The 245,220-nt window shown below is 39.9% G+C and overlaps 16 protein-coding genes, 2 long non-coding RNA genes and 3 other non-coding genes across 41 annotated transcripts; 14 read left to right on the top strand and 7 right to left on the bottom strand.

Annotated features, from left to right (window-relative positions):
- Positions 1 to 13,751: 13,751 nt before the first annotated feature.
- Positions 13,752 to 20,895, bottom strand: gata2a (GATA binding protein 2a). 2 transcript variants are annotated; one of them, XM_077726852.1, is made up of 6 exons: positions 20,794 to 20,895; positions 20,262 to 20,659; positions 19,134 to 19,706; positions 17,067 to 17,212; positions 15,344 to 15,469; positions 13,752 to 14,776 (listed from the first exon to the last, which is right to left on the bottom strand). In XM_077726852.1, the coding sequence occupies exons 2-6, from the start codon at positions 20,488 to 20,490 to the stop codon at positions 14,477 to 14,479; spliced, it is 1,374 nt and encodes a 457-aa protein (XP_077582978.1). In that variant the 5' UTR covers positions 20,491 to 20,659; positions 20,794 to 20,895; the 3' UTR covers positions 13,752 to 14,476. The 2 variants fall into 2 exon arrangements, with proteins under 2 accessions (XP_077582978.1, XP_077582976.1); XM_077726850.1 differs by having other exon boundaries at positions 17,067 to 17,224.
- Positions 20,896 to 32,156: 11,261 nt separating this feature from the next.
- rpn1 (ribophorin I) lies at positions 32,157 to 36,329 on the bottom strand. 2 transcript variants are annotated; one of them, XM_077725556.1, is made up of 10 exons: positions 35,972 to 36,329; positions 35,250 to 35,314; positions 34,854 to 35,160; positions 34,568 to 34,777; positions 34,304 to 34,496; positions 34,118 to 34,217; positions 33,901 to 34,039; positions 33,588 to 33,707; positions 33,005 to 33,250; positions 32,157 to 32,925 (listed from the first exon to the last, which is right to left on the bottom strand). In XM_077725556.1, the coding sequence occupies exons 1-10, from the start codon at positions 36,305 to 36,307 to the stop codon at positions 32,743 to 32,745; spliced, it is 1,899 nt and encodes a 632-aa protein (XP_077581682.1). In that variant the 5' UTR covers positions 36,308 to 36,329; the 3' UTR covers positions 32,157 to 32,742. The 2 variants fall into 2 exon arrangements, with proteins under 2 accessions (XP_077581682.1, XP_077581684.1); XM_077725558.1 differs by lacking the exon at positions 35,972 to 36,329 and adding an exon at positions 35,381 to 35,500.
- Positions 36,330 to 36,518: 189 nt separating this feature from the next.
- On the top strand, positions 36,519 to 36,591 carry trnaf-gaa (transfer RNA phenylalanine (anticodon GAA)). The gene has a single exon. It is a non-coding gene; the product is annotated as a tRNA-Phe (tRNA).
- rab7a (RAB7a, member RAS oncogene family) lies at positions 36,542 to 41,186 on the top strand. 3 transcript variants are annotated; one of them, XM_077725562.1, is made up of 6 exons: positions 36,542 to 36,598; positions 38,628 to 38,690; positions 38,868 to 38,994; positions 39,412 to 39,630; positions 39,712 to 39,840; positions 39,915 to 41,186. In XM_077725562.1, exons 2-6 carry the CDS (start codon positions 38,638 to 38,640, stop codon positions 40,008 to 40,010), a joined length of 624 nt encoding a protein of 207 aa, XP_077581688.1. In that variant the 5' UTR covers positions 36,542 to 36,598; positions 38,628 to 38,637; the 3' UTR covers positions 40,011 to 41,186. The 3 variants fall into 3 exon arrangements, with proteins under 3 accessions (XP_077581688.1, XP_077581686.1, XP_077581687.1); XM_077725560.1 differs by lacking the exon at positions 36,542 to 36,598 and adding an exon at positions 36,807 to 37,181; XM_077725561.1 differs by lacking the exon at positions 36,542 to 36,598 and adding an exon at positions 37,237 to 37,736.
- hmces (5-hydroxymethylcytosine binding, ES cell specific) lies at positions 40,841 to 43,153 on the bottom strand. The gene is made up of 6 exons (XM_077725559.1): positions 42,725 to 43,153; positions 42,359 to 42,502; positions 42,129 to 42,263; positions 41,895 to 42,049; positions 41,642 to 41,834; positions 40,841 to 41,492 (listed from the first exon to the last, which is right to left on the bottom strand). The coding sequence occupies exons 1-6, from the start codon at positions 42,911 to 42,913 to the stop codon at positions 41,313 to 41,315; spliced, it is 996 nt and encodes a 331-aa protein (XP_077581685.1). The 5' UTR covers positions 42,914 to 43,153; the 3' UTR covers positions 40,841 to 41,312.
- LOC144202678 (tubulin monoglycylase TTLL3-like) lies at positions 43,108 to 48,250 on the top strand. The gene is made up of 14 exons (XM_077725555.1): positions 43,108 to 43,489; positions 44,301 to 44,429; positions 44,635 to 44,720; positions 44,833 to 44,977; positions 45,059 to 45,105; positions 45,182 to 45,310; positions 45,618 to 45,732; positions 45,816 to 45,911; positions 45,982 to 46,153; positions 46,291 to 46,439; positions 46,503 to 46,746; positions 47,145 to 47,404; positions 47,475 to 47,650; positions 47,714 to 48,250. Exons 2-14 carry the CDS (start codon positions 44,381 to 44,383, stop codon positions 48,059 to 48,061), a joined length of 2,016 nt encoding a protein of 671 aa, XP_077581681.1. The 5' UTR covers positions 43,108 to 43,489; positions 44,301 to 44,380; the 3' UTR covers positions 48,062 to 48,250.
- Positions 48,251 to 48,574: 324 nt separating this feature from the next.
- On the top strand, positions 48,575 to 52,424 carry uqcrc1 (ubiquinol-cytochrome c reductase core protein 1). The gene is made up of 13 exons (XM_077726815.1): positions 48,575 to 48,717; positions 49,314 to 49,454; positions 49,536 to 49,622; positions 49,696 to 49,825; positions 49,979 to 50,177; positions 50,264 to 50,343; positions 50,420 to 50,535; positions 50,799 to 50,942; positions 51,121 to 51,281; positions 51,361 to 51,446; positions 51,626 to 51,714; positions 51,793 to 51,868; positions 51,972 to 52,424. Exons 1-13 carry the CDS (start codon positions 48,655 to 48,657, stop codon positions 52,034 to 52,036), a joined length of 1,437 nt encoding a protein of 478 aa, XP_077582941.1. The 5' UTR covers positions 48,575 to 48,654; the 3' UTR covers positions 52,037 to 52,424.
- Positions 52,425 to 55,697: 3,273 nt separating this feature from the next.
- On the top strand, positions 55,698 to 58,241 carry cidec (cell death inducing DFFA like effector c). 3 transcript variants are annotated; one of them, XM_077726816.1, is made up of 6 exons: positions 55,698 to 55,808; positions 56,457 to 56,539; positions 56,634 to 56,787; positions 56,886 to 57,035; positions 57,340 to 57,530; positions 57,935 to 58,241. In XM_077726816.1, exons 2-6 carry the CDS (start codon positions 56,487 to 56,489, stop codon positions 58,110 to 58,112), a joined length of 726 nt encoding a protein of 241 aa, XP_077582942.1. In that variant the 5' UTR covers positions 55,698 to 55,808; positions 56,457 to 56,486; the 3' UTR covers positions 58,113 to 58,241. The 3 variants fall into 3 exon arrangements, with proteins under 3 accessions (XP_077582942.1, XP_077582943.1, XP_077582944.1); XM_077726817.1 differs by having other exon boundaries at positions 55,794 to 55,939; XM_077726818.1 differs by lacking the exon at positions 55,698 to 55,808 and adding an exon at positions 56,224 to 56,377.
- A 634-nt stretch (positions 58,242 to 58,875) lies between these two features.
- On the top strand, positions 58,876 to 66,021 carry LOC144203700 (G-protein coupled receptor 22-like). Of its 3 annotated transcripts, none has more exons than XM_077727263.1 (3): positions 58,876 to 59,137; positions 60,958 to 61,114; positions 64,061 to 66,021. In XM_077727263.1, exon 3 carries the CDS (start codon positions 64,163 to 64,165, stop codon positions 65,651 to 65,653), a length of 1,491 nt encoding a protein of 496 aa, XP_077583389.1. In that variant the 5' UTR covers positions 58,876 to 59,137; positions 60,958 to 61,114; positions 64,061 to 64,162; the 3' UTR covers positions 65,654 to 66,021. The 3 variants fall into 3 exon arrangements, with proteins under 3 accessions (XP_077583389.1, XP_077583388.1, XP_077583390.1); XM_077727262.1 differs by having other exon boundaries at positions 58,876 to 59,073; XM_077727264.1 differs by lacking the exons at positions 58,876 to 59,137; positions 60,958 to 61,114 and adding an exon at positions 61,822 to 61,892.
- Positions 66,022 to 68,249: 2,228 nt separating this feature from the next.
- On the top strand, positions 68,250 to 68,322 carry trnaf-gaa (transfer RNA phenylalanine (anticodon GAA)). The gene has a single exon. It is a non-coding gene; the product is annotated as a tRNA-Phe (tRNA).
- Positions 68,323 to 69,108: 786 nt separating this feature from the next.
- On the top strand, positions 69,109 to 84,160 carry LOC144203376 (inositol hexakisphosphate kinase 2-like). Its single transcript, XM_077726773.1, has 6 exons — positions 69,109 to 69,418; positions 78,351 to 79,043; positions 80,092 to 80,320; positions 81,089 to 81,273; positions 81,830 to 82,005; positions 82,293 to 84,160. Exons 2-6 carry the CDS (start codon positions 78,791 to 78,793, stop codon positions 82,908 to 82,910), a joined length of 1,461 nt encoding a protein of 486 aa, XP_077582899.1. The 5' UTR covers positions 69,109 to 69,418; positions 78,351 to 78,790; the 3' UTR covers positions 82,911 to 84,160.
- Positions 84,161 to 88,705: 4,545 nt separating this feature from the next.
- On the top strand, positions 88,706 to 93,082 carry LOC144203378 (protein transport protein Sec61 subunit alpha-like 1). The gene is made up of 12 exons (XM_077726776.1): positions 88,706 to 89,017; positions 89,804 to 89,871; positions 89,949 to 90,014; positions 90,108 to 90,186; positions 90,381 to 90,512; positions 90,626 to 90,735; positions 90,913 to 91,066; positions 91,147 to 91,307; positions 91,463 to 91,660; positions 91,749 to 91,940; positions 92,023 to 92,099; positions 92,192 to 93,082. Exons 1-12 carry the CDS (start codon positions 89,011 to 89,013, stop codon positions 92,376 to 92,378), a joined length of 1,431 nt encoding a protein of 476 aa, XP_077582902.1. The 5' UTR covers positions 88,706 to 89,010; the 3' UTR covers positions 92,379 to 93,082.
- A 517-nt stretch (positions 93,083 to 93,599) lies between these two features.
- chchd4a (coiled-coil-helix-coiled-coil-helix domain containing 4a) lies at positions 93,600 to 95,139 on the top strand. The gene is made up of 3 exons (XM_077727163.1): positions 93,600 to 93,798; positions 94,039 to 94,137; positions 94,488 to 95,139. The coding sequence occupies exons 1-3, from the start codon at positions 93,777 to 93,779 to the stop codon at positions 94,820 to 94,822; spliced, it is 456 nt and encodes a 151-aa protein (XP_077583289.1). The 5' UTR covers positions 93,600 to 93,776; the 3' UTR covers positions 94,823 to 95,139.
- Positions 95,140 to 95,713: 574 nt separating this feature from the next.
- Positions 95,714 to 100,278, bottom strand: LOC144203625 (netrin-4). The gene is made up of 10 exons (XM_077727161.1): positions 99,931 to 100,278; positions 98,475 to 98,926; positions 98,131 to 98,397; positions 97,914 to 98,040; positions 97,121 to 97,309; positions 96,826 to 97,042; positions 96,615 to 96,742; positions 96,288 to 96,356; positions 96,015 to 96,185; positions 95,714 to 95,941 (listed from the first exon to the last, which is right to left on the bottom strand). The coding sequence occupies exons 1-10, from the start codon at positions 100,013 to 100,015 to the stop codon at positions 95,805 to 95,807; spliced, it is 1,842 nt and encodes a 613-aa protein (XP_077583287.1). The 5' UTR covers positions 100,016 to 100,278; the 3' UTR covers positions 95,714 to 95,804.
- A 4,700-nt stretch (positions 100,279 to 104,978) lies between these two features.
- LOC144202914 (uncharacterized) lies at positions 104,979 to 107,052 on the bottom strand. Its single transcript, XR_013327580.1, has 2 exons — positions 106,968 to 107,052; positions 104,979 to 105,923 (listed from the first exon to the last, which is right to left on the bottom strand). It is a non-coding gene; the product is annotated as an uncharacterized LOC144202914 (long non-coding RNA).
- Positions 107,053 to 107,239: 187 nt separating this feature from the next.
- dnah1 (dynein, axonemal, heavy chain 1) lies at positions 107,240 to 132,413 on the top strand. The gene is made up of 78 exons (XM_077726037.1): positions 107,240 to 107,390; positions 108,041 to 108,241; positions 108,338 to 108,410; positions 108,595 to 108,769; positions 108,962 to 109,097; positions 109,161 to 109,293; positions 109,370 to 109,510; positions 109,597 to 109,852; positions 109,940 to 110,097; positions 110,178 to 110,389; positions 110,485 to 110,783; positions 110,892 to 111,042; positions 111,329 to 111,522; positions 111,859 to 112,084; positions 112,173 to 112,292; positions 112,376 to 112,458; positions 112,532 to 112,673; positions 112,935 to 113,090; positions 113,175 to 113,373; positions 113,470 to 113,723; positions 113,804 to 114,016; positions 114,119 to 114,283; positions 114,360 to 114,481; positions 114,662 to 114,767; positions 114,845 to 115,024; positions 115,100 to 115,240; positions 115,331 to 115,494; positions 115,586 to 115,699; positions 115,811 to 115,999; positions 116,144 to 116,249; positions 116,382 to 116,495; positions 116,574 to 116,723; positions 116,850 to 116,936; positions 117,011 to 117,197; positions 117,263 to 117,354; positions 117,426 to 117,580; positions 117,659 to 117,836; positions 118,037 to 118,231; positions 118,313 to 118,591; positions 118,690 to 118,794; positions 118,927 to 119,067; positions 119,201 to 119,361; positions 119,460 to 119,617; positions 119,767 to 119,940; positions 120,285 to 120,314; positions 120,419 to 120,597; positions 120,728 to 120,958; positions 121,046 to 121,242; positions 121,495 to 121,630; positions 121,719 to 121,927; positions 122,013 to 122,184; positions 122,328 to 122,519; positions 122,609 to 122,719; positions 122,799 to 122,984; positions 123,105 to 123,296; positions 124,043 to 124,210; positions 124,312 to 124,503; positions 124,592 to 124,723; positions 124,792 to 124,917; positions 124,996 to 125,115; positions 125,254 to 125,403; positions 125,663 to 125,823; positions 125,974 to 126,199; positions 126,297 to 126,492; positions 126,569 to 126,720; positions 126,793 to 126,989; positions 127,091 to 127,235; positions 127,509 to 127,667; positions 127,765 to 127,893; positions 127,969 to 128,139; positions 128,225 to 128,404; positions 128,597 to 128,773; positions 128,987 to 129,157; positions 129,273 to 129,403; positions 129,651 to 129,795; positions 130,799 to 131,005; positions 131,098 to 131,332; positions 131,579 to 132,413. Exons 2-78 carry the CDS (start codon positions 108,065 to 108,067, stop codon positions 131,698 to 131,700), a joined length of 12,588 nt encoding a protein of 4,195 aa, XP_077582163.1. The 5' UTR covers positions 107,240 to 107,390; positions 108,041 to 108,064; the 3' UTR covers positions 131,701 to 132,413.
- trnae-cuc (transfer RNA glutamic acid (anticodon CUC)) lies at positions 130,698 to 130,769 on the bottom strand. The gene has a single exon. It is a non-coding gene; the product is annotated as a tRNA-Glu (tRNA).
- A 68-nt stretch (positions 132,414 to 132,481) lies between the features above and the next one.
- Positions 132,482 to 141,900, top strand: mapkapk3 (MAPK activated protein kinase 3). Of its 2 annotated transcripts, XM_077726036.1 has the most exons (11): positions 132,502 to 132,621; positions 132,716 to 133,128; positions 137,605 to 137,744; positions 138,402 to 138,466; positions 139,086 to 139,165; positions 139,247 to 139,373; positions 139,552 to 139,627; positions 139,699 to 139,823; positions 140,062 to 140,147; positions 140,245 to 140,325; positions 141,095 to 141,900. In XM_077726036.1, the coding sequence occupies exons 2-11, from the start codon at positions 132,814 to 132,816 to the stop codon at positions 141,248 to 141,250; spliced, it is 1,251 nt and encodes a 416-aa protein (XP_077582162.1). In that variant the 5' UTR covers positions 132,502 to 132,621; positions 132,716 to 132,813; the 3' UTR covers positions 141,251 to 141,900. The 2 variants fall into 2 exon arrangements, with proteins under 2 accessions (XP_077582160.1, XP_077582162.1); XM_077726034.1 differs by having other exon boundaries at positions 132,482 to 133,128.
- Positions 141,901 to 145,047: 3,147 nt separating this feature from the next.
- On the top strand, positions 145,048 to 152,678 carry pfkfb4a (6-phosphofructo-2-kinase/fructose-2,6-biphosphatase 4a). 4 transcript variants are annotated; one of them, XM_077726845.1, is made up of 14 exons: positions 145,048 to 145,116; positions 148,025 to 148,141; positions 148,225 to 148,321; positions 148,397 to 148,463; positions 148,531 to 148,605; positions 148,696 to 148,752; positions 148,844 to 148,965; positions 149,079 to 149,286; positions 149,370 to 149,516; positions 149,624 to 149,728; positions 149,799 to 149,928; positions 150,348 to 150,410; positions 150,493 to 150,557; positions 151,964 to 152,678. In XM_077726845.1, exons 1-14 carry the CDS (start codon positions 145,062 to 145,064, stop codon positions 152,021 to 152,023), a joined length of 1,368 nt encoding a protein of 455 aa, XP_077582971.1. In that variant the 5' UTR covers positions 145,048 to 145,061; the 3' UTR covers positions 152,024 to 152,678. The 4 variants fall into 4 exon arrangements, with proteins under 4 accessions (XP_077582971.1, XP_077582970.1, XP_077582969.1 ...); XM_077726844.1 differs by lacking the exon at positions 151,964 to 152,678 and adding an exon at positions 151,094 to 151,697; XM_077726843.1 differs by lacking the exon at positions 145,048 to 145,116 and adding an exon at positions 146,368 to 146,882.
- Positions 149,443 to 150,616, bottom strand: LOC144203418 (uncharacterized). The gene is made up of 2 exons (XR_013327685.1): positions 150,480 to 150,616; positions 149,443 to 149,934 (listed from the first exon to the last, which is right to left on the bottom strand). It is a non-coding gene; the product is annotated as an uncharacterized LOC144203418 (long non-coding RNA).
- Positions 152,679 to 155,573: 2,895 nt separating the features above from the next.
- Positions 155,574 to 219,323, top strand: magi1b (membrane associated guanylate kinase, WW and PDZ domain containing 1b). Of its 9 annotated transcripts, XM_077726837.1 has the most exons (25): positions 155,575 to 156,367; positions 178,448 to 178,564; positions 189,680 to 189,799; positions 190,653 to 190,892; positions 192,257 to 192,482; positions 192,649 to 192,731; positions 193,353 to 193,388; positions 194,856 to 194,913; positions 195,545 to 195,651; positions 196,554 to 196,667; positions 196,895 to 197,080; positions 197,434 to 198,096; positions 202,750 to 202,781; positions 203,244 to 203,288; positions 205,229 to 205,475; positions 208,454 to 208,545; positions 208,740 to 208,932; positions 209,064 to 209,429; positions 210,540 to 210,743; positions 212,591 to 212,684; positions 213,010 to 213,097; positions 213,802 to 213,945; positions 214,562 to 214,700; positions 216,264 to 216,343; positions 217,378 to 217,577. In XM_077726837.1, the coding sequence occupies exons 1-25, from the start codon at positions 156,070 to 156,072 to the stop codon at positions 217,432 to 217,434; spliced, it is 4,029 nt and encodes a 1,342-aa protein (XP_077582963.1). In that variant the 5' UTR covers positions 155,575 to 156,069; the 3' UTR covers positions 217,435 to 217,577. The 9 variants fall into 9 exon arrangements, with proteins under 9 accessions (XP_077582958.1, XP_077582960.1, XP_077582959.1 ...); XM_077726832.1 differs by lacking the exon at positions 216,264 to 216,343 and having other exon boundaries at positions 155,574 to 156,367; positions 217,378 to 219,323; XM_077726834.1 differs by lacking the exon at positions 216,264 to 216,343 and having other exon boundaries at positions 155,574 to 156,367; positions 210,576 to 210,743; positions 217,378 to 219,323.
- Positions 219,324 to 245,220: the final 25,897 nt, after the last annotated feature.

Consider the following 245,220-nt stretch of genomic DNA (forward strand, 5'->3'; position numbering starts at 1 on the left):
CACTGATAACCTTGCTGGTTTAAAAGCTTCTTCCGGAGTTTAATCAGGGCTCCCAATTACAAAGACAAGTTCCCAATGCCCCCCCCCCCCCCCCTCTCCCACGTCCCAGCACCTGATGTCCGCCCATGATAAACAGCTTTATTAATTAAAAGGCCCCAATTGAATCTGATATGTGTCTGCTGGGAATCTTTGGAACGATTAGCTACAAGACCTGACAAAGCTTATTTCTATGTGTCATGATCGACTATTTTGATAAATGAGAAAAGGTAACACACAGTCTATCTTGTTGCATGTATGACATTGATTCAAACTGACTGAGAGGACTAAAGTCTTATTTTTGCTTTGCTAAACACTACCCATTGAATCACTACTACTTTATTTTGATTTTTTTTTTAAACACAACCCATTCAAGACTACTACTTTATTTTGATTTTTTTAAAGGAAACTAGTTTCTTCATTTGTCAAAAACCAATAACAAACAATATACATTTAAGTAATGGGTAAAATGGGGAACATTTGAAAATTAGGCACCTTTTAATGTAACTTATTAAGAGATTTTGGTGATAACAGAAGTCTATAAAACACAACGTAAGTTGTTGGTGGTCACAGTGAAAAATATAAAAGTCCCAAAAAAGTCACACTGAGTATAAAGCCCCACAGGCTTATCCAAACCCAACATTTCCCCAGACAGACTTAAAAAAAAGTACTTCCCTGCCTGGCATGAACCTGACCCACTATTCTTTGTAACTGTGCGAGGATGCAGAGTTAGACCAGTTGTAGGTAATTTCACAGACGATCAAAATCCAGCACATTAAAAAGAACTGCTGTTAACACCATCTCATGCGTGAATATAGCCAACACCGATAGCTTCCAAACAAAGTGGTACAAAATGTACTTTTAGAACACCAAATTTTCGTATGTTGAAATGTTTGACCAAAAAAAATCCACTAGGGTTACATTTTAAATCAGATTCCGCTGCCATGTTGGGCATCTTTGTTTTGATCCCATCATACTCTCACATTCACTGTTTGTTGGGATAGTATGCATGTCATTAGTTAAAGGTTCGGTGAGGTCAGACACTTAATTGTTTCTAGCAAGGTCAGTGATCATAGCTTAGCTTGGCTTGGCTTGGCTGGGACACCCCAGCACTACCATTCTCGTCACCCGTCCTCAGGGAGTCCTGGGGGATCAGATAAGACGGGGTTCCCAGATGAGGGTCAAACTGACAGTTGAGTGCCGAGGAAAGAGTGATGGGCTTGGGATTGAACGGGTATCCCTTCTGCTTGAAGGGCCCTCTGGGAATTTTTCAGGACACCATATATGTTGATGCTAACGATACATAACACTTGATTAGGTAAAAGTCTGGATATCATTGTTACACCTGAAGCCATTTTTTGTTTAGATTTGACTCCTGGGACAGTACCTCTTAATGTCTGAGAATAATCAAAAGAGCATTCTATTGCTGATCTGTAGTTGTGTGAGATTATCACAGTCACACTGAATATATTGAGAACCTCATATATTTTAATGGGAGTCAAAGGGTAAACTAATGATTTTATCTCAAACTTCACTGACAATTGTCCGGCGGGCAAACCCCAAAAGTGTTAAAATTATTTGTTTATACAGCAAAAAATTGTAATGAAACAAATGCACAGTAAATAATAATGCATTTGTTCATGTTGAGTAAATGAATCCATTTCCTGCGGCTGCTTGGTGCCAATAATGTCTTATGAATTGTTCACGGTAAGAGACACTTGATGAAAGGCAGAATATCGTTTTATTCTGCGTACATAGTTCCTGGGCATTGATTCCGGGAATGGACGTTTTGTATTGAAAAGAAAAACAAGGATGTTCAGTGAGATACACTGCAAGGCCATTAAAGACTCCTCTGGGGCATCTAACCTAACCAAAGAAGAAATGTTTTTGCAGACAGTGACTGTATTATTGTCTTTAGCTCACAGACAACGTTATTTACATATTTTCCCTTCTGGGTGTTGAAGTTTTGAGACTTGATGTCTCTACTGGAACCACACACAGACACACATATTCACACAATTATATACACATTCCCTTTATATCCATGAGATGACCTATTAACCTTTCGCATTTCAGCATTTACATTCAGTCACACGCTCTTACTGTTATTACATTGTGTAGACATTTGCAGATACACTCGTGCGCTCTTTCCTTTCGCCGCATTCATGAATCGAAATCTACACTTTGTTAGTCAGACAGACAATCTGGCTCTCTTAATTGAGTAGAGTGTGTGGCCTTGGGTGACCTGGGCCTGACCTCTCTGTAACCAGGGACACCACTGAGCCCGGTGCTTTGATACATTTGATATGGTTTAAGTGAGGAATGAAGATCTAAGTCTGTTTACATTTGAACTGGATTAGTGTTGAGGTGACCGTGCTGCAACTGAAGGGGTAGAGTGAGCGTTGCTAAATGTATGTTTTTCAGGAACAAGACAGAAGCAGGTTTTGGAAACGGTCACCTTTTCCAGTTTGTTTGCATTCCATTCATGGCAGAAAAACATCGTGAGTGACCTTTTGCGTGGACAGAAAATACTTGTTATTTCTTTCAATCCGGATTTTACCTAAACTTTTCACCATGAAATCATGAATTTAAAAAAATAAACAAAGGGCCTGCATTCAGTGTGTGTCCAAACACAAAGTAAAATCTTATCTCTGTGTGGATTTAGTTTTCTCTTTTTTGTGTTCTTTCTCAAGCCACCCATGCATTCTTCTTCTCTCTTTTCCCAAAGTAATGATTTGATGTTACTAATGGCTTCCTAAATTTTGTAGCAGGCAGAAGCAGTCCAATATCAAGTATCATCGCCTGGATCTCTGCCCAGACACAAAAAGTGGAGGATGTGGGGGATGTTCAGGAGAACGTAGGGTGGGTTGTATGCTGTAGGTAAGGAGGTCCTTTATAAGTATGGGTCAAAAGAGTGTTATCATTATCCTGACTTCCTTTCAAGACAATCATATCTCTCCTTGTTTCAACATCCCTACATCATAATGAAGGAACCCCCTGAATAAATCAAGGTACTTGGAACCCTCATCTGTCTTCTATCCCAAGAAATAGTTCTAATGTTAACCCAAGTGAAAAGAGATATCTGCTGTGAGTCAATGTGATCTTAAATCAATTCATCACAAAAAAAGGAAAAAAAAAATCTCCAATAACCAGAGCCTTTATTTGGCAAGGCTTTAGCTGCTACGATAATGTTTTGCCTCAAGGTGTGTCTGGCCAAACCCGTCTGCTAAGACACAAGGACAAGCAACAAAGCATTCAAAAGGATTCTGTTGTTGAAGCGCGCCACTGCTCATTCAAGTTGACCACATGAAAGAAGTCAATGGGAGGCAGAATGACGAATGAATGCGTTGGTGTTTTCGGGTTTGCAGGCTTGTACGGCCACGCTTGCTGCAGTGTGTGCGTGTGTGCCGTGAGTGTGTGCGCGCCCCAGCAGAGCGTTGTGTTTGTGTGTTTCTTTGCTTGTTTGTCACATGATGTCCTGTGGCAACGTCTAACTAACCATACAGGCGCCAGTGAAGATGGGTCAGCAGGGGCGACAGACGGGCATGAGAAGATGCAGAATTGGAAAGCGGAGCTATGGAGCCATAGAGGGGGGCACTCAGTCTGACTGCCGTCACATGACGGGCATATAATGAAGACAAACCCCGTTCAAAGCCTTGAATAACTAAGCCGTTTACTCGTGATCTGTCCTTCCATTGTGTAAACATGGGTTTTGTCCAACAAAAAAAAAACAGCATCACTATATTTTTGACATTACAAAGAGCACAAGATCAGCTATAATCATCCTTTCACTGAATACATCCCCAGTTGACACTCATGCAGTTTTATTGACAACATCAACGTCTAATGTCATTGTTCCTAGAATACCTACATTTCTTAGTCTGGGGAATTATTTATTTCAGACTATCGTTTGGTTCTCATAAAAATGAGGAGGCTAGTTTGGGGAGGTCTATTTCTTAACGCTTCTTACAGTATCTGCTAGAAGGTCAGGGTAATAAAAGAAGCAATATCCCAATTTCGCACAGTAATGCTCAGTCAACTGACATGATGAGCTTAAAAGCAAAGCGGCTGTTTTTTTTGGCTCTTTATCATAACAGCCTCTTACTGCTGTCGCAAAGAATTTATCACACACGTTGGAAGTTGTGTTTGCGTGTTCGCCACCACTCGCTGTGTGTGTTTTTGAGGTGGTAGCATTTACCCAGCAGTCTATGTGCAGTGTTTGGCTGTGACAGACCACTGTGAAATGTGGCTGACAGAGGCAGCCGGTTGCGCTCGTGACTGCTCTTCTGATTTTTTTCCCCCCCTTATTTTTTTGTGTTGCTTGCAGTCCTCTCTGGCTATGTGTGTGTGTGTGTGTGTGTATGTACTGAGATTAATTACCATTTGAGTTGCTTTTAACCCGTTCGTCACTCATGTGTCAGTGTGCCAGAGAGAAGCCCCTCATAATAACTCATCCCCCTTCATTAAGCAAGGAAGGAGGCATAATGTAGAAAAGATGAGCTGGTATGTAGTTGAGGCTTGTGCAACAAAAGAGTGAAGAAGGACAAAGAAAGAATGTTAATAGAGTAGGGAAAGGGGAAATGAATCAATGGAAGGCACTGCCAGTTTGGCTTATTCAACAAGCGTCGCTCCCCCTGTCTGTCATCTATTTTTTTCCCACTTTTCCTTGAGCTCTTGATCACTTCTCTTTCCCCTCTCCACAACATTCCGTGCAGTTTTGTCATCCTGCCAAGGAAACAAATCAAAGAGCCCTCTCAATGTTCGCCGTGTCTTAACCACTCATTCGCTCGTCACTGTAATGTCTCACTTAACTTTGACCTCTCAGCTTGAAGTCACGTCGGGAGCAAAGGCTGTTGGGATGTGAGGTTGAGGTCACATGAGCTAATGTCCACCGAGCATGGCCGCAGCGGAGAGGGTAAAACATAGTAGAATTCCCCTTCTTACGTTCCAGGAGAGAACTTCCCTTGTTTGGATAAATTGTCTCCTGTTTCAAGAATGCTGAAGTGTTTTCCTGATAACTTATTTCACCATGAAGCTCATGCAAAATTCTTTTTTTTTTTTTTTTTACATAATTGAATGAAGTCATTTAGATGAATGACTTTTAAATTAATTTTCTTGCAGTCTGTTTTTTTCTGAAGACGATCTCCACTGAACCATAAAGTGCCGGCATGTTTTAATCAGACTGGCAAATTGAATAATTCTATCAGTCAATTTGGTCTTGTCTTTACATTTTATGTTGGTGATTAACTATGTCACCAGTTGTTCGGCTGGCAGCATGGATAAGCTGGATTAGATGTTTTCCTTACACAACTGTCTCTATGTGTGCTTGTATGTGTGTAATGTATTTGACTGTGTATTTGATGCCAATTAATGATGGCTTTGCAAGCTAAAAGTCAGTTTGAGATGATAAGTGGAGAAACGAGAATGATGGAACTAATACAGAAACTCTATTTGTTGGGGGGGAGATGATCTTCAGTTTTTTTTTCTTTATTTAAGCAATGGGGATACCATATTTGTCCTTGGGTCTCAAATTCTACCAATAGGTTACAGTCATTTAAAAGGGAATTATACATTGCAAATGGCATATCCCAGCTAATATCAAGGGCAAAAAATAAAGCTCAATGCTACTGATAATGAACACAGTAAATATATTTATATCCCAGTATAGTTGAGGAAAAACAGAACAACTAGGGCAGTGATTTGATTGATTAATTGGTTTGTTTATCCAAAATTGATGTTGTGGTGAAATGTTGAATCAGTTGCCAAAAAGGCCAGGCCACCCCTAAACCAAATCACTAAACAAACATAAATAAATACCTGATAGGAATAGAAACATTTTAGGGATTGTAGTTTGACAATTTAAGTTGTTTTTGTTATTTTCTTATTATTTTTGTACTTACAGTACAAGCCACACTCCTACAGCATTGGTTAAGAGATTTCAGTCAAAAGAAGTATTTGATTACGTTAAATATATCATTGAACACATGAAATACATTCATCATCAAGAGGAGAAAATATGGCACCACAGTGACATTACCAAGAAGAGGATGTCCTTCTAAAGACTAAAAAAAACTTGTAAGGCAGACTGCCAAAAGGCCGAAAGCAACATTCAAGTACTGGCTTTTAAATTCATGTGACAAGTTGCAATCTCCTTTCTTCTCCTTTATTGTATATGTGGGCTTCTTATAGTAGTGTTGGCCAGAAAATATCAAAGACAAGCCACATTTTTCTAAAAATATTTCAAAATTCTCCAAATTCCAAAAAATGTTTAAACTACCCCTGAAAACAAGTTTGTAATATTTTTTTGCAATTATTCACATAAGTGTTTGGCACAAACAAAAAACTGCTCATCATGAAGACAGTATAAATCCTACAGTAAAGTATATAGACTAGGTGAAGGAAATTATTCTTTTTGTTTTTATCAGAATTTAAATCATATCTGAGTAAAAGTCACAGCAACCAAGCAGCAGAGGAATTAAAAAAGAGTCACAGTGGAATATAAAATACTTTTTTTGTACTCTCAGATGACATAGACAAATATTACCCATTCTTCTAATATGAAATCAAGAACAGCAGTCTAAATAGCTATAGGTTAACATTATATATAAGAGTTATTCAGGTAACCACAGCCTAAGAGCACAACTCACTGCAAATCTCACCCAAATCCATTATCGTCTTCATCTTCAGTACTAACACTTCTGAACAACTCCAGAAGTGAATAGCACCCCTACAGCACCCTCAAGACTGTCAGGGTTGGAAAAAAAACATAAAAGTTGTGCCTGAACACAAAATGTTTGTGTTAAAGGAGTTAATCTGACAGAAGATGATTTTTCTTGACTTGGCCTTGTTTCAACACATGACCACAATCATAATCAGGTGTGCAATCAAGTATCAATCAATCAATCAATCAACCAATTGCTTCCTTTATTGTGTTTGTCCGAAACGCTATACTCAACCACTGAGTTGACACAAACAAGCAAATGATCACGGTCATGCCGAAACCACAAGGAAGTGAGTTTAAGACAGCCTTTATTTTTTTTTTCAATTTTTTTTTCTATTTTTTTTTTTTTTATACTCATCTTGCTCTCACCACGGTGTCTTTTCTTTCCGACAAATATGACAGATGCATATCATGCTGCAGTCTGCTCTGGAGAGATAAGGACCGGTAAGGTGCTGGGGTTGCAACATCCCACTGGGCCAATGAGTGAGCACAATGCCGTTTAATACCGATCATCGGCAGATAGGCTTGCTGTGCGTGTGCAAATGTACATGATCACACTGATAATTTCAACCTTTGCATCCAAGCTATAATATTGCACGTTTGTACTTGTATGCTGAAATATGTATGTATGCAGATTTTTTTTAAATAAATGGCTAAAGTTTTCCAGTCATATGCAGTTGGATGTTTTTTTCCAGTAGAAACGTTAAAAAAAATGTTGTGGGAAATAAGTGACGTTTTTGGAAAAGTTGTCATTTTTATCCAACAAACTGAGTTTAAAAGCAAAATGTAATCAACTACCGTAAGGATTTCAGCACCTTTTTTACGATTATTTATTTGCTAGTAATGAGCAAAAAAAGGTCAAGATTAACACTGGTTGTTGAAAAGTGACAGATTAGGATTGTGAACAATAGCAAAGTTATCAGACATGTTTAGTAAATAGTAAAACGAAGAAAAAATAATGTTCCTCTCTCTCTCTCTCTCTCTCACTCTTTCTCACTCTCTCGGTCTCTTTCTGTTCATAAAAATGTTTTTATTCTGTTTGTCCTCAATCAAGATCCTCATTTACTATTTTTTTTGTATTAACATGAATTGCTGGTATAATTACTGATGTTTATGCAAAAAATAAAATGGTTAAAGTAAAGGTCACGTCGTGGAAATGCCTCAGTTTGCTTGTGACAAAATATATGGTACATTGTAATTTGGTGCATAGCTACTTTGGTACCAGCATTCTGTCTTTTCCAATTCATAATCAGTCCAATGCACAGTATAAATTGGCCTGAAGGCTACTTTGTGTAGTGAGTCAGTGTGGCGCCACTCATAGAGGAAGCCTTCTCCAGCAATTTACAGTGCATCCACAATTTTAAAGCTTGTTACCATGGATGAGTGTGTGAATAAATCAACAAGAAAACTGAGAACATTGACCTTACACTCATACAATGTTCTCTAAATCTTGGTTGTTGTTTTTTTTTTTTTTTGCCTTTTCCAATTCACATTTTATTGCTGCCTTTTGCAAAGCAGCAGAACAGTCTTAGATTTTTGCTTATACCAGCTAACTATGGGCAGTAAGCAAAATACATCCTCAAGATTACTCAAGTTGCTCCGTTGAGCAAATGAATGAATAATGCAGGATAGGGTGGGTAGTAATGCCTTTTGGTTGGAATAAAAACAAAAATTAAGAAAAAAAAACCTTTTCACTTTGACCAACTCCCAAATGTTGGTCCTTGTTGTCTCGGTCTGTCATGTCCCCATATTTACAAAGAAGTTGACTCCTACTATTGCAATAACCTATCAGTTCACCAATTCAATATGCAACTCAAGGAATGAGGCTTCATTTTTGTACTCTCTTGGACATGTCTGTTTTCACTGTGACCTTAGTCATTAAATGCTGCTGGGGTTTGTTGACAGGAAATGCTATTAAGGAGGTAAGCTTTAAAATTACTTGAGGAGAGGCAAAGAAAGGCCATGTCACCTAATCCCTCACAACCATCATTAGCTTACTATAGAGAGCCGAACAACGTCGGAGCGTAGGCAAAGTACGGCAGGCAGGCCTCTGCGGGCGTCCACTGTCCTCCCATTCTCTGTTTGTCTCAAATTTGAACACCCGTCCCAGTGGACGGAGAGCCATGCACGGGAGGGTCCTGCACTCCTCCCATCTGGCAGCAGGCCAAGCTGTCTTGAACCCATTCATGCCTTTCTCCAGTTACCTGCCAGTGAAAGTGATTTGGGTGGAAGGGAGTGCTGGTAATGGTGGAGGACATTATATAGGTATATAAGAGGATGGCCATGAGTTCAGATGCTCTTTCCCTGGAGCCCTTCAAGACATGAGTACTGTACTTGAATGGATCATTTGTCTTCACAAAGTAGGAAGGGGTTTGTCTGCTGGAGCAAGTAATCAGTGGGGGATGCTCAGGGGGGCTCAGCATACCCTAATGAGGCCTGAACACTACCTATCTAAGGTGAACATCCTCAATGCTTGCTGTCGCCGCAAAGAGAAGACTGGCCTCTTTTGTGGTCTAAATTGTGAGGCTGGGTTGAGACTGGCCATGGTCTGCGTACACCCCCTGACAGCTAGACCTACTCTGCATAGCTTATAGCTGATATTCTACTTGACTTTGAACTAAATCTGAAAAACATCTATATGGCAAGCAATAATTCACGATGATCAGGTTCTGAATTGTTTTAAGTTGATATGATTCTGAAAATGAATGGTTTATGGCTGGAAGAAGGTGCCGTGTGAGGAGAGCCAAATTGTTCTTTATTATGATAGCACACTTTCAGGACGAAACAGCCACAAATATTTACTATGTTTCCTCGCTATTGTCTAAATGAGTTCACCGAACCCACAATAAGGCCAACTGTACTACGGTACAAATATGTTGCAGAGGTCGACACCACGTCTTTAAGTCATGGTTGGCCCAAAATCAGATCCCAGTTGCTACCTGTGTTCTACTGTCTATACTACAAGCACTACGTTATCTATGAATGTACTTAGTTTTCAAAATGGTCATCTTTTAAAATTAATTTTATACGGCAAGGTCAAGCCTTTTCAGCTAGCAAAGAGGCCATCAACGTGTCAGAAAGGTATCAAAGCCGCATGTGTCATCGAAGGGGAAAAATGACGCAAGGGCGAAAATACATTCGACTTTTCTAACTCATTTCTGACATTCGGAGAGATCGGCTAAAAGATTAACTCCTCTATTGGGTAAGGTTGCGGTAGTTTCCTGAAAACGAAGGTAATCAGTGATTATCTCCTGTCAACTCTGCTTTTCTGAGTGTCACTTTTTACTGTCAACGTTTTTGTCCGTTACATCATGTTTATTTAGGCCGATCTGAGAGCTGTTAAGGTTTTTTTTTTTTTTCAAAATATTTCCATGAAAGATATTAATCACAGTAGGTGATTTACTGAATATGTCCTCCTTTTCTTCTGCAAGAAAACAAGACATTAATATTTCTGTGAATGTCTCTACGTCCTTGAAATGAGGACGTTCCTATTATAGCATGTACATGAGTGGTGGCTCTCATATTTGAGACAGTTAAGGGCTTAGTCAGTGCTTCATTACTCAGCTTATGTCGAACTTCTGCTTTCGCACAATGTCAATAAACAAACAAAAAAAAAAAAACGAGAACAGGAAACCGTCTTGTGTTTGTATTCCCTCAATATTTTCCCCATTGCTGCTTTAATATCCTTCTGGCGGTCTTTGGAAGGAGCGATGCTTTTTTTAGTTAGGTCCAAAGCAAAGGTCAACCCCCAAACAGCAACACACACATGAAGACCTGCATCTGAACTGCACTCAACTTCCTTTCATCTTTGGCGTCCCTCTCTCCCTAACTCAACATAGTGAAAGGATGCCCGGGATACCTTTTGAAATCTTCTAATTTAATTTGATAGAAAAACAAATACTCTGGGGAAGAAGGAGACTAGAAACGAGTGGGAGTTGTTGGAGGGACGACACAATGAGATGGAGCGTTATATGTAGGGAAGGAGTTGTGGTGGCAGTGGGGTTGTTAGAGATTGGTGGGAGGCCGAAAGGGACTTTGGGAGTGAGTAGGAATGAGCCGAAACATCCAGTTCCAGTTTGAGGTCGTAAACTTCTCTTTGCTCTGATCTAGGTGGCCGCCATGTTCACCCCGCCAATGCATCTGAGATCTCTGTACTTCATCTGTGCTGTAGAAAGCCACTGATAGTACAGATAAGTAACATCCTATTTTATAGCTCTTTTGTGTCACGTAATTCATGAGGTGAGTTTGCAAAGGATGTCTTGTTCAGTTTAGTGGTTGTTCTACAAAGAATTGCTGGATAAAAAAGGCATAAATCTTAATATTAATATAGTTAAGGGTGAGAATGTTAAGCTGTGCAGGCATATTGAGAATTGGACTTTGGTCAATCCAGGGAATTGTTGGCTGTCAATTCTAGTGAATTGAAAGAAAAAAGAAAAGCCTTAAGTGTTGTTTCACTGTTGGTGATTATTTCAGGACAAAAAATGAAACACAAATGCAAAATGAGAATATTTTTCACTTTACACACCTCTCATGTTGAGCCAACTCAAATGCAGTACCTCATGTCTGTCACATGGCCACATTCCTCAAAGGCACACACTAAACTAGAATTCTGGTTTGTTGTATTTTAATCCAAAACCAAGGTGTTCTCTAAAAAAATGCTTTTCATGTATTTTAATGTATTTCAAGGCACAATATTAATTTGGAAAAACAACTACATCGAGTTCCAAGCTTTGTCAACAAAACTACATATTGTCCCCCACCTACTGCCCTAAATTGTCTGGAATACGCTCCAGCACCCTTACAACCCTTTGTGAGGAGAAACAGGACAGAAAATGAATTCATATTCATTCAAGTTCTTGTGTTTGTGTACTTTAAAATAAAGTTTGCTCTACTTCCCATAAACACCACTTTCTCACACGGGGTTACCGTCTCCAGATACATATGCTCAGTCGATTCCAAGTGCTACAATGATTTTGACTGGGTTGCTCCTTCTTCCCTGTTCTTCTGTTGGCTCGCATTCCCCTATCTCAGGCTCTAGGAGCCTGGCCAAGGCATAGCAGAGCCACCATGCTGGTTGTAGCAAGACACCATCCCAGTTTATCTACATAGAAGGTGAACCTGCTTTCAACTATTTACACAGAGATTGATTGCTACAACAGCGTCCTTCCACACTCTCAAAACCTGTTCTGAAGTAGAGTAGTGGATGTGTTCATGTCCAAAATGTGGACATATCACCGTTACTAAATTGTTCCATTGTTTGATTCTAAATTTGGCATAGTTTATTCAATTTACACTAAATGATTCATTCACTGACATACAATTGAAGCTCTGTATTACCGATTAACCTCACACTAGGTTCAGAACAACATAAGAGGCTAAATGAGAACATTCAGAAGACAATTTCTACGTGGAAAACTGTGCCACTGTCAAACCATATATAGTGTGATCACTGGGCCACACCTACACACGCCAAACCACAAAAACATGAAGTGTTTAGTATTTTTGATTGAGAACACCCACCCATTAGACATATCTCACAGTAATGGACTCTTCTCAAAGTGCACACACATTTTCTTACTTGGTCTCTCTCATTCCAGTGAACATTATTCTGAAGTACTCTAACAAATTCACAATAAAACATACAAAGCAGATGGTGCTGATTGTGTTGCATTTGCAACAAAATGTATATTTTGTAGGCTTTACAAAAAAAATTTTTTCTTTCTGATGCTACGAATATACATATTCGGCTGTCATAATATTAGAGCGGATTATACTGGTATGGTGATTTTAGTCCAAAGTAGTGTATAGCAATGCTAAGCAATACTAGGCATGAAAAAGAATATGTAATTGCTTTAAATATATATATATCATAAGATTAAGATATTACATTTCATGGGACATTGTAAGTGACAGCTACAATTAGATATTTTGGGGGTTAGAACACAGCAACTTTATAAATCCCTACATTTTTATATTGAATAATACATGAAGGGTGTGGGAAAGTTAGTAGAGAGTACTCGGCTACAGATGTGAGCAGGGGTGGAGAGTTCAAAGAGGGGTAATAGTCAACTTTATTTTGGAGTCTTTAATCGGCCAGTTTGTCTCTTGGGTGTGTGAGGGCACACTCAACTCAAAGACGATGACCTTTAATTGGCGCTAATGGAGTGCTCATTAATGGTTGGCTCTGCTCAAAATCTCTTTAGCCAGTTATTTTACAGTAATCTAGCAAATGGGTGAGAAGGGGATAAAATACAAACAAAAATGGAAAAATTGAGAAACACTGCCAGCAACAAAAAAAAAGTATAATCGAGAGCAAAGAGGGAGAGTGGGAAAAGCATGAAGAAAACAAACAAAGAGAAAGAAAAAAGGATGAGAAGAGGGAGAAACAATCGAGGCCTGCTTCCTGGCAGCCTCAGCTGCGTGCACATCTGTGTGTAAACGGTCAGAGTAGACCCCCACGTGTTTGCTCAGGTCGCCTGATTGCCTTTCCTTCCTCTTCTCTATCCCACTAAAGACCCGCTGTCCTTCCTCTCACTCCAATCAGCGCAGCCAAGAAAGAGGGTGGCGAGCAAAGGGAGACAGAGCGACTCCCGCTGAACTTTTCTCATGACTCAGTATTTGTCGCTGCAAATTGTTGTGTATTGTGTTTTTGTTACCTGTTTAAATAAGAGTCCAAACTTTGCTCAGGCGAACATGTGGTCATGTAGTTGTGTCACTTTGAAGTATCCTTCCTTGGGCTCAGAGCCACAATGAGTCCTTCTTAACAAGACCACACCACAGGTCCAGGAGGAACCTGATCAAACCAGTTCCACGCGTTGTCCATCACACAGCTTCTCATTGGATATAATTTTGCGGGTTTGATCAGTACTTTTGATCATTTATTTCTGTATACAAAGCAATTATTTTTTTGAAATTCTCACCGATCAAGGTTCTGATACAAAAAAAAATATAACATGGTGGAAAAAATATGTTAAGAGAAAGACAGAGACCAAAGTTAAGAAGCAGTGACATAAGTATTAAACTTTATTTTCTTCACGTTTTGTGCAATGGAAAAAATGATAAAAACGCACAGCTGAAGGGAATTTTCATCCATAAGTCAGTGTTTTCCTTTGCGTCATGACCATGAAATCAAACTCAGAACATATTTCATACTCTTTGACAAAAGCTTGAAAAGTGAAAATAAATTATTGTAGCAATAATTATAACATCAAATATAACAACCATAATAGCCATTAAGCATTTAAAAACACTCTATTTACTCCATAAAAGGCCATTATTAAAAACAGGTGAACTTGTGTCCAGCATGTGAGGAGAGCACAGTTTTATATGTTTTCTACAGTCTGACCCAAAAGTCTGTTGCTGCTTTTTTTTCCCAGCCAGGCCTTCATTTCAAGCACTGAAATGTCTGAAGGGCTTTGCTGGGTGCTCATATGTCAGAATATAAGGAGATGGGGTCTAGCGACGACTTTTTAAGACCTCATGAGAGTTGAGGTGGGTACCAGAGTGACATGAGTGAGTGGAAATTTTGACAAGCGTCGACATTCTCTCCAGTCCCACGGTCCTCAGTCCTCGAAAACGCACGTTTTTTTTAAGTCCAACTGAGCTCTGCTCTTGTTTATGACACATCAGGTCTGCTCAGCTTCCGGCGCATTGTGAAAGAGGGTGGGAGGGCCTTTAATGTTAATGGCAACACGGTGGCTCATACAGGGAAAACGCGCTTCAGTGAGGTTCCGCCCAAACCGGCGAGCGGTTGGTGTGGTGGGGGGGCCCGAATGAAGGGTGAATGGGCGTGGGAGTCGGCAGCATGTGTCCCGAGTGACTGAAGGGGGGTAAGTGACCCATGTGGGTCATGTGGCTGGTGAGGCCGGGACCAGCGCCAAAGGGTGACGCCTTGTCCTGCATGCACTTGGTTAGCTCGTCGAATCCGTCGCTGGAACGCTTGTTCCTCTTGGACTTGCTCGACATCTTGCGGTTGCGCGTCTGGATGCCCTCTTTCTTCATGGTCAGCGGTCTGTTGACCTGTGAAGAACGGCACATTAGCCCGACACGTCCCGGCACAAAAGCCGTACTCACATCATGAATACGACATTTCGATTGTGCCTTTGACAAGTGAAATGTCTTGTGAAGCCTAACTCAAACCAGTATGCTATTCCTAATGAGCAGCTGTTTTGCATATGCTAGAGTTGCATTATAAGGTGAGTCGGGGGACTGTTTGGCTTTTGTCTAATTCAAAACCAAACAGTGGTCTCGGTCAATTTGAATACATGAGGATGAGGGCCTGCTTGGATATGAAAGGAGCAGCCGCAGACAAATCCTCATCAGTGTAACCGACGCCGTTACGCTGAAAGACGGTCCCACCCCACTGCCTCTCGGGGGAGTAACGCCCCCCATTGAAACAACGATGGATTAATAATAATAATAATAAAGGGGGGGTCAGTAGGTTCTGCTTCACGCTCACTCTTTCTCTGCTTTTGAATCGATAAAAGCTGTCCGCCCACTTGACCAGTTAACGACTAGTGGAATCCCCCCACCTCACCCTACACACCCTTCACTCATGATTTTCTTGTGGGGGGGGGGGCTACTTACGTTGTGCAGTTTAAAGTAAAGGCCGCAGGCATTGCACACGGGGTCTCCGTTGCCATTGCGTCTCCATAGGGTCGTAGTGGTGGTCTGGCAATTTGCACAGCAGGTGCCTGCACGTCGAGCAGCCGACTGCGGGAAGCAGAAAAAAAAATGCCATCAATAATACATTTCCAGCTTACTCACTTGTTGACAACAGAACATGACACTAAATGTACAACTTGATCACTCATTTTTACTAGCTTAACATAAGCATTAAAAAAATATTATAATTGTAACCACTTCAAATCTCTTTTCATTTTTTAAGCAATATCAACAAAGCTCAATCAGAAATATTTTGGGAAATTTGCAAAATACATTGGCCATGACAATGAATTTCATTTAAACCAGGAGAAATGGATTTAAATGTTCACGTTTCAGTGCAATGGACGGTGCTAGACGTCCAATGCGTTTAGAGTGGGAACGTTCTTGAAGTCAAAATAGGTTAAAAGTCAATAACCATAAGCAGGAGCCAACAAGTTAACTACCGCACCTTATGAAGAAAAAAAGAGTGGAAAACGAGCTAAAGAAACTCGCAATCCCACCTGGCATTGGACTGCTTTGTCCATTGCGGATCAATTCTACACACATAATCGGAAACACTAACTTTACATGCAAGAACCCTGCGGGTCCTTGTGTGAGTGGCATCCTTTTTTTCCCTCTAAATTCAACCCAGGTGGAAGTTGCTGTTAATGGACCAACTGACCACATTCCTATTCCATTTCTTTTTTCTTTTAGAAATATTGCAATGTAGTTAACATTTCTGTGTATCCGACTTGTACACAGAGAGAATGATAAACACGACATGGACATAAATCTGTGTATTTTCCAATCCCCTGTCCCACTCGGGTCCATCTCTTCAGAGGGAATAAGCGGCTCCTCTAGTGTTGTGATAATCTCTTTACAGTATATGTCAGTCTGGCCAGAGAGAATGCAGCGTGCCGGGTGAAGGCGGAAACAGCCGGGAGCCTGACTTCCTTATCTGGGCCGGGCAGATATCCGGATAGGAAACAACTGGATGCCCCTTTGAACACGGCTCTGACAAACACTTGAGTTGGAAATGCAAAAGCTGCCGCCGCATAGGCCGACCCAGTGGAAAATGGGAATGGACTTTTCGCTTAGGAAGACTACCTATGCAGTGAAGGAATTTTCATTACTAACTCCACAGTGTTCTGGGGAGGAGGGTGGGATCTTATGGAAAAATTCTATTGTGAAATTCTATCAGTTTTAAATTTGGGAAAAATCACAATTTAAAGAAAAAAAATGTTTTTGTTTCTTTGTTTCAATAATAGTGTAATCTATTGCTCACATTTCCATTAATTTAAATAGTATGGTACACAAGCAATGTCTAGATATTTTAATACTATTATTCTCGTAATTTTTACAACTGAAAAATATCAAATTTTCGCATCTGCAGCAAAACATGTCATTTACGCCACCATGGTGTTAACTACACCAACATGGGTATTGCTATCAGTAACAGTATCAGAAGTACCAGCAATAATGATAGCAGGAACAATGGCAATAGTAGCTGTATTTAAACGGGCTATGAAGGTGGATCATCAGGGGGTGAGAGCAACAAACAATTACAGGAAGATGATAGGGAAAATATAACTTTCCTGCAATTGTATTGAAGGCATCTGCTTTTTGCTCATATTTGGGTGGCTTCTAACACGCAAGTGAGACTCACCAGTCGACGTTTGGGCTTGATGAGTGGCCGGTTCTGTCCATTCATCTTGTGGTACAATCCGCAGGCATTGCACAGGTAATGGCCCGTACCGTCCCGTCGCCACAGAGGAGTGGACGTGGCGCCACAGTTCACACATTCACGGCCCTCTGCATATAATTCAAGAGGGGAGAAGAAGATATTTTATATAATTAAACCTATCTTAGTTCATCATCAACACAATGCGCTTGTTTACTGCTACTCTGATTCGAGCCTGTTTGATCCGTAACGGGTCTCGTGACTTGTCCCGACCAGAGTGCACAAGCGTGTCATTAAATTGGTTATGGGCAACAACAAGAGGTCATCTAGAACATGTTCAGAAGTGTCAATAGGGCACAACATCCAATTAGAACCTCAGGACAGCCACCGTAAGAGGTTGTTGCGAAGGTGTTCATGCGTAGGACATTTGAACGGTCATTTGGTGAAACCTGCTTTACCCCGTCGTTCAAGTCCCACATACCAAAAGACTTCAAATGGCCTGTTTCTCAACTGTTCTTCTAATTCAAGTATCCCTGGAGTATCGCCTCATTATTACTGCTATAATAGCAACGACACCCGAACGTCCCACCCTTGAGCTCCACAATGGAATCTGGCCTGAGCCAAAAGCCATGTTCCTATTGAAATGCATGCGCCTGCTTTCTTTCATACCTCGCTCATCTCGAGCGTTTTGCAAGTCCGGCCACCACATTAAAGAAGGGTCATTAGCGTTTTAAATATTCATCAGCAAGTACTGATGTCTTGTGCAAGGTTCAGTGTTGAAATTAAAAAATGGGAAGATGAAAGCTGAGAAAAGTAAGGGAAGGAAGGAGGGGTTGGGGTTTTGAGAGTAATTCAACAGGAAGCCACTGTAAGGTATATGTGACGACAGCTGAAATGTCAGCGTGGCATTTTGTACGCCAGTCAATCAACATTTACCGGTGCTGGACATCCACTTTAACAGATAAGCGCCTTTTAATGCCACACCTGATATGTTCCTGATTATGGGCTCGCGTCTATTAAAATGTCACAAGAAAACATTTTTCACCTACAAAAGCTCACATCAGTCAGATGATCTGAGTGGCAGAATTGCATGAAACAAATGATGATAAAGTGAGATGATTACCAAACTCATAATATATTTTCCGTTTTTTTTTAACTGAACTATGTGTGTATTTCAATATATTGATGGTTATCAATTTAAAATGTGGACCGTTTTAGTTTTAAAAAAAATAAGAAAAAAATCTAGTAGGATATTTCCATTATATTGTATAAGACATAATGATGCTCCTGCGGTTTAGTTGGCCGTCACTTTTTTAGTGAGTCAAAGCCGTGTTGAAAACACAAAAACAGCGGGGATCTGTCGCCTGTTCTTTGTTAGCTGAAGAGAGCTGCAGGGAGGGGAGAGGTCGTGATTTGTTCACTTGGAGGTATACAGGATGTGGCAGGAGCCAGGGCGTCGTGACTCCTTCGTTTTTAAGTGCAATAAAGGGCGCATTAAAAGAAAAACAAGTCCACGGCACGACCACCGCGCATCTGCTCAATTGTCACAAAGAAGACGCGCATTCAAATTTTGCTGTTTATCGTCGACAAAGATGCGGGATAAATGCATTCCAATGTAAAATTTGCAAAAGGACCGACGTGTTGGATTTTTTTTTTAAATTCATTATGCAGTCGAATAAAATGTAGACTATATTTAAACAATTAAAATGTCAATGAATAGTACGTATCATGACTAACAATGCAATATTAAACATCTCGTTATTTTTCCTACTTATCGCTAATTGCGGAACTCATTTTCCACCCAAAAGAATCATAATGTTTATATTTAACAACGTCGTTCTGGATTTACGCGTATTTCGCTACGGAAAGTGTGTGTGCGTGTGTGTGACGCTCAATTACAAAATCCCCGTTCTTTTTCCACGGGATTAAATAAACAAATGCATCGTATTTAAAAACGTCGATCTCAAAGAACCATTAGTTTTGATCAGTATGATGATAATTTAGCGTGAATTTAAAAAGGCAGGAATTGAATCGAATAATGAAGAAACTCACCTGAGCTCGAGCGCGCTTTGCTTTTGCACTTTGGAGTAAAGCTCGACGTCGAGCCGAGAAGGCTGCCCGGGTGGAAGAGACTGCCGCTGTACTCGTGGGGTGGGTGCAAGGGGTATGCCGGGTACGTGGGGATGGGGTGATGCGTAGCCAGGCCCTGGCCGTTCATCGAGGCCAAACCGCCGCGCAGAGGGCTGCAACTCTCCATCTTCATGCCGTCCGTCAACTGTACTTGGTACTTGAGCGACTCCTTTTCGTCCATCCTGGTGGATGTGGAGGTGGGCGAAGTGGGTCCGGGATCCGGGGACACGTCTTTGGGCGGGGTAGGGGGGAAGTTGTAGAGGTGCGGGCTCGAATGGCTCGCAGGGGTGAGTGACGACACGGGAGCCGTGCCGGTGTTGCTGCTGCAAGGGTAGCCGGAGCTGCTCGGGTGGAGGCCCGGCTTGCTGAAGTGACTCACCGCCCAAGCGTTATGGTGGTGGGCAGCGGACAGAGCTGCCTTGCCGGGGTCCAGCCAGGGGATACCGGGGCTGTGAATCAGGTGTGGTCGGCAGACCTGATTCCCAGTGAGGCGAGCTGAAATTGCAGACAGCTTACTCATATTTGTTTTTCTTCTTCTTGGCTTTTTTTTTCAAAACGAAACGCGTCAAAATTAATTCAAAAAATACCTGCAGTGTTATTAAACACAGACCGAGTTAGGAATTAACTTCACCTTTCGTCGAAATGATGGGAAAATGGAACCAACTAAATCTTCCATTTGGATTAATCTTTACATCGCCTGCAGCTCTTGGAGTAACGATTGTTATTGGTAAATTTGCGGTTTTTATTTTATATCCGGGAAGTGCCTCTCTCTCTCCCGTTTCTCCCTCTCTCTCCCCTCGAAAACAGAGGGGTTAAATGACACACTTCCCTTTCCTCTTGCTGTCATAGAAATTCCTTTTATGTTGCTGAACATATACACACAAATGTCATTTTGGACTATTGGGGGCAGATTGCCTGCTCACTCTATGAATTATAATTATTTTTGCTTCGCCCTAATAAAAAAACATCCCTTTTATACTTTGTTTCCATTTTCCCCGATATATCCCTTATTCTACTCATCCCGTATTAAAAAAATACTGCGTTTCTTACCATGCGCTTGGCTGTAGGTAACCCTGGCCCTAGAGTTGGCGTAGTAGGGGTTCCCCTGGGAGTCCAAGTGGTTGAGAAACATGTCTACTTCATCTTGCGGCAGCAAAGGTGCCATGGGTTCCATGTAGTTGTGGCCAAGACCGTGATGGTGCGAGTCCGGGTGCTGGCCATTCAGCACGGCGTGGTGGTGCGCCATCCACCGGGACTGATCAGCCGCTGCGACTTCCATGGTTTTGACGCCGGATTGTCCTCCAAAGCAAATTTAATCCTCTTGATAATAAAAAAAAAATGACGTTCCTCGTGCTCTGCGAAAGTCTCAACTGTGTTGATTTTAATTCAAGGGAGAGGGTGGATCCTCAGACGAGATGGTCTTTTTCCCCTCCAGCTCGTTGCATTACCTACAAAATAGAAATGATGTTACTTTAAATAAAATCGATGGGTTAATAGCAAAGAACGCGTGATCGAGGAAGAAAACGAGTGGCGTCTTTCTGGACTGAGAAAAAAAAGATAAATATCTCTCGGGTGAAGCTACCTGTTGCGATTTTCGATCAGCTGACTAGAAGTTGGACGTGTCAGCAGCCTCCTGATCCGCGCACAGCTCTGGATCATTAACGAGACTGATGCGACTGTCGCCAGTAAATTCCCATATCAAGCCGCGTGGGGGCGGAGCTCAGTGCTGCGGGCCAATCACGAGCCTGACCGTCGCAATTGGCTCGCAGCATCCAAGCAGGCTCTTTGCCTTTCTTTCTTTCTCTTTTTTTCTTTTTCTTTTTCTTGTCTCGATGCCAATTGAAGTGAAAGACTTCTCAATCAACGGCGTAATATCTTAGCTGTCTCATCGCGCTCTACAATGGCAACGCAATCGGCCGCCGATAATCGTTTTTTAGCGCTTTAAGGAGCACACTGAACACCGCTCACGAGCTAATATGCTTATTTAGGGAATATAATTCCACACAAATTCGACTTTGTAGCCCTTTGAAGCAGTCAGTGAGCATACGGTATAATAGAATCATTATGGCTGCCATTTGTTGAAATCGGAGTATTTCAGTTGTTGGATGAGCCATACAAAGCAGGCAATAATTGTTTGGTATGCTGTTGTTATGTAAATAGACTGCGTTTTTAGCACCTCTAAAACCAACAAGAGGAGGAGTCGATTTATGACCCGACATTCGGCCCATTGTTCGCAGCGTCTAATTGTCTTTAATTAGTAGTTGAGCATTCCACTTGTGAAAACAGAGGGTGTTTTTTTGTCTCGGGGACTGGGCTATCAAACCCAGTTTGCATACTAATGGGGTCCTTTTCTTTGCGGCTGGCACCAGGCATGGGCGCAGGACATTACCTTTACGTATATGCTGAGCATCCAAGTGGTCCTAAGGACCCCATATACAACACTCCAAACAAAACGTCCTTGGAATTGCCTGTTTTCGCTTTCACGACCTGTTCGAGTGTTTTTTTTTGCCACATACAAAAAACACAAGATTGTATTTTCTATATATTTGATTGGCAGACAATTCGAACTGTTGGGGGGCTAAGAATGACTCGCCGCCACACAGACGCCTGGATTTGAGGTTAGGGTGGGGGGTGTTTCTGATACCTTGACAAATTCTCCAGGTAAAAGACCCCTTCTATCCCTAATGACCGACAATCAGTGTGTGGTTGTGGTTGTGTGTGTGTGTGTGTGTGTGTGTGTGTGTGTGTGTGTGTGTGTGTGTGTGTGTGTATGTGTGTGTATGTGTGTGTGTTTGTCAGTCAGCACACAGTCCTTAAATCACTGGCATTTTGCCAGAGGGAGGGAGTTGATGAGCTCAGCCCAAAGAGCTTGTCAACCCCTAAAACTAACAAATTAGTGCAGTATGGCGACCACCTGAATAACTCACATTCCACCGGAACACGCCATAAAGACAGGTGGAGAGGGGGCTCCTTGCTAAAGGCACTGTCGCTTGTAAATGAGTGGATTATGATGCAGTGCGCCAGGAGAAAAAAAAGGGCTGTGCTCCTCATCTTGCATGAGGCCTTATAGTGGAAGAGAATGTCAGACGTGCTGCTGCAGTCCCATTGTCGTTGGCATGTTTGCCAAATGGATTACTCAGCAGGATTTAGCCCTCTGTCATTTCTACCTTCATTAATCCCATTTGTATCTCTGGTGGAACAAAAGACAAGTGAGTGTGAGGTGATTGTGGGGATGGGGGCTCTTTGTCAAGGACACAGCAGCATTGTTTCACGTTGGGATGCTATCCTAAATGCACACTCTCTTATGCAATGGTTTAAACCTGTGTGAAACAACTGTATCACTGCAGCCACTAATGAACAACAAGATTATCATTCCCATCCACACTGGTATTATTATGAAATGGGATTGGCCGTATCTACCTGTTTGCTCCCATTGGGCATAGCGATCCATCATTATCCAGAGTGGAAGTGTGTGACTGTTCAAAAGTGTGCACATTTTGTGTGTGTTTATCTGAAAGGGGGGTTTTGGGGGTGGCTTGCCATGTGGGTCTTGTGAAGATAAGCAGAGGCAGAGAGGGGAGAGAATGACACAGAGCAGCTGAAGCATTATTGTCCCCTTTACTCACGCCTAATTAGATGGAGCCAGGGCACCCGGGGGCTTCGGAGCCACCATGCAGCACCTCAGTCATAAGAGCATCTATCTGCAATGTGTGAAGCATGGGTGTAGCGATGGGAGATCCCAGGTCTTATTTTCCAATCTTATGAACTTTCAATTCTTTTTACCAGTTGACAAAGTTGACTTTTCCCTTTCTGTTCTCGCAGGGGTGACAACATGATGTTATTCCACAAACTTCTCATTATGGAGCTCGACATATGCATGTTTTGTTGTCACTAATATCTGGATGTGCAGTCATTCTTTTCATTATTAAAAAAAGATAATCCAAAGGCACACAAGGCTTTTTTTCATTCTTGAAAATATATATCACGTCAAAATATGTTAACATCCACAAATTAAAGTACTGTCAATGAATGGAATAATGTATTGCAATGTATAATGTTTTGAAAAACAAATCAAGTAGAAAATAAATATAAATTTAACCCCAATGCTATAAAGACAATAAATAATAGATTAATATTTTACCTAAAATTGAAGGCCTTAAGAGCAAGATAGAGTGAGAGAGTGGGAGAAAGAGTGTGTGTGTGTGAGAGAGAGAGAGAGAGAGAGAGAGAGAGAGAGAGAGAGAGAGAGAGAGAGAGAGAGAGAGAGAGAGAGAGGTGGGTAAAGATTTACTGCAACAATGGAACCCATGTACAAAATGGTGTAAACGTTTGACCCAAATGTTGCAGGAAAGAATAGTAAAAAATACATAAATGCAGAAATAGTATAATTGCGGCATTGCGTCGAATTGGTCGGAAGAACTGTGTTTATGTGCATTGCATGTGCGTGTGTGGGTGAGTGTGTATGTGCATGTGTGTTCAGACGGGGGGCACATTTTTCCAGGCAGCACCAACATTAGCTTCCAATATTCCCGGCAGTGATGGGCTGGCCAATTGTAAGGTAACATCCTCCACCTGATAGTTTTGCATCATCATTATCATTAGTACTATCAACATCATCATCACCTTCAGCATCATTATTATTATCATCATAATCATCATCATTATTATCATCATCATCATTGTATATAAAGGCATGAGGAAATTTTGAGATGAAAAGAGCTACAAACCTTTTTTGAGTTAAACATTGATTTCGTTGCAATTAACTTTTCTTTTCTTCGAGTTCCTGCCAAAACAACACGAATATTCAAAATAGCTCTCTTCATGTATAGTAGTACACCACACAAGCACAACTCTAATGCAATCCAAGATTATGTCATATTTTTGTCATATATATATATATATATATATATATATATATATATATATATATATATATATATATATAGATATATATATATATATATATATATATATATATATATATATATATATATATATATATATATATATATATATATATATAGATATATATATATATATATATATATATATATATATATATATATATATATATATATATATATATATATATATATATATATATATATATATATATATATATATATATATATATATATATATATATATATATATATATATATATATATATATATATATATATATATATATATATATATATATATACATATGACAATAAATGCATTCAATTGGTGTGTCATAAATGAGCATTTTCTTGTTTGTTTGTTTTTGCAATATGGCAAAATGTGTTGATCCGTGTTATAGCAGAAAAAACAACGTTGTTCCCCCGCCCCCTTGTGCGTGTGTGTGTGTGTGTGTGTGTGTGTGTGTGTGTGTGTGTGTGTGTTTGGCTGCACGTGTGCTGTATATGACATGCAGAGAATCGCCCAACTTTTATAAAAAATGCAAAGCTCTTGAAATCTCCTGCACGCGACCTGCGCTCGTGCGCGTCGCTGGTGCAGGGCAGGTGCAAAAAGAGAAGCCAGAAACCCTGCAAGCCTCGTGAGCCCTTCAACCCCGGCTTGTGCTCCCAAGAGTGCACACGCTCACAAAACAGAGCAGAAAGAAAGGCTGAAAGGCTCAGACAGCAAAAAAAGAATACAAAGAAATGCGAGTTTCGATTGAATTAAATGCTTTTGTTTCTGTGTTTAAACTCAGCAGAGCAATGATGCCAAAAGCTCAGGGTGTACAGCAAGCATTTGTGGCATGGCCATAACTGGGACTAAAAATGTCTTAACATATTTTTGAAATTACAACATGCACGTTTTGAGAATGAAATCCGTTAAAAAATAATCACACCTTTTGATTAAACTAATAAAGTACTAGTGCTAGACAGTCATTAAAAATAACTGTGTATCATTGTCTTCAATTCAAGTACACTATTATTTTAAATGTCCTGCCATGGATAAAAAAGTTATATTTGGAGAAGAACATGATGTTATTATTTATGCAATTACTGTCAAATACATTATATAAAATACATTGTAAATATCAACTTTTAATACTGCCTATAATATATTATTAAGGCAACTAATATTTATTGACACTTAAGGAATTGTTGTTCTCTATTGTGTGTGTGTTTTTTTTCTCTTCCAATTGTTAACTTAAGAATCAGACTCGGATAAAGCAGACAAAAGTATTTCATTAGTGTGTCTGATGTTTAATTTGCAATTCAAATTTTAAAATAGTTGTTCAAATAATGAGTGCATATCCTTGTTCAACCGAGTGAATGTAAATTCAATAAAATCATTGACTTAAAAATGCAATTATTGCTGCAGGTACTACTACTACTACAAAAAAATGATAATTGTAATAATAATAATAATAATAATAATGACTGATTTATCCATTCCTATTTTTGTGTGTCTATGCTTTTTTTGCTCCTGAAATGATACTAATACTAGTAGTGCGTCAGATGCCAGGACCCTTCTTCTGCTTGTTCTTCTTCTCCTCCTTCTGATTATTACCACGGGTAATATTTCATGGGCACCACGCAATCTTTGTTCCCCGTGAAGATAATAAATGGCCTAATCGTTATCAGCAAACTGCTGGGGGTGTCAGCGCCGACCGAGGCTGGAAGCGGGGGTCCAAAGTGCCGCTGAATAAATTGGTGTTCCTTATCTCTGGCTCCCAGATTATCGCCGCCTTTTCAAACTTGCACAACAAATACATTGAATGCATCTAATGCATCATTTGTGTGCGGGGGGAGATCGTGTAGGTCGATAGAGACAGATAGGCGCAGAGAATGAGAAATATTTACACGGATACGAGCTGTGCAGCCAATATAAAGCTGCATTTGGCGTTTATTGGCCAGGTCATCTGTACACACACACACACTTAACATATCAATACCAGCTATATTAAATATACATCACAGTGATATGATGCCTATCTTTCTGATTAGTCTCATCTCAGGTTTTTTGAATTTGGGCTCACCTTGTCACAAATAGTTTGGTGGCACAACAATCATTTCCAAAATGAGATTCATAGGGTGTCTTTTAATTATATATCTCCATAAACATATTTTGTTGTTATTTTCTTTTATAGCCCTTAAAATTATTTGCTTTGGCTTACTCCTGCATTTTCTATTTAGTATGTCATCATATAACATTTCTTTCAATGTATCTGTTTTTATGAGAATTACGACACTTCCATTCACCTCACTCAAATATGACCTTTTTTTTTCGCAGTAGTACATTTGAAATTGTAAATGTTGCCAGCCAGCCAAACCACTGTGCATGCGTTTATAATAGAGCATTGGATGTCATGCACTATTTATGGGTGACACTTAGGGTTTTTTTTTCCTTCATCTCACACACACAAACACACACACACACGCAAAAACCCACTCACATAGGCACACGCACACATACACACACATAAATACGCACCTTTTAATACCGCCGCATCTCCAGCAGCCCCGGTGGTGCTCTGATGGTCTCCTAGACAACCAAGATAACGGTGCAGCAGTTTTCCATATCGGCCCTGGAGTCTATTATAGCGCAGGATTAGCTTTTCCGAAAAGGTCAGACGCAAAGTCACCAAACCTGCTTTTTTTGCCCCCTTTCTCCCCGCTTGGCCTCAGCGCGAACCTGCATTCATAAACATAACATGTGCCATTTGATTTGATGAAATTAGACTAAGAATGTTGCTCGTGGCCGTGTATATATATACTTGAAAGTTGCTAGAGCAGAAAGAGGAACGAACCTGCTTGCATTCGCAACTCGAGGCCTCAAAAATCCTGCAGGAGTAAATCGACAGTTATGTAGCGACCCCTGGTGTAAGAGCGATGTCATGGTATCAAGGAGGAGCAGCCATGTGTGAGATTGATTCCAGTCCACTCACTCTCTGCATAGATGTTCATGAAGGATTGTACCATTTAGGAGTTGTAACAATGCAAGCAGCCCCAAAGCAGGAGCGAGGCTATTACACAGCCGGAATGTTCCAGCTGGGATTCCCGGTGGCTGCACGGGAAGTGAAAGGAGCTCTGACAGGAAGTCTGCTCTCATGGAGGGCCAGCATTTGGGCGTCCAGAGAGGGAGCGAGATGTTTCCTGTTGGCGCTTGCCACATGTTTAGACGCCTCGCTTGCAGTCTGATGGCCCTTTTGCTTTTTCAGGTCACTCAATAGCTCAACCTGACAACCTTTTGCATGCTTTGCGGTGAGCCTGAACAGTATGAGAATGGAGAAGTGGTATTCAAAGATAGTCCTGAAGCAACACACTTCTGATGGAAACACTCATTTTACCTAGTTTATTTAGACAAATGCTTCGCACGTTTGAGGTTTGGGGGGTGTCTTGGCCGTGTCATGTTCAGTTAAAGCACAGGTGGTAAAGTGGCCGCCCGGGGGTCAAATCTGGCCTGCCGCATTAATTTGTGCAAAGTACATCTTGGGTGCCAACTTCATGTTTTATGATGTTTTCAAAATTAGGCAGATTATAGATGCATCAAGAATAACACACAAAAATGTCAACCATTTCGTGCCAAATGTGGTTCCACTTCTACTCACATGTATGTTGGATGTTTTTTCCTCCACTGTTACCTAGAAAAGAAAAATGGAACTATATGGATTTTTCCCCATTACATTCAACACGATGCTTTCCACCGTTATACACATAAAAAAGGTTTTGGGCTGTCCTTTTAAGATGAGACCGGTAGCAATAAATTGACTGATGTGACACTTTCATAATGCAATACGGCATATCATCATCCAGTACTAACACAATGTGCAACAATGCATATTGTAAAGCTGTACATTGGCCACATGTTGTTGACTGCTGGCCCATAGTTGCCAGGAAAAGCGGCCTTTTCTCTGTTTGTGACTTGAGGTCAATAGGTCAACACAATGCTGAGTTATACTTGCGAAAATATTGACAATATAAAAAAAAGTCAGAGTTTGCTTGGCACTTTTACACTGCGATACATGACAGATACATTTTATAAGTTTTTGGCTCATACTATAAATTAATTATAATGTTACATTACAATATGCAAAAGTGGCCATGCAGAATGAAACTTCTGGATTGTCAAAGCAGTTAGTGTCAGTTTGATGGACTCCTGACCAACAGCCGGAGTAGCGAATGTCACTTTGTGCAAGAAAAATCAGGAGAAAGGGATTTATAGAAGAAGGTGAGAATCAAAGCAGAGATGTGATGGCGCGATATGTGGATTGCGAGAGGAAAAATGTCTTTGTCTCTGCTGAGCTTGGTAGACAATCAAAGTTTCCTATCAGCTGTGGAGTAGGGGAAATTGGCTGCCCTGGGAAGGAGAGGGCCACTCTCACAGCTAATGGGAAGTGCCCCTGTCACTATTCTCAGGTCTGATAGAGAAAGTCGGAAACGTGTGTGCTTGTGTGTGGGAGTGTATGTGCTTCGGAACAGAGAGCGCTCTGACGGGCCCACGACTGTCACGCGATCCAAGATGATACAACATCTAAAGTCGAGCTTCATCTGCCGATTATCCTTTGCACCGGGGGACTTCCATGTGCAGCGTAGCCTGGTTATTTCGGCCAAACTTGCCCTGAGAGGCATGACCATCGCTGCTTTGATGGAGCGCCATGTGGCAGAGATCAGTGGGTCTTAGTGGGAGTTGTGGACAGTTGCAAACACGGTCGACAAGGGAAGAGGATTACTGTCTCATCGATACAAATCCACAGCAAGAGGGAGGTTGACACAGGCACTCGTGCAGATAGGCCAGCTCGGGCTAAAAGTGTTTAAACATCCACATTTGGGAGCAAGATGGCGGCGGGCTTCCGATGTTTGTCTCATTGGCCTCTCCTGCACGCCAGACAAGAATGTGTTCGCCAATCCTCAGCTTAAAAGTCCCATCTCCGTCTCTGAAGCGCTTCCTCGCATCTGTCAGAGGCGTCTGTCAGCCCCGCCGCCGGCCCGTTCGCTCCCGCAGCTGCAAAGAGAGCCACAGACGATCCCATTGTCCTCCCCCAGCGTTGGCCACCACGCGCCCGCACGCGGGCGGATCACACCTGCCACCTGCGACGGAGTCCGATACCTAAGGGGCAGGGCTTTTCATCCATTGCTAACCTCTCATCCCAGCGGCCTGTCACTAAGGAATGGCGGCTCACAGAGGCACCGTTGTGAGGAAGGGGCTTCGTTTTAAGCAGCGCCAGGCGGACTTGACGCAGCCTAGGTGTGCTTGGAAGGGACCAGGTTTTCGGTTCACCTTTTCGTTGACATTCCTTTTGTGCAAGGAGCTAGAAGGATTGAACGAGTGCATGTCATAGCAAGCGTGTGTGCACATAATAACACGGTGACAGCGAGGGTGGTGGCTCTGTCTCGGTGATTTATGAGTGCGTGCCGCGAGGGGTCTTCTGAGCAGGATATTGTTCCCTGACTGGTGACTTCTGCCGCTCGTTTTTTTTCCAGGCGTCTCGCCGTGTATGTGGGCATTTTCTCGGGACGAGAAAGATTAAGAAGGAAGTAGGTGCAGGTGAGCACCCCGTGTAATCAATCACGACCACGTCACAGCCCAAACGTGGCAGATCACCCTTCTTGGCCGCAACATAGTTTGGCTCCCTATTTGCTTTTTTTAAACATTTTTTTTATTTTATTTTGCATATTCATTATTTCTGGCAGATAAAGAAAGAGCACACTCTGCATCATTACTCCCCTTCAGGAAAGGAAGATAATAATCAGCCTCATGCATGTGGGTACCTTACAGCTCAACCACATGGGCCAAGTAGTCCCACACCTTGCACTAAGCCCCTCATCCACCTCAAAAACATCACACCACATCAGGATACAGTGCAGAACATGTATTCCGGTTTAAACAGTATTTTGCTCGACTGACGCCAACAGATAAACCGCACTTTTTCTGAGACCAGTAATCACATCCTGGACCAGAGGACATGACTGGAAGTGAAAAAAGGCCTCAAGTCATCAAGACAAAACTGAATGTAGATGCAAAGTATACACCATTCGTACTTTCGGGGGACATAAGGTTCCAGGCAGCCATGGAACAGCGAGTCATGCCGTGAGTGTCAATTGTGGCAAAAAAAAGTGAGGGCTTCTTATGGATTTTAAGGCTAATTTGCAGCATTTTGATATCTCCGGTGTTTCAAAGTCTGCATTTGCTCCTCAGCATCTTTGCCACACTCTATCTAACATCTATACAAAAAAATGTTTGTTGACTTTTCACTTCTACCAAATAATTTGGTTTTGCAATTGGTTTAGAATTTTTTACTAATTTAAAAAGAATGTTTATTATTTAAATTATTCAAAATAAGAGAATGTAGCTATCAGCTGAACATTTTATATTTAAAATAGATCAAGTGGCATTCAGGGGTTTTTTTAAACCTTTTTTAACATTATTAAATAAACTATATGGTAAAATAAAAAAAATATATTTTTCTTAACGTGAATTTACTCGGGACTAGGTGAAAGTTTTGGCACCATCAACCCAAAACCTTTCACGCCACAATAAGATAACATCCATACGCATAGTAAATCCATAAGCCCAGTAATAGTGAAAAGTCTACATACCTGTTAGGATGCCCTGTTTTGTGTGATATAAAAAAACATCTGGACAAACATTTGAGGGTGCAAAACAAACCTAGCCTTGGGGTTCTGCATATTTACAAATGAATGCCTTAGTAGCTCAAGCACTGCGCTTTTAGGGTAATGCATATGTGAAGTAATTTGAAGTACTGAAAAGATCAACAAATAACTTTCTAAGTTTGAAACTTTTCAGACAAAAAGATGGATTGTATTCAGACTTCCCGTAGTTTTGGGCAATAATATTCATCTTGGTTCAATTTGACAATCAGCCTCAGTTACTCACATTTTGCAGCTCGTCTTTGATGGATGCTTTTGTTTCCATTATAATAATAATGACACTGAAGGAAGGCGCTGATAAATTCCAGTCATCTATTATTCAAACATGTATTTTCAGTGACACGGATCATTTCTCATAGGGATCCTAATGATTACTTTTTAGTAAACTCCTTTTAATCACTGCTGGCACCCCCCTCATAAGTGTGGGGCCAGCAGTGAAGTCAGAGCGACCTGATAGGATCAGCACATTGCAGCGAGCAGACGTGAGCTCAATGGTCTGTCAGACGCCTTGCGCGCGTCCTACCGGCCCGCCTGCTGTGAGTATGAGTGTGCTCCATCTCCCACTGGTGTAAAAATCCACCAGAGCGCAAACAAAACGGCCATTGTGTGGCCTTTCGCCGTCACCGAGCATCGGCGCGAACGGACATTGTCTTTGCCTTCCCCTGTCGTGGACTTTCAGAATGATTATTGTAAGGGCATACAATATGCTAACATTAGTATTGTGAGGAGAAGGGGGCCTGTTATTATGGAGCAGGAAATGACCTGCCGGCACCCGTGATGACCTCAGAGGGAAAGTAGTGGCCTCGGAATGACCTCTGTAGGCTTATTTGTTCCTGTACTTGGCGAGAGTACAACAATGCGATGGAAAGCCCCAGGTTTTCTTTATGAACACTTCTTGTTTATTTTTTCTTCTTCTAAAGGGTGGTTATTTTATTCCTTAAAATTACTGCTTTGATTACAATGCAACGTAATTCTGCTCAGGTGGAGACCAACATTGTCGTTTAGGCGTTTGCAATACAAGGGCGCCCCCATACGGTTACTACGTCTTTGGTAAGTATTTTCTGTTAACTGAACTTCCTAGCCGAGGCAGGTATTTCACCATTTAATAGGGCACTCATTGAATTCATTGGCTGCCATTGCCAGCGCTAGACGTCCAACCCATCTAGACGAGAAGGGTTGGCACTATTGCTACTAGCCTAACGTATGGGGATGCCATGTCTTTTCTTTTATACTATATTTAAAGATTAATATTGACACACCAGGCGCTACTGCACCCATCACTGTTTTTTTTCCCAGCACAGAAAATGGAATATGGGTAAATAACTCAATGGAAAAGGTTGTAGCTCCAATTTTTATTTTGGTTTCAAATTCAACAGTTTTGCTTTCATTTCCCTTGATCTCAATGTCTTAAAAAAAATCTCATTTCACGTATTAATCTTGGGGGCAACACCTCTTATAAAACCACTAAGTGTAGAAAATGTGGCTAAATTATAGTGACAAAGGTGACATGTCTCAAAAAAAAATATCAGAGCTTCAAAACCAAGAAGTAGAAAAAGTACAGTAAGTGCAAACTGTAGAAAATTGGCAAACATAAGTAACTATCACAACTTACCGCATGAGAAGATGTCAACTTAGAATTGGTGTACGAGGGCAACAAACTGAGAACATTCAGGCCATTTAGTTATTACTTCTTGTAAAACACAAAACAAAATTTAAAGTAGAAATTTAAACAAGAAGAAATGTCAAATCTCAGCATATGTGACGAAGGGGGGAGAGCTCAACAACCTGTGATCCAGTTGAACACGAGGCACGAGTGTTTGGATAAAGCCACCAGATGACATACAGTGGGCTGTATATGATGTGAAATGCATGTTTGTCACATTTATTGGGGTTGCCATACGTACTCGAGCGTTGATATCTTGTTTACAGAGCATCCAGCAGACTGTCGATACGGACAATCAACTCTTGTCTCCTGCTGGCCAGAGACTTGTCATTCTCGATGTAAGCCTCTTTCTTCACTTTGCCGGCGACCAGTCGCTCTGCCTCCTGGCTTGCGCGGCACACGAGCTCTTTAACCTGGCCGTCGAGCTTCTGCAACTCTCCGACCTAGCAACAAAACAACAACCGTTAACTCTACTCCACTCTATTTAATAATCAAGTTCCGTCAAACCTGATCGGCGCGCACCTTTTCAGCCAAATCTGAGCCTTCGGTCCTGAGGCGAGCCTGCAGTCCGCTGATCTCATTGGTGAGCGCGCGGTGGTCGGCCTCCAGGGTCTTACGGCCACTGTTGAGTGCGCCCGTATCACGAGATTGCTTGTAGCGGTTCACTACCTCGTCCATGTGTCGGTAGAGGCCCAAACGCTTGTTAACCAGGGTGAGAACCTGCTCAGTGATGGAGGCGACCTTCATGCGGACCTCAGCCGCTGGGTCCTGAGGGAGGAACAAAAACAAAGAGAAAATTAGTTATAACAAGCTGACATATTATAAAATTAACAGAGTGACATTCAATACAAACTATTTCTTTGGATTATGTATTTGGTTCACTTCAGATGGCCACTGGCAGTCATATCTACAGTGACTTAAGTAACGTCACATGTTTATGCTGGCAATACAGTCAATATACTTATCTGTGTGCCGTTGCAAGCTACACTGCTGCTCCAAATGCCTCAAGTTATACATTTGTGCATAATCAAATGTCACCTTTTTTTCTAATTAGTGGCTAGGAAAATGGGAATTGCAGGACTACTGAAAAAGGCTGAAAACAAACCTTTGTTATGGCAAAGTCCATCCGAACATAGATGATGACAGTGAAGAGGAGAATGTAGAAGGCTGCTACAACTAAGAGAGGTTCTTGCAGCATCAGAATCTTATTGAAGTTGTAGTGAACCTACGTAGGACAAAATAATAGCGCCATTAATCACACTTTTGTTATGTGCTTATTCATGGTGATCTCCAGTATCTGATTGTTGGACCCAGAAAACTGAGAATCTACACAGTGTTACATTTTGGGATTATGAATATATTATTCAAAAACATTAGGTTAAACAACACAAAAAGCCTTTCTCATTAGCCTATCTTACCACAACATCCTGAATGTGCTGTTCTACCAGGTTGTCCTTGGTGGCAACCAGCACAGGTCTGCCAAAGGTATCAAGATACGTGTAGTGCAGTTCATTTGGTAGGCGATTGATTTTATATGGGGTCTCCATTTGGATGTTTCTAAAAAGGGAAGGCAGTAAAAGAAGAAGAATTAGTTTTTTTTTTAAACATTAAATGTAAATGTTTGTTCAAGCTCACTTGGCTCCCTCTGGTAGAATTATTTTCACAGTCATAGAGTCAATGACTTGGTCATCGTAAATGTGGTCAATCAGTCTCATCTTCAGTGCATATTGGTCTCCTAAAAAATGATGTATGTTAGCAAAATCCTCTTTATTTTAATGCAGTCCAGATTATGTTAGCCAAATACATTTCCAATATGCTCACCCAGTGTGTAGAGGTACTCATAGCTGGGTAGGTTGTACCCAATAATGTAATGGGTCTTCCAGCCTCCAAACAAGGGGAAGCGAGGCCTGATCTCAACCTCCACAGAGTCATCCAGAATCTGCAGGTGGGATGTGGAAATGTTTCCAATCTCATCCCTGTAGTAGACATCTTGTGCAGAAGCTGGAAGTATAGTCTGTTAAGGAAAAGGGTAAATCGTTGTCATTTCACAACGAGGAATTAGTAATTAAACGCAAGCGATCATACCTTGAAGGACTTGACAGACGAGATGCCACTGTCTGACTGACGCTGGTAATCGTAGCGTGAAAATGGGCCCTTCAAAACAGCTCCAGTGTGCCTCACATCAATGGTCTCTTCCACTGCAATGTTGCCCCAGTGAGACACCTCAATGGTGCGGGTAATGCTACTAATAGCAAGAAAGGGTGTGTTGTTCTCAAAGTGAATCCTCATGGAATCCTGGACATAGAAGGACATGCACTTTAGAACCTGACAACACTTTCTAGCACATTATTGTCACTGTGAGGAACAGTACCTGGCTAAACTGGGGGATATCATGGTATGGACCGTATTCAATGGTATCATCTGTCTTGGAGGGATTGCCCAGTTTGGTGTAGCTCTCCACCGTTTTGGATGCCAGACGAACACGGGTTGTCTGAATTTGCGTGGGGTATGGCGAGTAGAAATAGTGGTTGCCTTGAAAAACTACCAGTTGGCGCTCAGCCTGAGTGATGTCTGATGGGAAGGGCTCCAGAACATGACTGAAAGTCATTTCCACCTTTACTTTGATCTTATTACCAACAACCAAATTGTATGGGAGATTTACTTGAAAGAAAACACCGCTGTAAAAGAAGGATAAACAAATTACGTACCACACATCAATAAGGATCTAACATTTTTCTGCTACAAATTTATGAGAATACTTCTTTACGTTAAGCTGGAAATTTTGGTTTCCGAGATTTCCAGTTGGCCATCATCTTCGTCATCATCTGGCACCTATGAATACAATGAGAGAGTACAATCATTGGGAGGTAGATCTATATTATAATAATGCGTACACACCATACACCAGATTTAATTGTGCCCCTTTTACAGTTCGAAGTGTGTCCTCGCTAACCCTAACCTGAATACTAAAAGGTAACCCTAAACCTAACCCTAATCGAGGGGACTTGGCCACCCCTGGCTACACTGTAGGAAAATGGGCGGATGAGATACGGTATTGTAACCGGAAGTAGTCTGCACATAGCTTACGTGTCATTCACTCGCTAGATCAAACATGCACAAGTAAGGAAATTAATGGTCAGCAAATGACTATTCCCAGTGATTGCACCAATACAAATAAATATTTGATTTAAAACCGCTTGACCATTTATGTGATCATTTGAGGTTAGCCATTAGCAAAATCATTGGAGACGTGGCTGTTGCCTAGTAAAAACGTCGCACCACACTTGAGCGCTTTGTTAAATGCAATTTAGAGACAACGTGGCATAATTCTGGAGCGTTACGTTGTCATGCAAAAGTTTGACAACGATTTAGCAGACATATGGACAACGAGTTTAGCGTTTCCTCTGTCGTGGGGTAGCTAATAAGCTAGCCGCTAAGCAAAAGCCCGTTGTTGCAGCCTGATATTCAATTCGCTCATTTCCAACTCACCGAGGCTCCGATGTATGCCATGTGTGGGTAAAGTTCGGGATCCACGGTTAGGATGAAGCTTTGGACGTCGTAGCGCGCATGGTTAGATAGCACAATGTCGACGGTGATCTTGGCCAAATGAGTGCTCAGGTCCACCGTTCTCTTGACTTCGTCGTTCACCAAAGTAGCCGAACAGTGTGCAGCGGCCAAAAGCAGCAGAAAAGCGCCGTGCAGCAGCCTTCTCGTCATGGTGTGAAGTTTCGGAAGACGAGTACCGAGGAAAATGTGTTCGATTTGGTTTAAAGGAGTAAGTAAAAAGGCCGTGGCCGCGCAACTACAAGATGACGCTTCATTCATTCGAGCCAACACGTGACGTCACAAATTCAGCACCGGAAGCGATTTAAGCACCAATACTTCACGATTCTTTAACTTTTTGCATACGTTTCAAAATGTCCAGCTTTTAAAAAATATGACGCTCAGTAAAAACTACCCTGTTTTTGTTGGTGCATGTAGCATTTTCCAAAGAAACTTGTTATGAGGATTTCAAATCATGGTTAGACAACTCGAAGCCGAAATAGCTCAGTTGGGAGAGCGTTAGACTGAAGATCTAAAGGTCCCTGGTTCGATCCCGGGTTTCGGCAAGCGGAGGTAGTGTTTTGAAGCATTTCGACGTCAAATAAACCTTATAATTCATATATTAACCAATTTCGGAGCCTTCTAAACAATATTGACCAACTGCGCTCTAATATATTTGAGTGAATGCACGTGCTTACCTTATATTAAAAACAATACTCAACCTTATTTTTATTTTTATTTGGGGGGTAACTGGCCCAAGAGCGCAAGGCGTTGCCAGCGTGTACGTCACCGGCTCCGACGGAGCTTGTTTTGGAGGAAGTGGACCGCGAGGCTAAAGGCTAGGCTAGGACGTTAGCTTGACAGACAGGAAAAGCCAACGTCAACGACAACAAGACACCATTGTAGCAAATCTCCAAGTGGGATATACGCTGCCACCGACAGCGCCCATTTCAATTAAGATTCTTAGTCGCGTCGAATAGCTATTATATATTAGTTAAGTATCGAAGCGTCAAACGGACAGTTTTGTGACGACAAACATTTAAAAGGAACTATACTGCCCTCCCTTTTTTTTGCTAATCTGCTCGGTGGCTAACGCTAGGAACCGAGGCGGAGGAAAAAGTCCATTTGATATTTTGACCACAATATCGTCTCACAGGTATGATTTTTAATATTTTTACGCACTGGCTATGTCAATATATATACGGCAAATCTTTGCGAATCGTCTGATCTTTCATACTGTTTTGCTAAACGTTAACGGAATCGATAGATGCTGGCAAAAATGCCATTAAAATAATACATCAACGCTCATGACGGGGCAAATAATGGCACTGGGTGCATGTTGCAACCTTGCAAGATATCTTACTTTTTTGATGCTATAAATATGTTCCTTTGCGATTTTTCTTTCGCGTTGTCACCTTCTGAGAGATTTCACATAAAAAAATGATGACAGTGCAGTCTGTGTGATCGATTACCCGGATTTATTAGTGTTTCTCTTTTGTATATGTCTTTTTTTACGAATGATCGTTGTTAAAACCACGGTCAAGCTAAATGCTGCTATGCCAAATCATGGCTGTTTTAGCCCTTTTTTTGTCCAAGCATGTGATCCGTCCCTGACAATGTGTCATGGGGTGTAGATTAGGAACGCCGCTGTCCTAGTAATTTGGCCTTCTTTACCAACGCCGTGGTTATTTGACACTAAAAGAGCAAAACGGTAAGTGAAAGGACGCCTATTGACCAACCGACTGTCCTTAAAAAATAATCAAAACAGTAATCTTAATCCAAACATGCAACAGAGGTTGGATTTTGGTCAATCCATTCTAGATGGAGTGCTTAAATGGCACACTCAGAGTGTGGAATGCTCACTGATTATGGTCAAAGTATGGTCAATTTTGATCATTATACTGATTCTGTTTCATCTATAAATCACTACAGTCGTCTCATGTAAAGGCTGGCACTGCAATGTCTCCTCACGTGACTCTTTTAAATACAATAGTAGATAATCAATTTGTATGGAATCAACAGTGATGTAATCAACAGTATGCTCTCCTCTAAAAGAAAACTGAGTAGTAATTAGTAACACTGGTTTTGTTCTTTACGTTGCTTTGGGACTTTTTAATTTATATTTCATGTGAAATTTGGGCTTCTATAAGCAGCATCTTTAAACATGTTTTGTAAAGTGATTAATCAGTTTTTTTCCAAAATAATTGTGTATAAACAAAATCCCCCCCTAATTAAAAAGTAGATTATTTTTTTCATATACAATTGATGAAAGGGATTTGTGCTTTGTGTAGCATGTCAGAAAACCACAGAAAATGTAACATTATGCATTCTGATTTAACATAGATAGTTTGCTTTCAAATAGGATACAGAAATCTCACAATACGTCCTGCCAAGATTTTGAAATTCTATTGCAGAAGTGAAGTCAATGGCACACTTGGCATGTTTTATTGTTCTTATGAGGCAATATTTGAGAAGCCTTTTTGTTATAAAGAGAATAGTGCCGATATAACAATTGATAGCATTGAGCAGCTGTGAACACTGTGGGGGGTTCTCCCGCCTTTGTCATTTCTTTCTTTCTTTATGTTTTGCTATGTTGTTCCAGTTGAGGCACAATGACTTCAAGGAAGAAAGTCCTCCTGAAAGTCATCATCCTTGGAGACTCTGGGTGAGTGGTCCTGCTCTTTAAACACAAGTGCTTTGCACTGTACCTCCTGCCATGGATGCATGCTGCAGAAAAACAAACCTTGTTTTGCTGCCACCTCTCCACAACACAGTCATGCAAACACACAATTGAATTCATTCTGTCCCTGACCTTTTTGTGTCTTTGCTATCTTCCTCAAAGAGTGGGGAAGACCTCGTTGATGAACCAATATGTGAATAAGAAGTTCAGTAACCAGTACAAAGCCACGATAGGTGCAGACTTCTTGACGAAAGAAGTCATGGTGGATGACAGACTTGTCACAATGCAGGTATTAAACGTATAACTATAGCTTAGATACTGTACTGACAGAGGCTTCCAATCCTTTTATACCGTTTCTCATTTAACAGCCCTTGAAAGGGAGTCCAGACTTCCTTATCAAATGTAATGTAATTTTAAAACCAGTAACCACTGTACCTCTATACAGTTTAATCATTTAATTCAGTCATTCTGAATTCCTCTCCATCCACGTATATATAGTGGCACTGGAGTTGCAATTCGGAGGCTTAAAGCTAACGTAAATTCAGCAACTCAGGAAATAACAATTATTTTTTCTTTTTAAAATTATTTTACATTTTAAATTAAACCCTTCCCAACCGTAAATTAGGTAGGAAACACTCAGCTCAACTCCTCAAGTTGCCACTCAGTCCCCATCACTTATTGTTATTGCCTTCTGATTGTGTTTCAGATTTGGGACACAGCAGGTCAGGAGAGGTTCCAGTCCTTAGGGGTGGCATTCTATCGCGGCGCAGACTGCTGCGTTCTCGTCTTTGACGTAACGGCTCCCAACACCTTCAAGACACTAGATAGCTGGAGGGATGAGTTCCTGATTCAGGCCAGCCCCAGAGACCCAGAGAATTTCCCCTTTGTCGTGCTTGGCAACAAGATTGACTTAGAAAACAGACAGGTGTCCTTTCCAACTTCCTTTTTTTCTTTTTGTTTCATAAGATATTTACCAGGCTCTCAAATATGTTTTGGGTGCTTTTAGGTTACGACCAAGAGGGCACAAGCTTGGTGTCAGAGCAAGAACAACATCCCCTATTTTGAAACCAGCGCCAAGGAGGCCATTAACGTGGAGCAGGCCTTCCAGACGATTGCACGCAACGCTCTCAAACAGGTAACACGTTTACAGTAACCTGGCAGCTGTCGGGGCAAATGTTCAACTCGTCCTCTGCTTGCCTGCTTTACCAGGAGACCGAGGTGGAGCTGTACAACGAATTTCCAGAGCCGATTAAGCTAGACAGGAACGAACGAGCCAAGCCTTCAGCAGAGACCTGCAGCTGCTGAGGACCAATTGAGATCAGTGTCATGGCCCTCATCGCCTCGTCATGCCTTGTCTAAATATTCTCCCTTCCTTTGAGCCACCATGTTGCCCTCTCATGCCCATCACGCAAGCAGCATCCTGCTCAAAAGAGCACAACACGATCAACATGCTGCATTCTTTTCCTTATGTATGAGAAAAACACCTTTCTGTCCAGTGTCGGTCTCCTAGCCCAAAGAACACCTTTAAAAATCGTACGCCTATTATTTGTGTCCAGTGTTTTTTCACGTTTAAATAGCAACAAGACATTTTCAGTTCTCTGAATACTGCTGCTTTCACAATCATTTTTACATTGAGCTCAAACTTCCTATTTTTGTGTTTCAAAGAGTACATTTTGAGTTTTTTTTTTCTTTTCTGTAGCTCTGGTGGTTATTTTCTTACATTCACAGGAAGACACTACTGCATGAAGAATAGAGGCAACACTGGTCCTCATCTTTTAGTTACTTGTCTTGTGGCTTTGTGTCACGCCTTGCCTCACGCAACATTAAATTATAATACATTTTGGGATCAAAACTCAAATTTGGATGATTAAAATGTGACTATTCAAGTAATATTTTGCCTATTGATGTTGTGCTATTTAGTTCACAATGAACATGAGGACTCAAGTGTGCAGGTTGTTCTTGTTGTCTTCATTGAAAATAACTTCATTGTGGAGCTACTTGAAACTGGCACCAGCTTAGTTTTGTTCCTCTTTTGACTTTTTTGGACAGTATAATCACTTCTGGTGGAAACATGAAACAAATCAAGACAGCATTTTGCTTCAGCCCTGAAGTATAACTCATTTATAACTCAATACTCATAGCCAATGTTTCTTTTTATTGATAACTCTTTGAAAGACTTTGTATAATTGCAATCATTTTGTGGGGATGACAATCATGTGCATCCCCATAGCTTACTCCCGGTTGCTTTAAGTGCTTGACATTTTTCTTTTAACCAATCAAAACTGTCTATTTGAATCATGTTAAAATGGAAATGCATTATAGATTAGAAGATAACTAACTGTGTAAGTGAGAGAAAAAGTGAAATGGGGATGTGGATTAGTGGCATTCATCGTTATATTCTAAATATGATAAATGCATAGCAATGTTTCAAAATGTCTTTGCCTTTCCAGAATAAGGGTAATAAAACATCAAATTCAGAAACCTGTTTATTTCTAAAACTATTTGAACATGTATGACTTGAGATATGCCTGTGAAGTGTGTAAAAGTACAAGAATGGCACAATTATCAATGAGCTGAATGGTAAAAAACAAACAAACAAAAAACAGTTTACATTTTCTTTGTTTTTTTGCTGGTCCCCTGCAGCCACTGCTCAAGTGGTCCTGTAGACTTGCAAGCATTGTCTTTCTCCTCCTGACTGTTACATGCATCAGGCTCCTTCCTCTTTTTTGAAGAGCCGTTTTGTAGCCAACTCATCATCAACTTGCTGCTAGCTGTTGGCTTGGGCTCCTTGGAGGAATACATGCTCACATTTGTCACTCAATTCAACAGTAAACTGATATAAATGATATTAACTGTGAGCATCATGTGATTATGATCACATGGAGGTACAGTGTGGCCACTGGGTTGCATTTGTTTTACACTATTACAACTAGTACCTTTTTCTGGTTGAGGTCCACAGGTTGAAGGCACTCGGGAGTGTTGTTACGAGAATTATTGACTAGTGACGAGACTGGGTGATAGGTCAGAGTGTCTTCGGACTGCAGCAGTTTTAACGCATCTGAAGATTTGACCTCGCCGAAATCAAGCCATCTCCTCACTTGCTCTTCTCCGGCCAAAACAGCCGGCATCCTGAAACAGACAACCACCTTCAGCTCCGTAGCAAAGTTGTGTCGTAAGATCTGACCTCACCTGTCATGGATACCTTGGAGATTAGGGGAAGCGTTCACCGTGATGACTGTATAGGTATAAAGGGGTTCTCCACCAGATGGTGGCGTCCAACAATCAAATACTCCAGCCATGGTAAGCAACTTCCATCCTGTCCAGTCATCTGATGATTCTTCTTCCTGTTAGAAAACCCAGGAAATGTTAATTTGTGGAAAAAACACAGTTTATTGTGAAGGATAGCTCTGTCGGGTCTCTTACGGGTTCTTGCTTCACACAAGTATTTGAGGTCTGAGGGAAATAAATGAAAAATGGCTGCTTCTCTTTGTCCTTCCTTTTCCACTCGTAGAAGCCATCAGCCAAGATAACGCAGCGCTGTCCTTTCAATAGTGGATCCTTGGTAGTAGAACAAAGCCAGTAGATGTCAAATGGGACATAAGAGCAGTTTGCTATTAATTTGCTAGTCTATAAAAGTTGGCATGTACAAGTACCTTGTAAGACTTTTTTTGAAGGATGTTTTCACTGCGACAGTTGTTAGTGCTGTATTGCATCTTGCTTGGGTCATTCTCCTTAAACCAGGAAGGAACAAGTCCCCAACGCATGGAAGCCAGAACACACTCATCCACAGGAGCATTCTGTGCACACATGGGACATCATGAGGACCTAAAACCTTTTTTGTACATAATTCTAGCTTCCATTGATGAAGAGCACTCACAGCCAGTCATTTCACTTTCATTGAATTGGACGTCTATTGTTGTCAATGGCAAGCCATGAGTTAAGATTATTTTTTTAATCTAGATTGCATTATGAGCAAGAGTTTAGTTGGATTTTTTTGAAAAGGTTTTCGATTTGGTTACCTTGTCAAAGTGTCTATGGGATAGCAGAACCGGGCTCATTGACTGGGGGCTCTTGTTGTAGGATGGTCGGTATTTGTCCGCGTCTCCGTCCCTCCAGCCAGGCCGTTTTCTCTGCCCGTCCCGGTTTCTGTATGGGCAAGCTCGGCTCACTTCGTCCGGAGCAAGAGTGCAAGCGGTCCTTCCACACATTTCACAGAAAAAATCTACCTCCTCACTAAAATTATATTTTTAGTTAGCGTTGTGGTGCTATGATAACATCTGAGCCGCACAGATCCTATATTTCTAACTATTATTTTGTACCTACCAAGGCGAGTTTGTCGTCCCGGGTGTATGTTTTGACAGATGGGGAGATTTTGATAACTATATTACAAAATATGCAAGATGCCAAATAGTTGAGCTGCTACTCGTCACTTGGACATCTAGCCTTGTTTGTGTGATATCTATGAAACAAATAGCTTTGAGCCAAGATGGCGATGTCGAGCAGAAAATTATTTTGTGTGCATTGAAAAAAGATGTGGCGATAACGTGTACGATCTGGCTAAGCTTTCAACATGCATACTTTTAACTAACCTTTCTTTTTCATTACATGTCAAAAATAATAAGTGACATTTCATAAAATGATATTTAATATAACAAATGTGTACAGGTAAGTTGCATTGAGCCTCCAGTTGTTGCCATGGATACCGTAAACCGTGTTAGGGCAGAGCGAACGTCCCTCTGGTGAAAATCAACAACAAACTCACCACATCGGAGCTATCTATACAGGTAGGAATAAAAAGTTCTGTGTACTCACAATAGTACGTTTTTTCCTTCTAATTTTAAAATGCCTTAAATGATATAGTGCAATTAATATATCTTTTTATTTGGATTTTGGGTACACTTTGATTTGGGAATTTGTGTATTGATTAAGTATTGAAAAATGTTTTAATATTTTCCCAGCAATGTTAAAAAGGTTTACTTGTGCCATTTCAAGCCTTCTGCAATTTGATGCACTTGATATTGACAAAGTATCACCACTACCTTCTTTTCACTTTACTATTTTTGCATTGATACATTTTGGACAGTACATAAACCGTGCATATACATCTTTATTTATTTTTAAATTTAAAAAGAGATGTATGCCAAAACCATTAAACACTGAACAAAAATCATTTAGAACAATTGTCCCGATAACGAATAAATGTGATACTTTGACTAGTTTAAAAAAATACACCTGAATTCTGCAGTATTCATATCTTTTAACTGAACAATTCCATTTCTTTTTATTTAAGAATACAATTAAGAATGTTACTCATGTGTCATATTGTTTTTTGTTTTGTTTTTGGAACTCCTCAATGTTGGCATATTGTTGTATATGCAAGAAAATATCTGCCTTGACTCCAAACTTGACGCCTGGACAGTTAGTCAGCTTATAGATAACATGTCATGAATAAATCATAAGGTTGCCCTGTAGACACGAACGTTTGAATCCATCATTAAACTTTCATTAGGTTACTCTTTTTGGCCTGTAGCTTACTCAATAGAACTTTACTTACATTCACTGCAGGTTGTTTTTTTTACCTCCACGCTCTTCAAGGTAAGATCTGTGAAAGATTCCCCTCGCATTTGCAAGTGGGACAATCTGCGGGTTGGTTTAAAATCCAGAAGTTAACAGCAATGGTGCAACAATTCCAAATTCAAGCTGAAGTCAAAAACCCACACTCTAGTAAGTCATTTTACAATACGCCCAAACAGATGGCTCGCACATCTGTTCTTTTTTCGTATGCTTGTGTACATGTGCACATGAAATTTCCTCGAATACGGGTAGGGTAAAGTTATCTAATCTAATGTACTTAATAAAGAATATATGGTGTACATACTGTAAAATACAGTATATTATATGCAAGGGTGTGTGTGTGCGTGTGTAACAGCTTCGCCTCGGCACAGTTGTCCACTGCCTGCTCTCAACCCAGATAGACTAAGGACAGCCAAGGCCATTGTGGACAAAACTGTCAAGGTGGGTCAAAAATGCTTTTTAATAATGAAAGAATGTCTACACATTTTTTTCAACATGCAATTTTTACATTTACCTCTATTTTGTCATCACCTCCCTCTTTCTCTTACTTTAGTTGCATAAAGTGTTCTCCATTCAGGGCCCTTACCCTGCCATTAGGGCCTCACTGAAGGCAAGAGGGTGGGTGGAAAAGCGGATGTGGCGCCCTGGTCATGCTAAGTACATGCCCCCTGACAGAGAGAGCTACTGTATTGATGCTGGTGACACAGATAATAAATATATGATTGGCTGATCATGTGTTTTTATAATGGCTAAAATGTCCCTTTTAATTCTTTTCTTAGATGAGAAAAACCATGACCAGGATCCAAATGGACTGTATGATCTTATGGTATGGCCACAGAGAATGATAATATCTGGTGTTGTTATGACACAAAATTAAATAGTATCGCATTTCTTATCATTAGTCTCGCATGGTCCGGAATGAAATGGTTAATTTTTACTGGACAAATAGAAGAGATGCCATCAATACCAGTATTTTGCAGAAAGAACAGATGATCAATCATTTTGCCAAAGCAGGAAGCTTCACCACCAAGGTAAATGAATATTGAGTTTTTCTTTGAATAATCTAAAATGGATGCTTTGGTATTGTAGCAGTAAATCAAAGTACCCCCCAAAAAAACCACGCAATATGGGAAGACCATCCAAATACTGGGCTAAGCAACCACCAACTATATTATCATCAATTAAGTAAACACAGAGATTTTCATTTCAATTTGTATAATTGAATACTTCTTTTATATACTAAATTACAGGCATTTTTTTTTACCAGATATTGTCTTGCACTGTAAGTCCAGGTATGACTATGAACAACAAGCAATTGCTCTTTAATATCTGTTCCAGGTGGGTTTGTGTATGAATCTAAGAAGTCTGCACTGGTTTGACTCAGCAGACCCAGAGACATTTTTTCCTCGCTGTTACAAGCTAGGAGCACGGGATGAGAAGCAGGCTTTCATTGGTTAGATATTTTAAATGCGCTTCTGAAAAAGAAAGATTTGCAACCTATTGATAACTTTGGTGTGCTGTATTTTCTTCGTGAAGAAGACTACAGGAGAACTGCCTGCATAAGTTTCTTGAAGTACATTGTTGAGGAAGCACAGAGTGTTGAGGAAGAGAGAAAAAATGAACACACTCAAGGTACAATTATTTGATTAGATTCTGATACAAATCACAAGGGCTCAGTTTGATTTCATGACTCCACTTACAGAAGCCTGTGAACCATCTCTTGCTTCAAAAATGATCAGCACAGCTCTCAAAGAGTGCCAGGATTTTCTCGAGAGTTTGGAGCATGCTGACATTGATGCTAGTTTGGAAAACACTCCATCCCTTGCAAAGGAAGGATGGGGAGAATTTATTGACAACTTCTACTTGTTTGTTCAGTGAGTATACTGCAGTGTGCGGTTTGCGTGCATAGTGTATTAGAAAGCGCAGGGATAGGGAGCATATATGGTTGCATGTACACATATTAGCCTACAACTAACATCATAAGACTCTGTCCCTTGTTTTTTTCTTCCAGTGACAGAGCCCAAATTAGAATAAAAAAATCATTAGTAACCTCCTGCAAGGCCATGCTGCAGAGAATAGCTGAGGTCAGTCCACAGCTGGATACAGATGGCATAAACAACATATGGATCATCAAGCCCGGAGCCAAGTCCAGAGGCAGAGGTGAGCAACCTGTCACCTGGATACAATTTCAAATATGACTAATAAGTCATTTTGGTCTTCTAGGTATTAAATGTGCCAAGCGTTTAGATCAGATCCTCAGCCTGGTGGACAGGAATCCAACTCTGATCAAGGAATCCAAGTGGGTGGTGCAAAAGTACCTGGAGAGGCCCTTCTTGGTGGAGGGAACAAAGTTTGATGTACGCCAGTGGTTTCTTGTGACGGACTGGAATCCTCTCACAGTGTGGTTCTATAAAAAGTGCTACTTACGCTTCTCTACACAACCGTACTCATTGGACACACTGGACAAGTATGTTTAAAAGTGGTTTATCTGCATGTTCTGGCCATTAATTCACCATTCACTGAGCCGCACTCGGAAAAGCAAATTGGCTCGTGAATAAACCACCAAATCCAATACTTTTGTCAATACTTGTTCAAAAGTAACTGTAATTTGAAGACATTGGTAGATGATCAACAGATAAAGGATGGACGGACATTGAAATAAAATGGCAATTTTGTTTAATCCCATAAAAAATATGGCTAAATACTCCCATAAGGCAATACTACAATCCCATTCAAATAAGTATACATCAACTATTTACAATATGATGTTATGCTATCCTTTCAGCTCTGTGCATTTGTGCAATAATTCCATCCAGATAAGTATACATCAACTATTTACAATATGATGTTATGTTTTCCTTTCAGCTCTGTGCATTTGTGCAATAATTCCATTCAGAAGCATCTGAGGCCTTCCCATCAACGCCATCCTGTCATACCTGACGACAATATGTGGTCTGATGACCAGTTTATGACCTTTCTGTCCAGTCGAGGTCAAAAAGATCAATGGGAAAATGTGGTTGTGCCTGGGATGAAGAAGGCTGTTAGACATGCATTGCAGACTGCACAAGATCTCGTGGATTCACGGAAAAACACTTTTGAGCTTTATGGGGCCGACTTCATGTTAGGTATGAGGGTGTATGTTTGCAAATATACATAGCATATTTACTCTGTAGAAAATAATTTGTTTTTTTCCAGGCCCTGACTTACATCCATGGCTGATTGAAATCAATGCCAGTCCCACCATGGCCCCCTCTACGCCCATCACAGCCCGTCTTTGTGCAGCTGTGCAGGAGGACATGTTGCGTGTCGTCCTAGACCGCAGAGCAGACCGCTCAGCGGACACGGGGGATTTTGAGCTCATATATCAACAGGTAGACACGTGCAATGTGAATTCATTTGACGGAATTGCTGAAGTTCTCTCTCTTGCTTTCTAGGTAGCTGTAGATGTCCCACAGTATGTGGGAGTCAAATTATTTATTGAGGGATTCAGGCTAAAAGACACATCTCTGCTTCCCCCTTTGAGGCCATTAAAACGCTCAACCTCAAAGTATCGTATCACTAAAAAGGAGATGCCGAAAGAAAAAGTCAAATGTTTGCCAAAAGTGGTCAAGAGGGCCAAATCGCCCGTCAAAAACGTCCAAGACAAAGTTCCTCCTGAGCGGCCAGTGCCCGTTCCTATTGAAACTTTCACAGGACACTGGGCCTTACAGGTACCTCTTGATTCATGCTCACATTCTGTACTTCTATGGCGAAAGGGGTTACAGAAAATAGTTTCTCAATAACATTTGAACTCAAAGAAGAAAAATCAAAAAGCTCTTAAAGACTATAATTCTAAAAACGATTGTGCAATGTAGCCACTTCAAACCACTTTAGTTGATGTAATTAACCTGCAATTGTGTCTCCCAAATGCCTTTTCTATGTACTTTCATGCACTTAAATTGTTTTCTTACAATAAAGTATGATTTCAATTACTTGTGAAGTTGAATTCTTTGTTTAAAAATAATGGTAAGAACAACGACTGCTCATTTTAAATACATTTAAAAGACATGCTGTCCATACATAAGGTACATTACTATATTTAATTTGACAAGGTCCATTTGTTGTTATTTGGATGGAATGTGAGTTTAAAGGAAAATAATTGACTACTTATTTCCATATATTTTTAATTGTTTTTTAAACACACACCATTACTAATTCATGTGAGAGGAAAAAATGGACTGTTCATTTTTTGTAAATCCTATTTTGCTATTTATCATTAACAATCACATGATGGCGACATACAAGTCCAAGGCCGATGACTCAACTTGCATTTCAACGAAGAAGAAAACACGCTCGGACAGCGGAAACTGTCGTCTTCTCTAACCTGGAATGAAAAATGGCGGCGTCTGTGTGCCGAGTTGGGAGCACTGTGGGTCATGTACTCGCCAAAACCCGTAGTGTAAGTAAGATTTCAATTGACTCAACAACGATATATATCCTTAATGTTGAATCAAACCCACCAAAAATCGAGAAACCCTTGATTAGCTTGATTCATATGCTACCTTCATTTTAGCATCAGCTAACGTGAGTGAATGCAAGGTCAACTGTCTATTAATACTAATGGTGCCTTTGCTCGTATATTTGATTTTTGGGGTGGCATTTGTTGTGTAAACTGGTTATCTTATTTTATGATTTTGCTATTTTCCATTGTGTAATCTTGTCCGATATGGTTTGTCCCCATTGCGTCCCCCCTCTTAATGTAGCTTAGCTTCTTATGCAAGAACTTGTACATCATTTTGGCTGGAAAAAAATGAAATCACATTCTTCGATTTCTGATCAATGTCTGTATTCGATGTTGTTGTTTATTTCTGCCCTGGCTATAATAACTAAATATCTATGTTATGACCTTGTAAATTTGTATTTGTGTTATTGTGCTTCTAGATCACCAACATTTCTGTTGCATTTCTTCAATCAATTTCCATTTTGATTTATTTATTTTTAGACACATTGTGAGTGTAAGGTTGCATAATATACGTTACTCTCTCAAATTTCTAGCCCCTTTTGCTGTCTTTGAGGCGGGGACAGGCTTCAGTCAGCTATGCCCAAAGCCTGCTGGGAGCCCCTGAAACCCGGCTCACCTCTTTGGATAATGGATTGAGGGTAGCATCCGAAGAGACGGAACATGCTACATGCACAGTAAGGACTTTTCACTCTCATAGAGGGGGATATTCTTCTCATGATCAACATTACTTCTAATATTCATATCTTTCATTATAGGTTGGACTATGGATCAGTGCTGGGAGTCGTTATGAGAATGAAAAGAACAATGGAACGGGCTTTTTTCTAGAGCACATGGCCTTCAAGGTATAGTTATAAAAATACTTTCTGTATAAAGTGAACATGGTCTTTTGACACACTTTTTCTCCTTTCTCTGAAGGGAACCAAGAAGCACCCTCAATCGGCATTAGAGCAGCAGGTGGAAGCTATGGGTGCTCATTTGAGTTCCTACACTTCCCGGGAACACACCGCGCACTACATGAAGACCTTGGCTAAAGATCTGCCTCAAGGTAATGCGTCTACTAAGCAATCTTGTAGCACCTGCAATTTACCTGATAGCTCATAGCTAGGAGGCAATCTGTTCTGTGAAGCTGGTGGACCTCTGATTTGTTTGGATCTTATTGGAGGGATGGGGAAATAAGGTAGTATGTATGCTTCTTCAGCTGTGGAGCTGCTGGCAGAGGTGGTGCAGAACTGCTCGCTGAGCGAGGCAGAGATCGAGCAGCAGCGGGGTGTTGTGCTACGTGAACTGGAGGAAGTGGAAGGCAATCTGCAGGAGGTCTGTTTTGACCTGCTACATGCCACTGCCTTCCAGGGCACAGCGCTTGGCCACAGTGTGCTGGGACCATCCAACACTGCCAGGTAAGGGTGGCGACAGCACTAAAAACCAATTCATTACTAAAAAAAATCTATTTTAATAAAGCATATTGCCTTTTTTTTTATTTAAGAACTATCACCCGCCAGGATCTAGTGGAATACATCAACAGCCATTACAAGGCTCCCCGCATGGTTCTGGCTGCTGCTGGAGGTTTGTCCTCTTCTTGTCACCCATATACACTACTCACAAACAGATTGGCTCAGCATTTGATGCGCTTAATGTGCAGGTGTGAACCATGAGGAGCTGGTTAGTTTGGCCCAGTCACACTTCAGTGGAATGTCCTTTGAATACGAGGGAGATGCTGTTCCTGTCTTGTCTCCCTGCAGGTTTACAGGAAGTGAGGTGAGCAATAGAAATAGTTTATAGTACTGATATTTCGGGCATTCGGCTTGTAAACCTATAACATCATTAAGCAGTAATATCCGAGCTGATGTTGTGAAAGGACCACAATCAATATTGCAAAATATTTCTCAGGCCCAGCCATCAAATTGTAGAATTTGATTCAAGAAATTTTGTCTCAATTTACATGAAACGGAGACATCTTCAAATAAGAAACAATAATAAATATTGAAAAGCAAGTAATTGTGTCTCAACTATTTCCACAGATTCGCATGAGGGATGATGCTCTGCCAATGGCACACATTGCCATCGCCGTGGAGGGGGCTAGTGCTGCCAGCCCGGACATTGTGCCCCTCATGGTGGCTAATGCTATCATTGGAAGCTATGACCTCACCTGTGGTGGTGGCAAGGTTAGATGCCTGTAATGTCTTTTGACTAATCTTGGAAACATATAATTTTATTATCTATTCGCTTGAAGCCTTTCCCACTTGAGACTGTATGCGTATTACCTTGGAAACATTTTATTTATTTGTAGTTATGTTTGCACTGGTGGAAAAAAAAAACGTATGCTCTCGCCCTTGTATGAAGAACATGAGCAGCCGTCTAGCCCGCCTGGCCGTGGAGGGAAAACTGTGTAGCAGCTTCCAGGCATTCCACTCGGCTTACAGCGACACCGGTCTGCTGGGCATTCACTTTGTGTCCGATAAGCACAACATTGACGACATGATGCACTGGGCCCAGAATGCCTGGTGAGAGATGAGGACATACCTTCATTGAATCTGATTTAATTAATCTCTCCAAAGCTGAGTCTTGTTTTTCTCCATGCAGGATGAACTTGTGCACCACTGTCACCGAGAGTGATGTAGCCCGAGGCAAGAATGCTGTGAAGGCCAGCATGGTGGGACAGCTAAATGGTATGCGCTTACTTAAATGATCATGTATTGAGGCTAAACTTACATATCTGAGTAAGCAGATCTTAAACTATTACGTTGTGCTAATACATGAAGTGCTAAAAGACTGAATGATATAGCAGTCATATATAAATGTGTGTGTATATGTTTATATATACATATTATTTTTCTTTTTTTTTAAGGAACAACTCCAATTTGTGATGAAATCGGCAGACACATTCTGAACTATGGACGGCGCATTCCCCTGGCTGAGTGGGATGCTCGCATCGATGTGAGTGTCTTTGAAACATTGGCAATTGCCAGTAATGCTGTCCTATTGTGCTGACCAAACTTGGATTGCGTTTTTCAGGCCGTGACTCCCAGGATGGTGCGTGACGTCTGCTCTAAATACATCTACGATAAGTGTCCGGCTGTGGCTGGTGTTGGTAAGTTCTCACACTGGAACCCTTTTAAACTCTCTTTCAAATGCACCATGACTACTGAAACTTTTATGAACCTGCGCATTTTCCTTTTTTTTTTTTTCATTAGGCCCAGTTGAGCAGCTGCCAGACTACAACAGAATGCGAAGTGCCATGTACTGGCTTAGATTTTAAATTGCACCATGGTGTTTCTTCATGTCTGCTCCTCATCCTCATACTGAGATTTAGTTGGCCTTCACAAGAAAAGTGTCCACGCAGAAAGCTATTGATCCATTCTCTCTATCCTTCCTTCTCTGTCTCTTGTCATGCCTCTTGAAGATGGCAGCTGCCTCTTATGAGTAGAGATCTGAATTGGTCACCATGTTTAATCTGAACGTGAGCTCAGCAGTTGGCACAGATGTTTGGCAGAAGGAGAGAATGGACTATATATAATCAGGACTTGGACCATCCCAAATACAACCTGGAGCACACGTATATTTATAATTTCTGTGAGATTCATTTGTCCCCTAATGTACATAATAGAAGGTCTCATTCTGGATAAAATAAAAATGCTAAGACATTGCATCTTTTGTCGGTCTTATTTAGCCCGTTATATTGTGGATCTACTGCAGCATTTTCTAGACAGCTAATGAATATTATATATTAGTTGAGGAGTTTCAGTACTTCAAAATTAATTCAAATGTGTATCAGTTATGATACATAGCTACTAGTTAGGATTAATGTAGAACTTCTACAGTCAGATCTCAATTGATAATAAGCCATATCTCCTTTTGAATGCGGAGTCATTGTGTATCTGTGACAGCAATGCGGCCGACTGGTACAACTCCTCAACATTTGTTAAGAAGAGCGGTGACATCTGTGCAAGCCCCGTTCATTTATCTATGGTAGTACATGATGACTCGTCTTGCTCCAGGCGTCCTGAGGGCCCAGTCATCATAATCAAGTTTAACTTTTAAGTCATTAGTAAGATGAGGATTGTTCCAGTGATGGGATGCACTGGAGGTGCATCAGGAAACAAGGTACTTCTTGGCCTGACATCTTCCTCCTTGTCATTTTCCAGGGGGCTTTTTGTTCTTGCTACTATCTCGAGCTCTTTTGTCAGGCCTCTATGCTCCTTACACACAAGATCTTGGGCATTCGTCACTTGCGTGTTGACGCACAGAAATGTGATAAGAGTTCAATTAAACCCATAAAAGTCACGTCTGCATTTGCATCAGTCAACAACAACAACAACAAAAATTCAAATGCATATTTTACGAAGCAGCAACGTGCTTCAGCAGATGTGGATATCCACTTAATGAAGCCTGTAAATTTCTCACAGTATTTGTGTTTGCTCCGTCATGTAGAACTGCTTCTTTTAGACCCTTTGACGTAATCAGGCCCTTTCTGGAGATTTTACTGGAGCGTGCCAGGTGAAGAGGGATGTTGAAACAAACAAAAAAAAACACACACTTTGTGTTTTACAATCAACAAAAGACATTTAGTTAATTTAGTTGAAAATGTACATTTTGTCGTATATAAAAAATAAGTAACTATATTTGTATATTGGAAAGGATGTTGCTGTGTCATATTGTGGTTTATTTTATCATTGTATAATCACAGTTGATGTGTTGCTTTTCTGCATGATAAATCAAATGAATTCGAACGTGTGGCTAAGATAATATTACTTTCACACGTCGTCTTTTAGGGCATCAAGGATTTACTAGTACATTTGGAAAGCCTTACTTTTTCAATGTTGATTGTTGAATGGTTATGATTATGTTATTTTTAGATTGGAGAAAGGCAGCTTTGAATGTGGAGGAAATTAGATTAAAAGGGGAGGGGGTTAGAGAGGGGACAGCGAGGACGGACAGCAGTGAAGACGGGGTCTTGCAGGACTCTTAGGCACTTGAACGTCCCCCTTCAAGGCGTTGGTCTCACTTGTCATTGTAAACCAGGATACAGAAGACATTTTTGGTCAATTCTTCAAATATTCTGATTTTTTCCAGGGCTGGAAGTGCCTTTCCCCCCCAAATCGTCAACAATCTACTGTAGCGAGACTGAGTAAGTACATTCATGTTTGATTCTTTAAGAGGTCTTAGAAGTTGATAGTTTTCTGTTGTATGAATAGAGTCAACTGTGAAATCTTATTCAGAATGTCCAGTTAAGTGTTTTGTGGTCATTTGTCGTATTCTTTTGCTGGCATTCTACAAGTGCTTTGAAAGGATTTTCATCATCCCTTATGCCTCTCCAACAGACCTCCAAGCATGAGGACAGTTCAGTTATGCTTATGCCTGGCTCTGCTGCTGCCTTGCGGGGTCCGCGGTCAACGGAGCAGCCCTTCTTTTCCCAAAGACCACAAAGACACATGGATGGGCGCGATGGCCATCGACACAGCGAACAGTAACAGTGTGTTGAACTCATTAGTACGACCCTCGCACCACCGTCCGGCACGAGCCCCTCGATTGGTGGTTCAGGTGCCCAAAAGAGCCCAGCCGGGGTCTCGCTTTGCTCTGTCCCTTGATGTCCCAACCAGCATTCTCAGTGTCCTCATAGACTTAGCCAAGAACCAGGATATGAAGACCAGGGCAGCAGCCAATGCAGAACTATTGGCACGGATTGGGAAGCGGAAATAGAATGGCAGCAAGGGTTAGAAATATCTTCACTGACAGTATTATCTCCGATGCAAATAAGATCCTATTTCTATCAATAGGTAATAAATACACCTGCAGAGTGGAAAAGTGCTGGACTACTGTCTGATTCATTCATCTCAGAAATCTGTTCTTGTGTCTTTGCATGTCGTTCATTTTAAACAAAGCTTCCTGAATTAAATATGATGAGAATATTTAATTTTAACTCATGTCGTATTCATTTCACTCTACATCGACAAGCATCAGGGAGCTCAAACGAATGTCTGCACGGGCCGATAAAACCCGACAAAGACACAGGCAGGATATTGACCTCCGAAAGAAATGAAAGAGCAGAGCTTTCATTTAAGCCTTTGTTCATAATGCTGGTTGTGTTTGACACTTCTGCTATCTTTTGTTTTAAGTATTTATGCTTTATCTGCTCTGGCGTAGAAGACTATCTTGCAGCCAGATCCAACTGGGTTCCTGAACTGAGCATGAAATAGACTGTTTATCTGATTCTCACTGGAGTTTACTCCCTTTGGAGGCATTTGAAAAACATATTTAAACCTTATATCTCTAGCAGACAATTACAATACCTTATGCATAATCTTTGTGATGGAATTGAGGCCAATATTTACAAACAATTCAAATGATGTTATTATGTGTTGAATTCATCTTGTGAAAATGGTCTTCACTGCGTGTTAGAGCTAAAATAATATACCAATTCATCCGGTTTCAACAATGCTCAGTGGCAGTTTTCACAAGGGAGTGTTTTAATACCTATATTGAAATGCAGTAATTTTAACATATCATGCATGGCAACACAGTATCAATTTAAATGAATTGGAACTGTATTTTGTCAGTGGCAAGCAATAAGTTAAATATTATGTAATTGAAACAACAAAAAAATGTACCACAAACAGACTATAGTACAAGCAAAAAAAGGCTGTGTGCAAAACGACGCTCTCTACTGGCATATTCTCTAACTTACCTGCCCTCCTAATAACTATATGACCACATTTTTTAAATCAATATATATTTTAAGTTTGTGTCATACAAAGACTGTATTTATGATTTTATTTATTTATGATAGTGACAGAAAAAACAGGATGTTTTTTGACTATTTTTTAAAATGTAATAGTGAAGTATAGTTCTTTTCTATAATTGGCTTTAAATCAACAACGTACTAATGCACAATTTCGACAATTTATCAAATTAAACAAATCATAAATTCTGATTAGGGCCGGAAGTCACCTGACACATCAGTCCCAAACGTGAGACAGGCGTGATAAATAACGCCCAATGAGCAGGCAACTGAAGCAGTGCGCACTTGACAAGTAAGTTGGATAATTTATCGCTTAACACACATTTCACGACGTTAAGTGCACTTAACGCTGTGAAACCTATATAAATACGCTTGGGGGATTGCATTTCTTGTATATGCATTTTCCAGATAATTTCCTTGGAGGTAATTTCGCCTTTCATCACAGTAGCTCTTTTAATGACATTTTGTGTTTGCATTTTTTGATGTTGTTTTATTTGGGACAGCAACACTTATTTGTTTTTATTTCCTCAAGCAGGAACAGAAAGATGCATGCTTTTATAATAAAACAATGCAATGCAAGAAGGCAATTTTGTGAACTTTATACACTTATAATTGGTGTCAATCCAGAATAGTTGAGTGGGCGGCCATCTAATGTTGCACAATGACATAGATGACAAACACTTTGCTTAATATAAGTACAAGGTTCACTAACCAGCTGCTGGTGTGATTCACAGCTAAATGAGAAGGCTGTGCGTGTCTTTAAAGTTTAATTTGAGCATTCGATAAGCAGGATCATATAAAGGACCACTTTGGATAACTCATTTGTGGGAAAAGCTGTACCTACATTTTTTGTTCTTTCTTGTAAGAGTTTTCCTGTAATTTCAATTCAAGTTGTCTAAACTGATGTGACCTAACTTGGGAGCATTGTTCTGTTTGCCAGCTTTAACATTCAGAGGCTTTCTCTCCAGTGATGGAATATGCCAAAAAGTCGCTCAACCTCCTGGCTCTGTCTTCCTTCTCAAAGTAAGATGGTAGTGGGAAATAGGACAAAGGGGGACCTGGAGTCGTTCTTCTCATTTAAAGGCAAGGCAATTCTGATTCTGTAATCCTCCCTAAGGCGTATGACTGCGAGCATGTCAGCCAGTGCTGCTGTAACCCAGCAGCTTTTGTCAAGCCGAGCACCTCATCCAAAGCCTTATCGAGTGACCAATGCCGACCGCAGTTTGAAGAAGGGCATTGTGGCTGATGGGTTAGAAGACCTGATCAACAAGGTAGGGAAAGAGGAACACCAAGAAAACAAGGTGGCGTGCCTCGTACCCTAAATGTTCTGCCACAATTTAAAATGATGTGCTTCTTTTGTCTTGAATAGGTGAACGACTCATTAAATGTAATGAGTGCCAGTGGCCTTGTGCTGGATGAAGATGGCACAGGTGTGGACACTGAAGATTTCTTCACAACGCTCCCTGAAAACACCGTCCTCATGGTCCTGGAGAAAGGACAGATGTGGACCCCATCTCAGGTAATGCATACACCGCTAGGCGGCACTGTCGACCAGCTGATGTCAACACTTGGTTTTGATGACCAGAAATAAGGCACTAGTAGTAGATTAGGAAGAATTTCACACTAATTTATGTATATGTATATGCGAACAATTTGCAAAGATGATGCGTATTATAAACTGGCATTTCAAAGAGCAAAACTGAAAAAGGTTACATGCAACTCAAATTCTTAATTGTACTATTTCATGCATATGCCACAGTTGAATATGTAATTTTGAGCTTCAGAATGTTCTGTTGACCTTTGACCTGCATGTGGTTTTCTAGAACACCCACTGGACAGACCAGGTCACCAAACACACGCCGCACCATCGGACAGATGTGGCAAAGCTGACGCTTGATCTCTACAAGAACAACCCCAATGATTTCATTGGTTGCTTGAATGTCAAGGCAACACTATATGGCGTTTATTCCATGTCCTATGAGATGCGCTGTTATGAGGCCAAAAAGATGCTGAAGTGAGTGAATGAAATTCTACTTCCATGTTTAATTAGAACACATGTCCGTGCCACTAAATTAAGCACCCCCTTGCAGTAATGATAACACTACTGTCACATAACTGCAATTACTGCCAAACTAGTGCCACGATCGCATTTGTGCTACTCTTAGTACTTGGTAGAGATCCAACCCTAGAGTATTGAATATTTTACTAGCCAAATCTGTGTGGGTGGCATGGTTGAAATGGGCTGGATTTTTCCAAGATTAATTTTGTGAACTGTTATGTCATCACCAAGAATGTGCTGGGTGTTCAATTGTGGCATGTTTTTTTTGTTCCTCAACACTGGAAAGCATGTTTACTGCATATCACATTGTTGACATGCTATTGTCTATTGCACCATTGAAATTTGTGTTGTACTTTAAGGGAGGTTTTGCGATGGACCGCCTTCTCCATGCAGGCCACTGGCCACATCCTGCTGGGCTCCTCCTGGTACATGGAGCAGCTTCTGGATGAAGAGAGAGCAGAGGAGGGGCTGATGTTGCATCACGAGAGCCGAATTAGCCAGCTGCAGAGCTTTATTCTGGGTCGACTGACCTATTGATGAATGAATCTGACGCTGTTTCTGTTACATTTCCTGCCTGAACAAGCTGCATCAAAATTTATATTCTTCCTTGAATCTTGTATTTAATCTGTTGGAGACAAACGAATAAAACCAAGTATTTTTATCCTCCCCCCATGTCTTACAAGGCTCTGTTTGGAAAAATTGCACCTGGTCAGTCAGTGTAATTGGCAATTGGTGTGTGTCCCCATCCCCCGCTTCTCTAATTGTATGGCTGCTTCTGTTCTATTAGATGCAGCAGACTTGAATGAGAAAAGAAAGACTGCCAGGTCTTGCAGCAAATATTGAATGAAAGCCCACTTCTGCATTAAACTACACAAGTGCCATTTGGGTCCTTCTTGTTAAGAACCCTTAAAGTGGGTTGGGTCATTGATGAATTTCTTTAAATGTTGACTGAAGGAAAATCACTTTTTTTGTGTAACCTGATGTCTTTTGTATGTACAACTGTGGATAACAGGGCAAAATGGCCAATGAGCATTCCAATAAAATGATGTGATGACTGCAATGGTAGTTAAAGCACATTCTTTACAGACTGATGTCAGCCTATGAATAACCTGCCTTCATTTTTGTTTGCATTTCCTATCAAACAGTGTCGACCGATTTTGGATCTTCAAATTGTGTGAAGAAAAGAAAAATGTCAGGAGTTTGACAATCAAGCCTAAACTAAAATATTGAAGATACGTTTGGAGCGTGCACCGAGTTTCATTGATGAGGATGATGATGATGGTGGTGGTGCTGAAAGGCACCGCCCCCTTCCTACTCCTTTCCTCCTTTCTGAAAAACGCGCATCCATCCATCTATCTCAAGATTCAAGTCGTCTGTGGATGAATCGCTGCTGTCCTTCGGAGAAATCGGCCGAACGTAACATATGTCTGGAGGGACCTGAGACTTTTTCAGCCTCGACTGGCGTGTTAAGGATAGTTGCCGAGCGAGAGGTGTTAAGGTAGGAGCGCACTTTCCTGCTTTCTACAGTATCTGTACTTGAGCGAAGACCATTAAAGTTACAGGTGGGCGACTCTCGGATAAATATTTCAACTTGGAAATAGCAATTGTACTATAGTGAAATATAATTGATGGCGACTACGTTTTCTAGTATATCATTTAAGGCTGTTAAGTTTGGTTGGTTGAGTGTTTTCCCTTTGCATAGCCCTTCTGTCACGCACAGTCCCACTCGTTGCTGCTGCTGCTAAGAGATACAAAATATCGATTTGCACTATGCTTCTTTATTCCTGTCTGCTTTTTACGTGGGAGTGGTTCTTGGCAAAGTTATTGCCTTCGAACTGGTGGCTTTCTCCCACGTTCTCAAAGGATAAGTCCGTGCAGCAATAGATAAATGCATAAATAAATAAACGAAAAACAACTAACAGTGATAAAAAAAAGGAACATTTGCATATAATATATCTTGCCTGCTGTGTTTTATTTATCCTTTTATGGGTTGGCTTCCATTGGGCCACTTAAGGTCACTTAAGACAAACTTCCACTGCTGGACAAGTCAGCTGGGATAGGCTCCAGCACCCTCTGTGACCCTTGTTAGGATAAACGGTTCAGAAAATGAATGAATGTGGATCCAGGCAATGTGTGATATTTATTTTGGAATTAAGTGGAACTTGAAATGCAAGATTTCCTGCGATTTAAAGGTGAAAGTCATGGCCCTCGCCTCTGAGTGGGGGATTATGTATTCCATTTTTGTTTGATTTTTAAATTTCAGGGACCAGCCTTAACATTCTACCAACCGTGCTTGTAAACGAAACTATCATATCAACTGTAGTCAACGATACTGTAGCTGCAAATTGCTCTCAGTGGGTGTCCAGCAAGGTGTGTGTGTCTGTATTTTTTTCTCAGCCATCCACACACTGCTTGACTCCAAGCAGTGGCAAGCAAATGTTATGCTCTGACATGACAATTGTCTCTATCATGGTGTGCTGACTGGAGCGAGAGAGCTTTAATAATGGCATGATGCCTCAATAGGGAGCCTTTTTAGCCTAACAGATGCACATGTAAGAATATTGAGTGGCAAAGTGCATAATGTGTGTACTTGTATCTGCTACAGCTGGTCCTCTTTCGTCGTCCATCGCCCCCTTTTATCAGTCTCTTAAAGGCATCTTGTTCTATTTGTGTTTTTTACATTGCTCTGTCCCGAGTGATGAGCATTCTTGAAATTAATGCTTGTATTGAGTGGGGGCATGTCAAGGGTAGTAAAAAAATGAATGGTAAGGCCCATTGTAGGAGTGGTTAGCACAAATAATTTATGTGGGACCCCCAATTGTTTCCATTTTGGACACTGCAATCTGATGATGACAAGGTAGTGCATGATAGATCAAATTGAAACAACAGTGAAGTGAAACAGCAGGGATGATAATCTTCCTGTGCCTGACAAAAAAGATTGGATTAACAGTGCGTCAAAACGAAAGTACGGTTTGGCCACAAGAGGATATAAAAGCAAGCATGTGAATTGTTTTACAATTTCAGAACAATCAAAATTTAAATGGCGCTAACTCTCCATAATAGGTTAACATCTGAAGCAGTACCTGCTGAAATAAAGAAAATGCAATGCAACAATTTGCAGTACCACATGAATTGTGTGCAGATTCATTGTGGGCAGTAATGGTTATTATTCTCTTTTGGTCTCATTTCACTCACTAAAAGATTTATATTTTTCCACTGAGCTTTAAAGACCACATCAACCATTAACAAAACGTTTTGGTGGGAAATGATAGAAACATTATGCCTTGTTACTTGTCACAGCCTTGTACAGTAATGCTTAAATTTGGTACTATGACTGTCTAGTCATTTCTTATTCCTGATTGTGTCTTTTTTATCCATCCAGATGTGAATGAGAGAAATGGCAGCCAATTTTGGTTCAACTTTAAATTCTGAGGGAAGGGATGAAGTGAAATGAAATGAGTTCGCCCTTGACGGTCTCAGCTCCTGAGGACTTCCCATTTCTAAAAAAAAACGGATGTCTTCAATATCCCATTTTGCAGGTGCAGTAATGTTTAATATATATGACTTCCTTTATCTAAATTGGTTGTCATGATAGTTCTCTCTTCAGGATTTTTCTAAAGTTTTGTCTTTTCATGTGGTAAAAAGTCCTTATTTAAAAGTCCAATAATTAGCGTTTATCCCGATTATTTCCCTAATTTTTCTTTTCCAAACCTAATAATACTTAATAATAATAAAAATATAGCTTGCAGCAGGGAATCTAATGAGCAATTTTCCTTACAACACAATGCAAACCTCAAAATGTAACATAATACATACTGCGGTTCTACTTTTTGAAAATACATATGTTAACATTTTTAGAGTAAACAATATAGGGTTGCTAAAATAATCATAGGTTGCTGAATGGATCTTTAAAATATTTGAAATGATTGCGTAATTATGTCAACAGGTACTCAGGCTTTCTTTTACAAAAAGATGATTAAGTTCATCAAATACCGTAATTAAAAGAGTGCACTGATTTTTTTTGGGTAAAATTTCCAGCCCACTTTGGCTATTAGGAATGTTTCAAGAAGCAGATTTTGGTCTCTCTGTTAGAAATTGTTAAGAAATAAGAAACCAAAAGCTCCACGGGAAATCCTGATGTAAGATTTCAGAGCAGAAGAAACAAAACAAAAAAAAAAGCTACCACCTCTGTTCCCCAGGAGACCTTGTTTACCAGCTCCTACTTTTCTCTTCTACTTCCTTCTATCATCTGTTCCTTTTCTATGATGAATGGCATCTCTCGGCTGAGTGCGTGGCATTTTAGCGTTCCGTTTTCAGGTGAGACCTGCCAAACAAACAAATGCGTGATTATGATGGAAGTTTTTAATCGTTTTGTTATGAGTTGGCATTAAACAGGAGTCATGAACGATAATCCTTAATTTGCTGCTTTTCTCAAATGTTGCATATTTGCCATTCCTAAGAAACACTACACTTAAGGGTTTTAATGTCCGCCTTTTCAGCTCTCCTGTCAAGAAGTGTATAGTTTGCTTATATGACTAAAAATAAGCAGGACAAGTGTTGAGTTCAGGGACTTCCATTTCCTCCCACAACTGCTCTTTGCAGTATCCCGGGAGAACAGAATAGACGTCAATAGAAAGCAGTGGTTTTGAATGGAATCCCGCGATCACTGCAGTTTCCTTTTGACAAACGGAGTCTTTATCCAGACCACTGTGTATCTGCTCGGCTCTACCTATGGTTAAAGTAGCCTTTAACTGGTATTCACGCAGACACCTTTGCGAAGCAGCTGCCGTGGCAACCTGACCAGTTTGCTGCAGGGTAACTGAGCAACCCTGAGGTGAATACTAGTTGCCAGTTGTTTTGGGTTTTTGTATAGGTTCTCCAGGTTATTTGCCGCATCCTTATTTAATACTTTAACACTGAAATGTTGGAGATTTGAGGAAGTTCAGAACTGAGTTTTTTTCTTTTCTACAACATCTTAAGCCATTTTTCCCTATCAGTAATGAGCATATGCACTTAGTATTTTCCTCTGTGATCTTTGCTCCTTTGCTTTTTGCTCGTATGCAGACCATTCAAAATATAGTGCAGTTTATAGTGCATTTTTGTTCACTTTTGTCACCTTAATTGATCTTTTGTACCCAAATATTAGATTAATTGACTCCTTTGGCCTCTATTGGTTCCATGATTTTTCATTTCCCACATAGTGCTCTTGCAGCCACCCTAGTTGTCATAGCAACATTGTCTGAAACTGCAGCGATGTCAACATTAGAAAGATGCAAAATAGCACCTTGCATTCACCAAGACAGATAGCATCTGACAAAACTTTGTGATAGGGGATTCACGATTGCTAGCATTTATCAGACAGTCCATGTTTTAATGTTATTCTTCATTGAAGGTTACTATGAAAGCCCAATAGGTAATGAACATTCTTTATTGTGTTTGATATTAAGTTTGTGTTATAAAAGGTGTGAACAGCCGTGTTTTGCTGTTTTTAATCACCACCTTACACTTTTCTAAAGGCTTCATAATATATATTTGTAGTATATGATAGACCCTTTCTAATTTCTTTGGCTCTCAAAGAAAATAATTACACAAAATAAGACATTTGGATACGTTGACTACTTCCCTCTCCATTTTCTAACAGCCTATAGTGTCTAAATCCATATCTGGATCAGAGTCACTCTATGAAAAAAAAACAACAATCATAAACTACTTTATTATTTATTTGCAAAAAAAGATCAATTTGCTCCCTCAGTGAGAATAACTTGCAATTATTGCAGTGTTGCATTTGAACCAAAAACAAATTCTAAAGAGGTTTAATGAACTCACAGCCCTTCAACTGAATATAATTATACAGGAAGTGGCTCTTAAAAAGGTCGGCAACTACATCATCACTCATCCTCATCTGGCTTTAATGCTGTTTATCAAACCCTATTTTGTCTATAAACAATACCTAAATTGCTTCTAAAAATATTCAATATCTCTACTCCCACTCTGAAAAAAGGCAAGTGGATAATCTACTAACATTTATTAGAATCTATATGCTGCAATGATAAAAGTGAAATTTTGCTGTTTTGCACACTCTAATGGAGTTAGAGTTGAGATTTGATCAATTTAGCTCAAATTGCTGACTCTTGTTTTATTGATCTACTGAGGGAGCAGTTGATTGCCTGTAGGTCTGATTACTCGGTTTCATTTAATTTGTCCATTGCCCCGAACTCAAGTGCACATTAGTGATAGCTTATTGTGGCGCCCTGCAGTTCGGAAAAGCGGCATGAACCCCCCCAAACTGTGGCTGAGCCTGTATAGTAATTGGGGGAATTGACAAGGGATTAGATAGGTGGATAGATGGATGTACGGCTGGGTAAAAAGATCCATGTGTTACATGTACAATATGATTGATGTCACAGATGCTGAGGGGAGAATAATGTGTTTTCATTCTCTCCGGCACAGTTCATTTCTCATGTGTCGACGTTGTGTCTTCCCAGCTCTCTCTTCTCATGACTGCACGATGAATGCCTAGCCTGGGATACGATGGGACTGCATCAAAATGGGTGACCGGTACACAATGTGACAACTAAAAGGCATCCATGGAGAGTGACAGCTATAGCTCAGCCCTGCAGGAAGAGCAGAGAGGTGAAGCATGGTCCAGCAGTCCAGCCTCATGGTACACGCCGCACTCCTTCGGCTTCCAGGTGTCTCTGACGTCCTTCCTCATGCTGGAGCTGGTGTTGGGTTTCAGCAGCAACCTGACAGTGCTGGTGCTCTACTGCTCCCAGTCTAATTTAGTGGACTCAGTCAGCAACATGGTGACTGTCAGTCTTCACGTACTGGATGTGGCAGTGTGCCTGCTGTGTTTGCCTCTGACTCTGGCCGTGGTCCTGATCTCTCCTGGTCCCAACCTGGCTGTGTTGTGCTGCTTTCATGAGGCCTGCGTCACCTTCGCCAGCGTAGCCACGGCCATCAACATCTTAGTCATCAGCTTGGACCGATACGACATCTCCGTGCGACCGGCCAACAGGTTGCTGACGGCGCGTCGGGCAGCGCTCCTTCTTGCAGCGGTCTGGTTCGCGTCAGTTGCCGTATTTTCTATCCCATTCCTTGAGGATCGATGGTACATTGGTGAAGGGACAGTAAAGAGAGGGCAGGAGGCCTCTTTGACTCTACCCACCAATGGAATCAGTACCACAACCCGTCCAGCGTGGCGTAACCAGACTTTGTTATGCATTGGCGGGAAGGGTGATCACTTCGTCGTGGGGAGGTATTACCACCTGATGCTACAAGTTCCCATATTTTTCACCACTGTCACAGCTATGTTGTTCACATACTCCAGAATCCTGAGGGCTTTAAACTTCCGTATCGGCACCAACATAAAGAAAAGCCAGCGTTTTATAGGCCCTTCATGCGCTGGTCTCCATAAGAAAACCCCTCAAAACAAGACCAAACTCAAAATGATAAGTGGTGGCAAACTAGAAGCGGAGCAATGCCCCACAGATACCGGGAAAAAACGAAGCCACCCTCCTCTCATACCCGTTTCATCGCCCACCACCACACCAACCTCCCCCCCTGCCCTTTCTTCTTCGGCCCCACTGGTCACGTCCGCCGCCGCCATCCCTATGCCGGCCACTGTGGGCGTCCAGGCCTCCGTGTCAGCCATCATCGCACTACGGCGTGCAGTTCGGCGACACAGAGATCGGCGAGAGCGCCAGCGCCGGGTTTTCAGGATGTCCCTCATCATCATCACCACTTTCCTCGCTTGCTGGGCTCCCCTGTCCGTAGTCAACATGCTAATCCTGGCCATAGGCCCACGGGAAGCCCTAGTCAGCGTACGTTTGTGGTTCCTAGCCTTGGCCTATGGGACCACAGTGTCCCACCCTCTTCTTTACGCCTTCACGCGCCAGAAGCTGCGACGTGCATTTCGAGCCAAGGTCAAAAAGCGAGTGGTGTCCTTACTCCAAGTAGATCCTTCGCCTGGGGCCACGATCATCCATAACACTTGGGTGGAAAACCGAAAAACCACCCGCCGAGTGCAATTGGATGCAAGTGAAGGCTCTGACCGCTGTTTAGCAGAAGCTCTGTAAAACATGTGGCCACACGCTTAGAGTGTTGATAATTAATAAGAGGATGAGAACACAGATGTGTTCACCCTCACGAGAGAGTGAAGCTAGTGAGAAACTAGCTGGTGACAAACATGCGATCCTCTGGGATATGCTTTTCAACAATAAGCAGGAATCAGAGTGAGCAGTCACCTTGGGCGGGACGTTGTTACCTAGCGTTTGTGGTGCGTTTCGCCAGCCGAACAAATCACACAACAGCAAGCGTTCAACTTTACAGTCTGTAACACACAAATCAAAAGAGATGATGGTAATTTGTTGGGAAAGTTCTACATAGAAAATGATGTGATGCTTGGGATGCAGTTTATATCAGGTAAAAATCTGAAAGACTAGTACGTTAAAAAAATCGAGTTTCATGAATACAGCCCGTTTTTAAACAAACCAAACCCAGTTGCAAAAGTAATCCTTGCTCTGATTCTCGTTCACTCGCATAGTTGGAAGTTCCAGGCTCTGATTTGTCTCTCTTGTCACTTGAGAGCTACTTTAAGACACAGCATAGGAACAGATGGAAACGAAGCTACTTACTATGCTGACAGGGGTTAAAACAACATTAATTGGTACTGTACTACTGCGTGCTGCAGCGTATTTTGTCTTGCTTTTAAATGATGCTGCACTCTTTCAATAGCCGTGGGATGACCTGACTCTAAAATTGGACCTCCACAATAAATGATTTCTTGAAAATTCATAATAAAGAGATAGGTCACGTATTTTCCGTTTCCATGTGATCTATGTTGCAGCTTTTCACAGCAGCACTTATGTAACTGCTCACAAAGATATGCTAAGCCAACAGATGATCACGTTTTCCGCCCACTCGAGAGCTCAAAAACAGCTTGAAATAAATGCCGATGCACCTAAATGACTGTATAAATATTTAAAGTCTATTTCATATGACCTCTGCCTTAATTATTTTTTTTCCGTCGAGTCTTTTGTCATGAAAACAAAGGCACCCCGTTGGGTATTTAACAAGCACACCAAGTGCACAGTGAATCACATTAAATATAGTGCTATGGTTTAATTATATCAGCATGTAGGAGGTTTATATTTATAGATGGGAGATTATTATGAGAAACTGTGAAATACCAAAATTCATTTATCTAATATCATGTTTATTTATATGGTCAAATTATATTGTATTACAGATGTGTGGCTCTAATATGTTTGTATTTAGCAGTAAACAGTACCTTTTGTATGAGAGGACATTGCTTAAATCCAGCAAAATATTAATGAGTTAATAAAAAGCTTTAATGTAATATATTTTAAAATTGAAGCAAAATGGTTGGAGTATGAGTAGGAAAAAGACATTTTACTTTGCATTGATATTAAAGAGTGTATCGTATTTTCTTGTATAAAAGCCCCACTGGTAACCCAAAAAAATGATGACAAAATCAAGGGTACGGCTTATAGGGTACAGCATTGCTATACCCTTTTGTAATTTGGTGGTAAGTGGTGAAGTTTAAAGGCAGCTAGAAAATCAGAAAATCCTCAACTAACCAAATAAAACCACAAGAAAATTTTATCCCATCATTTGATATATCTTTTTTAGTCAAAACTGTATCTTATACTGTTAGTACAAGTTCAGTATTTTTGGGACACTGACAAAAACACTAAAATAAACATGTCGCCAGTGTATTGCATTAACATGAATTAGTTATTTATTGAATACCTTTGCTATTTTTTTATTTTTTGTTAATCCAACAACCATGGATTTTTTCTCTCCAAAATGACAAAAATACACATGCTGTATATACAAAGTGGAGACTCAAAATGTACAGTACCAGTCTTCATTTTCATGTGAGCTTGGACAGATATTTTGTTTTGTTAGGGTTTGCAGCTGGCTCATGTCAGGCATCTGGTCCCACGGCTTGTGGCGACCAAAGGGAGTCACTGTGGATCAAGTGGTTATTTAATGGGACCTGTGTTGGCTCTTGTGTTGTGTGTCAATGCTCGCACGCTTAGAACATGTCGTAACTCATTGCAGAGACCATGGGATGTCTCACTTTTGCTCTTAAAACACTACGGAATGTAAACAACTAGAAAAATGTATGTTGATACTTTATGGACTTGTATTTCCTCCTTTTTTATGTTGTGATTTGTGAATGTACTGTCTTGTATTTTGAATTAAGGCTGTGAATAAATGGCAAATGATGGGTTTTTCACTCAAGTTCATTTATTAATTTCAGCCCGACGACTTGTTGAATAACTTCACTAAAATTTATGTTTTGCTCTGTTAGAATGATATCTAGTTTATTTTTTTCCTCATTTTTCACATTAGAAAGAGCTTTCATTTTGGACATGGATACATCATGCATGGACCCTTTGTTCTCAGTGAGTATATCCATCAATTTTTAATTTCTAGGGCTGACGTAACATGATGAAAACTATAAAACAAATATTTTTTTAGCATGAAATTAATGAGACACTTAATTTTGTGATAACAAAAGTCACATCAACTATTGCACAGGTGTTCTGTGTAAAAGGTGCCTTCTGTCAAATAATACTACATTTTAGATATTCTTTTAAATATTAAGACCAGCAAAATTGGTGGGGGGTGATTCAGTGACAAGCCGAAATAGCTCAGTTGGGAGAGCGTTAGACTGAAGATCTAAAGGTCCCTGGATCGATCCCGGGTTTCGGCAGGATTCATGGAATCTCTAATTTTCTGCAACAGAACTGAGCAGCCAGATGTACCATCAACTTTACATGTACTTTGATTGCTGACCTTAGATAAGCATTGACGGTGACCCCTTTGTTTCAGATGTTTAAGTATTATATACCTTTATTACTCTTTGGAATCATACCCTACTCACACTAATGAAATACATTTATAGGTGTTCTTTTCTTTTCAATTAATCCTAATCCTATTCCTTCTGTCTATAGTGTCATTTCTGTTGTTTATTCCAGACAGGAGAAACCACAATAAACTACAGCGACAACATACGAAAATGCCCAGTAGGTGGCAATATTTTGTAATAATTACTACTCCAATCCTGTAACTTCTATATTCCCATGATAAGCATAACAATATACAAAATTTCACAGAAAAAATATTACAAAACTGTGGTTATATTTCATTTATCATGTGTATATTCAAAGTTAACCTCTGATATACTTGGATTGGATATCAGCTCTATATCCTTACTGTAAGAATTCTAAATGTTCGATTTATTTTTTAGTATGTTTGTGTCTTTATTACATTAGTTTCACTGAATACACAAAACTGACTATTGGACTGTTTACCTATTTGCGTCATTAAAGTTAATTAGTGATTAATCAGTAGTTAGGGCTCCCTTAACAATTCAATTGAATGACCCTAATAAGGGCAAGCAATAAAAAGCAAAGAAAAAAAAGTAAGTAGTTTGTATACAAAATCTTTCACAAAAAAATGTGTCTTAACATCAGTTTTTTTACCTTCCAAAATTCTCTGTAAGACACTTTTTTTTGCTCTTTTGCAAATGGTTAGATGTGCAAAGAGCTAAAGAATATCCTGAGATCCTATTTGCCAGTTTCTTGTATTTTCTCAGTTGTTATGGACCATGTTGTCGAGGGCCGCAGTCCAACAGCAGGCCACAGGCAAGACAACGAACCGAGGATTTGCGTCATTCCCATTGAAATTTGGATGAATGGCCAGTTGGCTGTGTGCTGATGTACCAATCAACAGTCCATTGATAACAACCTAGCAGAAAGCGGCCTAGAGAACAAACATTGTGGGGTGACTGACAGAAGAATCAAAAGGTATTCTCTCTTTGTTTATGTACGTTTTAGACTTGTTGGGTGGCATGAACATTTCAAGCCAGATGTGTTACGTCAGGCACTCCAAACTGCTTTTATTTAATAGTCATCATTGCCATTTGCCCAACCTTTGCTCTGTGGACTTGGACAAGATATTTGCTGCATTTTTCCATCGCTTTATTTTGGTTTGCTGGTGGCTTGCTACTTTGCCGGCAAATTGCAAGCCAAGGTCTCCACTCAGCGAATTGAGATTGCAGGTGGAGGAGGATGTTCTGGCTCTAATGAATCCGGACTCCTTTCTTGATTTCTCCTTTTGTGAAGCCCGCTCTCACACACGTCCCGGACAATCGGGCTTTGGTTAGGGGCTTACATAACTTGAGCAGTGTGACTTTTACCATTGTTTGCTTGCCTTTGAACAAACTCTGCTTTTCTAAACTAGATGTGGACCAAGGCATGTCATTTTGACAAAGAGTGGCTTGTTAATCTGTGTGGTCAACACGCTTATCATGCTTTCATTCATTCATTTGTTACTCTAACTTATTCAAGACCACTGAGATGGTGTTACCTATTCCTAGGCAATTCCTCTTTTTTTATACAGGACTACAGGTATTTTTATAGCGTGACAGAATGAATATTGGCTCTGCTTCTTAAGACCAGCTTATTAAATTACCCTTTGAAAATTAGATTTATGACTAGTGTGCTATTTAATAGATCAGCTGACAGCCAGAAGAGTCAACAAAAAAAATTGAAGCCATGTTATATGAAGTTACTTCTTTTTTTATTTTTTTATTTATGATTTTTCTTCATGCATATACATGCACAACTTTGATATTGTTTCCTGAGGCATGTGTGCACTGGCTTGAAGACGAAGCAAGCTTTCACGTTTTAATTCTTAGAATGCCTTGGGTCATCATCTTTATGACCAACTTTCCAGGCAACGGGAGATTAAAACTTGACTGCACAACTTAAAAGTAGATATCACACCAGGCTACCGCCAAGCAAACAAAACAATGAATATTGTTTTGGACAACTTGCATGGTTGCAATTCTGAACAAAAATGGAGAAATGAATTACTAAGCTGTTTTTCAACTCTTTTGTGACATAACACACCATTGTGCTGGAGCCCAAGTGTGTGCGACTGGTGTCCTTTGAGACAAAACAGAGACATTGTCAACGGCACACTGACTGAGTAGAAAGTAATGAACCAACCCACCAATTCTTGAACTAATTCCTAGAACAGGGGAAAGCTTTTACTCAGAATTATCTGCAGATTTTTTCAAAGCAACTGACATGTAATTGCATGCATGCTTATTTGGACCGGTTTTAGACCCGGGCTACTAGATATGGCATATGTTCCTTGTTATTATATTTAAACATAACATAATTCACAGCATATCTTGTGTTAGCTGTCTCACTATTTATTGGAAAATACTCTGGTTAAGCACTGTTTAATACCAACAAATTCACATTTAGAATGCAAACAAATAACAAAAACACTAAGAAAAAACACGGAAATGTGATCATTTAGGGACTGTGACAAATTGTGCCATTTTTATGAATAGCATGTTCAGACAACAAGGCATTAAAGGCAAGTTAGTTGTCAGTTTTGTAGACTATAGTGCCTTTTGAAAACACAAGTGACCAAGCAGTTGAGGTAAGGAGTTATGGTTATGTTATTCAATACACCACCACAGCAACATGTGTCAGTAAAGGACCTTTCCAATTGCTGCTTGTTTCTCATCTGCAGCCAGGCTTTCATTTCTATCATCGGTGTTGGTGCATCAGAGCTGTTCACACCATCTGTTTTATAGCTTTCTGAATAAGGCAGTTCAAAATAGACGCAACAGATTGCATGCAAACACCACAGACACGGGCCAAAATGGAAACTCATCTTTTGGGTAGACTCCAGAAAGTAAAGATGATATGCATGGGTTTCCTTCTCTAAAATATACACACACCCAAGCACACACGCGCTATAAATCCTGTTGCCAGGACTGGCTATCACTCCAAAGCACTTTTGTTAGTTGATATCAGTCTGCAGCAGGCCCTCTTGTCTTTCTCCACGGACCAAACAATACCTGGTCTCTTATGTAAGTAACAATGTTGCTCAAATACTGTCAAAGATGATGGCACTTGATGTAGGGTACGTTTGCCTGACTTGATGCAAGCTTGGGTTCGAATCCCACATAGCAGAAGTGGGAGTTGTTGCGCCAAGCAGTCATAACTGTGCCACCTTACATTGATTATATATAATAAGTTAAAAAATAAATGAATTAAAACTACCAAATTGTGTTTAACTACACTGGTTATAATATACATCAACAATGAGCTAGGATTCACAGTATTATCAAAATCTGTGTTGTTTTCCAACCTCATGCTTTATTATGATGATAAATGACACTTTAAGCAAAAAGAGACAATTTGAATGAATCCTCCTTTGAAGGAAATGTAATAATGTACAGCAAGCAGAAATTAGATCAATGTTAAAAGTAGCTGAGTTGTTCATGTTTTTTGCTACTCTTTATGGAGGTTATTTTTATAATATTGTCACATGTTTTCTGAACAACCTTGAGAGTTAATTTTGCTCTTATGAGTGAACATGTTCTACTCATTCCAAGTATCCTTAGCCATTCATTCATTGGGAACTGAAAAAAGAACATTGTGGCCCTTCGTTATAATGTCTAAAATGTACCAGAGGAGCAATTCTGGGCTGTTGCATAAGACAGAATGCTATAAGGATTCCCTAACTTTTCAGATAGCCACCAAGGCTGACATCCACCAGCATGTGATTGGCTGTTACTGGAAACAGGAGAGACATAGATGCCCGTTTGATGACCTCATGTCTTCTCTCTATTAACTGAAGCTCAATCTTGGGGCAACATGTTTCACTGACACTTGCAAGATTAAGTTGCTGCCACATTTATGTGGTCATACACACCTCCAGTCCACCCATTCATCCATTTTCTGCACCGTTTGTGCTGCTCAGGGTCGTGGTCTGCAGAAACCTATCCAAGTTGGCTTGACAGATAAAACCCTGCAGTAGTTTCTTGTCAATCACAGGTTACATACAAAAGCACGAGTGGGATGTTCTGTGTCCTGAGACTGCCTAAAATAGGAATTTCTATATTATCGTATTGAATTGATTTGTAATTAATGTTGAAATGACAATCAAAACACATTAAGAAAGACCGTAACATTGGAAGAGTATCATAACAAGATTAAGGCTGGCAGACATAAGTGCTTCTTGGACTTCAATCCTCTTCAAGTGAGCGACTATCAGGGCTGCGTCTCACCTTGGTGGCGGGAATTTACAAATTAGTCATCATGTCTTAGTCTGGAGAGTGTGCCCAGTTTTAATCTCCAGACAGCATGTGGTAATCTCATTTGGGTTTTAGTTCTGCTTGGGAGTTGAATTGCATTTTAAACCAGAACCTGCTGTCAGATTTGCTATTTAGTATCATTGTCTTTAAAGTGAATGACTTGGATCCCTTAATGTACACATTCATCCAAAAAATGCTCTTCAAAATTGAGGAAGTTTTCAGAACCATTTAATTATTTCCATATTTGCTGCATATTAGATCTAAGTCGCATGTGCTATTCTATTGTGGTCCTGTGCATCATTTCTTCCAATATACATAGATCTCATGGAGCGACTCGGTATGTATGTTCCTATGACTCAATTTATCTATGTAATTTAGTCTTTATTTATTGCTCTAGGACAGCTGGCTGCTGGTTTAATGGAATGCAAACTGCAATAGAGTTTGTGAGGAACTTGCTTTTTGTGGTTTTTGCCTTCAGGTGAAATGCTTTTATGCAAATCTTTCATGCTGAAAACACCTTCGAGGTAAACAAGACCAGTGGTATTGAGGCCATTTCTATTTTGAGCGATGTGTAGGTATGGGCGTGTGTGTGTGTGTGTGTGTGTGTGTGTGTGTGTGTGTGTGTGTGTGTGTGTGTGTGTGTGTGTGTGTGTGTGTGTGTGTGTACACGTGTGTGTGGTTTGTTTCTTTGATCCCTTCAATATTGTTTAGTCTGTCGTTCTGATGTAATGTATATTATGAATAAGAAATGCAAATGATAATTTATTCATTCATTTTCAACAAGGCTAATGGCAATTACAGTCATGGGGTGCTGGATCCAAACCCACACTTAATACACTTGGTCAAAGAGAGGTACAAATTAAATTAAAACATTATTTCTATATAAAGTTGTGTTGTATTGAGCTGAAATGTAATGCAAGGTTATCCAACAGCTGGCCACACACTAACCGCTCATTTTTTGTTTAATCAGAAGTAAGGTTTTGAGCCAAAATTGGAGTTAAAGTCTATTGTGCCTGAAAATGATGAATACAAATGGTTTCCCCACTTGAGGTAGGTGTAACAGGGAGTCAGACTGCTTGTTTGAATTTTTTTTTTTTTAAAGATGGTAAAATAGCTGCGCAAAATTGGTACTGGATGTTCACTCTGCAAATGATGAAAAGTACCGAGTGGCACAATATAATTATTTGAATAGGGTAAAGCTTTTTTGACTGGCAAGGCACTTTCCTGATCTTTTTGACATGTGCACTCCTCCTCACGTGTCCCACACACCTGCATAATGTGTGGCATAGAAACATACATCTCTCTGCCAATTCTGTGCAAACATATAGTTTTCAGGTCTCACTCACATTCTCTGCTGTGCTTCACACAAGCACCATGTTAAAACAACGCCCTTGGGTAGAGATGATTTAAAGGATTGGTGTTTGTGTGCATATTTTAGTTGACATAATTGCAACAGCCTATAGAACAACAATTCTTGCCAAATAGCTAAGGGAGGAGGGAATACATCAATGTTCCTTCTCTCAAACAGTGAGAAGCATTTGCTATTTCTAAACTCAGTCAAAACATGCAGGATTTGTAATATAGCTCCAAGGTCTTGTCCCAGGCACACTGTCAGTTAGATTTGTCACCTTTCAGTGTGTGAATCGACGGGAGTGTACAAGGGTGACTTCAAATATAGAATTCACAATGCAAAGCTTTTACTTGAATGGCTGCATTTGTGTCACCAAAACATCTGTCTATTTTCCATAGTTATTCTAGTTTATACAGAGATGTTAACATATTGTCATGGCTTAAGTTGCTTTACCTTTTTGGGTAAGACTTGAGTTGCATACAAATTCAGTTTAGCTGTGCACAGTGCTTTGCAGAGGGGCATTCCATTGTACTTAGGCCATTGTTTCCTTTTAATAGCGTGTGATTCGGTGTGTAGGCGATGTCATTTGTGGTGGCTGAGATGAATGTATTTCTATCTGGAATGAGGGTTGTTGGCAACCTGCTCCCATTCCCCTCTCCTGTCCATGTGATGTGTGTTTGTGGACAATCATGCCTGACACAGTTAAAGGTGTTGAAATGTCAGGGATGTAACGAGACAAACACCCGTTCGCTGTCTTTCAAATGTGGAATTACCAGATCATTGGTGTTGTGTATTGAATTGAATTGAATTGAATGCTTTTATTGTCATTATACAAGTATAATGCCATTACAATTATTGATATTTAAATAAGAAAGGCATTTTGGGACCACTGAGCATCTGATGTGGCCTTTCAAAATATAATTGAACTTGACAGAACTGGACAACTAACTAGAATAAGCCTTCATGACAATTCAGGGTCAAATCTGGCCAAAGGGCTGCACTTGGACCTTTGCGTCATTAACAAAAGCCCAATTGACGAGTAGGAAAATTGAGGGAAATTTGCACATACCAACATTCATTTTGATGGAAATGCAGTGTAAAAGTAACTGAAAACTATTATGATTTTCCTTGAAGGAAGAACATGGTTGCAATAACATAAAACCAGCCCTTGTGGTAACCATTTTCTTCCATGATGTAGTGGGCAGCATATTCACCTTTTATGTTGTAAAGATTTTAAACAGAAACCTTTTTGTCACACATTAAATCCAATGACACTTTAGCTTGAAGATGCTGTGTGTACCGATTGAGTGAGTTTAATGCTCTCATCCACAAAAAGCCTGTCGCTACACTCGTGCAGGCCATCTAAATTTGTCCTCACACTCAAAGCCAACATACTATCGCACAAACGTGATCTTTACATCTTTGTTATGGATATCAGCCAGCAAATTTCCTGTGTGTTTGTGTGTAGCAGCCCTCTTGTATTCTAAAGCAAAATTGAGTATTAATAGACGCCACACCGCTCAAATTGTCTATTGCATGTCGTATTTTTAGTTTGCGCTGGTGTGTTTGGTGACCCAGAAGGATTTGCTTCACGGATTTACATCTAGTGATGTGAGAGGATCAGTCTGGAAAATGACCCTTTAGATCACAATGCAGGTAAAACCTTTTCCACTATATAGGAGTTAGGTGCCAGGGGTGCCACGCACGTGTTTGTGTATCTTCAAGGTCGTTACTGTAAATTCATTTTTCCATTGTCTGTATGCCATCCTATGTACAGTGCCCATATACTGCTCAGCTCAGGTAAACTATATCTTTAAAATAGTTTTTTTTAAATTTGTGTTATCAACTATTAAACTTGAGAGTGAGCAAAAAGATGATATGTTCAACTCGCATTTGGTTTATTGAAAACTCCAAATTGCTAATACATTAGGTTTTAGTTTTTTTTTTTCAGGTTCAATCAGTGTCATAGCTTTAGTATGTACACATTTTTTTAGTAGTTTTCTTTCTATTTCTGGAAATATCCTGACCTAAATTACCTGCTGATTCAATAATGTAGAAAACACAGGAGCACGTTCCATTCATGCTGTGACCGAGTCTCAGGTATGCCAATCAAATTTCTGGGACGCCCTAACAAGCTGTAAAGCCCTGAAGCGGCTCCTGACCTGATTCTATAAAGCATCAACCTACTTTACCTCACTCATATTCTTTCCCACTATATTCCAGTTGCATTTGTTCTATTTAGTAAAGAATATTTGATTTGAATCAGTCCTTGTGTGGAGGTTAGAAAAGCTCCAATGTTGTCAGGGGGGATATTTTTGGAATTGCATGCTACGTGCAAGTTATGGACAAGAATCCAACTTCCTGTTGGACTCCACTCATGTCTTTGTGCATCCTGTGCACACACCAATGGAAACAGACACATTGTGATAAGCCCCAGGTGACCTCTAACCAAGCCAGAGACCAAAACCTTTCCTTGCATTTGATGTGACTCAAGAGCATGTGAATGTATTGCATTCTGCTGATGTTTGTTGCATTTAAAAAAAATCTTGGTTAGCTAATTGTCTCAGACAGACTAATACAATCTCCAACATTTACAATAATACATAGAAAATTAAACTTTAAACTGGCTCTATTTTCATAAATGACAATAAATGTCTACAATTTGAGACAAATAATGGGGAACATTCCATTTTTAAATATGCTTTTGTGTCATACTGCACCTGCTTCAAAAGTTGACCTGCACATACAGTACTTTTGTGTTTCTAGTCACTATTGTTTAAGTACTTTGTTATATCAGATGCCATTCGCTTCTTATTATTAATAATTACGTGGATGGGCTTGGTTCATGCCACACCCTTCCACAATGTTTCGTGGTAATTAGAATGGGAGTTTTTGAGTTGCACTTAAACTTGAAGAGCAACCTGTGTGTTCACTAGATGAGGGACTTAATTTCTTTAACCTTTAATGCACAAATTCGTTTTGTTTTTTTTATTGCATCCATATATGGCAAGCCACATTTTATCTATTTTTTGTTATGTAACAGCTCTTTTTAGCTAACATTAACAGCAATGGAAGTCCTGTCCATTTAAAATGAAAGGATTCGATCTGAACAGGCTATATATTAGTCAAGACAATCCCAATTTTTGATTAGACGTCTACTGCAGAGACCACTGTCCCTGAACGGGTTAAAAAATATCTCTCCGTGCGAAAACATGTCGTAACTCAACGTGGATGTACTTTGAGTGACAGGATTTTTATTGTACTCTGTGACAAGAAGCCATGCAACAAAATGTAGTAGTTCTGATCTCCCTGATAAGAAATAGTGTGTATTGTGTGCAAAGTAAGGTTCAGGAATCACATGATATATTCCAACTCGTTGTGCACAGTTAAAATGCTTTAAAGCTAGTTCAAGTGTGACTTATGGGCTATTTTGTCCTTGTTTGTCATGGGCTATTTTTTTCCTCTTGTGTTCCAAGAGGCCGGATTAGAAAGATTAGTGACGATCTTTCTGGCGCTATTCTTTGCTCTGCCGGGCCAACTTGAATGTACAGTACGTATATGTTCACACGCGCCCAGGAAAAGCCTAAGGATTTCTTGTTAGTCGTGAAAAATTCTTTAATATTGCATAGCAAGACTTCAATGCACAAAATTAACACAGTCTCAAGTCTTGAAAAGACATGCATGTGAATGAAGACAGTAGTTAATCCCATGTTATTTTGCCAACTAATAATCTGTGTCAAGAGGAGGTAGGAGCCTGTGAGGTGAGGATTTAATTTTCCACTTTCACTCGCAGCACAAGGTCTTGGCAGTTGTCTGCTTTCCCAGTTCATACTAGTTGGACCACATCCTGTTCTCAATTCTTCTTAAAAAGAATGTGAATAGAAGCTTGGTTTGACATATATTCTTGTTGAATGACAACATGATGATTATTGGGGTTGAATAAAACCCAAAGAAAAGCCATTCAGGCACAGTGAGAACATGCAAACTCCAGACAGGAAGGTTGGAACACGATGGGGATTGGACCCTTAATCTGAGACCTGTTATGCAGATGTGCTAACAAACAAAGGGGGAGAGCGTCCCACTGGAGGGACAACTGTCCTTGCAAATATTAATTTAGCAAATGTTGCTTGGCTCTTCAAACCCTCCGAATTTATCCCCCACCCTCCACTTTTGTTATTCTTCCTCCTTCTCCCTTCCCCCTCCAAACAAACAAACAGCCTGTTCTTCATCCTCTCTCTCCTTCTCTCTCTCCTCCCGCACATAGGTTGCCACCCAACCACTTGCTTTGGACGCTCCCGATTGGTTGTCATCTCTAAAAGGGGCGCGGCCTGTGTCAAACTGGGCATCGCTTTCAAGTGGTGAGCACAGCCTTCGCTGTCAGAGAGCCTTCATCCTTCTTCGGACTGTCAAACGTCGTCCGTCTGCTTCTAAATCTCTCTTCTGTGCCATACCAGAAGCGGAGGCAAGGAGACATATCTAGTCCATGAAATCAGAGCAGGTTATTCCTGCTCTCCTGTAGTTCCTGTTCCTTTTCCTCCTGGCTTTGTTTTGATGAGCATCCCAGTCGTCTGCTCATGAGGACGCAGGTCATCTGCACGGGAGACAATAACACGACCTAACCTAGCCTGCACTGCGCCTTTTCCGTGCACACATCCGCAGTGAGAAGGCTGATGCCCCCCGAAGTGTGGCCAGGGCCCGAGGAGGATGAGTCCGGCTACCGAGGCTCAGGCCCAGCGAGCCAAGAATGCAGAGATCCAGAAGCAGAAAACGCAGCAGCAACCGCAGTGTTACACGGACAAAGGGGTCATACTTGAGCCCTTCATCCACCAGGTGGGGGGCCATTCTTGCGTCCTACGCTTTGGGGAGCAGACCATCTGCAAGCCCCTCATCCCCCGTGAGCATCAGTTCTACAAGAGCCTACCGGCTGAGATGAGAAGGTTCACTCCCCAGTACAGAGGTAAAAAAAAATGCTCATTCGGATTATGCATGTTTTGTTTACTGCTGCCAAGTGGAAGGAAATGTGACATCGCGCCACAGGGGGGGGCGCTGCGTCATAGAATGCAAGGCACAGCAAATGGGACTGCTGGTTTTTCGTTTGTTTGGGCTTGTAGGTTTGCACAGGAGGTCAGATGAGCAAGGTGGGTAGGCTACTATGTGTCAACCAATAACAGGTGCTTCCTTGTGCTTGTGATACCACAAAACGTTTAAGTGCATAATACCGGCTTGGATTTCTGAGAAGTCATATTTGCATGCATCCAGATACTGTCAGATTGGTTGAGCACATCACCCTCACACAGTTTGTCCCGCATCTTGAACAAGATTTGCCGGTTTGAAAAGACAGGTAGTAAGCTTTTTTTTTTTGTTGGGTCGGTCTTTGCTATTTTTTATACACTTCTACATGCTTCTGGTTCACTCACAGGTGTCATTATTTGTACCCCCGTCCAGATAAGTGATAGGTCATGCTACAAGCTGTATTGACATTTTTTGTGTCCAGTTTAAAAAAAAAAAGGAATTACGTTAGCAAAGAAGAGTGGGAAAATCCCACCTATCTCTTTTGTCTGTTTTGTTGCTCTGCCAGCATTGCCTGGTTTTCTGTCAGCATCTTTGTCACCTTATCTTCTTTCTCACGACCTCGCTACACAAAATGTCCGCGTTTGCATTTTCACTCGGAGGGAAAGTTGCAAAGGTTCTGCGTTTCTTTTATATTTGCCCTTTTGCAGTAAAATATTTTATGTCATGTATACAATAAAAGTATCTGTACTATGCTTTGGATGCCTTTGTGTCCTGGTATGGTATTTTATTACCACTTTTGTAGTTTGCGGTCTTTTGTGATTAGACTCAAAAATGTCTGTTGTCTAGAGTTGTTTTAGATGTTGAAAGTTATAAGTCTTCTAATGGTTCCTGCATCAATATTATTTTTACATTTTTATCAAATGGAAAAAATGGTTTTAGTTTCTGGGCAACAGCAATTTGACTGTATTAACGTTGCACTCGCCTTCTTTCAGGTGTCGTGTCTGTGAGCTTTGAGGAAGATGAAGATGGGAACCTCTGCCTCATCGCATATCCCCTTCACAGCGACCCAGCTGCAGATTTGGAGAACAAGGACCCCTCGACCGACAGCGAGCCCAAAAGCAAGATGTTAAAGTGGGGAAACAACATGGTGCCCTCGCCACTTGTGGAAAGCGAAAATGTCAGCAAAGAGGGACGCAGCCGCCACTCGCGCAAAGAAAAGAGGTGAAAAGCCAGAAATCTTCATTCCAGAGATTGATGTTGTTATTGCCCGGTGGCAGATAAACAAACATTCATGACTGCAAATGAACACCCGACATATTCAGCCTACAGTGAAAAAAAAGGCCTGGTAACAGAACATCATATCCATGAAGACTATTTCAATAAAAGCAGTACAAATGAAGTATCATAAATCACTTCATCATTGTTACTTGGCAGCGGAAGAATTGCATGATGTTGTCGTATTGCCTTCACAAAACATTTTACTACACATTTGAGCATTTCAACAAATGATGCCAAATCGTCACTCGGGAAAAAAATACATATAGGTGAATTTGTGAACACTAATTCTAAATACATGGGGGTTGACTGCGATTGGTAACAGATAATAGGATACGGCCAATGTGCAATGGTGCTTACTGACAAACTCACTAGTGTGTGAAGTACATCTGTGACTTGGTTTGTTGTGTTGAAAGCAATTAATACTTGCTGACAAGTCTGCCGCACCAGACGATGGCGTGACTCATCTGATTGTGGGATGACATATGCCACTATGTCAAAGTGTCCACAGCAGCCCGCTGGGTTGAGTTCTGCTTTAAAAGCAAAGTAGATAAAAGCGTCTCCTTTTACAATGCTGAGGGTCGCAAATTCCCAGGATCCATACAGGAGAGAGGCTTTGACTTCTATATTGTCACAAATTTATCTAGATCTCGCTGTATATAACTTGAGTGATGAAAATAATGCTCAAGAGTCTATTTTTCCTCCGCTATTCAGCATTCTCAAGCTGCAGGAAGACATGGAACTGGAGTGGTTTCAGCAGGCTGAGGTTCTGTACTACCACCTGGAGCGCAACCACAGCAACGCTGTCCCGCAGCTCAAACACAACCCTTGGAGCCTCAAGTGTCACCAACAGCACCTACAGAGGATGAAGGACAGCGCCAAGCACCGTAATCAACACAGTATCCTTTCAATGCCGAAGGCACATTGTCACAAATGAAAAACGTGTTAATGAAATGACATTAACAGACCGCTTTTTATAGAATACTACGCACAATAGCTTGGTGAAGACTCGAGGCGTTCTGGCACAATAGCCAACTTGTAATGTCTTTGTACCTTGGTGTCACCTTACTAAAGTGCACCCGTCATGGATTGTTATGACCTTCTCACTGACACGAGACACAACAATAGACAGCACATGTCCGTCCCCAGAAGATAGTTTGTTAAATTTTTTTCCTAGTGTGATACAAGAACAAATTCATATACACTCAAAACTAAAGACAGCATTTTATAATTCATTGAGTTCTATTATTTTAAGTAGTATGTGTTTTGCTAGTTAGTAAAGCAGATGAAGGATCATGTTTCAGTGCCATTGACGCCCATTGTTGACCATCAATGGCGGCCAGAGAGTTATTATAGATTGGAGACTCTGAAATCATAAAAAAAAGTTATTAATGTTTGATTGTGTGATATTTCCACCACACTTTGGTCACACTTTTCCTTGACTCATGGTGCCAGAATTCATCCTGTTGGAGAACCTCACGTGGCAGCACACCGTGCCTTGCGTGTTGGACCTAAAAATGGGCACGCGCCAGCATGGAGATGACGCTTCAGAAGAGAAAAAAGCCGTTCAGATCCGCAAGTGCCAGCAGAGCACGTCAGCGTCCATAGGCGTTCGACTGTGCGGCATGCAGGTACTTTCATATAAACACACGAAAGCCACAAAATACATTATGTCCTCTCTCCATTAATATTACAGTAAAGTTCATTTCTGACATATAGCTGTAATAAGTTAAAAGGTAATCATTTGCATACATTTATTTCATAAATCAAAATAATTATTACCCAAATCCTAGCCCACCTCTTGTTGTTGAGATTCTTATTGAGCTTTTACATGGTATTTATGTGCGTACAGTCTGTACGTATGATAATAGTGTGACATATAATTTGAACAAGCACCCTGATTTTGCTCTTTCGACAGGTGTATCAGTCCGACACGGACCAGCTGATGTTCATGAACAAGTACCACGGCCGTAAACTCACACTGTCAGACTTTAAAGAGGCTCTGGGCCAGTTCTTCCACAGCGGACGGCGCCTGCGTCACGAACTTCTGTCACCGGTGCTCCGCCGGCTCCGGGATATGCAGGCCGCTCTGGAGGCCTGCGAATCATACCGCTTCTACTCCAGCTCTCTACTCATCATATACGATGGGGCACCGCACCGAAAGCACACAAGGCGACGCACTGAGGGCGGCCTCTCTGAGGAAGATGACGAAGATGACGAAGATGACGAAGATGAGGATGAGGAGGAAGCAGAAGCGGAGGAGGAAGACATCGGGGTAGCTAGTGCGCTGGATTTCACCCGTGGTCCTTCCATTTCTGCTGAGGACAGTGGCAGTTTTCCCTGTAGCGGCTGCCCTCCCCGCTCGGATGCACGCGGCCCGGCGGTGGATGTGCGGATGATTGACTTTGCCCACACCACGTGCAGACATTACCGCGAGGACAGCGTGGTCCATGAGGGCCAGGACACCGGATATATCTTCGGCCTGCAGAATCTGATCAATATTATCTCCGAGCTGGAGAACCATGGCTCAGACTAGGTGCTCGATGCCTTGGAAGAAGGTGTCTTTCCAGTCACCAATGCTGTTTTCAGAATCATTGGCTATCCAGATCACCAATGTGTATGGCTCTTGTTGAGGGTATATTCCATAAGAGTTTAATCATCTTCTTTGCGATGAAGCACAAAACTTTAGGCTGATAGTATAACATTTTTGGAAAATGGATACTAACAATCTGGTAGCCTAGATCCAATTTTAGCAGAATATCATCATCTAGATGACAGTAAATCTACAAAAGTCTTTAGGAAATATATTGCTATGTTTTAATTATATATCCTGTAATTACATTGAAATGACTTAGGCAATCATGCTTTTCGGGGACGGTGCAAACATCTGAACATTGCACAAAAACAATGTCACAAACAAATTATCAAGTCATTTTCTGTCATCTAGTGGAGAGCATTTATTTTTTGGCCTTTCATTATTCATAGTATCTTTGATTTATAGATACTTAGTTGGCTGGAAACCAATTCAGGGAGTCTCCTGCTTGCTGTCAATAGCGGGTTGGAATAGGCTCCCGTATCCTCCGTGACACTTGTGAGGATAAGCAGTACGGAACAAGATTGACATACACAGATGAACGAACATTATTGGGAGTCAAGGAACGAACGATTGAGTATATTTGATAATTTTATGGGGCACACTGTAGTATTCAAGTAGGCCTCTCATCTAATAGAAATGATTCCGAATACAGCATGTGTTGTCTGATCATTCAACGCCAACTGGACTACACAAGCAAGTTTGTTGGTGATTGGCTGCATTTTGTCTACTTGTCAGGTTTGCGTAACACAGCAGATGTCGCATTTGTCCTCGTGCTTTAACAAGACTCAAAAAAAAAAGGCAGACTTGGGAAAGAAAGCTACAGAATAGTTTCCATTTCCATTGAGAGCATTAAGACCAGTTCATGCCCTTAACACATTCAGCTGTGATGAGTGTGTTAAATCAAGCTTGTGAGTTTTACTCTATTTGTATGCAAAGAGAAGACTACAGAAACTATATTCATAAATATCCGAGAAAAAGGGCGAGAGACTTATTTATTTATGGGACAACACCTATTGTGAGAGCAAATTCTCCAAACATATAAAGGGAGAGTATTACATTCCATGTTATTACAATAATGATATTCATTAGTATTGTTACATGACATATTTGGATACTGCAATGTTGCATAACTGTTTGTTTGTTGGTTTTGTCAATGGGACTGAATAAAAGTCTTTGGTTTGTGCTACGCATATTTGTTCATTCTTCTTTTGTAAGAATCCCATATGATTTTGATGCTATCGTATTCCATATTTGGGTCCCAAAGCAGCATATATAGCTGGTTTTAGAAAGAGTGAATGCATGAGGGTATGAGAAGGATTGGTAACACTACTGATGGAAAAAAATGACCATATTGCAATTCAATTATACAAGCTAGTGAGGGAGTCAATCGAATACCTGACAGATACTTTAAGCTCATGGATTCTGACCCATTTTCACAAGCCCAATATCACAGTGTCGATAAGATTGAGAACTACGAGTACTGATCGCGGGGCCCCATTAGGATGTTTTTGTTCAAGTGGAATAGTGAGCGAAACAGGCGCGATGGGTGGGAAACGTAAGAGATAAGATCCACTTGACTCCCCACTGGGAAAGTGGGAAGTTGTGATGGGGGTGGCGATGACAGCGTAGTATTATATAACCGTCACGCAGGGTCACCAGGCTGGTTTCACCCATCAAAATGATCTCATTCTGTCATCATATGCTCTGAGTGTAAACGCCATTGGGCATGAAAATGTCTATTATACACATAAATCTACCTTCTTGCTATCCCACACCTCTCTGTGTGTGGAGTCTGTGTAAGACGTGCCTTATGGTGACCCATGGCTTTGTAGGGTTACTGCCGTTCCAAGTAGAGCAGTTGTGTAACAGCCAGTAAGAAATATCACCATGGCAACTGTTAGGAAGGCCACCGGATATGTCTAGCTTTCATCTAAGTTCTAATACACATATGCAGAGATTGTACTAGTGTGCTCTAGTAAGAAAATTCAATAAGGTAGTCATTCTACTACTACATTGAATAACTGATAAAAAAAAAAAAAACATACAATAGCTTTTAGTCACAGATCTGCCTTATATGATGGAGTCTATGCCAAACTGCCTTTTTGGATGTAGGCCATGTGACTCTTTGCACACACCATTTGGTACTGTGCCTGAAATGTTCACGGATTATTTTGTGTGTATATACTAATTGATATATTCACCTAAATGCACTGGGGATTTTTATAAATCCACTTTTATTCCCCCAGCGTGAAAATCTTTCTAATTCTATTACGTGCTATGCAATTTACGATTAATTCCGCTTGTGTTATCATGCCCACATCATCACTCTTTCATAAGCAAGCACAGATATAGAGAATGCAAAGTCACGAGCACGAGCATCTTTCCTCCGCCAACGTGGACCAACATGTGATCCTTCTGTCATAGCAATCAAAGAAATCTTCCATTGTCTGGTATGCGCTGTTTAGTGTGCAAGCATGCAGTGGCTGCTGTTGTTCTTGGCTGTAACAACAACAGAATGTGTGTGTGTGAGGGGGGGTTCAATCAGTCAGCATGCTGTTATTAAATTATTGGTTCGATACAACAAGAAAGACCTACAGAAAGAGCATAATAACTTCATGCAGTTGCACTTGTAGCTTTTTCTTTCAAGTGTCAGCCAAATATTATTATGATTTCCAAATATATATTTAACAAAGAGAACTGTGAACTTTTATGCAACTCTTTAATCTACCAACTGCTATTTCATTTAGAATCTGCATCTTGTCATGTTTAATTAGAAAAAAATATTTTGCTACTGTTTACTTCAAGAGCATTGATATTAACTCAGTTTGATAAATGGGGCACACTATTGTGCAACACATTGAAATCACATTTTGAAAAACAGAATGCAATCAGAGAGAGGAAAATATACCCAGAATTGTTGAAAAAAAATTATGATTAATACCAAAAGAAATAGGCAAAATGAAAATTGAGGCCTAACATCACCAAATGTTAATATTGCAGTCAAAATCTGATGTTTGAATGTTTTTTTTATGCCACATAAAACATCTTAAGATGTATTTTGAAATTTACCTTGAAATGAGAGCAAAGGATATCAGAGAAGTCGCGTCATAATTAGAGGTCAGCGTTATATAAGAGGGTATCAGTGACGCCATAGGCAAAGCGTCTGCATGCACAGCCTCGGGCTTCTGTTGTACCCATATACGTGCGGCTCCATTTGCCCCCGTCTAACTCATTTACACTGACATCCTAATTACTCTAATGAACAATCTGAGGCTTGGATTAACCCCCGGACGGCCTCTCTGCTCCAGTTTAGCCTGAAGGTCAAATGACGAAAGGCTGGCATGTGAAGCCGGTCGGTCGCTGAGCGCTACTGTTGCTCTTGTTCCACTGCCATGGTTCAATTGGATTAGTTGAGGATGAATATGGTGGCCATGGGTCTAGCAGGAAATAGAGATAAAGACTTTGAATACATGCAAACATTGTGTAGAGTTAGTCTGACAGTTTACTTTATTTATGTACCCTATTCTCTCCTTTTTGTCAGTGTGGATGATTGCATGAAACATGTTGGTGGTGTTTTAAGTGGTTCTTTCCAGAATTGGAGGATTGAGACCTCGTTTTTGAAGAATATTTTCAACCATTGTTTCCTCTTGCTTTTATTTATATTATATTGGAAACTAAATGTATTTCTGGGTGAAGTGGTGCAGATTTTCTGATGAGAGTAGGATGTTTCTTCTTTTTTCCCCCCGCTCTATATTTCTGGAATTATTTATATGCATTTCTCCTAAAATATTTGTATACATGAGTCTGAGAGGTCATGTTAATCAAAATGTGATAAAATATCTGTGAATTATAAAATAAAATCACCATGGGCCATGAATGGCTTAGTTTCACTGTCTCCGTTGGGAAGATCACATTTTGCATTGAGACAATCTAAAAATAAGTGACAGGAAGAGGAAAGAAAACATCAATTAGCTGAATAACTGCATGTTAAGATGGCTGCCTAGGCTCACTTCAGGTCATACATGCGTCACCCCGTAATCTGCACATGTGTCGAGTTACGGATACTGTATGTTAAGATCGGGCCTCTCGGTTTGCGCTTTTCAGAGTGTCGTCGGAACATTTGGTTTGGTAATTTACGATGCATTATATAACATATTTACTGTTTGTATGGTAGACCTTCGACTTAACACCATTAGATTTACTGCATACTGTTGCTAAATGACACCGGAAAACTCCAACATTGCATCACAGGAAAAGGACAGAAGCAATCCATATATATCTTCTGCAGTATAGAATGTTTATTAATAATGTTAACTTGAACGGAAAAGTATTAAGTTCGGCGTTACGGAAAGTCCAAAATGTTATTCTTTTGTTACAGGCAGGGATAATAATTATTTTAATTATTGTGCAAAAGAGATCCTTATAAAGATAACGTCATTTTTACTCAGGAGGACCTTTGTGTTTCACATGCAATTATAATCAATGACTAATATAAATATACTAACAGGTAAATTGGCTAGCAAAATAAAAGCATCTTTTCTTAGGCTTCCTTAAAAAGTCAATAAAGTCAATTTATGATGCTAGTGTTAAGTCATGAACATAGCATAATTTCAGTCTAAAGTGACTCTTGTCAAATTGCACGTGTTAACATGTTTCATGTAAAAACATTTTGTCTGTTTTTATTATTTAGTGTTCTTATTTTTGATATGTGCATTAGAGATTAAGATGTGCTCGTTTGTAGAGCGGATGTGGTCCTTCTCAAGGTTACATAAGATGGGGTTTTGAGTTTTTCCTTCCTGCTTGAGGGGTTGTCATTTTTTTGGGCCACAGTTAGCCATGAAATCCTTTGAGAATCTGTTTTGATTAAGAGCTAATGATAAATGAGGCTCTAGATTGAGTGGCAACTATTGAAAAGAAGCGATGTGCTGCTTGTCCTCACCTTCGTGTCAGCACATAGTTGTGGACGTTATGCAACACGAACAAATGTCTCTTTATCTGAGAACACTCGGGCGCACTCTTGGCCATTCTTCATCTGGCTCTATGCACATTATTGTTTTGGTTGGACAGACTTTGTGGTGACGGGAGAGGCGTACGGCCAAAATGTGAGAAGAAACGACACCAAATATCTACTTGATGCATGCAATCGGGGTCAATTTTCTGCTTGCCCTCACAAAGGCTGCAGATGTGCACATGCCTATTCCAGTGGACGTTTCGCCAAGTAAGGGATGTACTTGGAAAGGTCATCACTATTTCAATCCTAATGCCATAGTTGTGTGAATATTTGTGAGTTAAAGTCAAATTTATACTGCACTTTACCCCATGTACATACTTTATCTTGTTACTTTCTACTTCTGGCTTTTAATCACAGAATTTATTTCATTTTAAAATTAGAGCCATGGTAACATGTTTAATACTAAAAACGATTTGAAATGGATTTTTTTCATGGTCAAACAGTTTAAATGTATTTTTTCATGGTCAAACAGGACAGCTTTATGATTTTTCTGGAGATTGGGGAACAGTGCCACCTAGTGGAATCCTAACATGTTCGTCAGGCCAAGCTAAGAAGAGCGCCCACTAGAGGAGTTGTACTGCTCCTAAACGGCCACTGATTAGTGACGCCGCCAAATCAAAATTTTCGCATCTAGCTCTTAAACATATACACATGATATCTATGGGTCAATTTTAAGGAAGTGTTTACCCTCCTGAGTTTGTGGGAGAGCGCCCTCTACGGGACTTGTTGACAAACCCGATTTATAACTGACTAAATCTAATTAAATGCGCGTTTGTTTCTTTGAACAACCTGTTTGAAATTGTTGATACTTTTTTTTCTTTTGGCTCAGTTTTGTGGAGACGACATTGTTTTGACCACAGAGTCTTCCTCTGCTGCCCGGAGAAGTGACGTGTGTTTTAGCGGCTGCTGTGGTGACGTGTCTCTAGTACTCGCTCTTTTCTTATCGAGCTGCTGGATGGAGCCACACTGACTCCACGGAACACGACAACTGCTTGCCTTTAACTCAGCCGGAGTCGATCCTAGAGCAACATGGGAAGTACGTGTGGATTTTTATAATCTTTATGAAATATTGACCATGTCTCAGTGTGTTTTCGACGCTTTTGTTCCGCCCAGCAGCCCTAAAAGAAACAGGAGCGTTGGCTTGCTAATAGGTTAGCCTTGGTTCTGTAGGTGGCAAGTTGACCTGGCTTATTCCACAGGATATTGTGAAGTTTTTAAATGACATTTTTCGCTTAAGTTTTTAGTACATAACTGCAGCATTGATCCGGAGCATTTTAAATATCTGAGCTTTTATACTACTTTGCTTTAAAAGGAATTGTCCATGTTTGTAATTGAATGCTAGTTAGCTGCATCCTCATGACACGTAAAATTGTATTCAATGGGTTTTTTTGTTTGTTTATTTTTTTTTAAACTTTATTTTGCCCGCATGCTATCAGAAAGGGACATAATTACTACTATAAATGATTTATTTCCATGTCTGACAAGATTCTAAGATCTGTGTGATGGTCGGACATTATTACCACGTAAGCTGTTTTGGACCAATGAAGCAATGATGCTTTTAATATATTTTCGATGTGTCATTGCTGTTTTTGGGGTGTTTTATATGTTTAGCCTAGTAGTATTTTTTTCTCACAGCAAACATGGGGGGAAAAAGGTCGCATTTGAAATATTTGGTATATGTGGCAGCTGCTGGGTTAGTGATGACGTAGCATGCGAGGAAGGTCATCCCATAAAGATACAATGTTGAACTATTGACCTTTCTGTGATTGTTTCAGTATAATTTATCGTATTTAAATTAATAAAAAAAAACATTTGTTTGCAGTTAAGTTTTTGGAGGTCATCAAGCCGTTTTGTACGGTCTTACCAGAAATTCAGAAACCCGAAAGAAAGGTAAACCTTCATACATATGTTGCTGTCATCATTACTTAGAATTGCTCCCAATGGGTTTTTAATCTTTAATCTCACAGATTCAATTTAGAGAAAAAGTACTATGGACAGCCATCACACTCTTCATTTTCCTGGTGTGCTGCCAGGTGAGTTGCTTCAACTTCTTTTAACTCTAAATTAATATAATTTTGCTCTTTATGTTTACCGTAAGACTTATCAATTTGTTTCCACTCCACTAGATTCCTCTCTTTGGAATCATGTCATCAGATTCAGCAGATCCATTCTACTGGATGAGAGTCATTCTGGCTTCCAACAGAGGTACTTGCACCAGAAAAAAAATACTTTAAGATGTTCTTTTACACACAGTCTGCATAAACATGCATTAACAAGTTCGACAACAATGCCTTGGCTTTTTATCAGTTTTGTGGGGCAATGTTGTTATCAGATAGGCCAAAGGGTGTGGGTGTTTAGGATACATGCGCAGTCTATAAGCTGACTCTAGTTGTCTTCAGGTACTCTGATGGAGCTGGGTATCTCGCCCATCGTCACGTCAGGCCTCATCATGCAGCTGCTTGCTGGTGCTAAGATTATCGAGGTGGGAGACACGCCCAAAGACCGTGCTCTCTTCAACGGTGCCCAGAAATGTGGGTCTCTCTCTTAAAATACAAATATATGTAGATATTATTTAACCACAAGATAGTTTTGTTGAGTATTGTCAGATTGTACAGTTATGAATTATTGGTATGTCTTGTTGCAGTGTTTGGGATGATTATCACCATCGGGCAGGCCATCGTATATGTCATGACTGGCATGTATGGGGACCCCTCAGAAATGGGTGCTGGAATATGCTTACTCATTATCATCCAGGTAAAAATGAATGATTTGGCTTATTACAAATGATTTAACAACAAATGTTTATTGTTTGGGGAGATACTTGAAATGGGTTTCCACATAAAGACCCTACTGGGATGATACTATGTTGATAAGAATTAGTAAGGTCATGCAAAAGACATAGATTTACTAAGATTGTCTTTGTTTTCTCAGCTTTTCGTTGCTGGTCTGATTGTTCTGCTGCTTGATGAGCTGCTCCAGAAAGGCTACGGTCTGGGCTCCGGTATCTCGCTCTTCATTGCCACCAACATTTGCGAGACCATTGTCTGGAAGGCTTTCAGCCCCACCACTGTGAATACTGGCAGAGGTAGGGCTGACCTGATGTGACACACTGACCTGATGTGAAATTTGCGGACCATAACACAAATCATGGTCTCATTTCTTCAGGTACTGAGTTTGAGGGTGCCATTATTGCTCTCTTTCATCTGTTGGCCACTCGCACGGACAAGGTCCGTGCCCTGCGAGAGGCGTTCTACAGGCAAAACCTCCCCAACCTCATGAACCTCATCGCCACGGTGTTTGTTTTCGCAGTAGTCATATACTTCCAGGTGAGCACAGATAGATAAAGCTTTCTACAGTTTTTTGCGGGGGGCGTCTTACAACTGTGAGAATCTTAGAAAATGCTAAACGGGTAGCTGAGTTGCTTAAAATAATCATTTCTTGTGTATTTTTGTTGACCATTTACTGTCATTAACTGTAACAGGGCTTCAGGGTGGACCTGCCCATCAAGTCGGCCCGCTATCGCGGTCAATACAACACGTACCCCATCAAACTGTTCTATACCTCCAACATCCCCATCATTCTGCAGTCCGCCTTGGTTTCCAATCTCTACGTCATCTCACAAATGCTGTCGACACGTTTCAGTGGAAACTTCTTGGTTAACCTACTAGGAACGTGGTCTGTAAGTTGGGGGAAAAAAACAACCTGAACGATTATAAGTCAAATGTAATGACACCATGTCTAAAGCAATATCTTCTTTTTTCATATAGGACACATCGACTGGCGGGCCAGCTCGAGCCTACCCAGTAGGCGGTCTATGCTACTACTTGTCTCCCCCAGAATCCTTTGGTTCTGTTCTGGATGACCCAGTTCACGCTGTCATCTACATTGTCTTCATGCTCGGCTCATGTGCCTTCTTCTCCAAGACCTGGATTGAAGTTTCGGGATCATCTGCTAAAGATGTATGATTTGTGTGTATATGAGAGACTTGACGTCTTAGGACTTGGTTTCAACTTCTTCTCCTTTCGGGGGGATTTATGGCAGGTGGCTAAGCAACTGAAAGAGCAGCAGATGGTGATGAGAGGACACAGAGAGACTTCCATGGTGCATGAGCTGAACAGGTACTGATGAGACTTTTTTTACATCCTTGTCTGCCTATATTCAAATAGGGGTGGCTGAACATGGTTGTATTTGACTTTTGTCCTGTTTGCAGGTACATCCCGACAGCTGCTGCCTTTGGTGGCCTTTGTATAGGAGGCCTGTCTGTGATGGCTGACTTCCTTGGAGCCATTGGTTCTGGCACAGGAATCCTTTTGGCCGTGACCATCATATACCAGTACTTTGAGATCTTTGTAAAAGAGCAGAGTGAAGTAGGAAGCATGGGGGCTTTACTTTTCTAGAAAAGGCCAAGTCAATAATTCACAGCATATACAGCCTCCGACCGTGTCACTCTTGCGTTCCGTCATTTTCTTTTCTTTTTCTTTTTTTTGTTGATATGGCAATTTGCACAATCAGATCATTTTGCATTGGAGATCTCTGTCATTGTCAAGAGAGCTATACGTATTGTTTTCTCCTTGCTTTGAAGTTAGTATTGTCTCCAGCCATTTCTTTCACTCTTAATCATCCAAGGTGGGCTGCCGGATTGTCACTTGTTTCCTCAGTCGAAGAATCCCTCAACACACATAGGTGTGCGGTGCAGTCCTTTGCCTCGCTTAGGGTGTTTTTCACTATGGAAAAAAAAAAGTGAATTTCAAACATTAAGGCATGTACAAGAAATCCATGTCGGGATGTGAAGAGTATGAACAAAGTGTACTTTTTGTTATCTTGGCAGATTGTCTACACACCTTTATGTGTATATTCTCAGTGATGGACTGTTCATATTTTCACTGATCTTAAGTAGGACACGTGTTTGTCCTATATCTATGATTGGTAAAGATGGTCTGCACTGTCTAACTCATATTTCCCAGACTGAATTGCTGCACAAAACTGCCCGGGTGGACAGTAAGAGGGTGGGTTTGATATGAACGCAAATGGGGGTTCATTTTGGTTTTTACTCTTATGTAACAGACATAATTGTGTTATTAAAAAAATGTTTTTCCAACAATTGGCAATTGTCTTTAATGAAGCTTTTTATGAATAGAACCTCATCCTCCTACTGTAAAAAATGAAGGTATATTCATGGCCGAAGTTAGTGTGAAAAAAATGACTTGTTTTAAATATAAAAAATCTGCATTTTCAGCAAAGACTTGCCCTTTGCTGTTACTATTTTAATTTTAAAAACTGGTTGTGCGTGCAAGTGATCACTAGAGGTCGCCCTCGAGCTGATGGAAATCGTCTGAACGAAATGATCTATATTTGATATTTTGATCAAATATTAAATATATAAACAAATGAGCACTGTGATAAGGTCACGTAAATAAATAAGTAAAGCTTATTAACTTGTTACAATTTAATAAGCTTTATACTTGATTAAATTTCTGCAATCACCTGCACCCAAAAACAATAATTAAACTCATTTAAAGAGCAATTTAAACAGAATGAGGGAAGAAAAAACTAAATGAGCTGTAATATACACGGAAAGGGGGAAAGGAATATTATGTAGTAATACACATGCAGCGCAAGATGACCCTTGACGTCATTTACCCGCGACGCCTTGTCGAGAGGTCATGTAACAGTTGAGCTCAGACATTCAGCTCCAATTATCAGATGAAATCCTATCCGTTGTGGAGTCTTTTCTCCCTGGTTGGATATCTTTCACCTCGACGGGCGAGGACAGACGGACATAAAGAGTGGCAGACATGTCTTACTGCAGGGAAGAAGGTAAAAGTGTGGACATTTCATTCATTTGATCGCGTATCCATGCAATGTCACCGGATTGCCATGCTAAGCTAAGTTTTTACCATAACCTGACTGGCTTCACCCTCTCAGTACTGATCTCCTGTAATGTTTTCATTTGAGCTTTGGAAATCCTGTCATGCCGACTTCTCATCATACTCATCTGCATTTTTCGCGGAAAAACAATGACTAGTGGTTTGATTGTATTATACCATGTGTTTCCAGGTAAGGATCGCATTATATTTGTGACCAAGGAGGACCATGAGGCCCCTAGCAATGCCGAGCTGATTGCAGACGATCCGCATGATCCATATGAAGAGCAAGGTCGGGTACTCAATATTAATACCAGATACTTCCTCTATATATTTCTTATTTTATTTCTTTAAAAAAAACATGCAGTTACTTATTTGTTGTTTCATGTGTTCCATTTGTGTGGAGACTGGAGTCCAAGTACACAGTTTAATATTTGACATGTTTTTGCTCTATTTGTTCACATTCCATAGTCCTATATGGTCAAGTTTGGGAAGCGTATTCCAGACTAAAGATACCTAATTGCTTTTTTCTATTTCTGATCCTGTCCTGTCTCTGGAAGTTGACCAATAAGAGCAAAAGAAACGTTGCCAATCCACCTAAACCATCTTAAAATGCATCCGTTTCTTTTTCTTGTTCTGTAGGCCTCATATTGGCCAATGGCGACATCAACTGGAACTGCCCGTGCCTCGGCGGCATGGCCAGTGGACCGTGTGGCTCCCAGTTCAAGGAAGCATTCTCGTGCTTTCACTACAGTAAGGAGGATGTGAAGGGGTCCGAATGCATCGACCACTTCCGTAACATGCAAGAGTGCATGCAGAAGTACCCCGAGCTCTATCCTCAGGAGGAAGATAAGGAAAACTCTGATCCGCCACAGGCCGACTCTGCTTCTGAGTCACCCGAGGAGGAGCCTGCTTTGTTGCCCCAAACAGACGCTGTTCCAGTAAACTCGCCGACAGACAGCCAGGCTGCCAGCTAAGATTCCGCCGGGTCTTTCATCTCTGAAAAGGACTGTAGTGCGGCATTGTGGTGCATAGGTTTACGCTCTCTCGTCAGTAAAACAAATAGAAAAGACCTGTACTGTTGTGGCCTTTATCTGCAGCACCAGAAAGAGGACTAAATACATTTGAGGTATTATGTTGGTTATGCGCGGCCATTCCTGGAATGTCCCGTAGGTCCAATCAAAAATATAATGAACGTCTTTATTCCTAAATGTTCCTTATTTGTTTGACAGAAATTAATACTGTTCTTTTGTTGCCACCATGTGCATTAAATCAAAAACCATGGTAACCACGAGACCACTACTGTACTGCCTTGCATCCCATTTTCAACACTGTTTCATTGTTTTTGTCTGCCACGCTGGTGTGTTCTGACTGATTTTTCAGCAGAATTGTTTTGAAATTAACACAGCTTTAACGAAACCACTTTTGTTATTCGTGCTTGTTGGTGTTGGACTTGAACATTCAAAACTGTTTAGTATATGCTAGATTTGTAGCTGCCATGTTGCAATGATTTTTGTTTAAATTGGTAGTCTATATACTCACTGGCCACTTTATAAAGCATACCTGCCCACTTTCTCAGAGTCATTATAATTAAAATATTTTTTATCAGCCAATCACAAAGCAGAAAGTTGATGCATTTTAGCATGTAGACATACATGGTCAATGCTGCAGTGTTTCTTAGCATTGGCATGGGAAGAAGGGCAATTTAAGGTCACTAAGGTTTAAATTGAATACCTTAGATTTTCTACCAATGGCTTTTGGTTTCTTCATTAAGGGCCAGTTTAAAGTTAAAGCTGAAAAGTTAGCAACATTTTAAAAATCTATTAATTTTAATGTGTGCCCTGTACTGCAACGGAAATATATATCAAGACCAAACCATTTGTCCTGGTGATTTAACTTGTCTCAAATTGCAGTCTCTCCTAAAATTGAGTTTTTGGTCTGGTATGGAGCACGTCTGCATTATGGACAGCCACTTCTTAAGCCTTCTGTAATGAGTAGACCCAATTTGGGAGTCCAGGGGATCACTGCACTCTGCATTGTGACCAGCAAGCGTCCCGTGGTGATTTCTTCTGGACCTGCGAGTAAGTAATCCATACCTGTGCACAAATCACAATGTGTTCTAGTATATATTGTTTTCTTTGATGAGAAAAATGCCCTGCACATATTTGCCTGGGTTTAGGATGGGGCAGGTGCATCCACGGCTGGTCCAAGACAGTGGAAAGATGCTGACTGTTCCCGAGTACAGTTCTACCAGACCTGCTCGTAGGACCTTGCGAACTTTGACCAGCACTTCTGCATGACTGCCTTTGTCATGAGCGGACATGACGCTTGCCTTTATAACTGTGAGTTTTGACACCAATACTTTAAGTGAACTGTGTGCTTGTATATCATGAGTCAACAACAACAAAAACGAAAAGGAATACATGCAGGATTATTTCTTACCATAATCATGTTTAACCTTGCAGAGATCAGACACACTTCTTAGCTTTCTCTCCTTACAGATGCACTTTCCTGTGCCAACAAGCACAACATTGTAACCTTTTGATCAATTACTCTCATGTATTCACATATGTTAGGGGTGGGACTTTAACACATGAATTCAGATTCATTACAAATGACTTCAAAAATTAATTTGCATTCCAAAAAAAAAAACAGAACTTTTAAAACTTGTACTTTTAAGACCATATCATATTATACATTTTGTGTGCGGACTGAAGCTGTTCACAGCTTTAAAGTAAATCCCAAAAATAAACGAGTATTGGAACAAACCTGTGGTGTGTAACGCAGAGACGGCCTGTTCTTTCTGCCACTGAGCTTCTTCATCCACAGAGAACTGAGAATCCAAAACAGGGATTTTTCCACCAATGGGTATGTCGAACAACTGATTCTTCACATCGCTGCAAGAACCCGATTGGGAGTCAACATCACTTTGAATGTGATTTTCATGCCCTTGTGTTATTCCCTGTAAATAGCTGCTCACCTTTCTAGACATTGCCCACTGAGAGGATTACAGCTGTTAGGGCAAGTGCAGGCTTTGCACCCCTCAGCTCCAAAGCCCCAATAACCAGGCATACAATGAGTGCAACTAGTGCCCCCAACTCCATTTTTACACCTACATTGCCCAGTCCGTGGGTGACACCAGGTTTCATCATCTCCAGGATGTGGAGACAATGAGCCTTGGGTATCACACTTGCATCCTGAAGGGGGAAAAAACATTTTGGGCTATGTTGCCATCAGAAAGGTGCGTAACACAGTTCAGTTTGACACACGCTTACGCTGACAAGTGTGGGGGGAGCTGACAGGCAGGGTCGGGTGGCGGTAGTGGCCTCGTCTGCAGCGTTGGCACCTGCGACCAAAGGTGTTGTGTCGGCAATTATCGCAAATTCCGCCGCTTTGGCCCCCGCTGGATAACCACGCTCTCTGGGAGAAGTGACAGCTGTCCGTGTGGTCATGGCACTCACACTCTAATGTAGATTGAGACATGACAGAAGTGACATTTGAAATATTATCACAGAGTCTAAAATAACATTGCAACCATCAGTAATTTTCCGATTTCTGTGTGCCACCATTTGGTCCAAGATGAACCCATTGGTTGCCATTGACGGTGTTAGACGTCCAATCCATTTTGACTGGAAATGCTGTTAGTCAATGATCGCTGCCAGCCCTCTCAGTCAAAAGAATGGGACATATATCATGATCAATGGAAAGCAATACGTTAAAATAGGTAACTGAAGAATGCTGAAATGTAAAGGGGAATATAATATAAATATGAATGAACATTTAATTCTTTTGTATAGCGCGAGAACACCGGTGTGCAAACTGCTCTTCAAGGACCAGTGAGGGTGCAGGTTTTTATTACAACCAATCCAGCACAAAACAGTTTAACTAATGATGTTTCTGCAGAAAACAACAAGCACCTGACTGCAATTCACTGATTGCACTTGCAGGACACAAGCTTGGTGAAAAAAAATGGCCCCTTGATGGGTTGGAATGAAAAATGAGAAAACCTATGTGGAGTAGTTTGACCACATACCACAGTGGTGGTTCTCTATTAGTTTGGTGACTTACTCTGGCATGGGTTTGCATCACCACTACTGCCATTGGCCGGCCTCCAAGGACGATCGTTGTAGAGCGCTGCACACTTCTCACAGTGGAAGCCTGCTGTGTGGTGAGTACACACACACTGACCAGACACCTGCAAGCCACATTTGCAACTTTTCAGAATACCCTGATCCCACACATGTGAGCTGTAGGTCATCTACACAACCAGATACTGAAATCTCACCATATTACCACCCCGTTGCGTCTCTCGCGCCAGACAAAGCTCGGCATGTCCGTGGCACAGGCAAGTGCCTTGTGCCAATAAATTGTAAACGGCATAAGAAGCAGATGTAGCCTCTCTTTTATCTTTGGAAGCCGCTTGAAGGCCAGGACACGTCTGAGCCTTTAGCAATCTGACACGCAGGTTAGTGAGGGTCAGGCGGGCAAGAGCCTCCGGACTGTAGGGGTCCAGCTGTTTTGAATTGCTGGGGTCAAGTATCCGTAATATCACCTTGGAAGAGACAGTGCGTGCACAAGTGGGAATCTAACCTCCGACGTGGCCAATGACTAGATCGTGACATCTCTTACCTCTCCGCCGCTGCATGGTGCTGCGCTGCTGTAACGGGATGTACACAAAGAGCCAGGCTGATTAAAATCATCGGGTAAACCAAACTCCATGCTACAGTTGTGTGCAAAGACCTTTAGAACCTCCCAGGACTTCCCAAAGTCTGTGGATCGCTCAACGGCCATGGCGGCGGGCCGTGGCGACCGGAACAACAAAACCACGTGGGACAGACAGAAGTGTGTTTTCAGGTCCAGACGGATCTGGTCCTGCGTCCCATGCACCGTGGGCTTTGCGCTCGATTCCCACCAGGTGTTTGGATGCAAGAAAGGATCGTCGTTCATGTGACCAAGTGGGTGGTGACAAGTGCTTTGCTCGAGAGAGGTGTTCCCGCAACTCCCCGAAAGGGTGACGAGGGTCCTGCCAGTAGCCAGGTTCCGAATGGGGGGGCTGCAGGCATGATTTGCACATCTGGAAACTGAAGCAGAAATACAGTCCGTGTGTGGTTTTGCAATGCTTTATGATTAATACAGCAGAAAGGACACGCCTAAGATACAATAGCTGTTACTGTAACGCTTAAACAATTCTTCTTCGGTCATGTTAAACATGATCCCTGCCTTTCTTTACATAGTATCTCGAGTTACCTTTAACAGCACCAGTGACTATTCCTATGCCAAATGTTGTAGCATGATGTCATCTGTAACTCAATAAGCTTTCTTTGAGAAAGTATTGTCAGAATAATAATAAAAATGACTTTATTTGATTATAATTCATGCTTTTTCTATGGACTTTACTTTTTTTCAGAGATTCTGACGTTTAGAATTAGATAGATGGCAAGCTTTGCACAATTTTAAGAAAAATCACTTTCTTCATCATGAATTCAGGAGTAAAATCAACTGATTACTGAAGTGCATGCCCAACTCTCCTGCTCACAGTGTTTTTCGCCCCAAATAATGTTCTATTTGTGCTATTTCAGTCAGGGGGCTATTTGAAACATCGTGTGAACGTTTATTTATCCATATATAGAACCCGTCAGGAATGTGGCATGCATGAGCTCATTGCCAGATATTTTCAACTGAAACAGTTAAATTGAGACATATCTTCTCCCATGTACGTCATATGTAGTAGTTCAGACTTCAGAATAAATAACTTAACTAAAAAATGTAATAAAAAAATTAATCTACATCAGAGACACTAGATATCCTTACAATCAAATGTACTATTTTGTTCAAGGGAATTGGCTATAAAATGCATTTTTTTAGCCAATCAGGACTAGAATATGCTGATGTCATCAAGGGACAGCAAGTTGACTTTATGAGGATGAATTTGTAATTTGTTAAACAGTTCCAATAATAGACACATAAAGACTGGAGTCTTCCTACTCATTATTGCTCTAAATGTAGATGTTCCTAAAAGTCCCCCAAAACACACACACACACACACACACACACACACACACACAAACAGTACAAAGCAGCTCACCTGCTTCACTCCCCGGAAAAATCCAAAACACCCAAACGAGCGCCAGCAGCAACAGCAGCATTTGATGTTCTCCTTTCCCAAACATTCTAAATTGTCCTAGAAAGGGCTACCAGCATCATGATGAATAGACAATAACATCACAACATGGAAGTAGTCCAACGCCTGTTTGTAATCTTTCAGAACCAGAATAATAACTGAGAATCGAAATAAAAATCCTGATGTTCCACATGAGAATTAAGCCCGAAATAGTTCCACGTTGTCCACATGAAGTCATGAATTCTTCTGCAGGGAAAAGAAACAACGAGAATGTAGTATTTTAGAGGCAGGCAGACAACAGTTATCTCCTCTGGTCAGCTTCCAAGCAGCACTGGAGTGGGGTGTGCACTCTATTTATCCATGCAACCCACCCACCAGAAAGTTTCCCCACACATGCGCGCACAATGGCAAGAAAAAAGATGTCGACGTCTTTTTATGCTCTTCTACATTACTGCTAGCCATGCATGCCTCTGTGACTGGTTATTTTCCCCCCAAACTTGTTTTCTGTATCTGCTTTTCTTGTTTTTGATCCAAACCAACACTAAATTCTGTTCTTTTTCTAAGACAAACAATTGGAAACCTGATACGAGGTTAAAAATAGCCCCAAATCATCTTGACAAATTGATGGGGGAAAAAAATACAAATGTTATGGGCCATTATTGGTCTTTTAAAAAATAAATTATGTTAAACACATCAAGATGCCGAGCAACAGGCAGGCATATTTGACCCCCTTTACAAAATAAACAGCATGCCTTTTCATTTTCAATGGCTAAACCACAACTACGGGGATCCAAGAAAGTAGGATTGGGCCTCATACATGACTTTGATCATATTTGACTTGTGAGCCCAGAATTAATAAAATAACACATTTTTGGAGGGTTAAGTAGTACGGTTTACCATAAAAAAATGTTTTGCTCCAAGCCACTGTGGATACTGACTTCCCAGAATTAGTAGTAAATAAATCTCAATGTACTATTTGTGATTGAACTAATCCCAATTGAAATTACGGCTGCCATAAACTGTTATCTTTGGTGTAAATAATCATAACTCATTTAAATTGCATTCTTGGGAGGGTTGCAGGTGGTCCTCGAGCCTATTCCAGCCAACTATTGACACCTTGAATTAGTGGCCAGCCAATCACAGGGCACAAGGAGACGGACAACCAATAATACCGAAGAGTTCTCAACCAGGCTACTCAATATATTTTTGGGATGTGGGAGGAAACTGGAGTACCTGCAGAAAACCCACGCAAGCCCAAGGAGAACATGCAAACTCCACACAGTAAGTATACCCTAAATTGCTTCTAGCCTTATTACATGGCATCTAGAGACTACCAACCACACACATGCACTCATATTTCCAGATAATTCAATCTGTTCAATCAGCCTACTATGTATTGGGATATGGGAGAAAAAGCAGAGAAGCAGAGGAAGCTTATTTTTGGAAAACGCCTTAACCCTTTAACTACCATTCCACCAAAGGGTAGTACCACCCTCACCGACTTTGTTCCGCCTATTGTGCCACAACCCAAAAGTCTCTTTACGTTTAAAGATATAACACATGCTTTCCTGACGTTCCATTATGCGCAATGCTGATTGAGGTTTGAGGTAAAAGGTTCGCAGCAAAGGGGAGGAAACGTGGGCCATAAAACACTTGAAAAAGTGGTAGTGCCACGTGTGATTCATCTGCAGGTGGTCTCTCATTTTAGCAACCACAATGCAAAAAATACTCACATTAAATCTTTAATTGGCTCATTAAGTGTAATTTTGTGTGATGTAGGAATTGCAGCTATGCCTCAAAACAATGAAGTCATAAAACAGGGATGACTTACACAGCACATGTGCTCAATATTATCTTTTTTTTTTTGAAAGACTAAGACTGTCTCAATGTTGAGGAACTATCTCCATCACATAGCACCCGACTGAGAGAGGTCAAATACCAGACAGGGAAGGTCAGGGGGATCTCCTACCTGCCCCATGACTGCCTCTCTAATTGCTCCTCTTCTTCTCATTATGGGGGCCGGGGGCTTTGGGATCTGAGGTCAGATGAACAGCAACTGCCACAACTTTTCCGATAATCCTCAGTGTTTGTTCAGAGTGCTCATACATGCATGTATATCCAGAACATGATGTCACTTCACTCATCTCATCTCCATCTGTGTCCTGTCTTCATGCTTGCATCTAGCATGTCAGCTCATGTCTTCTCCTGTGGTTAAAGAGGATTAATAGTTCCCTGGATGTTGGCCTCATAGGGCACAAGGAACACATCTTATTTTTTTTTAAATCTATGATTCCAACCAAGAGAACAACTGAAACTGTGTCACTTTTTTTCTTTAACTTGATAGCGAAGAATTTAGAGTGTTTTCTGTCACTTGATAGTTGGCAATGAGCAAGCAATACAAGGATTTTTCCCAAATTTGACATTTTACATCCCATTTTTCAAATTTCAAGTTATTCAGGAACAAGAGAGAATGCAGTTTATGAGTAAATCACAATAATTCACATGTAACCTTGATGAATATTTAGCAGAAAACCAGAAAAGGTCAACACATTTATTAAAGACAGTACACTTGCGTCTATTTTGTAAGTTTGGTGTAACCTTCAAAAACAATATTAGGAATTTATAGCTCAATATAGGCGGCTTTTGTTATAGTCATAACCCTTTTGATCAGTTGGGAAGACGTCACTGTAAAGATCAAATGTCAGGAATGTTAAAGTGACTCACTTGATGAAGTCACTTTAATTAACCCCTTTTAATATTAACCCTGTAAATAAAACCACCACCAGCTCACAAAAACATTCTCTGGTACAATTCTCATTCTGTCCATGTTTGACTGTTTTTTTTTAATGAGATTTTTAAGCCATACGCTCACAGAAGCGCACGAAAAACTGTGGCACGTTCATTTCATTGCCCACATAAACAAAGTAGCTGTGACTGTTCTCTATTGTGGAGTTGCTCACCCACCAAGATAAATCATATCAACATGGCTTACACAGCAGTTTGTTTTAATTCTAACCCCAACATTTCCCATTACCTCAACATTTGAGGGAAAATAAATTGCGGTTAAACTGAGAAAGAAAACTTGACATGTTGTTTTTCCTGCATTTAGATCAGCGCCCCATATAACCAGGAATATACTCTGTTGTTCATCCAATAGTACATTGAATCCAGAACACATTGATTTCCATCCCCACACTCCCATTTAATTTGCCATGGCGTCTACGGGTTCCTGTTAACAACTCACTGGGCTTAATCTCTTTGCCAAAATCCGGTCAAATACAGTAAACTACTTTTCTTTAATAGTTTCAGACAGTAGCTAATGCTTACTTAATCTGTTCACAACTCTTGGTAAGGGATCTTGAAGATCTTTCCCACGTTGCTTTTGTTGAAAAACTGAGCACATTAAAGTTTTCTCAGTTTTATACTCATTTTCATAACCTAAGGCCATTTTTCCAGGAGGATCACCCTTTTGTAAGTTAATGTAGATTTTGACTAGCCCATTTTATTCCTAAATCTATCTCCATTTTTAAGAATACATATTTGATCTGTGCTAGAATCCTACCGGAATCCAGTCTGCTCTTCTCTTAGTTTTGCAATGGAAGCTGTTGTGATGACATTTTGAGCTTAATGTGTTTGACGTTTTACTGTATACTTAAACAGCCCGGAACTTATTTGAACTTGTGAGCTTAATTCAGATGGGCAAATTGCAATTCTGCTTTCTCTAGTTCTCTTAACCCAGCTGCTGATCTCTGCACATATACTAAGAAATATTAAACTACTTGCAAAGGGTGCAGGCAAATGAAACACAATTAAGAGGTCATTTTATGTATGCATATCTTAAATACATTTTTTTATTTAAAAAAGTCTCTCTAAAAGAAGTGTTAAAGTCATAGGTGCTGAGAAAATGAAAGAAATACACATAACATAGAATTGTCCCTAATATGATAATCATCCATAAAATGAGAAAATATTGCTTACATGCTTGAACATCCCCTTTTCAGTAATTAAATAACCTCTAAGTCAGCAAAGTTGCAAAAAGGTAGGACACACACTGCTGTTTGAATTTAGTTCTAGGCATTAGCTGTTACACTGTTTTATGTTTCTTCTAATTCACCATAACTTCCCACAATGCTGAATGTTATTACAAGCCTCCGTGTCCGACTTTGTTCTCGCAGAAATGTTCCTCCTAGAAATGGAGTAAATGAGAGGAAAATCAAATGCAGGTGTTTGAGATCCTGAACCGTTTGTTGGGGTTAAGTGTGTCCCTCATCTTGCCTTGGTACCGATCTAAGGCCCTTTTGAACTCATTAACTGTGTCTTTAATGGACTGTATAGGGTCCATCTGTGATCCAGCCAAGCCATGACGCTAAATTTAATGTAGAGCCGTGGAACGGGGTCACTGCTAAAACCATCAAAAACATAAATCGCACAGAAAAAGCAGGATGTGTTGTGTATTTCAACCTGTTTTGTGGACCCTTTCATCTATACGGTGACGTTTTTGACACTGACCAGATCAGCCCTTTTAAGGCACCACAACTACTGTGTGCACTGATGAATTCAATGTTGGATATGTGTGTGTTTACTTCATGTGGAAGTTTTTTTTCAATGAAATCACGGATGTAAAGATGTATTAATGGCTATGAAAATACGTAGAAATGCTGCATGAAAAGTTTGTTTTAGATAAAATAGATTTGGTCGAGGCTGTATTGGTCATGGAACATTTGAACAGGAGTGGGCATAATTGATTATGCATTGAGTTCTAGTTGGGGAAGTAAAAATAAGTGTTAAGTTCTCCAAAATTGCTAGACAGTAAGTGGGATGTATTTTTTTTTAATCCTGTGTGCCAACATCTGGTCCTCATAAGGAGCTAAACTTGGCAGCACATTCTTATGTCAACAATGGAAAACAGGATTTGTATTCTCAGAGAATCACCTTCGTGATGTGATGCTAATGAAAAGTAGATGTATGTTTAAGATGGTGTTTAACATTTGGAATGAAAAAGACGGTAGGAATGACGTAGATCAACATCTTTAATTCTTCTCTTGACTTGTTAAAATGACTACTGGCTTGATCAAAGCCGTAATAAAACGGTTCGGTTTTTAAATCGTTTATTTAAAAGGGCCGGAAGCCGCAATCAGGTAGGATCATTGTGCTGCTTTCAGGCTCAAAATCACCTCATTTGAGACTACTTCTTACGAACGTTTTTTGTTTTTTTTCCCCAGCACATGTGCTGGTTGGATGCCCTGGCGGTCCTAACGATGATGCAGTTACTCATGTGATAATCATTAATAAACTGCTTTGTCAGGATGCTTTTACAACCAGCGCCACTTGTATGTCTTAAAGTCAAAGCTCAACTCTGGCTTATTTAGCTCTTTAGGAAAACATTCTTCTTGGTTTGGACCCCATTGTGAACTGACATAATTGTTTTGAGAGTCAATCAAAAGGCCTCCTCGTTTCAACAAACAAATCTTGAGTAATGACCAATTACAGCCCAGGATTTCACTATCCATAACATCCGAATAGAGTCACTCTTTGTATTTAGGCATTGCTTTTTGGCTCCACTGTGCATAACTCCTCATTTTGCTCATGACCTTCTCACAGGAGTGCAAGGTAACTTCAGGCTCTTTGTTTCTGGAGATCTCCATCAAAACAAACTGGATCAGATTTTCCCATGCGTCTTTCGTCCAGATCATTTCCAGTCGACACATCTTTTGCGTTTATACTTAGCAGCATGTCCTTCACCAAGGACACGTGACGCTTCAAACACATGAAACTGTTCACTTGTGCTTGGCTACCCAATCTCAGGCTGCTCAAATGCATTTCAACTGAAGAGGCCAGGGGCAGGAGCTGGGGCTGCCGTGCACGATGCCTGTGATCGACCATGGGAAACAAACCAGGTTGTGAAGCCCCTGTGACCCAAGAGTGTGGGAAGCGCACAGGTCATTTTCTTTTTCTTCCTGTAGACACACAAAAAACTGACATGAGTGTGAAGGCAACACATTGCAAAATTCCAACACTTGTGAATGTCATGAGCAGAGAAACTGGAAAGGGCCACACAAAGCAATAGAAGTCAGTGCCTTTGAATATATATTCATTCATTTTCTGAACCGCATATCCTCATGAGGTTCACGGGAGTGCTGGAGCCTATCCCAGCTACAAAAACCAGGCAGACGATGCCAGGGCACAAGGACCCTGAATATTTTTGGGATGTGGGAGGCAATTGGAGTACCTGCAGAAAGCCCACGCAACTTGGGAGAACAAGCAAACTCCACACACAGTGAGGACTGAACCGGGATCGACCCATGGCCCTAGAACTGTGAGGCAGGCGCGCTAACCACTCGTCTGATCAAGACAAGAATAGCCTACAACTATATTTTGGTTGCTGTGCCAGATGGATGAAATTTCTAAATGTGATCTTGTGCTTTTGGATTTTCGTCCCCCTCGTGTGGCTCGTTGACACGCTGCAGTGTCACGTGAATTCGTCTCCATGACAACCGTTGTCGCTTGTAAATTTACCTGCTACTGATAAACTGAGATTTCTCAAGTTGAGTAAGTGTTGTCGAAGATGTTTCATCAGTGAGATAGCTGTCAGTAAACTACAGGGACTCGCATTGTCTTCAAAGTTGTAAAGGTGGCGTTTTAACGATATTTTAGGAGTCCGTATTGAAGTGTATATGTACACTCGAGACGTTAGATCTGTGGAAGTTTTTTTTTGTACCCTGACAACTACAGGTATGCTTTCCTTATTCGTTTTCCATGCATCGCAAAAAAACAACTGACGATGGATATGACATCACCTTACGTTTAATCTAAAATAGAAAAACATATTTCAATACAATCAATTATTACTTGCAATAAAACACTCCTCAAAATTGTATTGGTCATCCCTTGACTATTAAAATGTGTTATATATATATATATGAAACTAAGTAAAATATTATTTAGCAAGGGTGTTTTTTCAAGTGAAAAATACCATAACAACAAAAATAACCAGTACATACTATGATACTTGCCAACATGGTTTTCTTCTTTGTTATTGATTTATAGTCTACGTGACCAACAGGCTCATGCAACATGCAGTTTTCCTGTTGTGTTATGGCTAATTATGGCTCGAATATTGACGCACGTTACCAATGACAAAGCGCGTTTGCCAACCGTGACGTCATTACCGATGACGTTGAAGCGCAACTTTAAGAGGAAACAGTCGGATCGCGATTTAATTGGTCAGACAAGGCTGACGCTTTCACGAGGGCAAAGAAAAATGGACAAAGACCAATTGCAAAACATGGAGGTTGTTGTCTGCTCTTTTGTTTTAGCAGCTGTAACTATTATACCTCACTGAGTTGCCCACGTCAACACAACTTGTGGACGTCAACAAACGGTCTCCTGTTTTGTGATTCTATGGAAAAAAAGGCCAACGTGGGGTATGTTAACCTACTAAGAACCAGACTCTTGCATGACATGCATTTTTATTTTCTCTTTGGCCAATTCTGACCTGATGAGTTTAAAAACAAAGAATTACTATCTTTTTACATCGTGTAGTTTCTGTGAAAAAATGATGTCCACGTTATAAGGGGACGCCAGGCCCTTGTAGTCCAAAATGTAACATTGTAGTCTTTGACAACCAAAAATGTGATGTCCACACATGTGTACACCAGGTCATAAGAGGTTAAAACTTCTTACCTGTACACTTACACAAATTTACTAACTAACCATGGAGTCATTCATGTTTCAGCAATGCCTTGCCAATCTATTGCAACTTTTGTTGTGGCAATTTATCAAGTATAGACCATTTTTATGGTTAACTAAATCACTGACCCAGAGAATGAGTGGTTAGAATGATGGCCACGCAATTTCTGGGGTTGTGAGTTTGATCGCTAGTCGGTCCTCACTATGTGGAGTTTGCATGTTCTTCTGGGGCTTGTGTGGGTTTTCTCTGGGTACTCTAGTTTCCCCACACATCACAAAAACTTAGTTGAACGCTCCAAATTGCCCGTAGCCATGATTGGTTGTCTGTATTGTTGTGCAGTGCCATTGGCTGGAAACCAATTCAGTTTTTTCTTCATACACTTAGGTACACACTTTAGTTAAGCTTGAGATGGAGGGAAAACGTCTGCCTGGTTTGGGGAATTTTGGTCCCCATTCATCCCAAACATCTTCAAGAGGCATGCAATCCTCCCTAAGTCACAGAACCACACTACCTCCTGTCAGGAAAGGTCGCAAGAATAAACAGAGGGGCCTCTACTCGGATGTTTTTACTACTTTAAAGTTTAAGGTAAAATTCCACTTCAAATGTAATTAAAGTTGTCCTTTTTAACTCTTCTGTTTAACACATTTGTGTTGTGCTTGTTAATTCCTAATGACCAATTAGACTGGCGCAGAGGAAGATGACGGCCAACAGTACCTATTTACATCTGACTTAAGTGACGGCGATGATTCAGAAGGTAAACATTTCAAAGCATGTGGCTGTTTTTTGCATTTCTTGGTACCATAAAATACCAAAATAGCTACTCATAAGATATTTTGCTTGTAAAATTATAGAGATTTTTAAAATAATTAAATGGATCCAAATTGAATGTTCAGTTTACTATGTTTACAATACTTTGCTTGTTTTGTTTATATCTGTAGAGACCAGCTCCAAGTCTCCATTTGCCCATTACAAATTTGATGACAAAGACTATTATGGCCCCTTTTCTAAGCAATTACTTACTTCTTACTTCAACCGTGGTGGGGATACACCCAAAGTCCAGATGCCTTTCAAAACCATTCCTGGTAGAAGTCCCCGGGATTTGACCAAAGAGAGGTATTATCTGTTGTGGAATTGTGTGACCAAGAATATTCCATTACTTTTTCACTCCTATTATAGATAGGAAACCCCTTTGCCTGGAACAGTTGACCTGTTTTGAATGACAATTTAATAGCAAGTTCTATGATTTATGACATTGACAATTTAATAGCAAGTTCTATGATTTACGACATTGTATCTTCTTCAAAGGTGTCGGAGAGAATATTTGAAGATTGATTTTGATAGGCTCCTGAGAGAAAAAAAAATTGATTCCAACCTTATAATGCCACGTTGTCCGGACAATAACAACTATCAACCGATTGTGTCACCCTATCTTCCACTTGAGGTGAGTCTGGTACTCCAGCACTTTTCATATTTCCCTAGTCTTTGCAAACATTTTCTTCATTAGATATTTGACAATGTGGAGTTTGACTGCCGCACTGCAGAAGACTGGCTCGTGCTGGGCAAGGCTGATGGATCACCGGACCGAAAACCCATTCCTGCAAAAGCCTTGCTGCCTGTGGATGACTCAGTATCATTTGGTGTGAAAGAATAATCAATTGTTTGCAGATGAATAATAAGGACTATTTTGTCAGCCAATGTCATCTCTGTCATCAGAAAGCGGACGGCCCCCTCCAGCATTGCAGTACAGCTGGCACTTAGTAGGCGTACTTGACTACAGTAGTGAGAAATGTCAGTACCTGGTAGAAAAGGTGTTCCCAAACAGCAAGCTGAAGGAAGGAGAAAAGAATTCTCCAGGTGATTTCCTTTTACACATTCATTACACCACAAGTCATGCGTATTTTCTGTGGAAAGTCATTAGCATGTGTTCTGTTTTTGTTCAGACGCCAAGTGCTTGCAAACGGGCAACAGGCACTGGATTCCCAGAATCAGGCTCCTGTTCAGTGCGGAGGATCCGCGTGTATTTGTCCAACGCATCCTGTTTGCCATGCGGCTGAGGGGCAACTCAGAGTCCCTCATCCTCTATAACTTGACTGTGGACTGTATGCCTATCTGGGATGCAACGCCATCCATTGATCCACACTGTCTCCAACGTATAAAAAGACGGGCGCTCTCAGGCTCTGGCCTCAAAATGGAGATGTAAGCAAACTTTAACAGTTATTGTCATCTTTTTTTCCACTTGAGTTGATTGAACATCTGTTAAGAGTCTTTTTTCCGCCTCTTAAGTGTCGAAGATTGTGCAGAGGGGCTGGCTAGGGAAGTCAAGTTGGAATACGACCGTACTATGAATCGCTTTATCTTGGACAAAAGTGTAATAAACCACCCACAGGAGTTTTCCCATATCTTGGTGCCACAGAAGCAACAGGAGCGTATACCCATGAAAGGTAAAGGGATTTGAGTACATTTTCATTTGGATTTTAGCCCCCTGTTCTTGATCTGAATTTAACCTTACTATTTTGTACAGGTTGTGTAACACTTCCTCCTTTTGACTACAAGAAAAACCAAGCTGCGTTCCTCACCAAGTCCATGCTGACCGAACCCAAAGTGATCTGCACATTATCAGAAATACGGTCTGAGTGCAACAAACTAGGAACCATGAAGCTGTTCAATGTCTCCACAACAAAACCCATGCGACTGGATGAGTTTGAAGCTAACCAGACCCAAATGCAAACTCAGGTACTGTAAACTGTCAACAAACAGGTCACCATCGGTGCAGAAAATGTGTTTTGTGATTTATTTATTTATTTATTTCCTCCCCAACTGTCTTTCAGATTAGCTTATTTCTTCGAGAGGCATGGTTGCTGACTGTGACTTACAGCCTTCGACACAACCTCCAAACCATTGGCAAAGGTGCCTACAACATGAATGAGACTAACTGGGGTATGCACAAGGTGTCCAAGCTCAATAAGCTGTTGGCTGTGGTACACTACAACCTGCAAGACACTCTGCGCAACCTTGTGGAAGACTCTTTACTCTGTTTGAGCAAGCTGATTTTGGATGCATGCTGCAGTGTGTTAACATGCTCTGATGACCTAGTGTGGGGGGATGACTACATCAACAGTCCTTACAAGTAAGAGAGCCTTTACATTGGTAGTAATAATAGATTTTTTCAAAGGCATAGTGTCATTTAGCAGAGCATTTGTAAAAGTTGTCTGATTAAACTGTGCATTTTACACAGGCCAAAGAACAAACCTCTATTCCAGGTGGACTTGGTTTTGAATAGTACAGGCGTACATTACAGTACACCATTGGAGAATTTTGAGACTTCTATTACAAACCTGTTCAATGAAGGAATTCTGGTCACACACAATATACCAATGCTTGATAAGGTAAAGTTACACTACTAATGAAACAGAAAGTCAAGTGAATGTATGCAAAAACTCTGAATGGTGTATTTTGTGTGCCTTTTTAAAAAAAATTAAGTATACATAGACCCCTGGTTTAGTGGGTCGTTTCACGGGTTTTCCTGTATAAGCTTTGACCTCAGAAAAGTTCTAGCCACTAAACATTTGGAAATATGACTTTCTTTGTCACATTCCTGTGCACTAGTATTAGAAACGTGCAAATATATTTTTAAATATACCTGAAAACTCTCTTTTTCTCTATCCATCTCAGTTTTTAATGAAGAAGCTGTTATTTGGTGATGACCCAGTCTTGGATTCAGTACATCTTTGTGAACCAAAAGTAGCCCAGTTGAGAAAAAAGATCTGCACAGCTCTCAAGAAAGCAATCATCCCCCTCAAGGCTTACGCAGCAGAATATACCAAATACATTGATCTGTTCAGCTTGGACATAGACAGTCACTTCATGTAATTGTTATTTCCTATTGAAGTCTTCAACGGCATTTCTTTAAAGCTATTACCATATTTTTGGATTATAAATTGCACGAGCAACAACGCACATTGAAAGGGAAAACATCAACAACAGTCAAAATAAGCACTGGTTAATTTAACATATTGAGAGTTTCTTTTGGCTAACTAATGCCTAAAAACACAGGCAAACAAGCTGTTGGCGGTCAGAATAAAAAAAAATAGACATACATTGCATTTTAGTACAAATCTCAGGCCAAGGCAAACAATGAAAAAAGTGCAACTTACAGTTCGGAAAACACAGTAACTAAAAACAGATATTCACACTCTCCACAGGGCCTGTGCTGAAGATGAGAAGACATCAAAAGTAGTGAAGCTAGAAGTAGAGCAGCATCTCAAAGATAAGGAGGAGCTCCAAAACTCTCTGCCACCCTCCATAATTATCGGTGCTTTTATTGTACATGTCGAGGCAGTACGTAAGATTCTTATCACCAAGAAATCCACATTAGCCATCGCCACACTGGAGCATCATGCTGAGAAATTGAGACGGCATATGGAAGATGTAATTCATTTTGCCGAAATGTGTGACACATTCTGTTATAATCACGTGTTTGTGGGATTTTTAAAATCTTTTTTTATGCCTTGTCCAGGAATGTAATGAGTACAACACAATCGGTCACACGCTAAGCGACAGTCCGCATTGCATCGAAGATCTGACAGAGAAGAGGGACTGGATGAAACAAGTTCCTGACCAGCTCAAGAGTTGCAAGGTGCTCATACATGGGATAAGTTGGCTCTTAACACTATGTAATTTTTCTTACTTTATCCTAATCTTTTTTTTTTTTTGCCTCAGGAACGCATTGGAAAGATTTTAGCAGAGTATGACATGTTTGAAGAATTTCACTATTCATTATCAAATGAAGACTTTATGAAGAAGTACGTATGTAGCTCCATATCCAGAGTTGTAACTACAGTGATTAGTAATGTATATTCTTTTTTTTTAACCCAGATGGCGAGCTATTGAATGGCCTCAGAGGATCCTTAGACAAATCGATGAAGTGACTGCCCATCTTGTTCATGAAGAAGAACGATTTAAGAAGATCCAGGTTATCGACCAGGATGTCTTTGAGCAGCGCATTGAAACTGTTCAGGTCTGATGAGCCGTCACATTTGTTTGATAATCTGAAATATCTTGACAGGCGTTCATGGTTGTTTCTCATTATTGTTTTATGTTAGGTCTAATTATTGGTTGACTTATTTATTTATTCATTCCAATGTAGAGTCTCATCTCTGCAGTGATGATGATCAAGGATGTTTGCTTCCCATGGAAACACTGACATTATAGTCCATTTCATTTCTGCAAAATTGTTATAATGAGGTTAAAATCACCTTTCCTGTCTTTTTTTTCACAGAGAGTGGTTGAAAAGTTTGTAGGTTTTGCCGATATCGATCATGCAACTGAATTGGCCAATGATGTTAGACGTGCAAGCAAGGAACTGAAAGAGTGCCAAGGTCTGGCTCAAACCTATAACACCAGAGAGCGCTTGTTTGGTAATCCGGTCACTAATGTGAGTCAGGATTTTGACTTGGAACTCTTACTCTATATACTGGAATCAACTTGTGATTTACTCTGGTGAATGTGTTTGTATCAGTATGACCGTCTGCACAAAATGGTCAAGCAGTTTCAGCCCTTCTATGACCTCTGGACCACCACTTATGATTGGATTAGTCGGCATGAGAGCTGGCTCAATGACCCCCTGACCTCAATTGACCCTGAGCTGCTTGAGCGCAATGTTACGGGAGCCCAGGATACGATGAATAAATGTATCAAACAGTTTAAAGACAACCCTGGCGAGTAGTCACCTTTTTAAAAATGATTCAAGTTAACTCAGTTGGGACTGGCCCTGGGTGAATGTCTTTCCTTTTTTCTTTCACCCCTTTTCCCAGATTGCCAAAGTGTGGCTAGTGTAATCCGTGCCAAGATTGAGGAATTCCGTCCTTACGTTCCCCTGGTTCAAGGCCTGAGGAATCCGGGAATGAGAATGCACCACTGGGAGGCACTTTCAGACACCATCCAGGTAAAAGTTGTGCCCCAAGCTAAACTGACCTTGTCCCGCTGCTTGGAACTTGGCCTGCAGAACCACATGGATGCAATTGCTAAGGTGGCTGAGACCGCAGGGAAAGAGTATACCATTGAACAGGTAACCTGGCTATCTTCTGCGATACTTTGGAAACTCACATATTCCTACAGTAAGCATTCTCAATCTGTCACCTGATCCAGGCCTTAAACAAAATGTATGTTGAATGGTCGACAATTCTATTCGATCTGATGCCTTACAAGGATACGGGCACTTACATTCTCAAGAGTCCAGATGAAGCCTTACAGCTGCTAGATGACCACATTGTCATGACACAAAGCATGTCCTTTTCCCCTTATAAGAAGGCATTTGAAGCTGATATCAACAAGTGGGAAGGCAAACTCAGAACAACTCAAGTAAACATCTTAATTTTAGGTTAAGGGGCATGGGCCAGAGTGCATTACATACATCTATCTGCATGTTTATGTTGTGCTACTGCCCTCTTGTGATGCTTGTAGGATGTATTGGAGGAGTGGCTGTTGTGTCAGGGCTCTTGGCTCTACTTGGAGCCCATCTTTAGCTCGGATGATATCAATGAACAACTACCCGTGGAGGGCATGAGGTACCAACAAATGGAAGAAATATGGAAGAGAATCATGAAAAGTGCTTTTGATAACCCAAAGGTTAGTGACAGGGGACACTTTAGACTTTGTTTCAATGCTTAAAGATGGCCAATTGTCTGCTTTTATTCATTTTCAGATCATTGAATTCTGCCCTGGTCCTCACCTGCTAGACAAACTAAAAAAGTGCAATGTTCTTCTAGAACAGGTTCAAAAGGGTCTCAGCGAATACTTGGAGATAAAGCGAAATGCTTTCCCCAGGTAAAACTTCAGATTAAGCCATGATGGGTGTTTGATCTCATTTAATTCCAGTGCTCTGAGAAATAATTCTAAAAAAAAAATAGGAGACAAAAGGAACCCACTTACTACATTGAAATCTGAACTGTTTTTAAAGTTATTTGAATATCGATTGACTTAATATTCTTGAATATTTCTTTGTAGGTTCTACTTTCTGTCAGATGATGAGCTTCTGGAGATTCTGTCTCAGACTAAAGATGCCACTGCTGTCCAGCCACACTTGCGCAAATGCTTTGAGAACATTGCACGGGTTGGTTTCGCACTCATTCTTTCAAGTTCTAATGTCTTCTAGCACATAGACAGTGACTGTTTTTGCTCCCCATTTAGCTTAAATTCCAGGAGGATCTACTTATCACACATATGTACTCTGGAGAAGGTGAGGAGGTCAAGTTAGCCAAGACAGTTATGCCCTCTGGGAATGTGGAGGACTGGCTGAGGTTGGTGGAAAGATCTATGACTGCCACAGTCAGGGACTACATCGAACGCTCACTCAAAGTTTACCCTGAGGTCTGTAACTTCAACCTTAAAGCTGTTGAATCCAGTCCCGTTTGCCAATGCCGTGGTGCCTTTTTGGCATTTCAGGTACCTCGTGAAGAGTGGGTTTTATCCTGGCCTGGGCAAGTGGTAATAGCTGGCTGTCAGGTCTACTGGACGTTAGAAGTTTCAGAAGCTTTGGAGCAAGGCGACTTGGCCGACCGTCTTTTCCCACAACTCCAGAAACAGGTGCAGAACTGAAAAGTTTGATCCACGTTCAAATACCGCAAACACATGAGAGGACGTGCTTAGATTTTTGAAATGGATCTTCTCCCACAGTTGGGTAACCTGGTGGCCCTGGTGAGAGGAGGTGTATCCAAAATGCAACGAGCTGTGCTTTCCGCCCTCATTGTCATTGAGGTGCATGCTAAAGATGTAGCAGCCAAATTGGTGGATCTGTCGGTGTTAAGCGTGAATGATTTTGAGTGGATCAGTCAACTCAGGTTCAATTATCTGTCTGCTTCTCGTGTTTGTTACCTTTCGTTCCCGTGCCAACGTTCTGACGATATATTACGATTTATACTTTGTTTGTAGGTACTACTGGGCCAGGGAGGACTTGTACATCCGCGCGGTAAATGCAGAGTTTTTGTACGGATACGAGTACCTTGGAAATTCAGGACGACTGGTCATCACTCCACTCACAGACAAGTAAGTTCCTTCATTATTATTTTTGTAGTGCTAATTCCAAAACTATTATTGCCGAGCTCTTAACACAAAGACCACTCCCATGGTAAAAGGTTAAATATTTTTTTCTCGCAGATGCTACCTGACACTGACAGGTGCTCTCCACCTCAAGTTTGGAGGAGCTCCTGCTGGTCCAGCAGGTACAGGAAAGACAGAAACCACAAAAGATCTGGGAAAGGCTCTTGCCATTCAGACTGTTGTATTCAACTGCTCTGACCAACTGGACTTTATGGCAATGGGAAAGTTCCTTAAGGGATTGGCCAGGTCAGTCACACTACTTTCTTTTTGGGTGCGTCAAAATGGACAGTAATCCAAGAACTTTGTATATTTGAAATCAAGACAAGATGAATTAGGTAAATGCTGTACGATATTTTTTTGTAATTGAGGGAAACTTTTATTTACTTTCAGCTCTGGTGCCTGGGCGTGTTTTGATGAGTTTAATCGTATTGATGTGGAGGTGTTGTCTGTGGTAGCACAGCAGATTACTACTATACAAAAGGCCCAACAACAAAGGGTAAGGTTCTGCTTCATTCATATAGATATACTGCCGTTTTAGTGTTGCTTAACTTTTTGATTCTGGATGTATATTTAAAAAAGATATTACTGGTAAATGCCGCAAATCTTGTGTTCATTGCAATTGTTTTAGGCAGAGAGATTTATTTTTGAAGGTTCTGAAATCCCGCTAGTCCCTTCCTGTGCCGTATTCATCACAATGAATCCTGGTTACGCTGGCCGCACAGAGTTGCCTGACAATCTCAAGGTGAGAATTTTTTATGGTCATTTAGTATGTAATGTCTGGAGTATTATTTCGAGGAAATGTAATGTTCTCCTCGCGCAGGCCCTATTTCGTCCGGTGGCCATGATGGTCCCCAACTTTGCCATGATTGCTGAGATCTCCCTTTACTCATTTGGCTTCAGCGATGCCAAAGTCCTTTCTCAGAAAATTACCAGCACTTTCACTCTCTCCTCGGAACAGCTTAGTTCTCAGGTGGGGAGAAAAGAGAAAAAGGCCTGAATTGATTTAGACTTACTCTTATGACTCTTTGTTAAAATACTTCCATCTGTAACAGTACATTTATTTTATGTATAAAAAAAAAAAACGATCTAATTTCAGGATCATTATGACTTTGGAATGAGATCAGTGAAATCTGTTATCTCAGCAGCTGGAAATCTGAAGCGAGAAAATCCTAATATGAACGAGGTTTGTTTTTTCTATTCCTCCTCCCTTTGTAAAGAAAATGTAAACTACTTTTTAACGGTCCTACTGACTCACAGGAGTTGATCTGCTTGAGAGCCATCAGAGATGTAAATGTGCCCAAATTTTTACGAGACGACCTCAAGCTCTTCAATGGCATTGTGTCCGATCTTTTCCCAAAGACAAAACAAGAGCCAATCGACTATGGCACACTTGAGGAATCTATGCGTAATGTTTGCAATAAGATGTTCCTCAAAGATGTAGATGGTTAGTATACCCAACTTATTTACCATCTGCGCCAGAGTGTTGACCATTATTGTCTGGGATTTCAGAATATATCGGCAAATGCATTCAACTGTATGAGACAACAGTGGTGAGACATGGCCTAATGTTGGTAGGACCATCTGGGTCAGGTAAAACCAAGGTGAGTCTTTATTTGGACTATTTTGTTCCCCATTTTCTATGAGTAAGCGTTACAATGATGTCTCGTTTTAGTGTTATGAGGTTCTTGGTGCGGCCTTAACGGCTCTAAAAGGTGAGCCGTCTGTCAGTGGTGATTTGTATGAGGCGGTTCAAACGTATGTGCTCAACCCCAAGTCAATCACCATGGGGCAGCTTTACGGGGAGTATGATTTGCTCACACACGAGTGGTAAGTGACACTGACCCACTTCCCTGACTTGTGTATAACAAGATAGATGACAAACCATGCGTTTACTCCATTTTTAAGGACTGATGGCATCCTCTCCTCTTTAATCCGGATGGGTACATCGGTTATGGACAATGATAAAAAGTGGTACATGTTCGATGGTCCGGTAGATGCCGTTTGGATCGAAAACATGAATACGGTGCTGGATGACAACAAAAAACTTTGCCTGAGCTCTGGAGAAATCATCAAACTCACGGAGGCATGTTCAAATATTTCTCGATTTTTCATTTTCCATAATGACTTTGGTCTTTTTCCTTTTCTTACAACCAAATATATGATGAAAGTCCAATTACTCTTTGACCAAGATTTTTGATTTACATTTGTCTTGATGTACCATTTCCAAACAAATTGTTATTTTGTTGCAATTGAGATCAATGACAGCTGTTTTGTCATTTTTAGTGCATGACGATGATGTTCGAAGTCCAGGACTTAGCGGTGGCATCGCCCGCGACGGTATCTCGCTGTGGTATGATCTACCTAGAGCCTAGTATTTTGGGGCTCGTCCCCTTCACAGAGTGTTGGCTGAGGCAAGTCCCCAAATTCCTAAGACAGTTCACAGAACAAATCACTTCTTTGTTTGAACGCTTCCTCCAGGTGAGAGCAAAGGCAACATGACCCACAGAGAGTCATTTTGTACATCCAATGTCTATTTCTATTTTATTTTGGTCTTTACAGGACTCGGTCAATTTTGTCCGCGCATCAGTAAAAGAAGTCATCACTTCACTAGACAGCAATCTTACCTGTAGTCTTCTAAAACTTATGGATTGCTTCTTCAGTCCATTCCAATTTAGTGAGGAAGAGAAGCCACCTTCGCGAAATAAACTTGACCGTGTGCAGGAGTTGATTGAACCTTGGTTCATTTTTTCCTTGGTATGGAGTGTTGGTGCCACGGGGGATGGACCCAGTGGCCAACGTTTTAGTGCCTGGCTCAGAGACAAGATGAAAACAGAAAAGGTCACATTATTAAGCAGTTTTGGCATCAGTAACTCCATATTTGTTAATTAGATGCTGTGAATGTGAATAGCCTTATTTGGAATATATGTGCATTTCAGATTGGTTTGTGCTTCCCAGAAGATGGTCTTGTTTATGACTACAAGCTTGATGATGCAGGAATCATGAACTGGCAAGGAGGAGAGGAGGAGAAAAAGGACCAAAAGGTAAAATACAACAGTGAATAGAAATACTGGAGATTTTTGTTGCTCCTTAACTATTTCAAATCCAATAAAATACAACAGTGAATAGAAATACTGGAGATTTTTGTTGCTCCTTAACTATTTAAAATCCAATAGGTGCACTGGGTCAATTGGATCAATGATGCAAAGAATGTTGTGATCACCCCAGATACAAGTTACTCTGACATTATAGTTCCCACTGCTGACACAGTGAGAATGACGTTCCTCATGGATATGCTTTTGTCCAACATGAAGCCTGTAAGTAAATCCTCTTTGGAAAATTTCATTTGCAAAAAGTGATCCAAAAAAACCTGCAACATTTACTTTGACATTTTTTCAATATTTTATTGAACTGAAACCCCTTATTTTGTGTCTAACTTTTGGAAACCAGTTGCTCTGTATTGGGCCAACCGGGACAGGAAAGACTCTCGCCTTGTCCGACAAGCTGCTAAAAAACATGCATGCCAAATATGTCACACACTTCCTCATGTTCTCAGCGCGCACCTCTGCCAACCAAACTCAAGACTTTATAGACAGCAAATTGGACAAAAGGTTTGCTTTTCCTAACAGTTGTTCACGCACTGTATTTTTAATTATTCTTTTTACTAAACAACCCTTGGTATTTCACCCTCTTATGCTTTGTCTTCTAGGCGGAAAGGTGTGTTTGCACCTCCGAAAGGGAAGTACTTTATTTTCTTTATCGACGACCTCAACATGCCATTGTTGGAAACCTACGGTGCACAACCACCGATTGAATTATTGCGGCAATGGATGGACCACACTGGCTGGTATGACAGGAAGCAGATTGGTAAATTGACCACCTTTTATTTGGATCATTAACTCGAGATTACAGTAGTTGGCACAGTTTCGCAGTGCCACAAAATGCTGAATGTTTTTGTAACGTTTTTTTTTCAAATGGCAGTCTTTCCTATCTTTTATTTTGTGTCTCCACAATAGGGGCTTTCAGGCAAATAGTAGACATCAATTTTGCCTGTGCCATGGGACCTCCAGGTGGAGGCCGGAATCCAATTACGCCACGCTTCACACGCCATTTCAGTTTTTTGTCTTTCACTGAATTGGAGGATGCCAGCATGAGAAAAATATTTTCTACAATTTTAGGCAGCTGGATGAGTAAGTCACTGGTGTAACACCATTACAAATGTATAGTTGTATTCAATGGTATGATTTATAGTACAATGCACAAGTCTGGGGTGCTTTTCGATTTGCTAATTTAAGATAATAAGATAGATAAAAGAAGTACATAATAGCAAGCATTAATAGATTCTTGTTTTGTATTCTGCACCCAACAAATTTGCCTTTCCATATGTTTTTGTCATTTTTACTTGAGCTTGTTAACTGTAAATGTCCTACAATTTATGGTTTTGCTTCATTCTGTGAAGATGTGGACTTTTTTTGTCCTTGTGGTCTTATTAATATGACCATACATGATCTAATTCAGTGTATTTTCCTATCAGATGGAAAGATGAGTCGTAAGAACCCTGGCAGTAAGTCATGATAATTTCTTCAACTCTATTAGATATTTTAAAACCGATAGATTGTCAGCTGAGACTTTTAATTTCAACTTTTTGTTTACTTCCTTTGTCATCAGGATCAGTGCCGGAAATCGTGCCGCTCAACAATGCAATCGTCAATGTCACCATCCGTGTGTACACTACTATCTGCTCTCAGCTTCTGCCGACCCCTACAAAGTCTCACTATACGTTTAACCTTCGAGACCTGTCCAAGGTCTTCCAGGGTATTCTCATGGCTGAGACTAGCATGATAGAGGTATTATAATAAATCACTCAATAATGTGTAAGCAATCAGAATCACTGTTTTAAATTGCACTTTATATCTTGAAATTAAACTGAAATATGTGTCAGATATTTGCAGGTGGTAATATTTTTCTTGGTTTTAGACCAAAGAGATGCTGCTTCAGCTTTGGTACCACGAAAACTGTAGGGTTTTCCAGGACCGCTTGGTTTGTGCAGAAGACCGGGAATGGTTCAATTCCCTGCTGAAAACATTAATTGAAGAGCTTGGCTGTGACTTCAGCGTGGTTGTGCCCTGCCAGCCTATCTTATATGGAGATTTCATGGTTCCTGGGGCACTGCATAAAGACTACAATTTCATAAGTGACCCAACAAAGGTGACCAGAGCCCATTCATTTGCTTCTGTATAACATGAATGGGTTTCATTCTCATCCTGTTTGACACTTTATTGATCTATTCCATAGTTGGAAGAGATTATGTTAGAGTACATGGAAGACTACAACCAGAACTGCACTCCCAAGATGAAGCTTGTGCTCTTTATGGATGCTATCGAACACGTTTGTCGAATCGGTCGCGTCCTGCGCCAACCGCTCGGCAACGCACTACTACTTGGAGTTGGTGGCAGTGGACGACAATCCCTCACTAAGCTTGCCTCATATATGTAAGAATCCTACATTTAATATGCCTCCGGAAACCGCCTTTAGATTTGTACTTTGCCCAATTGATTGCAGTTATTTTCCAGAATATATAATAATAATAATATTTTCCATTGTTTTGGTGCTTTTTATCTGAATAAATCAGCATCACTTCTTAGAAATGATGACTATATATATCATGCAGAAAATGTGAATTTGATGGAAGGCCTACATTTCACAGTCTCTAACTGCTTTATGCTTATCATCTTTACATACAGATCGGAATACATGTGTTTCCAGATCGAGCTTTCAAAGAACTATGGTCAGTTGGAATGGCGGGAAGACATTAAAAGCATTATGATGAAGGCTGGTATTCATAACCAGCATATTACCTTCCTCTTTGTGGACACACAGGTTTTCAGCAGTCTCTTTTCCTATTTTGGTGCTGTTATTAAATTGGCCTGAATGCCCAAAAAATATATATATTTTTTCCCCTCACCAGATTAAAAGTGAATCATTCCTGGAGGACATCAACAGCATTTTAAATTCTGGTGATGTTCCCAATTTATACGCGTCAGATGAGCAGGAACGCATCCTGGCATCCATGAAACCAGTTGTACAAGAGATGTCGCAGCAGCCAACCAAAGCAAATCTCATGGCTGCTTACCTGAAAAGAGTGCGAACAAACATCCACACTGTACTCTGCATGAGGTAAAGTATTGTTTCCCATCAATGAAAAGGAATGGTTTGTAGGCTTCTTGCTCATTAAATATCTCTCTTCTATTATTCTTTAAAGTCCAATCGGGGAAGTGTTCCGAGCAAGACTGAGGCAGTTTCCCTCACTTGTAACATGTTGCACGATTGACTGGTTCAGTGCGTGGCCAGATGAGGCTCTGAAAGCTGTTGCCACTTCATTTCTAAATGAGTTGCCAGAGCTTGAAGCCAACCCTGAAGTCATGGATGGACTGGTAAGGATGCTCAGGTTTTTTTTTTCAATCATCTGATGAAATAATCTAAATGAAGATAGACAGATCTGGATTATTAGATCAACATTTGAAAGGCTTGTTTTTCTCAGGCTGAGCGAATCACTAATTCTGGTGAATTTTTCCAGACAATGATGTGCATGAGGATCCACCAAATCGTAGCCAGAAAGTGTGTACAGTTCCTGGCCGAACTTTCGCGGCAAAACTACGTGACACCCAAGAGTTACCTGGAATTGCTGAATATATTTTCAAATCTAATTGGACGCAAGAAACAAGAGCTGTGCCGTGCTCGTGAACGCATGAGCACTGGTCTCGATAAGGCAAGGCATCTGGCAACACCGATTTCCATCAATGTTAGAACTCTGTACTGGGAATCTTTTGGGATTGAGCATTTTGTCTTATTCTGTAGCTCCTTAGCACAGCTGAGGATGTGAGTAAGATGCAAGAGGAGCAGGAGGTGATGAGGCCACTTTTGGAGGAGGCTGCAAGGGAAACCGAGGTCACAATGGAAACCATCAAAGTGAGCAAACGTGTGATTGACACACGTGCAGAATATGCAGTGAGCCAAACTAACTCAACTTTCTCTTTCGCAATGGCAGAAAGACTCAGTGATTGCCGAGGAGACACGTAAGTCAGTGCAAGAAGAGGAAGCCAAAGCTTCCGAATCAGCCCGCGTAGCAGGGGAAATCGCCGCCGATGCGCAGAGGGATCTGGATGAGGCCCTGCCGGCCCTCGATGCTGCAACCAACAGCCTTAAGTCGCTTAATAAGAATGACGTCACTGAGGTCAGCGACCCCTTTGGGTCGTGATTCATAGCTGTACTCTGAACTTCCATAATGCATTCTTAGAAAGCTCTCCTAACTCATTGTAAGATGGCAATGAATGGCATTGTTTTCTATTCTCAGGTGCGAGCTATGCAGCGTCCTCCTCAAGGAGTGAGGCTTGTAATTGAGGCTGTTTGCATTATGAAGGATGCCAAACCTAAAAAGGTGCCTGGAGAAAAACCTGGATCTAAGGTTGATGACTATTGGGAACCTGGCAAAGTATTGCTGCAGGACCCGGGCAAGTTTCTTGAGAGCCTTTTCACCTATGATAAGGTAGAGTATAAAGCGCATGACACTGCTAACTGACTGAGATCTGAATTCTGAATAATACAACTCATTCAAAGATTTTCCATTACACCTATGCTCACAAGGGTGCTAGAGCGTATCCCACCAGACTTTGGGCAGTAGGTGCAAGACGCCCTGAAATGGGGTTTACAGCTAATATTCAAACTATTATTATTATAGAAGCACCAAAATGTCAAGAAAATGGCCTTCAAATATTATTACTAAAACCGGAAAACACGTTAATGCAAGCAAAGAGCACCGTAGAGTGCACTTCTGTTGCTTTTGTTTCGGTTCAACTATTTGCACGTACAGTGGAACGGCATCGGCAACATTCACTTCCCACTTTTCAGATCTTCTTCTCGCCCCCTTTGACAGCTTAAAATGGCACTACCAGTTTGTCTTTTCTCCTCTGGAAAAGGGTTTTATTTTGTTTTCATTCCTACATGCAGAGCAAACATTGATACCACCCAAAAACACAAAGGAAAGTGACCAAAAATATGACATAAATAGTTATAATGAAGTATTGTTGAAATGTCAGTATGAAGGGGGTGATATCAATCTTTTGTCAATTCCAAGAACAAAGAATTTACATGTTTTAAAAATGAAAGAAATAAACATAATAGTCATCAGTACTAACTTGAATATTGAATTCGAGAAAGAACCCTATATATATGTATTATTGTACCCTATATTGTGAAAAAAGTACACGATATTTCCATGTAACACCACTGCAGGAAAACATCCCAGAAAGAGTGATTGCTTTGGTGCAGCCTTACATAGATAATGAAGAATTCCAACCTGCCGCTATTGCCAAGGTTTCCAAAGCCTGTACTTCAATTTGTCAGTGGGTTCGAGCAATGCACCTGTATCATTTTGTGGCCAAGGGTGTGGAGCCAAAAAGGGTAAGGCATGAACTGTGTTTCAGTAATTTATTTCATCATAGAATTCAAGTAATACCTTCAAGAGTATAAATGACACCCTAAAACGTTATCTATTTGAACAGCAAGCTCTTGCAGCAGCTCAGGCGGAGTATGATGAGTCTCAAAGAAGTTTGAACGCTGCTAAAGAAATGCAAGCAGCTGTGGAGAGTGGAATTGCGGCATTGCAGGCCAAGTACCAAGACTGCTTGGCCAAGAAAAATGAACTGGACAACAAGTATCAACTTTGTGAGGTCCGTCTTGTTCGAGCAGACAAGGTGAGAGATTTTTGGACACAGAATTATTGGCGGGTAAGGAGTCCAATCCTATGGTGCACTCTTGTTATTGTTTTTTATTTTTTTTTAGCTTATTGCTGGACTTGCAGATGAGAAAACACGCTGGAAAGATACAGTACAACATCTGGAATACATGGTCAATAATGTGTCAGGTGATGTGCTGATGTCCGCAGGATATGTATCATACCTGGGGCCTTTCACTGTAAGTCTCACTGCACATGACAAACCCAAGTGCAATATAAATGAAATGAATTATTATTCTTTTTCTAGGGATCTTACAGGACGGCTATGGGAGAGGAATGGCTGCGATGTTTCAAAGAGCTTGACATTCCACACACTGATACACCCAATCTTATTGCCACTCTTGGAGATCCTGTCAAGATCCGCTCCTGGCAGGTTAAAAATGATTTCATGGATTTGTCTAACCTTTGCAAACCCTGTGGAATGCCATTGTAATCTTGTTGATGTAAACAGCTATCAGGATTACCCAAGGACAATCTTTCAGTGGAGAATTCTGTGATTGCTCAATATTCTCTCCGCTGGACTCTTTTCATTGATCCACAAGGTCAAGCCAACACGTGGATTAAGACCATGGTATGTTGGACGTACACAGTGAATGTGCACTTTTATCTCTACTAAAAAGGATCTGCCAGGGGAAATCTCCTCTAAAAGTATATTTTCTATTTATCTGAATGTTTCTTTTTGAGTTCTTAACCTGACTGTGTCAACCAGGAACGTGAAAGCGGATTGGAAATCATAAAACTCAGTGACCGGGATTTCCTTCGCAGTCTTGAAAATGCCATTCGCTTTGGTAAACCATGCTTACTTGAGAATATAGAAGAAGACCTGGATCCTGCTCTTGAACCTGTATTACTGCAGCAGGTAAACTGTCTCAATACCTTCTTAAGGCTGGCAAAATCTCATATGTCACTGCTTTGAAACATTTCATGACAAATCACCATAGCAAACCTCATAAGGGTAAATGGTTTGAATGAGAGTTTTTCTTTTTCTGAGAGGTTTGTTTTTTTTCTCCTGTTTTTTTTTTAAACCCTAACCCTTTTCCTTCTCGATATTCCGCAAACATTTTGATATGTTCTGCTGCATAACATTCCATTAATCAACACACCTGTTTGATCTGTAGACGTTTAAGGAGCAAGGTAGCTTGAAACTGAAGCTAGGTGATTCTACAATCCCATACCATGAGAGTTTCAAGTTTTATATTACCACCAAGTTGCCAAACCCACACTACTCTCCAGAGGTTTCTACAAAAGTCACACTCATCAACTTTACACTGTCACCAAGGTAATGCTCATTTGGTTCAAATCCATTCTGTTCATATTTCAAATCGAAGTTTAATGCTTAGAGCATAATGAGTCACTGCAAAATTGTACATTTTCTACATGGAATTACTCACATACATATATCAATACAGTTTATATTTTGTGCATTCAGTGGGTTAGAAGACCAGCTGCTAGCCCAGGTGGTGGCGGCAGAACGTCCAGAACTGGAAACCGCTAAGAACCAGTTGATTGTCAGCAATGCTCAAATGAAACAGGAACTGAAAGATATAGAGGATGAGATCTTGTTTCGTCTGAGCTCCTCAGAAGGAAACCCTGTGGATAATCAAGAACTCATTCAAGTCTTGGAAGCGTCCAAAGTCAAGGCTGGCGAGATCCAGGTCAGACAGGAGGGATGGACTGTTTAATAATGTTATAAAACCCTCTCCTAGCAGCACTTCTAAATAGTTACTCAACATGCGGATGTCTGTTTTTCAGGCTAAAGTAATTGTGGCAGAGGAGACAGAGAAGGACATCGACGCCACTCGTCTGACATATGTACCTGTGGCCGTGCGCACACAGATTTTATTCTTTTGTGTATCAGATTTGTCCAACGTCGATCCCATGTATCAATACTCACTGGAGTGGTTCCTTGGCATCTTCATGGTTGGCATCTTAAACGCAAAAAGAGCAGGTAGAGAGACAAGCCTTTGTAAATGCAATCGACTGTTAAAAACTGCATACACTGACTATTTTTGGTGTACTTACAGACACAGTGGAAGAACGAATTGAGAACATCAATGAATATTTCACATTCAGCCTTTACTGCAATGTGTGCCGCAGCTTGTTTGAGAAGCACAAACTAATGTTTGCCTTCCTCCTCTGTGCTCGCATCTTAATGAACGATGGCAAAATTGATATGGTGAGAAAATTAGACACAAGACACTTGTTCCACGGGATTGTGGGACATTTTCCGGTTTTGATTTTCTATCAGGCTGAGTGGCGTAACTTGTTATCTGGAGGAATGCCCAACCAAGAACTTCCCAACCCAGCAACAAGTTGGTTATCAGACCGTGCATGGAAGGACATCCTGGGCCTCAGCAGTCTGGAGACCTACAAAGACCTCGCTTCGACTTTTGACCAACACTTGCCGGGTTTCAAGAACATTTTTGACAGCAACCTTCCTCACAGGCAAAAAATGGACAGACAACAATGATGCATTGATGTTGCTCATGTTTAACTGGGAGAAGGTGTCAATGTGTAACTGCAAGTGGTTTTTCTTGTGCATTTAGAGAGCCTCTTCCCGGAGTGTGGGATACAAATCTCGACCGCTTTCAGAAGCTGTTAGTTTTGCGCTGCCTGAGGTCTGACTGTCTGGTTCAAGGTGTACAGGATTTTGTCGCTCTTGAGCTTGGACAACGCTTCATTGAACCTCAGGTAACATATTCTTCCTTTCTCTCATCCGACTTCAAGTAACGTCTAAATTCAAATGAAATGTTTTTGGGATAAATCAACAACAGAACTAACATAATTCCAAAACATAAATAAATATAATAACATCAATTAAAAAGTAGGTGGAAAATTCCAAAACTATTGCTTTCAGTGCAGATATTTATCACAGTTTTTTGAAGATATTGTAACATTGACCAATAAATTATCAACAAAACGAAATGTACAGTTTGATGATATTTGTCCACATCTCTTTTCCAGACATCAGATTTAGCGGTGGTCTTCAAAGAGTCCTCTCCCTCCTCTCCTCTCATCTTTGTTTTGTCTCAGGGTACTGACCCTGCTTCTGACCTTTACAAGTTTGCTGATGCCATGCATTTCTCGAAGAAAATGACAGCCATTTCTCTGGGTCAAGGCCAGGTTGAAACCTTTTCTCGCATGCGTAAAACACATTATTACTTTACTTTGAACACAACACTAAGTGCAAATGCCCTCCTCTCCTCTCGGCGGGACATAGGGGCCATTGGCCGAAGCCCTGATGCGAACCGCCATGGAAAGAGGTCAATGGGTCTTCTTTCAGAATTGTCACCTGGCACCTAGCTGGATGCCGTCGTTGGAGAGCCTTATTGAGAACATTGACCTAAAGGTATGGTAAAGGTCAAGTAAAATGGCACGTTTGCCTCTTTAACCACTTTGGAATATTCCTTTGGCTCTGTCCCAGGTACACAAAGATTTTCGTTTGTGGCTCACAAGTCTTCCGAGCAACAAGTTCCCAGTGTCCATTCTTCAAAATGGGACGAAGATGACTATTGAGTTACCCAAAGGCATCAAAGCTAATCTACAAAAAACTTACCTGAAGCTCACAAATGATTTTATCAATACCTCCAACAAGGTGCTGTTTTACCCGACTCCTCCCGCAGGAATAACTATTATTTAAGATTTATTTAAAAAAAAAACTTTCCTGTGTTTCTCTTCAGGTATCACACTTGAAGTCGTTGCTCTTGTCTCTAATCTTGTTCCATGGAATTGCTCTTGAACGAAGGAAGTTTGGCCCGTTGGGTTTCAATATTCCCTACGAGTTTACCGATGGTGATCTGAGCATTTGCATCAGCCAACTCAAAATGTTTCTGGACGAATACGCTACTACTCCTTACAAGGTGACTTTCGTCATTTCTTTTGTGCCACAGATGTTTATTTTAATCACTTTTACTATTCCTCTTCTGCATTTTTGTCCATGAACAAAATGTGCATTCCACACGGAGTTGTCTAGAGCGAATCATGTTATCCATTTAGACCTGATGAAATTCCACTTAAACTGATTCATGTTCAAACTTTCTTTTTCTGTCCAGGTACTGAAATATACTGCAGGGGAGATTAATTATGGGGGGCGAGTAACAGATGAGTGGGACAGACGCTGTCTGCTCAGTGTGCTAGAAGATTTCTATTGTCCTGCTGTTCTCGACGAGAATTACGAATACTCTGAATCTGGAGTTTACCGGCAGATTGAGACAAGTCTGGATATCAAGGTTGGACACATCTGTTTTATTTCCAGACGCTGTCAATGTGCAAGATGTCATTCTCCATTTTGTCATGAGTGTATTTTTTTTTCTTTGCTACTTGTTGTCCTTTAACCTCGAAGGAATGTCTTGGAATTGTACTGAAACAATCAAGCTCGACTTGGAATGCAGAGACTCTGATAAGGTGCTAATGAATGCCTGTCTTTTGATTTCTGACATCAGGGTTACCTGGCATATGTGCACAGCCTTCCCATCAATGATACACCTGAGATCTTTGGCCTCCATGACAACGCTAACATCATTTTTGCCCAGAATGAGACTTTTGCTCTACTGGGTGCTGTGCTGCGCCTCCAGCCTCGAACTGCGTCTGCGGGAGGCAAGACCTTGGAGGAGGTATTTATTCCTGCATCACTGCTCTTATAACAGTGTCAACTCACAGGCAGTTTTACTGTTTTTTTCCAATGGTTAAGACATGTAACTGTTGACCAACCTCTTCCCGTGACCACAGATAGTGGAGGAGATAGTAGAAAGCATTGTGGCAAAAATTCCAAAGCCTTTTGATACTCAGGAGATAGTGGAAAAGTACCCTGTGCTCTATGAAGAATCCATGAACACAGTGCTGATGCAGGAGGTCATAAGGTAACAGCAACATTCCTTTTCATCTGGAGTATTGTACATAATACTATATATCCACCAACACTTTAGGATTTAAATTGCTGAAAGGTGTGGTTTCATGTAATGTGCAAATTGTCAACTTATCATTTTGCTAATAGGATAGTATTTTCAACCTTTAGAGATGAGATGATAACAATTTTAACTCCACTAGTCTTTTCAATTCTTGTCATAGACAGACATGAACAGTCCTTGTGTCTTATCTCGCTTTCAGATACAACACTTTGCTGGAGGTCATTGCGCAGAGTCTCGTTGATATTGTGAAGGCTCTGAAAGGTTTAGTGGTGATGTCATCAGAATTGGAGCTAATGGCTAATAGTCTGTTTAACAACGGTGTGCCAGATATGTGGAAGGCCAAGGTAAGTCACACATAACAGTACGCAAAAACATTGATATGAAGTTCTGGAGGTCACATTGTAATTTTTGCATAAGTTGTTTGATAGACTGTTCATAAAATGTCAATTCTTTAGGTGAATCACTTTTAATATCTTGAGAAAATTTCACTTAATTCTGGATAGAAATAACAACATGCCAAACAGTGCGCTGAATTGTGTTGCTTGTAATCATTACTTGAATGAATGGCAGACTTTATGTGAAACAAATACGAAATATTCCCACATAACGAATTGGATCAAAAATAATTTATCTTACCTGAACATAAAAATAAATTTACACTTGTAATACTTGCATATGCAAACAATTTGGTTTGGTGCCTGGCTGAAAGGAATTTTGGCAGGGCACAGGAATTGTTACATACAGAACGCGTAACAACAATGATTCACAGGGTGGTTCTCATTTCCGTTTAAGTCTTCTTCTTTTTTTTTTTATAACCTTTTTTTAAAAACTTCTGAAACTAGGGCTACCGATTTGATATCCACAATTCCAATAATTGAATTTGTGATTCAAATTACATTTAAATCTTTGCATGTTTGATTTAAAAAATTAAAAAAATTTGAAGAGACTGATAAAATTTGAAGAAAACTTTTCACAATTATTAAATGTTAGCTACTGTATTAACTCTTGTGACTTCTTAAAAATGAACACTCCAGACATCTGTGTGGCAAAAATGTGCATTCACAAATATGCTGAACATAACATAAAAAAGGAAAAGCACAAAGAAAAACAAAAATACTTGGCTGATATAAATTCATAAAAAAAAGATTGGTTGACATCTATTGTGTTTTGCCACATGTACATGTTTTCACATTGTAGCCAGCTGGCAATAATCCAATACAAAACACTAAATCTAAAAATAATACATTTCCCTGACCGGGAATCGAACCCGGGCCGCGGCGGTGAGAGCGCCGAATCCTAGCCACTAGACCACCAGGGAATGCTGATGTATTTTCTTCCCTGGTTTAGGCCTACCCGTCACTGAAGCCTCTGGCCTCCTGGGTGTCTGATCTACTGCAGAGGATCCGTTTTCTGCAAGGCTGGATTTCCAATGGCATTCCACCTGTCTTTTGGATTAGCGGCTTCTACTTCCCTCAGGCTTTTCTCACCGGCACCATGCAGAATTTTGCTCGTCGTTTTGGCATCTCCATCGACACCATTGGATTTGACTTTCAGGTCAAACATTGTTTGTTATTGGACCGTATACAAATGTACGGTTGTGTCACCTGTTTTTAAGGTGCCTTAATCAGGGCCCTGTTTGTCTTCAGGTTGTGTTAAAAGCCGTGTGTGACATACATGAAAAGCCAGACATTGGCTGCTATATCAATGGCTTATTCATCGAGGGAGCTCGCTGGGATAATGATAACGCTCAGCTAACAGAATCCAGGCCAAAGGAGCTCTACACGGAAATGGCAGCCATCTGGTTCATCCCAACACAGAACCGCAAACCTCCGACCTCTGGGATCTACATCTGCCCCATTTACAAGACCCTCACACGTGCCGGTTAGTATACACTTTGAGCTCTTTTTGTGTATTCAAGTTGGGTTATTAAACAAGTGTGAGTACAGTTTGGGTTTTACTCCTTGTGGTGTGTGGTTCTAGTATTACTCGGCCAAAAATAGAGTGACATCAGACAGTATCAGGTTTCTTGGCCTAGGAAGTGCAGTTCTGTATTTTCCACCCACACCACACCACCATCACTTTGTGCCTGGACTTTGTGGACACTAAAGTGTTGATGTGCTTTTTCAGGGACGCTGTCTACTACTGGGCATTCTACCAACTATGTGATCGCAGTAGAGCTGCCTACACATCTGACACCAGGGCACTGGATCAAACGGGGAGTGGCCCTTATTTGTGCTTTGGACTATTAAACCTGATCTGAGGTGTAACCTTACAGTTCAATACTGAATATCTTGGGTCACCAGTTATGTTGTTTAACCTTATTGACAGTGGTCATTAGTTAAATACTTTTAACACACTTTTTTTTAAGATTGGACAGAACTACAAAATCATCGTATTTTGGTGAAGTTAAAATATACTGATTTGAGTAACTGTATTGATAAGAACTGTAATGGAATTTCCTTTCCTTTTTCTTTGTGAAGAGTTCCATCTCAAGTTTAGTCATTAAGTAGTTGTTAAATGGATTTTGCACTGCAAACTGTGGTATTGTACCTTATGAATGCCCCAATTCACATTTTATTGTTAAACCAATATTTGGTGGACTGTGTTTAAAGCCCAAATTCAACTTGACTGTGTAGTACGTATAGTGAAAAGGGAAGGATGGCAACAAATAAGTTGAAACACTGGTATTTTATTCATACATTATGTAACAAACTCATATGAGGCAGTCATGAATAGATCTCTCTATACAGTTAAATTCATGGACAAAATGGATTGCACATACTGCAAGTAGGCTACATTTTAGGAGCTTGAATGGAATTAACTTGTACAACCACTTTATAATAATAGACAAATCTCCATTGAGGACCCATGTGATTCTGTGACAGACAACCTTTGTTTTATTTATTTATTTATTCTGTTTTGTTTTCTTCAGAACTGAAGTAAATCAATATTAGCAACATGTTTAAGGCTCCTGCTCCTTTAAAGCTGCCACTGGGGTCAAGTTGTGAAATGAGATCTGTCAGGGTGGTGCTTATGAGTGTGCTTCCACTTCCACGCGCTCATGCGAAAACGAGCTGAATTCATGTCAACCTCTTGCCGGACTCAACTGTCTTGATGTCTTAACACACCTGCTGGAATGTTTGGATTCTTCTTGGAAGAAGACCAAGAAGGTTGACAGTTTTTTTTTTATCCTGGGGGGTTTAAACAAAATCTTTTTTTCCCTTCTTCAGGGAATGAGTTGTTAACAAGGAAGTTTTCGGACAGGAGTCTAGATCAGACGCGCATTTACTGGACAGCGACTGCGTCATCGCGTCTTCTGGTGAGTCAATCACTCCTACTCCCGACGACGATTGTGCCTGACCATGCTGCAGGATTGCAACGGGAAGGAGAAGCCGCTCCGAGCGCCGATCGCTGAAGCCGAACGCGACTCGCCGGCGGGGGACGCCACGCTCCAGCTACCCCCGCTACCCCCACCGCCTCCTCCAGCCGCAGCCGGCGCTGCAGCCTCGGCTACTGAACAGACGCGTTTCCCCATGCCTGGAAATACCCGCCTGGACATTAAAAGACACGCAGTGACGGAAGATTATAAAATCTCCAGTCAGGTTCTGGGTTTAGGAATCAATGGCAAAGTTCTACAGTGCTTCAACAAGAAGACTGGACAGAGGTGCGCACTCAAGGTATCACTCGCCTGCACTAAACTAATTAATACTACAAATGCTGCACATAAAATGAGATTTGTGGTATTATAACGGCACAAGTTTTTTTCTCTCCTCACATTGTCATGTTTTAGGCATACCTGCACAAAACAATGACATATTGTGCTATTCTGAGATCAAGGAACTATATTGGAGTGGTTGGAGGAGTTCCTCTAAGTTTAAAAAATAGTTTTATCACATGGCATCAGTTGTTAATTAGTACATTTTAGTTCAGTTTCCAAATTCAAGGCATAGTGTTTACTTTATGAGAACTACCACTGGGTGTTCTTTCACACCACAATGCAATATTTGAAGCATACGATGATGATGTTAAGATGACTGAAAATGTATTCTTGTTCTAGTGACAAGTAGAACATTGGTAACAATATACGTGTGTCACTTCACATCAATGCCCTATTCAAAGTACTATTGAATCACTCAAATCTAAATGGGAGATTTTTGTGTCATCCATGAAATCAGAAGCACTAAGTTCTCCCCCCAAAAAAGTGCACAAGTGGGACCAAGTGGCTTTACTAGTGCAGCAAATTCATTTTAACTTTATGGTTAAATAGGCCCATACACCTTTCCATATAGCCCCTTTTGAATGAACAATAACCTCCACACAATCAAAACTGGCCATAATATTTTATCCTTGGTAAAGCCCATATCATATCTTGTTCCATTGTCCATTGCTTAATGAAGTGCCAGAGTGTAAACACTCCTATCTTTATATTCTTTATTAGACTTTATTGATCCGCCAGAGGAAATCATGTTCAGTCTCTAAGAGACATCAAATTGAGGTCGGGATCTTTTTTCATATCATTTCCCACTCAGAAACTGCTATCATATGACAGCAGAACCTCAGAAAACAAACACAATTTGTTCTGAGACGCTGGCCAGCCTTTCATGCATGCAAAATTATAATTAGTTCTCTCCATAAACATTATAGAATTGGAAATTGTTCTCATGATCTCTATCTATAAAATTCACGTGTTAGATTTTCAAAAATAAGTTAATGTAATATTATTATTATTGTTGTTATTATTATCATTATTATTATTAATTTCATTGAAGAACTAAAGTTTCAATAGAATCTTATGTTAAAGAAAAATTTCTCCAATCTTTATTTAGGATATCATGAACTTTCAACTTTAGAAATCCAATAGTACAAAAACTATTTGTAAGAGCAAACAACTTTATAATCATAAAATGAGCTGTGGTCAGTTATATAGTTGCATCTTTTCTTGTAATTAGAATCTACCATTCTGTGGAACATCATTAAGGTTTTTTTTTTTATATGACCTTTTTATCACAGCAACCAATGTTATTAACAACTGAGCCTAATAAAAGGCAAAAGGCATGATTAACAGATTTTAAACGTGGAAATTGGTAAGTGAATTTCTCTTTCTCATTAGCTTTTTATGACCTATTCCTCTGGGTGCTAAATTTAATGGATGGGTGCAAGTTTAATCCATTTGGTACCAGTGCTGGATGCAAGCCATTCATTCAATTTAATCCACTTACAGTCGTCAGGATTCTATTTACTGCAATAAGTCAGTCCCTTTAGCTTCAAAACCTTTAAGAATATTGGAAACATAGTATGTACTCTGCTGCTTACTATTTCCGGGGTCAGTAATATGCCTTTAGTCTTTGCCTTAACTCGGTCAACAACATCAGAAAATCTAGATGTACCTAGCGGGCGGGATGAGATGATGCAATTTGAGAGTGAATTTTTTCCCCAAAATATGATGCTATTTTGTTGCATGGAATTAAGAAACTGCTGGGAAAACCAAATATTTTGCAAAATCCACAACTAATAGATTTCAAAGATATAGTTTCAATTGATTGCGTCCTTGTTTGGGAAAATAATAAATAAGGAGTCAATGTCATCATATCTTGTGTAACATACTCAGCCCTCCTGACCTAACCTTCCGTTTGATTGATATTCTTGACATCAAGCCAAATCTCGTTTTTGCACAGACATAGCGCATGCATCATGTTCAAACATGAGCGTCAAAACAGTGTCACCTCCAACATTTTCTCACAATGAAGGTAAACAGAAGCGCAGGTTTTAAATTAAATTATGTTCAAGCAAATGTACATATTTTCCCCCCACAATGTCAATTTTACAGTTTCTGACTTTTCATGACAAGAGCTATGTTAATTTGCATTTTTTCCCTTTATCAGGAATTTTAGTACGATAACTAATAAGTGTGTTACAAAGTAGAACAACAAAAAACTGTAACTTAATAAAAATCATAGCAAGGCCATTGACAATGCTAAAACTTTTACTCCAGTGAGTGAAAATTCCTCAAGTGTGGATTGCCAAGGCCGGTAAGATTATACTGGAAATAACTATTGTTGTTTAGGCCTGACAGCTGTTCTCAACTGACATTTGGGTGCAAAATCCAAAACGGGTGTCTTTTTTTGAACTAGAGGATCCCTGTTTTCATATGAAACACACTGTATGTCTCTCTTGTGTTATAAATGCCTGCAGTTTGTCAAGAGGTTTGCTATTCTCCACTTGTGTGACGGCTGAGTTCACAGGGTTTTGGTTGAATCCACAATTACCTAGTTTGTGGCTTTGTCTTTTTTCTTATTGTGAATGACCCACTTGCTGTACTTTCAGTATACTATCTCATACATGTTGAGCAGGTCACAGCTGCTTAGATTTGAAACCACAATTAGATTTTGGTGACTTGACAGCACAATACGATTTTTGTCAATTGTGTGAAAGTGACTAATCTTGTGTCAAAAGACTCTTGGCAAAATGGAATGCACTCCGTGGCCTCACTGCAACACTTCTGTGGAAAACACTCCAGAAGAGCAAAAACAGTAGAAAAACATCTGTTCTAAAGACCATGCCTCGTCATGTGCAATTTTAATGCGTATGCCATATGCACAAAAGATATTTTAAGACCTCAGTGTAAGATGACACATTAAAATGTATCAGTCTTTTTCAGAGCCACATAAATGCGGACCGCTTTGACAATGTATTCTTCTAATATGACACTATACCAAAGAACATTTGTTTTTAAGTTGTCATGTAAATTTACCCTGACCTTAACCCTGTTTGTCTTCACAATAAGGGCAGTCATGAGTCACAGTCTACATTTCCATCAAAGAAATTCTTGCAAATGTGCCAGGAACTCAGTACAAGAGTGTTGTATATCAGCCTCGCTCCTCAAGGCAGTTCTTTCTGAGGTGCCACTGCTGTAAAAGTAGTTAATAAGTCTCCACTGCCCATCATTAAACCTAAAATGCAGGCTTAGACAGTCTCTATTTGTCATGGGACAGCAATCTTTTCTGGCCATTATAGACACCAAACATGTTCATTCCCACATTTTAATTAACAAGAGTTATAGCATTATGTTCTTTGAAATTGAATTTAACAACTATAGATGTGGTATAGTTAGTCGGTAGACATCCATTTCTATTAACATACCACAAGTAATGCTGCTTATATTTTTTTAGACACACGGTTCTCAAATGGTTGTATAGTAATACCTCTACTAAGGAAATAAATTGGTTAGTGTTTCAGTAAACAGTATACTATAGAACTTTGGTATGAACAAACCAGATGTAAAGCATTCACTCAAAGTGTATATATACCAGTTGCTAGAATTTTGTCTTGTCATTTTTTAATCCATTCATTTGTATTACTGAAGTGCAGTAAATGATGATTATAAAACAATAAATCAGCTCGAAACAGCTAAAGGGCTGACTAAAATTACGGAAATAAATGGCCAACTTCTACTTTCAAATGTCAGTTATGCACTAGGATTTTACCCATCGCCACTTCCTCATCAGCACTTCTATAATGACAAAAAGTTACATTTGTAGTAAATGGAGTGATATGCAGGCATTAACTATAAAAGAAGGGCCTTTCTTCCAACACAATTCTGATTAAATATCAATGATAGTGCTCATATACTAATATTTTTTCAAGTGTGTTATTTCCACTTGTTGCTGTATGTTGTAATGTGTTTATTTGGAACCGTGCGCTAATCCAAAGGCAAAAGTACTTACTCACAGAAAAAAAAAAAAATTGTCCCACCCAACTTGTACATCAAAGTTATACCGCTGATCTCATGTCTATGAGTCAGTCCTTTCTAGTCTGATAAGCGCCCTTCTTGTACACATTACCACACACTCAAAAATACACACTGACTCCACATGTATGCTATGCATCACCATGCACCTGCTCTTTGTGTCTCTTTACTGCATGCACAACCCACAATACACTTTATCTGAGCTGGTGGTGTGTGTGTTTGTGTACTGTATATAATATCTAATGCATCTTATTGCAAAATGAAATACTGCAAGATTTGCCATCAATGCTACCCTTCTGTTATGGTGTCTCAACCACCAAAATACAACCATATGTGATAATACATTTGTTGAGTTGAGCTTTTATATTTTGTGGCTTGTTTTTTAATTTCCCTCCTTGTCTTCCAGATCCTCTACGACAGTCCCAAAGCAAGGCGGGAGGTGGAGCTTCATTGGGCGGTGTCTGGAGGGCCGCATATTGTTGGAATCCTGAGCCTGTATGAAAACATGTATCATGGGAAGAAGTGTCTGCTCATCATCATGGAGTGGTACTTTCTAGACACTTTCTTTCTTTTTTGGTTTCTATTTTTTTTCGCTATCAGAGCAGATAAATTATTCAAATTCAATTATTTATTTCCTTTGTTAAAGTTTCTATTACCAACTTCGTCGAAATGCTTAAGAGCAATAAATATTACATTATTAAAATAAATGAAAAGTTGTTATATTACTTAAAGGTTCCAGATAATAATATACACATTGTCTGTGGTTTTCTCAAAATTTGCCAATTCTACTTCATTAACGGAAACTGATCTTTTTTGCATTATTTTATCACATGACTGATATTGACCAAATGCACTGGCACAGCCGCAGTGTTTTTGCTTCACTGTTTGTAGTAACCATTTGCGTGCATGCGTGCGCGAAAGGCACTGATCTAAGTTCTCTATAAGCTGCTTTCTGTGACAGTGGAGGTCAACAGAGGACAAGTTTTAGTGCTCTCCAGCACAAAAGCACATTTATTCCTCTCTCTTCCTCTTTGTGCTCTCTACGGAGTGGAAAGGAATCTTTTATGAGCAATATATCTAAGCAAATACCAATTACTATATTCATAAATAGCAGCCGGGAGATGTAAATTGTGAAATTCTTACACTATATCAGTGCTTTCCAACCATATTTGTGTGTGTGTTTGTTTGTGTGTGGCTTGGCAGTATGGAGGGAGGAGAGCTCTTCAGCCGCATCCAAGCTAGAGGTGACCAAGCTTTTACAGAAAAAGGTGAGAGCAGATGCTTTTTGTTTTAATACAGAAGTTGAAGAAGGTCAAATAGTCTACCCCCAAAGAGTTGTGCATTATCCACTTGGAACAGATAGGCACTTTGTTTTGAAAATGTATGTGTTTTTCAAATTTTTAGCTATAGATTTATTGGCTAACAAGTGTTTGTGTTGTCACTGTTCCGAGAGTCATAGTTCAAATCATGTCTACGTGGTGATTGCATGTTCCAAGTGTTCTTGCACAGTGCTATATTGTATATAAATTGTAAAATGGACCTCAAATACACTTGGGGGATTGCTTGGTATTTTCTGAGAGCTGTTTAACAAGGAAATGAAAGGCCAAATCCTCATTACCTTTTGTGGTTAAATTAGAAATTTCATTTATTTTGATTGTACTCGACATTTCGACATCAATAGATCGAATCATTAATTGATGGTAACATTAGTGGGTTGCAACAAGAAAATTTAGAGACTGGTCATATACAGTATATATATAAAGAATGGAATTGGATTGGTTATGTTGAGAATTTTGTCATTCAGGTGGTTTTCTTTATGACATTTGACTGGTTTGGCTTCTTGTTTGAGACTGTATTTTTGTTTGTTTGTTACTTCTTTAACCCCAGAGGCGTCCGGGATTATGAGGGACATCGGAACAGCCATTGAGTTTCTACACAGTATTAACATTGCACACAGAGATATCAAGGTGAGATCAACATTTTTACAATCAAATATGTGTTTAAGATGAATATGTACTATTTTGTGTCTTCCTGGTCTCTTGGAATAGCCTGAGAATCTACTGTACACCTCAAAGAACAGTAATGGGATTCTCAAACTGACAGATTTTGGTTTTGCAAAAGAGACCACGCAACACAACCCACTTCAGACCCCGTGCTACACACCATACTATGTGGGTTAGTTACTCTCAGTTTACCTTCTTACAAAATTGATTAAGGGAAGGAATGTGAAGTTTGAAGTGCATCTTTAGTAGTAAGACTAAAGAAGTATTTATAAAGGAGTTGTTCAATAATTGACCTAAATTTTCCCCCCTTCAATTTCTGTGCTTCATCTTTTGATCTGACCGCGGATAAGCACCGGAGGTTTTAGGTCCAGAGAAATATGACAAGTCATGTGACATGTGGTCCCTAGGTGTCATCATGTACATCCTGTGAGTATGCCATCAACCTATAATCTTGAAGTAAAAGTGTCAGGTTTATCTGTTTTGTCATTCATCTGCAGGTTGTGTGGCTTCCCTCCCTTCTACTCCAACACGGGTCAAGCTATTTCCCCTGGTATGAAAAAGAGAATCAGGTTGGGTCAGTATGAATTCCCCAACCCAGAATGGGCTGAAGTCTCACAGGAAGGTGAGCTATTTAAGTTTATAGTATATATACGCACTGATATTTTCACAACACTATTACCCCCAAGTTCATATTTATAATTAGCCATTCAAACAATAGAAAATTAACAAGGTACCCAGTAATGAACTATGGTGTTGCTGGAGGCAGTCCAAAGTAGCAAATAAATATGCTAGAATTATACATGACGTATATAAAGACAAGTATATACACTCCTAATGAGCTCTTGGTTTTACCTTTCTAGGCAAAGGTTTGATTCACCAGTTGCTGAAGACAGACCCCAATGAGAGAATGACCATCAGTCAGTTTATGAACCACCCCTGGATCAGTGTGAGTTTTTGGCTCACGCAATTTTGATGCGTTGGATACTAAGTACGGTTTGTATTATTTTTATTTACGAATCTGCCGGTATGTTTGTGATCTGCAGCAATCTATTGTGGTCCCCTCTACTCCTCTACATACGACTCGAGTGTTGACAGAGGATAGAGAGATGTGGGAAGACGTGAAGGTATGAAGCACAACAACACTGAGCTCTTCTGGTCAATTTTAGACATTACATGTTACATGTTAGAAGAAATATGAATGAGTTCTAATTGCTTTTGCAGAAGTATCAGAGCCCCCCATTTGATTTGAACCAAATTCATATATAGGGCAAAGAATTTGAAACTGACAAAAGAACAACAACAATAAAATCAATACACGGTAAAAATGATAAATGAAAAGAACGTGAATAGCAGTTGCATTTGGTACGGAATTAAAGTGCGCCTAAGCCAGTAGGCGGTGCTCCTGCCATTCAAGGCACTGCTTTGCCCACTGAGAGTAATTAGGGGGTTCTGTGATCTAAAAAAATGGGCATTTATAATATAGGCAGATGAAGCAATGGATTGAACCACCTAGCATTTGATCCATCTGTTCTACCAACTGCAATACAGTCGTTTTAAATCAAGGGCATGAAAACATAACATCAAATTGCTCAAGGATTGTCAATCTTCATTTTTCATTTAATTTGTATTCAACCTTTACTCTTTGAATCTGGGTTAGAGACTTGCATAAATATAAGCGACTCCACCCATGACAAAGAAAAAAAAAAATTATGTGTCTGGAATCTGCTGGTGAAGTGCATTTGAAGTAGTGAAAGAAAAAAACTTGAGTTTTGTCCTGCACAAAAAAATGCAATAGCTTAAAAAAAATAAAGTAAGGGTCAGGGTCATTTTTCGTCCGATTACAGCATGAAATAATTGGTTCATCTGAACAGAATCTGTTTGTCTGTTTGACAGGAGGAGATGACCAGCGCTTTAGCAACCATGCGTGTGGACTATGACCAGGTAAAAATTAAAGACCTTGACACGTCCAGCAATCCCCTCCTCAACAAGAGACGCAAGAAAGCTGCTGCAGGTGCGAAGGGCAACTCCACAGTGTGCCAAAGTCAGTGAGGGTGAAGGCTCACTCCCATAATGAAGGGCAAAAAATGTATTTGGCATTCTTTTAAAATGACACAAAATGATGAACGCAGCTCAACTGTAGATTTTCTCTCCCAAAAAGTTTTTAAAGTGTTTTATGACATTTTAAGAATCGGTGCCTTTGTCGGATTGTTTTTGTGAAAATATGACTACTCTATTGTGTCGGCGGTCTATTTTTTACCATGTGCTAATCAGTCCAAAGTAAAAACGCCTTGAAATTGTATACCGTTTAGGGGTCTTCTAAAATTTTCTGTATGGATATGTTGAATGTAATGTTTGTTAAAAACAGTGACTGGACTGATATTACAGGCCTTATGATGGCTGTAGTTTTATTTTGAATTTAAATTGTTCAGAATTTTCTCTGAACGATAGAGAAGTAAGAATATTAACCTCACATACAGTATCTTGACTGTATTTAACTTTGGAGGTTTCACTGTATTATTATCAAAGCGGCTGTGGACAAACTGTGAAACTCGGGTACTCTCGAGTCTTTTTGTCTTACTTTGGTCTACATTCAATAGTCTTTGTCACAGACTTTAGAGCAAAGTCTGACCCATGTGTCCCTCTCCTGAACCCTGCGAGTATTTTTCACCAAAACAATAAAATGGCCAACAGATAACACATTCAGTTCGTGAGCTTTGGGGGATTTTTGTGTTTCCTGTAAGTGTGAAGTCAGCATGGATTGCAATAGTCAGGTGTGGCTTGTGTGTGCGACATCGGTGAGTTGTGGCACACTGTTGAGAAAGGGCCCGTGTGTGCTAACGTGTTGCGTGCAAGGGCAAAAAGAATGCTGGTGTATATTCTTTTAGTTGCTTCGAAATATTGTTTTATGTAAAAATCGTCTAAGATGCCCTAATCTTGACTGGTTTTCCACCTTCTGCTTGACAGTCATTATTACTTGCATGACAGGTGTTATTGACATGGCATTGCAATGTGGTTATGCTTGGTTGTGTGCGTCAGTTGTTAAAGAAAAGGTCAAAACAATCATGTTTACATTGTCCCCCCCAAGTACCTTTACTCCATTTTTATCACATGGGCCCCCTGTAGTATTTAGGGGAAGGGTTGGGGCTAAGCTGATCATGAAAACTACCGTGGCATCACGGGTGTAAATACAGGATGTCGGCCACGATTAGATGAGGCCCAAATAAAGAATGACCTCTCAGCTGTTGTTTGTCACTCTGGATTCTTTGTCTCAAAGACAAATGGCATAAAATGGACACTCAAAAGAAGGCCCACTGTGTTCACATTCGGAATTTAACAGCATGTTGCCAAGTGCATAATTACGAGTTTGTTTTCCAGCCTGCTATTAGTCACATATGTGGTGAAGACTAGTAATCAGGTCAGTCATGACACAACCAAGAGGAAATATACAATTCTCACTTGCAATAGTTGACAGAGTGACCTAGTGGCTTGAATATCAACAGTTGTGATTTTGAATTGGTTTGTTTTTCTCGGGGAAACCAGATTTATAGAGAAGCAATTGCAATTAAAACCAAGCCAATCAAATTAATAGTGTCACAATTAGATGTGAAGTTGCCAAAAATATCACAAGTCAGGAGTTCTACAAGTCCAAACCAGAAAACAATTGGAAATGATTGAATCATGCCTTCGCATGAGTTTGGAACTATGCAAGATGGGTCAGATAACCTTATCAGATTTGTGCTTGAGTCATCTGTAATACAAAATATGAAAACAATGCAATACCAAAAAGTCTATTCTTCAGCTGGCTTTCTGGTTTGGCATGAAATATGTGCAAGAGTGGCTAAAAAAGTTGGAGGAAAATGCTTTATGTTTGACTGTGTTAAAAAACAGTGAGACTGGTCCGACTGGTAAGTTGGATGCGTCTGTGTACGAACTGCCAAAGGCATGGGTGTGTGACGTAAATGGGAGTGAAGGAAGCAATGCATTTGGGCAAGGAGGGGAGCAGGACATTCAATCTGGCCTTTCGGGAGGAATGTGTTTAAGGTCAAGTTGAGTGCCTACTGACCCATTTCTGTGTCATTCATTCTCTGGTATACGCACAATCCTGTATTTATTGTCTCCACTGCTCTGATTTGTGCTGTCCTCTATCATTAATTGCTATGTCTCATTATACGCAGATTCACATTTTGATGTTTCTATTTGTGTCCTCTTAATAATGGGATCATTAACACCATTGACGTATGCTGGTTGAAACGTCACAAATGTCTCAAATTGTTATGGATGATTTACTGCTCTTCTATACTAGTTGTCTCTGCAGGATGTACTAACTGTCTGTTAAAGTTTTCGGAGATTACATCCCACAGGGAGGAGAACCTCAGAGTTGAGCCAGGACTGTGTCTCCTAGCACGGATGCCCCTGAAAGTGCTGGACCCTGTGGCCCGAGAGGGAAGACTGGACCCACCTTGGATAAGAGGAAGAAAATTGGTATATGGACTATTGACACATTTCACAAATTAGTGAACCCAACTGCTTCCTTGTTTGTGAACAACTGAGCCTTTCATAGATATTCATTTCTATTCTGAACTACTTTATTCTCATTAGGGTCACGGGGGGAGCCTATCCCATCAGACAGGCCAGAGGTGGTGGCCAGCCGATCGCAGGCAAGAAGACGGACAACCATGCACACTCATACCCATACCTACAGGCAATTTAGAGTTTCCTATCAGCATACCATGCATGTTTTTTAATGTGGGGGAAAACTGGAGTACCCAGAGAAAACCCAGGCCCAGGGTCAACATGCAAACTCCTCACAGGTAAACCAATCTGGATTTTAACTAAGGACCCCAGAGCTGTGAGGCTGATGCACTAACCACTCATCCGCCCGGCAGCCTGTTTTATAAATATTCCGTGTCAAACATAGCTTCAGAAATCAATACATTTGATTTGTAGTTACCACTTGCACAACCTTCCCAACTAAATTGAATTGTATTGAAGTGACTTCCATTAATTAAGGTGGATAGATGTAAATTATGTTTAAAAAATGAGTGCATGTACAATATACTTATCTATCATTACACAAAGCTATATTTAACCATCACTGTCATGGGAACTTGCAGGGCTTGTGTGGACACTTCCTTGTAGCCTACGAGAGAGTGTACGTGTGTGTGTGTGCGTGTGTGTGTATGTATTTGTGTGCGTGCGCCAGTGTGTGTTGTGGGAGGGTGCAAAGGAGAAGGGGGGCAGGTATTGCTACCTTTTCCGTCCAGTTTTGCAAGAAGCCTCGCTTGTCGCCTCACACACTTGGCGTGTGCGCGTGTATGCGTGTGTCTGTGTGTGTATGTGCGTGCGCGCTGGCGTGCTTAAGCGAGTGCTCTTGGCCATAAGCATCAGTCGGGGCTCCATCCCATACCTGTCAACCTCGAACCATTTGTGATCTTACCAAATTTTGTTTTCGCCCTTACATATATGTATAAATACATGGAAAATCTTACCACTTTACTTTTTTGTAAAAAATCACGAACAACAAGTGAAAATGAAAGTAAACATAAACAAGGGAACAGGAAACGGAAATCACATGGTGAAAGTGTTACAAAACGAAATGTTTATCATGATCTTTTTTTTTTAGCCAATCAGAGGCGCCGGTACATATATCACTTGGCAGACATGCGTTTCCGGGAAGAAACAATGGCGGATGGTGAAAAATGGCTAGAAAGTGCCTTAATTTATTTTTTTTTCTCAAAATCACCGTTTAGCGTACCATTTTCATGTGTACAGCGTACCAATATAAAAATGGGCTTTCAGTTGTACCAATTACGGCGAGAACGTACCAGTTGACAGGTATGCCATCCGAAGGAGACGATCCATGATGAGAGGCTGCTCCGGCCGATCCAAGCCAGCACAGAACCAGTGCAGAGCGGGTAAGGAGGCTTCCGCTTTTCGTTGTTGTCGTGGGCTTTCGTGCCGAGTGTGAACGTGGGAGCTCGGGAAACGTAAACAAGAGTGGACGTGCCGTCTGTGGTCTGGCGCTGTCACCGAGACCTTTCCCCTACATAATAACAACAAGACTCCAACGCTGCCTTTTGCCTTGTATACACACCGCTTTTGTTAAAGGGATCGTGTTTGAGCGCCTATATTTAACAAAGCGTGTAGTTGGCTTTAAAATATAAACAGACTAGGGCTCGATTGTTTATTTTGATGATCGTCGAGGCTGATGCAGAGCTTCTTGCTCCCTTTTTTTCGTGGCTTATTCAATGTGTGCGTAATCGCAAACCTTAGCTTCATGTATCGTAGTGGGTAACATGCAGGTTTTAAGTGGAGAATGTTGTTTTGCATACCAGTACAGGCACCGATGTCGCTCATTTATTGGGTTTGGGCTAAAAGATGTTTGATGGGGGGACTGACATAAAGGGAACCCCAATTTACGACAGACTTTTATGGGGGCATGCTTTTGCATGAGATCGTAAACCCACCGAGACACGCCCACGATCGTATACCACGTTAAAATACAATGCGAATGCAATAAGTCAAATGTTTATGGAAATGCTATGAACAATCACGTCACCGATGGATCTATTCTTTTCTTTGGTCAGGTCTGCTAGCTCTTTTGAAATAAATAATAGATCTGGTATCTAAATATGATCTCAGTTTTTGCCTACAGGATCCCTTTTCTTAAAATAAAGAAGTATCATAGATGTTTGTTTAATACAAATGGATACATATTGATTGTACAATGAGATGTGGATAGTTAACACTATAATGTTTTAAAAACTAAGCATTAAACGCACCAAAAATAAACCAAGATGAATGAAAACAGTACTTTTGCGATTAATGATAATGAAAGTTATTTATTTATGGTGACTTGTTGACTGACATTGTTATTGTATTATACTGAATGACATGCACAAAAACACACACACACACCCTCCTTTTGGCCCAAGTTTATTTCTGGACTGACTCGATAACAATGTTAATGACATACCAGATGCCAATCATCTTAAAGTAAAAAAGAAAAATAGCAATGCTGCCATCTACCGTTTTTATTTTAATTTGTTATTTTGTTTTAATTTATATTCTCCAATATAAACAGTGGTAATACTGAATACATTTTCACCATTTTTACCCCATCTTTACGGGGAAAATGACAGATAAGATAAAAAGAGCAAGCAACTACGAGAACACTAGTTGGTTGACAGGAAAGTAGAATAAACGAATAAATAAAACATCGAATAAATAAATAAACACAAGGTCATTGGTTTTTAATTGATGTAAAAGCAGTGAATATGGCCAGATCTCAATGTCTTTATGTCCTGAGAGTTGGTCGTCTCAATTCACGTGAGAAGTGCGACTGCGCACGCATCGTGGTCATTACGACCAATCGCCGGTCTCCTGTATGGCGACGCTCCACGTGACGCGCAGCCAGCCGGATAGAGTAGGAAGCTGAGACGGGACGCCAGACGGAGGCTGCGTCTTCGTCCGATCACCACCATGAAACCCCGATCACCTTCGGAGCAGCATCACGGGAAACGACCCCGCGTCCCTAACGCGGCCGCCTCCACGTCGCCGCAAGACGCAGCAGAAGACACATCCACGCCCAACCCACGGGAACTCACCCAAAACCCACTGAAGAAGATCTGGATGCCGTGTAAAAATGGCCTTCCGGAGAGGCACATTTCTCAAAGGAAGGGTGCGTATTCTAGCATTACAGGCCACGATGGGCTTTCGCAAACTCTCTTTAATTTATTCTTCCTCCTCCTGGAGCATGCTATTTGTTTGCTATGGTGAACGTGTTTGCTATACGCCATGCGATAAACCAGTCGAGCCCGTTTCGATTCGGGATGTGCAGCTAGCTCAAACCGTTAGCGGTGAGGCTTTCTGCTGAATGTGGTCCTCCGCCTCCTCACGCCACACTCGCTGTACTCCAGCCGAAAGGAGCCGTGACGGGGGGAGCGTCATCGTCACGACGAACCGAATGAACCAATGCCCCCGTGATAACCCCCTCCCCCTCAACCGCAATAAATTATACTTGGCGTGGATTGGTTTGTGGACTGCAGACTCATCCATCATTCCATCCATCCATCCGTCATGGTGCTGATACAGGATGGACCACCACTGATACATCTTGTACAAAAATTACGATATGATCATACTTACCTGAGCTTTTTGGAGATATTAACAAAAATGTGTCCAAATGATTTTTTTCCTGGGATCGCTGTCATCACATGATGACTATCAGTTCTGAGTTCAAATTGATTGGACGTCCTTTGCAGTCAATGGCAACCCGATGCTACTACTTATTTTCATAAAGTTCACTTCAGCATATTGTTTTCATTTGTAACAATCAACACAAATTAAATTGCAATTTATCTGGCGCATTGTCACATACATAGCCATCTAATTTGGGGCCACAATATTAATATTTGTTATCCAGTACCATTTGCCTGAAATGTTTTACTGCACTCAACATGGATTTTCAAAATTGCTTCAGTCACAATTCAGATTTGGTTTTACTCAATGGTGTCTGTGGTCTCTCTTGCAAGAACATTTAAAATTAAAAACTGATGCAATTGGGCCACTTTCCTCTCTGACCCAGTCATCTGTGCAAACACTAGACTAGTTTGGAAACTGATTGTTGATGATATGCACAAAAAACAGAGTACTTTTATAATCTAACAGATTATAAAAGTACTCTGTTTTTTTTCTCTCCACAACTTTCACAATCGAAACAGTATTCACAGTATTCAAATGATCCACTATGTAAAGCTAAATAGTCCTGAAGAAAGTATTTTAAAATAATCAACCACATGTTTTCTTTCTTTTCCTTCACAGTCTGCATGACCAACTGTCCAACCTTGATTGTGACAGTGGGCCTTCCAGCCAGGGGAAAGACTTACATCTCTAAGAAGCTAACTCGCTATCTTAACTGGATAGGAGTTCCCACCAGAGGTACACCTAGTTGCTTGCTAAATGTTACCAAATGAATTTGACATTTTCTCAGAAGATCATTAGATCTGTCTTATTGTTTTTAGAGTTCAATGTAGGACAATACAGAAGAGAGTGTGTCAAGATCTATAAGTCTTTTGAGTTCTTCCGTCCAGATAATGAAGAAGGGTTGGCAATCAGAAGGTAAGAGTGTCTAATAATCATCCTCAAAATTCACTACACATTACTTATCAGCGTGGTAACACGTGATATTTGCAGACAGTGTGCTTCGGCAGCTTTGAACGATGTGCGACAATACCTGACAGAAGAAGGTGGCCAAGTTGCGGTAGGTCTCACGTCTCACTTTGGTGCTCAATGCAGTGCCTTTATTGTTTTTTTTTTTTCGGGCACAGGTTTTTGATGCAACAAACACCACCAGAGAAAGGAGAGAAACCATCATTGAATTTGCAGACCAAAATGGCTTCAAGGTGATAAACATATCTTCGTAACAATTATATGGCATCCATGTGGAAAAGTCTTACCTGAGGCTCTGAGCATACTTGCATCTTCTCCTTTAGGTGTTCTTTGTAGAATCTGTGTGTGAAGACCCAGATGTTATCCAAGAGAACATTGTGGTGAGTGTAAAATTTTAATACAGTTTTCATGAGGACCAAATTTGCAAGTGTTGTTTTTTCCCCTAATTATTCTTTCCATGTTTTCTTTTAGCAAGTGAAGTTGGGAAGTCCTGACTACACAAACTGCAACACCGATGAGGCAGTGCAAGATTTTATGGAGAGAATAAAGTGTTATGAAAATTCTTATGAAACCCTGGATGAGGTCTTGGACAGGTGAGACTAAATGTTTATTCAACCATGCACACTATAACAAGCAACCAATCCACCAGTTTACTAAGTAATATAGTTTTCAATCTGAAGTATGATGGGGGACTTGTGTTTTATAGGGATCTTTCCTACATCAAAATCATGGATGTGGGTCAGCGTTTTTTAGTCAACCGAGTGTTGGACCACATCCAGAGTCGTATCGTCTACTATCTCATGAATATCCACATTACACCCCGCTCCATCTACCTCTGTCGCCATGGCGAGAGTGAGCTCAACGTCAAGGGTTGTATCGGAGGAGACTCGGGTCTGACGCCGCGTGGGAAAGAGGTACGACAGGCAGTGCAGATGGAGCCTGATTTCCCATCACTGTTGTTTTTTCAGCATTTGTTGACTTGCTCTACTCTTTGCAGTTTGCCAAAAACTTGAGTCAATTCATCCAGGCTCAGGGAATCAACGACCTGAAGGTATGGACCAGTCAAATGAAGAGAACCATTCAGACCGCCGAGGCTCTCAGTGTACCCTACGAACAGTGGAAGGTCCTTAACGAGATTGACGCCGTGAGTGCTGAGCTCCAGCTCAAATTATTGCCACACATCTTTTCTGTTGATATCATTTACAAATAGTCAAATACTGAGGAACGTGTGTGTGTGTCATGTCACTGTAGGGTGTATGTGAAGAGATGATGTATGAGGAGATTCAAGATAACTACCCTCTGGAATTTGCACTGCGGGATCAGGACAAGTACCGTTACCGCTACCCTAAAGGAGAGGTCAGTCACGCAATATTGTGGACAAACCAACAAAAAAAAAATGTTGCTTAATTGTATTTGATCAACTTAGTCTTACGAAGACCTGGTGCAGCGCCTGGAACCGGTCATCATGGAGTTGGAGAGGCAGGAGAATGTGCTGGTCATCTGTCACCAAGCCGTCATGCGGTGCCTGCTGGCTTACTTCCTGGACAAGACTGCGGGTGAGTCTGGCAGATGAATTGATTAATGACATTGAGGGGAGAAAAGGGCATTATTCTGCTCATAATTGACATGATAAACCATAAAATAATGTTATACTTATAATAGTATGAGAAGTGGATAATAGAGGGAGAAAATATATCTTGTACGGCAATTTATTTTATTGTTATTTTTGGAAGGCATATTTTACACAAGATTTTTTCATTTGGAGTGAAAATCCTTACAAAAATTATAATTGTTATTTTTAAAGCTACTACAATTGCTTTATCTTCAACCGGAAGCCTGAACAAATAGTGTGAGTTCTTATGTTGTTTTTTCCCCCCCATGACTTGTGATTTCAAATTTTGGTACCCTTCTGGGTAAATGTATGCTTTTGGTAGTTTAACAACCGACTATCGTCCTTGTATTTTCATTCACACAGAGGAGCTACCCTACCTGAAGTGCCCACTACACACCGTGTTGAAGCTCACTCCGGTGGCTTACGGTAAGAACACCTTTGCTTCCAGGTTACACCACGCATAACCGTGACGCTCGCTTTTCTGACGAGACATACCTTGTCTCCCCAGGCTGTAAGGTAGAGTCCATCGGCCTCAACGTAGAAGCTGTCAACACGCATCGAGATAAACCGGAGGTGCGTACAACTACACGCATACATATACACATGCACGTGCAGACCAGCTGACTCACATTAAATGTAATAAGACTGGACTGAACCGGATCCCTCCAGTAGCTTCGGGCACAGAACATAATGCTGCAACGTGATGATTTTTTCAACACTTGGCATCGTACTGAATGAACTGAACAGGACCGCCCCCTGAAACCTTTCACACATTTGTCACCATAAAAAGAACAATTACAAACTTGTCCATCCTCAGGGCCACCTACAAAAGTGTACCACCTGACTGTCTATATAGATGAGGGCTTAAATGAGAATTGACTTTTCAAATTTCTTGCGATTAGAGTGGCCACAGATCCTAACAAAATAATTAACTATTTTAGCTTAATTGCACCTGAAATCTCATCGAACAATGCGAGTTGGAGGCAAACTGCTCTTGTCCACCTTACAACTACATCAGTACAAAGGCAAATCTCCTCCTGATATTTGCCCACGTTGTTTTGATCCCTCCCCGTTTGTGTGTGTGCTTTTTTCCCCCACCCATGGAACAGAATGTAGAGGTGTCGCGGATGTCAGAGGAGGCTCTGCTAACAGTGCCAGCTCACCAATGAGGCTTCCTTTAGTCCCCCATTGCACACCTTGCTGTAACCCTTGTGATGCACACTGCACCTGCCAACCTCTTTGCTCTCCAACCTTCCTCTCATCCTATTCCTCTCCAGCATCGTCTATGCTTTCTGCACTTGTCTGTTAATTAGTAGTGGATGTCATGATGATGATAGCTGACTGGAATCCAGTTTATTTTTGGATTATTGTAATAATATGAGACAGAACATTTGTCGCGCACATTCTCCCTTTTTTTTTAGGAGAACAAATGACGATTGTTTTGAACTTGAGGCTCCTTAATGTGAAGTGACAAAACTTGGTCCGATGAAGTTTTTGTTGTTGTTTGTTTTCCCTAATGGATCTGATCTAATGTAACAGTTCCATTTTTATGTTACGTGTATTTTTGCACAATTTTTTTAATCAAATGTGTAGGATGTCTCCAAACATAACCGTCAATTTAAAGTCCTGGAAATAGAGATATTTAACTTTTAATTGATATTGTGTATTTTCTTTGAATCACTGACAATTGAAATAAACTTCCTTCACTCAGAATTGCTCCAAGGCTACTCTTGTCAATCATTTCTTAACAACTCCGCATTTTTAATGACACAATTTAAGATAAAGAGTACCTGACAGAGAGCAATTCCATTTGCTAAATTTATTCTTTTTTTGGTGGTTAGTCACACAAAACCCCTTATTACAAAGTAAAACCAGAAACAACAGATCATTTGAAAAGGGAGAATTTCAAATTTGTAGCCGCCGGGTATGAATGTGTTTTTGTTGAGTGAGACCTCTGACTGATGCCTTGCTCTTTCCAGAACGTAAATGTCCAACGCACAGCGGAGGATGCCCTGCGGACTGTACCTGCCCACCTCTGACTCTACTGCTGCATCGTGTGAGCTTGACCTTTCCTCACATTTTCTCACTTATGTGGTACTTCTGTTCACTCTGGTGATTTGGGGTGTACGTTACTTTTGATCCATATACCCCGTCGTAGCTCTTTGGTACTATTTGAAGGAGTTCTACTGATTTCTGCACATTGTGATCACATTTGTCCCAGCATGGTAGTGTATCCATAATATTGTCCCTATGTGCCGTGAAGTTCATTATGGAGTACCACATTTTTGACTACTATGAGTATGGTTAACAAAAAAAACAACAAAAAACATCCGACTTCATCAAATTTATCGTTTATGTGAAGGAATTCTCAGTCATTACTGTGCAATGGTGCCTGGCCCAATCAACCTGGGGAACATTACTATGAAACATTTTATTTATGTAAACTACTTATTCATGAAATTACTGGAATCATATTTTTGAAAACCCTTCACCTCTTTGTTTTTTATCAACGTGTCTTTTGTGTCTCACCCAAAGCAAATGTACTGTCACTTTAATATATTAGAAAATATTTGTGAAGAATGTGTGCGTTTGTGCAGTGTTCTTATTGATTAGATTGAAATGAGGGTGGGTGCAGGGTCATCTTTGCAACACCGATTAAATCCAATAAAGATGATATTTTTACACAATGATAAATTAGTGACATTTTCTTCATACTACTTTTTATTTATCATTGCCACAAGAGGGCTCTAGTCACTTTGATTATCCATTGAATTTCTTATATACTAACTCCCTTTTCCATACTTTATCGACTCATTGCATATATATATAGAAATAAATTAGCCAATTTACTGTAAAATAGTGAAACAAGCTTGTGTATTTTCAAACTCTTTGCACCATGTAAAGGTTTACAGTATATACGGGCATAGATTGCTTTACTAGGCTTCATTACAGTAATGGAAAAGCTAAATTTGTGCAACTTCCAGATTCAGCGGGATGTTTTATTGCAGGAGTGGTTGCCAGACCTACAAATGTAGATGTAAGCAGTCCAAAATGGTGCATCAAGAGCATAAATCACTATTGGAGAGTACACTCTATTGCATTCTACCAAAAGTATATTTCACTACACTACATAAAATAGTGCAAATATCATAACAAAACTCATCTTTGATTGGCTGTTATAAAATAATCCACTCTCATAATCTGATGCTTTTTTTCATCTAACCTGTACAGCCTTAATCTCAGCCATCTTTACATCACTGCTTGATTTCCACTCTTTTTCTCACATTTTGTCATTCTACAATCACTCTCATTCCCTCTAATGCTTTTTCGATTTTGCAAGGAATAAAGCATTATGCTGCGGCAAAATGATCTTAAAGTGAAATGTCAAACTAAACAGTGTTCTGCTCATTTGTAGAGACTGTTAAGTAATGGGCAACTAAGTCATAGGTCAGTGAATTCAAATCGAGAATGAAAAATGGGGTGGGGGGTGCGCACTTACATAGTGTGATGCTACAGTGCATTTACAGGCTTCAGTAATGGGAGCTTTGCGTAATTTTACTTATTCATGAATGATGCAGATGTGGTTTTCCAGATGTGTGAAATGGCGGAGCAGTGCACAGTCACGCCACATTAAGATTTCACGCGGGGCACACATGGGTGACTAGCTTTCTTCATATAAAAATAAAATACAATACAGGCCAAAGTGTAAGGACACAATGGATTCAGAGTTAAATAGAATCATTCAATTTCTTGTACTTTAACATTCCAGCACATGTTTAAGTACAGCAATGTGGAAGCTTTTCTTTAATGACAACACGCGATGGTGGTGAGGTTAGGGCCTTTTTTTAGGATTATGGTGTTTTATACATAAAGCAACTGTTATGATATCATGTATCACACTGAAGATGCTAATGTGTATATTGCATGCTAAGCATGCAATTTACTGCTGAAACTCAGCGTAATTCACGTAGAAACCATAAAGAGCAGATGTGCGTGTGGAGGGAAGACATTTGTGAACGTGCGTTTAAGTGTGAAAGATGGAGCTGTGACACTGACTTGCACTGAGACATCAAATGCCAGAAAAATGTTGACATATGCGGACTGATGGATGAGGAAAAAGACGAATGTTGAAACCAGTGGCTTCAGTCAATTTGATTTAGGTAATTTGTGTGACTGCATGTTGGCACAGAAGCTTTTGGCTTCTGTTCTTTGGTTCTTCTGGCTGATGTATTTTTTATTAATGGAGAACAGTGTAAGTGCTGTTTTACTTTATAGTCTTGCAGAAGAACAACAGTTTTCATAATTCATCATCTTCGAATCTTGAGTTAAACTCAAATGGTATTGTCCATTTTTATTACTATTGCTTATTGCTTGCCTTGAAGATTTACCCCCCATCCACTCAAATTATGATAAAACAGCATAACTACTGATAATGAATATGGGTATGATCACCATGATTAGTATTTCCCCTCATTCACATCCATGTTTTCTCCACCCCAGGAGACCAAGAGTGCTTTCAGTGGTATTTTTAGATCTGGAAAAAGCTCATCTGAGGCTCCCTAGGTAAAAATCCTCATCATTTAATTTTTTAGTCCAGGCAATCTTTTGTGTTTTACAAAAAAATATTGAATATGTTAGACAAAAAATATTTCCATGCCGATGCACACAGGTTTCAATACACAGACAGGAGTTGATGACAATAAGAAACACCTGCACCACACAGGTGGGGGAAGGAGAGCCATAAAAGACACATATGGTGACACACATTAATAATCACGTGGACAGGACACACAAGGAAAAAACACCCAACCACCAAAACCTGATTTTAGTCACCTTTATTACACCTAAATTAATCTTTTGTTTCTCCCTGATCTTATGAATTATTTTAGCAATGGGTGTTTCCATTTCGACCAAAAATGTCTTCTTATATACATAAGGAATTGTATTAAGAACAATGAATTGGCATTAGTCAAAGGGCAGAGCAGGCAAAGTTTATACATCCACACATTGTCGTCTTTTAGCAAGTCAAGCTCAAGAATAAAAATGCAATTCAACTTGTCTAGCCTGAAATGCAGCAATCTTAACAGGTTGGAATGAGTGCAGCGTAGCCAGATGCCACCTGGTCTTAAATGGTTGTGTTTTCTTACTTTTTAATGAAAACACATTTTAAATCGTTAACTCTCAAGTGTACAATATGGGCCAAATCTGACCTTTACCTATTTTCTTAGTTATTCCATATTTGACTGGCTAAATGTTAAAGAGAGAGATCTTTCAAATACACCATTTCTAATCAATTGCAAGGGAATGAATGGGAACGTTGTATTGTAGAATAAATAACTATTTTTACTCAAGGTATTTGAAGAATGCGTATTTGCCACATTCAATCATAATGCATTTTAAGAAGAAAAACTGGGAAAAGGGATGAAATAACTCGGAAAGTGACTGTGTTTGACGTTTATTTATTTATTTTGACTGTATTAGTTATTTTTATGGGTGCACTTGTGTGTTGCAACAAATAATTTGTATTCTATAAATAAATAAATAACCGAAACGACTCTAGTATTATCGAGAGCCAGCACCTGGAAAGCTATATTTCCTACAGCATTTGAACGCAACACAAGCACAGCACGTCCGGCGCGCTGCTTGCTTGTGTGGATCTCGGAGTCAAACGCAGAACAAGCAGCGCCCTACCTGATCAAACCGTCTTTGGACATCGGAATAAGCAAGCCCCCAACCATCGCTTCTAACTAAAGGGAAGTAAAACGAATTTGGAGTTAGTTTGGAATACGTGACTGGATTCTTCTGGAATTGGGCAGATCTAATGTTCCTCTGACCCAAAACGGGAATAAACATCAAGACATGTTGAGGGACATAGAAGACCATCTAAGCCGTGAGAAGTGACTTCCAGGTGGGCGGAATGGCTTGATTTTTTTCGCGTGCGACACTCCTGTCAGAGGCGCTCATGTTTCTGTGGCAGCAACAAAAAGTTTGCTGCGCTTCACGAGGAAATAAAGGTACTGTTTTGTGATTGCTTTAACACACCCCAGCGGCACCTTCCGTCCGCTTGTGTGCTTTTGCCCCAAACATGTCCAACCCCGCTTTGAGGAAGAATCACTGGACTTCTCGGTTGAACGAATGCTCCGTGTCCAAAGATGCCCATGGGGACTTGAACGTCCCATTGCGCGGTGGTGCGGAGAAGGGCGAGTTCGCGTTCATCGCTCCACTCAAGCAGAACCAAGTGCTTTACAACAGTGGCCAGTTAAATGACGGGGAGCTTCTTTTGGAAGTGGAGAACCTTCCCGTTTCGGGATTGCCCATGTACGATGTGCAAACCTTCATCAAAAACTGCAAAGGTCCCATCAGGTTAAAAGCTGTCAGGCCAGGTAAGCACCGGAAGTGACACGCACTTACAAACACGCACAAAAGCCCCCAAATTGCATCCTCCCCTGAAATGACCATTTTGCTTGTTTTGTTTTGTTTAATCCTCTTTCTTGAATTGCAGGATATGGCACCCCCAAAATACACAGTGTTTGATATCCAGTTTTAAGTTTCACCATGCATGAAATGTACATTTGTAATTTGACAAGAGGTGCAAATTTGGCCTCTCACATCGACATTTAATATAAATGTCTTTCCTCGTGTGCTGTTCTGTAGTTTGATCTTGAAAAAGGTTGTAATTTATGCCACTTTATCCTGCCTTTGTAACTGGCTACTATTTTTTGACAGCTGAGGTTTCTAGTTGCACAACCATTACTCTTTGGTCCCTTTTGGCCATTGATTAGCGGTTATCCTCAAAGTTTATTTTATTTTATTTTTTTTACCCCCAAATCTTAGCGAACCACTAATATGTGCGAGTCTGAAAAGAATTTACTTGCACAATCCACTTGCAGAATTTTTACACCAGATACATTTGACACACCCATAGCTGACAGGGAACCAAATCACCTCCAAGTATGCATTAAAGGAAACATGTACTTCCACATTACCAGCGCCGAGTGTAAATTTGAGAAAACTTTCCAGGGCAAGATGGAATCTTTTCAACTCCTTGTTGATTATTTTTATTATTATTATTATCCACATGTGACTTATTTGAATGCTTTTACTTTATTTGATCAGAACTTCAACATCTGACACACTTAACAATTTGGATCATCATATATTTGCCATTCAAATACTCAGGTGTCACTTAGTAGTGAGCTGGAATCTATTCCAAGCTACCTTTTGAGATAGATGTTAGGTACATTGTTGGATAGTTGCCAGCCACTCACAAGGCAAATATAGACAAACAAACTTGCTTTCTGTTATGTAGCCAAATGTACCATTATCAAACACAGGGAGAACTTGCAAATTTCACACTAAAAGACCCCCTGAATAGAGATCCAAAGGCATCTCCGCTATGAGACAGGCCTGCTGACTGTACTCTCCTGCACCTCCATGCCTTTCAGTTCAATTTGGCATGCCCAATGAAAATATAATACATTCCTTAAGTTATATTTTTATTGTTCCTACTGTAGTCATTTGAAAGGGACACATCCTTATTATTTTAACTAGAAGTTGGCATCATCTTTCCTCATCATTCTTTATTTTGGCCAGTGCTGCCTTTTAGTAGTTAGCAATACAAACACATTTTCTCACATTTCTTTTCATTTTTTAAAGCAGATTCTGTAACAAGAATAGGGAACAGCAGGCTAGTGTGGCTGGTCTCTCTCGTTCATGGTCATCTTGACCCGGCAGGGCCCCATGGGTTTGACACTGAGCCGTTCTGACAGCTTCCGAGTGTAGCATGGCGAACTGGTGAAGGGGGCGCATGGGACTACTCTGGATTATGCCAACTTCATATAGTGACAGTGAAAAGAGCCACAGTTCTTCAAAGACAGTTTAAAAAAACAGAACTACAAGGACAATTTAAAGTATGCTTTTTCTAGGACTTAAGGTCCAGACCGTAGATGTCACATGGATGGAGAATAACTGTAACTTGCTCATGTTCTGAGCAATTTTAACTACCCAAGTTAAATTATACTTTTCACAATGACATAAATAGGAGAGATGCATGTTAAATATGAGAAATGTCTGCAGGAGTTGCCTTAACAGTAAGTAAAACTATCTGCATATTCATGTATTATTGTTGGTTCGACATGCAACAAAAGTAGAAACAGATTAATTGCTAACCTTACCTTTGTTTATGCTCATGTGTGGCTAATGACAATTAAAACTGCAATCTATTTTGCCTAGTTGCACGGTCACTTAGAATTTATAATGCATTAGTTTTAGCCTGTTTGTGATCATCGTTTGGTAGTAAGCCCCCTTTTTAAAAGGTCCTAATCAGAATCTTTTCTAGAGCCCACCTGGGAATGTAAGGTGTCATTGCCATACTGCATCACATGGTGTCATTCCATTTGAACGTTTTTAATAATTCACACTGTCTGGGAATTTCCTTCCCTAAACGCTTTTAATTGCGAAAATATGCTTCACTGCAAAGTCCATCTGTAAAATCAGGTTGTCCCAATTTAGCGCAGAAATTGTGCCATTTTCTCATTTTAATCAAGTCAGTTGTGGAGAGGGAATACGTCTGTAGTACCTATTCAGGAATTTCTACACTAGCTGAATGTATTCAGACATGGCTTAGTTAGATTTTTAGGTCCCACACTCGTTCTTCAGGTGCTGCTGAGTTCATGTGCAAGGAAATCACATTTATTGTGCATATTTACGAAACTATTTTAATTGTATAATTGAGACCTGCTGAATGCACAACTTTGACTTGAAGAAACACAACCACTGTGCTTAGTGTTTGTTGCCTTTTATGTGGGTAAAGCGAGGCAAAAATTACTTGGACAAGGATTATTGGATTTCTTTACATTATGAGAGAAATATTTGTGGTTTTCTTGGAAGGATTTTGTGTATGATTTGTCTTCACAGTTTGACACTTAACCACAGTTATATTCTGTAATGTAATACTCATTCATGTATCACAAACTGTAGTTTATCCATGACTGGAAATCAAGAAGCCACAGCTTGACATGACTATTTACCCGAAATGAAATCAAATTCCTGAAGACTGAATTTGGCTTACTAGTTAGAGATTAATTAATTAATGTTACTTGCATGAGGATTTGGGCCATTAGTCTTGGCAGAATTTTTATCTGGAAGTACTTATTTCCTATTCTCACAGTAGTAAGTCAGACACTTTTTCTTTTCTTTTTTTCCACCTCTGACTGCATTTTAAGGATTTAAAAAAAAATTTATTCTTAGTTTGGCTTAACCAAAAATCCACAGCTTAAATTTGCGTGTGATTTTATGTGATTGTTGACAGGAGGAAGAAATGTAAGATGTGTTGAGACAATTTCATCTTGAGGTAGGTAAGGCGCTTATACTTAAGTGTGTGCCGACACTTACTTTTAAGCTTTCCATTGAAATATGGTATTGCAGAGAGATGCCCCCTTTCCAACTATAAAGACCACCAAATGCTCTTTCACTAATGCCACCCATTTTTGTAAGCTGCACAAGTGCCAAACCAAGGCTACTGTTTCCTGAAGAAATGACTTTCTTTTCCTAATTAGCTCATTTTAAGTCAATTGTATAGGAGAGTTGATCATACTTGGCATTTGTAGTTGCACACATGTCAAAGGGGCAAAGAGGGTCCTACTAATTTACGATGTTGCTAGTGGAACCAGTGTGTTATCTTTCTCCTCCTGCTTTTTTTATGTGTTCTCCTTAAAATTGATCCAAGTTACAGAAAGAAGACCTCAATTCTAAGGACACAGCTCGACCAGATATTGCATACCATACTACTATATTATGGCAATTATAGTTGGTACCCTTCTTTAAAAAGCTAATGTATTATAATCAAAGACAACCACTCAAGTATACAGTCAATATAGATGATGTTTTCCCTGAAACTCGTGCGCAAATTGAGCCATAAGCTTCACATTAGTTAATTTGGGTTGACAAATCTGCTTGAAAGGTCTTTTATACATTGTGCTGTCATAATGCAGCTCAAGTAAATTGAGATGTTCAACATTTGCACAATTACTGGTAACATTTCAGCAGAACTTTTTAATACTTGTTTTCATGTCTAATAGAGATACCAAGAAATAATCCAAATGGATGAAATGCTAGCCTGAGAATTGTGGTTTTTTCCCCCTTTCTATTTCTCAAGTCATGGGTTTTAATGGGCTAATCTGGGACCTCCGGTATTTTTGTGCTGGATGTCTAAATGGGTGCTAGTATGAGAAAACTCTTTTGGATCTTTGAATGTTCCACCCGAATTAGGAAAGACATTATACTTTGAAAAGTCTAGTGTACAAATCAGTCACAGAAAACATTCTTAGTATTTGTTCTGTTTTATATCTTGGATTAAAAAAAAAACATTTTCATATTATCATCATGCCAATTGGAGCTTTGTCATTAGAAGAATGTTTTGCAGGCATTTAATAGGAAACACTTTTGCACCAGTACCTAACAAACAGATTAGTGTGAAGACCATCAGATGGTTCACAACCTCTTATTGTGTACTGTCACATGGTTTGAGCCTTCCTGTTCTTTGTAGCGTGTCCGGTCAGGAATGGGATCATACGCATATGCTCCCAGAAAGAACATTTGCATTTGTGCATGGCGGAAAACTAATGTGACAAAGTCCTTTTTTTTTTTTTAATAAGCTCAACTACCACTGTGAGTGTGGTCTGCCCATCAAAGCAAGAAAATCAAATCAATGGCTTGGCCCATTTAGATCCAACACTAAGGTGAAATATGTTGCTCGGCTATTTACTTTTCTTCCTAAATTAATTTGTAAACTTATGCACCCCCACTCTGTAGTTCTTATGAAACAAATATCTTGCATCTCACGTTTCAAAGGTCACCGTTGACAGTGAACAGCAACATAAGGAATACATCTTCATGTGGGTGGCAGTGAAAGAAGACATTGTTGGATTACCAGAAAAGTAAATAAGTTGGGGGAAGATCTAAAGCAGGGAAGAAAGAATAGTCCACATATGTTAGTTGTCAGCTACAGTGTAGAAATGAGTGAAGGGTGACCCAACTGTATGCAGAAGTCTCATCTAAAGGCCCTTTCTTGTGTTTGAGTAGTTTCAGAACTATCAAGCCAGCTAGATTTATGATATACCTAATTTCATAAGTCATGATTACATTTAAAAGTTGCAATTTTCGATACATCGTGTCACCATGAATCTTTAAGTTAGTATAATGGACTAAGAATATATGCTTTTCTGTCATTGGCTTCAAATTCTGTTTAATAGCTGTATGCAGCACAAATGACAAAATGTAATTCATTTCTCTGTCAAAGGTGTGGTTTTGAAACAAAAAGAAAAGAATGGTCCTTTTCTCTTTGGTGTTGGATAAAGTGTTGTGCCTTTCCCTTCATGAATATTCTTGGTAATGTCAAGGAGTCTAACTCTAGCTTCTGTAATTGCTGCAATAAAAATAGTTCTGTCACTTTTAAGAAGACTCAAGCAATTCACTTTAAATTAGGATCAGGTAATAGTAAACTAACGCAGTGTGTGTTAAGTGTGACAGCTTAGCGATAGAATCTTAATTAGACAAGCGATGTCTAATTAGTCAAGACAGGGAAAGGATGGAGTCCTAATTGGGTCTTGATGAAGAGGTCAGTGGTAGCCATCTTTCCTCTTTGCTGTGTGGACTTGACAAACTTCTACTATGGCATTTTTTTTGTTAAAGTTACCCACTATAACAACACACTAAGTCCATCCGGCAAACCAATTGGAAAAGTTTTGCATTGTATTTAGATTTTCTATAGGTCTCGACAACGGCTATTTGGCTGAATAGCAACAGATGCAAACAAAAAACCACACGTTTTAAATATAAATGCCACGTCTAGTTTTATTTCTGTTGATTGAAAAATTCTGTCCAATACAAGTTTATTTTTTAACATTTGAAAAAATGAAAAAAATAAAAATAAAACCCTCCATTGTTACTCACTTTTACTTACACATTTGACATATAACACTGTCACATAATGATGCTCTGCCACTATTGTTTCCTGCTCTTGGGTCTACAGACAATATAAAGTGACAGCTGCAACAAATGTGGTGTAGACTGAATGGGGGTTGTGTGTCACTGTTTTGAGTGGCTACCATGACACGTCCAGTCTGATACCCTTATGGAAACGGTGCCAAGCTGAATTATGACTTGACACACAGCTTCTAAGACTTGAACACACACACACACCTTAAGACTATATTGACTGACTGACTGCATGCATGCAAATGCACAATATTCCCCACCTAACACCCACCCACCCAACACACACACACATACACACACACAGACATCAAAAAGTGCTTACCCCGTGCTCTCTACGGTTCAGGAATGCACTGTTTACTCAGCCGGGGCTGTCCTACGTCAGTATTTTACTGTTTTCGGTGTGTGCAGGGTGTCACTGACATCTATTATTCTATTAAACAGCTTAAAAATCCATTGCTATTTTGTCAGCAGATTTTCAAAATTATGATAAGACTTTTGTATTGATAAGCTGTTTCAATATAGCATTAAAAAATATTGTTTTTTTTTGTTTTGGAGTTGCAAAACCATGTTTCTATCTTATCAACTTCTACTGAGCTTCACAGCTCATAAATTAATGAATAAATTGAAATATCTTGTTGGGCTTTTAGGCTGTCATGAGCATTCCCTCTCAGAAGCACTTGATTTGTATTCTTGATGTTGACAGTTTTGCAAGTTTATGACTGGAACAAGATGGTTCTGTAGTTCTGTGCTGAGTCACTATGCACTGTTGTACTTCTACTCTTACTGTCAAACTGACTCTTGGGTTTTTCCCGCGCACATGATATGCCTGTCTGCTGGTGTCTCTTCCAGCGGAGAAGTGGATATAATATTGGATTTTTTTTTAGAAAGTAGTTTTTGAAGTATTGAATTTTGTTCCCGCAGTGTCACACATTGTTGTCGTTTTATATGAACAATGTTATTAGGGATGAAAGCTGGAAAACAAGTTTACAAGTGAAGAAACCCCTTTGGCATTGTCCTTTTACCAAGCATCTTGCCTCTTAGTGCATTTTGAATTTTTTTCCCCCTTCTAATTCCCCCTCCCCTAATTCCTGCCTCGCTTCCTCAAACCATTGTGTTGTCTTTCTACACAGAGGTACTCTTGGCATTTCCTGCATGGTAGGGCGGTGGATTTGAGAGTTAGGACATGCTGCATTTGAACACATTTGGAGTTGTTTGAGAAGTCAGTTGTGTATTTCCCATCTTCTTTTGATCCTTCCAAATCTTCAAATTCGTGACTCTTAAAACCACAATCATCTTTTGAAAAGTGTCTCATGTTTGTATTTTGGGAATGATAGTATAATGAGTAACCGAGTGGCAGCAAAAAAATGCAGCTCATTTGAACATTACTGGTAGTACAGTATACTGAAATTTTACCGTTAGTGAGATGATTCATAATAACCGCCATCATTTTGACCATATTGGTATTTTTTAGTTTTAAAGAGGAAACAAAAATGTTAGTATTTTTTTTAGAGTGCTTTGACTGTGTCTTGTGGCTATAATAAAATAAAATAAACAGAAGTACGTTATCACCAACCGGAACTGTCCAATCTATCAACATGGCAGCACCTACGCACACAAACACTCATGGGTTCTTTATGCATATAATATGGGTGGCAGTGCAGTGTGAGTAAAGAGTTTTTCCCCAGATTTTGTTGCTGCTCCACGTCCACTCGGCTCAGCTGTTCTTCCTCCAGGTCTGAGTTGCCCCCACAGATGTTCTTGGTCGTGTTCGAGTCAAAGGCTTTCCCGGCAGAGGGCTGGTTGGCTTTGCTGCTGAGTTTCAATTCCATATTTTTATGAAAACCCAATTATAATACCTGGTTTCCACTCGGTGGTATGCTCTGATAATTTTCAGCTGATGGCTGTTTTTAACTTGTGGTAATTGGCTCCTATGGATGAGTGGCTATTTCTTCATCCCAGGAATTGATTGCGCGTCATGTTTCTTTTTGAACAGTGATTAACAGCTGTCCACGTAGCAAAGCCAGTCTGACAGGTTGGAATGAAACTACAGAATGCCTGTGCTGCACCTGTCAGTGGCAGGGCTGTTCTGCGGAATGCATTGCAAGGGTGGGGGAGCGGAAGCTTCCGTGTTTTAGTGGAAATAATGCATCACATCCACACACATCTCTGCATTTTTCAACATGAATTCTCTTATGGCGATTCCTACAGTATCAACTTCTGATATACATGAAAAGATTAGTGAAAAGTTGCAGATTTGACTGCAGCGATGTAGGATATGTTCCCACCATGGTTATATCTTAAAGTATTCATTGTTTATATGGCTTGTGAAAATGTTAAGTTGGAAAGGATAAGTGTCAGGTGACATGGTTTCTTCACCGGCGCCGGTCATTTAAAAGAGACTGGCTTGATAAGAAAATGAAATCTTCAGGGATGAGTGCGCACTCAAATCCCCACAGCATTGAGAACCAATAGATAAACATTTGTGGCAAGAAGAGAAGCTTTTAGTCCCATGATGTTGCAGCTAGATAACTTTGTTTTGTTGTGTGAGTATGGACAGACCACATTCCTGTCATTCCTTTGCACAGACAGAGAGGTACAACAGTCTTGTTATCTAGATCTGGTTAGAGTGGAACATTTCTTTGATGTAAGATTGACTTTTGTATGGAGATTTTTTTAGATTGAATTAAATGCATTTATTGTCATTACAGAGGTATAATGAGATGTAAAGCTTTCACCACATAGTACACAAAAAAACAACAGACAAATAAATAATCAATAAATAAGAAATAAAGATTAATAACAGCTGACCATGATGTAGATGTATCTAGGTCTGTATGAATATGGGAACCAGGTCTACTAGTGCAGTCCCATCACTCTATTTTTAGTTAAATGTCTGACAGGTCAAGACTGATGTAGGCCTTATGCATGAAAAGGGATATGTTATGAAAAATCAACTTTTTAACTACTTGTAATCAATCTGTTAACTCTGCCATTGCTGTTACTCGATCTGCTTACTCTGCTTTTGGCTATGATGGAAACAACAGTTGTGCTCAACATAGATTGTTATCTGCTTACTGACAGAAGACACAACTTGATATATGTATTGGACATCACAATTTTTGTTGTCAGAGTTGTGAGATCAACCAGGATTCTCCAGTTTAAAAAAAACAAACAAACAAATTGCATCACATTTAGTAATTAATAAAATGTGGAGAATCATATGGCACACCAGATGTAAATTGAATGGGGATCACAGTCCATTTGTTTGCTGTAGGAAGGGAGAAGTTCAGAGAATGTTTATCATTTCAAACCGACTACAACGAGACAGTATACGCAACAACTTATGATTGGTTTTTAACTTTTTAGGGCACTGGGACGTTGAGGTTAAGTTATTTTTTTTTTGTCTTTTGTGTTAGTTTGCACAATTATTTTTATGGATGTAGATTAGATCTTTCCTGCTGTTTGTTCATGTGACCACGGTTGGTTTACCACGAGTTCAGAATGTTGAGATAGATTGGCTAAACAAACTAAAGAGAACACTGTGATAAGGGTTTTCCCACCTACGAAACAAACTGCAGCCCCACCTACTCCCCTGAGACTCCTTTCACTATTCTAACTGATCATTCTCATTTTTCATTCCTTTTTCACTCGTGGCTACAATCTATTAACAGCAAAGCCAGTCTTAAACAATGTTTACTTTGAAGATGCTGCTTCGTCATTATCCTGTACACCAATTGGTGTTCATCCTCTGACATATAGTATATGTTTTGGGTCAGTGTCACTTTACTGCCCCTCCTCCCTTCCATGGGTGTTTATCTTTCTTTGTGTAGGTTCCCACAGCAAACAGTGGCAATGTTGGGAATTTTCTTGTGACCTCTGTTTTCTCACACAGCAGGTAAACCTTGAATGTGGAAAGGTCAAAGATAGGTGGCAGTGAGACAGACGTGATTTATTATTTACATATAGATGGGTCTACACATTTTATACCCTATAAAATAGAGGCTTATATGTAAATAGGAAGATGGTAGATTAACAGTAAAATAGTTATTTCCTATTTGAAAGGTGGTTTGTATTTGTGGTTGTCATCATTCCATTTTCCTTAAAGGGTTGCACAAGTATCATTGATCAATAAGTAGTACAATCACGTTTTCAAAATATCAATCAGGCTCACTTTGAAACCCAACTTCTATTTGCAAAAGCAAATGGCTGAAGATCCATGAAGATGTCTTGGGAGTTTTAACTGTAAATCCTTTTGAAATGGCCGCAGAAATACACAACAAATCAAACTGCCAATGTACTCTTTAGCATCCACATCAACTTGGCTTGTACTGCAGCAAGGACAACACAACAATGCGTCGCCACCATCCCTCATTAAACACTTTGCCCTCTTGGGCAATATACCAATGTAAGGGATGTGCTGCTCTACTGCCTCTAGTTTATTAACAAGCATTGTACATTACTTTGCACCTCCTGAGAAAGGCACCTTCACTTCGTGCAAATGTGTTGAAGTATGGAGTAGTGTATGGAGCTTGGGGTTTTTGTGTTTTTTTTTCCGGCTCATACCAACATTTTTAATATTTCATGTTCCAGTCAGGTTATCCTGTACTTTGGCAAGCAAGGACCTGCTGTGATTAATGTTATGCCAAACTACAAGTTAACCTAGTAGTAGTTAGTTTTACAGAGGCTGTCATTTTCATTTCTTGTGGAAATTTTTACCTCTCAGGAAGAGAGCGTTTGTTTTTGATTAATCTAATTTCAGGAATCTGAATCGATCCCAAATCACCTCTGCTTCTTCTGTATGACTTTTTAATTAGGGGAACTTTGCCTTGTATTGTTGGATTTCTCCACCACAGGGTCTTATCTCACTGTATAATTAGAGAGGAAAGTCAATGGAGGACAGCATAGCAGACTACTGCATCCAGCAGATGGTAAACTGCATGTGTTTGTCTCATTTGATGCCAGCTGTGTCTTTTGGTTCCTGACCACTCTTTCTTTTTCACAGTACAATCTGCTATTTTGAACTAAGCTAAGGTTAGTGTTTTTTCTCTGCCACTCTCTCTTTAATCACTCATGTCTGTCTGATACTTCATTCAGGCCCCCTGTTGTGTCCTCACTGGTTTTAATTGATTGTTTTGCTTTACTATTAGTGTGACATTTATTACCCCTGTGTAGTGATTTGCTAAACGAGGGTTACACCCTCATCAATAAACTTGGCTCGGCCTTTCGAAATTTGATTTAGTACAAGATTTAATATTCCTTTCTATTATATTATAGACCTACTGTATTTATGACACCCCAGGGAGGCTATCTTAAAAAAAAAGCTGAGCTGCCAACTAAGTGTCTGCTTATACGAGGCAACAATGGATATCTCGTAGGTGCATGTTTGTAGGAAACAAGGTGCTGTAAAGTCTACGTTTATGGTGCTTTTGGGTGTGGGTCCAGCCGTGGTTGAAGTTGGGCACAGTGTCATATCTTCATAGGGTCACATAGAACCCTTGCGTAAGGGATCAAATGATGAACACAAAGGCTGTCTTTAAACTGCTTGGGTCGTGTGACACTTCCAATGTGGTATATTAATTTTCTGCTCATAAGTGCTTCATATATGAGCCATTGCAGCGTAAAGAGAGAGAGGAACTTGTGATATTTCATAATGTCAGATTCGCATATAACATCCGCCAAATGTAAAAAAAAAGATTAATAAATTATCTGCCATATATAACTATAAAACTTGAATGTGAAACATGTCTTATTGAAACATTGGGGGATGTTGGGTAATTGCTGACTATATTACTTTACTGTATGTTGTTCGACTGGTTTTTCGGGATTGCAAGTGAACTGATGTCACTCCCAGTTTCTTTCTTAGGAAAGCAGTACAGCCCAGCTTCAGTTTCAGGGCACATACAGTAGTACGTACATAAGCTACATTCTCTGCACTGTCATTGATCTTCTATGACATCAATTGTTCAAGTACTTGAAGGCTACTTTTATGGTCTTTTAAACTTAGTGTTGGGGTAAGGAGGGAGTAGGGGGTTTAGCTCCACAAACAGATGTGCACTCATTTCCCACAGCACCACTTATACTTTCAAAGAGTGCTGTGTTTTGACATGAGGCAATACATGAAAGAATAGGATATATCACTTGATTTAGGAAATACCCCAAACTTTTAACATAACAAAAAAAAGACATCCGCCTTGCCATGTAAATATCACCTTTTTTTTAATGTCGGTAGCCTTATGTATTTATTTTTTTAAATACAGGTGATGTGCTTATTTGTAAAGGGGTGTTAACCAAAGGGAAGATTACATATATGTATGTGTTCTGCTTCCATTGCATGTCCTATACATGTACACTTTCTGTTGATTTGCTGAAGATGCAAGAAAGTCATCTGATTTCTTCCAAAATTTCCACACAACACTGAAACAAAGAATCCTTTTTTTTTTTTGGCTGACTGAGGGTGAGGTCAGTCTTTTGATGTTTTCCCAGGGGGTGAGGTAAATAAAAATTCTAATACGTAGTTGTTTACCATCTGTGAATGATCAGAGCTTTAAATGTTTGCTTTAGGTAAAGTATACTAAAAGTGATTGTTAGTGATCAGTTGGCCAAAATACTTCAACGAAAATTCTGCAACTATGGCTTTTCTTTCATTTAATGATGAGTTTATTTATATATTAGAAAATTTGCAACGGTTACTTTTGTCTATATATGTTTGACTTCATCTTGAGTTAAAGCGGCTCCAAAAAGAACAAGAATAGTTCATTTCGTCTGAACATCACTGAAGACTGTTATAAATGTGTGCTTTTGGATTGCTCAATTCACTTCTGTTGTTAAGAAGGAGAAAAGGAATGTTAATTTTTGTCTGGAATTTGGAGAAATAATGTTTTAAAAGGATGCATTTCGGGAAGAAGTCATGAATTTTGTTGTTGTAGTTTTTTATGGTGTCCTAAGGCGATAAAGCATGATTTGTCAGTTGCTGGCCTCCCGTACCATTGCGGTTGGTATTTTTACACGCTGCCCTCCATGTTTTGTTGTAACCAAAAGGCAACCTATTCCAAGCAGCAGCAAAGAGTATCATCTGCTAATTAGTCATTTTATGATGTAGGGTTGTACAGAATAGCAAACAGTTAGTTATATTAATATTCGTTCTCGATTCTATATAGTGTGCTTTTTTTTCTTCTTTTTTTTTGAAAGTTGGAAATTTTACCAGACCATTGTTCTCCGAGCTATGCTTGATACCAGCGGCTATTCCCCTTTTTTAAACACATTGTTTTCATTTGGGCTCTTGGAACAGTTGTCAAAAGTAAAAAAAAGAAAACAGAAATCATGGCTAATAGCATTATTTATAACATCAGTGTTCAAGTTTGACTGAAGCACCTTTTTTATTTTCCGATTTTATTATAATTCCTGTGAATGATCCTGACATCTTGAAATGATTTATGGCAACCCTATCACCAACAAACTCAACATATCATGGTTTATATTCTTTAAACTGCTTCACTGCTGTGCCTTTCATGAATAGTATCTCCTTTAAAACCAGATGACCTGTTTGAGCAGCAGCGAATACAGAGAATACAGGAGTGATGCACACATGATCCTGATTTAGTATCTAGAACATCATCAAAATGACCTAACAGCACCTTTTAAGCTGTTCTGGTTTGAATTCATTCTACAATTGATTTCATTGTAGTGACCAACAGTAGAATTTTATTTGATAAATTGCCTGATTTTCATAAAAATCTATCTATCTTTTTATATTCATGTGCTGGTGAGGGAGGGGTTAATTCAGCAGTTCAGCCTGACAGTTGTTTGGAGAACAGATTCTAGTTCAGCAGCCTTGTGCTTGCTGCAGGGTGGACTGAGAATGGGGAAGGGTGGAGGCATTTTACGGAGATGGGGGTGAAGCTATGTAATTGTTGTAATGTGGTCTAACTTTACACGACTCTTACTCTTTACATCTCTGTCAGTCCATGTCAACTTGCCTTTTAGTGTTTCTCTCCTCAGTCGTCTGGAATGCACACTTTATGCACGCATGCACAAATGAGTGCTGCAATAGGACGCCATTCGAATACATCTGCACCTTTTTGTCTTACTTCCAACCCGAAATCAAAACCTTTCTTCACTCCTTCAGTGTTTGTATTTCTAAATGTATGTCATCTGGCAGTTTTATGCTTGGAATTTGCTCATTCTTTTACTTGTGCTGCCTACAATTTTAAGATGGGATGAGCACCAGCATGATCCTTGTGAGGATAAGCGGTTCAGAAAATGATTGGTTGAATACTTATTGTATTATTCTTTTTTTATAGTATTTTAACAAATCAGTTATTATTTTCAATTGAAATGAATTTTAGTAGTTTGTGTTGATATGTAGGAGATATTTAATTTTAATGTGTATATGTGCACTATACATATGATTGTATCGCCACTGATACTATTTCCCGCGCAAATGACTTCATTTCTCTGTTACATCATTTATCATTGCTTCCAGACAGCTATACAATTTCCAACTGTGGTTGCGTGTTTGCATCAAGGCCTTTTATGTGGTGTCTTTATTTGCAATGCCTGATGTTTGTCTTCCTCTTTTAGAAACTGAGTTTGGTTTTATACACCTCTTTCTGCCATACCCGTTTCCAAGGTAAACACTTATAAGCCACAGCAACATCTCCATGTTGTGTTAGCTATGGGTTTTTGGTTTGAGCATTTCCTAAATTCATGTTAAAGCTTCTGACTGGGGCCCATGACTTTTCTAGAGTGCTAACCTTTACACCGTAAGAATTAAAACATCTCCATGACCCACATTTTAATCTCAGACACTCTGAGACTTGCCAGAGCCTACCCAATGGCATAAGTACATAACTCTGTGGTTTGGTCCAACGTAATTATTTTCATGTGCCTGACAAATTTTTGGGATGCACATGGAAGACTGTAATGATTTTTTGGAAGTTGCCAACAATAAATATTGCTAGTTATGACAGCAGAGCACTGCAACTGTACCTGATGTTTGTCCTCTGATTTTTGTGTGCGTGTGTCGTTCCCTTTCTTTTGGCTTGCGCAGTCATTTGAGGCTCTGTGCCTTGTTTTTTATTTTTGCTGAATGTGCCCTTTCCTGTAGGCTTTACTTGAGCTGCAGGAGAACCAAGCAGTTGGTCAATATGTGAATGTGATTAGTTCCTGTCAGCACATCAGTCAGTGGTGGGCACAATGTCCAGTGTATTGATCCTGTAATATGTTTCTCTTAATGCTTCAGCTTTAACATTTTATTTATTTTTTATTATTGCTTGGCTGGCTCTTTTGCCGTTATAAATTTGAATTACAAAGGAAATTGTAGCCACTCTGACATTATCCAGACTTCTTTCTTTAAAAAAAAAAAAACAATAGTACTTCATGTGTGGGGAGACTTAAATCTGTAATATGTATAAGAACTTAACAATAGGATGTAATCATTATGAAAATTTGCTTATTTGATACTAGGATGCACTTTGAGTTCTCCTAACTTGGTGAGGTTTAGGTTACTTTCATCTATTTCTTGGATTTACAGTCCTTGAAAACATGCTTAAAACATGCCGTTGAGTTGACCGCAAACGGGTATTTAGATTACACTAGTAACGAACCATGAGTTTTAACATTTTGTCAGGCTTCCAAACATTGTGGTTGTGGCATGCTCGCTTACAAGTTGGAGTATTGTGGGTTCTGATTGAGTTACAAAGTTGGGAGCGTGACAAGAATTTGAGACCCACTTTAGTCTAAATTGCCATTATTATGTGAAATCTCTCCACAGTATGCTCGATTTGGAATCATTGACTGTATAACTGTCATGACCCAGTGGGCTGTCAAGAGAGAATTTGGAATGCACGTGTCCTTGTGGAAAAACAAAAGGTGGAAATGCAGAGACAAAATGTTCCCGGTCTTAGCTGACTTTATTTCCCAGCTTAAGGGTAGATCATTTATATATTTTAACAGCTTTGTTGTTATTATTTTTTTTACGATGAGTTTTAAGTATCTATGATTTCATTAAACGGTGCAATCCAGTAATATCAAAAAAAAGCCATTCACAATCCTAACAAATATGATATCCATTCTGGAAACTGAATGTAACATTCACAAGATGGTGGAAAAGATTTCAGTAAAAATGTGACAAAGAAAGGGTGTGTCTCTTTGTCACTGTGTCGTCATCATGGTTTGGAATGAGGCCCCAAAGCCTGTGGGGGATTAAAGCTCAGTAAGGACTTGCGGCGTCAGACTGGCTCCAGCAGTATTTGGAAGAGAAAAAAATGCCAAGTTCCTCTGTATGTTTGATATGCTGTTTAGGTTCTATTTGCCAGAGGCTGTTCACTTTCAAGAAGCTAATCTTTGTCGTCCCAACAGCTCATTTCACCACACCTTTGCTGATTTCTACAATACAGAACACGCCAACTCTTCAAACAAAGGCACTTAATTTTGTCTTTGTTCACCTAATGGGTGCAAGAGTAATACAAACAATACGCATTTACATAGACGGTATCTTTCGTTAAAAACTATATAATTTTTAACTTCATTAAAGGGCCACTAGTTTAAAAAAACACATTGAAAGGAGTCTGCTCTATATAGACCATTTCATATTTCCATTTCGTATATTATTGCCGCTAGGGCTGGAATAGAAGAAAAATACCATGTATTAACTGTGACAACATCAGTGCAATGGGGAGGAACACAGATTGGAACTTTTCAGAGGGCATTCATGCGAAGACGGTGGTATAATGTAGAAAAAGACACGTTACAAAATGCATGCAGACACATAAATATGATGACTCTGCTGCATGGATAAAGGCACAGTAGAGACTCACGCCACAGTTTTATATCATGAAGACCTAAAGAAAAAGGACATCACTACTGATCACCCCCTTTTGGCTACAAGTTAATATAAGAACCTAATTGTGTGTGCGAGTGTGCCTCCATGTCTGGCCTGGAGTAAGTTGTGAAGGGAAGTGGTGCTGGATGAGTGTTGCCTGATGCTGACCCAGAAAGGACTGTGAATGTAATCAGCAGTGACTGCTCCCACATTAGCCAACAACAGTAGAACATACAAATTAATGTTAGCCTTGTTTATATTCATTTTCATAGTTTTCCCAGTTTCTCTTCCAGATTAAAGACAGTAGTGTTAATAGAGACTACTACACTAAATATAGGAATGTCATGGCACAAGTCAAGGGTCCATCTATTGATGTAGTGCATGGAGAAATGACTCCTTTTCCACATGTTTTGTCCATTTGATCCCCATTTATGCTTGTTCATGCGAGTATGTATTTGTGGTTCTCTCCTCTTTCTAAATTTAGATTAGCAAGCAGATGTGGAGAGTTGAGAGTCTCTTTTGTATGCATGTTTTGTCAAATGTAATCATGCACATGAACTAGGCTGTGTGTTCACACAACAGCTTGAGCGAGTCTTGAGTCAGCAGTGTGACAGGGTGATGGACGATTGAAAACTGGGTCAGTTATGCCCTTTTAATGGCATGAGATAGGTGGACATGTGAAGGGTGATGACTAGAGGTGGATGTTAGACTCAGGTGGTGCTGCAAGAAAAAAAATGCACGGTCATTACCAGAGGATTGTATAAGCAGAAGAGACAAAAACTGAAGGATGAGAAGCTTCAACTCGGCTTTACTATTCATTTGCCTGAAACTCTTTGTATTCATCCTAATTTATAACCTGATAACTCAGAATTATGAAAACATGCAGCTAGAATTATTATATCATGAATTATTGTAATTATGACACAGCTTTCACTATGATTTATTTAAATTGGTCAAATAATACAGTATTTAGGGGTGGGGGTGTTGTGGGTAAGTAATATATTGAAAAAAAGATTTGAATGGTATGTATTCATTTATTAGTAAACAGTTTATGCAGGGTCACACTGCCTAGTGTCCATCAGATCCTGAGCGACATACACCACCTGGTGGTAGAGTTAAAGAACCACTTTCACAGTTTTTATCCATCCATCCATTTTTTTGGACTGGTTTTCATCATTGGGGTTGTCAGTGATCAGGAGTATAGCCCTTGAAGGGTAACAGGTGGAGTACATCCAGGCCAAGATAAAGCCTGGGTATCAGAGACTTTTTGGTGCCAAAACAAATATCTGACAGATTTTTACATACTTTGCACTCATTTGGCCCTATAAAAATTTAAACGTTTTTAATTTCAAAATATTTAAATGTGTGGTATCGATCTGATACAATGTATCGTATACCTTCACTATATATCCCTCGTGATATGTCTGAATTTAATATTCATTCTTTCAATGTTTCAAAGTGCTGAATTAGGTTATTAGCTGTAGGCCTGCATTAAATCCAGCAGCCAATGAGGTAGCTTGTCACATGAGACTAATATGTTGGCGTTGAAATACTGTCTTGCCATTTAGGAGTGCCCCCAATGGAGCCATAATTAACCTTGTAAGGTCTGGCTTCCAACTAGCTTATACATTAGTGTGGCAATCATATTATTACCTGGTAAGGAGAGAGAGTAGGTTTGAATGAATGCATGGATCACAGTTCACAGGTTTTTAGTCTGTGAGATTTATTTTCAATTTTTTTTTTAGCTTAAAATGACGTATTGTATCTTGTCTTAACCTTTTTTGGTTTTTCTGTATTCCCAAATTACTACTATATTGCTACGTCATCTCATAACTGACATACATTTGTATTAATCAATGTACATTATAAGGCTTTGTGTTATGGCAAAAAAAATGTGTTTTTTACTTTACTTTTATTAAAATTCTTATCTTTGGAATATTGTAGTGCCAAGGAAGATGCTTTCACTCATACTTAGGGGCAATTTTTAGTGTCCAATCAGCCTACCATGCAAGTTTTTAGAATGTAGGAGGAAACCGGAGTACCTGTAGAAAACCCACGCGGGCTTGGGGAGAACGTGAACTCCACATAGGTAGATTGACCTGGATTTGAACCCAGGACCCCAGAGCTGTGAGGCCGATCCACCAACCTATCAGGCCACTGATCCGACACGATTTGGGTTTTTTTTTTGTGTGTAGTTCATTGATAATGGTCGTGGTTTGTTGACGATTACGTCATTTCACCCAAATCTGTTCTGTCATGTTGTTCTTTGTCTTGTGTTTTTGTAATGGTACGCTAGTCCACATGGTGGCAGCATCTTATGTTACACTATGACCACTGATAACTACGCCACAATGACTTTACTCATCTGGCAGCTGTTGCCATGGTTACATAGCTCAACCATTCCTCCAATATAAGATCCATGTTTTAAGTACTTACATGGTAGTGTAAAGGCACTATTCCATAGTTCTTGTGAAATGTATTTTTCTCATCAAAAATAGAAAATTTGGTTGACTGGAGTTGTTGCATACGCCTGGTCTAAGAGATCTTGAAGGGTAAAGCCATATGTCCTCTCTACTGAAACATCTACACTGTAGATGTGTTCTACAGGATGGGCCCTTGTTTTTTATGAATTTGGCTTAGTGCATATGTAATTCATCACCTGATTTTTTTACAGACAATTTGTCGGATGAGGGGAAAAACTGTCGGTAATAATCAACTAAAAGAATTGTGGCGAATTGGACCACAATTTTCCCTGACAATTGTCTCGTGATTTCTTTCCACCTGTTCTTAGATGAGGGCATATGGTTAAGCCCCTGATTTGAATGATGCAGAATGTTAACTGTACATAGCCACAACTGGTTGACTCAATCACGTTGCGATTAGTCCCGATTATCTGATTAACTGTACCCAAGGATGAAGTCTTCACATAAGTGATTGATTAGCCCTGACATAGCCAGGCATAATTCATGGTTAAATCCAACTCAAAGGGATTGAATGGTGGGAATCCACTTAGCATTCAATCTTGTTTTCTTACCATGATATGGTGGTACATAACAATGATAGCCTGAACACACGAGAATTAGTAATAGTAGTAAAATAACCCGTAATAAAAAAAAAACAATTTTGTCGTAATTAACCATTTATCGTGTTTAAGCTCATTTGTGATTTTGATTTCTGAGCATAGTTTTCCCCAAAAAATCATTTTATATCAGCTCTTGTCTTTTCCTTTTAAAGGCAAGCAAACATGTTTTTGATGGCCTTAGCCCAACCTGAACATTTGTCAACTATTGGTTTCCACCGAACCCCACGATTGATAGAGATAGTTTCAGTGAAATCCCCCTGCCCCATGGTGTGAATACAGATGTCAACTTCCAGTGAATGATTTGGCTTGAGCCTACATTTCCTTATAAATGTGGTGGATAATAAAAACGGACGAGCTGGTGCCATGTCTGGACTTTACTTGGTGTGGGGGCGCAGGACAGGAAGTCTTGGCAGTTGCAATACAACATTCCTGTAAAGCGTAAAACTTCACAATTAATCTTTGTCAAAACATTCACTCATGTTTTGCCTGACTGGCTTTTCTGTTCTCTCTGGCGCACTCCATCCCCCTTTCTAAGCAGTTCTCTCATGGATTTCAAACCCCCTTCCCCAAATCCTATGGAAAATGTATAACAGGTGTGCAGCATTTGGACTAACATGTCTCGTTTAATTATCATCAAACAAAAGGAATTTGGTGAGTGGGATTTTCGGTGTGCCAAATGCTGTCTGTCTCATCCAGATCTTACTGCCTGTGTTTCTTGTCGAGTTGAATGATTTCAAAATTTCTTCATTCTCATTTAAAGTTGAATATTGCAGTCATGATCAATATTGGCTAATAATTTTGTATTACAAATAGCGGGCTTCAATGATGAATAATATTTGTGTGTGTGTGTGTGTGTGTGTGGGGGGGGGGGGGGGTCTATGTGTATGTATGTGTATAAGGGAATGGTTGTGTACATATGTCCTGCGACCCTAGTGAGGATTAGGAGTACAGAAATGAATGAATGAAAAAATAAATATGTATATATCTATGTATCTGTGAATCTTTGTTTCAAACTGAGGAACATTTAGTTGTTATTGTAGTATTGTTATTGTTGTTGCTGTTCCTGTTAATGCCTTAACATACTTGACTCTTACTTGAATAATCAAACTAGTTGCCTTATAGGCTTATAAGGAACTGAGCCGTGTTCTTTTTTTTTTACCTTCCTAAACACTAGATGCAGATTTTATACTTAAGTATGAACAAAAACAATGTTTGATGCCATGTTACTGAAAGCAGCATGAATATTTCTGATTAATGCAACTTGTGGGCAGCCAACATGAGTTTAAGGTCGTGATGTGATTAAAATGTTTTCAGTTTAAAGATGCCCAACAGGAAGAAAAAATGGGTATTTATGGTGTGGTAGCTTCATGAAGAATGAAAATGTATCATGTGTCGGTCTCATTAGAATAATTGTGTCATGTACGTATGTACACTTTCTTATTTTAGAGAGCTGTTACCCATTCTTCACATTGTTTTGGCCATACACTTCCACATTTTGTTGCTATTGGTAGTTTGATAGCCATTGCTTTTTAGTAACTGGTGCCTACAAGAGCATGTCGCCGTGTGTGTCACGCACTCTCTGTTGGCCTGAGCGCTTGCCTGTGACCTGTGGTGAGGATTACAAAACTGCGATTAGTCTGAATGGGATGGTGCCAGTAGCAGGGATTCCTCCCAGGAGTTGCTGAGGCTGTGAGCCGGGGAGCTGACCTTCCCTCTCAACCTTTTTCTCCAAAAGGCTGAATTAGATGGAAATTGAAAGAATCAAATTGATCATTCCTTGTATTATTTTCTCATCATAAAATGGAAAAAGTCAAGTGCACATGAAGCTGGTCAGTAAAATGTCATGTTTGAAGAATCTATATAAAGACTGAACTCTATTAGTGTATAACATTTCCGTTATTCTTCTAGCTAACAGCGCATAACACTTCTTCGTACTATGCTTACAATATCAATCATGTTATTAAACACACAAGCACATACACAGTTTCCATGGAAACAGAATCCAGGGCCTTTATGATGAGCAGTTTGCCCAGGAACACCAAAGATGCCCTAATCAGTAAGATGACAAATATTTGTATGAAAACAAATATGATGTGGGTATTTTTAAGACCGTTTTTTTTCCCCCAAAGACATTTATTATAATGAGTTAAATTTGCATCACCTCCATATCTGTTCTATTATGCATTACATCTTTCCACTTGTTCTTTCTTTTGCACGATTGGAACGATCGATAATGTGGACATTCTCTGTTATGGACACACAAATACACAATGAGAAACACACAGTTACGTGCACATTCTCACCATTTAATAGGCCAATGTGTTTCTGAGGTCCAGATGGTCAATCGGTAGGGTGACTGATATTGAGTACTAACTGTGATGCTAGCAATAAGAGCCCTGTCTGGCTGGCAAGCTGAAAAGAGTGTTTCTGCAACCAGCTGCCTCCTTTAAGTGGCAATGGCAAGTGGGCAATGCACATTTACCACTCCAACACAAACTTTTTTTGTTTTATTCATCAGCCAAATTGAAACGCCTATGTTCTTGTTTGTGTCCACAATGGCAGGAAATAAGCTGACCAAAGACCTGAAACACTATCTCAGCCAGCGCTTCCAGAAATCTTCAGCTGACCATGAACTACAGCAGATTATCCGAGACAACCTATACCGTCACGCCGTGCCTTGTGAGTCTGCCATCACCTCACAATTCATAAACTTTTCTTTTGTCTTATTTTTCCAATTGCATTGACAAACTTTTGAATTCAAGATGATTTAAATGAGTATTGACTTGACCTACTACTTTTAATGATTTACATTGTATTTACATTATTATATATTTCTTTCAAAGTTAATCATACAGTTGAAAAGGAGAATTTCGTTGTATTATTGTTATGGCTTTGTCCGAAATGTTGTTTTCTGGTAGCTTGTTCTGAGGTCTTTATCTGTATTACCTCCTCTGCCATATGTCAGGCAGACACTGCTGGTGGCGGGAGGGGTCTTGATGTAATGGCCGTCTTAATCACCGAGTGTTGTATGGCCCTCTCATAAAAACCCTAGGGTTAGCTAAAAGAAAAGCGTTAAGATGTTCCTTGGGGCATATTGCGTGGTTGGCATGCAATTGTCTTGCCAAAAGGAATTTGCATAGTACTATATTTTACCCTAGTTCATCAATCACTGAGATATAATATCGTACTAAAATAAATTATTCCTTATTGGCTACACATAAGGCTTGTAAACTAAAATAATAAGGAAACCGTCCGTTCATTTATGCTGTGTCTGCTCTTAAGCGTGATGGCGTTCCCGGTAATTATAGTGAGAGGTCAATGTGGACGTAATGTCAGATGGGCATCTGTTAGTGATCAGTGCGTTATCAACAGGTGGGAAAACCAGATTAAGATGTATATCTGTGATGGTTTCCCCCCTTTTAAAAGCCGGGGTAATTGACAGGGGGAAAGAAAGCGTTTTTATAATAGACTTAAAGTGCTTTGCTTCAAGTTACTTTTGAGAGAACTATTTCTGGATGCTATTGCCATTGTTGCACTTCACTATTTATCGTCAAGATCTAAATGCGGTGTTTTGGATGTGGTTGACAATAGCATAGGGATTATGATGTAAGGTACATGTAGCTATAAAATAAGAACCATTCCAAACTAATGCCTAAAGTCAACATTTTGAACCATTTTGCATAAGATTCTCATGGTTGTCATGTCAAACTAAGGTAGCCATTTGTCACAATCAATCATGACATTCCTCAGCGTGTGAAGCTTTACAAGCTTTGTGCAACACGACGAATTGGGAGGAGGACTGCCAAGGGGAGATTGAGTCAAGTCTGTTGCGGCCACAAACAGGTTCTCAAGCTGCCCGGTGTCCGCATTTCATCTGTAAAGCCTTTAACGGAACATGAAAAATGTGTCGGACCTTGGTCAGTACGTGAGAAATGTCAGGGACCCCATCACAATATGACAGGTTGGGAGGGGACAAACTGACATCTATGACAAACTGCGAGCCAAGCCCTAGGTTATATTCGGGTCTATTGGTTTCATGGGGCCCATTTCTCCTCCGTCGGCCATCATAGATAGACCTTGAAAGAATGACTTGAATTGGAAGGGGAAACAGAGTAAATATCCCCCAGCACAACTTTTTAATACCAGTACATTATTTATTGAACTGCTGGTTAACTGAAAACTAAAATTTGAACAGAAACTACTCAATATAGTCGTGAAAAGTAGATTTGGATGCTCCAAAATTAAAAACGCATTCATAGAATGAGTAGTGACAACTTCAACTTGCATGATACAAGGTTCAAATGTAGGCCAAGTTTGTAACTGATAGCTACGTCAAGAATATGTTATTCAGCACAATTGTGTTTCCATAACATAAAAGCCACTGCTTTCCCACCCTCCCCCATTTTCTGTGGCAAGCATCCCTTGTGATCACCCCAAATGCACATTCAGCATACCCATTATCTTTGCCAAGTCTCCACTCCCTCTGTCACGCTTTCATTGTTGACCCCGACCCAAACTCACGGCATCAGTGCTTCTTGTGCGCCCTCTTTCCCTTGGGATCATTCTATTCTTCAAACTAATTTTTGCTTGCCAGTTATTCAGTTCTAAGGCCTGTGATTGAAGAGATGTGGGTGGGTTGATCTCCTTAAATAAGGGATTTCTACAAAACCGTGGTCTGCTCGTCCTTTTCCGTGCAATGAATCGCGATGCTACCAACATAGACGATTGGGCGGCCCGTATATAGGCTAAGAGGACAGCTAGGAGAGGAGTGGGGGCTGAAGCCGCAAGGATGGAGTTGGGGGTTGGGTGGAGTTCGGGTGTGTGAAGGGGGGCAGTAAGCGGAAGATGAAGGAGGAGAGACAGATGGAGAGATGCAACAACACTCTCCCACACTCCATTGCATGTTGGCTTCATTGAGCTAGTAAAGCTAAGGTAAACATTTTAACTTGGCGCTGTGAGCATCAGCAAGCTGGTGCTGTGCCTTTTAGTGCTTAACAAGGGTTTTACACACTGATGCAATCCCATATTGTCACCTGATGACAGATTCTTTTTTGACTGGGCTTTTAATTAATGGTCAAAACTGGAGATAAAACAGGGCTACCTTTATGTTTATCTTCTCAAAATTATAGCTGTATGTACTGCACCATTATTTGATGTGATTTTTTTTGTTTTTTTACAATATTAATGGGTAGATACATTGCAGCATATTCCAGCAAATGGTCAAGATGCATTGAAGATACAATGAGGCTTCAAAGATTGTCAAGTTTGTGTTGATCTTCTGCCATTGATTCACTTTTTCCAACCATTTCCCCTATGCCTTTCTGTAATGACTTCCATATTGGACTGGGCCTTCTCCCAGTCGTGAACTTTCTGTTTCTTGACACTCCCATAAGCTGCGGATGCAGAGGTTTACATATTTAAAAAGTCAGTTTTACTTATGTATATTTATGACAGAATTGTGGTCTAACCTCTGTTATATTTTCCAATCTGTTTCAAATATTACTATGACCTGACCTACATGGTACTCTTAATATTTCTACATGTGCAAATTTTCATGTGAAATAAGACTTGAATAATATTCATATTATACCTCCCAGTATCTTGGGTGCTTACTATTCTCCAATGCTGGCTACATTCTTAAGCAACAATGTGAGAACAATGCACTGTAGTCCTCCACTAGAATCAATTTTCTGCTAGAAAAACCAATAAGTATTGCTTAATTTATTCTAAATAACACCTCATAGTTTTTCATTTGACACATTTGACTCCGACCATATGAGATGAGTTACTTCATCAGACAGTGATATATTGCTTGTGTATATCATTTCGCTAATTTATTTCAGTTTGTCAAGGTTTACACCATTTTCAACATATCAATACAATTTTTTATTACAGCTTTCCCATTTTATTGGTCAGTATTTGTAACCTTTGCTGATGATGATGATTTTTTTTGTTTTTGCCCCAAAAGTGGAGGCATAAGTTTGTGTGTTACCTGAGGAGTCGTGGCTCCATGGAAGAGAAAGGGGTGCAATCCAAAAAGAAAAAAAAAAAATAATGGGGGCAAAGTAGCAAGAGAAGAGGAGGGTGGGATAGAAAAAAGGGGAGAACAAGAGAATTGGTGGGCGGGTGCTTGTGGGTGCCTGTGAGATGGGAGACAGCGGGGCTCAGTTTGCAAGAGAGAGACAGACAGAGGCAGAGCATTGATGTTTATGTGAGTTTGGTAATGAGACAGAGTGCATTCTAAGCCTATGTGGGGACACGGCTTAGCTTAGCTCACTTTAGCTTAGCATCACAAAGCTGGACAGAGGACAGACGCTGGAGAGGAGGACGGGGAGGGTGACGTGTCGACGGGGCTCCGAATCTGCACTGCTTTTTCTTCCACACCTGAATGGATTTTTTTTCCTCCTGTCTCTTGTCGTCGTTCTGTGGATGATAGGTGAAGGAGACTGAGGTATGTTGCTTTGTGCTTTATTTGAAGAGGGGATGCTGCGATTTATTTGTTGGGGGTTGGGATGGAGAGCTGGGGAGGCAGGCAGTGAGGATGGCTGTGCATCAGGCGGAGGGCATCAGGAGTGAGCGGGAGAGACGGCGGCACATTGCTGGCAATAATGGAGGCTGATGTTTTGTGGTCAAACTGATGCTGTACGTCTCCGTTTTTCTTAGGTATTGACAGTCTTCGTGCGGCCTCCCATGTGAACAAAATGTCACATGTATATGTTCATATTATGTTTAGTGGAAACACTCAACCTCTATAAAGGCAGAGTAAAAGGTGGTCTGTTGACATGTTTGATTTATTTATTTATTTTTAAGTGATAACAGCATCTGTATGTTTGTCTGTCTGGAGCCCTTCCTCCCCTTCGCCTCCCATTCTCTTTTTATTCTTTCTTTTAGTATTTTTTTCCCCCCAATCTGTCTTTTTCCTGCATGACCTCCCCCTCCCTGTCTCTATACACCCATCCCCACTCCCTCCCCGCCCCTCTAAATGGATCATTTTAGAGCCTTTCTTTTCCATTTCCATGCTGCTGTAGGTAGTCGCTAGCCCACGGTGCTTTTTACTGGCTGCAATCAGAAGACAAAGGCCATGTGTGCATGTTGACGGGAGTGTTTTCAGCCAGCTTTCTGGCTGATTTAGCTTGACTCTAAACTACTGGCCCTTCAGGTTTTTGTTTTTCTAAACCTGCACTTTTCTCTTCCCCTAGACTAGACTAGTCCTCTTCCTATCATAAGGTGGGTTGAGAAAAATTAGGGAAAATAGTCCAGGGAAAGAAAGGCCTGTTTTGACGGCCAATGGGTGGTTGTGTGGGAATACATCGTCTCATCACTGCCAGCCTCTTTCAGTTAGCCGGAGCAATGAAAACACCCTCCTGCGACTCAAAACACTCTGTCCTAAATGAAAGGCATCTGCATCAATGACCAAAAAAGCCGACGATACGCTGACATTTAATTCCCCGCAATCTCCATAGGGAGAGGGGGTGGGGGTTCTTTTTTTTGCAAATAAAGTTGAAAGGTTAAAGCACTGTGTAAGGTTTGATGGTGATAGTCTGTGTCCCTTACTCTCTGACCCTAACTAAAACAAGCAAGGCCATGTGAAGACTGGAAAACGTGGGGTTTTCTGGGCTGCAATTTTGCTTGGATTAACCCCTTCATTGGGACAGATGGCTCCATCCCCCTACCGAGCCAACAAACCCCAGTCAGCTTGTCATAGTGGGTAAGACCGTGCATGTGTCTCACGAAGGGAGAAAAAAAAACACCCCAAAAGCCAGCCAGACTAGCTGTGGCCAAGATGGTGGAGGGATCTGTTTTGGCTTTGTAAAATGACGACAGTCTGCTGGCCTTCACCATCCATATATTACATTTGTGTTTGTTTGTATACTAATGTGTTAATGCCTTCATATTCTGGTGGAAAATAGGAAAAATGCCTAGTTTATCAGTAGAGCATATTTATTATGGTTGTATAGTATAATGGTTCTGTAAAAGCTTTTGAAAAACAGTTAGGTCTGGCAGTTTATTTATTTTTAAAGCAGGTCCATCAGTCATCTGCTTTTTTTCTCGGCTATGATGACATTATAATAACCTTATCTTTCTGTAAACATACATAAAGCAATGACACCATGTTTGGAAACATTTTCTTTTGTTATGAGATAGTAAACAGGCATTTTTAATAGATTTTAGTATTCAGGATTGTTTGTTAATTAAACCACATTCTATACATACATATATGTATTTGAAACCTACTCGTCCATCAGTACAATAATTAAACAGAGGCCCCTTCACCCCACCACACAACAGAAACTTTTAGTTTTTTTTTTAGCACCAAAGCAGCACAAATTTATATAGGGCCTGGATGGCTCTGATCTTGAAATGTTGTCCCAAGGCAAACTACTTAAAATGCACTATTTCAAATAAGTCCTGTACTGTGTGACCTGTAAGCCTACACACAAGAAGAATAGGAAAAGAGGAATTTATTGATCGAACATTTATGACTAGGAAGTATTGCCAAGCACATTTTTACCATCAAGATATTTAAAGATGATGTTAACATGAATTATTTTTTTCATTTAGATTGGGATCTACAGTACTAAGCAAAAACCTTAGAGTAACACCAGCTTTGTTTTGATATTCAATATCGCTGATAAGTTATAGTATATTCATAGTTACCAGGTTAACACAAAAAGTACGAAACTAAAAAGCTAAAAGTTCTGATACAATATATTTAAAGTTTTGTATATCGTAGAGCTGGGCGATTACACGATAACGTCAGTTATCCTGAAATAATTTCTGTCAACGAGAATACGAAAAACTCGATAAAAATGTGATAATTTTAAACTGTAATTACACCACCGGACCACCACATCATCTGAGCAATAGAGGCTCCTGTAAAATAAGCATTTTTAAAACTTTTCTCTTGTTCCAACTCTCGCTATCTCTGTACTTTTGCCCATTAAAGTCCAAGTAAAAATGGAACACGGACCTTCCTGAATCTCTTGATTAGAACGGGATTATGAGGTCAAAGTGCCATTACTTAAGACATTGACAACGACAGATGTCCAATTAATTTAAACTGGGAGTACTGCTTCAAGTTACTAATTAATACTGTAACTATAATCATCCTGTGTCACATTGTGGTCATCAAATGATGGTATACAATACTGCAAAACACTATTTTGAGTGGAAGCACCAATCAGCAAAACATCTAAAAAGATTTTGCAGGGTGTTTTTTTTTCTTTCCTTATCCATACTACCATCAAATTCACAATGTTTGGATAGACCGAACTGGATCTCTATTTTCTTTTGGAATACCAACATATGGACATGTTTAGTCTTTCTTCTCCGACGCCCTGTGGCTGTTTTGGCATTTGTAAAAGGAGAAAGACGCCTGGAACTAATTTTAGGAAGGTGTATGAGTCAGGTTGCCTGGGATGTTTTGAAATTAAAGAAGAAGAAAATTTACAGAGAGAGGCTGACTTACAATTTCGAGAAGGATTTAATAAGGTTATCAAGCCAAACGTCTTAGCAAACAGCCATTAATCCAACATTTTCACTCAGGTAAAAAGTAGGTCAGAGTTATAAAGAAAGGTGTTTTTGATGTAGGGAGATTGACATAATTGACAAAAAATAAATAAAACTAAAGATTTTTTCCAAGCTGTATATATTCATTCATTTTCAGTACCGATTATCCTCACAAGGGCCAGCGGGGTGCTGAATCCTATCCCAGCCAACCATGGTCACCAGGCGGGGAACACCGATATGATATTGATACATATCTCTTGCATTACTATTAGGTTTCAAGTACATTAAAAGCGGTGTCATAGTTGCTTTGAATACTGTCGAGTCATTCTGTGTCCTCAGAACTGTTAGGAATATTCCTTATGCTACACATCTACAATAGAAGACCAAATGCAGCCCTAAAATAGTTCAACATCCATTAAATATAAATGAGATGCTTGGATTTGTCTTCCAGCATACACAGTACTTGCGGAAGGGAGCACTGGTGTGGCGCTGTTTGTTTACACGGAAATAGTAGATATGAATTTTTATATACATGATTTCCTTGAATCAACACAAGATTATTTACTAAGATACAGTGCTGCACATATGGATAGGCAACATCCATTTATAAACATTCATGTAGTCAGAGTTTTAACTTGTTCTTAAATATGAGGTCAGCTGTTCACAAACTCATAATTTTGTGAATACTGTATTATTCTATCCTACAAGATGGAATATGTATTAAAAGGATATCTAGAAGTCATGTAAAGTGGCATTACAATTGGCAAGTAGATGATCTCAGTTCAAGGAAAACATGTATTCAAACAGTAATTTGTCATTTGATTATTGTGATCATCCTAGACTTTCTATCGGATCCATTGCAGTCTTTTTAAGGTCCGGCTTAGGTTATGCCCATGGTACCAAGTGTATTGTATTTTATTTGTATTTAGATTACAACATGAGCTTGGTACTCTAGAGTATTAAAGCTTTCTGTTCCACAGCTCACCTTTTTCACCCATTACATGGCAATTTTAGTGAAGATTGTTTCTCTTAATGAGAATGCACCATAAACTTTACCCGTGTAGCTTGCATTGAGAAACACATTTAACTCCGATCTTGAAATGATTGGCTGCACAGCGATAGCTGTCTTCACATATCTCAAGTAGCAGCCGTGAAGATTGAGGAAGTTTATATTCAATGTGTTTTATGTGGGATGGTGGGTTTATATTTCCTTGTCAACAATTCCATTTACCTTTGGATTTTTTTTCTGCATGTTGAGTGTGATTTGATGAAACATCAGTACACCATATACCACAGTGTAACGTCTATTAATTCAGTACTGGGTTAATGAATCCAATTTTTAGAATTTTTAACGCCACCCACTCATGGTGGAAGTGATGATAACGTTGCAAATCCAAAGGCAAGCCACTTCCCCCTACACCTTATTTTACTATACTAATCAACAAAAAGAAAACTAAAATATATATATTCTTTTGTTCCATGCAAAAAGTATATATAAAAATATATATATATGAAAGAACACATTTTTGTCTTTGCGCTTTAAAACGGGCTGGTTGGTTGTAAGCTGTTATTATGCCGTACCGTTCTCAGGTGACTACAGGAAAGAGACACAAGCTTGTTGACTGATATTTTACATCACTGTCCTACGCTGTTCTATTTCCGGAAATATACAATGTTCAGAAAACCAAAAAAAGCTTTGATGCCACTATTTCATTTATTATATGTAGTATACAGACAGTCGTGAGTTGCATCCCTGGCTGTTGTTAAGTTTCACTGTAATGGCTTTTGTCTGTCCAATTCCTGTTGTTTTTCCCCGAAATGCACCTCTTTGCAAGAGTTTTGTTTCTATGCACATCAAGGCCCATCTCAGCAGGAGTCTCTATGCATTGCTCTCACGACTTGCAACCGCTATTTCAGCTACACTCTATTTAACAGCTTGGTCAAAGGAGCGTTTGTGGGGGGGCATTGAATTAATTAAGTCTATAGAGATGACAGTGTCTAACCACCTGGGTTTAAGCCAAAGTTCCACTTTTTTTTTATATCTCCTTTGAAACACTGGCCACAATTCTATTTTTTGTTTAGTTTTCTTTGAGCAATAATGTGTGGCCTTGAACTAATATAAATTTGTGTCTGGCAAACTCTCAAAAGAAGACATTTTATGGCAAAGTGGATTTTGGAAGTATTAATATATTACTAATTGCACATTTGTTTGTGTCTTTCTATGTGCACTTACGTTAAAGTTGAACTTGTTAACAGATAATATGCTGTCATAAAGCCCTCACTCAGTTTTTATAGGTAGCTGCGTATATTCGTCTTCACGTCAATCATTCTGCGTGCACAAATATATCATAAGAATAATGGATCCAACTCGGAAACAGTGTATTTCCAAGCTAAATGCCACAGCCAAGGTGTGGGAGTAGTTTTGATTTAAACCAAACAAAAATGAACAACGAACCATCCGCTTAAGTTTTCACTGCTCGAAGACGCTGAAGTTCGCTGCAGCATTACGATTCCGCCTTTAGTATACTTCCCATTTCCACTTTAAAAGTTTGCAGTTATGCAACCTATGAGTGGGTTTTTTGCATGTGTAAAGACATTGACTATTTCCACATATATAATAAAAATTGTATATTACATTTATCTTGATTTAATTCAGTTTCCTGCTTGTTAGACACTGTATACTGTGCCTGCTTTCAATTGACATCATTTACAAAAAATCTGTTTTGCCAAAACATACAAAAATTCTGGTTTAAACTCTAACGTTGCAATTTCACATTTCATAATCACTTTTGATCAAGAATAGAATTCAGTCCCTCCCTTATTTCAGATTCTCCACTAAACTAGCATACAAATGACCATCCCTAATCTTTCATATAATTTATTCTTACTTTCAAAAATATGTATATATTTTTTAAGATATGTTGTCACTACATTAGTGGTTATATATGTTCACATTTTTGGGAGGACAGTCTTAGGTGTGAGGGAAACTGCCGCATGTGAAAGATTCAGATAGCTTGTGCATGCTTCATCCTAATGAAGAGTTCGTGTCCACACTTCTGTGATTAATCACTTGTGTCACAGAACATGGCTGCAGTGGGAGGCTGTCCCAAAGTCCCAACACGTCTATTTTTACCAGTTCATAACCAACACATTTGTAACAAAGAGATTGTGAGGTCTGACTGCTGAATAACCAGAGATTGTCACTTTTTTTTTTTGCCCAAGCCTCATATTTGCTAAACATTTCCAAAAATTGAACCAACAGCTGAATCAAGATTTGTGAGATTTTGTGTAAGTGCTACAAAGCTATTAAAAAGAACAATAGATAATGGGTGGAAATGACTAGTTTGGTTAGCTGTGTTTTCTGAACAGGCCTAGCCGTAAATGTGTTAACAATTGACACCACAATGGCCAGCTGTTAAGTTGTTAAAAGTAAGTGCCAGGTCTCACTATTTACATGCCAAACGGTACTCGCACAGTTACACATATGGCAAATGTGACACCCTTATGACGTGTTATATCGATACTTCCCATTTTGAGCCAGTATAAAGGTTTCAGTCCTGCTGTGAGGAATGATACTATCCCACATCATTTGTTTGCAAGCAATAATTCATGAGACATTTTCTCTCCCACGTGTTGTGAGACTATTGTCATTTTAAATTGTTGCCTTTGAGCTCAGTAAATGTTGGGAAACACTGTGTAAAGACACCTCCATCATGCTCCCTCCAGTAGTGACTTTATATGGTCCGCACTGTTACTACTATACTTTCATAGGCATAATATATTACACGTTTAAGATCAGCTGGAGCGGTGCGTAGTAAGCGCTATATTCTGGGTTTAAAACAACATTGTAAAAATGACTCTGAAAATAATGAATTGACTCACTTTACACCAGAGGATGCCAAAGTCCTCTCTTCGAGGGTCCCTGTCCTGTTTGTTTTCCATGTCTACCTCCACCAACACACACAAATCAAATACTCAGGGTAGTTATCAAGCTTCTGGACAGCTTCCTGATGAGTTCATAATTTGATTGGGGTGTGTTGGTGGAGGGGGACATGGAATGCATACTGGATAGGGGGCTTCAAGGACCAGACTTTGGCATCCCTGCTTTGGCTAAGAGTGATTAGAACTTGCATAACTACTGTTATATGTCCATGGCCTTTAAAACACTGCTTTGCTCTTTATTGGAGTGTACGTTTAGCTGGCAAAGTTCAGACTGTTTTTTTTTTTTTCAACAATTATTTTTTGTTTGATTACTTACAACACATCTTCTCTCTGATTGGCCAGGTACAACCCGACTCCCTCGTGAAGGAGAAGTCCCTGGTGTGGACTACAACTTTCTATCAGTTCAAGCCTTTTTGGAGTTAGAGAAGAGTGGAACCTTGTTGGAAATAGGAACATATGACGGTATTTTTTGAGTCAATCATTTGAAGTCATTATTACTTTTCTTTAGTATAGAGTGACATGAATTACTCATCTTTTATTAACAAAACATAACTGTCTAAACAAATGTGTTAAGTGACTTATGCCACACAGTACTAGATAATGGTACCCTAGTAAATTGTATTAATTTGGAGTACATATTTAAGCATATGAAACGGGAAAAATAGAGGCAGAAACAAGGGCTCCCCAATATTTTTCTTAGCTGTGGTTAGATGATATTACCAATAGATGGTGATGTTGCTTTGTGCTATTTCTTCATTTCCTATGTGTTTGCGGAAAGAGAATTTCAAATGCCATTCTCATTCTTGTTTTACTTAGAAATTAACACAAATGACCAATTTTTTAGTTAAAAAAAAGAACAGTTAAAATGCAAAAATAACCTCAGATCTATTAAGCATTAAGAATCATGAAACGCAGTGTAATTGGTAACCACAAATGCTGTGAGTTAAAGGCAGCTAAAAACTGCCTCTGCATGAGGTAATTTGACTCTGCTGGATTTTTAAAGGCATTATGTCTCTTAAAAAGTTTGTAAACAGCTGATCTCTCAGAATAATTGAAAGTATTCCCTTAATTGGTGGCCACTTGTTTTGTGTTATACTTTAAAACAGATCAGCCACATTCCATCAGTAACTCAAAAGTCCTTTTTTGCATACCAAAGCTTTGGCAAATCTCCCCCAACACACACAGATGCAAATGGGAACACACAAAAAAAAAAAAAAAACGTTGAGCTCTCCTCCCTGTCCCCTTACTTAAATACCCTTCTTTTGCTCTCTTAAAAAAAAAAATCCCGCTCCCCGCCTCCTCCTTCGTTCCCTAGGAAACTATTATGGGACACCCAAGCCGCCGTTGCAGCCCCCTGGTGGGAAAGTGATTACCAATAGCAGCGGTGGTGATGCCACACGGCCAGACGGGCTCAGCGGTAGCCTGCCAGGCTCGCAAGAATCCACGCCCCGACGCACCAAGTCCTACAATGACATGCACAATGCTGGAATAGTGCCTGGAGAACTACCGCTGGAGGACGACGAGGACCTCCCTGACATGATCAGTAGCTATACAGGTAAGCATGGCAGGACTATCCCATCTCCAAATTCAAATGTGGCAATATTCCTCTTTGCTCATCCTTAGAAGCTTGTTAAAAACTGTTATGGTCCAAGTTTTGTACCTCATTCAATTGCGATTAGTTCGGAATTGTTTTTTTTTTTTAACAATAGAAAGGCGTGTCCATAAACGTTGTACAATTCAATCAGTTTACATTTTACATGAGACAACAAAGGTCAATCATGTATTTCATCTATCATCTCACAGTTAAATACCATTGCAATGATAATACCATACTTTGGATTCCATACCCCCTTTCTAATCAAAACATTTATATTGTGGACCTGATTTTCCACGTGTCTGAATTTGTGCTGGTGCCATTTAAAATTTGTTTTAAAAAACGTTTAAGATATTGAGTGCACAACTTAGTATAAACTCTTTAACTGTAAGCTGACTGAATTTCATGGTCTATTCAATGTATACTCTAAGACTTAGATGAAATTTATTTTCACTGCCCCTCTGTGGAAAAGGAATCCACAGGAGGTTCTGATTTGAATGATGATTGGTAAAGTAGGAGACGATCATAAAAAGTGGCAGCAAATGAAAGTAAAAGAGTGACTGGTGGGGAAGGCCTAAAAAGGGAGACTGTGATAAGTATGTGACTACACTGGAGCAAAGAAGGAGGATAAGCTTAAAAAAAAAAATCAAGTATTTTGGCTTAGCACTTGAAGATTGAAGAGCTTCTTTGATTGGTCAGTAAATGATTTTTCAGACTTTGCAAAGTCTACTGCCATCTGCCTGCAAAACAGAGGGTGAACACATGACCAGTCTTTCAATCGTCATTACAATTTTGGTCATTCCAACTCATTTGAGCAATAGAATAAATGTGTACCTTGTGTGCATAATGTTGGTTGGAGTTCTGTTTTGGTAGAATAGCTTGTTTTGAAGAAAAAAAAATCAATTTCACCTAATGTGTTAGTAGGTCAAATGGTTTCTGGCAGAATGCTGACCATGCCTTAAGCTTTTATTTTTTTTACAATGTGTTCTCTGGAGGTGGCACCAAAAGTTGTTTGTTTTCCGTCTGTGCCTTCGTGAGCTGTGAAGGTGCCAGTCAAGTGTGAGAAAGAGATAACAGGAAGCAAGGTGATAGCACTCCATGGGCTCTGCTACAATGTGTGAACTGCCCACTCAGCCATCTTAATTTAAGTGAATGGCAATGTGTGGTTGGATCAAGCTGTTAAGAGCAACCAGTTGAGTCAGCAAGTCCTTTTCAGTTGCAGCATTACAAATTCTCCAACTCACAATTACAGGTTAAGTTGACACAGGGCATTTGTCAGCGGAAATATAATGTAGTAGTATTGTCTTGTGTCTTGACTCTGCCAGGAGAATCAAGTGATTTAGACGAGATTCATCGCTCGGTGAGACCCTTCACCCCTCGCCAGAGTGACCCCTCCTACCTTGGGATAAACCCCTTACCACCGGCCACCACGGAGAGCACTCAGCAGACACACCCTAACCTGAGCCATCCTCCCCCGGAGGACCCTCAGGGACCCCTGCCTGACAACTGGGAGATGGCCTACACAGAGAATGGAGAGGTCTATTTTATAGAGTAAGGATACTGCAAAACATCACACACTGCAAATTATTCATTTCACTGGATGTACACAACTAAAACTTTTACTAACGGTCTATAATAGAGATCAATCCAAGTGCCTATAAACATGATTGTGAAAAAGAAGAAAATGTTCCTGTGGTTGATTTTGTCATCTTTTTAGCCACAATACAAAGACCACCTCTTGGATAGACCCTCGTTGCCTGGACAAACCTCAAAAACCGCTGGAAGAATGTGAAGATGATGGTATGTATTAAACTTAGTTTTTTGTGTGCATGTTCTTGTTGGTATCGTCATTGATATTTTGTTAATGGAGTCTTTTCAGTCCTAAAATCCGTGCAAGTAATCTGAATATATAGTGGGGCTTCATTCCAGTGTCACAACGGTAGTAGCCAATGACACATTTTTAATTTTGGGTGTTGTTGCCAAAATGAAAATGGGAACATTCTCTGGGTACCATTTCCCCTCATTTGAGCAAAAATTTCATCCAAGCCAAGTAATGATAACAATTGATATTGTCCTGAAAACAAACAGCTCACTTATACACATTTTTAGAATATATTTGCAGTTTATCACATACGTATATTATGCATTTCACAAGTCACTAAAGCATTCAGAAGTCTGGTTTCCTCTGGAAAAATGTGTAGGATAATACATACTGTCAGTAAATTGTATCGCAACTCAAACCAAATGCATCTTTTTTGTCATACCTGGATTTTTATCGTTATTATTTTTGCACAGAGGGTTTGTACTAGCCTTTATTGACGCTTGCCATCTAGTGGCAAAATGTTACTATTACAGTTGACTAATGCACTTCAACCTATATGCCCTCTTTCTTCTTACCTGTGGTGTCCACCTGCTGAGTAGAAGGTGTTCATACGGAGGAGCTGGACAATGATCCGGGTAGGTGCAAACTTCTCTCCACAATAAACACTGGCTTTATTGCACTCATGGTAGAAAAAAATGACATGTTGATAGCAATTGAATGCTGGCAGCTCCTCAACGTCCAAATGTATTGGACATCTATTGTAGTCATTGGCAGCCAATAATTTAATTGTCCTTTAAACAACAGTATTTTTTAAAAATCATCATATCAAATGAGCCGCCTCCCTGTATGACTGCTGAGGGTACTAAATAAATATCGATTAGTACAACCCTTTACATACAGGTGGGCAAAGAAATGCAATTACGAGTGGATTTCTAAAGGAGGAGTCTTTGGCACTTTATAAATGTCAGCAGCTCATGCATGCACAAAGTCTCTCTCTGAGGCGCCTGTTTTCTCAAGAGAAATCAATCAGAGCACTGTATCAAGAGAATGAGATGCAACCAAAATATGTAATTTATCACTGTTGAATCCGCCTCGACTTGAAAATATGTTATGGAGAATAGATGGCGTCGGGTGCAATGAAGGACAAAGGCATATGGAGAGGAAACCGTGAATAAGCAAAGCGCGCACCGTGTGGAACTAGTATAGTGTGAAATCACATGGCTGATTTACAATTTTGCACAGGCTGATACGTAACTACATTCTGGTCACTGTTCCATCCAAGTATATTTGGATTATGATTGACCATGCTTGCCTCATTTTCAATACTGTGACCTTCTGTGTTCATTTGACCATCTTTGTAGGTCAGGGGTGTGAAGTGAGTAGTTTTATTTGTATGTGTTTTCAAAAAAAAGGCTTTTGTTAAAACCATAGATATAAACATAAGGGAAAATGTAGTTTTCAAACAGTGCCCTGCACAAATATGTATTTTTAGAAAGTGGTTCAGATTATGACATTTTACTTTAATGATATCATTTTTTTTAACTAACCGGGAAACAGATATCAAGAACTATCAGGAAAGAGAGCTTCGGGAAAATTTGTTGCAGCAGATTGTAATCTGTCATGTGTGTCAATGACAATATGGGAGCTCTCCAACAATGACTTTTGGCCAACAGCTGTGAAAACAATATTGAAAAAATTCATGCTTAGATATTTACACACATACAAGTCTAGAAACATTGCCCATTTGTGTGGAAATTAAAATTTCGGAACCCCTTCCACGCCAACACCACATTCACCACCTTTCATTTTCTCAACCTCCTCCGCCGTTTGTCCATATGCCTTAGGGTGCCTTGTTCAGTTGTTATCTGATGTGTGGAAATGTCAGCAGTGCGCATAGACATGGGAATAACCAGACAGCATGGGCTGCCGATGGGTCACATTGGCCCTGGAGACTGACTGACAGATAGATACAATGCAAAGGCAAAAGGTTGCCTACTGTCCTTGCCTCTAATAGCACGATACATGTCATTGAACGACTTGACACTGTTTTAGTTCCTCACTGGACTCAAATGACTCACTTTTTTTTTAAAATTCTCTTTTAGAGCTTCCACCCGGATGGGAGAAAATAGATGATCCGGTGTACGGGGTCTACTATGTTGAGTAAGTAATGTATTGAATATTGTATGAAGTCGCCCTGCACTGAGGCACCATTACTGCATGCACTGGGTGAGAAAACAAAAGGGGAGACACTTCTGGTATTGGGAATGGAATCATTTATTTGATGCACAGCTACATTTGGTTTCAGCTTCCTGTAATGTAGGCCATTTGAATTGTGTCGCTATTATTTTAGAAGACACACATTGTTGACGTGTTGCATCTACAAACATGCTTCTATTGCTTGAGGCTTAATATGTTGCATTCATTTCTAATGTTGCTTGAATAGATCCCTATCCATCAACCCTCCCCAGGTTTTTTTAAATGATGCACTTATTCAAAACCTGTATTTTTTTATGCTTAAAATATTGAAGTGTTTTTTTCCTCTCTCCTTTAAATAACATCAAAGTGATGGGGTTAGTACAAGAAAGAATTTATGTAGTTGAAATAGCTTGTTTTACTAACATACCTACCTATAAGTCCTGCATATATTATTCTTCCAGGCATTAAAGCAATGCTACCGTCATAACTCGACATTTCTAGTATACCCCCATCTGAGTAATGTTTTAATATGCTTTCCTGTATCATCTTTATCCACCATTCCAAATCTACCCATATGCTTTCTTTCCTATTAAAGTCATATCAACAGGAAGACCCAGTATGAGAACCCTGTACTGGAGGCTAAGAAACGTAGGCAAGTGGACCAGCAACAGCCTCAACCACAAAGCCAGCAGCCACCTGAAGGTAAGCACTCTGTCTGGCATTTGTGTCTAAGCGCCATAAGCATATATTTCCTTTCAATCTATTATTGTTCACACATCTTTTGTTACCGGGCAAATTTGCGTTGTCACCCTTGTTGCTTGTAGCAGGCATCTTTAAAATCTGTTTTCCCCTATGTGAGGACAGGTGCTACTTTTTTGTCATTTGTTTCTTAATTCTGAAAATAATGATAATAATGCCAATGGTATGGCAAAATCAATTCATGCATGAATTCTTACAGAGTGGTTAATTGTGTATTCATAGAAACTGTCCCATCAAGCCCTGACTTAAGCCCATTCAGCAGATTTTTTTTTCTTTTCCACTCGATTACCTGCTGGCTTTTCTCCCATTTGAATCTTCAATCCCTCCACCAAGCCCCAATACCTTAAAGCAGCGCTTTCAACCTCTTTTTCACCCCAGCATTGATTATACAGTTCCTTGCTCGAGGCATATTAATGAAGGTAGAAGTCTGGCCTGTGCTGTGCTATAGTAACTGGGTCATCAATCAAAGATTATATGGAAAAAAATAGGGCACTCCATTTTTACACACTTGCATTGTTATTCCACGCAGAAAGAGGTGTTAAAAGTTCTATAATGTTTGAATAGTCTGTTTTAATTTGAATTTAAACATACATGCTTAAAAGCTGCTTAGTGGTGAGATGCATATTTTAAGTCCATATAATTGACCCTTGTATTATTGTGTTAAAACCACATTTTCTTCACTTTTAAGTCTTCGCCCTAACCATTTAATCAATCATGTCCCTACTATCTTGCTCAATGTTTTGAAGGCTCTAAACTCTTGTGTACATGATGTAGAATTGAACGGCCTCAATATGGCTTTCTGAAGTGGGCCTCTAATAATTGACTATTGATTCCTTCTATCAAAGAATGGATTGAGGATTCGACATTTGCTGGGGCACCTCTAACAAGTTATACTGCCAACCACCAAGAGACCTACAGGGACCCTTCTACTGGACCTACAGTGCCAATGGGACAAAAACGTAAGTTTAGGCTCGGCAATATGTACAGAAACCATTGTCGGTGAAAGCATTTTAATGTATTTTTATGTCAACGTAGTGTTATTAGTATATTGCATGTGATCATATACAGTATGATGTATTGATAGGAAATACCATTTCCTATTGTTCGGATGACACAAATGCATTCTAAACCGGAGCAACTCACAATTTTTCAATTTAAATTGAATTAACTCTTGTTTTATTTTTAGGTGGAAAACCTTTCTTTACCCGAAACCGATCTGAACTGAAGGGAACTTTCATCAATACCAAGCTGAAAAAGAGCCGGAGAGGTTTCGGTTTCACTGTAGTGGGAGGCGACGAGCCAGACGAATTCCTGCAAATCAAGAGTCTTGTCCTTGATGGACCCGCCGCCCTTGACGGCAAAATGGAGACAGGTCAGGGCGCTCTATCGATCAAAAATCCCAAAGATGGAAGGAACACTACTTTAAACGGGCAGACATGGTTTATATAAAATGGATTCCAGCATAATATACTCAACAAATAAAAAAAAATCTGATGTAAGATAGTCACTGTTTCACAGAAGTGAATATGCAAAATACATACATTTTTAAATGCCAGTGCTATTTCAGCCAATCAAGTGAGAGCTTCTCAGATTGTCCCAAGAAATGGGCTGTTATACTTCTTGTCTGTCTCTTTAATTAGATTTGTTTTGAGGCTTATTCTGTATAAATTTTGTTTGGACCTCATTAAAGATATAGACTAACGTCATCTTTGTTTCCCTCCAAAGGTGACGTGATAGTGAGTGTCAATGACACGTGTGTGCTTGGCTACACCCATGCACAAGTTGTAAAGATCTTCCAGTCAATTCCAATTGGCTCAATGGTCAACTTGGAGCTGTGCCGGGGTTACCCACTCCCCTTTGATCCCGATGACCCCAACACAAGCTTGGTTACCTCAGTCGCCATTCTCGACAACAAGGATCCCATCATTGTCAATGGGCAAGAGGCCTCCAACAATACCTACGAATTGCCACCTAGTCACAGCAGTCAGAACAGCATCGTTGGCTCAATTAACGGCGGGGTGGCCCTCAATGGCCTCCCGCGACCTCACAGCCCCTCTGTGGAAGTGGCCTCGGACACCTCATCCCAACATGGCTACCCTAGTGATGTGGTCACGCTGGCCTCCTCCATTGCAACACAACCAGAGCTCATAACTGTACACATGGAGAAAGGAGACAAGGGCTTCGGCTTCACCATCGCCGATAGCCTCGGAGGGGGAGGCCAAAGAGTGAAACAAATTGTGGACTATCCGCGCTGTCGTGGACTCCGAGAAGGAGACATCATCGTGGAGGTGAACAAGAGGAATGTGCAGAGTATGTCTCACAACCAGGTGGTTGACTTACTCAGCAAGTGTCCCAAAGGCAGCGAAGTCACCATGTTGGTGCAGAGAGGTGAGTTGAGACTTATTTTTAATAATTGACACATAGTTAATAGGATTAATTAAAGCACAATTTGGTAAAAGATGTTTGGAAAAGGAAAAATGTGAGGAAAAGGGGGGGAAAATCATTCTTGTCTTATGATAGATTCTGTATGTGCATATTTTATTTTGGAACTCTGAAGCAAAACCCTGAGGAGTCTGAATATGCAAGACAGAAATTGTCACATCTATAAACGCTGGATTTACTCTTCATAAAAGAGCATACTATGTCCTTAAATGAAGAATTATAGTAGCTGTAGAAAATAGAGAATATACTGAGGGCTTAAATTTTTCAGCACTCGTAATTGCACCAACAATATATCTAATTTGCACTTTGTAAAAAATATCTAGAAAAGCAGCGTCTCATAATTTGTTTTGTCAAAGAGCGAATTGCAGTAGGTTTTTAATTGATGACATGAATGCTATTTGATCCACAGTTACAATTTTCTTTTAATTCTCACTTAATTTTACCATTTGAAATAACACTTGTTGTGTTTTCTCTTGTATGTTTTTGTTATTTACTCAGGATTTAGGCGACCTAGTAATTCAATTATGACAATTAGAAGCCAAAAATCTCATGTACATTTGTTCAGAGTATTTCTGAGTGTATTTTTATCTGTTTAAAATAGTAATTGTATTAACATGGGCAGATTGCTACAGACTTTTTTCTCGTTGAAGATATCTATAACAAGATAAATCTTACTCTGAAGGAAAAATGATGACATCGTCATTCATGAAGATGAATTAGAAATGTGGTGGACTGATGAAACAGTCTTATTGCTCATCTAGTTGAAGTTACATCACTATTGGATTAGTTTAGATTAAACTTTAGTCATACTGTCGGTCCTTGGAAAATTACATCTGCATAGCTGCACACAGTCTTAATTTGAATAGAATTTAAACATATAAATACAAACATTGGATACCTTACTGGAAGCAGTGCAGCCAAGAAAAAGTAACAGTTTAGTTTTTAGTTTTAGATTAGTGTAACCCCTCTGACTTTCTCCTGGGATCTTGCATTTCATTGATTTTCCTCTTTGAAAGGCTGGAATGGCTCTGTGATCAGAATACTAACAGCTTCGATTGCTCATAATTACTCTCAATTCATTTGTTAGTATTTGAATTGCAATCCAGTTTACATTTGGTGGAGAACCATTTATAGTTTCTTTTTGTAGCGGTACATAGACATCTCTTTTTACCTAGTGAAGTAATGCCTAAAATTTCAAGGGGTTGTATAGTCAATTTTTGGATATAAAGATAATGTAAGGAACCTTTTGATATCCCTATTGTATGAAACGCAAATGTTCTCTTCTCCCGTGGGTGTGAAATGGGGAAAACGAGACTAGTACGCATGCATATACTGTACTTCTGCTGAATAGGCATCCTAGTTTGGTTGTTCCTGATATATAGGCTTTATAGCTTTTCTGCAGCCCAGTTGCTCATGTCATTAGTCATTACTATGAAGCGGAGGTGTTTTCATTTTTATGTGAAGGGGTTATAGTGCGCCATGCATGTAATATAATTGTATTTGGCTTCAGCAGCTGCCTGTGGCCATGTACTGTAATGTAAAAATGCAAAGGAACGGAGAAAGGAAAACTAGCAGACAGACACGGACCAAAATTATTCAAACAAGTCTTTTGTGTGCTCAGTCAATGATGAGCAATTAATGGAGAAGAACTCCTAGACCAGTCAATTCAAGAAATGATCCTCTAAGCGAAGCTCACTCTCTGCGAAATACTCCCAAAGGGTGTATTTCTTTTTATTTTTACGTGTGTTTACCTCCCCTCTAAGGTGCTTTTTATGAGAAGGTGTGCAACCTTGAAGACGGCAACGCATTTTCTTTGGCTAGCTTCGTAGTTTGCTTTGTATAGGGGAAAACCATAGATGGATCACTGTGTAGCTTATATTGGCATCATGCTGAGGTGGTTCAGCAATGGCGTGGGCACTGATCTGACCTTCATATAACCCGCATTGAAACAAAAAAAAAAAAAAACTTCTGTTACCGGCATAAACATTCACGAGAGTTGTGTAAAGCAGACAGCCGCGTGCAGTCGAAAGAGATAAATGTTGATGATGAGTCCCTGTGCAGACCAAAGCAGGAAATCAATTCACTGTATGGGCAGGAAGCGTCATTCTTGCCCACTTTGCATTAAAAATTCTGCTGACTGCGCCTTCCATGGCACCATAACCAGCATTGCGGTTGTGGAAAGCAGCGGTAGGGGGGCCGCCTTGCCACTAGATGCTCACAATTCACCTCCGTTCATTTCGGATGCTGGAGGCTTGAGCCGGTGAATCACTGCTTATTGCACAGGGCTAGGTGAGTCTTCCTGAACCCAGGCAATTTCTCTCTGTCTTCACACCTCCACAGCTTCTGGGTGAACCATAATTCTATTGTTTCCATGACAATGATCTCCTGCTAATTTCCACTGGGGTCTCCCGGGTAGCGGGAGTTGTTTGTGTGTGGGAGGAGGGATTTCACCTTTTAAAAAAAAAACGCCACGCAAAAAGCTCTACATCACCCCCAAAAAGCATTCGTTTTTCTGTCATCCAGCCTAGTAGTTCCACAGAGAAAAATCCAATGCCAGTTAATAGTATTTGGGGTAAATTTAGCTAATAATTTTCAGGGTTCATTCACATGGAAACAGAATTCTCCCATCCAGACGTGAAGAATGGCTTTGGCAATTAACTCATGACAAAAACTGTTGCTGGGAGACCGGAAGTCGGGGCACAGATGGAGCTGGCTGTCGTTGACGAGACATATTGGCAAATTTTGCCAATATATGCTCATGGATACTGTGGACCAACATGATAATCAGCTTGTTAGTGACTGTTTCTTGCCAGCCTCGCTAAAACAAATCTGTGTAACACTTAGTTGCCTGACTGATTATTAATATTTATGCATATATAGTTCCTTTAAAACAAAAATAAGACGCAGTAGCTATGTTTTCCCATTGTATTCTTCCTGACTAACACATAAAATGCTACGCTTAATCATTTATATTATGAAAATGTCACACTTCCAGCAACTATTTAAACACGTTTTGACTACCTTTGGAAAAGAAAATAGAAAAAATAGTCCTCAGGCTATGTAACAAGCTTGCAAATATACTGCATACTGTTCTTAATGATACCGCTTCAGTGAAAATTAATTCTCTTTTATATGATAGACCATTAATTTAAAAAAAGTGATTTATAAAATGCCATAAGGGTGCATATTTTCAGTCGTTCATTATTCATGGTAAATAGCGCATTGATATTTGCTTGGCAATATAGGGTTTTACAGTAGGGTAGAAACTAAAACATAACATCATTTTGTAATAGAAATTTTGATTTGCCACCTTCTTGTGGTCCACTGCTGTGATGAGTATTCCAACACCGGCATGGAATTACGACACTATGCTTCAGCAGAGACAGAACCCCTCTGGAACCCATCTGATTTAGAGAATTGTGTTGTACAATAATTCCGAAATGATAGATTCTTTTCGATTGGGGAAAAAGCGAACAGTGTGGCAGAGGGCTAATAGATGGAAGGAGAGGAAAGGTGGACATTTTTGTGCCTAGATTTGTCATTCCAATGTACATTTTTCTATTTTCTAATTATGACCATACATTATTGGGTTCTTTTTTCCTCTTGTGCTTATTTCAATGCAATTCTTTTCAAGATAGTTTTCAGGAGCATATTATTATGCCTGAGGTGGGCTATGGTAGCATTGTGCCATTCTGTCTTTGTGGGCTTGTCTGTGGTGATGATTTTTTTTAGGTCACCTCTTAACCACACTTCTATTTGTGCAGTCAGTTGTATATGAAACAATTTGTGGGGTGTGTGCAGCTGATGTTTACCAGAATGCAGGAATGGGAGGGGGTGAGAATGGCTGATGATGCTGAGGTAAAGAAGAGGGAGGGAGGACCATGAGTGAGAGAGAGAGAAAGAGAGAGGGAGAGAGCAAGAAAAAAGGAAAAGGCAGCTGGAAAGAGAGAGACAAGGAAGACGCGTTAACTGCCTATAGATGCTGGAGCCTTCAACAGTGGAGCGTGGCGCTCAGCGGACACGGGAAGATGGTCTCAGTAAGAGGGGAACTGACGGTTGCCTATGATTTAATGTTCAGTATCTTGGATTCCTTCTCCATGGGTAATGCTACGGACAGGAAATCCAGAGCGCAGCGTACTTTGCGCTTCTGCGCTCGTCGCCTGCACTTGCTCTTTTTTTTTTCTTCTCCAGCTTAGTCGCTCTCCAGGATTCCGTCCTCTCCTCTTAACTCACTACTTTGCCTTCCCTTTTTATATACACACACACACACTCACATGTGCATGCGCCTCTGTTGTGTGGCCAGGGTCTCGAGAGCACAGGCTTTGCCCCCGGGCTTGCCCCACTCATGCTTTGCACCAGTCAAGCCGAGCGTTGGCCGCGGCAGTGATGCAGATAGATTGCACTGCCTGCCCTCCCACTACACACATCTACATTAAATGTCAGTCAGGCAAGGAGAGAGATTTGCAATCTAGACAGCACAGTTCCTGCCATCGTTTTGGAATCCTTTTGTGGGCATTTGGGAAAGAAAAACATTTTTTTTTTCAGGCTGGAATTCATAGAACTTGATAGGTAATTATCTCTTCTTTGTGCTTTTCACAGGAGTGGTGCCTACAAAGAAGAGCCCAAAACTGGTAAGTTTATTTTTTCCTTTTTCTTTCTATATCTGGATATTTGTCCGATGATTTCCCCTACGGTTTTATGTCCTCTGTCTTGTGTGTGCGTGTCTGGAAGAGGGCAATTTTTCTCAATTTTCTCGCTACCGCTTTGCTGTCTTCTGTAAGGTATAACTTGTGCTGGTGTCATTTGTCTGGTTTGTGACATGGTACGCTATGTCATGCGGGGGTGGAAACAGTCGCTTCACAGCCGCCAACCCTTCTCCTCTCTATTGGGGGGCTGGGATGAGGGGCTTTGATGCACTGTGAGCTGGGTTTCTAACTCTGATAACTGTAGCGTGCCTGCTACTATGCTCACTGTGTGAGTTGAATCTATTTTCACGAGGGAGAAGCGACTTCATCCTCTGATGTGTGCTGCGCTAATGAAGGGAACCGCTAGACCTAGTCTGATGAGATATATTTGTCAATTTTGTTTTACAGGATGATTTTGAGATGGCCCCTCCATACAGAGATTACACTAGGATGGTATGTGATCTAATTTGGCTGGAGAAAGTATTTTAGGGAATTAGTTGGTGTTGGGTTGAAGGAATTGGTGATGGGTTTGTACTTGATTACACTGCGTTCCAAATTATCTTGCAAAACTTCCCTCTATTCTTTTTTTTTTCCTTTTTCAGTCATTTAAAATACATATTTTTTTATTTCAGCAAATTGAACAAATGACTGAATTCAGTACTTAACAATAATAGAATAGCCAACCAATAAATCATATGGAAAAGAGCATTTGAAATTCATTCTTTTTTAAAATTTTGAATAAAGTACCATTTACTCTTGGAAACTTTGTTCAAAAACATTCAAACTGTTTACTCTCATTTTCCAAAACATATTTAGGCAAATTAGAGAAAACTATGATTTGCATAATTGAGAACGCAGTGATGTCTTCATAGTTTTTTGGGAAAACAAGACAACTAAATTAGGGCTTGATATCTGGTAGGCCTGAGGCTGAGTCAGGCATTGGAATTTGTTTTCTTACAGCCAGGCCCCAATTCAATCTTACTTTATTATTGGGTTGAAGGAGGCAGCCCATGATTCAGAAGTGTCAAGTTGTTGTTTTTTCTTCCCTATTTGAAACGGATTGATTCGAGTGAATCAATCCGAGATACCCAAAAGACAAAGTCGATGTTCTTTGGCGAACAAAGGTGTTGTAATGTGGTTTGGACCGAAGATGAACCCTCCCCGCTTTTATGACACTGAACCGTGGTCATGCATGATTAGACAGCATCTCACATCATACGTGACGACATTTTGTTCTTTGGAAGCGCAATTTCATGGTTTAAGAAAATACCAATTGAAATCCACAAATTCCATATCCACTGCTGAATTTCATGTATGACGTGGATGCCGGAGATGTAGAAGAGAGGGGTTAAAATTTCAACAAAAAATAGTTTTCCTTTTGTATGTGTTGAACACTCTGTATACGAAAGAGTGGCTGGCTGCAATTATGCTTTCCGAGTTCGTTTTTGTCCTCCACGGTCAAAGAATTGGGAGGTCGCATTAAGTGAGATGCAATCGCTGTCACTTTCTATCACGCTCTTATTTGCCTTTTGTGCTCCTGCAGTGTCTCTGCTTTTGCGTTGGCACGTTTCTGAAAAATGGAGGACCATAATTCATAACGAAAATTAAGAAAAATAACAAAACATTGTTGTGTATTCTTACATGAGCTCAGGGATGCTTCACTGTCCCAGGCAAGGTTCTCCTAAAATCTTTGAGCATGCGGCTGAGTGCTGTTCAGAGGCCAGTAGCATTTTAATGAGTTGTTTTAGCTGAGACACTAAATTGCTCCTTTATGTTTAACCCCACTTGTGTTTTTTTGTAAGTACTTCTCTAATTCAACACTAATTGCATTGTAGTAAAAGATAGAATTACAGTACATCAAAATGTCACTATGACTTAACATAGTGACATTTTTATGTACAGTTGAATTTCTACATATGTGCATATATCATACACACTCTTTATCGGGATATTTTGGATTTTAAAAGAATCATTATTTACAAATACAACAGATTTGAGCATTCCCAGGGTTCTCAAGTGTTTTTCATGGCACTGTATTTTTTAAACCTAAATCTGAAATACTTCTCTCCATTGCCTAGATTTTACTCTTATAACCTAGCAGTCAATTGCCTAAACTGAAGGTCTATTTTATTTGTTAATTTTCTGTGTTGCATTGGATTTTTATAAATTAGGGTGATAAGATTTTAGCTTTTAATGCCGTGGTGCTGTGCAACCACGATGTCTAATTATGATTCACCATTGTCTTTTCTGAAATCAATGCAACTACTTCCATTTATTTTTTCCATCACCTGTCAGTCAGTGCTAAACCCTGCCGTCATAGCCCTTTGTGGTTTACAATTTCCAGACAACATGTCATCTTGTAGTCCAATTATATTGATCTGCTCTCCCACCAGCAATTGTCAAGGAAAGACAGCCAGAACAGCTCACAGCACAGTGTTTCCAGCCACCGGAGTGCCCACACAGACTCACCTTTACACTCCTCCCTGGGACCCCCGCACAGCGAGAGCGTCGCTCCTCCAGTACCTTCGCAGCCCCTTCCGGGTCTTCCACCCCAGGACTCCCTGGCCGACGGGACCATCACGAGAAAACCTGATCCCTTTAAGATTTGGGCCCAGTCCAGGAGCATGTATGAAAGTAGGCGTAAGTATAATATTTTTGGTGGCGGTTGGATGGATGAGGGCTGCGTGAAGGTGGGATTGGTGGAGGCCTTCCCTGTTTGGTTTGGGAGGAATTGTGGTGAGGAATATTGATTATGTACCTTTCTTGTAATGGTGTAGGTAATATTTCCTTTCTGGAGAAGTTTTGAGAAATGGCAAAATGTCATGAAATCTTAAACGTCATTCTAATGTCAACATTAACATTAATAATAATTAAAAATAACTTTTTCTCATGGTCAAAATCAATTAAGAGATGTGGTTTGCAATCTTTCCCAGACTTAAAACTCTGGTTTTTATTTGCCGTGTCTGTTTAGAAAAACGTTTAGTCCTCAATTTACTTAGTTATTTTGAGTATTGAGTCCTGTCTCATGCAAATAAGCCACAGCTCACCCCCATGGATTGGTACAGCTTCCGTTACCATGGTGACCAAACCAGTGTTAAGCCATTGCGATATAGCAAGCAAAAGGTTGTTCACAATTAGATAAAAAATATGAAGAAAACAGCTTTATGAACTTGGATTTGTGCACTGGTGTGAAGGAGAAACTGGCCATTAGCTTGTCAGGCCTGTAGATAGTCCTGACCTTTACCCGTCAGAATATATTATGGATTAATAAATCACAGATTTGAATGGGTCAGTGCATAAACTCAAAAATGTACTTTTGAAAGAATTCTCAGACGCTTCCATAAACATGCTGCTAAATTTTGCAGGAGCACCCTAGAAAAGTTGAAGTTGTTGTAGATTTTTGGCTATGCTGTCGTTTTATGGCCATCATAAGAGGTCAAAATCTCGAAGATTCTTTGTTCATTGTGGTTTGGTTGTGGTTCAATTTATGGCAGTGACCCTGGAGCACCAGACTTCTCTTTACAGATGTATAATTAGCTTCAATAGTAAAGTGGATGTCAGCGGATTGCATAGCTCCCTCTCCCTTGTCTTAACCAAAGCACAGAGAAGCTTCTAATTAAAAAGCTCTTAGATCTAGTGTCCCAAAAAATGTGGGAGGAGAAAAAGCAACATTCTTCAAGCACTAAGCCATTTTAACATCTAATCAGTTTGGAAGGCATCACTTGTCAAAGCTTTCTGTTATCTAGATGAAGAAGAATAGGAAAAGAGGGACATAGAATGGGCTAGTTGTGCTTTTGCATGCTGAGATTGTTGAAACTTGTTAAAAAGGCAGGAAAAAGAGGGATGAAGACAAAGATGCAATCTATAGCATTTAAAATAAGGATTATAGATTGCCAGGGTATGTTCGTAATTGACCTGAATGGGGAAAACTGGACTACCTGAAAATGAAATTAATGTGTCCTAGGGTACCAGAATGTAACTCTGGGATTTATAGAAAAAGTGGGGGGAAAGGAGTGATAGGAGAGATGTCAAAGAAAGACGGAATGTGTGCAGCAGTTGACCTGGCTGTAACAGCAAGCTTACATTCTCAGTTTCCTCATGCTGCATTGCGCCTTTGGACCGAAAATCCTGCAATATGCACCTTGTCGAGCTCAGACATTCGCCAAGACAAATGCATTTCTGATCGCTTACTTTCCCTGCAATGTTTTTTATTTTTTTTTAAGATCAGGGTCTCTCTCTGTATGACCTGTTTTAAGAATCGGAACACACACGCACCCAGTCATGGTTTTTGAATGACATCTTTTTTGATGAGAATAAGGACTCACATTTTGTTTTATATTTTTATTATTGACTTTTTAAAGCTTGGCTTTTGAGTAAAAAGTTGAACATCCTCTTTCACATATTAGATCAATCAAATTATGCAAATAAGTATTCTTTTTTAATACTATAACCTACATAACTTGATTTAAAAATACTTTAATTTCCGATGTGTTTATAAGCCATTAGCAATAAATAACTCAAAATGTGCCAGCATGAGCCAAGCTATCTATGTTAATGGATGAGCAGACTTGACCCATCGCAATTACAAGGGTTAGGTGGTGACAGTCAGCCCTTTAAATCATCCTCTCCTCTACTGTTACGTTGTGATAGATTGAAAGAGGTAGTCGGACTCCTCCGGGAATTCATGTGTCGTCCAAAGGATTGTAAGCAGACAGCTTGCTTACTTCTGTCTCTTAGTGGCTTTGGTGACCTTGGCAACCAAATCGCCATGCTGGTTTCCTCAGATCTCCGCACAGCTGCAACCATACAAATAATGTGCAGAGTGGAATTGTCTATAGCTTGATAAACATTAGTTCATTTTCTGAGCCGCTTATCCTCACAAAGATTGCCAGGGTGCTGGAGCTTATCCCAACCAACCATGGGCAGTAGGCAAGGTTACACCCAGAATTGATTGCCAGCCAATCGCAGGGGAAATGGAGACTGACAACCGCGCATGCACACACTCATACCTAAGGACAATTGCATATTTTTGGAATATGGGAGGGAACCCAGGGAAACCACGCACAGGCAGGGCGGCGAGAACATGCAAACTGCACAAAGTAAAGCCAGAACCTATCCACCAGCGATTGCATCAGCAATTTCAGAACTGTGATAAACGTACACGTTTAATTTGATGACCATTTATGTAGAGACAACACCGCACGAGATGTACACATCCTGACTAAAAATGCTTAACAATGGGTTGTCAGTGCCTGTCACTGCAACTCATTCCATTGTTCCACAAGGCCTTTGTCGTGCACACACATTCACACACCGCAAGCTTCTTTTTTTATTGATGCTATGAACCGTGACCTCTTTCTAACTGTGGCCCAAGTGCTGAATTATATATAGTCGATTGCTGCATCTTTTAATATTTTGACCATGAGAAATGTTGGTATTGTAACAGGATCAAAAGAGTAATGGAAATATCTCTGTATATATAGAATAATTCCTTACTAATGTGAGATACATGTTGGAATTGGATTAACAGTGGTGAGCATGTGTTAAAGACATCTCTTAGCTGACTTATCGAATAATGTGTTGCTCAAGAATGCTGCTGATGATCTCTTTATCATTAGTTCCAGACTTCCAGGAGCAGGATATTTTCCTCTGGAGGAAGGACACAGGGTTTGGGTTCAGAATTCTCGGAGGAAACGAGGAAGGAGAACCCGTAAGTATCCCACTTTTTTTTCTTGATTGCTCAATGTTGTTTATACTAGTATTTTTTTTTTTTTAGTATTGTGGCAATGAATACACTATTAATTAGGTTTTGATCAGGTATTTTGTTTCAACTTACATCTGGGAGTCACACGCATTAAAGCCTACCCTTTGAGTACAAACTCCTAATGTACAAATATCTTTTAGATATACATTGGCCACATTGTGAAGTACGGCGCTGCAGACGAGGATGGCCGCTTGAGATCTGGAGATGAGCTCATAAGTGTGGATGGCACAGCTGTGGTTGGCAAATCGCACCAATTGGTGGTGCAACTGATGCAGCAGGCAGCCAAGCAGGGTCACGTCAACCTCACTGTGCGACGCAAAACTAGCTACGCCGGTATGACCATCTTCTATTAATGAGAATTCTAGTGAAAATCTAACAATGTCAGATTTTCTCTTCTTGACCTAAACACCGTTTATCACTGATTAATCATTTGTATCCATGTTTTGCTCTTTTACCATGTTTAGTTAAAGCTGAGGGAGACGTACCCCCATCCCCCGCTTCATCCCACCATAGTAGCACCCAGGCACCGAGCCTGACAGAAGAGATAGGAAAGCGAACGCCACAAGGCAGCCAGAACTCCCTCAACACAGTTAGTTCAGGCAGCGGTTCCACCTCTGGCATTGGCAGCGGTGGAGGTCCTGGGGGTAGTGCTAACGCTGTGGTCGCCGTGCCAGCTGCCACCACCTCGACCCAGCCACCCAACTTAACCTCCAGCGCCCCAGTCTCTGCCCTGCAGCCTTATGATGTAGAGATCCGCCGCGGTGAGAACGAGGGATTTGGATTCGTCATTGTGTCTTCAGTGTCACGGCCTGAGGCTGGGACCACCTTTGGTAAGTGAAGTCTTCATTGTACTTCTTTTTTTACGAGAATTATGAAGCAGACTTGTAAGTTTTTCCATATCACTAGATCTTCCTATTATTGTTATGAGCACTTGCCCATAACCCTCCATAAAACAAATAAGTACCACAGTTACAGTATTACAGCAAGAGTAATATAAACACAACTCCAGAACAGTGGTTCAACTTTCTCTCTTGTGGGAGTTAAACTTGTAAAACCTTTCCCATGCTTGCAGCTGCTGCTTTAATCACACAAAGCTTTCATAATTAACCATGAGTGAAGTGCGCCTTATGAAAGATACTGAGCTCAACCTAAATAGCTTTAGTTTGGAAGTGGGCACTAAATAACAAAGGCAACTTGTTGGGTTGAACTTTCTATCCATCTATCAATCATCTATCTAAATTTTTGTTGTTATTTGAGTCTGAATTACTCTTCTAACAACATTACATTATTGACACAACATTGTTGTACTTGTTACCACAGGCCAGACAGATATTATTTTGGCCAGGCTTTATTATATTTTTATTTTTTTTAGCTACTTGTCTTATGTGCAACACACGCTTTGGCATATTGTCTTGACTTTCTTTCAACACCAGACTTTGGTATTGCACTGCTCTCACTGCTTGCCTTTTCTGTGTGTGGGTGGAGTGAAAACTGCAAATATGGCTTACAAAACAGCAAGGCAAATTTCCCTTTTAACTGGCCAGCTGAAACTCTTTCTCTCATTTCATAAGGCATATCATATCTGAAAGGGAACCTTTGGGAACAGACTTTGCTTTTATGCTGGGGTTAGGAACACCAATAAAATAATCTCACAGCTATTTAATTAAATAAAATTCACAAAATAACCAGGTTTCTTTACAGGGTGTGAAATAATTATTTCCCTATTTTTGCAAATTCCATTCTCCTTTGCTAGTTTTCTGATCAACTCCTCTGTGTCTTTGGCTTTGCTCTTGGCTAATGGTGAAATGACGCTTAACCTTCTTATCCTTTCTCTGCTTTCTTTCCTATCTCCAACCTACCCCACACCCACTCAATTCTACCACCTACATCCACACATTCACTCTGAAATGTGCATGACAACATGTCATTGGTGAATATAGCTAGCAATGCATGTGTGGCCATGCCTCACAAAATAGGGCGGATCATTGAGGGAAGCCCTGCAGACCGCTGTGGGAAACTGAAGGTTGGAGATCGCATTCTGGCCGTGAACCAATGCTCCATCACCAACAAATCCCACTCAGACATTGTCAACCTCATCAAGGAAGCCGGGAATACTGTTACACTGCGCATCATTCCTGGAGATGGTGAGTAGAATCAGATGTTCAACATTTTTACCAAGGCTAATTCTGTAAGAACTCCAGCTTAATTTTATTTATATTTATATTCAACCAGGATTTCATTTAGGGTCACACTTTTTATGCAAATTCTCGGTATTTTTGACTCATAATGAATATAAAAGATGTGTCTTTCATTCAATAACCTTTTTTTAATAGTCCCTGCATTTCTCTTCTATGGCTTTTATGGAAAGTTGATGTATTTTGTAGGTAGTGTTCTCTTCACTTTGTAATGACAGATGAGCTTGGCTTGCTCTACAAATATTGTCTCTATGTATTCGTGTGCGAAATCAAAGCCTGTCAGTCTGTGCGCTGCTTGGAATTGGAGCTATTTGTCTGCTCACCACTCACTTCCAGCCCATTTCTAAAGTGTGAAGGGTTGTTGTTTTTTTTGGGGGGGGGGCCTGACGGGTTGCCTAGAATAGTGAGCCAAAATTGCCATGCCAAGGAGTCAGACAATTGGATGCCAAGTGAGAGGGAAATAGCTACATGCGCTCTTGAAAGCTTTGTTTTTATGTGAAGAATGACATGGAGACCAAAATGCGGTTAAGAGAAGATTGCGATGATAAATATATATATATATTTTTTATTATAAATACATTCTTTTTTTTCTCCCACCTGGCTGATCAGGCCTTTTTTTATGTTGTTTAGTTCTCTCAACTTTCTGATGTGAATAAATAGCAGAGCAAAGAGACTCCCCCTGAGATATGCGAGGTTATGACAGTTTTCTCTTAAACTGACTTATGGTTCTCTGGCTTGGACTGTCTTCAATGACCACATACCGCCTTTGGCGCCTCTGCAACTAAGACTTTTAATGCAGACCAAGCTCAGTTTTGCTTCCCGGCATGTATTAACTGATATAATCATATCGATTCTTTCTGTAAACATTCAAATCCCCATAAGAACTTCAGAGTACATTGTGTTGCATACCTTCTACCTTGTTTTTTTTTTTTTTTCATTGACAAGCGCTGCCATGGTAGAGGACATTTGAAAGTCCAGCTTAAAGAATGTGATGTGAAGTACAAAATGTAGTCGGAAAATGGTGACAGGGAAAGCCTATTCAATTAATTTCTGGAAAGAAAGCAGCGGGGGGAAGCGCTAAATGGAGTGAAGCAGTGGAACATAAGGTGGAATCAGGAGTAAATTGATGCCCCTGAATGGATGGAATGGATTTAAGCAGGCAGGCAAGCATTTTATAGCAATGTAAATGTATTTGTTGCATATGAATTATAAATGGGGTGGTTTTAACAAGAACTTGCTGAGTACCAAACTGAACTATTAATCCTCTTCCCCTATACGTTTGCATGTGAGGCTAAGTTCAACCAACAGATTGCAAAGTACAAATGCATATTGATGGGAAAGAAATCAGAACAAGTGGCAGTGGAGCACTGTGGAGGAAAGGGTGAAGAATTCCAATCACAGGTTACCTTTAGATATCTGATTAAGATCACATTGTTCTTGTAGTAAGGGTAATGATGTTGGGCCCTGTTTTCAAAGTTGCAACTTATTTTGATTCACTGATAGCATACTTCGATTGAAGCTGCTCTGAGGCAAAATATGCAATTGCTTACAATTTCTCCTGCGACTTCAAGTGCATGTTTGTTGTTTGATCAAGCAATGCCTGGCAGAAAAAACTGAGCATGAGGCATATGTCTTTTGCAGATATAATGCTATATGACAGAATAAATGGGAAGATGTCTTCTCACAAGCAACATTCTTGTATAACAGAAGCCAAAGCTGTTAGCCTTTAGGATGCCTTTTTTCATTTAAACACATTGTACCCTCTTAAACAAATTGCCTTCAACTGTCTCCTTCAGAGTCATCAAATGCATCTTTATTGACCAATGCGGAGAAAATTGCCACTATCACCACCACTCACACGGGCCAGCAGCAGGCAGCACCAGAGGCCAGGTAAATGTAATGTTTGTTTTGTTTGTTTCTTATTTTTGGCTTAACAAATGTAAGATTATTATTTTTTTAATTGTTTTATCAATTTCCAAAATTAATGTATCAGCATTGTTGAGTTCTGAACTGTTTGTGCATTTTAAATGTCTGTTAGACTACCAACTACCGTGTTATTTCAGCCTCGCCTCAACCTCAAGAAATTGCACTTATCTCAATGAGTTATCATCATTGAAAAAGTTAATATTGATGGGTATCTAATGAATTTTCTTGTTAGTGTACAGCATCAAAACACTCAACTGCTCCAGTTAATCCAAGAATATTTGTGTTTCAGGAACAATACTAAACCAAAACAAGAGTCATTTGATTTTAAAGCCCCTCAAGCGCCTCCCCCACAACCCCCAACACAAGTCTCAGCCCAGGTAAGAAACGTATTGATTGTTCATGCACTCATCCATCCAACCAACACCCCTCCATTGTCATGTCCCTTTATCATATTCCTGCCAACATCCCTCATTCTTTTCCCCACACATCCACGGAATTGTTTGCAAGCCACACAACCTGTTTATCCTCTAACCCCCGGTGAATCGACTAATCCTTTTACTTTCCAACCCAAGGACAAACAAGGTGTATTTTTATTTACTTATGTTAAGTATTTCTCCCGCTGGCCTTTATCAGATTTTTTATTTTTTTGCATTGCCTTCAAAGCAACCCTTCAGTTCGCCATGTAGTACCTTGCTGAATTAATGTGGCGGTATGTGGAGATGGCTCCTCCAGATAGCATTGATCGTTCAGCAGAGAAGATTACAAGTGTGTGAGGACGAAAGCGGCTGTCTGGCTGTCGTTGCAATGCACTGCGACACCGCACTCGTACTTTGCCTTGAGCTCAGTGCATCCATTATTTAGGATCCTTTATCATTCCTCCGCACACACACACTCACACACACACACATACACTTCACATACAAGTGTGACCTGAATGAGGGTGGCCTCAGTTTTTCCTGCGCCCCAATTGGAGCCCACCGGGAATGAAAAAATCATATCTTCATATCTGATTGACTAAAGTGACCTTGATCTAACTGTTCCGTCTGCCTTTCTTGTATGTGTGCTTGTCTGCCTCTATTAGGATTCAGAGTTTTACTCTGTAGACTTGGACAGAGATAGCAAAGGCTTCGGCTTCAGTCTGCGGGGAGGAAGAGAATACAACATGGACCTTTACGTACTGAGACTTGCTGAGGATGGAGCAGCTGTCCGCAACGGGAAAATGAGGGTATGGACTTTCTGCAAAGCACAAATAATCAAAGCAATGTGTGAAGCACAAAAACAACCTACTACACTACACCTGGGCAATTAATTCCATCCACAAAGCGCCGGAGTGGGTGCAGGTTTTCGTTTCAACCAATAAGTGGAAACCTTTGCACCAATCTGCTATCTTAGAAGTGCAACCAGTGGATTGCTGTCAGGTGCTTCTTGTTTCAGCAGAAATGTAATTAGTTAAACTGTCTGTCCTGAATGGTTGCAACAAAAACCTGCACACACCAGCCCTCAATGACCGGATTGCCCAGATCTGTACTAGACCAAACCTATTTATTAGTGTTGTGTAAAATTTTCTATACTTATCTATTACTTGTAATTGAAAAAAACAGATTCTAAATTCTATATGAATACCATGGTGATTAAATCATACAACATTTTTTGGGGAATTATACAATAGGTGTTGTCTAGACTAACGGGCGCCTCAATATTATACAATAGGAGCCCGATCGCTGTCAGACGCATTTTCTCGAGTACTTAGCCAGCTTTTTACTGCTCTCTACATTACTCTCATTATTCAGATGCAGCTTGTTCAACTGTTTTTCCATCTTGTTCTCTTTCGGCTTCCCCAGGTTGGCGATGAGATCTTAGAGATCAATGGCGAGAGCACTAAGGGCATGAAGCATTCCCGAGCTATCGAGCTCATCAAGAGTGGCGGGCGACGTGTCCATCTGGTGCTGAAGAGAGGTGATGGCTCAGTGCCGGAATATGGTGGGTCAATCTACGAAAACATTCCATTTTCCCCCATCTTCACACCCTGAGCCACGGGGCGGCCAGTGGACGGTGGTGGGTTGAGGTTGAAGGAAACTTAATCCACCTTCACGGGAACCTTCGCCCACTCCTGGGATATAAACCCCCCAGGGAGGGAGAGGGTTGAGTGTTGTCTGGTGTCTTTCTGGTGGAGGCCACGCTTGCGCTTTGGGATTTTGGGGGTGCTGTCACCCGTCCTGCTGTCACCCACTCTCCATGTCATCCCACTGTCACTTTCACCTTCAAGCAGAAATCCTCTGCTGGGACTATACGCAACGGTGGTGGGTCTGTGATCACAAAACCTGTTTACAAGGTTCAAAATGACCATATAGTGAAAATGTCATGTTTCTTGTGAAGCTCCTCATCCAAACCTCACTGCGTTTGAAGAGGAACAAAAACAAAAAAAAACTTGACCCATAATTAAATGGGAGTTACTCTTGAACACAGCTTTTGTCAGGACGTGCCACAAAATATTTATGATACGTATTTATTGAACGTGAATGTAAGCTACTGAACTAAGGATTCTCAGTGGGAACCAAAATGCGAGGCTGAAGAAAGAACCTCACTCACGTACATGCTTGACATTACTTACTTAATTCCATTTTGTTGCACCCACTGTTTATACAACTGAAAGCTGTGACAATAGGAACTCCACCCATCCACATTAATAAAGTAAGTTGCTCCCACTATATAGTTTTGTACAGAGATGAACAAATAGAGGCATTTTTACAAGTATTTTTGTTCTGTGTACAGAGCATAAAGCAAAGCCACATATAAATGGATAAGTCTATTGCTGCATGAACTTGTCAACAGTGTAAATTGGATCTTTTTCCTTTTGTCTATTTTCCATAATATTTATGGAAGTTTTGGTTTTTTTAATCGTTTGAGCAGCCTTGATTGATAGTCATGTTCAATGTACAGTGTTTTCTTTTGCTTTCGCTACCTTTTGCCTGTCTTGACAAGTGATTTGATTTGCGCTACAACTGTGCTCATCTCTCCATGCACAACTTCGGTGACATCATGTGACCTTGTATTTTTTAATTTTATTTTTGCATTGGCATAGTCTTTGACAGCCTTGCCTACATTTCTGTTGATACCTGTTGTCAGTAATGTAAAACTGCTTCATATAATGTTGTGGGTGTGTGCGAGACTGTCACTTTTTTTGTTTTTGTTTCCTTTTTTAGTTTTTTCTTTTCTTTCAGAGGTGTCTTAGCTGTTTGCGTGTTTCAAATGTTTGCTTGTGAACTTGTTTGTATTGGTTTGGGCTTCGGTGTGAATTTGTTTGCGGGTCTTTTCTCTGTAAATGCTGGTTTCCACTGAAGGGTTGGGTCAACTTCCTGGACTGTCTCTTTGCTCTCAATGACTCGGTGGTTAAATAAACAATTTTTTTCCATTGAAACTTATTACGGACAATAATTCTTCTTTCTTCAAGTTGCTTGTGAGTGATCTAAAAACACTTCTCTTTGTCTTTTATCTGTTTCTATCCTTGGTGTGGTATTGCGCTGGGCTGTTGTCTTCCTTCAGGGGTGGTGGCTCCCCATCTCACTGCATGTTTGAGAAATGACAAGATGGGGGAGGCCTCTGTCCTCCAAAATCAAACCACGGTTTGTAACTGTTCTCAGCTCTTGTGCCTCTACTTTCCTGTCTTTCTCTCCTTCTATCCTCCCATCCTTATGTCTGTTTGCTGTGGCATCACCTGCCTGTGCTCTAGCCCCATCTTCCATCGGCCCCAGCACTGCCGTCACCTTCTTCACTGTAGTCATGCTGCTTACCGATGTGGGCAAAAACGGACAAATACTAAAATGTTTTCTCCCTCCAGTTCAAATTTGAAAAAAATATGTTTTGTACTTTCTACGTACTCGTATTCTCACAAGAATTGTCGAATGAAGCAACTGAAATAATTAGAGTAGCTACATTTTATACACATTTCATTGGATTTTACTACTTTTTTGACCCATTTTAAACACTACAGCACACAGTCCAATGCAACTTCATTACGGATTTTTAAAGACTAACGAGCTGCATGCTTTTATTAGTAAGTATGCTTTAATACAACATGGATGTGCGGTTTATAATTTTCTTGTAAAATCTCGTAGATAGCGAATATGGTTAAAAAAAAGGATGTATATACTGGATCATCATTTTTAGACTGTAAGGTGCTCCTGATCATGCAACCACATTTTGCAAGAATATTATTTTTTCACCGGTAACATTACTGTTTTGAACATTGCACCCCACACCTGTTGGAAATTGTTGCATTTTTAAAATCCTAACTTGCTTTGAAGCACGTCTTCAGCATCATGGTAGTGCATGGCAGCATGGCTAACACATGTAGTCAAGCCAAGGCACCAACAAGCAACAAACCCAACTGACATCCACTAGTCGACCTTGTGTGCTTGCAGAAGGTGGATCCAAATAGACCTGGGAGCAGGTTTGTTCTTGTTTACGTTGGCTTCACAGATGTGCCCCTGCCTTTTGTCTTTTCATGGTAACTTCTTTCTTTCAATCTGCCGCCGTGCCAATAACTACATCTGAATGGATCTCATTTAGCATGGCCGTTGTTTACCAAGTCTCAAAAGTATAAGTTTTAAGCATGTTTGTCATCCCGGTCTTGTCTGAATGTCGCACTGTGTTGCAGACGGCACCCCTAACGACAACAGCACAACCACAGGGTTACAAAACGCTGCGGAAGTGAACTCTCTGCCCTTCAATGAGCCGTCGGAACAAAGTCTCACCCCAGAACCCCAAAACTCATCCCGGAGAAGGAAGGAGGCCACTCATCAATCTTCAGGCACTGGCAAACATCATTCTCATCACCGCCACCGCTCTCCTCACAAGAAAAGCGGCACAGGAAAACACAAAAGGACAAAATCTCCCAGAAAGGTCAATAGCCTTTTTAAGAAGAAGAAGGATGAAAAGGGAAAATCTGGCCAGCGACATCATTCTAGAGGGCACCACCACGGTCGCCGCCGCTCTCCTGAAAAGGGGTACAAACGGTCTCGCAGCGCAGAGAACGCTCTGGATGGCCGTCACGGTGGGGGGCACCGCCACGGTCGCTCCCCCGAAAGACACCGTGGTCACAACACTCGCCACCGCTCTCCTCGTCGCTCCCCATACCGTTCACCTCGAGGCTCCCCATACCGCTCGCCTCGAGGCTCCCCATACCGTTCGCCTCGGCGCTCCCCTTACCGCTCACCTCCCCGTTACAGATCACCCAATCGCTCTCGCCACCGTTCCCCCAACCGACGCCATGCTCACTCCCACGACCCTTACCGTAGATACAACTCCCCGCAGAGAGCTGGGCCGCGGGGCAACGAGAAGCCGGCTCCGGTCGAGGCGGTATTGAAGGAGCCGTCTAGGTCTCCTGAACCGAGCCTCAATTTTGAAGACACCATCCTGCGTGAACCCCCCGCCCTCGTCCGTCTCAACAGGGTGGCCGGGGAAGAGCGCCCTTTTGTGAATGATAGCCTCCTGACGAGAGCTTCCACTATGGAGAGAGCCTTTGGCGGGGACAGCCTGCTGAGGGACATTTCCCGTAACCCCAGAGACAACTACAGAAACGCCTCCCTGCCTAGAGTCCGCACCCCTGACTCTGACTTGGCTTACAACAGATACAGCTCGCTGCTAAGGGGTCGATCGCCTGAGAGGGCGGACAGGAATTACCGCAGCCAAGATTCTACCCCAGAACCGCCCAGGTCTCGCAGCCTGGGACGAGACATCTCCCCGATCAGAAGCCCCAGAAGGGAAGACTCGGAGGACGAAGAGGATGACGATTTCTTTGTTGCGCAGAAGGTGAAGGAGTACTACAGCACGATCAAGAGCAACAACAGTCGCCCCGCCCAGCCGTTTGTCCCAGAACCTAAGAAGACCTACAAGGACAGCCCCAGGGACCTGAGCATCTGATTGGACAGTAATTATCCAATCACTAGCCGCTACTCGTACCTCATCTGACATGTCCATGCCCGTTATGGCATTTGAAGTAAAACTGTTGCGTAACCAACGAAACCACAACATTTGCACGCAGATTTGATAGATTGATGTAACAACGTTCAGTTACAAACCAGACAGTCCTTCAGTTGTTTTTTCTATTATCGTATTTTTTCCCCGTCCCCATTCTTCCCTTGATTTGGATTGAGATTCTACATTTAGGACAATCCAGACTTTTTCACAAAATATAAAACAACAAAAAACAATGAGGTGCCTAACAGTTCCATGACCAACCATCCATTTGTTTTATTTGATACTCAGCAGGCATTTTGTGCTGCACATGATGAAATGGACAAAACAAAGTGTCTGTAATTTTCCACGAGGATCCTATGGTGTGCATGTCCTTACTAGCCTGTCTGTCTCAACCTCTCTCTTACTTTCTTGCACTGTCTTTTTCTCTCTTTCTCTTTCTGTCCTCCATGCCACTGTTTTATAGACATTTGACCAGATATAGCACAAGCCTGCATTTGTTTGTATATTTTGTTTGGACAGTTTGCATTGTGGATACATTCAGAGCTGATCATTTTGAATGAATGAAGGGGAAAATTAAAGTTAAACTATGGTGATGTTGAAATAAAATAATATATTCAAACCATGGTTTTTGTTGAGTTTTTTTTTCTTGTGGGTGGTGGCATGATTCCTTCTCTCATGAAAATCAAAATCAATCGTCACAAGCTAAAAATAAACATGAGGCATAAATGTCTTCATCAAACAATTTCTATTTTTACTTTATGGGGACTATTTTTGCTCTGCGAATCCACGAAATCCAAAGCCACATTTAATATCGATTACAAATGTCACAAAATCTGTTAGCTTTATTAGCCAGCTTCAATCTTGTGCAGCTTTAATTGCAGTCAGTCATCCTATTTCACGATCACAAAAAGAGAAAACTCTTCAGTACAGTTGATTACATAATTTTAAAAAGATACACATTAATTCCGAACTGTCATAAAAGCTGTAAAATACCTTAAGACAAGATAATAATCTTTTTTCTGTGCAGTTAAGTAGTATCTCTCTAGCACCCTGCAGCAGCCCACCTATCATGCTGAAGCGTCTCCATGCACCTGGTTGTGATGCACGCACCACGTCACGTCAAACTGAAAAGGTAAGTGAACCTGCATTGATTTTTATTATACTTTCTTTCATTAGTCTTGAGCTAACAGCACTTTTTAAATTTAATATTGCAAGAACTCAAAGATCCATGGTTTCTGTGAAGTTGCAAAAACAGTAGCTAAAGTCAAATGGGAAAAATTTCATGTAATCTTTTCCGGTCAGATCAGTGATACTTTGTACAAAAGGTTTAACTGACAGCGAACCAGGCTTTACAATGCAAAATTTCCCCAAGAGCCCCCCTTTTTTTTGAAATACTTGTGATAGAATAGCAACTCTTAAATATACCTAAAAAAGAATAGAGAATTTTAATTGAAGTTTCTAATTTCAGCTCAATAAATCTTGAATGATAGCCATAAAGCCCTGAATATGGTCTTCACGCATGCAGAATTTGAGTGTGCATCAATAAAAAAAAGGTTCCATGTGACCTCTGGATGACCCTGTTAAGCACAAACAATAGAGACGGCTACATACTGTAGTATTTATATTCAGGGTTACTGAAAAATGTATTCCTCTGTTGTTTGTCGCCTTTGTTTATAAAAGGAGAGATCTACAAAGCCAGTATATCTCAAGCGCCCCAGCTTTTTCTGTGTTACGTACTTGCTTTCTTTTCGGCTCACTCGACACTCGTCTGGCTCTGACTCCATGTCTGCCAAATGGTTTGTTTGTCTTGAAGGCGTATAAAGTGGGCTGACTGTCTTCCTCGCATCTTCATTTAGAATAATAGAAAAGCAAAAATACTACCTACTCGATAAATATTAAGTATACTAGTGGGCTTCCTTAGTTGGGTTGTGGTAAGGACAGTTAACAAGACTTAAAAGCTGGGTTAAATGTTCCTTCACTAGACCCTTTGGTAAAATTGGTTAATAACCTCCACTAATTGGTGATTGGTATTGAGATTTTTTTTATGGTCTCGAGATGTGGTGTATGTCTACTGTAACAATAGAAAATAATCACTTTTTGTACATTTTATTTTAGTATTGTTTGCAAGAAAATGATGCACATTATATTTACATTCACAGGCACGCAATGAAGATTTCCAATATGTGCAGAGGAAATGAATGAAAACATTCCAATGCATTTTCCGGCCTACTTTGAATGTGCTTCAGCTGAGGTTAGTGTCGTTTTTACCTGATTTATACATTACATAAAATTTGTCTTAATTTTTTCTGTAACAAATTCAATATCTGTACGGAAAGTGATGAAGATTCTGGTCAAAAGTAAGGATTTTGGAATAATCAGAAAGATTTGCCTTTTTTTCCCCCTCCCTTCTCTTTTACACTCAAACACATACGCAAGCAAGTGCTAAATAATGGATCTAAAACACTCTCCACCAAAGAAACACTCTCCTCCCTTTAAATCTATCTTTCCCTCCCTCTTCCTCTTTATCAGAACACCCTTTACTCCTCCTGGTCATCAAATTTGGGGAACTATTTATGACTTGTTTAACCTCAAAGATGATTAATAACCTGAAAATAATGGCAATTTATCACCTCTGTCTCTAGCAGAAGGCAGACACTCTAATGAAAAGTCTCCTAGAATTGAGAGTCTGGCCTCAAAGAGGCAATGGCTAGCCAGGTTAAGCTTTCATTCTCCTCTCAGCTTGGCTCCAGGTGCTTGAGCGCTGACCTTGGAGACCAAGGGCGCCAGTGTTGCCATGGAAACGCTGATGCAATTGGTTCTTCTTTCAGCGGAGCTAGAAATGTAGATATGTTTGCTTTCCGCGAGACGTTCTGTTTGGTCATTTTTGTATCAAGGTGTCATGTTATGGGCTTTTGTTTTCTACATCTGCATTCTTCTGTCTTGGTGCTCTCTTGTTTTTCCACTGCCGTACTTAGAGAGCAATCTGGTACGAGGGACACGTGTCTACAGTAGACTCACATCAATGGATCTAATCTAGCTCAAGATAACAATCTATATTAGAATTCTCTTGCCACTAGTCCATGTGCTGCTATTAATTCCAATCCTAAAAGGCTTTGCTAGCGTGTTAGTGTCCACCAAAACAGACAGTTGCATCCTCACTTTCTGTAGCATTCAATTGCAACATTGCCACCACTTCATTCTCTCTTTGACCAAATTCCACTTCCCCAAATAACCAAAGGGAACGAGAAAAAATGATTTTTAACGTGGGTGGAAGGCCAACCATGTTCACCAAAGTGAGAACAGTTTTGTCTGATGTGTGAGCCACTGCTGCTGTTACGAAAGAATATAATCGGTGTGCGTCACAGTGGAGCCAACTGAGCCTGAATAAATGTCTCCTTCAGACACATTTTTTCTCCATGTCAGGGACGGTTAGAAGATTATAGGTTAGCTTTCTAAATGGGCTTTCAAACTCTAGTTTGTTTCCCATTCAAGTTAACTTAGGGTAGCTATAGTATCAACATTCAAGTTGTTTTCAAGTAAAAATATTTAACAATATTTAACATAGAACACTTGTCAAATCACATTCAATTTGTGCTCCCTTGTTAGATTTGTGTGCCCAGTTTGACATCTTCAAGTATTTCATTTCTCAAGGACTGCATATTATTACTCCTCCTACCTGCAGTCTCTTATGTTTACATTAAGCTGCCGATTTTTCCGTTTCCTAGTAACAAAAATCATCTCATTCTAGTACTCTGCAGCTAAGGATTTCCCAACACATTAACATATGTTACTTATGTTATTGAAGAATTTTACAACTTATGATCTGCACTCTCCTTGTGACAAATGTAAATGTTCTCTAGCAGTTTGAAGGCTGCTCTACAGAAGTATTGTGTCATTTCCAATACATTTTTCAGTTGTTCATCACTTTTGGTGTATGAGCCACACAAGACCACACTTGTCATGCACCAGGTGAAATGCACCCAACAAGGAGTGTGACAAACAACCTCTGATTACTATCAATAATCTGTGGATATCCAAGATTTTATGTGCGTCGCAGACTTTGTCAACCTTTTCATATAAGTGATAGTCATTCGGGTACTATACAGCCACATAAATGTGGGCAAGTGCCTATTTTTTATCAAATGTCTTAACAAAATTAAGGCATATTTGCAGGAGGTCAATATTAAAAGAGAAGCCAATCGAACTAGAGTTTCCTTCCCTTAGACGTTCTGTGCACTCAGTAAAATCCAAGCAGACAGCTAAGAAACACATAGTGAAGTTCTGGACTTTGCCAGATTGAAAACAATCAGACCCTGACGAACCCTGCCTTTAAAATTGAACATAAATTTCATTGAGCCTGACAGCCGTCAGGTGGCCGGAATCACGCAAGTAAATAAACCTTATTTAAGAGCTTGTTTTGTCGCTCCCACATGACTGTGAGATCAATAGTAGGTACTTTCTTTTGAACAGCTACTTGACATGATGTGGTAATTGTTGGGAAACAAGCACTGGGAAAATAGCCCTTTAAATCAAATAGTAGCAACTTGTAGACCAGCAGCGTGTCTAGTTGGGCTTTGTCTTTTTAACTCAGTTGTTTCCATTGACGGTGTAGACGTCCAATTTAGACCAGTAGACTTAATTGTTCAAATGGACTGGAGATGTCTGTCAAGAAGTACCAAAAAAATGTACTCTCTCTTGCTGTATTGCAAAAAAATATGTTATATCAAGTAGTCATACAATTAAGGGAAGTTCTACTCGGGCACTTTAATAATCCGATTTTTTCTTTGCTTTACTTGCCCAAATTCTTCTTTAGAAAAGTCCATTCACCTATATGTGTTACTTTCTCCCATCTCAGCTGAGTTCTGCATAATGCAGCTCATCCAACTGGTCAATTCTCGGTTTTCACAGTGGACGTTCAAGCGGTTCCACCTTGGCAGCTCTCTTCTTCCACAAAGCCCTTCATCTTGTTTCATGCTTAAGCTTCTCCTCGTATTGTGCGACCTGTAGTCTTAAATATGTCGTTTGAAAAGCCACTCGTTTTCTCCCAGAAAAGAAATGGCATTCCCAAAGCTACCTTACCTCAGCTGAGCGAGCCAATGAAATAGTTACAGCCAGTCATCATAAAGGATGCATGTGGTAATGTCTGCTCTTTTTCTGTGACCGTGTTGAATGATTTATTTTCAACCCGTCCAGCCTTTTGGTCACGGTTTGCCCTTAGAAGGACCTGCTGACCTGAATAGACTGCTTCATCTTCTAGTGAAGGAAGTTTTTTTTCAAGTTGAAAAGCACATGCACCATTATTTGAAAGTCGTGGAGACCCTAACTAATGCCTGCTATTGTTTATCCAATCATGTTTTTGTATGTGTAGTTTTCCTAACCCCAGGTTTAACCAACACAACTTTTAATGTAGATTTAAATATACAAATAGTCTAAAAATCAATAAAAGGCCAATTAAATGAAAAATCTCCCATAATTTACACATTTCAGACATGCGAAATCCTGAATAAGTGATCTTTTGTGAATAAAAATAGTAATATGTGAACTTTATATGGACCTAGAGTTGAAGAGCTGGAGATTTTAACCTATCATTTGCCTTAAAAATCAGTAGTCACTTGGGAACTTAAAAAGGCTATCATTTACATTGCACTAAAGATTATATTTCTGCTATTCCTCTGAGGGGGAAAAACATTTGCATTATATAAATATCCTAGCGTAGTATTCACCATCCTGTTTCCTTTTATTATACCATGTGTGGTCTCATCTGCATGCGTGTCAGTCAAATTCTTGGAGGAAATCAGGAGGATGTTCAGCTCAGGTTTTGGGGAGAACTTGTTTTCTTATCAGGAGTGTTTCTTTTTTTAGATGTGACAATGTCATGTTGAATATTGATGCTGTGAAGTGGCTCAAAAGAGGCCAGGAAAGCAGGCTGGTTTAGCTTTCGTCTGACAACTTAAAAAGTAGGAAGGAAGGCACTGATCTGACATTTCATCAAGTATTTTCAAATTGATGAAAATATTTTCATGCTGTATAGTAATAGCTATAATTCAGTTTCAACAAATCCTTATTGTGGCCCTAGTAATGCATAGTCAATGCTACACATTTTATGTTTCATCGTCTTCCATAAATGAGTCGCCTCGTGTAACTTTATGTAATCAATAGTAATAAGTGTACCTTTTATTGAATGCTATAAAACTTGAAGGCTGTAGAATGCATTGAGAAATTCTTGCTGTATTCCATCATCTATCGTAGGACCAATACTATCCATAAGTGTAAATAACATCCACTCAGAGCCCTTATGCATAAAAATGTCAGCGTCTGTTTGTGTACCAAATTCTTTTCAATAGATATTTATTCATTGGGCAGAGATGCAATTTCTATACTGTATAACTGACACCAGCACTATAAATATTTTGGTTGTGGAGAATGGTTAAAGCATGCGCATAACATTAAACTGGATGAGTGACTGCAGGAAACTGGGTGAAAAATTGTAAATAATTACATTATTTTGAATAAGTTTATGCGATAAATGCTCAGCTGCAAAAACGGTAAAAAGCAATTCAATAAAGAATATATATATCACAGTATATCTTGGGCATTAGGGTTGAGTAAGATCAACTTAATTCAATGTTCCCAGCCCTCCAAATATCACAATATGGTGGCAAATTAATACTTTTCTTTGAACAAAATAGCTTTTTAGCAAAAAAGAGATCCATTTACAATCTGTGAATTATGAATACGGCAAAATAATGTGACTACATAACAAACCAAGTATTTGGCTTCAAGTGCAGGATTTCTTAAAAATTAACAAACAAAAGTAAACCACAAATCTTAGATTAGTCTTATTTCATTATCTAGACATAGACTTTTTTTTAACATTAACCTATCTCAGCCATTAACAGTATAATAATGTTGCTAGAATATTGAGGCAAGTGAAATGCTCAGAGATACTAATAAATGTCGGCAAACAAAAATGCATCATTTTCACTTTTGACACAGTAGAAAGAAGTGACAAATGAAAAGGAATTATGAATCATTGCTTTCAGGTTGGTGGGCGCTCTCTGAAAAGCATCCAAAATAAATGGTCCTCTTTATTTGATAGATGGCGGAACATGGCCTCTTGTTGTTGTGTGGACATTTTTTCAGAGAAACCGTCACCTCGATTTAAACACGGCTCCCTTTGACAAGAGCAATCCCTCCTTTCAAGACAAAATCTAATTGGCCGCGCTGGTTCAAGTGTAAAAAAAATGACAACTGATATGGAAGGCTCAGGTGAAAAAGCTCAACAGTCATTGACCTGATGCAATCCATTTGAACTTGGTGTGCCTGGCAGATGAGTTAGATATAGCATAGACAGATGAGTTAGATATAGCATAGAATAGCATAGATACAGCATAGAAACCTAAAAAAGGCCCTGACACAGTATGAATGTTGAACAAAATTTGTGAAAAAAAATACCACGAATGTCAAATCTGTTCTGGATAAAACTCAATAAGAAGCCCTCTAGTGCCGATTTGTTGGACTTTGTTAGTACTTGTATAAGCATTCTTTAAGGAACCAGATTCGGAGGTTGTCATAATCTATACCAGGCTTTTTGGTCTTGAACCCTCCCACGAGTGTCATGTACCACAGTGCCGTCCAGTGGTGATTAGTAGTCACGACCCTCTTCCTCCCAACGCTCATCAAGTCATCTGCGCGACAGTGCGATTGCCTGCGGGCGGTGAGTCAACTCACTGTTTCCCCATGTCACGCTTTCTGTCTGTCCCAGTGATAAGACTCAACCCTGAAAGTGAGTGATGCTCCAGAATGAGTGTCAAACCAGGCCAAGGACTCAGGATCAATTTGTCACACTGTGGGAACTTGTGCAAATGTGTGTAACTAAGCATGCCGGGGTCAAATGAATGCTAATTAGTGGTTTCGTTGTCACGCATATTGATTGAGGATTACTGGAATGCGAAGTACTGAAAACACATTCATGCGAGTTGGGCCAATGCTACCTACTTTCGGTGCAATAAACTGAAAAGGGTGATTGTATTGCGTTGTTGTTGTTGTTGTTTTTTTGACTGATGTTTTGTTTAAAGGGATTTCATTATAATTCAATGACATTCAAATATTTAATTGTGAGTATGGAAAAGAGCAGTTTGGCAACAATACCAAATATAGCATTGGTAAAAAGATTCACTTCCAGGCTCCCAAATGGGTAAAAAAAATATGGGCTGTTGCATTAGGTCTTCGACTGTGCGATTGTGCTCTGACCTGCTCAAGTTCCAACTGTTTGTCAGTAAACTAAGTCTTCCTCTCCACGAGCGGCTTATTTCGGATCCCTACATACATATATGTTGATGGGTTGAATCTTTTTTTTCTTTCTATTGTTGTTGCATAGACCTACTCAAAACCATCTGTTGCTTCTGAAACCGATCATCAGAAAAGACACAAGAGATGATTTATGTGACTTTGAATGTGGCGTGGTTGTTGTTGGTGCCACATGGGCTGGTTTGATTATTTCAAAGGCTGCTGATGTACTGGGATTCTCAAGGGCACATGAGATAAATTCCAGCTAACGTGTGACCCGAAAATGTTTGGCCAGTTCCACCCATCTTTTCCAATGGCGGTATTTGTTTTGATCATGAGCTGTTTGTATAGAAAATAAAATAGGGGATGAGTAAAGTATATAGTGAGAATTCTTCCGTTTTATTTCCAGCTAAACGAATGACGCACAAAAAGACAGAATCCTGTTTGGGTCACTTTGATGTTTACACTAAGAAAAACAATGACCCAGATTCTTCCGTATATGCTATACAGTACGTCTCTCCAGAGCACGCGAACAACACATGCCTTTGCTGCTTTCAAGTTGAATTATGGCCCGGCCCCTGCATGGTACACATTGCTGAGGCCTTTATGTTTTTTGACTTCAATGTGTTATTTTTTGGTCTGCTGCACGGGGGAGATAAAGAGCGGTTAAAGAGGATCGGCCTTAGAGTCAACAGTAGACAAAAATATCCGGAGCTAAAGCAGGGAAAGCATCTCATCAGTAATAATGTAAGATTAAAACGCTTGCACAAACAACAGCAAAAAACAAAATGTTACTGAAACAATATCAGTGATTGATGTAGTTAGGTGAAATGTACACCAAAGTCTTTGACATCAACAGCACCTCATGTGTGCGAGACTGATTATTTATCAAAAGCAAGGAACACATGCACACACGCAGATCTTCCACGAAACAGGGAAGCCTCCAGCATACCAAAGGGTCAAACACAAATGGGGTGTTTCTTTTTTATTGGTTTTATCTTTTCCCCAAGTATTTTTCTTGCTGCAACACGACAACTAGGTGATCGTAAGTCTATCTCATAAGAGGTTAAAATCTACACGCACTGGGTTTTTATAACATTGTGGACTTTTGTAGATGTTCTGCTGTTGTTTGGTAATGAGGTCAATTGTTATTGTTAATTTTGCATGTGGACATTCAGTTTTCTGTCTTTTCTTTTCTTTGGGGTTTAAAATTAATATCGCTTTCAATCAATTCCTCGATCCATGACTCCTAACTGACATCCAGTTTAGACATGTGCATTTTCCTGCAAATTTGTGTTGTTGCATGTCTTTTAAGACAGCCTTTCCCACAAGCACCATTAATTAGTGTGTTCTTCCCAATGTTCAACGCTCCAACTAACATCTTGAGAAGATTAAGCCCTACTAGCCTTTTTCTGTTATCTTTTAATCTGGTGCCCATTCTTATCTCTTTGTTGAGATTTAGAGGAGCTCTAAAACAGGTCACTGTATCCCAAGACCGGCATCAATTTTACTGCCTTGTTCTAAACAAATGTAGTGATGGTCAGGGAAGCAGGATTTAGCAAATGAAAGACCCTGTGCAAGTTAATTCATAGACCTTTTTTATAAACATATTTGAAAATGTTTTTAAAACAACAAAACTGACTGAAAACTAATTTACATGTTTTTATACATGTCTTTATCCCAGATTTCTTTTCAATTTCTACAGTATTTTTTTCTAAATTACTACAGTAAATATGAACTTTACTTGATGCTACATTGTGTCCTAACTCATACTGATAACTTGTAAATGGCCCAATATAACAGAAACAAAGACACAGTTTCTTATCAGTATTCACACTTTACTATGAAGCCCCATTGTTGCCAGGCGATAATCTTTTACTGACATATGCAGGGACATCCCTCAACAGTACATTCCTTGGAAAGAAGCATACAGTATGTCGCTCCAAAACCTGTGTGTACATTTCGTCATTGATAGCACCTCCATAGATGGTCAAGTTATCCACGTCTTGTGGAGTACATTTACCCACCATCACAGATGCTGACTTTTCAACTTTGCGCTGAAAAAGAACCACATTGTCTTTTTCCTCTTTATCCAAAAGTCACTGCATGCATTATTTCCTAAAACAATTAGAACAGTCTGACTGATCCCAGAAAGTTCCACATTGCATCAGTCCTTCTCAGATTATTTTACATCAGCTGTCAACGTTTCTGAATGTTGGTTACACGATGAATGTGGGCAATATAATACAGTGCTGTCTGAGGATTTGGATCAAAACAGAGGCATTTGTCCAAATATTAAATCTTTTTGATGGCATTATGGTGATTTAAAAAGAAAAAATATATATTTGCAATTGTATATTGAGGAATGTTTTCCGGAATTTTTACTTCTCTTGCTTGTATAGTCGTCCACAGAGACTTAAACCCATCATCCCTTGCGAAAAACTTTCAGAAATCTTTTAAAGAAGGCAGATCTAAATAATTTATACATCAAAATTCTGTTTAAAATGAAGGGTTTTAATTCATCTTAATGTTTAAGTCTCTTCAAATCCAGTCAGTCGATTATATTTGGAACTTCTATTGCCAAATCTTATCACCGATTTCTGCACAGGAAGAGCTTTTTGTGGAAAAGTGCTAAAGTACACAGTGACTGGTACAAGGGAGGCGGCATTGACCATAAATTGTGACTGAGCCCACTCACTTGGGAACATTTGTACTAGAACAGGAAAAAAAAACAGTAGCATTTCCTGATTTAGCTTGAGCCAAAAGATTTCATAGGCAAATTTTCTTGTGCAATAAAGCAAACAAGGCATTACGTCTATGTATAATGAGTACAGGGTGTGTGTGTGTGTTCCTTCCATGAATTCTTCTCTGCATCCTTTGTGAGGCAAGAACTCATGAGTAAGTCAGTGTGACCATGATTGCACTTTATATGAAATACTGAATGAAGGGTGTGCATGCGCATGGGTGTGTAAATTACGTCAGAAAAAGGAAAGGTGTCCCCCATCCTGAGAAGGACAATGCAGAGCCCATCGGTGGGTAAAGCTGATGGAATGGACTCATGTCCTACATGGGTGGGTGACGTAAAATGTCTCACAATCCCCAATACAGCATGATGTTTGCTCAATTTGCAGTTGTTTTACTTTGCACCCTTCCACCACTTGAAAATATGTAAGGTTAAATGTAAGCATCAAACAATTGTGACCCACATGAAGATAAAATAAGAAGAATGTATTGGATTTATATAGCGCTTTCCTAAACACTTAAAGATGCATTACATTGTATTGCATTGTTCACTCACATTCACACACCAATGGACAGCTGTTGTGATGTAAGGTGCTGCCAACCAACTGGAACAAAATTTAAGTTGAAGCACCTTGCCCAAGGACATTTCGATAGTGGGTAGTTGTAGGTAGAAATGGAACTGCTGATTCTTCAGTCTCTGGAGAAATACACTTACCATCTGTGCCATTGTCACCTCAAAATGCCATTTAAATGGTGATTTTATTGATTTAGGGATAATGTCTGGTAAGGAAGTGAAAAAAATTATCATATCGAACCGGAACAAAAAGAGGAAGATGTCAGATATTTTATGAGGAAGGAAAGTGTGCTACGATGAAAGACAAATTTTATAAGACGATGTAGAGAATAGAGACGGTGGTGATGAAAAGACAAACATTTGAAGGTGGTAGAAATCAAGATTTTTAGGTTTCCTCTTAATTTGACCAGGTCAAGAAGAATGATAAAGATGATTTAATTAGAGTAACAGCAGAGATAAGATGTTTTGTTGACAAAGTTAGACGGCGCAGACTGATGTGTTGGACATATGAAGTGGTGAGATTGAGAGTGTATTGGTAAAAAAGCTTCTGAGGATGCGGTTACCAGGAAGAAACTGACAGGAAGATGGATGGGTATGTTGAAGAAAGACGTTGCTTGAATCGTCCCTCATTTCTCAACATTTTTCTCTAATTTCTGTGAATGTCAGAGAATTATAGCTACCATGGATACCAGCGGTTGCTCTTTTTTTAAATTTTTTTAGGTTTGTCAGGGTCGTTTTCTTCACAGTCGTTCAGTTTGGTCTTGAATGGCATCGCTGTGTGTGCATTCATTTGCATCTCACTTGCATAAAAACAGTGATACGTTACTGTAGAAAATAAATAAATTTTTCAACCAGCTAAAGTAAATTAGATAATTTCCCACAACACACGGGATAATCTTTCATAACTCATTAATATACCAAAGCACTGTGGCTGGGGATTACTGATCTGGGGCCTTAGGAATCATAAAAGTGTAGAAGGCCAAACTGGTTTGCAAGTCATTGGGACAAAAGTTTGGGTCGCACAGCACGGACATGAAGCTAACCACTGCAATTCTGTGGGAAAATGGTCTGTGCCCCTTGTGGCCTCTTTCATGGAGATACCCTAGAGGACGCTTTGCAGAAAATAGTCATTTTGTTCACACAATTGAAGATTTAGGAGCAGGTCACTGAGTACAATATGTTGGGTACGGCGGTTTAGTCGAGTGGCAAACAAATCTTGTGGTTGAAGAGCTTTGTATACTGAAAATGGAGGGTAAGAAAGTTCTCAAACCTCCCAGACATTCAAGATTCCCAAATGGAATCCTCTTGAGTGCACATGACATCACGCCTGTCAAGCCTTTCCCACTCCACCTTCAATACGCTGACATGACTACAAACAAAGAAAAGCTGCATTTAAAAAGAAAAAAAAAGATAAATAAAATAAAAACTAAGAAAAATCTTTAAAGATGTCAGGTGGTCTCGTGGATAACACTTGTAACTTCCTCTTATGAAAGTTGCAAATATTTCATCCCATACATATATAGTACAATTCAACATAAGGTAATCCAAAGTTCACATGAAACCAATATAACATGCATTAACCTACCTTTTGTCTCCCCAGAGCTGACCTCATGTCTGACCTTACTATAATGATGTCAGACAGAGATACTCAGAGGTTATCACACGTATTATCAGAGTAGCTTAGGCCTTGACTCTTTGGGCACCCCTTTTAGAATGTCAGTAGTCAAAAGGGCCACTCCACGCTGACTCAGCATTCCCCCACGCTCATACGGCCTGGACCAAGTTGCCCTTGAGCTCGAACAGACCCCCTGTCTCCAGACTTCAGTCATGTGATGTGTGTGCTGGAATGTTTTTTGTGTGGTTTTGCTCGACAAGCTTTCCCAAATCACCTTTGACCTTCAGTCACTCTAGGGAAAGCTCTTAGCTGTAAGCCCCATACACAGTTTTGATGCTTGCCAGGAGCCTTTAGTTGTTTTGGAAAATAAGTACAAAGCTTACAGTATTATGATGACAATTATTGTTTGGGTAGATTGTCAGATTTTGTTGAATGACATGTTATGTCTGAAGCTGGAATCTGTCATTGCTTAATCAAAATGTGCTTCATTTGGCATAATATTGAGAACAAATATTTCGTACAATCTGGGAAAGTAAGTGACAGGTTTGGAAAGGCTGTTTTAAATCCCAGGGGGGAAAAACAATCAATCAATCAATTAATTTATGGGCTAAGTAATTGGAGTTTGTTTGTTTGATTGGTAGGTGTCTGTGTGGAAGCATTTGGGTTCAAACTAAGCAAAAATAATTAAACAAACAACAAAACAGACTGTGACTGCATATTGTTTTTTGTGATGAGTCAAGTCACAAATACATTTCTGAAGCTGCAGACATCAGCATGAAATGATCACAATCAAACATTCTTTTGGCATCTCCCTCATTATGACTGACTCCTCACATCACATGATCATCACCTGGCATACATAGCAGCAGGAGCAGGAGTAGGACAGAGATAAGAGGAAGATGAAAAGTATGTCTCATCATTAGATTTTCTGCCAACAGTAGGACTTCTAATTACCATCCTCTGGATGTTCTAGTCCATACTGAGCAATGAAGCCAGAGATGTGTGTATGTCTGTGTACACCAAACTTTCATACATTTTGAGACTCTGCAAATCCCCATGTCCTCATTGGTGACCTCTACTCTAACCTGGTACTCTAGCATAGTTTCTTGTTTTTCCGTCTCTTGGAATTCCTACAGATACAGATTTTTTATTTAATCTGTCTCTAATCATACGCCACACCACCTTTTTTTGCCTACCCATAAAACAGGGGTGGCCAACTCTGGTCCTCGAGAGCCTCTATATGGTCTGGTTTCCATATTCCCTCCACCAACACACCTGAATATAATAATCTGGATAGTTATCAAGCTTCTGGACAGCTTGATGATGAGTAGATCATTAGATTTAGGTGTGGTAGAGGAGGGAGAGATGGAAAACAGACTGGATAGGAGCTCTCGAGGACTGGAGTTGGCCACCCCTGCCATAAAACATGCTGAGAAGATTTAATCCAGGCAGGAACAATATCGATTTTGAGTACATGTCAGATCACGTTTATATTGGTTTACTATTTGATGTACTGCCTGCTTAGTGATGCATTTTAAATTGAAATCTGTGTAGTCTCTAACAAAATGCTTTGGTGTTGAATGAGGCATTCTGATTTGTAGAACTGTTTTGCACCCCCGCCGCGGCCCCTCACTTTAAAGAGATCGACGTGTTGAGTGATGAGTGGCAGACTCAACACAAGGCTAAAAGCTTTTAGAAGAGCATACGAGGGGATTATTGTACTTACACTTCAGGCCAGGGTGTACAGAAGATGTTGGAGATGTCTGATTTGGAAGTTTGGTGGAGACAAAAGCTTTGGCCTTTAGCTAAGCGACAGGCAGTAATTCCCCTCTGTCAGACCTTGCTCATTATACCACTTACTGGGAAATCTTGAGTGTACAAATAAAAGAAACCTTTATGGAACGGGAAAAATAAGAAACAAAACTAGAGCTGATATAAAGAGCCCTGCCTACGTTTTGGAACTGGCACATTGGTGACCCGTTGAAAATGAATGCAGTAATTTTTTTCCCCCTAAACTTTCCATAACCTCCATTGCAACAAATGTGAATCGGAATGATAATGATCATGATTTCTCACTCTTCGTTTACTGAACTGATCAGAAGGCTAAATTGACATGAGGCAACATACGACTGGCACCTGAATTCTGTGCCGCTGGAACCTTGAAGCTGTACTTGATGAGAAAAGAGACTTGAAAATTGTGCTTTGGCATCTGCGCAAGAAATTCTTTTATAATCATTAATAAATAATTGTCCTCGAATTTGAAGGATCACTTCCCAATGTCAGCATGAGTGTCAGTGCCTTTCTTTGACATCTGAGGCAAGATGCTTGAAAAAGATGGTGTCACAGTTATATCAATACATCTTTGTGTACTTGCACCCTTTCCCTTACTACTCCGAATACTTCTTCAACACTCAAGGGAGCAGCCAACTTTGTTTGCTTTCACAACCCTGACCAAAGCAGCCATCTACTTCTTGCGAGTGTGCATGCGTGTTTCTTTGTGTATATACAGTTTTTGTGATTTTTCCCTTCTTGTTTCATTTATGAAATGAGAAGAATGAGAAGGAGCTCTGATCTAACTCCTATGTGTTTTCGTCCTCCTCCCCCAGCTCCATTTCTCTGCACAAAGCGCAGCTGCTTGGTGTGCTCATTCCTTATATAAATACAGCTCCTGTCTTTCCTCACACTTCACAGGTTTATCGTGCCCCTTTCCCGGTTCTTATCAGCTCATAGCTCTTTCTCAAGGAACATGTCTTCCTCCCGTTGTGTCTGACAAGTTGTCAACAGATCAGGAGAACGCAGTTTTAAGTGTATGTAAGTGTGAGTTGAGAGTGAAATGATATTATAAGATTAAAAACAATTGTATCTCTATTCCTGTTTTACAACACACAATAAAACAATAAAAATCTCAAAATAATAATAGCAGTGTATATATATATAAATAAACATTTGCTAGATAGAGTACCTTTTTTTAATCAGAAATTAAGAACAACCACATGTTAAAGTATTTCCTGAAATGCAGAACAACAGACTAAATTAACAACTTATGATATACGTAAGTATAATACATTGGCTAAACTAGATAAAATTGGATTATAGTTGCAAGTCACTTTTCTTAGTTATAGTTATTGTTATTTTATTGGAGGAATAGTCATTTGTTGAATTTATGACTATCAAAAGATCTTCTGAAGCTCTGAAATGTCATTGTCTTGTATTGTCATTGCACATGACAAAAAAAACAATGTTATATGGGATCCGATTGTTTTTTCCTTCAATAATTGGCTCTTATTTTCCAGCCCTGGTGACTGTTTCTAAAGCACAGCAGAACCTCTAAATTTGGACTTGGAGGAGTCACACCCCGAGTTCCAACAATCAAGCATATATCAATTAAGGTGAGCATTTAAACAATATTGGGATTTTGTAATGCTAACACAGAATGGTGTCCTCATTATACCAGTTGACTTGAGACATGTGCAGTACTACATCCAGGTCCAGTTGCCAGAAAATTGCAGGGCACATTTAGTAGAACACACATTTACACTGACATTCACAGCTTTAGAGAATTCACAGTGTTCAGTGAACCTAACGCACATGTTTTGGGAATGTGGGTGGGAGCTGAGGATGAAATATTTGAAATAGATTCAACCAGGATTGAAAACCACTGTACAACAGAAATAAATGCTGAAACATTACTATTATCAATAAGGCAATTATTAAACTAACACACATGCTTATTTATTCCTTGCTGCCTGTCTTCAGACTGACATACTACACTTGATAAAACACCACTAGGTGACAGTATTATTCTGTCAGCATCTTTTTCTTGGTGAATTTTTAATTTGATTTATTTTTTACTATATGACCTTAGCATTCATCTGCTCAAAAGATATTTTACAAGATTAACAAAAGAGTGGATATTTTGGGGGACAAAAATGCCATGCATTAAACAGGATTCATTTTGTTAGTTTATTTTAAACAATAATGTGCATGTTTCCATTCTGTGAGTATGTCTCTCTCTCTCACTAGAAATATACTTGCTTACTTCCATCATAAGGCACAAGCCTAAAAAATTCCACAAAGAGCTGCATATAAACTTTCCGACACAAACAAGCAATATACCATCATCGAGTTCCTCTCACACATTACGAGTATCAAACCACAGTAATTGGACAGTGAGTGAATGTTCCAAATCGGGATCAGAAAGTCTTTCAGTATTCTTGAGCATTGTGTGTCAACAGGACACAAAGCAGAAGAATGACAGGAAAACTTCTTCCAGGAAATGATGGTTTGAAGAGCCTTTCTGTTTTTAAACTTCCAGTGTTCTGAGTAAATGGACTCATCTAAACTGAGTTCCATTGGCGGGCTCTGCATTTCACACATAGGCCTTCAGTTGGTGCTCTGTCTGATCCAATCCAACCTTCAATAACTATTTCATGGCAAGAAAACGATTATCTTTTCAGAACAAATGGCTAGATTGGAGTATGTGTGGGTGTGCATACCAAGAGGGAATGTGTGCAACAGATTCTCTTGTCGGTTGGGCACAAGTAGTGCTGCATGGAGGACATAATGTCACTCCCACTAGAACTGCCCAAACTTAGTGACACATATGGCTCAGCACTACTATGTGATTAAACTCTAGTTTAACACTTTCCAAGAAACACTTTCACTGGAATATATCGTTTAACCCTACTATTAGTAGTTTTACAAAAAGATATAGCTTATTTACTGGGTGTAACCGTGTATCTGAACATCACTTGTTCAAAAGTAAATAACATCATGGCATTTCATAACAATATCTGGATAAAATATCATTGATGAGAATGGTGCTAATGTTATATACTAAATAGTATGCAATGGAATTCTTGCCATATGTCTATTTAATTTTCTGACCACCATAAAGAATAGGCTTTAATAAACTGATATTTTTTCTTCTTCTTCTTTGAAAATATTTAAATGGTTGAGTGACGTCGGAATGCCTGAAGTTGTTTTTTTTTTCCGTTGTGATTTGGTTTATTAGTTCACTTTGGTTCTTTAATAACTAATAGCACATATAAGGAATCTAAAAGCCTGTTCAGTTGATGTTCTTGAACGTTATAGGGCAAATGATTCCACTCATTAAAAAGAGAACAGCTATTAACTTGTGCGCATCTTTACAAAACGCATCTGGTTTCCTCCCCAGATTAAACATCATGAATATGACCTGAGCTGGAAGCGATTTGTTGAGCAGAAGTGCCATCACAGCTGCCAAAAGGAAAGGGGGTGGGACTAAGGCGAGGGAGGTGATGATTCCTGTGGAAGGCTAGACTGGGTGCAGGGAGTTCATTTGGCTATTAAGATTGGGTGGTCAGCAGGATGACCCCTTTTTTTGCTTCAACTTTATTGATTTAAAAAGCCAAGTATTTCTTTCTTTGTGGTGGACTTAAAGTCAGCACAGACATCATATGTTTATTATTTACTGTCTGTGATCCATACATTCATTTTCTGTAATATTTATTTCAGCTAATGTTGGGTGTGAGGTTGATGACAAACTGGTCTGGTTGCCAGGCAAACCATCATTCAAACTTAAAGTTGAAACTCCGGACGATTTGAAGTTTTCAATTAACCTAAGCATTCCTGTTTTTTGATGTTGATCGTGGTTTTAAACACCATACAAGACGTTCTGTCTTGAGATTTCAACACAGACTGAGAGGCAGATGCTATTTCTACCAAAGATCTGTCTTAATTTTCGGGTGGCCTTGTTCTTTGTAGACAGAAGTAAACAGCCCAATAAAAGTTTGACCTCATTACACTGTATGTTTCTACTAATTAGACAGCCGTGATCGTTATCAAGGTCAGTTCTTCACAGCAGGACTGTCAAAAATGAATATTTTAGTTCTGTAGATGCAGAAAAACATAAGGCCTTGTAGAGAAAGAACAATGATTGAAAGAGGAGGTAGGTGTATGGTTACATCTGGAATCATTCGTATTTTCCTGTTGATGGACGTGATACTACTTTCAAAGTTGTTTTGCTTTAAAGAAAAAAAAGCCACAATAAATACATTCTTGCAGGTTTCTATGCTAGACTGCATATGTAGTTTAGATTTTAAAATACTTTTGACAATGTTTATGATAGGATGGCCCAGTGGATTTCACTACTACCTCAAAGCAACAAAAATCTTGAATTTGAATCGTAGCTAAAGCCTTTCGGGAGTTTTCAGATCCTCCCTGTGCTTGTGTGAGTTCTCTCTGAAAGCTGTGGCTGCTTAGATATTCCCAAAACATGTGTTACGTATGTAGTGCCTAACAATGTAATAAACCACAACTCAAGAGTTTCTTAAATGCCAGCTGTCCTGAATAAAATCAGCTTTGTTTGCATGACATTTGATGGTATTGGCATTATGGATTTTTTGGTCAAAATAGGAGGAATTGAGGACAAGGTGCAAGGTGTGTTGTCCCCCAGAGAAATATGGAGAAAAAAAAGAAGGTACATTCAAGTGGGTCTTTGGCTCATCTACTGGTGAATAGAGATTTCAAATCTATCCCATTTCATATATAGAATATGTGCTTTAAACAAGAAAGATAAAGCTGGAGAAGGAAAGGAAATTTGGTTGGTTAGTTGTTGGTCGTAGTTTTTTTTTTTTTTTTTTTTTTACTTCATTCTTTGTTCATTTGAGGCTTTTTAAAAGCTGTGGCTGTTCTGAAGGAGCAAAATAGAGAGTTGTGTTGACAGAAAAATAGGACTGATGGCTGATCTTTGGTGGCGAGCCAGTTCTTGGTGCCCTTGTTTCTGTAGGCCACATAGTTTGCTCTCTGACCAGATAAAAAGCAGAAACTCAAGTTTAAAAGCCCTAAACCGATGAGTAGGAAATGATGCAATTAGGTTCATCTGTGTTCTATCAAAAAGCTGAAATGTCTTGCACCCATTGGGGCCATGTGGTGTGTAATGTGTGCAGTGTTCAAACAGTGATGCATGACCTCAAATCGTCCCAATTTTTTTCTTGTGTCGGGCTTTGCAAGTCCTTCCACACAAGGAATATTTTTTTTAGGACTGTCACAGTCAAACTCATATAGCACAGATGGCTAGGCAGGAAAACAAAAGATTGTAAAATTACTTTTGTTGCTTTTAAAAAAATAATAATAATAACATCTGTCTTATAGAGCTATTTGGATTGTGTTTATGCTTCTGCCATTTTAATAATGGGATAACGTTCCCCGTTGGCTTACTGGAATACTCCCAGATTTTGTATTAATGCTGGATAAAGAACTAAAGTTGTTATACTGCACGCATCTTATTGTGTGTTTTCTGATGGTTCCAACTAAATCTCAATTTGAGCTCAACAAAATGACAGGATTTGCTTGACAATTTAAGGTATTCTCTTTAATGAATAACCATGGAATTTGACAGGCTCAAGGGGCAAGAATAGAATGGATTTGAAAGCTTTTTCCTACCCAATCACACTAGCACGAAGACCCACGCTGAGCATGTTTCTGGCAACCCATATTTGACTCTGAAAGCAAAGATTTTGTTGCAGAGAGGATGGTTTTTGTTTTGTAAATACCAGGCAGCTCCTAGTATAATATTGTAGGAGACACATAAGAAGTCATTATACATACAAAGTTTTTCACAAGAACTTTTCCAAAGAATTCCATCCACTAGAAAGATAAAATGAAATGTGTGGGATATATTTTGCATAAATCTCAAAACAAACTAGCAAACATGAAAACATCAAGAGAAAGAAAAAAAAGGCATTAAAGTTTTAATAGCTTTGACCTGGGTCAAAGTAAACATTATTTCATGAGTGGAACCAATAAAACACGACCACAGAATAAAGAAGAAGAAAAAGAAGAAGAAGATGAAGAAGAATATAGATGTTGCATTTTATTTGGGTCATTCCTTGTTTCCTCGGGACGTATAGCAAATGGAGGGGTTGCATATGGCTTGTTTCATGAAACCACGGGCCCAAAAGGGATCCCTCTGCTGTGCATTTAGTATACAAACTACAAAGGCAGGCTGCGGTCAGCACACCCTTGTGAAAGGGGCTAAAATAGTGTCAGCAGGATGTCCAACAGACTGTAAGCAAGTAATGGAGAGAGTGCAAGAAAGACCTGCTAACCAAGCCAGCAAGTTGCTTGAATTGGGAAAATTACCCTTCCATAATCCAAATGTGCTTGTCTATAATGCATTGTATCTTTAATATAGTTTCAGTCAGTTGGATTTATAAGTCATCTAGTGTACTAAAATATATAGTAGTAAAAATGTAATGGAGATCAACTAAACTGACATTTGTATTTTTTTTATAATAACATACATAGCTTAAAACAGTTATTTGACAGTGAACATTTCAAAAGAAAGTAATGGAAATATTTGTGGCAAAATGTTTGACTAAATGCCATTTATTTGTTATCATTGAATTTTGTGATTGACTGTAAAAATTCAATTTAATGGCATTGTCAAAGCGTCGCTACTACGCATTAAGCATTGGTTGGTTAGAAAGCCACAGTTGTAGATGTTGTAGAGTCTAGATGGCAAGCCGGAGATTGTTTCAGAAGGATTGTGGGGTCGTGACAAAGGCAACTTTTCAGTAAAGGCTATAAGTGCCAATTGTTGGGTATGCCAATGGGTATGCCAACTCATTGTGGTTTTTATGTCTGGTGTTTGTGCTCAGATTTTCTTTTCCAAGGCTTTTCTTTTCATAAAAAGATAATTTACTATTTAAGGGTCAGTTAAAAGTTTGCAGCTGTAAAATATAGTGTTTTGTTCTGCTTTTTATTATTGATATCTGCTGTATTCGTTTGTGTGAAGTTCAATTAAATTTCGTGAGTTGCCAATAATTCAATCCAGTTGTTCATGAAGGGCACATATGCCCTGAGATCTGAAGTGTTGTTCCTAACTGATTAAAAGCAAGCAAGATTTGGAGCAACATCAGTTTATTGTCACTTTTGTAGTCTTTTATCATCATGTTCATCATACCATAGTGACATATTAGGCTGAGATACCTGGTGAAACTGGTTACTTTTCACCGACTAATGTCAAAAACAGAGCCTCCTACGCATGCCTAAGAATGTAGCTTTTTGCCGCCTCAAACTCAGGCAAATCACATGCTGCTTCTCACTTTTAGCACTATGTTTTGTGTCTAAGTTTGCATTCCTGTAATATTAAAACATTCTTTTACAGATGTTTTTTGAATGTAGAACTGAAGGGGTGATTAACAATGAGGTATTACACATGGTTTTAATGAATTTTCATGCTAGTTTAAGGCAAAATTGGGACTCTGCTGTGTCACCGCGAAACAAACAAACAAAAAACGTTTCTATCTTTTTATTCTTTTTCCACGCTGTTTCTCATTATAAACTTCACACTGTTGTCTTAATAGAACTTCATGTCAGTCGATTAGTTTCATATGACCTACATTGGTGGATTAACCAATCACATTCAACTCCTTTTTGACGCCATGAAAACTAACACAACCCAAGGTCATTTCTATCAAAATAACAACTCAAATCATAACAGTAATTTATAGGGAATACTAAATAAATGCTTACAAAAAATTAAATAATATGACCAGGACTTTTACGAGTTTAAAAGCATGGCAACAAGAAGGAGTTGATGCGGCATAATGATGTCAAGAATGACCACTTTGGTGTTTCTTGATGCAACCTTGTTCAAAAAATAACAAATTATTACAAAATTTCTTACTAAGTATTTTTTGTGACCACACTATCCTGTCGACTTCATCCAATTTCCTTCATAGACTCATGCTTGCATCTGACTGAGACATGACTATTTCCTGGGTATGTAATCTAAAGGGAACCTTGCAATCTGGCATGTTTTTAAAACCTTCCATTATCAAAAAGAACACGACACACAGTGTTGTTAAAACCGACACAAACCAGGTAGTTACTGTAGTTATTAAGCAATAAGTGGTTGAGCTTGTGGTCAGAACTGTGGCTGTGCCTCCGGAAGAATGTTCACATTGAGATCTGGAATCAAATCTTGGCTCCAACCTGTGTACAGTATGCATGTTTCTCTTGTAACTTGCTGTTCCTCACGTGGTCCCAAAACATATAGTGTACGTTAAGTCTCAGTACACAAAATTACATAGAGCATGTAACTGGAAATGAAATGGATAGCCAATAAACATACACCAAGAAACTTGTACCCCCCTATCTCTGACCACAATAAAAAAAAAATATCAAAAAGAAGAGTTTACATTTGCAATTTCTTTACCAGATCACATCAAATTTAGCCTGACCTGAGCGCTTTCCTATTTTTCTATGACTCTTCTTTGTAGTCTCACTCTGAATGTCCTGTGCTCAGTGTTGCGTGCCCCCCTTTAGTCATCCATAAAGCTCAAGTGTCTTCCACTCACAGTGTGACCACATGCATCACTTTGAGGAAAACCTCAAATTAAACTTCTACCCTTTAAGTCTACACTTGGAATTCATTGTAGTATCAAAATATATTGCAGATTTGAAACAGAAGAATATCAGCTGTGCCTTGCTTTATATTAAGTATTTTCTTTCCCATCTCATCATGATCAGAGGTATGGATAATGAATGAATGACATTTTCCAGGTAAAAGAAATGCACTGTTGTTGGAGTACACTTGAATTTGATGTTTTTTTTCCCTCCTCATTTCATGCTACAAAGTGTTCTCCTTTTTGAGCTTGCTAAAACAGCCCCTACAACAGAATCTCACCAATGCAACAATAAAACAAGAAAAATCTTAATGGTCTGAAATGACAATGATGGATGTGGTGACATTGAAAACACTGGTCAAAGCAAGCATCATCCAATTAGCTATGCAGTTTGCTTACTAGCTGCAAACGGCATCAAGAGAAAATCTGCACTCCATCATATCAATGAACTAAACAGGCTTTCACCTCTAATGTACTCTTATACTCTGTAACCTAATCAGCTACCCATCACCTTGCACTCAACATGTATGTGTTATGAAGAAACCCATGTCCTTTCACAAGTGATGGCAATGACTCACTGAGTCTTTGACTGCTGTAAACAAAGGAGTTCTTGGAAGTAGTGAAGGGCTGCTGGAACTCGGGGATGCACAAAGCTTGTTATGAGCATCATACATCATACCGAAGCAAGGCCATGCTGCACTGTTAAACTTCCATTGCTGAGCTGATTAATTTGATTTCTGTTACGTCTGTGTGCAACTGAGTCACGGAGATGCACAGAATCTAGAAAGAATTCTGATATGGTTGGAGCTGCAGGCAGTTGTTGGACCACTTGATTATTGTCCAGAACGCCCTCTTATGGTCTGTGAGCTTTTCCAACACACTAATTGCCCTTCAGATGTTGAGCTGTCCACATATATCAAAAGAGCACGTTTGGAGAACCACCAGCTTTTGGTGTTGATAGATTCTAACTTCAAATACTTTTTAAAAACATATTTTTATATACAGTACATTTTCAGTGCGTTGAAAAATATTTCCTAGTTTGTCGATATAAATTCAGAAAAACCATTAGGTTTTTATTTTCTAAATCTATCTTCTGATCTAAATTATTTAATAGATTAATTTGCTTACGACAAAGATCTGCTGCTTCATTTGATTTTTTTTCATTCTCTCTGGTAAAGCCCTTAAGTGTCTGCGTTGGCTCGTTAAGACTGTGAAGACAGTCACTGCTTGTTGGTGGAACATGCCAGTACCCATCTGTATGCATTTGTCTGCGGTTGTAGGCATATGCCTGCAAGGTTTTTGGAGAGCCATGTGTGTCTGGATCATTGTGATTAAAATCAATGACTTCCATGTTGAAGTGATGTCTTTATTAAGTCGACAGCCACATTACTAATGCTTGAACTCAGATGGTCCTAAAGCATTAAACACAGACCCGTATGTTCATAGCTGTCTGCCAATATTGTTACGGAGCACCTCATTATGACCATTATAAATACTTAATTTTTTAGATAATAAAAAATAAAAACACATCCAAATATAGTTTATAGTAGAATATAAGAGACTGTCCTCCTTTACCAGTGACTAAGGAACAGATTGGCTTTTTTTTTACTACCAATTTAAATTTTGTGATTTGCGATACACGTATTTAGGACAAAATACTTGGGCTCCAACTAGTAGCACATAAGAGATTGTCTTGTCATAAGTTCACTAGGCTAAGAAATTCGACAAGGGTGGGGCTGAGACAGAGAGTACAATGATTTAAAAAGCTCCACAATTAAAGTTTATATCTTTGAAATCCCAGTCCGGGCTTGGCCACTTCATTCAAGCTTTCCGCTCCCTGTGGGCCGATTATCTGATCTGGAGGGGAAGTAAAGTTTACACTGCTGATAACTTCCCTGAATGATGTGGCCTGCATATGAGTAGGATGACTCTGATGACCTCGGTGACCATTGAGAACACACACACACACAACTTTAATGACTTCCCCATTGAGAAGCAAGGGAGACGGACAGCTGACTGTCGAGATGGTGCCATTATAAGTTGAAGTCACCTCATTTTCCTTTTTATATTGCTTCTCTAGTACCTTTTTGCTTTTGTATCAGGCAAACTGTGGCGATGGAAAACCAAAATCAACAGAACCACTTAACATTATCGGGAACTATCTCCAAATTAAGTTCTGACCTCTGTGTATATTTTCTGGGGAGTTAAAGGAAAAGTTATCAATGAGATTAAAAAAAAAAAAACGTATATGGGTTTAAAGAGCCTTGGCTTGTAGCTCTCCATGGTGATGTTTGAGCTTGTAGCCCGAGGAATAGAGCCAACAAATGTACAAAGGTGACGAGATTTGGCAGTTAGTAAAGCTTATTAGAAAGGCAATTATGAAGACCTCACTCGACCTCATATTTAGTGATTACTAATACTAGAATTCCAGTGAGTAGGAATCATTAATTTCTGTTGTAGTGCAAATTATATAGTTGTTTCATCACAATTGACCTGTTTTCAAGTTCGTGTATGCAAAAATCAATGGCACTTTTTACATGCGCAAACTTGAAAATGCATCAATCTTGACTCAAAATCAATAAATTACTACAAAGGTTAGTACAAGGGTTTCTAAATCGCTTCGCAAAGGCTGTTGTTGGTTCTGCTTTTGTTCCAAACAATTCAGCACAGACAATTGAATCAATTAGTTTACACTTGACTGCAATCAACTGATTACACTTGCAAGACACTAAGTTGGTGAAAAGGTGTCGTCTTATTTGTTTGGAATTAAATCCTTTCTGGAATAGTTTGGTGAACCCTGGTTTAGTATATTCTGGCGGACTAAAATTACAAATCAATATGATCCACTAGCAAAAACTTGGATAGCGTTCTAAAACAATCTAAGGGTTAATATATTTTCAAGCAATA

Source organism: Stigmatopora nigra, chromosome 10, assembly GCF_051989575.1.
Source record: "Stigmatopora nigra isolate UIUO_SnigA chromosome 10, RoL_Snig_1.1, whole genome shotgun sequence".
Classification (NCBI taxonomy): Eukaryota; Metazoa; Chordata; class Actinopteri; order Syngnathiformes; family Syngnathidae; genus Stigmatopora; species Stigmatopora nigra.

Excerpts from the sequence above, each read along its gene's own strand:
- cidec (XM_077726816.1), top strand. The coding sequence starts at position 56,487 with ATGGAATATGCCAAAAAGTCGCTCAACCTCCTGGCTCTGTCTTCCTTC. Across the intron at positions 57,036-57,339 it reads AGATGTGGACCCCATCTCAG|AACACCCACTGGACAGACCA; the intron begins GTAATGCATACA and ends GTGGTTTTCTAG. Across the intron at positions 57,531-57,934 it reads GAGGCCAAAAAGATGCTGAA|GGAGGTTTTGCGATGGACCG; the intron begins GTGAGTGAATGA and ends TTGTACTTTAAG.
- rab7a (XM_077725562.1), top strand. The coding sequence starts at position 38,638 with ATGACTTCAAGGAAGAAAGTCCTCCTGAAAGTCATCATCCTTGGAGAC. Across the intron at positions 38,995-39,411 it reads ACAGACTTGTCACAATGCAG|ATTTGGGACACAGCAGGTCA; the intron begins GTATTAAACGTA and ends ATTGTGTTTCAG. Across the intron at positions 39,841-39,914 it reads CACGCAACGCTCTCAAACAG|GAGACCGAGGTGGAGCTGTA; the intron begins GTAACACGTTTA and ends CTGCTTTACCAG.
- mapkapk3 (XM_077726034.1), top strand. The coding sequence starts at position 132,814 with ATGCTGCAGGATTGCAACGGGAAGGAGAAGCCGCTCCGAGCGCCGATC. Across the intron at positions 139,374-139,551 it reads CTACACACCATACTATGTGG|CACCGGAGGTTTTAGGTCCA; the intron begins GTTAGTTACTCT and ends ACCGCGGATAAG. Across the intron at positions 140,148-140,244 it reads TGAACCACCCCTGGATCAGT|CAATCTATTGTGGTCCCCTC; the intron begins GTGAGTTTTTGG and ends TGTGATCTGCAG.
- rpn1 (XM_077725556.1), bottom strand. The coding sequence starts at position 36,307 with ATGAATGAAGCGTCATCTTGTAGTTGCGCGGCCACGGCCTTTTTACTT. Across the intron at positions 34,778-34,853 it reads ATATCCCCCAGTTTAGCCAG|GATTCCATGAGGATTCACTT; the intron begins GTACTGTTCCTC and ends TTCTATGTCCAG. Across the intron at positions 32,926-33,004 it reads GCTCAGATTTGGCTGAAAAG|GTCGGAGAGTTGCAGAAGCT; the intron begins GTGCGCGCCGAT and ends TTTTGTTGCTAG.
- uqcrc1 (XM_077726815.1), top strand. The coding sequence starts at position 48,655 with ATGGCGGCGTCTGTGTGCCGAGTTGGGAGCACTGTGGGTCATGTACTC. Across the intron at positions 48,718-49,313 it reads TACTCGCCAAAACCCGTAGT|CCCCTTTTGCTGTCTTTGAG; the intron begins GTAAGTAAGATT and ends TCAAATTTCTAG. Across the intron at positions 51,447-51,625 it reads CATGGTGGGACAGCTAAATG|GAACAACTCCAATTTGTGAT; the intron begins GTATGCGCTTAC and ends TTTTTTTTTAAG.
- LOC144203378 (XM_077726776.1), top strand. Across the intron at positions 89,872-89,948 it reads TTCAGAAACCCGAAAGAAAG|ATTCAATTTAGAGAAAAAGT; the intron begins GTAAACCTTCAT and ends TTAATCTCACAG. Across the intron at positions 92,100-92,191 it reads ATGGTGCATGAGCTGAACAG|GTACATCCCGACAGCTGCTG; the intron begins GTACTGATGAGA and ends TCCTGTTTGCAG.
- pfkfb4a (XM_077726843.1), top strand. The coding sequence starts at position 146,684 with ATGAAACCCCGATCACCTTCGGAGCAGCATCACGGGAAACGACCCCGC. Across the intron at positions 146,883-148,024 it reads GCACATTTCTCAAAGGAAGG|TCTGCATGACCAACTGTCCA; the intron begins GTGCGTATTCTA and ends TTTCCTTCACAG. Across the intron at positions 149,287-149,369 it reads TGACGCCGCGTGGGAAAGAG|TTTGCCAAAAACTTGAGTCA; the intron begins GTACGACAGGCA and ends TACTCTTTGCAG.
- gata2a (XM_077726850.1), bottom strand. The coding sequence starts at position 20,490 with ATGGAAGTCGCAGCGGCTGATCAGTCCCGGTGGATGGCGCACCACCAC. Across the intron at positions 17,225-19,133 it reads CAAAGCGCGCTCGAGCTCAG|AATTATATGCAGAGGGCCGT; the intron begins GTGAGTTTCTTC and ends TCTCCCCTCTTG. Across the intron at positions 15,470-17,066 it reads TCAAGCCCAAACGTCGACTG|TCGGCTGCTCGACGTGCAGG; the intron begins GTGAGTCTCACT and ends TGCTTCCCGCAG.
- hmces (XM_077725559.1), bottom strand. The coding sequence starts at position 42,913 with ATGTGTGGAAGGACCGCTTGCACTCTTGCTCCGGACGAAGTGAGCCGA. Across the intron at positions 42,503-42,724 it reads CCCATAGACACTTTGACAAG|AATGCTCCTGTGGATGAGTG; the intron begins GTAACCAAATCG and ends ATGTGTGCACAG. Across the intron at positions 41,835-41,894 it reads CTCCAAGGTATCCATGACAG|GATGCCGGCTGTTTTGGCCG; the intron begins GTGAGGTCAGAT and ends TGTCTGTTTCAG.
- dnah1 (XM_077726037.1), top strand. The coding sequence starts at position 108,065 with ATGGAGGGAAAACGTCTGCCTGGTTTGGGGAATTTTGGTCCCCATTCA. Across the intron at positions 109,098-109,160 it reads CACCCTATCTTCCACTTGAG|ATATTTGACAATGTGGAGTT; the intron begins GTGAGTCTGGTA and ends TTTCTTCATTAG. Across the intron at positions 126,721-126,792 it reads ACGATGGCAAAATTGATATG|GCTGAGTGGCGTAACTTGTT; the intron begins GTGAGAAAATTA and ends ATTTTCTATCAG.
- LOC144203625 (XM_077727161.1), bottom strand. The coding sequence starts at position 100,015 with ATGTTTGGGAAAGGAGAACATCAAATGCTGCTGTTGCTGCTGGCGCTC. Across the intron at positions 98,398-98,474 it reads CACCATGCAGCGGCGGAGAG|GTGATATTACGGATACTTGA; the intron begins GTAAGAGATGTC and ends GTCTCTTCCAAG. Across the intron at positions 98,041-98,130 it reads CGCAACGGGGTGGTAATATG|GTGTCTGGTCAGTGTGTGTG; the intron begins GTGAGATTTCAG and ends TGTGGCTTGCAG.
- chchd4a (XM_077727163.1), top strand. The coding sequence starts at position 93,777 with ATGTCTTACTGCAGGGAAGAAG. Across the intron at positions 93,799-94,038 it reads GTCTTACTGCAGGGAAGAAG|GTAAGGATCGCATTATATTT; the intron begins GTAAAAGTGTGG and ends ATGTGTTTCCAG. Across the intron at positions 94,138-94,487 it reads TGATCCATATGAAGAGCAAG|GCCTCATATTGGCCAATGGC; the intron begins GTCGGGTACTCA and ends CTTGTTCTGTAG.
- LOC144202678 (XM_077725555.1), top strand. The coding sequence starts at position 44,381 with ATGGTGCAACAATTCCAAATTCAAGCTGAAGTCAAAAACCCACACTCT. Across the intron at positions 44,430-44,634 it reads AGTCAAAAACCCACACTCTA|CTTCGCCTCGGCACAGTTGT; the intron begins GTAAGTCATTTT and ends CGTGTGTAACAG. Across the intron at positions 47,651-47,713 it reads TTGAGCTCATATATCAACAG|GTAGCTGTAGATGTCCCACA; the intron begins GTAGACACGTGC and ends CTTGCTTTCTAG.
- magi1b (XM_077726832.1), top strand. The coding sequence starts at position 156,070 with ATGTCCAACCCCGCTTTGAGGAAGAATCACTGGACTTCTCGGTTGAAC. Across the intron at positions 198,097-202,749 it reads CACCATGTTGGTGCAGAGAG|GAGTGGTGCCTACAAAGAAG; the intron begins GTGAGTTGAGAC and ends TGCTTTTCACAG. Across the intron at positions 203,289-205,228 it reads ACAGAGATTACACTAGGATG|CAATTGTCAAGGAAAGACAG; the intron begins GTATGTGATCTA and ends CTCTCCCACCAG.
- LOC144203700 (XM_077727263.1), top strand. The coding sequence starts at position 64,163 with ATGGAGAGTGACAGCTATAGCTCAGCCCTGCAGGAAGAGCAGAGAGGT.
- LOC144203376 (XM_077726773.1), top strand. The coding sequence starts at position 78,791 with ATGAGTCCGGCTACCGAGGCTCAGGCCCAGCGAGCCAAGAATGCAGAG. Across the intron at positions 80,321-81,088 it reads CACTCGCGCAAAGAAAAGAG|CATTCTCAAGCTGCAGGAAG; the intron begins GTGAAAAGCCAG and ends TCCGCTATTCAG. Across the intron at positions 82,006-82,292 it reads TTCGACTGTGCGGCATGCAG|GTGTATCAGTCCGACACGGA; the intron begins GTACTTTCATAT and ends CTCTTTCGACAG.